This window comes from Urocitellus parryii, chromosome 1, assembly GCF_045843805.1.
Source record: "Urocitellus parryii isolate mUroPar1 chromosome 1, mUroPar1.hap1, whole genome shotgun sequence".
Lineage (NCBI taxonomy): Eukaryota > Metazoa > Chordata > Mammalia > Rodentia > Sciuridae > Urocitellus > Urocitellus parryii.
Window position 1 is genome coordinate 9,199,463 of NC_135531.1, and position 276,129 is coordinate 9,475,591.

Consider the following 276,129-nt stretch of genomic DNA (forward strand, 5'->3'; position numbering starts at 1 on the left):
GAATGAGGCACTGTGACAGGGGTGGTAAGCCAGCCCTGCTGGGGAGCCGGCTCTGGGTTCTGTGCCTTGAAAAAGCCTTTGCCCCCAAGGCAGGCTGTTCCTAGGGCCGTTCTCACAGGCCTGGGAAGAGCATTCCGGAGTCCGGTTGGTGCCAGCGCTGTGGCCTGGGGCTCAGAGTACGTCAAGGTGTGGGCAGGTTGGTTCTTCCAGAGGAGTGTGGATGCTGCTTCTCTCATGTGTGGCATGGCCGCCCCTCTGTGTGCCCATGTCACACTCCACTCCCATGTGAGATGATGCAAGGTTCAGAGGAGAAACGACTGGGTTGTGAGAGCCTTAACCCAGTCAGTGAATTAATCAGGGGATAGGGAGTAACTGAGTGTAACTGACGTGGTGGGTGTGGCTGTCACACTGGAGGGCCCTCTCCTCCCTGGTGGGTGTGGCTGGAGGAGGGGGGAATTGCAGCCTGGCTTTGGGTATATATTTGTCCTTCTCTCTGCTGCCTGATCACCTGTGAGCTGCTCCCCTCTGTCCCCGTCTCCCTCAGCCTCACTTTGAGCCCTGAGGAATGGAGCTGGCCTTCTGTGGACTAAGGCCTCTGAAACCGTGAGCCCTCAATCTTTTCCTCCTCTACAGTTGTTCTGGTTGGGTCCTTTTGTGTCAGTGGCAAAACTGGATTTAGGCCCACCCTAGTGACCTCATTTTAACTCAATTGCCTTTTAAAGATCTTATCTCCAGACGCAGCCCCGGTTCTGAGGTCCTGGGTGGCACACCTCTGAGCTCACTAGCATTCCTGGTGTTCACTTCCCACAATTGTTTTGGCCCAGCTTAGCAATGGAGGACCGTCAAGTTCAAACAAAAGGAACTCACAGAAACATGAGCTAGTTGATACCATCTGAACACATGTCACCTCAGAGTGGTGACCAACATTTGAGTCACCTCAGCAGCCAAATGTAAGCTAGTTTTCTAGAATGTTCTTTACAGTGGGCACTGGCTCTGAAGCGCAGCTGGGGTGAATGTTGGCTCCAGTCCTGTCCTCTTCATGGGAGTGCACAGCCCTCCCAGCAAGGAGGAGGGACGCACAGCCCTCAGATCTGACCGCACGCCAGGTTCTCCTTGGTGCCCTCACCCCTCCCTCGACAGTTTGGCCAAGGGGGAGGGAGAACTAACTCCATGATGAGCCATGTGTAAAGGCAGGACACTCGACCACCTCGAGGTGGTTAAGGAGTTCCAGGTGTCTTGCTGCTGAACCTAATCAGGACCCTGTGCCTGTGTGAGCCAGAACCAGTGGCTGGTTTGCTTCTCATAAAACTCATTCCCCATCTGAGTCTTCACTGGACAGAGTTCATGCCATCTCTTTAAGGGAACACTTCCTATTCTCATGCTAATTTTAAATTCTAATATACGACAGCAGAATGCATTACAATTCATATTACACATATGGAGCTCAATTTTTCATCTCTGTTGTACACAAAGCAGAGTCACACCATTCGTGTCTTCTCTTCATACATGTACTTAAGGTAATGATGTCCATCTCGCTCCATCTTTCTACCCCCTGCCCCCTCCCTTTCCCTCCCACCCCTCTGCCCTATCTAGAATTCATCTATTCCTCCCATGCTCCCCCTCCCTACCCCACCATGAGTCAGCCTCCTTATATCAGAGAAAACATTCGACATTTGTTTTTTAGGATTGGCTGACTTCACTTAGCATTATCTTCTCCAACTCCATCCATTTACCTGCAAATGCCATGACTTTATTCTCTTTTAATGCTGAATAATATTCCATTATGTATCTATGCCACTTTTTCTTTATCCATTCATCTACTGAAGGGCATCTAGGTTGGTTCCACAGTTTAGCTATTGTGGATTGAGCTGCTATAAACATTGATGTGGCTGTGTCCCTGTAGTATGCTGTTTTTAAGTCCTTTGGGTATAGACTGAGGAGAGGGATAGCTGGGTCAAATGGTGGTTCCATTCACAGTTTTCCAAGGAATCTCCATACTGCTTTCCAAATTGGCAGCACCAATTTGCAGTCCCACCAGCAGTGTATTTCATGCTAGTTTGGACACACCTGTTACAAAGCTGTGTCACACATATTCTCCTTTTTAAGCCCTGTAGTTATTTCTTGTTGTTAAAATAGCCATAGGAAGTTGGGCTTTCAATGAGATTATTGTCTTTGGGGACAACTCAGTTTAATTAATAACTACCTACCTGCAACGGCCTAACTGAACCAACAGTTTGGAGAAAGCTAATGGTGTTCAAGCAACTGGTACCTCTGAACAAAGGAGCTCTGGAAGCAGGCTGGCAGAGACTGGCCTTTGCTACATGAGACCCATGAGGAGCCTAATGGGGTCATTAGGGGCCCTCATATGAGGAGCCAGCATCTGCTTGCACAGGAAGAGGAGGCAGATGGCCCCATCTGGATTTAGCACCTTCACAGAAGATTTTTCCCACTAAAGTCACTTAAAACATAGACTCTGACAATGATGAGCCTATGTATTATAATTTTTTTTTTTTTAAATCCTGGCACTTGTAAGGTGTGGTGCTATGGCTTGGATATGGTCTGAGTTGGTTCCCCGAGTGTTCATGGGTCAGAAGCTTGGTCCTCAGTGCTGTGATGTTGGGAGGTAACAGACCTTTAAGAGGTAGAGCTCAGAGGGAGGCCATTGGGTCACTGGGGACACTACTTTTGGACTGGATTCAGGTAGCTCTTGTGAGACCCTGGGTTAGTTCTCGTGAGAGAAAGGTGTAATAAGACATGCCTGACCCTGGACGTCTCTCTGGTTTCCTGTCTGGCAATGTGTTCCCACTGTGGGATCCACCAGAGCCAAGCTCCTGCCAGTATCATGTCCTTGGACTTCCAAAATGATGAGTTAAATAAATCTCTTTTCTTTATAATGTTATCCAGCCTTAGGCATTTTGTTATAGTAACCAAACTGATCTAATACATGTGGCTTTGAAAAATATCTGCTTAATATCCCTAAATTGCAAGGAAATTAGTGAGGGTAAGGGCTGGAAAAAGCCGAAGGTGTAAATCAGCCAAAAGAGAGTTTGGCCTTCCAACTTAGAGAATGATCTGTCTCATTGAAATACCCATCAGAAGTCCGTATCCCAGTGGTGGCAACCAGTGAATGACTTGGTTTCAGTGTAACTCTGTTGATCTCTGTTTACTTCATCTTTAAAGAAACTGGAATGCTTTCCCCTCCTGGTGTCTATGGCATGTGACAAAAAGAGGCCCGGATGACTCCAGAAAGATGTAGCCCCCTGGTACAGTGAGGCGCTGAGACAGTGGGCTGGGCCGGAGAGTTTGCTCTTAGAACGATTCATCGTCAGGTCGTTCGTCCAACTTCTGATCAGCTGCTCTCACAATCACTAGCGTACTTGTGAATTCTTGTAACGTGAGAAAATCTAACATTGTAGGATTTTTATGTACACTCAGTTTAAGAAAGAATTGAAGAATGACTAAATATAAATCATTTATTGAGTCTGATCTTGCTCCTTTGTAAATTGAAGCCAGTGACTTTTTAAGTCTCAAACATTTCCAGAGATCTCTGAAACACCCGTAGCCCTGCGGCTCCCTGCCTTGCATCTAAGAAATGATGGGAGAACCCAGCTTTGTTGGGTTGCTCTGTAGAGTGAGTTCTCCTTGGTTACAGAGGCGGATCATCCTGTGGGCAGAAGCAGAACTAGCCCCTCTCTACAGAGCTTGCCCGGCACATTCCCAGGGTGCAGGCCCACCCCAACCCTCACCCTTCTATCCCTCCCCATCTCGTCATATCAGCAACGTTTCCACGATTGGCCCCACTTCCCTGTGCTGGCTCCTTGTGAGGTAGGATAGCTGAGTGGGCATTCACCTGCTGGTGTGGTCTTTCTTGGGGTGTTTAGCTACTTCCCAGAGGCCATGCACAGCAGGTGTGCACCCCACAAGGAGGGAGCAGGGGTCCCATGCTTTCCTATGTTGAGTTGGAGCCAGTTGACCCAGGATGGACAAAGGCTGTCTTCTGGGCTCCTGTCGTCATCAGCAGCGACCCTAAACCCCACCCCCATGCCGGGATCTAATATAGGATGGCGTTAACAGGGGTGTGACCAAGGGGGGCAGGCAGTGGACACAGAATGCCCAGGCAAATGCTATCCAGGGAGCCTTGGGGGCTGTCAGGATGGTCTGGTTGGGGTGACATTTGGGCTTAGAGGAAAACATGTTCCCAGTACCTGCTGTGGACTGGACTCCACGGGAATTGCTTGGCAGTCTGTTGAATTCCCACACCAACTGCGGACAAGGCTGCCATCATTGCCAGCACTTGGTGGGAGAGGACCAAGTTCCTTGTTCAAGCTCAGTCAGACAAAATGGAGATGCTGCCAAACCCTGCCTCCAGAGCCTGGGGAGCCCGACTCCACGCACACACCCAGGGGAATGTGGCTTTGGGGGAGGGACAGCGATAAGGAGGAGAATTCATTTCTTGATTTCAATTCTTCATTTTTAATTGGAAGAACACAGTGTGGGCCACCTCTGGTCCCTGGGATGATGGAGAGGAGGCTTCTGAGGAGAGCGTTAGCCCAAGTCGGAGGGGGCCTAGGGGTTCTCCATTGCTACCTGAAACCACACCCCAGCTGATTGATAAAGAAGAGGTGTTCTGGGGTCCAGGAGCTACGTCTGCTGAGGGCCATCTGCTGCTGGGGTCTCTGCAGAGGCCTGGTGTGGCGAAGGGCAGTGCACAGAGAAAGGGTTCAAACAGAGACAGGCCAGTGAAGAGGAGCCGGGAGCCTGAACCTTGAGTGTGTGCCTTTTTGCTTGTGTTTTTTTTTTCTTTTTTTCTTTTTTTTTAATGATCCAATATTAGTAAAGAATGTATAGCCAGGCACAGTGGTTCACACCTATTATCCCAGCTGCTTGGGAGGCTGAAGCAGGAGGATCATAAGTTTGAGGCCAACTTGGGCAATTTAGTGAGGAAATAAAAGGCCTGTAGCTGAAGCTTAGAACTTGTCTAGCTTGTGGGAGGCCCTGGGTTCATCCCCAGTCACACCAATAAAAAAAAAGAGAAAAGTTTGGAAGTCTCTAAAGGAAATCCAGAAAAGATGAGAAAACGTTGATGGTTGTTTATACACAAGTGCGTTCTAGAGGTCGGGGCAGTCAATGCCTATTTGGGTGTGGCTGGCAGGTCCCCAGTCAGCCCCCAGGGGGTTTCATGGCAGCGTTCCTCTCGTGAGATGTCTTCCTGGCACCTCGGAGGGTGGGTTTCTGTCAAGCCCCCTCAGCACGGCAGCACGCCGTTCTCCACACCCTCTTCAGCGAGACCTGGACCTCAGCTTGGGGCCTGGCTCTTGGGCAGGTCTTCCCAGCCCCTGGGTGATGGCTGCTCTTACACCTGCTGTTCATACAGCCAGTTGTTCAACCCGACCTGGCTGCAGGGACTGAGTCTGTACTAGCCTTGCCTGTTCAGGTCACCGCGTGGTTTCTACCTCCTTATTAGACTCAGACAAATGTGCAGCTCCTCAGAAGCAAGTGTCAATCATGGGTGGACCTTTCAGAGAGGTGACTCTATCCTGGCCTGTCTCCAAAGGCGAACATAGCGCCTGCCCGTGTTAAGCGGACATAGCACAGGGCCACAACAAGATCTTATCTTGCTCCCAGGTATGGGACTCAGAGGGTGGGGACCTCCCAGGCCACCCATTTCCGCATCTGTAAGCTGCAGAAGGTAATGGACCACACGGTCTTCTTATTGGTTAGAGTAAAAGCTAAGCTGCTGGAACAAAGGGACAGTTACCTGCTGGATTAGAGCACACAGAGGTTTATTATCTCTCAAATAAGGGCCCTCAGATGAGGGTCCGGACAGGTCTGCTCTGCTCCACACGGCCATCCACCTCTCTTGCGGCTTTGCTGTCACCTGGATGTCACTGTCAACCTGTGGTTCATGAGAAGGTGAAGACCAGGGAGGAGCACATACTCACGTTGTGAGGCCTGGAGTGGTGTCTGTCACCTCTGCTGACATTCCAGGGAGGGGAGGGGGAGGGCACCTAGTCACCTGGCCACACTGACCTGCCGTGCAGGCTGGGAAATGGAATGTCCAGGAGAGCAGCCCGGGGCAGGTAGCCACAGCTCGATCACACAGATACAGTGAAGGGGTGCTGGGGGCAAGTATCAATGTCCACCACCTGTCACAGCTCCGCCAGGCTCCCCCCCATCTCAGAGCGCAATTCCACATAAACTCCCTATGCTGATGGCTAGGGAAAGACTTCGGAGAGGAGGGGAATCCACGCCTCATCATTTTGCTTTTGTATTTTAGAATCAAGATCCATAGAGCTTGCAAGGAAGTTCTTTTAATGCTGAGAAGTAAGAAGGTGGCAGATGTGACTGTCAAAACAGTCCTTGCGCATCTGCTACGGAATTCAGATTTCCCCTCCAACCAGCAAATTAGAACCATCTGGGATTTGAAACGTCTGAGCTAAGGCTTCCTGGATCTGTTTGCATAGGGAGCGATGATGAAAGTTAGGAAAACGGTAAGTCACTGTGGAGGGACTTCTCTCCTGTGCCGAGTGGAAGGGAGGCTCGGGGTCTTCACACGGCTGACTCCGGTGCCAGGCCGATTAAAGACTGAGGGTCATGTGACCCGTCAGCTATCGTTTGTCCCTTACCTGTCCCCAAAGCCCAGTGTTAAGTCTTAGTCTCCGGGTTGGTGCTGCGGGAGGTGGTGGAACCTTGAAGAGGTCAGGCCTAGTGGGACAGCGTTAGGTTCCTGGGGACATGCCTTAGAAGAGGATATGACATAGTACTACCCTCCTTGTTTACCATTGCTTCCTGTCCTTGAAGTGAGCAGTTTTGCTTTGCCATTTGATCCCTCCCTAATGTGTTATAACCTCTCCCACCAAAGGCCGAAAAGCCATCTTCCCAATCAGGGACTGGTGTTCCTTAAATCCCAGCCAAAGTGAAACTTTTCTCTATATAAGTTAATTACTCAGGTATTTTCTTAGAGTGATAAAAAGCTAACACACCATCTTCAGTACTCAAATGTGCTAGGCACTGTTCTAAGAGTTTTGAAATGATAATTCTTCTAATCCTCACAAAAATATCTTGACTAAGATCTGTCATGTTCATTTTAGCGATGTGGAAATGAAGGCAGAGAATGGGGAAATAAAGTTATTTATTTCCTCAAGTTGAACAGCTGGTAAGTAGTGCGTCTAGGATTCAAAGTTAGATAATTTGACTCCAGAATCCGTGTCAGGGACCTGCAGCCTTTCTCTGTAGAGCATCAGATAATAAATATTTGGGCTTTGCAGGTTTCTGGTGGCCTCTGTGGTGACAACTCTGTAGGGGGAAAGTAGCCATTGGCAATGAGGAAACCGTGAAGCTGTTATCGATGAACGCTGAAGTTAGAAGTTCATAGACTCATGTGTCATGAAACATTATGCTTCTCTTGTTTTTCAGCTGTTTAAAAATGTAAAAGCCACTCTCAGCTCCTGGCCCTTGTTTGCTGACCTCTGACGATGCACTTGACCTTGACACGCTTTCATGCTTTAGAGACACTGGTCAACGCCTGCTGAGGGTCGTGGTCCCGGGCGCTGTGGGCGCGCCAGGCCTCCATGACTTGCCATCTTCCCCTGGGAGGCAGGTCCTGTTCCTGTCACTGCACTAGGTGAAGAGCAAAGTGTCCCTAGCGTGAGGGGGGACAAGGCCACACAGCCCTTCAGGAGCAGCACCGAGGCTGTTGAGGGACAGGAAGGAGGGCTGGGGGTTGGCAATCGCGGCACTGGGAGGACCTGGGGATCACGGTGGGGTCTGTCCCCTTGGTCAGTCTTCTAGGCATGACCGGCGGCAGGGAGGCCACTGCCACACAAGGGCGGGAGGAAGAGGTCCCTGTGCCCAACGCTCCCAAGATTCCCCAGGGAGATGCTCTGGCCGGAGGTGAGCATGCTGAGGGGTGCGCTGAGGACCGCACTCGGCACTTCCTCCCTGGGCTCCCACCAGCTCGTTCCCAGGAAGCTGTCCTTCCACGGCCCCGGCCAGGACTGAGCGCTGTCTGTCCGTCAGGAGGGGTGGCAGGCAGACCTGAGTCACGCTGGCTGCGGGATGATGTGCTGCTGCGGCCTGTGACGTGGGTTTCCTGGGATGGATCAGGTGGAACGTGGGCCTTCCCCAGATGCCTGTGGTGCAGCCCTGAGCCCTCGCAGCCTCGGTGAGCTCCCTTCTGAGCCATGGGCGCTCGGTTCCCAGTCCCCCTCTGGACTGGCATCCTGGGCTGCCACCACACAGTTCCACAAACAGCTTGGAGACAGCACAGTTCCGGAGGCTGGAAGTCCAAGTCAAGGTCTTGGCAGGGCTTGTCCCCTCCCAAGGCCCCAAGGAGTCCTTCCTGCCTCTTCCAGTTTCTGGTGACACCAGCAACACGTGCATTCCTTGGCTTGGGGGTGGACCATTCATGGCACTGGGGGTTAAGGGGTAGAGCACTTGCATAGCGTGCAGAGGCCCTGAATCCGATCCTAACACAGCAAAAGCCAATCAATCAATCAGTCAGAAGAGGCCTGCGGGGAGGCCCAATGACACTGGATGGGAACCACACTCTCGTGCTGAGTCAGCAAAATCAACTAACATGAAGAGTGGACAGATTGGAACGATACTCAGTATAAAAATGGGTTAAGTTAAGAGCTTTGCAGACTTTTAAAAATCTTAACTCCTGCTGGGGGTAGTGACATACACTTGTAGTCTCAGTTTCTTGGGAGGCTGTGGCAGGAGGATCTCAAGTTAGAGGCCAGCCTCAGCAACTTAGCAATCTTGTCTCAAAATAAAAGTAACAAAGGATTGGGGATGCAACTCAGTGGTAGAATGCTTCAAATGCAAGGCCATGGGTTCAATCTCTAGCACCCCACTCCCCACAAAAAGACCATCAAAAAGAAAAAAACAAAGCCAGGTGAGTAGAATTTATGAACTCCACCATAATCTTATGGGCCTACTGTCATATATGTGCCCACTGATGACTGGAATGTCATGGTGCCATGCATGAATATATTTAAATAAAAGATTTCATGAATGATTAAGCTATAAGCTAGTCACTTTGATTTGGGTATAATGGCTTTTCTAGTTCCCAGGAGTAGCTGTGGGCTGGGGATGCTGTAAGTTATCCTCCCTTGTCCATAGAGACACAGCCACACAGACTTGCCCCTGTTCTTTGAGTCAACAACAGAAATATCTTGAGCCCATGCTCCAGTTGTGTGGGGACCATCCTTTTCAAACTTTTGCAGGATTAGGATGAGGGCTAGTGCTTGGTTTGGATGCTCTATGCTTCCAAGCGAGTGTTTTATAAAGTGCCGTTTGGTCAAGAGTGCGTGTCAGAGCTGGGGGAGACTGCAGAGTTGACGCCCACCCACTTCTCTGTCCTGGAATCCCCCGGGGGAGCAGGCGAGGCCACCAAGGCGGGGAGCTGGGGCTTTTGCTGGAAGACTGCACTGGGGACGCTCTGCTGACCCCCAGGGCCACTGTGTCTGCCTTGCAAGGTTTACCTGGGCTGTGGGAGAGAAGGCCTCTCCTGTCCTGCCCACACTGACCCCTCCTGCTGAGCCTTTGCATAATAGGCTGGAAAGTGTCAGCTTCTTCAAGAAAAAGAGCTCATGTCTAGGCAGGAGAGGTGCTAAAAATAGGAACTTCTTAGCTTCCAGAAGAGCTGATAAATGAACAAATTGGCCCAATACAATTAAAGCTATTTCAACTGGGAGTTTTTTTCTTTTGATTGTCTCCTACAATCAAATTCAAAAGCTACAAAATATACAAACTGGGCTGATTGGTAGATTTTATTCATTAATTTCAAAACCACTTATTGGTCCTCCTCTACATGCACGGTGATCAGTGCAGTAGCCAGATTCGGAGGTTGAAGGCATCTTGAGTTAAATTCTCCGGAGGTTGTTGGAGGGGAATACAGACCAGGGCCACCCTTCTGTTATGGAAAATTCCTGCACTGCCCTGGGAATCACAGCCACTAGATCTTATTTTGTTTGCTGAATCCATCCACATGCAGGAAGTGAGGTGGGGTGCTGGGGTGGGTGGGGCAGTGGTCCTCCACATGGGACAGGGTGGCCCAGGACGGGGGCTGGGGAAGTCTGCCCGTTCCACCTCTGGGCAGGCCAGGGAATGTGAGCCTGGTGCTGAGTATATCCTGGAGGCCTGGCTTCTCCAAGGTGGTCAGACAGCAGCCCTGGCGCCTCCTGGGAGCTCACGTGGGAGGAACCCAGTCGGCCCCCCAAGATGTCCAGGGGACTCCAGTGCACTGAGGTCTGAGAGGACCTGATCTGGTATCCCTGGTGGAGATGGCAATTTCCCCCTGACCTCAAACTTCCCTCCACTTTAGGAAAAGGCAGAGAACCTAGTGTCCCCTGCCACAGCTCCTTCAAGAGGATTCACTTTCTCAGACCCATCGGAGCTGGCCAGCCTCTGCTTCCAGATCGTCTGTTTCTTCCTGGCGGCAGCAGGCCTGGGGCTTGTCCTGAACCATGAAGGCGCTGGATTTAACCTACCTCCTGGTTGGAAGGTACCAAAGGCACCACTGCCTCAGGGGTGCCGCCCAGGGACATGAGGCTCCTGGGTCCGAGACTTGATGACTCCCGACAGGGCAAGCAGCATGTCGATTTATAACCCAGTGTATTAATGGAAGATGTAAGGTATGGCAAGGCCGGAAGATCAGTGAGGATTGCCAATGCAGGGCAGTTTGTCACTCGTAGTTCCTAAGGAGGGGGCACAGGTGCCATGCAGGAAGAGCCAGGACGAGGCAGCAGGGGACCGGGGCAAGAGCCTTCACTGCAGCTTCCATGGGAGGGAGTGGAAAGTCGGGTCGGCTGCTGTGCACCACTTCAGAGGCTCCGGAGATAGTGCTGTCCCTAGTTGGCACACGGCCCTGGGGCAATTAGGCCACACGGTCCGTGACCTAGAGAGCGACTCCCTAAGGGAGTCTGATGAAGGAGGGATTGGGTGTGGGCACTGGACCAGTTAGATTGCATTGGAAAAACTCACTTCCATGACAGTTGTTTACTCTCTTTAGAGATGGGTCAGCCCTGGTAGGGGAAGTCCTCTGGGGTCAGCAAGAACCCAGATGTCAAAGCATGAGAACACAGAAAAGAGAGGACGTGTGTGAGCACAAGCCAATGTTCAATATCCCCCAAGTCCCACAAGGGACCATGGAGGGCTCTGGTGGATGTTGCTACAGTGGGTTTGCTTCCCAGCGGGGGACCCCTGAGTTCAGGGAACATCAGTGTTTTATAATGGGCAGTAACCACACACCCAGCCTTTGCCTGAGAGGGAGACATTACCTTTACCACATTAGACAATAACCGAACCCGCCTCTCCTCCAAGGGCGCTTGCTGCGCCTGAGAACGCCATCTGGAACAAAGGGCAGTGAGTACCTGTGCTCATCAATGTGCAGAAACGTGACACCCAGGGAGGACTGTCCCCAGCCATCTCGCTGTTCACCTCACTGCTGCTGTCCCCCCACTCCCCACACTCTCACCCCCCATTGGGAAGAAACCCTCTGAGCACCTGCTGTTCTCAGTGCTGGAAACATTGGAGGGGGGAGGACAGACAGGCTGTCTGCTCTGGGGGTTTACATCCCAGAAAAGGGAGACAGAAAAGGAAACAAGTGAGCAGAAACGGAGCATCTCAGAGTGCTGGCTGCTTTGTGCCATGGGGAGGTGCCACGCAGACGGGGTGGCTGGGGAGTCTTTGCTGGCGCCGTCCAAGTTTTCCTGAAATGTATCGGTTCTCTCAAAGTGTGTTCCCTGGAACAGGGACACATTCAACATTTAAATTCCTGGGCCTATCCCCGACGTGCTATTATGGCTTGAACGTCCGTGTCACTCTACAGTTCATGGTGAAACTGAATCCCCCGTGTGATGACAGTAAGAGGTGGGTTCTGCCCTCCTGAATGGACGTCATGCCCTTATACCAAAGCTTCAGAGAGCCACCTGGCCCATCTGTCCCTTCGGTCCATTCTGCCATGTGAACAACTGTGTCTGTCCATTCAGAGGGTGAAGCAACAGGTGACATGTATGAACCAGACAGCAGCCCTCACCAGCCACGGAATCTACCAGTGCCTTGATTTTGGACTTCTGGCTCCAGAACTATGTGAAATATATTTCCATTATTATTTTCTAATATAGCTGCAGGAAGGACATACAGGTCCGGAATCAGATACTCTGCTGGTGGTGGGACATGCCATCTGGGCCCCAAGCCGAGCAGGCCTTTCTGATGCGCTGCCAGGTTGAGAACCCTGGCGTGATCCGTTCTCCACGCAGTGCCCCGGTGGGGTTCTTATTATGAAGGCATGGTGTTGCATGTCTGTAATCCCAGAGACTTGAGAAACTGAGGCAGGGGGATTGCAAGTTTGAGGCCAGACTCAGCAACTTAGGGAGATCCTGTCTCAAAAAATAAAAATGAAATAAAAAGGGATGGGGATGTGACTCAGTGGTAGAGTGCTCCTGGATTTAATTCCCAGTGCTGGGGGTGGGGTAGGGGACGCGGGGAGCAGAAGGAACCTTGGATGGATGCAAAGAGGTCACATGGCAAGAGAGACCAAGGAGAGGAGACCTGCTTTAGAGGTCACTAATCCAGTTGCCACCTCACAATACCTTGTACTGGGGACAAATAATCCAGTGCTGAAACTTGGTGGGGGTCCTCCAGTCCACATCTAAACTGTGGCGCTGGGCTTGAGAATCTGGCTTTGGTCTCTGGAGGCTCCACAGTGTGGCAGAGTGTGGAAGGTTCTGGAAGAGAGAGAGCGCTTGGGTAATTGGGCATCACAGGGCTGCCAGCACCTCGTTAGGTGGTGATGAGCCACCTGAGAAAATGAAAGTCTGAAATAGTAAAGAAATAAGAGGCAGAAACAGAAACCAGGTTTAAAGGAAGTGGAGCTCCTGATAGGTCCTCCAGTCTACACAGGAGCTGGGTCTGAACAAACCAGGAAATGGCTCTGGTCCTTCATCAAAGGCAGGGACAAGGTTTCCCAGGTGGGGTCTTGCTTCAGGATATCTTGCAGTCAGCAGGTTGATTGGCATCTGCCAAGCCACACCCGTGTCTGAGAGGCTGTGGGCTATGTGGCTGCAGCAGGTCTCCCATCTCCAGTGCAGTGCGGAACCTGGCCGAGCGAGGCAGGATCTCAGGTGTACTGGACAGTCCCAAACAGGTGGAGTGCCGCTGGGAGTCCCAGACACCAGACTCTCCTACCCGCTGGCTGCCATGATGATTTGGTTCAGGGGCAGTTCAAGGATGGCTTCCGGGAACTAGGAGCCCTACCCAGGCCTGGCTGGGGAAACTTGCTCATCCAGGGTGATCCTGGCAGGCGGGCAGCTGGGTCCTCCAGGGGCCAGGCCTGAACCCCACTCACACACAGGGGCCTCCTCAGTGAGAGGCGGGTGCTTCACAGGGAGAGAGGATGGGCACAAGGAACAAGCCTGTGACCAAGGGACACCTCTCCTGCTGTCTCTGCATGTGGCTGTCACCCACCGGTGACAGCACTGAGCCTTGTTTTGAGTACTCAGCATGGCAGGACTCAGCAGAATGATCCAGATGTGAAGAAGCGGCTTCCAGATGTGCTGTCTGCTGCTGATCTCGGGGTCCACCACCAGGACCCGTCCTGCCCACCCCTGACTCGGGGTCCAGGACTGTCCACTCAGATGGAAACTTATTGACAGAAACCTTGCTAACCTCACCTGGCCCCCAGGGAGGATCTAGGGGGTCAGCACTGACCACTCAGATGCTGAGCTTTATCAGGTGTGCTGACCCTGCAGTGGGCAGGTGTGCGAGGCTCTCTGACCTGCTGCTCCCGGGGAGAGGACCCAGATCCTGTCTGGAGAATCAAATTGGCTCTGTCCTGGGGTGGTGGGTGGGGTGGGGTGGGGCTGGACAAACACACACAGTGGAATGATGGCGGACACTGTTTTCCATTTCTGGGGCGTCTCAGCAGATACCAACAGCAGCCCCACGTATCTCCCCGTGGTGGGCATGTGTGCCCATGGTGGCTGATGGTGGGTAACCTGCTGGCAGACAGGGACAGGGAGAGAGGAAATGGCAGGAGAATAAGAAAGGGAAAGGCTGAGAGCGAGGCAGGCGAGGTTGGGGAGGAAACGTGAAGGGTCTAAGCCAACACTCTGGATTCCTGTGAGAGGCCAGGCGCTGTCCCAAATGCTCCTGGGCACCGGGTGCACTCCTGACAAGCCCCCAAGGCACACACCTGTAGTCCCCCCATTTCCCAGAGGTGGAGGGAGGCCCAGACACGGTTCATGGCCCTCCTGAAGCTCACATTCACAAACATCCACTGAGACACAACCTGTTTGTGGTCCTGGGGTTCAAGGGCCACGTGGTGAGTTTGGATGTTCTGCCTAAAATATTTGTCAGGTTGTGATTCCAGAATCCGCTGGGCCCTAGGGCTACAGGCCCAGTGTCCCTCCAGGAAGCCCACAGCCTGGCAAAGAGCAACCCAAATGCGACTTACTACAGTGAACCCATAATGCGGTGGCCCAGGTGTGGACACTGAGGTTCTGAGAGGGATCAGGGGCCTGAAGAGCCCAGGGGGGGAGGGGCCCCAGGCACCGGCAAGAGCCAGCAGACACGGGCAGGAGCCAGCGGGCATCTGCACCTGTGAAGACTGGAGTGCAGGGGCTCAGCACCCTGGGAGGAGGGGGGGGGGGACAAGGAGTTACATTGGGAGGGTCTCCAAGGCCAGCAAAGGTGTGTGATCCTACGCCCCAGGATGGCAGATATTGAAAGATTGCCAAGAAGAGAATGTGTTAATCAGAGCTTTTTCAGTTGCAAAAGACAGAAATCAAATTCCAACTAGTGTTACCGCTGTTGACCGGTGACGAGTTCTTGCTCCCCGATGTTGAAGAATAACACCAAAGAAGCACGCCGAGGCAAGGCCAGAGTAGAGATTAGAAATTTATTAAAGGACAGAAGAAAAGACTTCTCCCGGAGGAAGAAGGGGACCCAAAAGGTGGAATCCAGTTAGCGGGCAATGTGTTCCCTTTTTATAGGTTTGGTGATGGAATGTAGGTTGAAGGGCCCGAGGGATGGGACACAGGTGGACATAATTATCACCTTTTGGGATGGGATTATCACTTCTCTGAGATGGGCTATCTCCAGATCTGTTGGGGCTGTTGGTTAATACTTCGTCCAGGTGGACTTTGGCCTAGGGCCTTTTCGGAACTTCATTAACATTCCATGAGTTGTCCTGTTTTCCCTGAGTCATTCCCAGCATGGCCTCCATTTTAGATTTCACTCGGTATTAGACCCGATTTACCTAACTACACTGACTACCTAACTTTAAATCTGGCTTCACTAGTTTAGACTGAAAAGGGAATGAATTAGGACCCTGGGGATTTCAAGGGTGCATTGTGACTCCAGGGACTCAGGAACTAGAACAGGCTTTGGAATGGGGCTGGGATGTCCTCTTGCTGGGCCTTTGACCTGGGTATCTCTGTGCTGCACACAGGGTATTCTCCATGGGGCAGGAGGGAGCACCTGTGGTCAGCCGTACCCATTGACATCACTGCAGGTTAGAAGTCTTTGGAGAGCAGAGACTATTGCCCAGTGTCAATGTGAAAGGCCCCAGGGAAGGACCCTGAGGGGCTAGTTTCAGTTGCATGCCAAACTGGACCAATTACCGTGGCCAGGGCACAGAGGAAGACAGAGGCAGCCTGAGTCATGTGGCTGCCATGTGACCGGGGTCATGTGATGAGCCCGTGGAGGTGGCAGAAGTAGGCTGTGCCAGGCAACCCCCTCCCACGGGAAGAGAACCTCTCTGAAGGAGAGGAAGAGAGTCTTGGCAGACAAACAGCAGATGTTCCTCCCAGGGAGGGTCCAAATAAGTTGGGATTTAGAGATTACCCGGCAGGCAGCCAGGGGGAGGGGTGGGGGGCTGGGTCTGAAGCTGAGAGAGGCCAAGATTCAGCCCCAGAAATGTTTCTCAACTTTGTTAAACACCAGCGCACTTTCCCCACCCTGGGTTGGAATAACAGCCCAGGCCTTTTTAGAATGTTATCTGAAATTCAAAATAGATGAAGTCCCAGGAAGATACAGAAACCAAATGAGCACCACTTGGCTTCCAAACCACACGCCCATTCCCTTGGGAGGCAGCAGCCCACACTTTGCTGCTGGGAGAGAAAAGACCAGAACTTGGCCCGAGTGAGCAGTTGGGTGAGTGAGCAGGGATCCTGGAGTAGTTCCGCTCCAGCCGTGCTTCTCTCCCTGCGAGGGCTCCGGGAATCTTGGAGAAATGCAGGCTGATCACGCAGGTTCGGGGTGGGCTGAGAATCTGCTTCCAACAAGCACCACATGACAGTGACGCCCCTGGTCCTGGAACTCGCTTTAAGTGGTGAGGATTAGAACCTGGGATCATCAGTGCTGGAGGAGAGGTGGGGTAAGAGCTGGGAGCTGGCCATACGGGGCCCCAAGCTGGCCAGCCCTGGGGGTTCCAGGCCAGGCGGATGCAGGGACCCTCACGAGCCTGTCCTGTCTGAGCTCTCTGAACCCTTCACACCCACCTGAACACATGGAAAACCTGTGTCAGAGCCTGAGAGGGAGGCAGTGGGTCTGACCTCTGTGAGGTCCACTTGGGGTTCCTGTTCGGGGAAGGGCGGGCTTCCACCTGGGCCCCAGGGTCAGCGTCCACCGCTCCCTGCCAGTTCTACCAGGCCATGAGGATGCACTCCATCCCGGTCCTCTCTGTCCTACACTGAATAATGTTCCCCTGAAATAGCAGCTTTTAATTCCTGGAATCAGTGATCGTTACTTATGGCAAGGACTCTGCAAATGTGGTTAGTTGAAGGCTCTCAACTTGGGAGATTATCCCGGATTATCCTGGCAGGGAGGCAAGCAGGCAGAGTCCACGCAGAAGAGCAGAAGGTGAGGGGACTGCAGAGGCGGTGGCAGGGGCTCTGCTGCCGGGAGCAGACGAAGGACAGCAGCCCCGAGGCTGCAGTCGGGAGCCTCTAAGGAGGGGCCTCCAGCATGTGGACTTCAGCTATCTGGCCTCCAGAACTGTGAGGGAACATGTGCCTGTGGTCTTATGGCACCCAATTTGTTACAGCAGCCACAGGAAACTCATACATGCAAACGGCCAGGTGCCAGAGGAGACCTCTACCCCGCCTCTGCCTCTCCTTCAGAGCCTAGGTCACCTTCATGCTGCCAGGAAAGGGCTTTGGAGTGTCCTGACCTGTGGAAATGGAGGCATCCCTGCAGGGCAGGAAAACCCGAGAGGTGGCCTGGGCAGCTGAAGATGATGTGCAAAGGCTGACATCAGCCACTGTGAAAGGACAAGGACAGTCCGTGTGGGGAAGGCCAGTGCCCAGAGCCTCTGCCTCCATAGCTTCACTTCGCCTCTGGCCAGGCTCCAGTGACTGTCCACATTCATGCCTGTCTACAACAGCCCCGTCCACTGGTCCAGGACCCAGCCTCCTCCACGGTGGGGCTCCAGCCCACTGTCCCAGCAGGCAACATCTTGTGGCCAGCCCCAAGCAGTGCCATGAGGCACCCTCCCCCTCCAGGGCTCTTTCAGAACATCTGCCTTCTCTAGTCCTGGCCCCTCCCTTCTGATTCTCGAGAGCCTGGCTGTGGACTACACACCCTGTCTGTTAACTGTCACTTTTCACAGTCCTGAAGTGGGGAGCCTGCTCAGTGGGCACCTGAGAGGGATGATGGGAAGAAAAAAACCCACAAAAATTATATTTCGAGATCTTCCAGGGATGCAGCAGACTGGATTTGAATGAAGGGTAGTTCCAGAGAATCACAGTCTGGGTGAACCTAATTAATACAATTCCAGAAACATTCGTGACAAAGGTGGTGTGACCAGTTGAATGGTGCCCACCCCCCCCCCGCAAAAAAAAAAACCCAACCAATCAACCCAACCAAAGAAATGTTGGGGTCTTAACCCCAGTATCTCTGATGATAAGGTGATCTTATTTGGAAATAAGTTCTCTGTGAATGTGATTAGTGAAGGTGAGCCCGTACTGGAGAAGGGCAAGCCCAGTATGATTGGCATCCTTGACAGAAGACAGCCACGTGGAGAGAGAGCCACACAGAGAAAGCCACATCGTGACCAAGACAGAGTGGTGCAGGAGTGAGCCAAGGAGTGCCAAAGACTGCCAGCAGACCCCAGGAGCTAGGCAAAGCAAGGTGGGATTCTCTCGTATGGGTGACAGAACGCCACCCTTCTGACACCTTGGTCCTGGACTTCAGCATCCAAAGCTGTGAAACCATAATCCATCTAGTTTGTGGCACTTTGTATGCAGCCCAGGATGCTGACCCACATGGTGCCTGCCTTTCTGCCCCTGCCATGGCCAGACCCTGACCCTTCCCAGGTGGTGAATTTCTTCTCCTGCAATACCTACAATAAGCCTCTGACCTGAGCCTGAGAATGGATGATCCCCAACAGAGAAATGAGGAGGGGTGAGAAGCAGGTAGAGAGAACGTGACAATTAAGGACATGCTTTTGACAACACATCAGAACCACTTCTGCCCTGCAAAGGAGGCACCTGAGAAGTCCCAAGTTTTTCCTAATGACTGAAGTGGAGATGTTTCCTAATGCTTGGTCCTTGTCCCTGATGCCAATCCAATAATAAGGACATGGTTTGGGGACAAAGGAAAAAGGGCTAGTGCTTTGCTAATAAAGGAGAAGCATAGGAGACATCTGCTCATCTGGGGGAACAGGGGACTTTTAAAGAGGAGATTCAAAGGCTCCATTCTACGAGTTCTCTGTTGGAGTTGTACTTCACTTGTTAATCAGGGAGTCAGTCATTTCTGAGATCCTCTGGTACATCCTCAAAATCTGGATTACTCCATTCCTATGGTGGGTATGTGCTCAAGGACAGATAACTCTGCCTAAAATGGGGAAAAGGGTAATCCTGTTTCCCCTGGGATTAGAGAGCGGGAGAGATTAGAGAGGGGAAGAGAAATAAACATGTCCATTTAAAAAATAAGTTGCAGTAGCAGAGCAGTAAGGACTATATTCAAACAATAAAGTGGCCACTGTCACATTTCCCCTCTGTCAACTTCTACATTCCATTTCTATGGAAAAAATGGGCGATGACATCTCTAAGCTGCTTCCTGCTGAAAAAGGGCAGCATTGGGGGAAGTGACCTAAAGTCCTTGTTCTCCATCAGGTGGGGCATGGAAAGTTAAGGGTATTCAGCATCAGGGCTGTCCAGGGGTCCACAGTGGCAGACGGCAGGTGACAGGACAAGGCATACATAGGGCAGGGATCTGCTAAGACAACAATCAACAAGACAGCTAAGCATTACTTTTTGTAAGCAATTAGCACAAAAGCAATTAGTATTTCAGCCAGTCTCTGAAAACCATGGAGATGGTAACTTATAATCATACCGGTGAAAAACAGATCAAGTTTATCTGTGTAGGAGGTTAGGGAGATTTGTAGGTCTATGAGATTAGACTCAGGACAATCTTGTGACTCTAGAGTCCTTTGTGGTCATCGTCATTAGACACTCCCACACAAGGACACTTCCTTTAGAGTCTCCAACTTGACTTACTCTTGGGAAGGCTGACACAAGTGTATACCATTGTTTTTCCTTTTAAATGTCCACGTAGGACTGTGCTTAGGCTGTCTTCTCCTGCTGGGTGTTTTGTTTAGGACCAAGTTGGTCAAAACTGACCTGATACCCATCTACTCTTAAGAGTCAGCTGAGGTGCCTCAGAGAGCACTCTCGGGGACATGTGTGAAACTTCTGGGCTCCTTTCCCGTTCCTCCAGCAATGGTGCCATCTTCCAGGATGGGTCAGGGTCTTGCTGACCACACAGTGCTTCTCCTGGAAGCATCAGGGCCATTTCTCTCTCCAATGACTCTCCTCTTTGCAGAATGTGCACTGGTTGGCTTTCTGAATCTCTAGAGTCCTCTCAATCCCACCCCCCATCAACAGATTGGGTGACTCTTAGGGCCCAGAGAGAGGTCCCATTATCCTCCAGGTCCTGGCTGATCTTAAAGGGCAAAGGCCAAAATGTTGGCTGTTTTTCTTTGACCCTTTGACCTCCTTGACTTTGGTCTCCAAGTTTTTGGATTTAAACATCCAGCAGACCAGTTTTAACGTGGGAGTAATGGGTCATGACTTCAATATCTATAATTTTACAGTTACCCCTTTCTTGTAATTGGAGTCATTATTAATACTGCAAGTCAGCGTTATATCCTGTCTGTCCTATAGGTGATGACTTATGGTCTCACATTAATTCAGTTTGCTCTGTGAGACGTAGTGTTTCTGCCAAACTCTAACAGGCAACAGTTGTAAGGTTTTACAAGGAAAATACAAAATGAATATTAATGTATCTTTGACATATATTTTGCCTCTACAAAGACCCGTATATCTATCAACTCAATTACATACAAGTTTTACTTTATTTAAAAGTCCTTTACAAACCTAAATTTCTTTTTTTTAATATTTATTTTTTAGTTATAAGTGGACACAATGTCTTTATTTTACCTTATGTGGTGCTGAGGATCGAACCCAGTGCCTCACGAATGCTAGGCGAGTGCTTTACCTCTGAGTCACAGCCCCAGCCCCACAAACCTAAATTTCTTTTATAATTTATTAAAACTTTACTCAAGTTTTCTACTATATCCCCTGTTTACTTTGAGATCATAGCAATCTTTACAACAACAACAACAAAAATCTATGTTTTGAACACAACTTTAAATAAGCTTAATTCTAGCCTGGTGTGGAGCCGCCCTGACATGGAGGAGGATGAGAGGCAGAGCCTTAACTCAGTGAGGCTGGCCTCTTGACAAATCTTGAAAAGTGTTTTAGTCCTGGATCTGACCTTTGCCCTGTTTAAACAACACCAGTCTACAAAGTCCTCATGTATCGTTTCCTGCGTGTAACTGAACATCAGTTAACTGTGCAACATTACACCTGAGACTAACCAGAGGGGCTAAGAGAGCTCTTAACTTCTCTCTTGTGGAAAAGTGGCAGAATGTTTTCCTGGTCCACAAATTGTCAACCTTTGAACAAATCAGGATCTCCTTATGACCGTCCAAAATATATTTAAATTCCCATCCCAGTGTAAAGAGTAACACAAAATTTTATATATAACTTATTGACAACAAGTTACATTGATCCAGTTATAAAACATTAAAAGACATAAATAAATACCAACCAAATTTGGGATTTCTCTATAAATCTGAAGGAGACATACAATTTTAGATTGGAGAACCCAATTTGGTTAAGAGTTGTCCTAAAGCTTTATATTTAACTAAGTGTAACTTTTAAAGTAAAATTTAGAATCCATAGTGTAGGGTAACAATAATCACAGATCTGCATGGGTTAGCAGAACTAGCAAAAATGAAAGGAGAGCCTATACATTTAGGAAACAGTGTTAATGATCAGAAATAAACTTAGTCAAAGCAAACAGATATGAAGGTGGCATTTCTATGTCAGATACAATGTATAATAGAGAACACTTATTTGTTACCTTGCCGATAAACCTAGATAAACTTTTGTAAACTTTTACATAAATTTAAACAAGACTCAGACAGATGTAGTTCTCAGATGTATACATATATCTAGTCAGGTATATTTAGGGTGTCAGCTATATTGTTGTGACCTAAAATAACTGTAATTTAGCTAGTTATGAAATAATCATTTAAGACTTTAAAATCAGATACAAACCCTAATTTTGTATTTTCTAGTATTTGTTACTTAGTTTCCCTAAGTAATAAAACCTAACAGATACAAGAAAATCATCTTGATAGATAAGAGCCGTTCAATGATGCAGACTTTGCTTCATATTAATATGTTAAAATTTGAATAACTTTGTGTTAATTCCAGCAAATTCAATCACAAACTTTCTGATATCTATCTTCTATAAACCTTAGACCTTGTTTACATTCTTAGTTTTGTTCTCTCTTTCGTCTTGGACTTTAGCATAAGAATATTACTTTGCCATTCAAAATACTTTCTCACCCAGAAACATTTCTTTTACCTTCCAATTTTCCATACTAAAATATATTTCTGTCCATATAACTTTCTTAAATCTCTTTTCTAGTTTCAGACCCTCTCTTGAACTTATATTCTGAAACAATCCTTATGAATGTTATCTGTGCATTTAATTGACACAACAAATTTCATCCCAGGAGAGGGTTGGACAATTCAGCCTATGTAAAGTCTAAGCCTTAATTGTTTTTCCTCCCAGGTTGTACTCAAGAGGTTGCAGCACAGGATGTTTTTGGGCCTGACCTGCTCTCTTGTCATGATCACAATGCCACCAACCTCAAGTCAGTTGAACCCCGAGGCTCCTTTTGGGCACTTTTCTTACACTAGGCATATGATATGCAATGGAGGAGACTTTAGCTCCCTTAGAGATCCCTTTGCAGAGGCTGCCTACAAAACACAGGTGGGCCTTAGTTTCTGTCCTTTCCTTTTCAGTGTGCAGTTGTTTATCCTGTCAGTCTCCCCGGGCATTTAGTTTGATGGGACACTGTAATAGTAAGGATTGCTCTGCCCCTTGCTTCTTATAGCAAGGATTGCTCTGAGTATCCCTTGGCCAAATGGATGTCCTGTCAGATCTTAAAAGAAGAGACCATTCCTGATCCTGGGTCATCAACTCACAGTGCTAGAACTTACTGCCAAGGTTGTTACGGCCAGTAGGCTCCATCTCCATGGGCAAAGGGGATTGGAAGGTAGGGTGGAGGCCAGGTTATTTTTGCCCATTTTTCTATAGCCCAGGAAGCTTTTCTGTAATGAGAACCTAGACCATGCCAGAAGGGAGTAAATATCCCTAGATTTTCAAGTCCAGCTTAACCATGACTCCTATACCATTGGTGACTCCTATACCATTGGTGCCACAGATGTTCCCAGAAAGAGGAACCAGATGTTCCCGTGAAGGATCCAGATGTGTAGAATCAAGGGTCTCAGCATGCACAGCAGGAGGCTTATCTGATAGCTAAAGGTGTTGCAATTTCGCTGAGTTTCCTTTTTCTTACAGTGGGCCATGATAGAGCAAGCTGTACCTTTCAGGGAGAGAAGTCGGGAGCTTTGGCAGCTGCGTGATGGTCCTTCAGTCCCTCCCTTTACTCACAGGAACAGGTCCTCTGGTTCGACCTGAGGCAACTCGCTCACCCCCTAACTCTCCTGCCAGCAATCTTGCATCCTCAGCATGGAAGTGGAGTCTCTTGGAGACCCAAACCTACCCAAGGGAGCTGGAGCAGGGGCTGCTCTCAGGTCCCATCTGGGTCACCACATTTGTTACTGAAAGCTCAGTCATTGTCCACTAAGCCAATCCAATAATAAGGACATGGTTTGGGAGAAAAGAAAAAGAAGATTTATTGCTTTGCTAGCAAATGAGAAATATAAGGGACTCCTATCCCCGAGGCTGCAATTCTGCCCTTCGGTAGGAACAGGGGATTCTTAAAAGAGGTGACTCAAAGGCTACCTTCCAGGTGTTCTCTGAGTTGTAATTCACTTGTTTATCTGGGAGACAGTCATTTCTGAGATATTCTGGTGCCATCCCAAAGTCTGAGTTACTTTGTTCCGTGGTGGATGTGCACGCAGGGACAGATAACTCTGCCCAGGATGGGGAAGAAAGAAAGGTGATCCTGTTTCCCTGAAATTAAGGCGGGAGAGAGATTAGGGAGGAGGAGAGAGAGAGAGAGAGAGAGAGAGAGAGAAAGAGAAAGAAACATGTCTGTTAAAAAAAAAAAAATAATAAGTCTTGGGGCTGGGATTGTGGCTCAGCGGTAGAGCACTCGCCTAGCACGGGCGGGACCGGGTTCGATCCTCAGCACCACATAAAAATAAAGGCATTGTGCTGAGTCCATCGACACCAAAAAATACATATTAAAAAAATAATAAGTCTCAATGGCAGAGCAGTAAGGGTTATATTCAAAACACTAAGTGGACCATCGTGACAGGAACTTTTCTAAGGAACTGCTTTTAGGACAAGTTGACAGTCCACAGGAGAAACCAGAAGTGACGCGTTATAGCTGCATTCCAGATGTGTCTTCTAATGTGGAAGTGCGTCTGATCACCCACCTGAATCACCTGACATGATTCTGAATAACTTTCAACCCTTTTTAAAAACTAGCTCCAGCTTGGGACTTCTGTGAAGAGCTTCCTTTATTCCTCCTGGGACTCCCCTCCGGGCTGCCTGCCCACTTGGGGCTAATCAATCACTCCAGATCTGTGTGGTCTCAGGAACAGAGGAAACAGCATTTCCTTTTGGTGAACGCCCTTCTTTTATTTTATTTTCCTACAATGCTAAAACAAGCCCATCCTGAGAGAGCCAAAGGAAGCTCATATTTTTTCCCTTGGGCTGGGTTAAATTCCTGATGATTCTTCTAAAAGAAATGATCCAAAACTCCCCAAGGGGCTTCCCCCTCTCTGTGTTGCCTGAGTCACTAAACCTGAGGACTTCTAGGTAACAGGTTTTGTTTTTTTTTTTTTTTTTTTTTTTAATGTGGAGGATTCAGCCCAGGAACTCGTACATGCTAGGAAGGTGCTGCCACTGAGCTACATCCTCAGCCCCTCCATCTTATTTTAATCAAAGAGAGGGTGAAAAGGGCACTTTGTTTTATTTTCATAAATTCGGATTCCCAATTTCTGCTCTTTACTTCCTATTGTTCCTCGATTAAATGCAACCGGAGGGGGAGTTTTACACATTGCTTGAAACCATGATTGCCATGGAAACCAATGCTCCTTGCTGAGAAGAGGTGAAAAGGAGCCACTTGAATGTCAGATAAGCATCTTGCCTTGGCAGCCCCGGGGCTCAGGCGGCCTCATCCTCTCTGGACTTTGCTTCCTCTTCAACAAAGGAAGAGGAATCCAGCCAAACAAATGGGCTGGGTCAGGTGCCTCAAGCTCGAATGTGCTTTCACTTTGCCCACACCACTGTAGTGAAAGGCAGGTTCTGATTTGCAGGTCTTGGCTGGGGTGTGGGATTTTGCACACCTCACAAGCTCCCAGTGGGCACCCAAGGATCCCACTTTGCTGAGTTGGGATGTGCAGACCCCCAGGCCCACTCCAGCATCTTGAGCCAAACTTACATTTTCACCAGCTCCCTGGCCCTTCCATGTGGGTTGGGGTGTGGGCAAGCCGGGCCAGGACTCCGTCATCCAGTAGGAGCCTCCTTGACGTCACATCCTCTGGACTGTCTCAGACTGCTGGCATCCAGCCCACCACTGGAGACCTCCTCTTAATGGGTGGGGATGGCCTGACATCAGGAACTGCTGCAGTCCCCGGGTGGTTTAAAGGACAGCAAGATTGAGAAACACTGGACTGGAAGGCTCTTAGGTCCCAATCAGGGACACCACTGATTTTATTAGGGCTGCTCTGCTGGACACACCAGACCAGGTCAGGTACAGGCAGTGCAAGAGTGTCTAGGCTGCTGATTCTGGACTGTCCCAGCACCCTCAGGATGGTCCACCCCCTGGCAGTATCGTGAAATACACACCCCTTTTCTCCCCTTTCCTCTGAGGTTTCCTTCAAACCTCAGGTCCAACAGGCTCTGCTCTAGTCTGGCCTCGTGAAATCCACCCATCATTTACAAGAGAAGGAAAGCTCAAGTCGGCAGGTTGCTCTCCTCTGTGGTGCCTAATAATTGCAGAATTACAGTGGGCAAAATAGGAGGCAAGGGGACCCTGGAATCCCACCAGGATAGATCCATGGCTGGCTCTCCATGAGTTGTGTGGCCCTGAGTGCCTCAGTGTCCCCTGGGGGACCTCAGTGTTCCTATAAGTAAGGCCAGTTTCCTGGCTTGGGAGGATCTAAGTGAATTGCTGACTGAGGAAGGGCCTGGACCTGGGTGCAGGGTGGGCAGGAAGTAGAGGTGAGTCTGTGCAGAGGACTGTATCACAGGGACAGACAGAGATGGTCAGGGGGAGAACGCTGCCTCCCCGGCTGAGTGTCCTGCCTCCTGGTCTAGCCCATCTGGGACCCAAGACACCTACTACACACCTTCTCCGGACAGGTCCCTCCCTTCGGCACAGATGCAGGCTGGCCTGTGCGTCTGTCTGCTCAGGCTGTTGGAGCCAAGTGCCACAGACACTTTGAACAACAGAAACGGGTTTTCCACTGCTCTGGAAGCTGGGAGTTGGTGTCAGCAGGTCTGGTTTCTCCCGAGGCTGCTGTCCTGGGCTTGCAGATGGCCGCCCTCCTGCTGTGTCCCCACGTGGCCTTCCCTCCTGTATCCCTTCTTCTTATAGAGACATCAGCCCTGCCGGATTACGGTGGCGCACCCCAAATTCCTCCTTTAGACCTAATCACTGCTCTAAGGAGCTTATCTTCAGGTAAAGTCACATTCTGAGGTTCCAGGGATCAGAGCTTCAACACATGAATGGGTGGTGGATGGGTGCAGGTGGTAGTGTGGGTGGTATGCACCCCCTGGAGCCTTGCCAGATAAAAAGCAATTATTCTGGCTGGGAGAATTTCTAATCCCAGACACTCAGGAGGATTGCAAATTCTAGGCCAGCCTCAGCAACTTAGTGAGACCCTGAAATAGAATAGAAAATAGAAATAAATAAATTAATAACAAAGAGAAAGGGCTGGGGACGTAGCTCAGTGACAGAGCACCCCTGGGTTTAATCCCCAGGACTGCTAGTTAAATTAATTAATTAATTAATTTAAAAAATCTGAAAATAAAATTAAAAAGTAGTTAGTTAAGTTAAAGTTGAATTCTAGATAAATAATGAACAACTTTTTAGTATATTTTAAATATTCCATGGAATATACTTACACAAAAAAATGGTTTGTTATTGAACTGAAATTCACATTTGATTGGCATTCTGCATTCTGCATTCTGCCAGGCTGGTGTCTTACTCTACAGTCCGTTACCATGAACCTCCTCACTTGGCTGCCCAGGCCTGGCGTGGACATCCGTGGACAGAGGGCAGAACTGGTACCTGGAGGGAGCTGATGGATGGGAGATCCTTGAAGGTCCCAGCGTCATGGTGAGGTCGTCATGGTGAGGTCACGCCTGCCCCTGGAAGCCGCAGAGATGTTGCCAGGGTGGGGGTGGCCTGTGGTTCCGCTGAAACCACAGCATCTGTTTTAGTGAATCCTGGGAGGTACTTCCTGTTTCCCTTACAGCTTTCAAGTCTCTGTAGAGAGCAAAAGTCCTATAATACAGAAAGAATGTCTTCGGAGCGCACCAGCTTGTCCACTTTCACAGTTGCAGAGAGATATATTTTATAATCCATGTCATGACAACAAAAGTGCCCAGTCCCTTATCCATAACTCCAAAACCCAGTACACTCTGGGGAAAAAAATGGGGTGGGACAGTTAATTTGGAGATAAAATCTATTTGGATGCAAAACTGATCTGAGCGGACTTAGGGTTAATTAGAGACTCTCTTTATCCCCTGACATGAATAACATACAGGACCGTAGGGACTGCTGCCCCCAGGCCCTGCTGCGAGGCGTGATGTTCAGGTTGTGCCCATGTTCTCTACTTAAGGACCCCCAAACTCTAGTGCCAAGAATCCCAAGTTTTTACATAAGGGACCATACAACTCTACCAGCATGGTTATCAAGCTCCTGAATTGTGGGGACGCTGTGCTACAAGCCATGAACTAGATGCTTTGATGTGCATTTTGGGGAACGTTTTGTGTGATGAAGTAGGACACGCACACAGGCCAGGATGTGTCCAGCATACAGCTGGGGAAAGACTGCCAAGAGACCATGCCAGACCCCATACCAGCCGCATCCCAGAACCCCGAAGGCTCCCCCTGCCCTTACCATCCAAGTTCTTATGCCAGTGTCTCACATTCCTCTGGCCTAGTGTTTTTAAAATGCAGCTGTTTATCGAGCAGCTTATGCTATTTCTTGCTTGATTCTTTCAGGGTGAGTATGTGCTGCGACTTTGATAAGTTCCCCAAAGACACAGATGCTGGAGCTTGGTCCCAGGTCCACGGTACTACAGGGACTTGGTGGAACCTTTGACAAGTGGGGCCTGGTGGGGGGAATTTAGGTGGCTGGAGTGCATTCTGGTAGGGACTGTTGGGAACCTAGTCCCTTCTTCTCTCTCTCTTTTTTTTCCTCTGCCCGGTGCGCCAGCCATGATGTACTGCCTTGCCACAGGCCAAGAACATTGGTCAACCGAAACCATGAGCTTCCCTCTCTCTCTCTTTCTGGGGGGTGCGGGGTAACCAGGATTGAACCCATGGGTGCTTTACCACTGAGCTTTACCCCAGTCACCACCCTCCCCAGCCTTTTTGTTTTAAGATAGGAATGCATTAAGTTACTAAGTCTGACCTTGAAATTGTGATCCCCCTTCCTTAGCCTCCTGAACCTCTGGGATTACAGACATGAGCCACCTTGCCCTTCTCCTTTCCTCTTTCTAAGTCTATTACCTCAGGTATGTTGTTACAGCAATGGGAAACTGACCCACACAGTACTGAACTCTTTTCATTTATTGTGGAAGGGAAAAGAAATCTGAGCTTAGAAATGTTATCTAACTGGCCCAAAATCAGTGCACTAGGAATTTGTAGGGATGAGACAGTTGTCCTAAACCTGTGTTTGAGCATAATATATACATAAAACTATATGTATTTCATAAATTCGGCTCAGCAAAATTTCATGGGAGTAGTATGCTCCCTTTAGTTGCCAAGTAGAAGTCATAGTTTGAATACACCACAATCCACTGCCCAGCCTCCTGCAGGTGGGTAGTAGGCAGATTTTAGCAAATACCACAGTGCTGCTCTCTAAGGCTTGCAGTGTCTCTTGGGGTGCATGTTCCTTTCAGTGCGTCTTGGAGTGGATTTGAGGCACACTGGAATGTGAGTCTATTTAGCTTTTTTAAAACTTCCAGTTTGGGGCTGGGGGTGTAGCGCAGTGGTAGAGCACTTGCCTGGCATGTGTGAGGTCCTGGATATGATTCTCAGCAATGAAAGAGAGTTAGAGAAAATTTTTAGGTTTCCAAAGTGGCTGTACCAAGCTGTTATATATATTAATTCCACTTAAAGCAAATCAAAGACATTAAAATGCAGCTTTTCCATCAAAATCATTTCTGTGAAATTTGTGGGTCAAATTACGTCCTCCTTCAAACCCCTATGCTGGAGTCCCCATCCCTAGATCCTCAGAATGTGGCCTTGTTTGGAAGGGTCACTGCAGATGGAGGTAGTCAAGTTGGGCTGAGGGTCTTCTGGAGGCCCTACCCCATTCCAGGTGGCCCTCCCCCAACATGACTTCTGAAAAGTGGAGACTTGGGTGGTGATGAGGCAGAGGTTGGGCCAACCAACACCACAGATGCCAGCAGCCACCAGAAGCCAGGGGAGAGGCCACAGCAGAATCCTCGTCGCGGCCTGAGAAGGAACCCATGCTGCCCACACCTTCCTTTCCAGCCTCCAGGGCTGTGAGACGCTGTCTTCCTGTTGGTCAGTTTGTGGTCCTTTGTTGGGACAGCCCTGGCACACTAACCCACGGCATGATCATCCACGTTTAATAGGATGTCTGTTTGTACAGGTCACTCATCAGAGATTCCTTGAGCCAGTTTGATTAGCTATTGCGTTTTCAGTCGGTTTTGCCTTTTGAAATTTGATTCCAGGGCCATCTAGTGCATAATTTGTCATACTCCCAAATGCTTGAAGGGAAGGTAAACAGATGACTGGAGGATAATGAAAAGCTAGTTGATTCTGGCTAGCGAGCCTCGGTGGGGCGTCGCCTGCCTCCTGAGCAGGCGTCTAGCCTCTTGGGTGAGGTTCTAGGTGCAGCCTCATTGGGGGATAGGAGACACCTGCTCCCGGCCTTTCAGGGTCTTGATCTTCCAGGCTGGGGTCTCCCCCTCCTGCTGTAGCAGGGACCACTGCAGGGAGTGGACCAAGACATCCTTCGGGGCAGCAGGGCTTGGCAGGGCAGCTGAACCGTCTGTATTTTTCCTGGGCAGTCAGCTTGCTGGCTCCAGGGGTCCCTTGGCAACCAGGCTCCAGGGATTTCTGTGGCCAGTTGACAGGAGGAGAGGACTCGTCCTGGGGGCTCGGCTCACATCCTCCAGCTGGAAACACAGACCCGGGATGACAGCTCCTAGGAGCGCGTGGCTCGGAACTAAAAATAGTGCAATTTCTTAAAATTACACAGAGCTTTGATTACAGAGTGGATTGGTTTCCTGGGGCTGCTGTAACAAACTCCCACAGACTGGGTGGCTCAAAACAACAGAAGTTTAGTTTTTCCCAGTTCTGGAGACCAGAAATCTCAAATGGAGGTGTGGGCAGGCTGTGGTCTCTCTGAGGCTCTGGGGAAGGTGTCTCCCCTCCTCTACCTGTGCCACCCCAGTCTCCCCCTGTTTTCACACCCCTTGTCTCCTGTGTGTCTCCAAGTCCAAATTTCTCTTTTCATAAGGACAATGACCATTGGGTAAGGGTCCAGCCAGTGCAATATGCCCTCATTTTACCTCGCTGTATCTGCAAAGACCCCCTTTACAAGGAAAGTCACATTCTGAGGATCTGGGTCCACATGAATTGTAGGGAGATGCTATTCTGCCCAGTATGCAGAGCATTTCCTGTTTCAAAGTATTATTATTATTTTTTTTTGTAAAATTTGTGAGTCTCTTCCTCTACTTTCTTGACCTTGAATTGTCTAAAGATTTGGAGAACATCTGCATATTAGTTGGGGTAATTTCTGTATTGTAGTGAGCCAACGATGGGAGTTTTTCTTCACTCTGTGACAGCCAATCAACCGTCCTGATGAATGAGCAGCAGTGTCTGTCCAAGCAGTGATCTGGGGACCCATCTTCCATCCTCTTCTGTCCTTCCTGGGGCCTCCAGGATTGGCACTCTCTGGCTTCCTTTGCTGTCAACGTGGCCTGTGACTGAGTGGTTGCCCACGGAGCATGCTGGACACAGCAGGCATTGCAGCCCGGCCTGGCACACAGGAGCTGCATGCCCTTCCCCTCTCCACCAGACACAGGTGATCCACATCGAGGCCGGACAGACTCCTCCTGGGACAGCTCCTCGGCTGCTCTGCTGCCTGCTTTCCTGGATGAATCTCTGCTTGGCCTTTCTGATGATCCTCAATTCCTTTCTGTGGAATAAGTAAAAGTCCTGCCAAGCTGAGCCTCGTCTCCCTTCTGGGGTCTCTCCACAGACCCCAGCCAGTGTCACATGGATCGCAGGAAGAGGATCGTTTCATGAAACTCTGATCTCACTTTTTCCTGTGCGTGTTCTGGGTTGTGGTGTGACACACTTGTCACCGAGGGCTGCATCCAAAGGCACTGGAAAGTCACTGGTCTGTGTGGGACAATTTTCAAGTGAAGGATGTAAACAGGGAGGCCACAGCTATTTTCCAGGTTTCAGAAAGGCTTTGTGTGTCCTCATGATGTCCAGGAGTCCCCTGGGCTGGCCAATCAGGGCCACAACATTACCCCCAGGGCTACTTGTTTCCCTGAACCTCAGTTTATTTGTCTGTGAAGTGGGCTAAGCAGCCCCCTGGAGGAGGAGGGTGGAACAGCCACTCAGGTCCGCTGGGCCAGGATTTGAGCTGAGCCTTTCATGTCTATGATGCCAGTCCTGAGCAATACACCTCGGATCTAGTCCTCGTGTCACTAGGCTCACCTGGACAGGTCACCCATGGCACAGAGAGGCAGAGTAACTCGTCCACAGGAGTCACTGAATGTAAAAGTGGTGCAGCGTTTGGCGCAGTAGGTACTGAGCACGTTTTCCTTGTCTTACCTGGTTTTATTTCCAACACTGTGAAGGGCCCTCAGACACGGACAAGCGGACCAACTGGTGGACAAAGGGGGAGAAGCTGGCTGCAAGCTGCCGGAACATGGCTTCCACTGGCCAGAGTGGGACATGAGGCCCCCTCCTGGGAGGCCATCGGAGACGGTGGCTGCTGGCTACAGGTGGACAGGTCCCTGCTGTCTTTTGGGGGAGCCTGACTTGTCTGGGAATGTAAAGGAGAGTTGTGAGAAGACCCGGCAATGGTGACTGGAAGGAAAGGGAGGTGGTGTCACAGTGGGCAGGGGGTCCAAGGAGGCCTTGGAGAAGGGCCTTGGTGTACATGAGGGAAAAGAGATTTGTTTAGAAAAGCAGTAAGTACATGTTCAAGGGAGAATAAGCCATGTGAGGGATGAGAGGCACCTTGGGGTTCCTGGTGAGGGGGTGCCTGGGAAGGGACGTGAGGGATGGAGACAGGCGATGACGAGGTTTATGACGTCTGACGCTCCCAGGATCCCGAGGTTGACCTGACCTCTCCTCCACTGTCACATCAACAGGCAACACTGAAGGTCCCCTGTGTCCTGGGCTTCGTTTCTCCCCCTGCTCGACCTAACACACACCGGCACCACTGGGCCACTTCACGGGGCACAGGGTGCTTCTCCTACAGGAACGAGCTTTCGGTACCTTTAAGATTGTGAGTGAAGACTGGTAGGACTTCGGGGAGCTGCAGGCCTGGGAGGGATCCTGGCTGGGAGTGGAGGGCTGAGAACTACACACACCTCTCCTTTCCAACTTGTCCTTCCTTTTTCTTCTCTCCTGTCTCAACTCGGGGTAGGACTGTCAAGAAAGCAGTTTGTTGCAGATTGCTAAGGACTAGAGGCCAGGAGCCTCCTGCCCTCTCCCAACCCCGGAGACACCCCAATATGAATGCAGCTCCGGAGGGTCTCCAATCCCCTGCCCACAATGGCCACTCAAGGCCCCTCCAGGGGAGACTGCAGTCCCTTCTCTGGAGGCCTGGGGAGAAGAGAGTCGATTCTCCCTGGAGGGCAGCGGAGCAGCAGACAAGTAATTAGGCCAAACTGCAAGTGGCAATTACGTCTTTGCTTCTCAGAAATGATAAACAGAGGGCAGAGGGAGGGTTGCATCACAGACTCCCAGGGGCATGGGAACATTGGCTCTGAAAACTCAAGCTGGTCTCTGTGAACCAGGGTGAGGCCGCCAATTGGTTCCCTGCCGGGTGCGGAAACGTTTCTTCAACAATTACGGAGAGCTCCAAGCTCTTGAGTGAAAGGCTGACTGCCTCCTCGCAGAGGCTGCTCCGTGCCCTGCTTGCTCTGGATCACATTTCTGTACCATCTTCATTATATAATGTAATTTATGCCATGTTTTAATATAGTTGTCTTTTTATAGAGCCTATGACTTGGTTTGGCTTCATTAACAAAACTCACTAATTTATCTTGTACTGTGCCTGTCCCATATTGGGCAGGAATGAATGTTGGCAGCAGAGAGATGACTGCAATGATCCACATAATATAATAATAATAATGGTAGTGGCAACAGAAGCTAAATGTCGGGTCCCTCCCCTTGCCTCCTGTCTGGCCTGGGGAAACGTCTGTGTGGGTGGGCCTGGCTTTAGCGTCCTCCTTCCTAGTTAACTGGGTAACAGTCCTCGCCCTCTGGGCAGGTCAAGGCTGGTGGAGGTGAATGTGGGTCAGGGAGGGAGCAGCGGTGATGCCTGGGAGCCCCTGAGCCCAAGCAGAGAGGCCCAGAGGCGCTGGGCAGAGCTCCGTCCTTCCCATCCCTCCAAGAGCAGAGAGTCATTGCCCGGCACCTGTGTTTCAAAATACCCTGGCAGACTCCTGCTGGTGTGTGACTGCAGACTGCAGCGCTGGCAGGGGTGGGGCCCGGGGCAGGACACACTGGCCTCCCAAGGTAGTGGGCAGGTGGGTTGGAAGGGCCCAGTCAAGCTGTTCAGAGCTCCTGGGGCTCTGAAACAGAAGTCAGCTGTGTGACAAGAGCTCTGGGTGACAAGAGCTCTGTACCCGGGAGGCAGAGTGCCCCTCAGGGCAAAGTTTGAGGCTATGGGCCAGGCGAGGGGTCCTTGTGTCCATGCAGTGCTGCACTACTCTGCTCAGGCTGCTATGCCAAGGCACTGCAGACTGGGTGGCTTAAATGCATGTGTTTATCCTCTCAAAGTTGGGCAGACTGGAAGTCCAAGGTCAAGGTACCACATGCTGGTTTCCCCTGAGGCCCTCTCCTTAACTTGCCAAGGGCCACTTTCCCACTGGGTCCTCAAATGGCCTCTCCTCCATGGACCAGCAGCCTGGGGGTTCTTCTTGGGGATGGCAGTCCTTGACCTGGGGCTCCTTTACGCCTCATTTAATCTCCATCCCCTCCTCCCAGGCCCCATCTCCAAATAAGGTCATACGGGGGGGGGTCAGAGTTTCAGCACTTGAGCTGGGAAGGAGCACAGTCCAGTCCAGAGTAGGAGGAAAAGCACTTCCAAGTGTCTTCAAAGGCTCGGGGGCTGTGGGTATGGCCTTAGGTGAGGTGCCCAAACTTTGCCATGTACTGTCTGAAGTCTTAGCTGTTAAATGAGAACACGTGGGAGCAGACACCTTTCACCAGTTCAAGGCGACAGAGACCCAGGACACTTTCCTCCTGGCGCTGCCTCTGCCTCGCAGCTAGAGCTAGAGCTGCTGGTCTGGTGGCCGGGGCCACACCCCGTCATGCTCCGGGGTGGCCCACACCTGTCTTCCACCCCAGGACCTCAGGACCCCAGTGACACCCCTCTAAGCCCGTCCCCTTGTTCTTTCTCAGGGGTAATTCGTTCTCCTGGTGCTACATAAAACGATGTGCAAACTCAGTTTCCAAACTCTTCCAGAGAGACAGTGTGCAGGAGCCCCAAGAGTGTCCTTGGGTTTGGGGATTTTGTAGAAAGACTTCCAAAACAGAGAAAAGCTATTATTCTTCTACTTAGAATTTATCAGAGAGAAAAGGCCAGTAACAACAGGGAAGGAAAGGGGCCCCTAGAGCTGAAGCCAGGAGAAGCCAGCGCAAGCTCCCAGAGTCCTTTCTCTGCAGACTGTAGACAGCACTGGCCCTCCCAGTGAGAGGTCAGGCGAGGCCGGTGGCAACCAAAGGAGGCAGATTTAAAAAGGCCACGAACGAGCCCTTATTTGAGATATCACTCCCGGGCCGAACTCCATCAGACTGACAGAGTGGACAGGAGAAGGGTCGAGGAGAAACCGCGTGGGAGTTGACCAGACCGGACTTTTGTGGGGCTTACAGCAGGAAGGGAAGGGCTTGGGACAGGAAAAGGCATTTTTAGAGTCCCTTGTCCCACTGGAGTTGGTCGGGGGAACTGGTTGAAATCCAGGATTGGTTAGAAGACCCTGCTGATTGACAGGCATTAGCCAGGAGATCCCGCTGATTGATGGGCGTTTCTGCCCGCGCCTGATTGATGTCTCTTTCCTGCGCGTGCTGCTTTGTCCTAAGTCACCGCCATGTACCTGACACCCAGGACCAAGAAAGTGCTGTCACCCCAGAAGCTGACCTGAGCCCTGGTGTTCAAGGTTTTTACAGAGGCCAGTCACATAGGCTACAGTGTTCATGTGACTGACCTCAGCTGCTGAGACCCCAGCATGGCCCAGGGTCCTCTTCATAAATGGCTGTTAGCATGAAGCTGGGTGTGGTCTGAGGTCTCAGGCTCACAGAGGCACTGTGATTGCAAAGGCTGCGCTACAGGCTCAGAGCTGGTCCCCCAAGCCACCAAGGCCACGTGCAGTGTTTGGTCAACCCAGACCTGCAGTTCCCTGTTAGTGCCCAGCCAGTATCCCCCATCCCTCTGGCCAGGACATTCCAAAGCAGCCACACTCAGCGCTGGATGTTGTCAATTGGATCTTTTTTAAATTTAAGTTTATATTTTTAGTTGTAAATGGATACAATACCTTTCTTTTCTTTTCTTTTTTATTTTTACATGGTGCTGTGGATCAGATCCAGTGCCTCACGCGTGCTGGGCAAGCACTCTGACCCTGGGCTACAGCCCCAGCCCCAGACATCTATGTTAGTACGATTTCAGAGAGATTCTGTAGTTCATGCAGAACAATTCTCCACGTGTTCTAGTGCCGTATGAATTCCTTCTGCACTTTGGCCAGTATGTGTTCCTCTGTGTGTCGGCTTATTTATATTTTTATCATTTGTGTGGCTGCTTATGAATGCGGCACATGAGCTTTTTGTCACATGTTGCAAACACGTTTCTACTCTTTCTTTTACCTTTATTCTTTTTGTGCACGATACAGAAATATATATATATTTTACATAGATGGTTAATCTTTTCTTTCATCATTTCAGACCTTAGTGTTAGGATAAGAGAGATTTTCCATTATTTCTTTTCATGCTTATCTTTAAACAGTTAAGTATTTGGCCTTCTGGGGTATATTATTGTGTATTATATTAATTTCCTGGGCTGCTGTAATAAATTACCATAAACTGGCTTAAAACATCGGGTATTTATTTTCCACAGTTTTAGTAGCAACCCATTTAAAATCAGGGTGTCATCTGCGCTGTGCTTTCTCCAAGGCTCTAGAGGGGTGTCTGCTCCGGGCCTTTCCACAGCTCCTGACGGTGCCAGCAGCCTTTGGCCTTCCTTGACCTGAAGATATATATCTTTAATCTGCCTCAGTCTTGACTTGATTGCTTCTTGTCTGTCTGTCTGTCTCTTAAGAACATCAGTCACAGGGCTGGGGATGTGGCTCAAGCGGTAGCGCGCTCGCCTGGCATGCGTGCGGCCCGGGTTCGATCCTCAGCACCACATACCAACAAAGATGTTGTGTCCGCCGAGAACTAAAGAATAAATATTAAAAATTCTCTCTCTCTCTCTCTCTCTCTCTTAAAAAAAAAAAAAAAAGAACATCAGTCACATTGGATCAGAGACACCCTAACGATCTCAACTTGATCTCTTCTACAAGGACCCTGTTTCAAATAAGGTCATAGCCCAGGTACCAGAGATTAGAACTTTAAAATATTTGGGGAGGGACACAAGCAATCCATAGCATATGACATAACATAATTTCATTTCTCTTTCCAAATGGTTACTTAATTATCCATTTATGGAACAATCTACTTTTTATCCCCGGGTTTAATTCAAGGCTTTTTACTCTTATCCAATGATGTGTTGGTTGATTTCTGCTGATGTCTCACACTGCTCAGGAAGTACACAGGGACAGCCGGGCCTCTGGCCTCTGGGGCACTTGGGTCAGGGCCAAGGCTCCAGTGCTCACGGTAGCCTCTGTCTCTCTCACTCCAGGTCGGGCTGTTCCACGGGCTCCAGAGGGCAGCGGCATCTGCAGCTCCATGCCAACCCCAGACAGCCCAGGGAAGGGCTCTGATTGGTCCAGCTGGGGTCAGGTGTGTCCAGCTCTGACCAATCAGTGGTGGCCGTGTGGATGGCATCTATCAGGTCATAGTGGCGCCCTCCCTGAGGTTTCTTTTACTTTAAGCCAAAAGCCATGGCTAGTTCAAAGGCCCCATTTCATCCTCTGTGCATCCCCATGGTTGGCAAAACCACAGCGCCTGTGGTTGTCGAGTGCCCAGAGGCACTTCACCAATACCACAGCTTTCACAGGGTGCCAGCCTTTGTGTTTCCACACACGTCCTTGCTGGTAAACCCTCGCTGGTCACCTCCAACATGTCAAATGACATTCATTTTAACCCACATCTTCAAGAGACTGCCTGTGTGATTAGCAGAAGCCATCTGCTGCCTAATGAAATCAGAACAGCCAGTGTGTCCACCCCAAACTCGGGGATTAGAGAGGAAAGCCCATAAGCAGGGCCGCGGTTAGCTCAGCTGTGAGGCTGCAGGAGCAGATTGCGCGGCTCAGTCCAGCCTGAGTCTAGGAAATCTACTCGGACACAATCCCAGATATTGGAAGGAAGGAAAAAAGGGAGGGCGGGAGGCAGAGGAGGAGCGGGCAGACCTAGACTTTATTTTCCAAACAGTTCTTTTTTTCCCCTCTGTGCTACTGGGGATTGCACCCAGGGATGAGCTAACACTGGGCTACATAGCAGGTCCTTTAATTTGTTTTTGTTGTTGTTATTTTAATTTTGAGAAAGGGTCTTGCCTAAGTTGCCCAGGCCAGCCTCAAACTTGCAAACCTCCTGCCTCAGCCTCCTGGGATTTCAGGCATGTGCCACTGTGCCCAGCCCAAACAGCTCAATATAAGGAGAGAAATAATTCGAGACAGAATGAATTGGTTGGACAACAGTATCGTTATGTGTATTCTATGGTTCTAGCTACACTAAGAGCAGAAATAGGAAGCGAGTGTATATTTTGCCAAAAGAGAATCTGTATGCTCATTTAAACTTTTTCCTTCTCATTTTAAAACCTGCAAATCCTTTTATGGAAACATTTTAAACCATGAAGTGCACAGGGCAGGAGATGTGGAGAGGTGAGATGGGGTCTGCAGGCAGGGGTAAGGTCAAGCTCTGCTCACATCTGCCCCTGAGAGGGCTCTGGGGATTTGCAGAGCCCACTGAGGGGGCTCCTGGGGCTCTTTACACCCAGGCAAGAGAGCTGGGTCCCCAATAACCTGCCAGTCATTGGAGCAGCGGTGCCAGCTTCCTAGAGCTAAATGAGATTCCTGGAGCTGTCATAACAAAGTGCCATCAACAGGCAGCTTAAAATGACAGAAATGTGTTCTTTTGCAGTCTGGAAGCCAGAAGTTCAAAACCAAGATGTTGGCAGGGCCGTGCTCTCTGAAGCCTCTAGAAGGTTCCCCCAGCTTCTCCCCGGCTTCAGTGGTTGCAGACCATCATTAGCTCCTTGGTGGGCTGCTGCATTGCTGTTCCCTGCTTCTGGCTTCCTGGGCGCTCCCCTCGGTGGGTCTGATGAGGACACGGGTCGTGAGGGATCAAGGTCCATTCAACTCCAGTATAACTTTAACCTGGTTTAACTAACTACACCTCACATGACCGGATTTCCAAAGAAGTTCATGTTCTGAGGTTCTGGGAAAGACATTCATTCTTGGAGACACTGTTTTGGTGCACTGTGACCCTCCCACCCACAAAACCCCTCCTGAGACTGGACCAGACTAGTAAGAGGGAGGAGTCTCCACTTCTGGGGTGTGGAGAGTGATTTGGTGGGAACTCATCTGGCTCCCAGGAGTCTTGGCAGTGTCCCCAATGGCTGTAATTATCACCCCACTTGGACACAATGATGCTCCAGCCTCAGCTCCAGCATCAATAGGCCCCGTGGTTCCAGGGTCTAGTGGCCCTACAAGACAGCGTGGGTCACACGGGGTGGTTCTGTGGGACTTCCAGAGGCAGTGGCTTTGGTGAAGCCATGTTCCTAATCTGTTAAGAGCCTCCAGGGCACCGGGAACTTCCCCTTTACACACTGATAACAATGCAAACAAATAAGTCACCACGAGAGGGGTATTTTTGTGACTGTCTTGGTGATCGGATGACCGGTGGTCTGCTGAGTAGGGCCACCAATTGTCCAGTTTGTTCAGGATTAGTCTCAGCGCTGCAAGAGCTACATCCAGAAATCCCCTCAGACCCAAGCACAAAGGACAGGTGGCCGCCCTCCTCGGACAGATGGGAGTCTCCGTGAGCTGTGTCTGCTTAATCCACTCTGCCTCCTCCTCCCTCTCTGTGCCTCTAATAAACATTTGATGACAACAATAATTATTGTTATTGGAAGTGCTCAGTAATTATTTGCTGAGTGAACAGGCCCTTGCCAGGGAAGGAAGAATTGTTTCCAATATTCTAATGTTTGGCCAATAAATGAAACAAATTGAGTTTACAGATTTGCCTAAGAACTAATGGAGATTTTTGTGCAAGTAGAAAATGCCAAGTAGGGTAAGTTTAGCAGAGCTAAACCCTCGGAAAGAGATGACCAGTGGCCAGAATGGTTTGGTCTGATTCCTGGATCATAATTGGTGGAGATTATGACTGTCCAGATCCACTTGGACATGAGGGGCCAGAGCAAGAAGGACAAATATTGGACAAATATGACAGGAAGAGAAAGAAATTATGTGACATGTCACCAACATAGCCATTTCACAAACATACCCTTGCCTCGGGCACATGAGCTAGTAGACTTGGATGGGTGACATGATTTTTTTAAGAACACAAAGTAGAGACCTTTGTGGGTACTTTATTGCCATGTTCTCCCATCTCACTGTACTGCAATGGTACCCGATGGCCGTGAGTTTCCTGAGATCGTCCAGTCTTTATCCAGATGCGTTGGTCCCTGGACCCTGACCATGTACACAATGTCAGCATGTGAGTGAAGGGCCAGCACAGCAGGTCGGTGGCCTGCTCCTGCCTGGGCTCCCGGGAAACCTGGACAATATCCAACCTTTGCCAACGTTTGGGAATGTGGCCCTCGGGAGCCTGTCACATCTGTGATTGATGACTGCTTAGTGTGCATCCAGGGCAGTGGACCGTGCCCTGCTTCCTTACTGGGACGGTTTGTACAAATGTCAGGACTGATGTGTGCCTGGTCCCAATGCTGGAGTCCTGAGGTCAGTTCTGTGGCTGGTCGCTAAGCAGGATGTGTCCTTGTGACTCATCCCCCCAAAGCCTCGAACCCTGAGCTTTGCATGTGTTTTCTTGGGCAAAGTTCACATGCCCTGGATTTCTCTGCCAGGTAGAGCACCCTGTGTCTGAAATGAGGAGGCAGGAGGAGGCTGGGCCAGGTGACTCGGGATCCTGTGATGCGCATCTCTTCCTGCTGCTATTTGCCTGTATCCTCCACGCAACAAACGTTAGCTTACTGAGTCTGGTCAGTCCTTCCAGCAAATCACCTCTGACACGTAAAAGAGAGAAGCCCAGCTCCTTTTTATCCTGCTGGACGCCACCCAACCCTGAGAACCAGGTCTGTCCCCGCTCTCGCCCAGGTGACCACTTCCAGCTTTGGGTGAGTGTTGAGAGAAGCAAGGGCTAGGGATGTCACAGATAAACCAGGAGCTCAAGTTATGACCGCCTTGGAGGTGGCTCCCTCTTCAGACGGAGGCCCCAGCGTCTGCAGAAAGCAGGATGTCCAGGGCAGAGGGCGGTGGGGAGGGCAAAGTCCCTGGGCAGCACATCTCAGGGCTCTGGGATATGCAGACTCAGACTGGTTCGCAGTACTGAAGTCAAGGCCTCAAGTGCTTCTGCAGAGCCCTGCTGCTGGTTACTGGCTCAGCCAAGCAAGCACTTTGGGCCACGGCGTCCTGCAGCCCCAAACCCCGCCTGTGTTTCTGCCCCTCTCTCTATCTCTTTTTATTTCTGTACCTATCTTTAGTACTTTTATGTCTTTAAGCTGAGGAGCACAGGCACAACGAAAGTGTCAACAAGGTGATTTAAAAAGTAGGATGATTGAACAAATACCAATAAAACAAATTAAAAAGAGAGCTAACGACAATCACACACACACTTGCTACTAAGATAAAGCCCCAGAATTTATTGAATGTGAAAGTGAATGGCTGCCAGGTGTGGTGGCTCATGCCCCTAATCCCAGTGCCTTGGAGGCTGAGACAGGAGAATCACAAGTTCAAGAGCAGTCCCAGCCATTTAGTGAGGCCCCAAAGCTGCTTAGTGAGACCCTGTCTTAAAATGAAACCTAAGGCCTGGGGCTGTAGCTCAGTGGCAGAGTGATCTCCTCGAATATGGAAGGCACTAGGTGCAATCCTCAGCACCACACAAAAATAAAATAAAGGTATTGTGTCCATCTACAACTAAAAAAATTTTTAAAAAGAAGAAGTATAAAAAGGGTGGGAGTTGTGGCTCAGTGATAAAGCCCCTCTGGGTTCAATCCCTAGTAGCAAAAAAAAAAAAAAAAAAAAAAAAAAGAACAGTTTTCCAGAATAGCCAAAACAGTCTTGAAAAAGAAGAACAGGGGAGAAGGAGTCACCTTTCTGACTTGGAAACATACTACATGGGAGGTAATGAGGGCAGCGTGGGGCAGGCATCACACACAGACTAGTGGGAGAGGACTGAGAATTCAGAAACAAACCTACGTGTCCGTGGCCAACTGAATTTCAGCAAGAATGTCAAGACCATGAAATGGGGAGAATGCTTTATTTTTAACCATTTGTGTTGGGCCAGGTGCAGTGACTCCTGTAATCCCAGAAATTTGAGAGGCTGAGGCCTAAGGATCTCAAGTTCAAGGCCAGCCTGTGCAAATTAGTGAGACCCTCAGCAACATAAAATAAATAAATAAATAAATAAAAAGTACTGGGGATATGGCTCAGTGGTACTGGAATAGTTGCATAGTTGGGCAAAAAAAAAAAAAAAGAAAAGAAAAGATTTTTTTTTTTTTTTTTTTTTTTTGGTACTGGGAGAGACCCCAAGGTTGCTTAATCACTGAGTCACATCCCCAGCCCCTTTTTATTTTTTATTTTGAGACAGGGTGTCTCTTAGTTGCTGGGACTGGCCTTGAACTTCTGATTCTCCTGTCTCAGCCTCCGGAGCCAAAGGAGTTACAGGCATGCACCACTGTACCCAGCCACAGAAATTAACTTAGCCCATTAAGTTTTTGAGTTTTTAATTCTGCCACTATTTCAGAAATTGACACAGGTGCATTGAAATAGGCTGAAAATTATAACCTAGAGCTTATATATCCTTTATTCATTTTTCATGAAATTACATATTTTTTTCAAAATCTCTAATCGTTCACTATTGTTTTTCTCAGAAAGATGGAATTCTAAACACACAGTATTTATTTCAAGAGTTTCCATAAATGATATGTTTTTTGCTCAAGTTAAATATTTTAGATGTCTCACATCTGGGACAATGGAACTTAAGTTAAAATTGATCAAAGATCAAAATGTATAACTTCATGATGTCAGACTTTCAGTGACATCCAAGATAAAACTCCTAAAGCACAAACAACAAAATAAGAGAGATAGATAAATTGGATTTTATCACAATTAAAGCTTATTGTCATCAAAAGAAACCATCAAAAAGTGAAAAGAAATGAGTGCAGTTTCACGCACCTGCCACCCTACTGACCCAGGAGGCTGGGTCAGGAGGATCCCAGGAGAGGCCAAGCTGGGCATTTTAGCAAGAGCCTGCTTCAAAATAAAATAAAAAGGGCTGGGGTGTAGCTCAGTGGTAGAGGGCGTGCTTAGCATGCATGAACTTCTGGGTTTAATCCCCAGTACTAAGAAAGAAAGAGAGAAAAGAAAAGGGGGTGGGGGCAGTAGGAAGGGGAGAGATGGAGGAGGAACCCATGGAATGGGAGAAGGTATTTGTAAGACATATATCTGAGAAGAGTCTAATATTCATAATATATAGAATTCAACAGTAAGACCAGCCATCCAACTAAAAAATGGGCAAAGGACTAGGATAGGCATTTTGTCCAGTGATAATATGCAAATGGTCAATAAGCACATGAAAAGATGCTCAGCATTATCAGCCATTAAGGAAATGCAAATCAAAACCACAGCATACCACTGCACACTCACCACAGTGGCTGTGATAAAAACTAACAAAGAACAAACCAAACAACAAGAGGGGGCAGAGGTGAGACACTGAAGCCCCAAATTCGGTGGGCTTCCACAGTGGAATCAACCTGGCGGTTCCTCAGAAAGGGAAGCTGAGAGGCACTGTGTGGTCCAGAGATTCTGCTCCCAGGTATGCACTCCCCAAGTTGAAAACAGGTGTTTAAGCAAAAAGTCATACACAAATGCTCATAGCAGCATTATTCACAAAAGCCAAAAGGTATAAATAACCCAGATACCCGTGGATGGAAGAATGGATGGGCTAAGCGTGGTACCCAGCCACACAGTGGAAGGCTCGGGATGAGGATGAGTGCTGGTGGATGCTGCAGGATGGGCCAACCTTAAAATACCATGCTCCTGGAAAGGAGAAAAAAGGCACCAAAAAAGCACAAACCGCACGGTTCCATTTTTATGAACCATCTAGAATAAGCAAATCGGAAGATTAGCTGCTGCTTAGGGCTGGGGTGGAAGCTGGGGTGAGAGCTGGGGTGTGGCGTTTCATCTGACGATGAGGCGATGGAAACGTCCCACAGTTGGCCGAGGTGACGTGCTCCAATCTGTAGATATTCTAGAAACCACTGAAGTGTACAGCTATGTGGTGAGGTTCCATGGTGATGCATTACGTCTCAATAAAGTCGTTTTAAAAAAAGAGAAGAGTCATCTTCCTTGGGCCAGCTGGATGTGTCCACCTGCTTGCTCTGTCCCCTCCCCACCCCACCCCCAACGTTTGTCAGGTAGAAAAAGCACAAAGGGGCTTTAGAACAAAAGGGATCCTGGTTCAATAAAGCAAGGCTTCTTAGATTCGGATCCTGGATCTCTTGTGAATTTGTCAAAGTAGTGGTTCTCCTAGCTTGCAAGAATATGAACACACAAAGGTTGTTCTGTAATCTTGGTGTGTTTGTGGATCCCCACAGGTCATCCGAGGATCCCCAGGCGAGGACCTTCGCAAGAATGAGCACCTGGTACGTGCTTCATGGTTTCTGAATGCCATTCTCACCGAAAACAACCAGTCTAGGGGAAAAGAGTTTTATATATATATATATATATATATATATTATATTTGGGATAGAAAGAGAGAGAGGTGGGGTGGGCAGGGGATGGTGTGGTCATATATGGCTGAACGATAACACTTGGTGTATCTGAGTGATGGGAGTATGGAGATATTTTTTATGATGCTGGGCCTTGCACATGCTAAGCAGACCCTCTACCACTGAGCTGGAATTTTTTTTTAATGCTATTCTTGCAACTCTTCAAATCTGCCATTATTTAAAAATAGAAATTTGAAAACTTTTAAAATTTTAAAAAGAATATTTTATAATAAGAGCAAGTAAATTTTGTGATGAAAAATAAAATATTTATGATAAAAAGTTTGAAAAACAAAGAACCTCTGCATAAAAACTTTAGTCACCGGGTATGGTGGCGCATGCCTGTATTTCCAGCCCATCTGATGTAGGGGGATTGCAAGTTCAAGGCCAGCCTGGGCAATTTTGTAAGATCCTGTCAACAAAAAGGACTGGGGATGTAGTTCAGTGGTAAAGCACCCCTAGGTTCAATCTCTGGTACCAAAAAAACAAAACACAACTTTATAGACAAATTCCCTCTGCAGATACACCCCCCCCCCGCCCCAATCCTCCTGCCAGGCGGGCTGCCAGAGGTGCAAAGCCCGGTTGGCAAAGACACCAGCTGAGCATCCCAGAGGCCTGGAGCTGCCTGGGAGACGTCGTTGCTGGAAAGGTCGAGGATGAGAAAATCAAGTCTGAGACAAGGTGAGCTTCCAGAAGGATCCAAGAGCCCAGAGGCTCTACACGTCCTCACTATTAGAGGCCAGCTGTGATCCTTCCAGTCTGCCTTCTAGCCAGCACCAGGTAACCAAAGCACAGATTGAGCTCCTCCATCTACATAGGAGAAGAGGCCACCATCCCAGGCAATAGCAATGGCCTTGTAGAGGTGCCATTGCTAGCCACACAGGGGGAACGGGTGACCCTTTACAAGCTTTTTGTACCAAGGAGCATTTGAAATGTTTCACTCCTCTTTCGTCAGTTCTCCCAGCAACGTGTGAATGTGTGCATCACTACCGCCTGCCACTGTGCAGAAGGTAGGTGAGTAACTGGCCCAGCGTCACACAGCCAGGGACAGATCTGAAACTCCTGTCAACAGACAGCAAGCCTAGCCCTGGAACGCACCTCTCCTACTTTTGGATCCCGGGCTCCTGGGATGTAAGGCGGGCCAGCTGCAGGGAGCAGGCTTGAGACACGGGGCCATGGCTGGGCTCCGACCCAGAAGGCCCCTCTCCCCTGGGGTGGGAGTCTCTTCTCATGGTTCCATTGCTCAGTTATGAATAAATTGTTTAAACTTGGTATTTGTGAGTTTCACACCAAATTGGAAAAAAAGATTGGTTCAGCCAGTTGGCATTTCTTAAGGATCTAAAATATTTAAATGTATTTAATATTTAAATGTGCTAGCTGAAGCTTTTGTGCATTCTCATGGAAAAGCTGCTGCCAAACATGTTTCGAGTACCATTTGGGAGGACATATTGTCCTTCCCACACTGCCCAAGGACCAGGACAGGAGAGTTGGAGGAGAGAGCCTCCTTCTGTCCCCCTTCACCACTGAGCCACATCCCCAGCCCTTTTTTATATTTTATAGAGAGACAGGGTCTTGCAGAGTTGCTCAGGGCCTTGCTAATTTGCTGAGGCTGGCTTTGAACCGTGATCCTCCTGCCTCAGCCTCCCAGCCACTGGGATTACAGGTGTGCACCACTGGGCCTGGTTAGCTTTTGATTCTGGACCCCTCTTCTCAAGTTATTATACACAGTTGTAGCCACACAGCAACCTGCATCTTGGCTCCTCATCTGCTGGTCACCCCAAAGGCATGCAGTACATAAATAAATGGTACTGTTTTTTTACAGCACAGATAGCTACTTGCCTTTGATCTGAGGGCAAGTAACCACCAGAAGCCCAAATTCTTCAGAAAGATTGTTCTGTGGCTGGGCACAGAGTACATACCTGAAATCCCAGCCACTTGGGAGGCTGAGGCAGGAGGATGGCAAGTTTGAAGTCTCAAAATGAAAAGGACTAGGGATGTAGCTGAGTGGTAAATTGCCCCTGGTTCAATCCCCAGTACCAAAACAAACAAACAAACAAATAAAAACAAAAAGCAAGAGAAAGTGGAGTCTGTTGGCTTCCCGTCCCCTGGACCTGGGCTCTTGCTTGTGTGGGAGTGTTAGGCTGGGACAGAGGTGCTGTTGCATGAGGCTTCTGTCTGGTTCTCTCGGAAGCTTCCCCTCAGGATGTCATGGCCTGGAGCCCACCCCCACGTCACAGGAGGCAGACATGCAGGGGGCAGACCCCTGCCATGCAGCCACCCAGCCCAGATGCTCAGGAAGATAAGCTGCTGATGACCAGCCACAGCCCTCCACACACACCTGGCCAGCTGAGGCTAGGCATCCCCACCCACCCTGTCCAAGTTCCTGACCCTCAGAATCCCAGAGCAAATAAAGTCATTCTTATCCTCCGCTGTTATATCTGGGGTGGTGGTTACACAGCACAGAGAGCCATGGGCACATCCAGCATCGGGGTTCACTGAATGACAGCTCTGGGAATGGGGCCCTTCAGATTTGGGTTGCAAAAGCAGCTAGAGCCCAGCTCTCTGGGCTCAAATCCAGTCTCTTACCAGCTCTGTGACCTCAGGAAAGTCACTTTCCCTCTCTGTGTCTTGCTTGTCTTCACCTGTGGAGAGTGACAGTCCACCCCTGGGAAGGCTGCCATGAGGCTCAGGTGGGGATGCAGGAGCAGCTCCTGGTCCCCTGGGAGCACCGTTGATGTCTTCACCATCGTCCACGGGCGTGGGCCTGGGCCTGGATGTGATGGCAGGAGGCGTTAGCCCTGGGCCAGTGGGAGCTTATCCAAGGAAGCACTTGCACTTCTTTATCCCAGAGGCTGAGGGGGGAGAAAGGCTGTCTGTCTGTCTCTCCTTGTCTGTGTGTTGGGCAGTTGAGGCATAAAGAAAAATGCCTTATTCAGCAGGAAGGAGTTGAAGGTCCCTGTTAGGAGCCTGCTGGCAGAGTGGGCGCCTGGGTATTAGTGTGTGCACGTGGGTGCACGTGTGTGGTGTGTGTGTGCACTTGGGCTGTGTGTGTGCAGAAAGACAGCGGCGTGGCCCCAGGTCAAGGTGGGAGATGCCTCTAAGGACCCACCCTGAGGGGCCTGGTGGGATGTCAAGATGACGCCCTAAAATCCAGGGACGGGGCTTTAAGGGAGGCTTTGATCCAAGGCCCATCCTAGACACAGGGAGGGGCACATGGGAGGGGCAGAGAAGCATCAGGACAACCTGGTTCCCAGGCCAGGAGGACCCTCTCCCGTCACCTGCAGGGCTGGGGCTGGTGATGAGAGGAGCCAAGCCCCACTCCGTGTGGACGGCGTCTCTGTGCTGGCTGCTGGCTTTCCCGCAGCCTCTCTTCCCAGGCAAGGGGCTGACCCCTAGCCTCCAGCTTCACCTCTCCTGGTTACCAATAGCAACAAGCCTCTGCCCATCGCTAACTGCATTAGACACCACACAACCATCACCCAGACATGTGAACAGCCGTCCCCGGGGAGGCTGTTAGCCGTTTTAAAGACCTTGAAATTACTTTGATGAAAATGCTACTTATGATAAACTCCTGTTGCGAAGCAAATCTGCGTGGGCCATCTGCCTGCTCTAACGACTGTGATTCCATGGTTGCCCATGGAGGATCCTGGCCACTGCCACTGCTCTCAGACACAGCGCAGACTAGTGCGTTGCCATCACTCTGGGTCCCCAGATGGTTATGCCTCCTGGTGCCTGTGGTTGGCACATAGTGGGCACTTAATAGATGCTCGGGTAAGGAGGGAATGAATAACTGGGTAAAAGGCACTGGCAGATATGAGGACCTCATGAAAACCTTCCTGATTCAAATCGGCTGGTCTGAAGCAGCTGTGATTCCAAGCCCCACCCATGCAGGGCAGATGCTTGCGAGTCCTGAGTTTGCAAGTTCCAGGGAAAAGAATAGGGCCAGGGGCAGAGCAGCATTCCCTGCCTGGGGGATCAGCCTCTGCCCAGGACCTCCCACCACAATGCCCTCTGCTGCTTTATTGCCAGAGCCTCGGACCCTCACACCTGGGCCAGGGCCTTGGAAGGTCTTAGAATACGACTGTGGAGAACAGCTAAGCGAGTCCCCCCGCACCAGGAACCTCGTGCTCCTGCTGGGCATGAGCAGCCGCCGCAGTCTTTCCAGGGACAGCATTGCTGCCGAGCACTGGCCGCAACCTGGGAGGACACGTCAGGCAGCCCACTCTTCACAGTCTGCAGGATGCATGGGTCACAGAATGGAGCCACCTTCAGGCTCAAGATCCAGTGTCCCTAACATGAGAACTGCCTTCCAACTGGTGGCAAGTCTTTCTGAACCTATCCCCATTAAATTGACAGTCATTTTATTCTGTGAGGACTGATTTGACTTCTAGGAAGAGCTGAGTCACTCAGGGCTGAATCTAGGGAATGAGGTGGATGATCAAGCTTGGATAACACATTTTTAGGTGTAAAATGACAAATGGCTTTAAAGCAATCAAACGGATCTTCACACGTGACTCCTCACCTGAATCTTGTACTACACGGACTCTGGGGCAAAGGAGGGGGCTGCTGGAAGAACTGCCCAGGGTGGCACTCATCCTCAGGGGCGGCCAGTGGTATTCATTATGGTCACCAGCACGGCTGACAAACAGATAGGCCGAATGATCACGCACCCTGAAAACAGCAGACCATACCCTGGACTTCAGGAATAACTGATTCGCCGAGTGTCTGCAGGCCCCACTTCCCTCTCCGCCTTCCCCAAAGTAAACACTAACCCTGCTGGTACAGGATTAGCCCTAGTTCCCGGAAGAAACAAAGGCTGAACTTAATTACTAGAATAAATTGTCAGAATTACGTGAGGGTTCATTTACTCTCTCCAGCCTCCCTCCCGAGTGCTCAGGTGATTCTGAGTTCCCGCGGCAGACTCATTAGCGGTCCACCCAACACCCACTCCTCCCCTCTGCCTTGCCGGGAGAACCTCCACTTGTTATAGTAGAACCCATTCTCCTTGCAGTTGGAGGCACACTAGAGCAGAAGTCCAAGGGTTTCTGAAGAATCTTTGACTTTCCTGATAAAAGGCACAGATATGCCCGCAGCCTCCTCTTTCATCACTTCTTGCTGTCTAGAAAGTAGACTGGATGTCTGGAACTGCAGCAGCCCTTATGAAACCAAAGGAAATGAGCCAGAGGAGAGAATCCACCTGACAAGATGAGAACAAACAGGAGGCAGGATGGCCTAGCAACAGAAGCAAGGCCAGCTACCCCTGGGTCCTCAGCATGCAGGACCCACAAGGGCTCTTGCCAGGGACTCCAGCCTCTCTGCTCCCAGCAGCAGACCCAGAACAGCCCAACACTCAGGCCACACCTTCATTCAAGGAGCCTATGGTGAGTGGGGGTGGGGCAAGTGGGCATGTCTCCACCAGCAATCCCAAGCCTCAGACGAATCTGTTCATTTAGGGAAAAGGTGGGAAGAACCCCAGCACTTCAAGGCTGCTGTGCTTCTCTTGAACAAATTCTGAAATCAATAGCTCCAGCATGATTTTTAGTTTCTGACTTACAATGCAGTAAAGCAACTGTATGTGAATATTTTGAATTTGCAAATGACTCATGTACTCAGCAGCCCATAGTCTCCTCGTGGGCAGGAGAGGGGCCTGGATGCCTGTTAAGATCCCTGCTCAGCTGAGGGTGAAAGGAATCTGCATCACAGGATCCTGCTGTGTGCGGGAGACCCCAGCTCCAGCGCTTCCTTCACCCCATACCCACCTCCACCGTGAGATCTTATTACCTGTCTTTTATACATTTTGAACCTGAGTCTCAGAGGTTGAATAATTTTGCCCAAAGCTACGACTGGTAGCGCCAGTCAGACTCCCCAGCATTTCTCTTGGTTAGTGCCAGCTCTGTGCCCAGTGCCTGACTGGCCTGAGTCCTGAGTCCTGATGGACACTGTCAGGGAAGAGCCCGCTCGGCTGCAACCTTAGAAGCACAGGTTTTCTTCCTTCCCACCTCTCTTGCCTTCCTTCCTTTCTTTATCTCTCCCTCTCTTCCTTTCTCATGTTTTATTTTTTGGTAGGTGGTGGGGGGAATCAAACTTCAGAGTTTAGAAGCTCCTGAATGTTTCCCTCGATGTATTGACTTGGGGAATTGCTACATTGCCCTCTGGACTATTTCGAGAGAATGTGAGTTGGGATCTGTGAAAGAGACATTAATAGATGTGAACGCTTTACCAGGATGCAACAAAGCTGTGTTCATAAGGAGCCGACTGGGGTCCATCTGTTTAATTCCCTTCTCTTCTTGAGAGAAAATAACACAACTATGTCAAAGTAACCCTGAGGATAGACTCACATCGGCCTTTCTCATGTCCAGCGTGTGGAAAGATAGCTCAACATCAGAGCTGCGGGTATTGTGTATAAATACCCCATACCTGCAAGACTTCTTGAATACATTCATATCGATCCTCAACCTCCAGATTGCTGTCCTGTGGCCAAAGGTGAGTGCAGGTGTGTGGGAAGGCTGGAGAAGAGATGGACACCGTCAGGACATCGTCCCACGGGGCAGCCCAGAGGAAGCAGTGGGAGAGACCAGGACGAGATGGTCCCAGTTCAGTTTGGGTTGTGGCCTCCGATTTGTATGCTAACGTCCTCAGCCCCAGCACGTCAACATGTGATCTTATTTGCAGAGGTAGCTAGTTAAGATGAGGTCAGCCTGGAACCGGGTGGACCTCTAGTGCAGTATGTCTACAGTCCGTACAAAAAACTGAAACTGGGGGACAAGTGGACAGACGCAAGCCCGAGGTGACGCCAGGTACAGGTGGAGGCAGAGATTTGGGTGTGCCGTAGTCGTAGTGTTCGGGTGCCAGCACACCCAGAGGCCAGGGAGAGGTTGCCCACTCTTCCTGGCAGCCTGCGGACACCTTGGTATCCACCTTCCTGCCTGCAGAGCTGGGAGGTGACAAATTGCTGCTAAGTCTCCCAGTTGGTGGCACTTTGTTAGAACAGCCCTGACCAATGAGTATGTCCTTCAGGGACACTGACCTTGATGACTAGGAAGTTTCACACACATCTGCTGATTTCTGCATGCGTTTTTCTTTCCTTTGTAGAACAGTTATTGGGCCGCATGTTGACCACCCTGCTGAGCCCTTCCTTGGCCCCAAGAGTCTTGTTCCTGGGAGAGAATGTGCCCGTACCTTGGTGTGTCCTTAAGGCTGCCACGTGCTGAGTTAGGTGATGTGAGCATTGTGTGCATGCAGTAAGTGTGCATGTGAGAGTGTGTGCAGTATATGTATGTGAGTGCATGAGAGTGAAACGTCCACGTGTGTACCTGCAAGTGTGCACAACAGTGTGACTGTTCCTGGGTGTGAGCGTGTGTGAGTGGGAGTGAGGTCTCGGAGGCTCACACACCTGCCTGAGGCTCGGCCCCTTGTTGTTCTGGAGGTGGAGGCTGAGTTTATCGCTGGAGAGAAGGAAACCTGCCCAAAGTTCCCACACAGGGGCCTTCGAGGGGGCAGCTCCACCCTCTGAAGGGCCAGCTCCACCCTCTGAAGGGCCCAGAGTTTTCCAGTGGGGTCCTGTGGGGGTCCGGCTAGGACTGGACTGGACTCACAGCTGGGACCAACATGAGAGAAAGGAAAGAGCATTAAAGCTTTTCCAACAGCCTCCCTGTTTTCCCCCCTGGGGATTCACCAGGAGTGGTGAGGCCGCAGATGGGAGAGTGATGCAGCCATTGAAGGTCCACTTGGAGGGATTTTTAATCCCAGGGGAAGCTGCTTGTGGGTGGAAAGTAGAGCGACCTTCAACTCAGGAGTCCCGCAGACTCACTCAGTCCACATCTGGGCTCACGGGTTGCTGGCGGTGTGTCCTCGGGCACCACCGCCCCTCCCTGCCTCCGGTTCTGTAAGACGGGCGCCACACGCCCACCAGCCCCAGAGGCAGTGGGTGACACTGAGGGGTTCCCAGCACCAGAAGCCCTGACCTGTGGCATTTGCTGACTGTCATGACCACCATTCCCAGGATGACCAATATCAAGCTACTGATGGTTTTATGACTTACAAAATTTCTGAAAACTTGACACCCACACAAGCCAGGGGAGCTGACCCAGCTCACCTCCAGAGGGTTATTCAGGAGATTAAGGACTGTACATACCGAACACTGAGCAACGCCTAGCATGAGAGACAAATGGGAGCTGTCATTACTATTGTATTTTATCACATCGTCATAGATACATTAAGTGCAATAAAAAGAGTGGCCAGTATGGTTGCACTCACTTGTAATCCCAATGACTCCGTGAGGCTGAGGCAGGAGGATCACAGGTTTGAGGTCAGCCTCAGCAATTTAGTGAGGCCCTGTCTCAAAATAGAAAATATAGGGTGCTAGGGGTGTGGCTTAGTGGTTGAGTGTTCCTGGGTTCCATCCCCATACTAAAAACAAAAAAAAGTTAAAAATAAAATAAATAAAAAGAGCAATGATGTGTGACAGAGGAAGGGGTTAGTCTGGTTCTATAGGTTTAAGGCTCAAAATAAATTCACTAAAAGAGAGCTCTCACCCTGACAGTGGAGGATGAGGGGTCATTTATACATAAGTATGAGAATGTCTCCAGGTTTTGTACAATGAGCAAGTAGATTGATGGCTCCATTGCTCTGGACCTAAGACGAGGCTCACATGGAGGGTGGGAAGGGCCCGTGGAGGGAAGCAGCTCATGGTGGGGTCAGGGGCAGAGAGAGAAAGGGGAGGAGGAGGGGTGAGGGAAGAGGTCACAGGGACCAGGGGCCTTCCAGAGCACACCCCGTGACCCAGCCATGCCCACCTGCCTCATTACCACCCAGCCACACCCACCTGCCTCATTACCACCCAGCCACGCCCACCTGCCTCATTACCACCCAGCCACGCCCACCTGCCTCATTACCACCCAGCCACGCCCACATGCCTCATTACCACCCAGCCACGCCCACCTGCCTCATTACCACCCAGCCACGCCCACCTGCCTCATTACCACCCAGCCACGCCCACCTGCCTCATTACCACCCAGCCACGCCCACCTGCCTCATTACCACCCAGCCACGCCCACCTGCCTCATTACCACCCAGCCACGCCCACCTGCCTCATTACCACCCAGCCATGACCACCTGCCTCATTACCACCCAGCCACGCCCACCTGCCTCATTACCACCCAGCCACGCCCACCTGCCTCATTACCACCCAGCCAGTCCTTCAAACTAGAACTCATCAGGGCTCAGCTCCCATAGGCCAGTCACTTCAGCTCTGCCGATTCCTGCAGAAACCCAGGAGCTTTGCGGGGACACCCCATTTCCAACCCATGTCAGGTCTTTGCAGATGCAGTTAGCTAAAATGAGAATGTCCTGAAGCAGGGTAGCCCCTAACCCAACATGACCTGTGTCCTTGAGACTCAGCCTTACGTGGCTGCCTGGGTCACAGCCACAGAGGGGAGGGCCTGCTGGGGGGGGAGGCACAGGGAGAGGAGCAATGCATCCGAAAGCCAAGAGCCACAGAGGATTGCCAGCAGGTGCCAGCGGCGAGGAGGAGCCTGGGGGCGGGGGGGGGAGGGGGGGGACTCTCCTAGGCCTTCTGGAAGGATCCAATGCTGCGATGCCTTGATCTGGGTTTCTGGCCTCCAGAACTGTGAGAGGATACATTTCCCTGTGTCTAAGCTGCTGGTTTGTGCTGCTGTATTATGGCGCCCTGAGAAGCGAACACACTGAACCAAAGGCCAGGACTCAACCCGGGGCCAGTCCCTGCCCAGCCTCCAAGGGCAGCCCTGGGGAGCAGGCCCCAGCTGGACTGCACCTGAAAGGAGCAAAGGCCTGGATGCTGTGGGACAGGGACAAAGCTGAGGTGTTCAGAGGACACTCCGCTCTGTTTCTTCAGGATCCTTGGACAGTGAGTCCCTCCTGACCCCCAAGGCACCGGCTAGAGACCAGGAGTGTGATCCGCCCACTCACTGCACAAAGCCAGACAGAGCAGAACCTGGAGCTCAGGGCCACGCAGGGCCACGCAGGGCCACGCAGGGCCACTGTGGTTCTGGAGCTGGGTTGGGGTCCTCCCTAGCTCTCCTGCCCAGCCTTGGCCTCTCAGTCCTCAGCCCTTCCTCTCCACAGCTGTCATGATGGCAGTGCAGGAGGGGCCTCCCCAGCGGCTTAGTCCTCCCCTGGGAACAGAGCGGTGGCGGGAGATTAAGCTGCTAATTTGGAACCAGGGGTTGATGTGCTATAAAAAGCAGGCAGGCTTGGGGATCTGGTTGGCTTTCTAAAGTAAGCCATTTCAGAACCTCGTCCCCCACACAGGGGAGACGAGTCAGTGGGATTCGGCTCTCTCCTCACCCTCTTCCTCCTTTAAACGTTCTCTTCCAGCCCCCTCCCCTAACTCTCCACACTCTGCCGACCCATGCCCCTGGTGGAGCTCTGGGAGAAGAGGGGACAGCCACGACCCCTCTCCAGCTGGGGTCAGCCCCATTCACCAGGTGTATGTTGTCCTCCTGGGAGTCCAGCCACCCAGAGCAAGTGGGAGGAGGGCTGGACGACCCAAAGACACAGAGGGAGTGCAGGGACGTGGTGGGCCCCTGGGCAGTGTCCCTGCCAGGAATGTCTGCATTTCAGAAAAGCGGGGCAGGGGCCCAAGTGAATGGGGAGCTCATGTGGGAGTCCTGAGTCCTTGGAGGAAAACATTTCTGGTCAGGGAGGCTGGGTGTTCACACCATTCTGTGCCTTTCTCAAAGCAGGGTCAGCAAGGCCTGGGGGACATCACCGCCTTCCCTACGTCATGTGCATCTGGAAGCTCCAGGGGAGGCAGCTCAGTGTTCAAAAAACTGTGATGCTAAAAGAACATGGTGCTGAGGATAGCTAGAAACACAAGTGCACCCAGTTTCTCATCTTCATCCTTCAGAAAGCAAGTGGGCAAGCTGTGTGGACACACAGGCCGGGGTGCACCCTGTGTGCACCATGAGGAGGTTTCTGGTGGTCTCAGCTCCACGGTGAAAAAGTGACATCAGATTCAGTAGCTCTGAGTGAATCCAGGGCCCTCTGCAGAAAATACGCCAAGTGGTTTGGTTTTGTGTTTGTGAGATCCCCCAAGCTGTTCTTTTCTGCTGGGATAAGCCACTTGGTGCACAGCCCCAACATTTCTCCCTGGAAAACTCGCTTGCAGGGAAGAGGCTTCCAGGTCCTTGGTGATAAGTTCCAGGACTTTTGTTTGGGGATATAACATCTGCTTAGCTTTTGAGAGTATTTATAAAAAGCCCGCAGAACAGGAGGAAACAAAGGTGGTGACCGATCCTCTCATTGTCATAACCAGGGACCCTGGGGTGGTGGAAACAGCAGCCTAGAACTGCTCTGTGCTTGGCCCTCCAGAGTCTCATGGCTGCTCCTGTACTTTCAGGGGAAGAGGACTAGGGTCTCTCTTCTGTTGACAGGTAGCAACAGAATCTCGGCTGCCCCAGGCCAGGCATGGCACAGGAAGATACTTTCAGGGTGTCCTGTGTTCTGAGGTCTCATTTTGCAGAGCACAGGGAGCACTGGGCTATCTAGGGGGGAATCCAGACCTCACCCAGCCTGTGGGTGGGCGGAAGGGGGCGGGGCCCGGGCAAGGCTCCCTGAAAAGGCATCATCCTGCCACAAATTACCCTCCTAACAACTTGTTTTTAAAAAATTCAATTGATCAAAACATAATTTCTGGTATGATATAATTATAATATTATCATACAATATGGAATGATAATGATAAGGTATAACTTATACATTACATACAGTAGTATATAGGAATGATGCGTATGGTATGATTTATAGCATTATATGATTTATCTGCTACACCAGTTTCTGATTTTTGACTCCTGTACAGTCCTGCAGACTCTGTTATAACGAGGGCATAGAACAGACTGACGGCTTCAGAAACCCCTTCCTAATTGTGCCTCGGGAGGGTCGTGGTTCCTAGCGACCTTGGTGATAAAGGTCCCATTTATGGGCTGTGCTCATTCTTGAGCTCAGGCCTGGATCCTGTGCAGGCGGGAAGCTGTGGTACGTGCCTTCACCGTGTTGTCCCAGGCACTCTGTCCCTGATCTAGAGGGTGACTTCCTTGGAACCTTGTCTCCCTTCATGTTTTTAGGTCTAACTATACTATTGGGCCCAAGCCTGACTGGTTATAGTTAACTTTCTAGGCTTTAATGGAACCCAGCCATAACATTTGAAAACAGACCTCCTAGCTACCTCGTCCTCGGCAGGGAGGGCCCCCAACCTTGAGGACTTGCCAGGAGCAGGTGAGGAGCTTCACCTCCATTCGCTCAGCTCCTGAAGAGTCTGAGGCCGCCTGGTTCTGGCTCTGTAGAGACAAAGCGCATGGGGGGCCACTTCCAAGTTCAGGTAGGGCTGCCCGCGGCAAAACTTGGTCCTCCCTGTCTTCCTCCTGGCCTGACAGACCCATTACCTGGGAGAAGCCCCTCGGCCACGCATCAGATGCCACTGGTTCCCAACGGGATATGGCCTCCCATTGAGGATTTCACATTTCCCCAAACTGCAACCAACATGTAGGTGCAGCTGGCTCTACCTGAGTTTCCTTCCTTTTTTTTTTTTTTTTTTGATGTGTATGTGACCTGTGCCCAGCCGTGTCTCAGCTTTCCCCCCATCATTCACACCTACGAGGCAGGCCCTGCGGTAAAACCCATGCGGGAACAGATCCCTCAGTGATGGAGTGAAGTCAGGTCAATGGAAGGACCCGGGACCTCACTAGCCACAGAGCTGGACGGCTGTTGCAGCAGGTTAGCACAGGATCCCCGGGGGGCTCCGTGAGCCCAGAACCCCACTCCTGCTGCCCCATGGGTTCTGCAGGGAGGAGCCACTTTACAGGAGACCAAATGTGCACGTTGGGGAGGTGTCCACCCCAGGAAAGACTGGGCAGCCCCAGGCTTCAAGCCTGCCAGGCACAGAGAGGGCAGCGGGTTTCCTGGGACGGAGTCACTCCTGTCCTCATGGTCAGGACAGCCACATTCTGGAGACCTCTTTTTCTTTCCAACGTCCCTAAGTGTCCTGAGGCATTTATAATAAGACACATGCAAAGCTGAACTCAGTCTCTCCCTGCCTGCTGGATGCCCATCCTGGGTCAGGAAACTGGGTTGAGAGGAGGGTGGGATTTCGAGAGATGAGCCTGGAATGTGGAAGCCCAGTGGAGAGGATGGTGGATGCAGAGGTGAGAGGAGAAAGACTCCATGAGCGCAGGGACATGCGACCAGAGGCTTGCTGGAGCAGTGCAGGGACAGCGAGGACATGCTGACCGGGGCACTGGAGACACAGGTGCTGACCCTCCCTCCCCCCTCCTTCCTTTCCTTCCTCACTGTCTAATGAACTGATGATTTCAGCAGGTGGAGGGCTGCAGGGGAGGAGCCCGGACCCCAGAAGTCCTGGGCAGATGCATGGGGACCAGGGATGGCCCTGATGATGTACGGGAAGAAGAAGCACTGAGGAGACCTGGTGGCCGCCTGTGGTCCTGCATGAGACACCCCTAGAGGGAGGCCCTCGGGGACGTCTTGGTGCCTTGAAGGGAGGATTGTGCAGAATATGCACGTGAGTTTTTGAGGTTTGAGTGGGCTGTGAGTGTGGGAGTGTGGGTGTGTGCAAGTGTGCGTGCATGTGTGTGTGCAGGTGAGTGTATATGTAGCCGGCACACACCCCACTTCTGGATGGACTGGGAGCCTCTGTGAGGGTCAGGAGCTCCCAGCTCCTTGCTGACATTCCTGGGCCTCTGAACTTGGGCGAGATGTCCCTTCTACAGGGACCCTCAGGGCGAGCAGCCCTGAGCAGGCGTGGGTGGTGGGCGGCTGACTCCACAGCACATCTCGAGGATGTGAGGATGCTGGTTCTGAGATAGAATAAGCTCCTTGCTGGAGGAACATGCTGTGCAAGGTGGAAAGGAACAGACAGACGATGCCCACGCCTCCCACCCGCGCAGGGCTCTGGCAGGCAGGAGATGACTGATTGCTGAGGCAGAAGCACAGATGTGGGGCCGACCAGCCAAGGGCTCCACTGCATGGAGGCCTAATTAATGCTCTTCCTCTTTAATGTTGTGTTATGCTGCTAACAAGGAGTTGCCACAAACAAGTGAGGTGGGAGTCCTCTGTGCCCTCACCCCAACGCTCAAACATAAAGCAATGCATTTAAAAACAGCCCGATAGAATCCAAGTAGGACACATTTGATGATTAGTGCAGGCCAGTTTTATAGAACCATATTCTGTTGAAACAGGTCAAGTGCATTCTTTTCCACAGGGAAGACCTGGTGGGGATGTGGCTGGAGTTGAGGTGTTTTCAGGAAGCACCTCATCAGGTTCCACTATGCTGGCTGCAGTCCACCATTCCCACATTCCCCAGGTGATTCTGGAAACTTCCTGGCTGTGTTTCAGCTGCAAGTTCCCCAAACCAGTTCTTGTGTCTTTGGGTTAACACGGGGACCTTCCCCCACCCCGCCCTGCTGCACAGCCCCGTCTGAGGGTGCTGGCCCCCTGCCAAGCCTGCTGCTCAGCTCAGCTGGGCAAAGGTGGGTGGGCTCCCTAGCCAAAAGAAGCAACTGCCAGAACCCGCAAAGCACACCACCAGGGAGAGTCCTGACCAACAAGGAAGGGACCAGGCCTCAGGTTCCTGGTTTTGAGGATTCACCAGGTAAAACAAAATTAAACAGAAATCAGAGCTGAAACACCTTCAGCAGGTCGAGAGGGTGGTGAGGGATTCCAGGCTCATCTGGATTCCGAGCAGGGGACTCAGAGAGTTAGAGAGTGGGTGTTGGGGAGCGGGTGAGGGAGCCAGTGGGTGGATGCCGTGGGGAAACCTGCAGTCTCCGTCAGTCTGGGCGGCTCTCACAAAACACCAGAGCTGGGGGACTTAGATGGCAGAAACTATGCTCCTGTGGTTCTGGAGTCTGGGAGTCCAAGATCAGGGCTCTGGCTGATGGGGTCCTTGCACATGGCTGCCCCCTCGCTGTGTCCTGACACAGACAGGAGCTGGGGGTCTCCTCTTATGAGGGTACTAATGCTGTCCTGGGGGCCCTACCCTCACGACCTTGTCAAAGCTACACACCTCCTGAAGTCCCCACCTCCTAGTACCATCACACCAGGGGTGGGGGCTTCAGCCTACGAACTTGGGGGGACATAAACACTCGATCCACAACACCAGACAGCGATGCTGGTCCCACAGCAGACACCTCCTCTAACCCGCTTCTGTGGCACTCAGTTCCAGTGTTGCCGAGGCCCACTCCCACCCCATGTCAGGAACCTGGATTCAAGGGGTCCCGTCATCTTTATTAACCCAGTGACAATAACTCCACCCCTAACTTGAGGGTTCTGGGAGTCTCTGCTTCTTTGGGGGAAAAGAAAAGCCCTACTCAACTAGGTCTTCTTCCAGGAAGGTTTTTAAATGCAGAAGGGAAGAGGGTCAAGCTCTGATCCTAGGGCCTGGGGGTGACTAGGTCAAAGCCCTGACCACGTGGGTCACTCTGTGCTCCTGCAGCCCTCGCCAGCCCACCAGCAGCCCATAGGGGTTCAAAGTCGTCAAAGATTTATCCAGGTCTGCCACCTGCAGAGCACCACTGGGGTCTCCTGGACGTCACCTGGATACAGAAGATAGGATGCCAACTTGGATCAGGAGAAGCCCAGCGGGAATCAGCCGAGAGGCCAGGGGAGCTGGCTGCAGGTTCCCAGAGGCTGTGCTGGTGATTCCAGCAACTGCCTTCCACAATCCTCAGGAGACAGCAGAACACCCCCCACAGCGAGAGCAACTCTTCTGTTTCTACAAAGAGGACAGTATGGAAAGGGGAGGGCAGAAGAATAACATTACTCTTCAGAAAGACCTAACAACACTAACTTGTGGAAGGACTGGGGTCAGCACTGACGTGATGTCCAGCTGGCGTGAACCCTTGCTTTGATGGGATGAACCAGGATGTGGCCTCTGTGGTCAGAACCCACAATGCACATCTCACGACCAGGAAAACTTCAGGAAATTGTGAGAGAGGAGGATCCTCCTCTGTGCCTCCCTTAATTCCTTCCAAGGGTAAAGACCCCAAAGACCTAAGGACCTCCCACTAAGCTCCTCCTCTTAAAGGCCCCACCTTTTAAGCTGTCAAGGTCATCAAGCCCAAGGAAAGTCTGAGAAGCTCAAGTCTACAGGACCCCAAGGAGACAGACAACTAAATGCAATGTGGAATTGTGGAAGAAAAGAGAGGTATTGGGTGAAAACAAAGGACAGTTGAATAATCTATGGTGGCAGTTAATAATAATCACTATAGCTTGGGTGTAGTTTGTCCCCCAGGGGGTCATGTGCTAGAGGCTTGGTCTCCAGCTTGGTGATGGCAGTGGTGGGTCCTTTAGGAGATAGAGCCTAATGGGAGGCTTTATCCTTGGAAAGAATTAAGGTGGTTCATGAGGGACTCCTGAACTAATTCTCTTGAGAGGGTTGTTGTAAGAAAAGTGAGCCTAACCCTCCAAGCTCGGGTTCTTTGTTTTGCCATAAGATCTCTCGCTCCCCCACATTTCTGTCATGGCCAATAGGCCCTCACCAGAGGCTGAACCAAAGGGCTGCCAATCTTGAACTTTCAAGGGTTGAAACTGGGCTAAATAAATCTCTTTTCTTCATAAGTATACTGCCTCAGGTATTTCATTATGGTAATGAAAAGTGGACTGGTTAAAATATAATAGTATCAATATTGATTCGTTAATGAAAACAGAATGCACTATTGTTAAAAATTAATAATGGGGGAAATTGGGCACAGGGTATGTAGAAACTCTGTATTATCCGCTCCATGTATCTGTAAGTTTAATTCTATTCTTATAAAAAAAATAGCATCTATTAAAGAAACAAAAACCTGCAACCATGAGCTTTGGGATGGTCAACCTATAAGCCAGAAAAACTGCCTCTCCAGGAAATTCTTTGAGCTATTCAGTATCTTTTTAATATAATCCTTTTTTGCTTAACCCAGCTACCGTGGGAGTTCTGTTGTCCGCAACCAAGAAGCTAGACTAACACATGCCCATGCTTATTTACCTACAGCATTTAAAAAAGAAAGAACTGCAGGAGATTTGGTGTCTTTTCCATTTTAAGTTGTCATCTTTTTAAAACGCAGGATAATGTCTGAGAAATACCTGGGGACAGAATCAGGACTAATGAGATAATATCTGCAAAATGTGTTGAGCTCCCTGGAGCTGCTGGAAGATGAGGCACATGTATTATTATCATTAGAAAAAACATGCTTCAAAATGTCGGCAGGAAGGTGGATATATGTGGAAATCAGTTCAATTACTGGTGCTTTTCAAAATAGACGAGTTCTATAAAAGTTAAAGTGATTTTTCCCCCACAAATAAAATTCCTCTTTAGTTCCTCCATCAAACATTACTGTCTGATGATATTTCAATTATTTTTGGTTGGGCTCCCTTTGACAATATATTCAGGCAGCTTTAGTTTCTCTGCTTCCAGATTATCGAGTGGAATAGTCAGTCTCAACCTTCAAAGTCTATCTCCATTTTGAGAACTAGCATAGATCATGTGCTTTCTTTGAATGGTATTTGAAATTTCAAAACAAATATCATTATGGCCATAAATAAATCAATACAATGGTAATTATAGAGGAAATATATATTTTTTAAATGGGATCTATCTTGCTCCTACTAGCTAGACATTCTTGCATTTCAGCCTCTAAGCAGCTGGGACTACAGGCAAGCATCACCAAGCCCAGCAAATATTTTTATCTTTAAAGTTACCTTTAAAAAATGTGTCAGCTTATGTAAATACTGAGTGAGCTTGGGGTCTTGCATTTGCCCCTGTTAAAGAGGACAGAGGAGGGGGCTCTTCATGATCCTTGTAACATCCAGACTAGTATGTTATTTTGTTTTCAAAGTTCATAGGAAAGAAAAAAAATCAAATAAAATCATTCCTCAGTATCCACAGGATATTGGTTCCAGCTGTCAAAATCCACGAATGTTCAAGTTCCTTATATAAAACAGTACAGTATTTGCATATAACCTATGCACATCACTTGTATATTTAAATCACCCAGAGTACTTATAATGCATAATATGTGAGAGCTACGTAAACAGTTGCTACATTATAGCGTTCAAACAACAACACCCCCCCCCCCAAAAAAAAAGTATACCTGTCCAGTAGAGAAGTCATTTTGCTTTGAATCTTTTTATCTACAACTGGTCAAATCGTTGAATGCAGAACCAGAAGTTATGTGTGGATAGATATTTTACCCAGCAATTCTCCAAAGTGGTCATATCAGTTACGACTCCATCATGAACATCAGCAATTACTGGCTCTCTGACTCCAGTTTGGTCACCTTCAACCCAAACTAGTCTTTTTTTTTTTTTTTTTTTTAAAAACCTTACAAAAGATTCCAAGAATTAGCCAATATATTCTAGAAAATTTCCAACCAATTCTCCAAAACTCTAGCTGATAAATATAAGACCTATTTCCCAAGACATAGTTAAAGATGACTTATTGAACCATTTGAAAACAAGAATTGCCAGTTTCAAAATTGGGTTAGAGGTGTCTCACTGTTAATCAGATAGCTTAGCTTTTCATGATTTAGGATTTTTGACATCTACCTCCTGGCACCAAATTCAGATTTGGTAAAAGTAGATATGTGGGGTTTTTTTTGGGGGGGCGCTGAGGGGAATTGAACCCAGGACCTTGTACATGCTAGGCAAGTGCTCTACTGAACCACACCTTCAGCACTTAGCAAAGATTTTTAAAAAATATTTATTTTAGTTTTTTTAGTGGACACAATATCTTTATTTTATTTTTATGTGGTGTAGAGGATTGAACCCAGTGCCCAGCACATGCCGGGCGAGCACGCTACTGCTTGAGCCACATCCTCAGCCCGAATTTTTCTTTTTTAAAAAAATGGTAAGTAATTAGGAACTCCACTTAAATTGGCCTAAATGACAAAGGACATGTAGGAACTCTACACTAAATAAGTCCATTTTTTGATAAAGTTCATTTTTTGATGAAATTCATTTTAAGAGCATTGTCTTCAAATTTTTTAAGTTGAAAAATACACATAAAAAGACCATTTTTAGCAATGATTCCCAATAGTCGTCACAGCTTAATTTGGCCCTGAATGTTACAACAAGGGGAAGTTTATGTTGAACCTTTCAGACGCAGTAGTTTCGTATGAAGAACTTGGCTGTAAACTACCATTTGAAGGGAACTCAAGCTCTATGCCTGTCCTCTAGTATCCCCCAAATAGGACAACTCCCCATCCAGCAGGTAAAAGTGTGTGTTTTTCCTTCCACAACCAACCAGCCTCTGTGGAGTGGCTTTTTCTGATTGGCATCCAAATCTTCAGCGGAGCAGAATGAACCACCTGGGGTGTCGCACCAGCTTTCACAGAACCATCTCCTTTGTCGAGGTTTTTTATCTTTTTTTTTTTTTTTTTTTTGCAGTGGTAGCCCTCTGCCACTGAGCGACATCCCCAGCCCTTTTTATTATTTTAATCTAGAGACAGGGTCCTGTGAGTTGTCCGGGCTGCCCTGGAACTCGAGATCCTCCTGCTTCAGCCTCCTGATACCTGGGACTAGAGCGTTGTACCATGCTCGGTTTCACCGAAGTTTTCTCATCTGTTCCCGGGCAGAGTTTCGAAAGGGTCTCCCGATGATACATGACACGGCAGGCGCCAGGAATGGGTAGCCAGCCTTTCTGAAGCACTATCAGGGCAAAACACCAACAATTTTTTTTAAATACTATTTGCCCAACTTTGAAGAATTTTCCCACCACTTTGAAAATATCACAGTTTTTGTGATATCTCCAAGGCTCCAGAAAACCATGTGTCTTCCAACAGAATCTTGAATAAATTACCACACTCCATCTCCTTTATGGGTTTTTATAATAGAATCAAGAGGGGAGTTCTACCAATCTTCTGCAAAACTTGAAGTTTCATGACTCAAGCTAATTCAGCTAATCATCGTCTGATTAAAAACTTGGACTGGCTTAAACAACAATCTGAAAATTTTGCTCTGATTCTTCTCCAAGAAAAACTTGGGCAGCTGTCAGAATGCAGATTTTCACATGCGATTCTCTGCCACGAAAGGTTGGCCTTTGTTGTTGTTATTGTTTTAATCTTGGTGATGGAAAAAGCTGAATCATACAAAACAAACCTTCAGCACTTTGTAGATTTCTGATATTATAGTCTAGTTCGGCCCAATCTTATGTGCCTCAGGAAATGAACCTCTGTGGGAAAAACAAATGCATAAGCAGACAAAAATTCTTTTAAAAATATTTTGACTTAAGAATGATTTAAATCAAAGAATTTCTAGCAGTTATACAACATATACTAAAAAAGAAGCCCATCCTTTGACACAAATCTGCATATATCTGACAATTAACACTGTCAAACATTTTGATGCCATCTTAAACAGTCTCCTTCTATATATTTGTTTCCACTATGTTATTACAGAATAGCTATGGCTGGGTATGTTATAGAGAAAAGAGGTTGTCGGGAATGGTGGTGCAGATCCGTCATCCCATCTGCTCCAGAGGTTGAGGCAGGAGATGTGACCATGACAGTTTGGTCAGCCGTGCCGGGTTCCATGCCTGTGGAGTGATGAAGGTGTGGGTGGCTGGTCCAGGCCTGCCATCATGTCTGCAGGTGGGATGCTGGAGTCACTTTAGCGCCCAGGAACCTTGTCCTTGGCCTACCCCATTTAGTGACACCAAGGCAAGTCTTAATAATTTTTCTTGACAATCGTTGGATGCTGTCCTTATGTTAGGTCAGGACAAACACTAATCTTTTCCGACAGAGGAGAGTCTCCGCACCTGTTTTTATTCTTTGTTACAGTATATGAACTCCAATGTTATTTTAAAGATATATTCATATTTATATTTAAACAGAAAGCACATATATTGTGTAGTAAGAAGCAGCAGAACAAATTGGGTTTTATAGGCAGGTAAATATCGTACATTGCATCAGCACACCAATTTCCTCTCAATGTTTTCTTGCTATTTTTTCCTTCCTAGCCTCTCCATTCCAGAAACTTGTTAATATTTATTCCCTGTGGTTTGTGTCATAAAATAAATGTAAATTCGTCATTTTCCAAGTACAGATGAACCCAATTTAACAACAGTTCAACTTGATTTCTGACTTTACAATGGTGCAGACTTCCGGGTTGTCTGATTACAGCCACCATGAGGCAGTCTCCGAGACCAGGGGTCTGAGAACAGCAGACATTTCTTTCTGGGGCTCCAGAGGCTACAGGTCTGAGATCAGGGGGAGCTCTCTCCCACATTCTCCCAGCTCCTGGTGGCTGAGACAGTGCTCTGGGTGCCTCAGAATGGACTGGATACACCCTCTCACCCCTGCCTCTCTGTTTACATGGCCTTGGCACTGGGCCTGTGTCACTGTATCCAAATTTTCTTCTTATGAAGATACCAGTCCTATTAGACTTAGGGCTTATGCTAATCCACTATGAGTTAATCTCAACTTGATTACATCTGCAAAGACCTGATTTCAAATAAGGTCAAGTGCTCAGGTTAGGGGTAGAAGTTTTGGTGGACACTGTTCAACCCAGTTCAGTCACTGATAGGGCTGCCCAGCAAGGCTTGTTTATAGATATGCAAATTCCATCCACTTCAGAAGAGGTTCAGCTGACTTCTTGCCCCGCTGCCTTGGAAAACCAGCTAGCTGCCTTCATCTGCATGTTCATTTCAATATTCCTGATCTATAAACACATCTGCTCTTAGCCTTCTCTTTAAACTGGTTGGAACAGCTACCTAGTTTCTTCATTCACTAAATAAAATCTTTAAAATTTTTGTCTGTATGGGAGTGGTGATCTTACTTTTTATTATTAATATTATCTTCTAACAGTGAAGGGGGAAGGATGAAGAGAACTCCAGGGACGCCCCCTCGCCTCCCCGGCCCTGGCCAGCCCTGAGCCAACTGCAGAAGCAGGCCAAGGTGGTGCTGGGCCATGGCTGCCTTCTGTGGGGAGGAACTCTACCTGCTCAGCCTCCGGGAGACATTCTCTTGAGTTCCCTGTCCTGCCACTCAGTGGCTGGGGCCCTCCCCTGGTGGCTGAGCACCTGAGCCAAGTGCCTTCCTGCCCCAAGGCCACCAGGCTCAGGGGAACAGCCACGGGAGATGAGGGACCCACTGACAGCCCCACCATCTCCTGCCTTTTGAGAAGCTGCTGCTGCTGGCCCAGCTTTATCACCACCGAGAGTGACTTCTAGCCATGTCAGGGGACTGCTCTGCTTTCCCGTTTCTCCCTGGTTCTCCCTCAACTCCTGAACTCAGGGTAGCATGACATCTGTTCCGTCTTAACACTCGCTTCCTCTGGCACAGCTGACTGTGGATAGGTAGGAAGTCAGCTCTTACAAATTGGGAAAGTTTTCAGATCAATCACTGTTTAAATCGCGTGTTTTTCTTTTTGGAAAAGGACATTTTATTTGTTTAGAATATTTCATATTTGTAAATTTTTGTTAGTGGCCTCTTTGGTAGGTGACTTGGCCTAAATTTTCAAAGCCTTTGAATGATATTCGAACAACAGAAGGACTCAAGGAAACTCTTGGGGGTGATGGATATGTTTATTACCTGGATACGGTGATTGCAAAAGGAGTGTATATGTATGTCCAAACCTGCCAAATATCACATGCTTATTAAGTGCAGGGTTTTTTGTTTTGTTTTGGTACCAGAGATTGAACCCAGGGGTAGTTAACCACTGGGCCACATGCCCAGCCATTTTTAATATATATATTTTATTTTGAGACAAACTCTTGCCAAGTTGCTTAGGACCTCACTAAGTTGCTGAGGCTGGCTTTGAACTTGTGATCCTCCTCCCTCAGCCTCCCAAGCTGCTAGGACTATAGGCGTGCACCACCAGGCCTGGTAGGTGCAGTATTTTGATGTCCAATAAAGCTGGGAAATGATATAGAAATTCCACTTGCAATAATAACCAGAAAGACACAAAGCAATAGTGAGCTAAGATATACATAAAAATGTGCATTGTGCCTTTGTTTAAAACCACAGGAAATAAAGTAAGGTCTCATCAGAAGTGGACTGTGTGAGCACGTGAGGACGTCACTATACACAACTCATTGTCATGGGCACATCAAGAAGGTTGTGGATTTTAATTTGTACATTAGTTTGCTAGGACCTCCATAACAAGGTACCATCAACCAGGGAGCTAGAAGAACAGAACCTGTCTTCCCTGATGTCTGAGCCTGGACGTCTGATATCAGGCAGGACATGCTCTCTTTGAGTCCTGCAGGGGAGGCCCCTCCTTGCCTGTTCCAGCTCCAGGCGGTCCCCAGCATTCCTGGGTGCTCCTTGGCTTGTCACTGTGTCACCCCACCACCATCTTCACATGGCATGGAGGTCTCTGCCTCATGTCTCTCTCCTCCTCTTAGAAGGAAACCAGTCACACTGGATTAAGGGCCCAGCCTAGCCCACTACGACTTCATCTTAACTAATCACATCCACCTTGACCTTATTTTCAAATAGGTTCTCATGCTTAGGTACTGGGGCTTAGGACTTCAGTGTTACCTTTTGGGGGAACACGATTCAACACATGAGAGCACGGCAAGAGGCCTACAACAGCCAGGCATGGTAACACACCCTGCAACCCCTGCTATTCCAGAGGCTGAGGTAGGAGGAGGGCAAGTTAGAGGCCAGCCTCAGCAATTTAGCAAGACTCTGTCTTAAAATAAAATAAAATAAAATGCTGGGGACATACCCCAGTGGAAAAGCATTTACTTAGCATGCATGAGATCCTTGGTTCTACCCAACTACTCCCCCCACCAGTAAAAAAAGATAGCTACAACATGTTCTTAAGCAGAAAGAACTAGTTAGAAGATACTACCGTGGGCTGGGGATGTAGTTCAGTGGTAGAGTGCTCACCTGGCATGCTCATAGCCCTGGGTTTAATCCCAGATCCCACCAGAAATTATTTTTGTTGTTGTTTGAGAAGATACCTCCTCCTCCTCCTTCTCTTCCTCCTCCTCCTCTTCCTCCTCTTCCTCCTTCTTCTTCTTTTTTTTCCCCCTTGTAACAGGGATTGATTCCAAGGGTGCTTAACCACTGAGCCACATGTCCAACCCTTTTTAAATTTTTATATTTTGAGACAGGGTCTTGCTGAGGCTGGCCTTGAACTTGCCATCCTCCTGCTTTAGCCTCCTGAGACCTGGGGTTACGGGAGTGCGCTGCCGCCTGGCCTGGCAGAAGACACCATCTTGTTCATTCTTGGGAGAGGCCTGGTGAATCCCACAGGTTGGCAGGAACTTCGGATCATCTTTCAAGGGAGAGCACCAGCCACACTGTCTCCTTGAGGCCTGGTTCTGACTGAGGAGGAACTCGTGAGCCTTTGAAAGTCAGGTTGTCCATGCTTTGTGGCCCTCCCAAGGGTCAGAGTCAGGTGAACAGATTTTAAGTCTGGAAGATTTCAAAGGTGTGACTGCTCCCTTGAGACCAGAGAACACCAATGTTGTGTGACAGCCAGGCCGGGGAACTGGCCTGGGTCCTGGGGGGCCGGATTGGGCAGCCCAAATGCACAAGAAATAAGCAACATGTAAAAAGGAAAAATAAACTTTAGGCGGCTTAGGCTTGCCCAGGGACAGACTGGCGGGTGGAGGAAGGCTGGAGGGGTGTAGGAATTCAGTGATCTCCCAGGTGTCGGGGTGGGAGGGAGCGGGCTAATCCAGATCAGGCCGGGCTTGCAGAAGTCTGTAAGGTTCTGGAAACTTCTCTGTGTTTGTTATTTCTGTGGGGCTGCCCTGGGCCACAGGGAAAGAAGTCAGGCAGGTTGGAGGCCCCTGTGTTCTGCTGCAGAGCTGGACGGGCCCCAGCTGTGGTTGTGGTAAAGGGGACCCAGATGGAGCAGGAAGCTCTTGCGAGGCAGAAGGATGGACAGTGGGCTGGGCTCCCTGAGGGCCCCAGGGTGGACCCACCAGTCTTTGGCTTGTGGCACCTGGGCTTGTGGCATGGACCATCGATGATGGTGATGGCATCTGTGCCTCATCCATCGCCAGCTTTCCTTCCCCACCCCCATACCAGCCTAACCACTGAGCCACAGTCCCCACCCTTTTTTATTTTTTATTTTGAGACGAGGTCTTGCTAAGCTGCCCTGGCTGGTCTCGAGCCTGGGATCCTCCTGCCCCAGCCTCGGGCGTGCGCCACACTCAGCTCCTTTACCATCTCTCTGCTTGGATTTTCCATCTTCCAGCCTGGGACCCAAGTCAAGTGGCTGAGTCTGTTTCTCCCATTTCCTTCTGGCCTGCAGTGTCCCTGGAGGCTATGCTGAGCACAGGAGGACAGCAGCCATCCCCCAGGACCCGCTGGAGAGACAAGGGCTGGTGTTCTGCAGAACAGAGCTAGGCCCGTTCTGGCACTTAGGCGATGCCACCGTGTGCCAGGCACTGTTTAAGCATTTGACATAAATTATCTCACTCAATCCTCACCAGAGAACTACGAGGAAGCCACTATTCTTATTCTGTCTCTACAACAGCAGAAAGACTGTTCTACTTGTCAAGAGGAGTGACTCTGGAGGCTGAGGCGGGAGGATTGCAAGCTGGAGGCCAACCTCAGCAGTTTATCGAGGCCTTGAGTACATCAGTCAGAACCTGTCTCAAAAAATAAAAAGGACTGGGGATGGAGTTCAGTGGTAGAACATTCTTCCCTTGTGCAAGGCCCTGGGTTCAATCCCCAGCACCAAAAACAAATAAGTATAAAATAAAATAAAAAGGAGGACCTGGAGAATGGGGTTTATTTCTGAGGGCTCCTGTGGGTGGGGAGCTGCCAGGCACGGTCTTCATCATCCGGGTCTTCCTGTGGGATACCGTGCAGCAGCCTCTGGGGATCGGGCAGGGTGGGCCTCCCGAGCCTTGGGGAGTCTGGGGTAAACACTGACCTGCCACAGGGGGAGGAGCTAGTGGCACCGGCACCTAGAACCAGGGGCCTCCTGTGCTGAGGTGGGGTGGAGGGAGGGAGTCCTTTCTCAGCTGAGGCTGAAGGCTGGGGGAATGGGCTGCAGCACTGCAGGGTTCCCTGACGCCCTGGGGCAGGGCCTCCAGCTACTGGGTGAAGACAGGGGAGGAGCTGGGTGGCCCTTCCCTCCCCAAGGGCTGCGGGTTGATAATAGCAGCTGATACTAACCCAGGCTGTCTCCGTTGCAGATTTCACTTCACCCGTTTTTTGCGGGGGTTACCTTCCTCATCTTCTATTACAACCGTAGGATGTGGTGTCACAGTCCCTGGAGAGGAAAAATAACTCAGGCTAAAAAGGATGGAGTTTTTGAAACATATACTGAATGTCACAAACCCTCAGAAAAACCATGAAGGTGTAAGTTAGTTACCTCTAAGTGAGCCCATCTGCGTACCTGTCTTTCAGAATAGCACATAGGATATCCTCAGTGCTCCCCAAACCTCCCTGTCCCCTCCTGCTCACTGCCCCCTCCCCGTTCCCAAAGGTCGACACTGTCTGATTTCCAACACTGAGATTAGTTGTGCCTGATTTGTAAACTCCTATGAATGGCATTGTATGTAGTGTGTGCTCTTGTGTGTTTGGCTCCTTTGAATCAGCCTTCTGCGAGTGACCTTTCCCTTGCTGTGGTGTGCAGGCCACACCCTCTCTCAGTGCGGCCCTGTTTAACGGGCCCAGGTTGTTTTGCTGGGTGGGGCCCAGGTTGTTTTGCTGGGTGGTACTTAACCGCCTGGGCGTTGGGTCTGCAGGGAGGGTGGACAGCATTTCCCCAGAGGGGGGCGAGCCTGCTGCAGGAAGGGGGGAGTCAAGAGCCAGGCATGGAGAGGAGTCGGCAGGAGGACTTTATGAGAAGAAAAGAGAGAAAGAAGGAGTGAACTGGGAGATAAAGGAGTTGGAGATTGCAGGACCCCGGAGGTCCCCTGTGGTGCAGATCCACAGGGACTCTGGAGAGAGGGGGGTGGAAGAGTCTGTGCCCCAGGGCTCCTGTGGCTGGAATAAAGTAAAGGCCGTTTTTCCACATTCACAGGAAAACCCTGGGCCTGAGACTCCCCCTCTCAAGGCTGAGAGTCTCTGACATCAACACTTCTGCCTGAGCGCCTGCTACTGCTGAGTGGCAGACGTTCCCGGAAGGCCACGAGGTGAATGAATGGCGAGCATGTGATACCAGGAGTCCCTACAGAGGGACAGTGGTGATTTGTTGGAGAGAGAGAGAGAGAGAGAGAGAGAGAGAGAGAGAGAGAGAGAGAGGAGAGAGAGAGAGCGCAAGAGAGAGAGAGAGCGAGCTCGCTTATGTTGGGTGAGGGACACTTGTGATTTCATATTGTACACAGTCAGATTTTCTGCTGGAGACAGTGAAGGCAGGTCTCTAGGAGATGGACGCTCTGCAGGATGACAGCGTCCTGGAGCGTGCTGCATTGTGTGGGAGGAGCGGGCAGGACTGGGGAAGACCGGGTAGGTGGAAAGGCCCAGGAAGAAGAGCAGGCAAAAGGGCTGCGTGAAGGAAAGGTGGATGGGAGGTAGGAGTCCCTGGGTGCTGGCTAGGGGAAAGAAAGTTAGGTCAGCTTGAGACATGGTTAGGGTTGAGGGAAGAAGTTTTAGGAAACAGATCAGCATAGTTCAGAAATCTTCCTCGAAGGGCAGATTATGGGAGCCAAAGATGGAGGTAAGAAGTGGCACCATTTTTTTTTTCTGATAAAAATCTGGGGAAGAGGACTGGGGATGTGGCTCAAGTGGTAGCGCGCCCGCCTGGCATGCGCGAGGCACTGGGTTCGATCCTCAGCACCACATAAAAATAAAATAAAGATGTTGTGTCCACCTAAAACTAAAAAATAAATATTTAAAAAAAAATCTGGGGAAGAGCAGATTGGGACCAAGATTTTGGGACTCAGAGAGTGGAGAAGATTGAGATGGGGAGCAGTTAGGGACGATGTGATATGACCCAATAATATGGTTGTTGCCTTAGGTCAAAACGGAATGTGGTACTCTGCCCTCTGAGGGTGGGTGTGTGGCATCTTCCTGCCAGTTTGGTATCATAGCTCTTCTGAGCTCTGTGGGACACAGGGGACGGGCCCTGTGGGACACCATCAGCAGCAATGCCACAGGTGTCCTCTCCTGCACCCTGGCCCCAGCGCCCTGGGGTGTAGTTAGGCTTCAGTGACATCTGAGAGGAGTGGAAGGAGAGACTTGGGTGTTTCTTCCAGCTCTTGGCCAACAAATCCCACTGTTCAGCATGAGTCAGCGTTGGCCTGGCCCTGCCTCTGGGTGGCGAGGACCGGGAGCTGGCGAGGACAGGGAGCTGGCTTGCTCCCTCAACACTTAAGCCCTTTCTGCTCCACTCGATGATGTGAGAACTTTATTGAGGTCCTCTTCTTCTCAGTAGCATCTCAACTCTTCAGTAACATCTTTCAGCCCTTCCCATTTGAGTGATGCCAAGCCCTGGCGGCTGGCAGCTCTCCCGACACTAGCTGCACATCTTGTGAGCAGGGCGCAGGCGCAGGATCTTGCCATCCCGAGTCATTGGAAGCAGGACGGTGCTGGGTCCCTTTCCATCCCGCCAATGCCTGGTGTGGGTGTCTAGAATAAATACATAAATGGCAGATCAACGCTGAATTAATAAATACCAGGCAGGGGAGGAAGGGGAAGAGGTCTGACAGGTCTCTAGGCGCCCCTGAGGCGTCCATGCAGGCTGCCGGGGGTCCCTGGGAGCCAGCTGCTGTCACAGGGAATGTGAGTGTGAGTCACCGGGTGAGGCGCCGTGAGGAAATCTGTGACAAAACGTGCATATTGAGAAGTGGAGGGTGCATCTGCTGCGCTCATAAGCCAGTTGACTGAGTAACTCCAGATTAGGAGAGGGAAGAATAGAATCCGGGCGTGTATGTCACCATGCACTGGGATCTTTCTGGTCCTAAAAATAAAATACCAGAATGTTCTGGTGAATTGCTCAAGAGAGCTACATCCTCCCAGCCACAACCCAGAAGCAGTCACACTCAAGTGCAGAAAAGGTGCTGACGGAAAGCAGCAGCTGTGGGCGAACCTCAGTCCCCTCTCAGGGTCACACTCTTGCCTAGTACCTCCAGCAGCTGCTCTAATCCCTTCCAGGTCAGGAAGGAGGGCAGCTGCTCTAGGAGGCTGGGTGGGGGCTCAGCCATCCCTTCATTTTCTCCAGAAACGCTTCCTGGGGCCCTCCCTCAGAGCCACATGCTGCTTTAGGACACAACAGGGACCACTCTGCTCCGGAAGATTAACGTCCAGTTCTCCCTCCTAGCCATGCCCCTCTGCAGTCCTGTGTGAGTGTCAGTCCCCTTCCTGTGGCCCCAGGACCTGGGGGAGCATGAGATATGTGCATCCCTACTTCCAGGTCCAGCCCTGCTGAGCTGGGTGCCCCCAGGATGGGCCACTGGCATGAGTCCTGGTGGCTGCGGCTGTGTCCCCTCACTGTTTAGGCAGGAATGGGCCATGTCAGTGTCACCTATGGCCCAGGACTGGAAGTACCCACAACTGTAACAGAAGAGAAGTCCCAGGGCAAACAGCAGGGCAGTGATCCAAAGAACCACAGGAGCAGAAGGGAAGGGAAGGGAAGGCATTGCCTGCTTGCTTTACAGGTCACAGCGTGGGCAGGTTCCCCGAGAAGCAAGGAAGACCTCCAGTTTTCCAATACATACACAGGTGTATGTGTGTGTGTGTGTGTGTGTGTGTGTGTGTGTGTGTGTGTGTGTGTTATTTTTGTTTATTTTAGTATTGAGGATTGAACCCAGGGGCCATTTAACCTCTGAGCCGTATCCCCAGCCCTTTATATATATATATATATATATATATATATATATATATATATATATATATATATATATCTGAGTCAGGCTTTGAACCTGCAGTCCTCCTGCCTCAGCCTCCTGAGCCCCTGGGATTACAAATGTGCGCCACCACCCAGCTAGTCAAGAGTTTTAAATGAGTAAATAAAAGTGGAAAGTGCGACTTGGGAATCTGTCTGCAGCAGGTTGGCTGTAAAGGAGGGGTGGGGCTGAGGGAGGTGGAGGTCTGAATGCAGGAGAACCTGGAGGAGGGGCCCTGGGGCTATTCCCAGTCCAGAGGGCTTAGGGTTTGGAGGCTGAGAAGAGTCAAAGTTCAGGGAAGCTGCGGACCAGAGGGGACTCCAGGTGGCCACACAGGTGACTGCTCCCTCCCTTCTCTGCAGAGCAGGAGGTGAGGCCTTTAGGGGAGCGGTGGGCAGGAAGGAAGTCGGGCAGATTTGAGAATCCTGCTTTGGGGCCTGGAAGAGGGCATCCGGAAGGCTGCTGGAGTCAGGGTCGGGCAGGGAGAAAGGAGCCTGGAAGAGAGGGACTCTGGGACACATCCCCGCCAGGGCGCGGACAGGAAGAGAGTGTTACCGAATGCTGCATCCTTGTCCCCAAGGCCAATCCAATAACAAGGATATGGTTTTGAGAAAAAGGGAAAGGAAGTTTTATTGTTTTGCTAGCAAAGGAGGGACACAGGGAGTCCTGTCCCAGGGGCTGTGATTCCGTCCATCAGGGGGAACAGGGTTTTTTAAAGAGGTGATTCAAAGGCTACCTTCCTCGTGTTCTCTGTTGGAGTTGGAATTCACTGGTTAATTGGGGAGACAGTCATTTCTGAGATCTGGTGCCATCCCAAGTCTGGATGACCTCATTCCTGTGGTGGCTGTGCTCCAGGACAGATAACTCTCCCCAGGTTGGGGAAGAAAGGTGATCCTATGCCCCTGAGATTAGGGAGCGGAGAGATTAGGGAGGATCAAGGAGAGGAAGAGAAAGAAACATGTCCTTTTAAAAATAAGTTGCAGTGGCCGAGCATTGAGGGCTAGATTCAAGGCATAAAGTGGACCCCTGTCACAACAGGACCACAGGGAGGACGGAACCCCGCAGCTAGCAGGCCTGCTCCCCACTTCCTTCAGGTCTCGATTCAAAATCCACTTTCTCAGCGGGACCATCTCTGATCTTCTCTCAGCTAAAATGTAACCCCTGTTTTCTTTGCCTGTTGCGCCTTCCCCTTGGCACCTAACACTATTTAACATACTATGTTTCCATCTTTTTTATTACATGTTTCTTCCAGGGGAATGGAAGCACTTAAAGGGTAGATGTGGTGGGTAGAATTGTATCCCTTCCCAAATTCACACGAGGGTCCACACTTTCAGTATGTCAGAAAGTGAATTTATTTGGAAATAGGGTCCTTTCAGATGCAGTTAGCTAGACAGGTGTTAGGGCAGGTCCTAGCTCAGTACGACAGGTGTTCTCGTTAAGAAACCAGACAGGGACTCAGACACACATGTGGAGAGGCCATGAGAAGATGAGACAGAGATGGGGTGACAGTGCCACAAAGCCCAGGGGCATCAGAGATGGACAGAGAGCCACCAGAGGCCAAGACATGGGGCAGACTTGCCTTTGAAGTCCTGGGAAGGAACAAATTCTGGGGACACTCTGAGATTGAGCTTTGGAGTCTCAAAGAACTGTGGACACAATGAATTTCTGTCGTTTTAGCCACCTTACTAGGTGGCATCTTTCAAGGGCAATCCTAGCAAAAAAAATACAGCAGAAAAACTTCAAATTTTTATTTCATTCTAGATCTGAAATAAATTTAGAAGACTGGGAAGTGACAGATAGGGGTACTGACTACAATTCTCCCAGCATGCATTGCTTGTTCAGCCAAATCTCCCCTGCCTTATGTCTTGTCCCCAAGGGTACATTTAATCTGAATAAGACCAGTGACAAGTGTAAGCTAAACGGTAAGGTTCACAATTGTAGCACTGGTCCACTTTATGACTTGAATCTAGCCTTCGCTGCTCGGCCACTGCAACTTATTTTTAAAAGGACATGTTTCTTTCTCTTCCTCTCCTTGATCCTCTCTAATCTCTCCCCCTCCCTAATCTCAGGGGCATAGGATCACCTTTCTTCCCCAACCTGGGGAGAGTTATCTGTCCTGGAGCACAGCCACCACAGGAATGAAGCACCTGAACATCTCCCAAATTAACCAGTGAATCACACCTCCAATGGAGAACATGGGGATGTAGCCTTGAATCACCTCCATAAAACCCCCCAGTCCCTTCTGACGGACAGAATCATAGCCTCTAACAGGACTCCCCTGGGTTTCTCTTTTGCTAGCAAAGCAATAAGCTTTTTTTTTTTTTTCCCTTTTCTCAAAACCACTTCCGTAGTATTGGATTGGCATCAGGGACAAGGACGGAGCTTTCTGCAAGAAAAAATGATAACTCCAAGATTCTGCTTTAGTCTCTGCTTTGATCACTGAACTTTCACTCAGCGGGGGAGAGTGACAGGGTGGCCACTTAGAGAGCTGGAGTGAAGCATGACTAGGTCCCTGTGCAGAGCCCGGCACAGTGCCACACCCCTCCTGGTTCAGAAGGTGGCTTTTGAAGGGCTGGCAGCACCAGCAGGTGCTGATCCCCCAAGTTTCCTTGTTTTGAATCCCCAGCAGTCTGAGAAGGGTGGTCACACACAGCGAGATCCGAGTCTGAGTCTGGCTTCGTAGGGAAAACTCCCAGGCAGAAACTGGTCTCGGATCTGGGTGCAGCCCAGGGCCAGGGTCTTCCAATCTAGGGGTGGGTTTTTACAAAGTCCCTGAAGATCCAGTGTGATGTGTGAATGGCTGAGGAAAGGTCAGGTTCCTGATCAGCTGCGCTGTACACCTGCAGAAAGACCTGCGACAGGAACCTGGGGGGTGTGGGGGGTCACAGGTCCTGAGGAATTACCTGCCCTTTTGTCCAAAGGGATCTGTTGAGCATCAACCCAGGTGGTGAGGCACCCTCTTAGAGGCTGGGAGTAAGAAATGAGTAAGACCTTGTCACTGCTGACTCTCAGGTTACAAAGGGAGATGACAGTTTGACAAAAATGTATTGGAAAACAGAATAATGAGCACTGTTATCAGGGCCAGTGATTGGGAGAAGGGTGGAGTTTTTCCTGTTCCTGGGAGAGGAACTAGAGAGGTTGTCACTTCGTATAAGCCTCCCAGGAGTGGTCTTTAAATTCCATCAATCTTGATGCAAAGGAGGACCCAAGTCTTTTGTTCTGAGAGTAAAAGGAGCTTTCCTGTCACGCCCACTATTGTAATTCCAGTGGGAGAAGACGGCAGAATGGCAGTTAAGTGTCACAGGCATTTACCTCTTCCAATATTTGCTCACACAGGCAGAATACTTCCCTCAAAGGAAATGAGGTTCCTTCACGGCTATGGGAGTCTGATTCTACCAGGAGGGATCTAAGGTCAAACAGCAACGGATCTCTTCAGCAGGAGATCCAGACACTCACAGAGGGAGCTTTCTCTGTATTCCCAGCAGATCTCAGTGGTATCTGGTCTGGCCATTCTCGGGTTAACTGGAGGACACTCCAGGTGACTTCCTCTTAGTGCGGACAACTCAGGGAAATTTGCAAAAATTCTAAAACAAATCATTTTGGTTTAACTTGAATTGCTTTTGAAAAAAGAGTAAGAGACGTCCTGTCCCTCATTAACTAGGGCTTCTCTGGAGGCAGTGGCAGAGCGGGAGGAACCTGTTGAGAACCTCAAAGGCTCCAGAGAGGAAGGTGGGCTCAGGAAAATGAAGGGTCAGCTCCTGGAGCCAGGTCCCAGCATCACTGCCCAAGCCAAGTCTGCCTCCAGTTCCTGTTCTTTTTTTTTTCTCTGAAGCCCAACTCCAAGGCCTAAATCCTTTTCCTTTCTCTGAGCTTAGACTACCTCTGTCCACTCTTGGAAGAAAGCTGCCCGGCTTTCCCTGGCAGGTTCCTCAGCCCCCCCAAAGGCGAACGGGGAGGCCTTTCTCATTTTGATGAGCTTTTTTCTTTGGCCATCAGGAGACCCCAGGAGCTAACAGAACGGATACATATGCTGTGTGTTTTTCTTCTTTGCTTTCTATAGATCTCTCTATATTTTGGCTATGAACCACCACCTTTTAAAAGGCAGCACAATAAGTTTTTCCAACATTTAATATTTTTTTGTCCCATTTGACTTTTTTTTAGAAAAAAAAATTTTTTTTTCCACTTCACTTGCTTTTTTAGTTGCTAGCATGGAAACCAACTCTTGGAAAGCTCAATCAACAATGACAAAAACAACAGCAGCAAAGGAATGTGTGAGACGGAGATACCTCAAGAGATCTGCTTTAAATTCATGGTCAGGATCCCCTCCAAGCAAGAATCTCCACTGGAATTTGGTTACATCATTCTAGAACAGTAGGAGACAAGTCTGATGTTTGCATTGAGATCTTCCTGTCTAAGACCAAGGTACCATGCTCCAGTCTCTTTCCCTGAGGAGAATTTTCATGTATACCTTCAGTTTCTTCTTGATATTCTAGAAACATATATTTGAATAGCAGCAATGAACAAAATATTATAGTTCAAGAAACTCAAGCCACTCAAGGTGGGCCGTTCTTCTAAGGAAACACCTGGGAAAAGGTGCCTTTGTGTACATCAGAGAAAATGCTAGAAATACTCTAAACATCAAGAGTAGGAGGTTGGCCTGGTGTGGTGGGACACCAGAGACTCAGGAGGCTGGGGGCAGGGGGATGGCAAGTTGGAGGCCCGCCTGACTTTAAGATAAAACATAGAGGGCTAAGGATATAGCTCAGTAGCAGAGCTTTCCTAGATTCCATCCCAGTACGAGGGTGTGGGGGACTCGGAGATTGGTGAAACAAATAATGAATACCCCAAATTAACACATTCAGAATTGGAGCTATCAATGAAGCTTATTGGTGTAGCCATAATCAGAAGCTCCTTTGTTTGATACCACAGTGTGCTCTTTACCCCAAGCAAAGCAGCCTTCCCTACCACAAAATAAAAAGCATTTCTCATTCATTTCATGTGGGCTGCTTCTCCTGGTGAATAAGCCAACAAATTTGGAGAAGCAGCTCCCGAAGAGCAACTTGTACCATCAGGCGAAGGGATGCTTTCTTTTTAATAATAATGAAATTTAACACTGATAGTGTGCTCAGTTCCAAAAGGTGCAAAGGCTTAAATCCATTGTCATTCAAACTTCCATTCAGTCCCTGGAGGTGGTGACTACTAATTTTATGAACGTGGGGCGCTTGGGTTTACATCCATTTTCCAAATAAGGTGGGGACGGCACTATAGGTACCTTCTGTTTTCATCTTTAAAAAGATGTACACTGCTTGCAATTTTAAAAGGCCTGACACAGAAAGGTAACCAAACTAGTGCTGTTTTTTTTTTTCATGGCCCAAAAGAAATTATTCATCTGAAGGAATTGTGTAATGTATATCTTTGAAAATCATAAGTTAAAACAATCTGGGAGAATTTAACACAATTCCTTGAAATGTTATGGATTGCAAAGTTAGTCTGAGTTGGAAGTTCTAAGCTATTTTCTCTTCCTATGTAGGTTTTGTACACATAGTATATACATGCTGGCTTTACAAAAATACTTGTTTTTCAGCTGTCTTCCAGAAAGGTTGAGAATATTTTGTCTTTGTGGTAAAGTGGAGTTTATTTTTAAAAGATGGGGTGGGGGTGGGGACCCATCTGGGCTAGTTCTTTGCCAGGGACTTGTTACTCTTTCCCTTTTACCCTTCTTTAGTGCTGGGACAGAATCTAGAGCCCTGGCAGGCTAGGTAAGCGCTTTACCACTGAGCTGCACCCCTACCCCCTGCTCTTGTTTATCTTTAAGTGAAAACCATTCCAGTATTATTTGGACTCATTTCTAAGAAAGGAAAGAAGCAAGTGGTAAACACTGAACACAGCCTTAATTCCCTGCTTAGTGGCATGGGTGAGAAGGACCAACTTGCTTTAGAGTGCCCCCAAAGTATATGCGGGCAGGGCGCCCTGTCCTTCAGAGTTCTTATTTTAACCAAACCGGACCTCCGGGCAGGAGGGGGCAGTTCAATTTGTAAGTCCCCTGGCTGCTTTTAACAGGCGTTTGGAAAGGCTAACACAAGAACTGTCGACCTTGAAAGGGGAAATTCCCAGTGGGAATTTATGCATCTGTAGCTAGTTACAGAAAAAGGTAAAAAGTAAACCATTATCTGGGGTGTTTTTGGCTTCAGAAAGAAATCCCCGAGTACAGAGCGAAGCCGGCGAGGCCAGGTTCTCTGCCAACTCCGGGTGCATTCAGGTGCGGACTCCTCTTCACCAGAAATCGCTGCTTGGGTCCCACCGCCCTGCCCGGCCAGGTTCTGGGGCAGAGGTCGTTCCTGCTCATCTGGCGACACTGGAAGACACTGGGTGACCACAGCAGTGTGTCGGGCCCAGCGCAGTGTGGCAGTAGGGGTCCAAGGGCTTCAGAGTCTCTCTGGGGCCCCTATCGCTAACCGGGGATTTTGGACCAAGTTGCCCACCGGTGCCCCTCGGCTTGCCCGGCTGCGCCTGGGGTCCCCACGCCTCGTCTCCAGTGGTTGCATCCGCACAGTGTCGTTCCTCTTCGGACGAAGGTCTCCCACGAGTTGGCACCTGGTGGGCCCACGAAGATAGGCGCAAAAAAGGAAGGAAGGCAGGTGGGTGGGCGGAGTGGAGGTTATGGTCTCCGGGTCGGTCCCCGTGACCCACGGCACTGCTTGTCAGGGCAATGACCCGGGGCTCGGGAGGTCCTCGCCAGGCGCCTACACGCTCCGTCTCTTGCACTAGGAGACGAGTCACGACGCATCTACCTCACCAAAGCGAGGGGCTCTCTGGCAACCCTCCCATGCTCTTCCTCCTCAACCCGCACCCAGACACTGAGAGGCCAGGCTCGGCCTGGGGGGTAAGGTCCGGACCCCTGGTCGACCGCCCTGGCCTGCGGCCCTTCTCTCAGCTCTTTAGGGCCCAATCGCTGGTTTCCAGGGTTGATCTGTCACAACTCTGTAGATCCCACCCACCACGTGACATTGCCCAGAGGCGGGGAGCGTGGGGTCCCTCCTGGCTCGGTTCGGTTGCAGATCCTTTCCACCTAGATGCTCCCCCCAAATTCCTAACACCCCCTCCTCCCCAGGATTGCTCTTTCCCGACCCACCCGCAAGCCGTGGCTGGCCCCGGTTCTGCGTGACTCGCGGTCTCTGTCAAGCCCTCCATCCCTCCGGGGTGAGGCTCGCCCACGGCAGCGACAAGCCCCCAGTTCCGAGGGGCAGCACCGGCTGGGCACTGTTCTCCCCACCGGCCCAGGACCTCGGGGAACGGCTTCTTTCGCTCGTGCACCCGAACTCCGCGAGCGGTGCGCCCGGGGATTCCCCGGCCTTCAGCGGCCACGGCCGGGACAGACTTGGTCCCGGAGTCCGGGCTCCCGAGAGGGGACGAAACGGGCTCCGAGCTTCGGCAGCGGCGAGAGAAAAATGCCCCCACTCCGGCCCCGGGGCCTGGAGCCCTCGGCGGGGGCGAGTCCCAGGGGCTGGTGGTTTTCCAAGTTGGAAGCGGGCTCGGCCCTCTGCGTCCCCTGACCCCACCTCCGCCCCTGTCCCCAGGGGGCCGGTAGAGGGCGGGGCGGGGCCGCTCGTCGCCCCAGACGCTGGCTTTCGGCTTCTGTCGTTACTGCTTCTGATTCTCCCGCGCGTGCCGTTCTCGTCTCCGGGCAAAGCAGCTGGGTGACGGTCCCCGCGGTCCGGCGAGGCCCGGGTTGGCTCTGAACTCTTGCCAGGGACGCGCCCCGCCCGCCCGCCCGCGCCGCGGAGCCTCTACCCCGCCCGCAGCCGCCCGCGCCGCGCTCGGAAACCCCCGCGGCTCCTCCCACCCCCGGGGGCTTTTCTCCAGTCTCCGGTGACTTCTCCGGAGCGCAGCCGCCTGGCGCTTGTTTCCGCCGGGCTGGAGCGCGCGGGCCACGGCTTTTCTGGGGACGCACGGGGCGAGGAACGGTGACCTCGGTACGCGTCCCGCGTCCCCGTTTTCCGGCCCGCGCGGGGACCCCCGGCCCGCGCCCCGGCCGCCAGCATGGTGCTGCTGGCCGGGCCCGGGCCGGAGGGCGGCGGGGCGCGCTGCTTGTCCCCGCAGCCGCCGACCGCACCCCGGGGCGCGGAGACCGGGGACGACCCAGCGGACTACGAGGAATACGAGGACTTCTCGAGTCTGGCCGACACCCGCAGCATCGCTTCGGACGATTCCTTCTACCCTCCTGAAGGCGAGGACGAGTGCAGCGAGGTGAGCTCGGACAGCGTCTCGGAGGGCTTCCCGGAGGCGGCCACCTTCCTGCGCGCCGCCTGCGCCAACGACGTGGGGCTGCTGCAGGCGCTGGTGCGGCGAGGCCCGCGCGTCGAGGAGGTGCAGGAGACCGACCGCAACGGCCGGGTAAGCGGGTGTCCCTGCAGGGCTGTGCTCTCTTCGCTCGGTACCCTCTTTCGCCCCGGCACTCCCCAGATCCAGGCCCAGGCCGGCCCCGCGGTTTCCCCGGCCAGAGCGCCTTTTGCTCTCTGTCCGCGCTCGCGGCTGGTGCTGGGCGGGTTCGCTCTGCCGAAATTGCCTCGCGACGGGAGACGCTGTCACCCCGCTTCCCAGGGCATCCACCGCCCGACACTGCCCCGAGCTCCTGAATTGGCCCTGGAGGCCGGCGCTGGAGTCTTGAGTTGACTCTTGTGGGGCCTCTTCAGCCTTTCCCCCATCTGATCGCTACCTTTCCTCGGGAACCTGGTAGGCGACCCTGAGCCCTCGCCTGCAGGGGACAACCCTTCCTGACCAGCGCCCCGTTTGCCCTCTCTGCCCTCTCGCTGGTCTTGCCCCCAAACTCTGTTCTCAGGTCAGTTCCTCCTGGGGCCACCAGGATTTGGAAGCGACAGTTCCTTTCTTTACACAGACATACTATTCTTTCCTACCGCTGTTCCTAGTGGCCCGAGCAGCCCCCAGCCAGCATGATCTGTCGCCTGGTCACCGCCAGGAGCCGAGGTCCAGCAGCCCCCACTTCCGGCTAGACAGGGCCCTAGGGGAGCAGCCACACACACCTGGATCGGGCAGGTGGGGTTGGAGGGAAGGAGGCACAGAGTACCCGTTAATTATGCCAAGGTGTTGAAATCCACAAATGTTTAGAAAAAAAGTTGGCTTGAGAGACAGGAGAAGGGCTGGCTGTGGAACAGAAGCCACCCAACACTTCCACCGAGAAACTGCAAGGTGACCATGCTGGTCATGTAACCTCTGCTGGGTGGACAAATAGCAATGTGTTCTCACCTGATTTTCATATCCCCAGACTAGCAAAGCAGGGGTGCAGGTGCCTCTGGGAGCCTGCAACTGACAGAAAATATGTGATTTGATTTTGGGACCCAGGTGACTGTTGCTTTGGCCTATGTTGGGGCACAGGGTGCAAGATGGTTGGCCCCTTTGTGGTCTGGATGGGCTTTACAAACATGGGAAGCAGCGAGTGTCACTTTTGTTTGTGCTGATTTGACACAACAGTTGTCAGACAGGGAGAACTAAGGAGGGGACCCAAGGTGGGTTCCCAAGGCCAGCACCACCCCAGTGGCCTGTGGTCGAGTCACTGTTTGGCACTGGAGGGGGATGCTGCAGCCTCCCCCTTCTGCTCCAGGTAGCTGTGAGTCCCTCCTGAGGCTCAGGTGGCAGTTTTTCTGGCCCTACTTTCAGTTTAACCTATTTGGGAGTCCCCAGCTCAGATGCTCATCTCTCCTCCCTGAAGCCAGTGCCATGCCAGCTTTAAAGGAACCTCAGGAAGGTCACAGGTAGGGTAGGTCCCCTCTCTGTGGTCCCACTGGGCTCAGCCTCCGCTCTTAGCTGCCACAGGGCTCAGCTTTACTAGGTCTCCTTTAGTGGCAAAAAAAAAAAAAAAAAAAAAAAAAAAAAGTTTGAAAACAGCTGAGAAAAGTGACAAGAATGTAAACAGGTCCTAGGGGGCTTAGGCTAGACAGAGAGTCCTGGGACCCTTTGAAAGCCCCTTCTCAGGGAGTGTAGGGGTGGGGAGGGGGGCTCCAGCCTCCCAGCATCTCTGCCTTAGTTTTTTCCCCTGTAAATCGGGTTACCGACGGCCAGTGCCTCCTGGGTGGAAAGCACAAGACCTCATCCTGCTCATGGAGCTCCGAGAAGCGGACACGAGGCTGTTAGGGGCTCATCCCGTTTCTCACCCCCCCCCCCCCACACACACACATTTGCTCACCTTCCAGCTTGGCCTTGTGTTTTGCCGGGTGAAAGCTTTCTCTGCTTTTCTTTTCTCTGGACTGTGAAGGAGGAAAGTCATGACGCTTGTTTCTTGGCTTTGAGTCTCCTCTGTACCCCATCCGAGGTGAGGGCCCTGGGCTCCCCTGTGCTGTGCTGTTCAGGGGACAAGGCAGGGGCTTCCCTTCACCACATTGGCTTCGTGATGCTGCGGGTTACACAGCCTCTGTCTCCCTGAGAAGCTGCTGAAAGGATCCAGTGTGGCAAGGTCCAATGCCCAGACCCATGGAAGATGGGCAGAGCCAGGCAGAAGTGTTCACTGAGACTGACTGGGTGCGGGGGTACTTCAGGAGGCTCGGGTGAACCCAGCAGCCCCTGCCTTTGAGCATCTTGGCACAGTAGGGAGAGAGGAACTTGAGAGGGAGCCAGAGCTTCCCGTAGAGGCTGGGTATGAGAAGGGCCTCCAGAGACATGCAGGGTGAGGACAGTCCTGAAGGCCCTCTGAGAGCCGAAGGGGGCATGGACCAGGGGACGGAGGACATTCTAGTCGGGCAGGTGAGCTGAGGGGGTGGTGGCAGCTGCAGCGTGGTTGGTCCTGTGTGGTGTGAGAGGAGGGGATGTGGAAAGCAAGGCCAGAGAGGCTCTCCTGACCAGGTGGAGTGGAGCGTGGTCGTGCCAGCCTGTAATCCCAGGGACTTGGGGGACCCCAGGTTCAAGGCCAGTCCTGGCAACTTAGTGATGGGCTGGAGACGGAGCTCCGGGGTAGAGTTCTTCCCCGGCTTGTACAAGGCCCTGGGTTCAATCTCCAGCCCTGGAAATCAGAAGAAAAAACAGGGAATTGGGAAACAAACTGGTTTAGCATGTCAGTGGCCCAACGTGGGGCTGCGGTGTCACATGGCTTGCCCCCTTAGGGCCTGCAGGTTTCCGTTTTAGGAGCTGCATCTTTGGGAGTCCTTTTCCGTTTTCCCCCACCTAAGCCAACAAGGCCCTGGAGGTAGTTACAGGCAATCCAGGTGCAGACAGTGAGGGCTGAGACTCAAGATGGGATGGTGAGTTGACAGAGCAGGTGACACTGGAGCAAAGGACAGAGAAGGTCTCTGAAAAAGAGCCTTGAGGTAGATGGAAGTGGCAGTGCAAAGGCCCTGAGGGAGAAACCTCGCCGTGGCCTGGTCTGCGAGTTCATCAGGAGTAGTGACCCCGAGAGCTTGGTGAGTAGAGGGGTCATCGCATTAATGGCAGAGGGACAGCTCCAAAGAGCCAGCTTCCCGGGGGTGCGTGGGGGGTTTCTAAAGGCTTCTCCACTTCTTTGCTGGTGTGTTGAGTGGTGCTCTGCCTGTGCCAACAGGCATTCCATTAGGCTCGGGTGACCAAGGATCAGATGTTTCTGTTTAAGAAGACGCGTACTTTCCTGCCTCCTGAGATGAGTAGAATACGGGATGTGGCTCGGCACACCGTTTTCCTTCTAGAATATTTATTGCTCTAAAAGGATTGTGTGGTTTAATATGCAACAAGTGGATGTGTGTCAGGTGATCCGCTGACAGCATGCAGTGCGGCTCCCGCCGTCTTCAGGGCTTAGGATTATCCTGTTGCCTCTGATGTGGGGACAGTGGAAGTGGCCATAATTCTTTTCTTAATTCTTGTCCTCCTTGTATTACCACTCGAGAGTCTCAGCTTGCTGGCCCCTTAGGTGGCAATGAAAATGAAGGAAGTGTTGTGCTGTTTTAATTGTCACAGAAGGACACTTTGCATGGCAGACACTCCTGAACCAAATTAGGCCCAATCATGCTGACTTTAAAACAGTGCACTGCTCTCTGGGTGGCGTTCGGTGCCTGCAGGTTTAAATGACAGGCCCTTAGTCCCTTCGGTTCTATTGGCAGAGCAAAGCCAGACACCCAGGATGGGCGTCTCCTTTCCTCAGGGGCTTCCATTCAAGTTCTGCAGATTCATAGCTGTGATCAGATTTTATCTTGAAATATACTTGAGAAATTTGTCTTGATGTCATTCATTGTTCGAGTGCTCCAAACAGATGTATAAACTGTGGAGTCACCTGCCCTAAGACGAGGCTTACATTATTGCAGCCCATGGGCCGCCCCCTGCCCTCACCAGGCCTGGCACTCACAGCCTGCATGAGCATGGAAACAGGGTGATTACTCCCATTCTTGCTGGTTACTGTAGAAAGTGGACAGGCCTCATGTCTCCCCATGTGTACTGGGGTCCAGCGGGCACTAAAAGAGTCTTGTTTGCTGTTTGGGAACATATGTCCGTGTTGTAGTTGTTGCATCCTCAAATTTTGGGGTGTAGAAAAGCCGGTGACCAGGGAGATTGGAGTAGAATTCTAGACTCACAGCTCCAGGGACTGGAACAGAAGTGAGTCAGTTTCAGTGGCCTGGGAAGACTTGGGCCTGTGGCAGGCAGTTAACAGATGTCCACCACTTCCTCCTTACTGACCATGGTGGGCTGCTCCAGGTCCAGCAGCAGTAGAGAAACCCATGTGCTTCTCATACAGGTGTGTCATTTATCTGTGGCCACAGTAGTGCTGCATATGTTAGTCAGCCTGTTGTTACTGTAATGAAATACCTGAGATAATTAACTCATAAGGAGAAGAAGTTTATTCTGGCTCACTGTTTTGGAGCTTCCAGTCCAAAATTGGGTAAACCCATTGCATTGGGCCTCACCCATTTGCTTTTGGTGGGGGTGCCAGGTGCAACGTTCGGGAGCACGTTGGTGGAGCACAGTGCTTACCACTAGAGGCAGGAAGCAAAACAGAAGAGGAAGAGACCAGGGGCTTGCAATTTCAACCTGTCCTCCTCTTTCCCCCCAGCACTGGGAATTGAACCCGGGGCCTTACAAACTGACTTTACATCCCAAATCCTTTTTTAAAATTTTGAAACAGGATTTTGTTGCGTGGCCCAGGCTGGCCTCAACTTTGCTATCCTCCTGTCTCTGCCTTCGAGTAGTTGGGATTACAGGTGTGCACCACTGTACCTGGCTTGGAATTCCTTGGAGGGAATATCTTCAATGACCTCAGGACCTCCTGCCAGGCCCCACCCCCTAAAGTCTGCACTACCTCCTAAAAGCACCACCCTGAGAACCCAAACTTTAACACGTGGGCCTTTGAGGAACACACAACTATGAAAGCCCACGGGGGTGTGCCAAAGTGACCATCTTGCCAAGGTGGCGCAGCCCAGCTGATCCAGGCTGGATTTCTGATTAGTCTGCAGTCAGCTGGTGGTCAGCCGCAGATGGCAGGGCCAGGATGGTCTCGGCCGGGGTGACTCATCTCCGCTCCACGTGGCTTCTCAGGTCCCAGCCTCCGACCCCCTGCTGTTTCTCCACGGCTGGGGCAGAGTTCCCGAAGTCAGCAGGACCTCAGGAGGCTCCAGCTCGGCTCAGGTTCAATGTCACACTTGCTGACACAAGTCTGGAGGTCACACCTAAATTTCAGCAGGAGGAGTGTGACCCCTCCTCTCAAGGGGAGGAGCTGCACGTGGTAGACAGAGGGAGGAGGCATGGGGCCATTTTTACAACCAGTCTAGAGAGGTGAGGGTGAGGGGTGGCTAGGGACACCTTGGGCACTCACCCATGGTGCATCTCCAAGAGCTGGTGGCCTTTGTTCTTAGCTCTTGAGCTGGTTTTGTGTGTGTGTGTGTGTGTGCGTGTGTGTGTGTGTGTGTGCGCGTGCATGGGGGGTGATGGCTGGAGCTCTTGGCGAGGAGGGGTGTGAACTCACAGTGGCTTCTGAGGGAGGCTCACGCAGCTTGTCTGCCCCTGGGGGCCGAGATGTAGGGGGGTTGTCTTGGTTCAGGGGTGAAGCAATAGGTTCCTGGAGGGGCAGAGGTGTTCCCATGACTGAGCCAGCGAGGTGGTCTATGTGCAAAACCCACCATCCCTGCAGCACCGCGGCCCCACCCACTGTCCAGGAGCCTGCTGGACCTGCACCCCAGTAGACTCTGGAATGCCGCCAGGGGAGGGGTGAGCTGCATCCCTGCTGGCCTGAGGCCCCTGCCATTCAGTGGACGCGACTGTGGCGGTGGTATCTTCTGTGCTCTGGGAACCTGCAGGAGGCCTCCAGCTTAGGTGTGGAATCACTCCGTCACGTTGGTTGACAGTGCTCAAGAGGATGAGAACTCCACTCCACCTCGCAGGCCCTGCTGAGGTCTGCACCAAGGAGAGGCCTAACTCTTAGTGATGGCGTAGGTTGGAACTGGAGTGAATGGTGGTGAATCCAGGGAGATTCCCGGGTACGAACTGGCTTCTGTTTGAAAAGGATGTGATGAGCTCGACTTAAGTGTTTATTTAAAATTCCTGTTTGCTGTGAAAAATGGGACTCCGTCGTGGAAGTAACCCCAGGAGTCGCAGATTCAGCGTCCCCAGCATCAGCCCCTCCAGGCTACTGTCATTTTGAGGGGAAAGGTTACACTGAATGGCAAGGAGTGTGTCTGTTTCAGAAATTTAGGACCTTGTCCCAAGATTAGAGCTGGCAGGGATTTTGTAGTCTTGTGTCAGCTTCATCTCTGGACAAAATGTCTGAGATGATCAAATTGATAAGGGAAAAGGTTCATTTTAGCTCATGATTGCAGCAGTTTCTGTCTGTGCTCGCTCGACCGGGTTGCTTTGGGCCTGTTCACAGGACATCGTGGTGGGAGCACGTGGTGGAAGAGGACTGTTCACCTCCTGGCACATCAGGAAGTAAAGAGAGGGGCACACAGCTGGGGCCAGTCCCAGTGTCCCATTAGGGGCCTGCCCTGTGACCCGGCTTCCTTCCTGGGCTCCACCTGCAAAAGACTCTACCACCTTGGAGCGTCCTGGGCTGGGGCCAAGCCTTTAGCACCTGGACCTTTGGCGCCACTAGAGATCCAAACTACAGCATGTTATAACCCCTCGTAGTTGGCAGAGTGGGGCTCAGGGTAGAGAGAGAGGAGGGGGCGGGGCTGGGTCCAGCAGCTGGGTCAAAGCAGCTTTGACGCTGCTTGTGAAGGTTCCGGCACCCTCAGGGCCTCTCCCTGGGGTTCCTCAGCTTCCCATCTTCACCTCCTGCCTGTAGGAGGAATGGACTGGGATGCTCGGGGGCAATGGATGTCGGGTTTTTCTGTTTTGTTTTTTGGTACCAGGGATTGAAACCACTGAGCCACATCATCCCCAGCCCTTTAAAAAATTTTATTTAGAGACAGGGTCTCACTGAGTTGCTGAGCGCCTCATTAAATTGCTGAGGCTGGCTTTGAATTCATGATCCTCCTGCCTCAGCCTCCCAAGCTGCTGGGATTGCAGGTGTGTGCCACTGCACCTGGCTGTTGGGTGGTTTTGAACATCTTATTTAACTAATGTCCGTCATAAACTTCAAGCCCCCATGAGACCTCCAGGTCTGTAATCCCCTAATGATTTTAGGACTATTCAAATTTCATGTTTCTTTCTTGGTCTGTTATGATAACTTTTATTTTTTAGGAAACTGCTCCATTACATCTAAGTTTATCATTATAAAGCTGTAGAGTTTTTTTTTTTAATCTTTGTAATAACTGTACTATATACTGGTCCCCCCCACCCCCCGCCTTTTTAATGGTTCAGTAATGAAGATCAGACCAAGGGGCATTCTAACACTGAGCTGCATCCCCAGATCTTTTATATTTTATTTTGAGATGGAGTCTTACTAAGTTGCTTAAGTTCTTTCCAAATCGCTGAGGCTACTACCTTGGGAGTGTCCTTGCAATCCTCCTGACTCAGCCTCCCAAGTAGCTGGGATTATAGGTACGGGCCACCACACCTGGATCCTGTATTTAAAAATTCGTGCTTTTTTTCTCTTCAAATATTATAAAAACAATCTACTTTATTATTATTTTCTGATAATCAGCTTTTGTTCTAGATCTGTAATCTTTACTCTTTCACCCATTTCTACTATTTCTTTTTACTGTATCCTGGTGATTTTCCATCAAGTATCACTTTTACTTTTCCCCATAAATTTTGCTATGTGGTATTTTTAGTACTGTTCTCTTCTAATTTACATTATGATTTCTTTTTCTTTTTAACCTAAGTAATTTAGAATCATGCTTAAATTTTTAAAAATGTATTTTTATGCTTTATTTAGAAGAAAAACTTTTCACCTAGCTTAGGGAGCACGGTCTGTATGATACCACTTCTTTGTAATATCTCTGATTTTTCTTTTTAAGTTTCTCGAGACTGGCTTTCCAGCCTGTGGAGCCAGTAACTAGAAATCACAACCACGGGGCACTCTAAAATTGCTCTAAGTCAAAACAACTCCATATGTAAACCAATGTGTAATTTCATTTAATTCAAAGAAGAATGTAGAGCAGTTGTAAAATTGGACAAAGAGAGTGTGTTTCATTCAAGAGGGCTGGGAAGTAATTCATTGAGACAGCTGGCGGAGAGCAGGTGGGTCTGCATGCTCCTGTGCCTGTGAGATGTTAAGAGAGTACGAGGGCAAGGTCGGTTGATGGGACCCGCGGAGACCTGGGTAGCCTGGAGAACAGGTTGCCCGGAGAGAGAGGCCACAGTAGCCCCTGTTTGTAGATCTTAGGTGGTCAGATTTTAAGATGAAGCAGGACCTTGAGAATCCCTGATGTCTTTATAACGTGGGTACATGAAATGTTCTGTAAGAGGTGGTTTTAAGCAGTGTCCCCAACTGAAGAACATTTAAAGGTGGATTTTTCTTCTCTCTACTAAAGTCAGAGGTGCAGAAATTAAGGTAGAAGTGAACTCCCACGTGGCAGGCGGCTCAGTGGCAAAATTGGATTGGCGTGGTGGGATTTGAAAGCCATTTCCAAGTAGCAGAGAAATAAATGTATGCTTCCAAAGGCATATTTATGTCAGATCTGCATAAGCTCAGATCAAAAGTAGGCCTTTGGTGGGGACAGAGAATTCCTGTCTGGCTTCTAAGAGTTTCTGGGATGCTTACCTGGCTTTAGAATTGGAGCCCATGACTCTGGCTAGGGACATTGCCCCAAGAGGGGCAGACAGGTGTATGCAAGGAAGGCCAGATGAGGTGGCAGGAGCAATGTGTCACCTCTGCTCAAGAGGTGCCAGCCAAGGGTGTTAAGCAGTACTCATTCATAGTAGTCATTCTTCTGAGGCAAGGAAAGGAAAATGTAGTTTGTTCATCTATTTTGCCACGCTGAGGGTCGAACCCAGGGCTGGTACATGCTAGGCAACACACTATATCCCCAGTCCCCGAGGTTGCTTGAAAAATAAAGGAAGACCAGGGAATTATGCTGAGTGACAAGATCTCAAGAAATCACCAGGCGTACGATTCCGCTCATAGGACTTCCTCGAACAAATGCAGTTGTAGAGCCTCCTAAGCTGTTTCCTGGAGGATACGGGGAGAGGTGGAAATATGGAGGACAGTTAACTGTGATCCCACTTTAGCCCTGAAACACAGGGTCTGTCAAAGAGGGCCGTCACTGCAACTGCACGTGTTGGAGTGAGTATCTGGCTCAGAACTATGAAGTACCTTGCCGGGATCAAAACTTCAGAAGAACCTGGATGCCAAGAAGAGACCTCCTCATTGCTAAGACCCCCCAGCTCTGTCTTCTGGGTACAGATGCTGCCAATCCTAGGGGCCTCCTTGACTCCCAGGTCCCAAAGCCTCCAGTTTCAGTGATGCTCTTCTTCAACAGACCCTGAGTTTCTCTCTCTCTTTTTTTTTTTTTGGTGGTGCTGGGGATTGAACTCAAGGCCTTGGGCATGCGAGGTAATCACTCTACCAACTGAGCTATCTCCCCAGCCCCGACCCTGAGTTTCCCGAGGCAATCTTGGAGTCAGGGTTAAGAATTGCCCTTCATATTTCCAACAGCCTCTCCTCTCCCCATTTCTTCTGTGCCACAGCTTTGGGAGGTTCTAAGACTGAAATTATGTAGTTGGACTAGCAAATATGGCTTCTAATCACCTTCTCCCCTGTTCTTTGGGATTTCTGCTACCTTTTATCAAAAGATAATTTGAGTTTTGTAGCTCACCTACAAGTAAGCTGGCTTCACGGTCTGGTGATTATAAGGGGTGCTTGTAAAATGTTTGTTTCTAAAATCTGTTCTTTCAGGGTAATTATGATCAATATCTAGAAGCCGATTTCTGGTGAATTATCCATTTATTTTGTACTATTGTCAAGCAGCTCCATAGTTGATAATTTACCCAGTAAGTGAATTGGAGCCCATGACTCTGTCTAGGGACATTGCCCCGAGAGGCAATAAAGTTGCTCTTCTTTAGATGGGTTGAAGGAAAGTGTGCCTTTCCTTTTATCCAAACCTTACTAATTTTGGAAATGAAAGCAGGGTCCGACCTAGTGAATGGGGGGAGGGGACCAACTGGAGATGTTGGGTGTTGGAACCTTTGCTTCCTAAAGGGGTGGTGAATGGACCAACCAAAGTGTGGGCATCTAAAGGAGCTTTCCCCATAACCCTCCCCTGGCCCACTGAGCCAGACCTGCGTTTTAAGAGGGTTTTCATGTTAGAAGAACTCTAGCCATTTCCTGGGAAGGATAAGTGGGCGTGGAGTTTGGTGGTGACAGATGAAGGCTTGATTAGGGTGGTTAATCTAACCACCTCATTAAAAACAAAACCCTGATCTTTTGATCCCAGTTTCCTTTAACCTGAAATGGAGACACTTCTGAAGGTAATAACATCTTCCTGAGGTTCTTTGCAGAATAGATTAGTAACTTAAATAGAAAGTTTCTGCTCTGCGATAGACACTCAATAAACAGAGCTCTAGTTTTTGTAGGTGAATTAGTCTCAAATGGTTTTCCATTACTGCTGGTTCCCTTTCAGCCAGGGAAAAAGGTGGAAGCAAAGTAAATGTTTAGCTAAAGATGGATCATAAAGAAAATGGCATGTCCACATGGTGAGGACTCTTGTGTCCATTAGAAGTGGCAGCTGGTGCCTGGGGGTGACAAAGCTGTGGGGGAGACCAGGAGGAAGCAGAGAAGGGTCTGGGGCTCCTCTGGGTGCACCTTGCGGCACCTCTGGCTCCAGGTGGGTAGAGAACGAGGTGCTGCCCCAAGAGATGGAACTGAGGCAGATTTGGGCTTGGAGGACATCAGAGTCCAGACGCAGGTAGCTGGGCAAGGGGGGTGTTTCTGCGAGGGATTGTGCCAGCAATGGCCACAGCTTTTCTCTGTCTTTGATGTTCTCCTGAGTATGGATTAGAGCAAAGGGCCCTGGATTTGGGCAGGTTCTGTCTGTTGCACTGTCAAGTGAGCAGCTGCGGAGGATACCCCGGGTTCCTCCCCTGCTGGGAGGGTCAGTCTGTGTTGTTTCCTTCTGGACTTTTGGCTTCGGTCCTTTACAACTGGAGCGACAATAGTCATCTGCTAAAAATAGTGGTGGTGACATTTTTCCTCCGTCAGTTCTGCTGGCGCTGGGGTGAGGTTTTTTCCTTTGATGTGAGATCACGGGCATATTTCTAGGAAATGAGTTCCTGGTACCGCAGAGCAGGCTTAGTTGACCTTGACCTTGCTTGAGACCTTGAACTGACCTTGGTGCACTGAGGGGCCCTTAGATTACAGGAGCTGTATCTCCTTGCTGACCATCATCATTGGGGTGGGGGTGTCAGACATTTGGGGACCCCGTCCCCCTGGAGTGCAGAGGGCACAGTGGAGCAGGGGAAGGAGCCTCAGGCATGTCCCTTCACCTGTATGTCCTATGTTCAAGGGTGGGCTGGCCAGGCACCCCGAGACCCCTCGGGCTCATCTGCCCAAGGGGTGATGGGTGGGCAGCTGCTCTCAGCAGGCAAGCATTGGCCCTAGGGGTCCTTCAGCTCAGACTCTTCATCACAGGAGAGCCGTCACCCAACCTGGGGACACAGGACATATCTTTTTGGTGGGCCTTTGGGAGACAGGAGATCCTTCATCAGGGAGGGTTCATAGACAGGGATGGATTGAGAGGTTCAGCCTCCAATGATGTGGAGTGAACATACTTCTTGGAAAAATTCAGTTAGTTAAAACACACAAGGGAGGCTCTGGTGAGTCGTTTTTAATAGAAATTATAGTTTTTTAACTTTTCTTGGGCATAAACAATTCTAAATCCTTTGGGCTTGTTTGCAGTGAGGCACAAGTGTATTGAGTTGATTAAAAGAACATGAGACCTACCTCATTTGTTAGAAGCAGTGACTGTAGTGACTCTGTGGACAATTAATTTTACTGGGTCCCAAAATATTTAAGATGCCATGAACTATCCATTTCCTAATTTTAATTCAGTAGGGACTTTCAAAAATAATCAAATGCTCTTATTATCCTTCTGTTTGGGTTGGGCGGGTTCCACATTTCTGCTTGAAAAGGGGTTGATTCTGAGTGTGAGTTCTAGTGTACCATGAAGGCTGTGGGTTTTTAAATCAGTAATACAGAAGTTGTCACTGTTGAGTAATGGCATTTTGGCAAAGGAATAGACATCACAATACCAGACTTTAAACCATGTGCTACAGAGCTATAGTAACAAAAATGGCATGATAATGGCACCAAAATAGACGTGTAGACCAAGGTGCAGAGTAGAGGACACAGAGACAAACCCACATAAATACGGTTATGTCATACTAGACAAGGGTGCCAAAAACATTCACTGGAGAAAGATAGCCTGTTCAACAAATGGTGCTGGCAAAACTGGAAATCCATATGTAGCAAAGTGAAATTAAACCTCTATCTGTCACCCTGCACAAAAATCAACTCAAAGTGGATCAAAGAATTAGGCACTACAACAGAGACCCTGTGGCTAATAGAAGAAAAACTAGGTCCAAATCTTTACCATGTTGGCCTAGGCTGACTTCCTCAACAAGACTCCTAAAGCGCAAGAAGTAAAATTAAGAATCAATAAATGGGATGGATTCAAATTAAAAAGCTTCTTCTCAGCAAAGGAAACAATTAATAATGTGAGGAGAGAACCTACAGATTGGGAGAAAATCTTTACCACATGCACCTCCGATAAAGCATTATTCTCTAGGTTATATAAAGAACTCAAAAAACTTAACACCAAAAAAGACCAAATAATCCAATCCATAAATGGGCTAAGGAACTGAACAGACACTTTACAGAAGAAGAAATACAATTGATCAACAAATTTATAAAAAAGTGTTCAATATCTCTAGCAATTAGAGAAATGCAAATCAAAACTACTCTAATATTTCATCTCCTGTCAAAATGGCAATCATCAAGAATACAGGCAACAATAAATGTTGGCAAGGATGTGGTGAAAAATGTACACGCACATTGCTGGTGGGATTGTAAATTGGTGCAACCATTATGGAAAGCAGTATGGAGATTCCTCAGAAAACGGGGAATGGAATCACCATTTGACCCAGAGGACTTAAAATCAGCATACTGTATTGATGCAGCCTCATCAATGTTCATAGCAGCTCAATTCACAATAGCTAGACTATGGAACCAACCTAGGTGTCCCTCAACAGATGAATGGATAAAGAAAATGTGGTATATATACTCAATGGAATATTACTCAGCTTTAAAGAAGAGTGAAATTATGGCATTTGCCAGAAAACCATTGGAGTTGGAGAATATCATGCTAAGCAGAATAAGCCCGTTTCGTAAAACCAAAGGCTGAATGTTTTCTCTAATATGCGGATGCTAATTCACAAAAAGGCTGGGGCACTAGGGAAGAATAGCATTACCTTAGATTAGGTAGATGGAAGTGATGGTAGGGTAGAGTAGGGGATGTGGGGATAGGAAAGATAGTAGAATGAAACAGACGTTATTACTGTATGTGTATATGTGACGGCGTGACCAATATGATTCTGCAACATGTACACTCAGAAAAACAAGAATATATCCCATCTATGTATATCAAAGTGCATAAATGCACTCTACTGTCATGTATAACTAATTAAAACAAATAAAAGGATTTTAAAAAACCACAATATCGTAGTAGGTGCTGCCCCGCTGTCGCCCACCGCGGACCGACTCCGGCCCCCGCGGGACCCTGGCCCCAGCTCGACATAGCTCTCTCTTCGACGCCCCACGAGCGGGGGGTCACCATGGTCCACTTCTTGCACCCGGGCCTGACACCCCGGAACCTCCTCCTACCCGACACCCAGAAAGATGCCCCAGGCTGCTGCGTGGTGCAGTTTTCGGCGGACACAACATCTTTGTTTGTATGTGATGCTGAGGATCGAACCCGAGCCGCACACATGCCAGGCGAGCGCGCTACCCCTGGAGCCACATCCCCAGCCCCCTTGCTAACTTGTTGAGGCTGGCTTTGAACTCCTGATCTTCCTGCCTCAGCCTCCCCAGCCACTGGGATTACAGGAGGAGGCATCACCCTATACATTGGCCAACATCTGCATGAATGTCCTGATTGCTAATCTGGAAGAATTGTGTTCTGAGAAACCTGATGGAACACTGTGCTTTCCAGAGCATTGGAGTTTCCCTCAGGAAATAGCTGATCGATTCCTTGGGATGATGGTTTGTCAAGGCAAGCTGACTGATAGAACAGCAAGTATTTTCCAAGGCAACCAAATGAACCTGAAGATGGTAAATATCCAGAAAGCTAAAATCTCTGCAGCTGCCTTCATAAAAGCCTTCTGCCATCATAAGCTTGTTGAAGTAGATGCCACTGCAGTGCACTCTGACCTTCCAATCCCAGATATCTTAAGTGGACTCTGCAGCAATAGCTGGATCCAGCAAAATCTCTGGTGTCTCCTATTAGACTCGACAAGCATTCCTCAAGATTCAAAACGGCTGTCCTTTGGTCAGCTCACTGGACTTCGTATTTTAAGTGTTTTCAACGTTTGCTTTCATACTGAAGATCTGGCTAATGTTTCTCAGTTACCAAACCTGGAAAACTTGGACATCTCCAATACTCTGGTCACGAACATCTCTGCACTCCTTAACTGTAAGGATCGACTCAAGTTTCTCACAATGCACTACCTGAAATGCCTGACCATGACCAAACCACAAATTCTTGGAGTCATCAGAGAACTTCAATATCTGCGTCACCTTGATATTTCCAACCACAGGCAACTCAAATCAGACTTAGCTTTTCATTTGTTACAGCAGGAGGATATCCTGCCAAATGTTGTGTCCCTGGATATTTCTGGCAGCAGTTTTATCACTGATGGAACTGTAGAGCGATTTATACAGCAGCGACCTGAAATGCAATTTGTTGGGCTCTTGGCTACAGATGCTGGTTATTCTGACTTCTTCACTACAAAGCAAGGCTTGAGGGTTGCTGGAGGAGCCAGTATGGGTCAGATTTCCGAAGCACTGAGCCGATATGGGAACAGGTCATGTTTTATGAAGGAAGCTCTTTATAGGCTCTTTACAGAGACATTTTCAATGCATGTACACATGCCTGCTGTTTTAAAGCTTGTGGCTGTAGGAATGAGGAATCATCCAATGGATTTACCAGTGCAATTCACAGCTAGTGCTTGTGCCCTCAACTTAACACGCCAGGGTCTGGCCCAGGGAATGCCTGTTCGCCTGTTGTCAGAGGTCACTTGTCTACTTTTCAAGGCTCTGAAAAATTTCCCCCATTACCAACAGTTACAGAAGAATTGTCTTCTTTCCTTAACCAATTCCAGGATTCTTGTGGATGTTCCATTTGACAGGTTTGATGCTGCCAAGTTTGTTATGAAATGGCTCTGTAGGCATGAGAACCCCAAAATGCAAACTATGGCAGTGAGCATCACCTCTATTCTAGCACTGCAGCTATCACCAGAGCAAATTGCACAACTCCAAGAAGAGCTCTTCATGGCAGTTAAGGAACTTATAGCGATAGTGAAACAAAAGACTACTGAAAAATTAGATAATGTCACCCTCTTGTTTGCTTTGAAAGCACTTTGGAATCTTACAGATGAATCTCCAGCTGCCTGCAAACATTTTATTGAAAACCAAGGATTGGCAATCTACGTTCAAGTTTTAGAGACTTTTTCAGAGTCTTCAGTACAAAGCAAAGTACTTGGTCTCTTGAACAACATAGCTGAAGTCAGAGAGTTTTCTTCCAAGCTGGTGACTGAAGATGTGATGAAGCATATCAGCAGTTTACTTCATAGCAAAGAAATAGAAGTGAGCTATTTTGCTGCAGGTATCATAGCCCACCTGACTTCTGACAAACAGCCCTGGCTCTTCCGCAACCTGCAGAGGAATGCTCTTCTCCAGGATTTGCATGCAACCATGAAGAATTGGCCAAGTCCAAGTTGTAAGATGTCAGCATTGGTAACATACAGATCTTTCAAGTCATTTTACTCACTCCTTGGCAACTTCTCTCAACCAGTGGTTCAGCTCTGGGGACTATGGGCCATGTGTCACGTCTGCAGTAAAAATCCTAGCAAATACTGCAAAATGTTAGTTGAAGAAGGAGGATTGCAGCTTTTGTATGATATCCAGGAGCACAGTCAGGCAAATCCTCAAGCACAGCAGATGGCAACTTCCATTCTAGAGGACTTCAGGATGCATTTCATGAATTTCATGAGTCTCCCTCTGAGTTGAAGACCCTTCTTAATCTGAGGGCTTCCAAGGTGCGCTCTGCTCCTCGAAACCAGGTCTTCCTTCCCTGTCAGTAACTGAATGTTGAAAGTGTTTGTTGGTGTTTGTGTATTAGGTGTCTCACTGACCTTTCTTGTTGATTTTCTGTAAATTATAAAAAAGTTAGATTTACATGCTAGTCATAATCCCTAATCAAGTTGGAATCATTTTATGGAAACCTCTTTAGCAGTAGTGTTGAAAAACCAGTTATTGTGGACTTCGTGGGGAGACTTGGGAGCTTGTGTTGGAATAGCTATGTTAGTTTTCTCTGACCCTCAACAGTTTTTCCACTTTGGGGAGTTTGTCAGTGAAACAGGACCTCTTTGCTGGGAAGAGGAAGGACAGACCTACAGGGAAATTTGGTATTTATGTTAAATTCCCTCATTTGTTATTCCTGGTATGTGAAGCTACCAGAAAAGAAGTATATGAAGATGGGAAATAATATGTTTTGAAATGTTTTTTTTTGGCCAGGCACAGTGGTGCACACCTGAATCCTAGCTACTTAGGAGGAGGAGGCAGGAGGGTCACAAGTTTAAGGCCAGCCTGGCCAACTTAGTGAGACCCTTTCTCATAATTTAAGAAAAAGTGCTGGGGATATAGCTCAGTGGTAAAGAACCTCTGGGTTCAATCCTCAGTCCTCAAGAGATGGGAGAAAATATCTAGAAAACAGAACCTGTTGGAAGGGGGAGAAAAGATTTTCTTTTTTTATCCCCCCCCCCCCACAGATATTAGAGTACTTTCCATTTGAGAGGTAGAGGGAAAAGAATATATATTTTATAGTTTTTTGGGGTTTTTTTTTTTTTTGGCCTTTTCTGATACATTTTTATGGGTGCTCTTACTCAGCATGGAGTCAAAGGGATCACTTTTCTGAAATCAAGCCTCAATTACAGCATAAACTCTATCAGAAGCTTTTGTTTGTTTTGTCTTCAAAGCTGCTCTGAGGAATAAAGTATGAATTCCTAAAAAAAAATAAATAAATAAATAAAAAACCACAATATCAAATGCTGAAGGAATAATAAAGTTTTGTGTTTTGAATATCTTTCCATCAAGTGGAATATGTAGTTTTAAAAATATTTGAATAGAATTACGTATGCATGACTTTGAAAGTCACTTATACTTACAGAATCCCAAGGTCTCTACCCAGAAAATCAAATAGACTCACATATAGATGTTCTTCAGCTCTGAAAACGTGGACTTTTAGTATCCTATGATTATTTCACATGAGTGTTTAAATTGATAAAATTCAGCAGTTCAAATTAAATAATCAGAGGATGCTTAAGGAAAAAAACCTATAAAAAGAAAGCTAATTAAAATTCTATAGTAGAGAATCCCCAAAATGCAAAACAGAAAGAAATCATTTGAAGCCAGGCATGGTAGGTCGCACCTGTAATTCTAGCTACTTGGGAGGCTCAGGCAGGAACACCACATGTTTGAGACCATCCTCATCAACTTAGCAAGATCCTGTCTCAAAATAAAATTATATAAAAGCTCGGGATGTGGCTCAGGGGTAGAGCACTACCTAACATGTACCAGCTTGGGGTTCTATTCCCAGGGCCCTCCCATGTACCCACACACAAAGTAATTTGCAAGAGAAAGTGGAAAAAAAGAAATCTTTAAAAATAAAAAAGAATGCAGTCGCACTGAGTTCACATACCATACAGTTCACTGGTTCAAGGTATGAAAATCGGTGGTTTCCAGTATACCCACGGATGATTGGCAGCCACTGCCACAGACAACCGTAGCAGCTTTTCATCCCTCCAGAATCTCAGACCCTTTTAGCTCTCACCTTAAATCCCTCCCATCCCTAAGCAACCACTAAGCTACTTTCTGTAGATTATGTACATTATTTATAGAAGGACTTTGACATTATTTATAGAAGGATTCTTATGAAAGAACTGGATCCTTGTAACTTAATGTCAACACGCCTTGACATTCTCAATAACATTCTCTCAGTGAGAACTGACTCCTGGGAACTGCCTGCCGCACCAAGGGCGACCTGTGTCGGCAAGTCCCCTGCTCCTAACTCTGTGGTGCCAGCGTAAGGAAGGGTGGAATCTCAGTATTTTTTGTTGTTGTTGTTGAGTCCAGGACCTCACCTGTGCCAGGCCAGGGCTCTACCACGGAGCTACAGCCTCAGGCTTTTTGAACATCATTTTGTTTTGAGACTGGGCCTTGCTTAGTGGCCCAGGTCAGCCTGGTCCTTGTGATCCTCCTGCCTCCAGTTCCTCCTTGTGCCACGTCCGTCTGCCCTCCTGCCGCTTCCTTCCTTTCCTCTTAGCCACCTGCTGTGTCTCTCCTGACATTAAGGAAAAGCCAAACAAAACCCAAACTCTCTTGCCAGGGGGTTGGGCCTGGCAGGCCCTTGAGGTGCCAGCTGGCCAAGGCCAAGGGCTGAGGGTGGTGGGTGGGGTGCCCTTGACCTGCCTGCAGCCTGGGCTCAGGGTGAGCCTGCCCTTGGGCACTTAGGGCTTCCCTGGCCGGTGGGTGTCACAAAGGCCCCTCTCTTGGCTGTCACCCTCACCCCCATGAATTCTCATTTCTTCCCACCCACCCCCAAAGCTCCTCCTGGCCTTGGTGGGGCTGCCTCTTCTCTCTCCCCCAGCGTTTTGGGCACTATCACAGGAATGGGGAATGAGACGCTCTCCTGGGGTTCAGACTCAGTCACCTCTCAGCCAGGTGTGTGTGCGTGCGTGTGAGTGTGTGTGTGTGTGTGTGTGTGTGTGAGAGAGAGAGAGAGAGAGAGAGAGAGAGAGAGAGGGAGAGGGAGAGCGAGCAAGAGCAGCCAGTGCCACGTGCACAGTGGTCTGACCACCCCCGGGAGCAGGCAGCCCCCACAGTCATGTGAGCCAATTTCTTAAAATAAACCTCTTTCTGTCCATGTCTCCTATTGGTCCTGTCTCTGGAGAGCTCTTGCTGGTCCTCCCTCAGCAATGTCCCCTGCTGGCAGTCTGGTGCTGCTGATGCCAGCTTGGCCCTGGGCCTTGTTCCCGAGAGCCACACTGGTACCTGGATGGTCTGCAGGATGCCTCCGGCTTCCCTTCCTCGAGCCTCTCCTGCTTTCTTGCTGCTGTTGCCTCCAGAGCCGGCTTCCTGGGTTTGCAGTCGGTAGCCTGAGCTTGTGAGGGCCCTGTTCTGAAATCTTGGTGCTTGGGAACCAGGGCCTGCATTTCCACCTTGCACCAGGGTGCAGATTACACAGTTGGTCCTGGCTGCCCCCCTATTTTGTTGCCCATCCTTCCTCATCTGCTGTATCCAAGCCCTGCAGGCTCCCCCAGGATGGTCTCTCACTTTTCATGGGGGTCTCACTTATATCGCTTCCCCCTGAGTCTCCATCGTCTGGTGTGTCCTGCTCCCACTTCTGGTTTTGTCCCCACGGGCAGCTCTTATTAAAGCCTTGTCTTCAAGACTGTTCCTTTAAGGCCCCCCAGACCGTGTTCTGTATGCGTCCCTTTGTGTCATACAAACGGGTGACCTGCTGTCCCCCAGTCATGCTGGGCCACCTGCTCCCAACCATGCAGAACATGCCTTCCCTCTGAGGCCATCTCGGGCCTCTTTTGCATGCATTTCCCGAGCCGTCACCACATGGCTTCTCGCTGACTGCTCTCAGCGAGGCCCCTCTGCTTTGTCTGTAGGATTAGTGATTTCTCTTGAAGTGAGGTCAGCCGCGTGACGGAAAACCCTCCACAGAACTCGTTGCTCATGGTTGGTGGTTTGTATCTGCTGCCAAATGGAACTTGGGTACTGTGTCCTGCTGCCAGTTACACACCCTTGATTTTGAAGTTGCCAGGTGCTCCTCCACTGGTGTTGGGGTCATGTCTCCGCAAACCCATCTTAGGGTGAAAATAGCATCAACTGAAAACACACTCTCGTCTACATCCCACGCAGGCAACGGAACTGGGGTCTCTCTTGGTGGAGTGGGCTGGCTGCCGATAAAAGCTAATAAAGAGAAAATGGAGGAAAAAAACCACAGTACCCGGGAAGTGATTTTGGAAAGTGGAGGCAGGGAGGCTCTGGGATCTTAGGGATGGAGCTTCCATACCGGAAAGAGAGAGAGAGATGGAGCCCGCCCTTGCTTTATTTATGTGGGGGGAACATTAAAGGTCTTCCATGGAATGTTCTTTGCCAAATAAGGCAGGAGAAGGGCGGCCCAGTTCCCAACAGGTTACACCCAACTCCGGAGCTATGAGAGCTGCCTCACTAGCACAGCAAAGACAGAGACCTCATGGCTTGGGTGGCCCCATATTCATGGGAAAGCTAGAATAGTTCCCAGGGAAAAAATCTAGGTCTCCAGGGCTCACGGGTGGCCTCCCACAACACACCAAATACACCTAGCCTGCCGGACATTAGGCTTCTCCTGTGACCTTGGGCTTTTTGGTAACGGAGGCCCACTCCCTCTGTCCAGCCTGAGAGGCAGGGTGGGGCCCACCACTTGTTGCTAGGCTGGGCACAGATCCAAATTAAAAATTCAGAGTTAGTTTCTACCGCATGTGTATTGCCTTCACATCACGTGGTCGCAGAATCGGAAGTCGAGCCACCGTTAAGTGGGATGTCCTCTGTACTTCTAAGCAGGACAAAGCTTCTCAGTGTCGGCACCTTGGGTCCCAAGGACTGTCCTGTGCATTGCAGGGTGCTGAGTAGCATCCTGACCTCTGTCCACTCAAGGCCAGTATCCACACGCTCCCTAGCTGTGTAACCAAAACTGTCCCCGGGGACACAGTTACTCCAAGCTGAAAATCACTGCAGATTAGGGAGGAGGAGACCGCTGGAGTTGTGAACCTGGGCACCATTAACCTGGAGAGGGTTGTGAGGTCATAGAAAGTTCCAGAGTTGGCACGCCTGGTGCCTCTCCTGCTTCTTTCTCACCGAGAGCTCTATCAGGTGCTTTTCATTTATTTATTCACTTATATGTTTATGATGTTGTAATTATGATGTTTTTTTAACACTTTTTTTTTGTGGTGGTGCTAGGGATTGAACCCAGGGCCTCACTCATGCTAGGCACGTGCCAACTGAGCTGCATCCCAAGTCCTTTCAATTTTAATTTCAGTCAGGGTCTTGCTAAGTTACCCAGACTGGCTTTGAGCTTCTGATCCATCCTTCTTCCTCAGCCTCTTGAGGAGCCGACATTACAGGCATGAGCTACTGCTCGTGGCTCCAGTTCCTCCGATTTCTTGATTGTTCCTCTACATTTATCCAGTGCCTGCGACGAGAGACATCGTGGGTGAGTGGAGGTGACCACCATGTGTGCTGTGAAAATTTAATTGACAATGAAGCTAATGAAGAGCCAGAGACAACCTACCTCATGCTCAGCAAGATTGCATGATATGTATTTAGCCAAGAAAACTGAATATTAGTTTTTCATTTAAATTTTTAATAACTAATAACAAATGAAGCAAATATTTATGCCTTGCATTTCTTCCTTTAAAAAGACATATTGCAGGGCTGGGGCTGGGGCTCAGTGGTAGAGTGCTTGCCTGACATGTGTGAGGCACTGGGTTCGATTCTCAGCACCACATATAAATGAATGAATAAAATAAAGGTCTATCAACAACTAAAAAAAATATTAAAAAAAGAAATGTTACATAGTACAGTTTGCCTTAAATATGCTTGATTGTGCCTTAGGTTGCCTTTTTGGAGTCTAATGTGTTCATTTACTTAGCAAGTATTTATTGAATGTATATACCTGTGCCAGGTGCTGTTCTAGGAGTAGAACCCTGAACTGAGAGGGAGATTGTTGCTCTGATGAGCTTATTTGCTGTTGGGGAAAGAGTGCGATGACTGAGACATGTGCAGTCCTTAGCAAGGGAGGCCTGGTAAGTGCTCAGGAGGAAGGATAAAGACGGACAGGCAGCGGATGGACGGCTCTTGCAGTCCCAGGTTGACGCTGAAATTTCCCTTCCTTGCTGAGGAAGGAAACTTTGAGTAAAGACTCAAAGGTAGAGAAAGTTGTGTTGCTTGGAAGTTTAGGCAAATATGTTCCAGGCAGATGGAGCTGGTGGGAAGCCTGGAATGTTCTAGAACAGCCAGGAGGCAGAGGGGCTGGGGCAGAGTAGGCTGGGAGGAGGAGAAAACCTGAGTAATTCACTGTAGACCTTAAGCTGTGGCTGTCAGGCCCACTTCCAGGTGGAGTGTCCACTTCCACTGGACTCAGGTTTCAGCGTGTGACCACGGGAGTGTGGAGGACCAGGCTGCCCTTGCTCCGTCCTGTGAAGGGAAGCACCCAGAACTGGGAAGCACTTCCTGGGTGCTGCACTTCCTCGTGAGCCCCCCCCCGCCTGTTGCCCAGAGGCCCACTTGGCCGTGGGGTGCACTCAGGTTGGGATTGCTGCTGGCTGGGCACCTCCCTGGAAGAAGGGGCCCCGGGCTGTGGAGTTGAGAGCTGTGGTCCTGGAGTCACATGGGTGGCCTCACAGTGTGGCCCCACCTTTTTATCAGTCCTCCGCCTGGCCCAGTTCTTTGCTGATGATTCCAGTGGACGGTGGTACAGTCCATGCGTCTTGAGAGTCCCCATCGTTTCTGCTCATTATGCGACAGTGTGGAATAATACAGCCCTGTGTGAAGGATGGAGGGAAGTCTTGGTGCCACAATTCCAGTTGGAAATCATTGTATCTGACGCAGTGTGGGAATATGGTGTGCGTCAGGTTCCTGTAAGAGTGTGTGTGTGTGTGTGTGTGTGTGTGAGACTTTCTTCCCTCAGCTTTCCGTAGTTTCTAAGACAACATTCAGACCAATAAATAATCCTTGTCTGCAGTCTTTTAGTGCTGAACAAGTTTTTCTGTGCTGCATCTTAATGCATGGTTTAGGAAATTGCTATCGGTCTCCTGTAGTCAGAGCCAGATTCAATGGGGAAAGATCTTTCCAGTGCAAATGGGGGCCTTTCCCAGTACATTTACATGCACCACATTTACATGTACCGGGACGTTACTCATTTGTTTCCTGCAGTTCAACTTATCAGCAGTGCAAATGGGGGCCTTTTCAGTGCATTTACATGTACCAGGACATCATGTTGCCTGGCTTTTAACTTAATAGTGGTATGTGCTTGGCTAAGAAGCCGGGAGAAACTTTTGCTTGCTGTGTTTCAAGGGGCAATGGATTTGGGGCTCTGTGAATCTTTCACTGCAGGAGAATGTTTCTGCTGTGTGTGTGTGTGTGTGGGGGGGGTGCTAGGGTTGAACCCAGGACCTTGCACATGCTAGACAAGTGCTGTACCACTGAGCTATGTCCCCAGCCCTTTATTATTCTATTTTGAGACAGGGTTTTGTTGAATTACCCAGACTGGCCTTGAACTTGGAATCGTCCTACCTCAGCCTCAGCCTCAGCCTCCCAGGTAGCTGGGATCACAGGTGTGCACCCGCTCTGATCCCCTGGCCTAAGTGAAGTTGCCTCATTTTCCCTGTGAGTGATCTACCCATACTATGAGCATCTCTGACATCACATACTAATGTTTGTTAGGTATTTTATTCTGCTTCTAATAGAAATACTTATTGGGAAAAAGAGAAATACTAAACAAAGAAGAAATAAAAAACAAGTGACCAAGGTGACCAGTGCTTGGACATAATGATAGTTAACATTTGGGTTTCTTTTCTGACCTGTGCTATGGAATGTGCAGGATCTATCAGTCTGTAAAGTTATCCATAAAGACAATCAGATCCTCCTTTTTTTCCACACTCTGAGCTCATTTCTATGTTAGAAATGCATCAGAATTTTGAACTCCATTTTCTATATACATCGTAGATTATTGGCTAATCTGGGGGCATTTTGGTTGTTTCTAGCCTCCTGCTATGTAGCTCATGCTCTGATGCATGAATGTCTTAGTGCAACCCCTGCTGGCTCTCGGGCCTTCCTTTTTAGATCACTCCCTAGAAAGCCTATTATTTGGTATCACAGTATGAGCCTTTAAAAAGCCACCTTGCTCTTTAGGAAGACCACACCAATTTGCCTTTCCACCAGTGGGGTGTGAAATTGCTCACTTTGCTATATTCTTATCATACCAAACACTAATTATTACAAGTATTGAAATGGCCTTTTGGCCTTTGAAACATTAAAAGTCATGTATGCTTACTGTAAAATATTCAGATGACATAGAAAGGTAAAATACCAAAGATGATAAAGAGTCACTGCCAGTTTATTATCTAGTCATAATTGCATGTTTTAGGTATTACTTTAGAGATATTTAATATAATATGATACATGTAATTTTCTTTTTTTTTCATAGCCACATATTGAGGGCATCTTTCTATGTCAGCTAATAGTACAATGAATTATTTTTCTGGATATTTTAATTTATTTAATCCATGACTTCCTGTGGACATCAGTTATTCCTAGTGTATGATTTAGGAACAGAACAGTGATTCACATGTATTCTTGCACACTAATCTATTTATTTTCTTGGGAAATTATTGGAGCTTGAGTTTGGATCAGTATTTTGAAGTTATCTGCTTGCCCTTGAGGCAGGATTAGGCTTTTATCCGCCATGCCATGCATGGTCATGCACTCGGTTTGGCCAGTTTAGCAAGAAGCAAGTTGTATAGTTTTTGGGCAAATGTTTGAAGACCCAGTGCTTGATCCACTGTGCCCTCCTTTCCCTCTTCTAGGTAGTGTCTCCTCCAACAGCCTGTATCCTGGAAAGGAAAGCAATGGGGAAAGAGCTGACCTGCAGTGACATGTGGTATGAACAAGAAGCAGACATTGGTCATTAGCCTTTGGGATTTGGGGATTGCTTGTTATTGCTGCATAACCAAGCCTATACTGACCAACATAGTACATATGAACAAATTGCCCTGTAGGAAAAGAGGGCTTGATTGTTGTCATGATAATACTGCTGTGGCATCCATCTTCTGCCCTTAACCAAAGCATTTCGAGGCAGTCTTTGCCCTGAGCTGCTTGCAACATTACTTCTGTTTTAAGCCTGGAACCCAGTAATATCATCCCCGAGTTTCCTGCTTGGCCTCAGGTGCTCGTCAAGTTGCCCACTCCTGTCCTGTCAGGGGAAACCACTAGGCAGTGCCCCAGACCTCAGTGTTGGCTCTGGCCCCTGGTTCCTGCCCTTCTCTCTTGCTGCCGCCTGATGGTTCATTGCACTTGTTCTGGAAGACTCCTCCAGTCCCTCTGGCCTGGTCAGGGGAGCTGCCCTCTCCTCTTGGACTCGGTGGGTAATAAACTCCATCTTGTCATTGTTCCCATCTTGGCGTGCCTCCCTGTGCCTCCCTGCCCTTATCACACCTAGCCTAGAGACCTCACCTGACAGATCCCAGCCCAGCTTACTAGTGGGGTCATACCCATAGACTTGCCAACACTGGTGACTCCAACTTCTTTTCATCTTTTTTCCATTCAAGGTCACAAAATGATACTTTACTGTAAGCTGTGTGTCTTTGATTTTTGGAGTTGAAACATGTTCAATAGAATTTGTTTTCTAGCATTTCATACTTTTTCTCTTTTTGAATTACTTCTTTATATCTTTTGCCTGTTTTTTGAGGTCTAAGGATTATATTTTTGTCTGTCTTTTTGAGGGCTAAGGATTTTTTTTCAAACATATGCTAAAGATGTTAATTCTTTGCCTATCATATGTATCACATTCTTTTTTTAGTTTGTAATTTAAAAAATCTTGTTTGGGGTTCGTAGAATCTCTTGCATTTGTGGTCTAATATCTTTGTCCATTTTGGACAATTCTCTCTATTGTCTTATCATACTATTTGACTCCTTTCTCTTTTTCTTCTTGCTCTGTGACATCAAATTCACGCATTTCGGACTCTATCCACCATGTTACAGGTATATCTCACTTTTTTCTTTCTTATCCTCTCTGTTCTTAGTTGCTCTTTAGCTTAATCTGTTGTTGCTTTTTAAATTCTTTTTGGATCTATTTTTAATTGATACATACAAACATAAAAATTGTACATATTAATGGGGTACTATGTAACGCTTCAGTAAATGTGTACATGAGCAATGTTTAAGTCAGTATAAGCATATCTGCCTCAAGAATATGTCAGTTTTTTTTCTTGCCTTCTTCTCTTTCTTCTTCAGAACTGGGAATGGAACTCAGGGTGCTCCACCTTTGAACTGCAACACCAGCTCCTATGCATTTTTAAAAAAGTATCAAGACAGGGTCTTGCTGAGTTGCTGAGGCTGGCCTCAAACTTGGAATCCTCCTGCCTCTGTCTCTCATGTAGCTGGGATTACAGCATGCAGCCATGTCCAGCTCTACCATTTCTTTATGAAGAAAACTTATAGGAGCCTTTCTTTTTGCTTTTTGAAATACACAGTGTATTATTTTATCTGTGGTCATCCTGCTATACAATAGCACACCAAAATTTTTGTTCAACTGTAACTTAATCCCCAATGAACAACCTTTCCCTATCCCTTCTCTCCCCCCCGATTTTTAAATTCTTTTTTATCCTTAGTGCTGGGAATCGCCCAGCACCTTAGCATACTAGGCAAACGGTTTACCACTGAGCTACACCTCAAGCCCATATATTCTTAATTTGTTATATATATATTTTACTTATTTTTTTTAGTTGATTCATCTTTACTCTGTTTATTCTTCTAGTTCTCTGGTGAAATTCATTTGTCATCTTTTTAAAAGAACATATTAAGTATTTATTTATTTATTTATGTTTGTGATACTGGGGTTTGAATCCAAGGTTGTTGTGCCATTGAGCTACATCCCCAGCCCTTTTAATTTATTTTGAAAGAGGATCTCACTAAGTTGCCCAGGCTGGCCTCAATTTTGGGATCTTCCCGCCTTCTCCCGAGTCACTGGGATTACGGGTATGTGCCACTGTGCCTGGCTAGGTACTTACTAGGTACTTACGTCAAACTTGGATAATTCCAGTGTATGGATGTCCTTGGAGATGTTTTCTTTTGTCTGTTTTTCTCTTGGTCCGGTCTCCCAATATGTCCAGTAATTTTTTTGGAGTGCTAGACATTGTGCATAAAAATTGCAGTACTCTGGATGGTGTTGTCTTCCTCCAGAGAGATTTTAGTTTTGCTTCTGGCAGACAGAGCCAGGCAGGTGATTGTGGACTAGGTCGTAGTCTTTGCAGGGTCAGCTGCTCTTTGTGGCTTGCCTGACTTGAAGCGGGGATTTCCTATGGCATCATGGCGGCTTCCCAGGCCTGTTATCCTGGGCAGCTGTGAACTCCCTGATCTTCAGACTGTCTCTCTGGAGGCTCAGCCAGCTCTGATGCTTCCCTGCTGCTCTCTGTGTGGTTTCTGAGCCTCACAGCCCTGCGAATTCACAAATGCCACCTGGGGCTAGTGACCAGAATGGCAGCCCATCTTCAGGCTGTGCCCTTCTTCCTGGGCAGGGGCCTGTGGGACCTGGTTGTGTTGGAAATGCGATGCCTCTGAGTGGATATTTAACAAATGGAGTCAGTGCTGTTACTTGATCTCAGCGGCAGAGGGTCTGATTGAAGCTAGCGTCTTAGGGCTGAAAGAGAAGGTCCCTGGTCTGTTTTCCAGTGTTTTGCTGAGAAGGTTTGAATTTTCGTAGAGTCAGATTTATCTATCTTACTCTTTGTGGTCTCTGGCTGCGCTATCATGCTTCAGTTGCTTTTTCTAAGCCAAGTTTATAGAAGTCGTCATCTACATTTTCCTCCAGTGCTGTTGTGTATTCAGTGATTCATTTTGGCATAAGAGATGAGGTGGAGATCCATATGGCCGGGTGTTCGTCCAGCACTGTCGACTGAGTGATCAGTTTTCTGTGAAGTTCTGAAGTGTGATCCTTACTGTTTAGTATCTGGTTTCTTGTTAATAGTGTGATTTACATGACTTTGCTTATTAGTGAGGTTCTACATAGTTCACATATATTTATTAGCTCTTAACTAATTTGGGGGTTTTCTATTTTTTACTCATTTGAAAAACTGTATTCTTGGTGTTTTCATGTTAATATTTAATATATTTTTGTTGATATTTATATAAACTTGTAGATGTTATTAATTTTGATTGCTGTTTTTTGGATTGCCTTTTAGTTTGGCTTGTGACTTTTTTTTTCACAGTATTAGGGATTGAATTAAGCACCTCATGTGGGCTAAGCAAGTGTCCCAGCCTTTTTGACTTTTTATTTTGGGACAGGGTCTAGCTAAGTTTTTCAGGGTGTCCTCAGTCTTGGGGTCCTCTTGCCTTGGCTGCCCGAGTAGCTGGGATTACAGGTGTGCCTACCATGTGTGGTTTTGCTCATGATTTTTTTTTTTCCTACCAGGGATTGAACCCAGAGGTGCTTAACCACTGAGCCACATCCCCAGCCCTTTTTATTTTTTATTTTGAAACAGAGTCTCGCAAAGTTACTTAGGGCCTTGCTAAGTTGCTGAGGCTGGTTTTGAACTTGGAATCTTCCTGCCTCAGCCTCCCAAATGGCTGGAATTACAGGCATGTGCCACTGCACCCAGCTGCTTATGATTTTTTGATATAAGTGAATATTGTGTTTTTATGCAGTTAAATACATTTGTGTATTTATTGTCGTTTCATTCATTGTTTTTATGCTTTTGAGATCCTTCCTCATCTCGTGATCAGCAGACTGCCTTAGGATATCGATATGTGCTAACATTAATTTTTACCTTTCACGTTTTAGTCCTTTTGAGTTATATTTTGATTCGTGGTATGTATCATGCTCAATCATTCACCTTTCCAGCAGTGTTGGTGAAATTCTTCATCTGCTGGCCAGGTTATTCCTAGAACACATATGTGCCTTTAAAGGAAGGGTCTTGTTCTGGACCCCCTGCTCTGTTTTCCCCCATGTGTTTGTGTTTTTATTCTTTTTAGTATTCTACTTTTTCTCTTCCTCATTTTTGTTAAGATGGTACGTGCATGTGATAGAACAGAGAATCCGCAGGGGCTGGGAGTGAAAGCGGCCGTTACTCTCCCTGACCTCCGCCCACCTGTGTGCTGTTTAGGGCCATCGCTTGTGACCACTTCTCCTTTCCCTGTCTGTGGTCCCTCCTTGCCGGTATGCAGCCTGCTCTAGTGACCTGACTTGGTTTATCCCTTCAGGACAATACTTAGGGTTCCTTGCTGGGACAGATGGAGTTTTTTGCTACTACCTTACTTTTCCCTGGATCCAGTCAGACCCACCCACCCATAATTTTGCCTGCGTTTGTTCTAGTTCCTTGCATAATAGATTTTATTTCAACCTCAACTCCTTTCCCATCAATTGTATCCAGCATTTTTTGACTGGTAAGGACGTTCCTAACCTGTTCCCCTTCTCCTCTCCACGTCCACCTCTCCTTGTCTTTACTCCTTTTCCAATGATGAGCTTAACGACATTTCCTTAACCGGGTCATTGTGTTCATTATCTCAGTTTTAGAATTTGATCTTACAGGGGGAAGGTTGATCTTACAGGTTGATCTTACAGGTTGTTTATGTGGTTTGAGCTCTCTATTGTTATTTTTTATGTAAATGGAATTGTTTGGTAGGTTGTACGTCAAGTCTGGTTTCTTCACTGAGCACAATACTTGTGAAATCCCATCCCTGTCATTTCAGCAAGTAGCTCATTGCTTTTTATTGCTTAACAAAATCCATTGTGTGGAGATATCTCACCTTGTTTATTTGTTTATTGATTGATTGGTTGGTTTGCTGCTGGGGATCTGGGATTGAACCCAGGTTTTACCACTGAGCTGCATTCCCAGCCCTTTCTGTTTTTTATTTTGACCAAGTTGCTAAGGGCCTGGCTAAGTTGCAAAAGCTGACCCTGAACTTGCCATCCTCCTGCCTTAGTCTCCCCAGTTGCTGGGATTACAGGCATTCACTACTGCACCTGGCTCTATCCATCTTTTAACGGACATTTTGTTGTGTCCAGTTTGAGGCCTTTATGAATAAAGCTGAAATTAACATTCAAGTTCAAAAAACAAACAACTCTTTTGTTGGTTGAAGAGTCAGCTGGTGGTCTAGGATTGCCTCTCCTTTTCTGAGCAATAATGCATTTTAAATTGCTATAGCATACATTTTACTTGTGTTTTTTCTTTCTTTCTTTCCTTTTCTTTTTTCTTTTTGGTAAAGCTGCAGCTGTTAATTCATGTGCCTCTTTAAGGAAAAGAAAACAGAATTGGTCTGACTTTCATAGCCCCACTTTTGCAATTTGGATACAGCATAGGCTTTACTTCACTTAGGACATTGGTTCAGGTATTAGAAAATTTACAGATGGATCTTGGGAGCATCTGATCAGCTGACAGGCCTTCTGATTTCAGAACGATGGAGGGGCAGGTGTAACTTCAAATAATAGAGCTGAAGCCAGGGTGAGTCAGAGGCAGCAATGGCTTTTGACAGCCAACTGTCAGTAACATAGGCATAATGAGTCCCGTGGTGCCATTGGCTTGGGAGGGAGTGATCCTAGTGAATGTAAGCTCGCTTGAGGAGGGGTTTGGGAATTGGGGGTTGAGACATGGGCCAGAAGTCAGTGGGCCCTGCTTGGAGCATGTTTCAGAGAACTGTGAGCAGGTGAACTCTGGCTTCTCGCTGGCACTGACGAGGGATCTCTTTGACGATGTTGGTTGCTGGGTGGTTTGTTTCTTTTGCATTTGCATTTAGTCATTTGAAGGAACAGCATGTATGTTATTGGGCTTGATTTACAAATATGTGTTCCATTCATATCCCTTGCCAGCCATGATTTCCCTCACAGTAAAAGTCGAGGTTCCTGGTGACTGGATGAGTGCAAACTAAGCAAATTGCTAGGTACTTTGAATACTTGAGTGCACAGCACAGTCAGATTTTATGTTTGCAAATGTGCAAAGCGAATACCTGCTCTCAAAGCAGCTGCCACTGACAGGATGCCGCCGAGGCCAGGAACAGAGTTGGTCCTGAAAGGGCCTTTCCGAGCATGGTGCCAGGTACGCTGAAATAGTTAACTCTTGAACTGACAAAGGGATGCTGGTGTTTCTGCTGAAGACATTAGTTCTGCACTGGATCAGCTGACATGCTTCTGAGTTCAGAACGATGGAGGGGCACGTGTAACTGGCCCCTCCATGGTACTTGATAGGGATCAAGTACCATTCCATCACTTCATGAATAAAAAGGGAAATTGAACATCGAAAAAGGAGGAAGAGCAGCTTCTGAGGGAAAAAAGACTGTTCTGGAAGTTGAACACATGGAGCTGTATGAAGGACTCACCTCTCGGTCCATTGTGCTGTGTTCTCATTTGGACTTTCTTGGGAATGACACGGGACCCTGGATGGGGCTGTAGCCCAGCAGTGCCCTGTACTTGCCAGTGCAGATGCCCATGTCGACAGCTGTGCTGAGGTTTCCAGTCCGGGGTCAGGAGGAGAGCCCTGGCAGCCCTGTCCCTAGCAGTCCTAGCAGGGACCTACTAACCAGACCAGGCCACAGGAGGCCAGGACCTCCCACCAGCTGGGTTCTTGCATGGAAGATGGCACAGGGCCTCTTGCTTCTTCTCTGAAGGTCCCACCTGTCTGTCTAAAGGTGGGGCAGGTGCCTCAGCAGACGGGGGTCGCCAGCCTTAGCTGAGCACTGAGAGCACCGGGGAGCAGGAGGCCTGGCATGGCGAGAGGGAGACCTGCAGCTCTCTGCTCCTCGCAGGGAAGAGATGGTCTGCTCTGGTGGGCAGGTGCAGGGGACTTTAGTGAGGATCTCTTTGCAGAGGTGTGGGCAGGGCATCAGGAGGCCATGAGGGCCATCGTAGGCTTGAGGTGAGTCACTGCAAGGACCAGAAGACCCCCGTGTCCCAGGAGACCAGGAGAGTGGCATTTGGCCTAGAACAGAGCCAGGAAGGACAAGCTGTGGCCAACGTGGAGGAGTGCAGCTGGCCAGCAAGATGGCTTCCCTTCCTCTAGTCCCTGCCTCTGATCTGCCTGGGTCCCCAGGGACCAGCTAGAACCATGCAGATGGACCTCCTAGCACCCATCAGTCACCTGGGTGTGTGTGGGGGTTGCAATCCCAGGTGCCTGGCACCGGGCCCAGTGAGGACTCTTGTGCAGTCCTGTTCATGGTGTCTTCTGCTGAGGGGGCCCCCTTTCTGCTGCAGGCATGTTCAGGGGTCACTGACCGTCCCTCAGCTCTTCCTCCAGAACCGGTTCCCACGTTCTTTGCGTCTCAGTTTCCCAGAGAGAGCTGGTGCGGCTCTTCCCGGCCCTGAGCCCAGCAGGCGCCGTTATCTTTGCAAGGACCCTCAGCATCATCCTGCCCCAGAGTGTGGGGCCCTGGCTTGTGGCATCTAGAGTTTTCACCCCAGACACCCAGTACCTGCCCTCCTGTGTGGGTTTCCCAGCCTGGACATCAGCGTTCGTGAAGATCAATCCGTGCCATTGGCCAGGATTGTGTGCACGCCAGGCCACGGAGATGGGGCTGCACTGGAAAAGCACTGGAGAAGGTAACAGAGGAGCATTGGGAGGGACGAGCCCCTGGCCTGCTGGGGACAAGCTAAAGCCTTGCTAATATTTGGTTGCATTTTAGGACCTTAACTTCCCGTGGACTGTAGCTCACCCCGGTTCACCATGGCTCCTCCTGGACCCGGCCTCCCATTCACCTTGTGCTCTAGCTGCGCTCCCCCAACCCTGCTCCCCTCCAGACCCCTGATTCCATCCCCTGCCCCCTCCCCCAGGCACCTGGCTCAGACCCGACCCTGACTCAACCCCAGCCCCTCATCCCCCTTTGAGATTCCCCCTCCCCAGCTCACAGCTCAACACCCCTGACCCTGGACCCTATTCCAGGTGGCCCTGCCTGTGCCCCCGTTCACAACTCTCCCCTGCCTCCTCCCACCGAGGACAGCTCCTCTCTGCGACAGAGTGCTGTGTCCATCGGGCTGGTTTGGGGGCTGTCTCTGGACCTAACTGTGGTGTCACATCATGTGCTTGGGGTGATGACGGGTCAGAGTCGGATCCAGTCAACGTCTCCGTAGTGAGCCAAGCTGGCGAGACCAGACGTCCAGGGGCCCCCTGGGGTGGTCGCGAGGACCGGGTGAGGCTGTCTTCTGGCTGACCAGGGGCCGCCATTCCCTTCCTTGTCGTGGGCATGTTCCCTACTCAGTGCCGTTCCTCATTTCCTGTTAGGGAGAGTGAGAGGGGATGGCTTGTGACACATGGGGATCTTGGAACACGCGTCCTTCCCATGGTCCCTTTGCCTGCTCTTCCTCTGTGCAGCTGTGCTCATCCCCATAGGATCCGGAAGACCTTCAGGGCCACCGAGGGTTGGGGGCTTAAGACTGAAGTCTCGAGGGGACTCAGGTGTCACCCATGAGGTGGGTAAGACAGGGACCTGGAGGAAGGGTTCCTGGGAGAACAGGACAGGGTTCCCTTACGGGAGAGGGGTTCTCTGACAGTGTGTGGCCTGGAGCCCAGAGCTGCCGGGCCTGGGGGCCTGGTGGGGTTGGGCTTGAGGGACCCACAGGGAGGATTGGAACAGGCAGGACCTGACCACAGATGGGTGGGGACAGGGAGGTGGCTGGCTGCAAGGTCCGGGGGCAGAACTGGGGTTTTCTTGGTGGTGGAGGATGGGAAGGGCTGTGGGTGGTGGTGAAGGAGTTGTTCTGGATGGAAGGCTGTGTCAGGGAGGGAGGGCGTGGCCTGGAGGTTCCCGGCCCGCAGAAGCTCTGCCTGCACTTCCATGAGCTTCTGGGCTGAGCAGCCTGGCCTGGAGCATCTGCTGATGGCAGGTGTCCCGGCCTGAGCTTGCCTGGGAAGGGGACCGGACGGGCTGTGGGGAGTCTCCTCACCATCACCAGGTGGATCCGTGTGTTCTCTGTGGCTGGGCACTGGACACAGGTACAGGGTCTGGTGGCTGGTGGGACCCGTTGAGACTCCTGGCCACGGGCCTGTAGGGGGCCCAGCCAACTGAGAAGATCCCGTCTTGCCTGTGCCTGGGGGCGAGGGAGAGTCTATTGTTCTTGGCATGAGTGGAACAGATTGTTCCAGGCTAGGAAAAAATCAAACCAAACAACAAAACGACTTAATTACGTGCCAGCACCCTTGGAAATTAGTTATTCTTTCTAATATGAACCTCTAATGCAAGTTGGATATATCTCACATGCGTGTGGGATTTTTTAAAAATTGGTTTTGAATTTATGGACCTTAGGCCTGGGTTTTCTGGCTCTTTCTGTTTTTCATGGGGCCCAGGTCAGAAGCCAGCCCCCTACTTTCCCCACGCCCGTCAGAAGTCTAATCCCCCTGCGTCAGACACTTCTGAGCCTGTCCTGGGGCACCGGGAGATGCCACCTCACTCACTGTGTCATTTTATGCAGGTGACTCCTGGTGGGCCTCCTACTTCTGTCCCTACCTGTCCCAGTGCTGGCAGTGCCTCGTCACCTTCAAGCCCTGCTTTAAGTTTGTGGCACTTGATGGAGGAATAATTCATACTGGTGACGTGCACACCTTCTGAATGGCCAGCCGGTGGTTTTCAACAGATACGGCCAGGCATCGCTTAGCAACAGGAATGTGTTCGAGAAATGAGTTGTCAGGTGACTTTGTGGTGGGGACATCATGCAGTGGTGCGGGCCCATCACTAGGTGGCCTCTTGTACTGTCAAGCGACACAGTGCCCTGTGCAGGGGTGCATACTTATAATCCCTGCTACTCTGGAGGCTGAGGCCGGAGGATTGGGAGTTTGAGGCCAGCCTTGGCAACTTAGCCAGATCCTGTCTCAAAGTAAAACAAAAAGGGCTGGGGAGGCAGCTCATGGCCGAGTGCTTGCTCTGGTTCAATCCTGGGTATGGCCAAAAAAAAAGTAATAAACTGGAGGCACAAGTCTGATGCCAGCCCAGCGTAGGTAGGAGTCCACTCTGAAATAATGGTAAAAACTCCAGTAAACAGTAAGTATATCCCGCTTTAATATGGTCACTGGTTGTCCTCAAATGTCATGTACTACACATGACAGGATGCGCTACACTTTGTATGACTTGGTGCAGTAAATTAATTTACATCAGCCTCACTCTAGACATGAATTTATGATGGCCTTGAGGTCGTTGGTGACAGGAGTCTTTCAGCTTCGTGTAATCATCGTACCAAGGATTGAACCCTGAGCCTTGGCCGTGCGAAGCAGGTGCTCTACCATGAGCTGCGTTGTCCAGGCTGATCTGCACCTGTGGTCCTCTGGCCTCAGCCTCCCGAGTGATATATTGGGATCTTACGGGACCACGGCTGTACATGGGGTGTCACTGACTGAAATGTCATTATGTGGCACATTTCTGTGCTTGTGCCTGTGTGATCGTCCCCCCTCCTAAAGCACAAGCCATGCTGTCCCCAGTTAGTTTCCTCCTGCTCCTTTTAGTTAGTCTGCACCCATGAAAGCCAACCACCATTCACACAGTGAAGCGGGGTGGACTTCAGAGGACTGGCACGTGACAGGCTGTGGTGCCTGGCTTCTGTCCTCGACACGCTGGGTTTGACATGCACCTATCTTGTGTGTACCCCGAGTTGCTTCTCATTTTAAATAGCTTCATTGAGATATGATTTACATAGCATACAGTTTGCCCATTTAAAGTCTACAACTCAATGTATTTTTTTTGCATATTTCATTTTTAATTTTTAAAATTGTGTTAAAATATAGATAATATAAGATTGGTCATTTTGATCATATAGTAAGTGTGTTATTTACTGGCATTGATTCTGTTTGCAATGTTGTGCAATATCGCCACTATTTTCAATTTTTTTTCCATCACCCCAAACAGAACCCTGTAGCCCTTAAGCAATAACTTTTCCTGCAGCCCCTGTAACCTCTAATCTACGTTCTTCCCTGTTCAACTTATTTCACATAAACAGAATTGTGTTTGTCCTTTTGTGTCTCTGGCTTATATCACTTAATATGTTTTCAAGCTTCCTTTATGTCGTAGTGTAAATTTCATTCCTTTTTAAGACTGCATAATATTCTGTTATATGGATATACCAGTTTGCTTATCCATTCATGTATTGATGGGCACTTGGGTGCCTTCACGTTTTAGCTATTGTGAGCAATTCTGCTGGGAACATGGGTGTACAAATGTCTGTGTGTACCCTCCTTTTAACCTAGGAGTGGAATGGATGGATCCTATGGTAACTCTGGTGTCTAGCTGTTTGAGGACCACAGTGGCTGCACATCTAAGATTATGACCAGCAATGCAGAAAGGTTCTGATTTCTCCAGAGCCTGGCCAGCACTTGTTGGTTTGTCTCTGTGTCAAGTCACAGCTGTCTTAGGAAGTGTGAGCGGCATCTCATTTGGTTCCGTTGGCACTTCCCTGGTAACTAATGCTGTCGAGCATGTTTTCAGGTGCCTTTGGCCACTTGTGTCTTCTCCTTGCCTGTGTTGCTTTTTATGCTATTGTTACTTTATTGACATATTTGTGTATTGGGAAATGCATACTTCTTAGAAGTAAAACTTAATGCCTTTGACAAATTTATATATGCACATGCAAATATCCCCCAAATTGAGACAGGATGATTCTGTCACCCAGAAGTTCTCTAAGCCACTTTCCATTGATTCCCCACCCTCTTCCCATCACTGTGTATTAATTATTAATCTTGCTTATTCTTGGATTTCATTAGTTGTATAAAAAACAATCATTTGTGTGTGTGTGTGTGTGTGTGTGTGTGTGTGTTTGGCTGTGTGTTAGTGTAGTGTTTGAGGTCTGTGTCAGTGTTCTTGTGTATCAACCAGGACTTTGTCTTTGTTGCTGACAGTTTTCCTGGGTTTGGGTACAGCCGAGTTTACTCATTCAGTCTCTTGATGATGAATCTTTGAGCTTTTTGCTGTTTTTGGCTTTTCTGAATAAAGCTGCCCTAAACGTTTTTGTACGTGTCTTTATGTGGAGATAGTCTCCTCTCCTGAGTGGAGCTGCTGGGTCACAAGCAAGGCACGTGCTGAACTTTAATAGAAACTGTCAGTTTTCCAGGGTGGTTGTTCCATTTACACCCCCACCCCCGGGAACACGCGTCCCACACTCTTGCCAGCATTTGGTATTGTCAGTCTTTAATTTTAGCCACTCTGGTGGGTGTGTGGTGGTATCTCATTATGGGTTTAATTTGCATCTCCCTGATGACTAATGATATCAGCACCTTCGCATTTGGAAAAGGTTGTGATTTACATTTTTCACATTAAAAAGTTAAGTGAGAAGATCCTCATGAACACCTGCAGAGCAGCCCTGAGCTCAGGACGTCCGTTCTGATTGACAGATGTCAGTTTCAGAAACATCTTCAATCACAAATGAGTTGGCAACTCAGTTAAAAAATAAAAAGCGAGGGGAGGCATGTATTTAAAGAATATTTTGAAAATAGAGGAAAATGGCCAGGCTCTCTCCTCCCATCTTGCCCCCCACTGAGAACTAGCTTTCTAGAGGGAAGATTCTGGTCCTGACACACTGATAGCACCGTGATGTTCCCCCTCCAGCTCTGAGCACACTCCGGCCCCTTGGCCCTCCGGCCTGGCGCTGACCTGGGATGCCTGTCCACTAAGCTCTGGCTCTTCGCGGCCGTCTCTGCACTGGCAACACGGCCCTCCTCCCTGCTCCCACAGGGCGACTCTTGGCTTGGCTGAGGAGGCTCAGCCTGCGACCGTGCCAACTCCTCCCCTGCCTGGACCAGTTTCTGTAGTCTGTGTCCCTCAGCCCCCTGGGCCAGCGCCGCCTCGTCATTGTTTACTCCCTCCTCTCCCTCCCAGGCAGCATCCCTGGGGCTCTGTCCTGTTAACATTCATCTTCATGTGCCCAGCCCAGCCAGGCCCCAGCAGGCCGCACCCCTGCTTGTTGGGTGGGGACAGATGCCCGTGGGTTGTCGGCCTTCCTCCGCGAGATTCCGTGGTTTATTTCGTCACACCCTTTCCAAGTGTGTAGGGCCACACCTGTGTACTCCTAAATCTGTGACACAAAATACAGGCCCCCGGACCTGGCATCCTGACCTTCTCCCTGGGGCCACTGCATCCCAGCCTGTGACACGGGGCTGCCGTCTGTCCCCATGGGAGCAGGGAGCCCCAGAGTTGGAGGTGGCCAGGTGGCCGGCAAGACCAGCTAGGAGGCGTTTGAGGCGTTCATGGCCCGAGGCACCTAGGCCAGGACCAGGCGAGGATTTGTTTGGATCGTGTGTGAGAGCCCAGGCATGACAGAAAGCGGACGCTTCTCCCCATCCAAAGAAGCAGGGGTCAGGCTAAGAATTAATGAGGTGCATCGAGCTGTATCTGGCATGCCCGAGGGAGTGACAGAGAAGTGTGTGCCTGGTGCCCAGGTGCAGCGTTGGCATCGTCACTGAGCACCAGCCTGGGACCTTGCCCTGCAGGCCCTATAGCTCCCGGGCCATGTTAAAAGACCAGGATTCAGGAGGCCTAGGCTGGGGCGGGGATCCTGCCTGTCTCTGAGCTCCCTGTGACCCTGATGCTGCTGGTCCCAGAGCCTCACATGAGTGGCTGGGGCTGAACCTAAACCCACCAGGAAAGAGCAACTTGGTTGTTGGTGACTGGCGGGGTGGTCCATTCTCGTCCGCTCTATGTGAGGCAGACCAGCATTTGTACATCATGGAATTTCTACTTGTGAAAACATTGCCTTTAGGAAAGGATTTGGGCTTTCTTTATCATTACAGAGAACGTACTGATACCTGCGTGCCTGCCGTGCATGGGGGGTGGGCGAGCTGCTTGGCACACACTCCAACCATCTGAGAAGGCTTAATTCTTTGAATTGGACATTTGTGGACAATTTAGATTTTTTTTTTGTGTGTGTGTGTGGAGTTATTTTTATGTATTATTTTACAGGAAATTCATGAAACTGATGGTAAACTCTAGGTCCAGAAAGGTTCCATTCATTGTTCATTGATTGCTGGTTATAGACTTATACAGACCCTCCCAACTCTTTCTTTTTTGGGGTCCTGGGGGTTGATCCCTGGGCTTTGCATGTGCTGGGCAAGTGGTCTACCTCAGAGCCACACCCCCAGCCCTTTTTATTTTACTTTGAGACAGGATCTCCCTGAGTCGCCCAGGCTGGCCTGGAACTCGCCACCCTCCTGCCTCAGCCTCATGCAGCTGGGATCACAGGCCTGGCCACTGCCTGCCCCAGCTCCGCCCCAGGGGTTCTTTGATGGGGACAGCCTTTCTTCCTTTCACTGTTTCCTTACAACCTGTGAACACGCTTTTGTAATTAAACAAGTAGGGGATGGGAAGCTTTGTCTGGATTTGTATTTTCATAAAAATTCTGCATTTTCTGATTATTAAATAGAAGCAACTATTCATTGTAGGAAAGAATGGGACTTTTTACTAGAGAAAAACATAAAGAAAAAGAAGTCACTAATAAGCTCGTCATTCAGAATCGTCACTACTGAAATTTGGGTGCATTTCCTGGTATATTTTTATGCGTGTTAATGGATAATTTTACAGACTTGTTTATAACAGTTTTCACTTTATATTACTATTTCATACTGTCCTCATGATTAAACTTCTCTACAGTTTTCATTTTTAATTTACTTAATTTTTTTTTTTGGTGAGGGGGTACTGGGGAATGAACTCAGGGGCACTCGACTAAATCCCCAACCTGATTTTATATTTTGTCTAGAGACAGGGTCTCACTGAGTTGCTTAGAGCCTCCCTTTTGCTGAGTCTGGCTTTGAACTCTTGATTCTCCTGTTTCAGCCTCCTGAGCCCGTGGGATCACAGGTGTGTGCCACCACACCTGGCATACTCCACACTTTTAGTAATACTTGATAGCAGGAGATTATATACCATAGGAAATTTTCTTAACCCCCATTTCCACTAACTTCAAAAGGAAAGGACATTTTTTTTTTTTTTGAAGAAATAACATTGTCCTCTGTCTTCTAAGAATCTAGTGAATCCTGGATGAAGCCCAGAGGGGAAATTTTCTTAGCTGCTTTGTGGCAAATTCTACTGTACCTAGCATACATCTAGTAGATTGTGGTTAATAAAATACTAGTACATTTTGTTTAATTATATTTCCACATAAACGTATTCAACCCCAAGCAGAGATCCATTCTCAATACAGACCTAAACTTGTCTGTTAGTGTGTCCAGGTTGTAGAAGATTGGGAATGGATCTTGTCAATAGTCTGTCCTGGGGCTGGGGATGTGGCTCAAGCGGTAGCACGCTCGCCTGGCATGCTCGGGGCGCTGGGTTCGATCCTCAGCACCACGTAAAATAGAATAAAGATGTTGTGTCCACCGAAAACTAAAAATAAATATTAAAAAAAATCTCTCTCTAAAAAAAAATAGTCTGTCCTATGTACTTGTGATGTTTATTACATTGTTGCTGTATTATATAGTCCCCAAACACAATGACTTAAATGAACACTTGGTTTATTTTCTCTCACCGTCTGTGGCTCAGGAACTTGGGAGCAGCCTGGATGGTTCTTGACGGAGAGAATGAGGAGATGCTTGTCTGAAGGCCTGGCCCAGGCTGTGGGGTCCCCTTCTAAAGCACCTCACTCCATGGCTGACGAGTTGGTGGCTGGCGGCCTCAGTTCCTCTCCTTGGAGAATCTCCACGGGTCTGCTGGAGAGTCCGCATGGCATGACGGCTGGCTTCCACCAGAGCCTGTGATCCAAGAGACCAAGGTCAAAGCCACAGGCCGCTGAAGGCCTGGCTTTAGGGCTGCCTATCATTACTTCCATCATATTCTGTGGGCTACACAAGGCCATCCTGATTCAGCACCGGAGGTGACTACCAAGAGTGTGAGACCAGGAGGCAAAGATCACTGGGCCCTCTTGGAGCCGGCTGCCCCATCTGTCACTGTGAATATGAGAAGTATTATTATATTAGCATGGAATTGCAATGACGTATGTCTTTTGGTTTTCAAACATGATTCCTGACTTATAACTCCCTTTCCAAGGTGGGCCATAGAAACTCATCTTCCCCCACCTTGACTTGGCCATAAAGAATTCTGTGACCTACCTTGTCTGTTAAGACTCTCTTCATTCCAGAGAAGCCCTACCCAATGTCCTGAAGGAAGGAATGCTACTGAGAGAGGCCAAGGAGCATCTGAGTAGGCAGGCCCTAATGAGTGTCCCCACCCAGCCTGTGAGCCTAGCGCCTGTGCCATGAGTCTCAGGGAAAAACACACAGGGACAGGGTTCTCGCAGGGAGCTGAACATGCAAGGTGCTTGGAGGCAGATGCACCCCTAGAAGACATGGAAGCCCCCTGTCCTTTCTCCCACACCTTGCCCTATGCATCTCTTCAATTGTGTCTTTCATAAGGTCCTTCATAATAAACCAATGAATGTGTTTTCCTGAGTCCTGTGAGCTGCTCAGGCAAATTAAACCCAAAGAAGGCTAGTGGGAGCCCTGATTGACAGCTGGCTGGTCAGAAGTGCATGTTATAAACCACCTGGGGCTTGTGACTGGCACCTGAAGTGGGGGACAGTCCTGGGGACTGAGGCCCGGTCTGTGGGATCTCATACCATCTGCACTGGCTCAGAGGATGCCAACCACTGCTGCAGAGCATGCTTGGGGTCAGGGGTCTCCTGTGTTGATTGTGGGGGAGCAGAGGGAAAACCAGATACTTTGTCATCCTGACTCATGGAGGAATAAGGAAGAAAGGTGTGCTCATGCCAGATGGATGTGTTTCCTCCCCTGGCAGGGCCAAGAGGTCTCCCAGGCGTTGCTCCTCCAGTTGTGTTTCCTTGTAGTTCTGCACTGAGCTGTGTGCGTCCATGATAAAAATCCCAATCCTGATTTCAAGGTCACTCAGTGAGTCAATGGTCTGAAGAACATGGATTGCCCTGACTGTCACTGCCTTTGGGTTCCCCGTTGGTGAAAGGTGTGGCTTCCTGTCCCCACCTGCGGCACTGTGTGGAAACCACTCCTGCCGCTGGGAAACTGGGACATTAGAAGAGACTCTGTGACGTGAGCAGATTGTGTGTGTATGAGTGCGTGTGTGTGTGCTGAACTCGCAGGCAGTGAGGTTCATAAAGTGACTTACAAACTTAGGCAGCTTTTTAAATTTTGTTTTTAATCTTTGTAGTGCTAGGAATTAAACTCGGGGCTTGATGTGTGATAGGCAAGTATCTGCCATGGAGCCACAGCTCAGCTGAAATTACCATCAATCTGAAATCATAAATCCAAGTAAGAGGTTTGCAATGATAGTAAAATTCACATTTTATGCAAAATTTAATCTAAAGGGGAAATTGTTTTGAATTACTGACAACCTTGAACTCATCAAATCCTACTTCTAGGACGACAGAGTGAACCCTCCCTTGGAAAGAATTCTCTTGATCTATTTTACTTGGAAAGAATTCTCCTGATGTATTTTACATGTTTATTTGTCCTTTTATTAGTGTTTGCCTCATTTATTTCTTCAAAACAATTTATTTGGCATCTTTTTACTTGAGGCGGAAAAGCATCGATAAAAATATAAATATCACCGGGAGCACTCCTGTCGTGTGACTTTATTTGGATAATTAAAAAAGCATGAACCTTGAAAGGACATTGAAACAGATTCAGATTATAAAACCTACAAGGCTTCTCTCTCCCAGAATGGCCAGTTAGGTTTCCCTTTTCTCCTTTCAGAAAAATAGAAGAACTTCAGTCTTGCCAGAGCCACGCACACATGTTGGAAAGGAAAGAAGGAATGGTATCATACCCCTGTTCTGAACTGTGGTTATTATTATTTTTTCATCTAATACTGTCCTGGGAACATCTTTCCAATCAGCAGCTGCATTGTGGCTTCGTTCCTAGCTCAGTGACATGGGTTCCCATGCGTGTACCTAATTAGCTAGCCGTTTCTCTCTACGTTTTAGTACCAGGGATTGAACTCAGGGGCACTTAACCACTGACCCACATCCCCAGCAACTTTTTGGTATTTTATATTGAGACAGGGTCTAACTGAATTGCTTAGGGCTTCCCTAACCTACTGAGGCTGGCTTTGAACTTGCAACCCTCCTGCTTCGGTCTCTGGAGCTGCTGGGATTACCCGCGTGTGCCATCGCGCCGGCTGGCTGGCCATCTCTGTGTATTTCAGGCTTTGGCAGTTACAGTTCTTTCTGCAGATCTCTGGACACACTTCTGATGTCCCCACAGGGCATTCCTGAAGGTGGAGTTCCTGGGTTCAGCGCCTTGGGTTCTTTGGGTCTGCCTGTTGCTCTCAGATCTCTTACTCATCCTCAGCTCTGGGCCCAGAGCGGTGCTTGCCACACTGACAGGCAACCGTCTGCCCTGTGGTTTCCTCAAGTCACTTCCTTTCTTGAGTGCGGAAGCAAGATAAAGACCTGAAGCTCATCTCACCCGGTGCGGTGCCAGCCCTTGGTTAGGAGTGAGCTGAGCGTCGTGGAGGTAGGAGGTCCTGGAGCACTTCATCGGCTTGAGCATTCATTCCACAGATGCTTATCGACATCTTGCAGATGTCAGGAAACCAAGCTAGAAAGGTAGGATTGTGACCCACTCGGGCCCAGCGTCCCTGGCAGACTGGCATGTTCAGGGGCTTGAACACGGATGGCCTGCAGGAGGGTCAGGCGTGGAGATCCACTAGGCCTTGCGGGCAGTGGGCAGAGGAAGGGCTCTCGAGGCAGAGGCTTGAAGGGAAGGAGCCAGAAGTGTCTCTGGGGACACTTAACCATGGCACCTCATCTGGCCACACTGGGTTCAGCCAGCTCAGGTTTTAAATGTATGCCCTGAATGGCAAATCCCCGGCTGCTGGGCTCACCTTGTACAATGTCTTTAGAATGTATGGTGTAACATGGGTGTCAAATTTTTGTTTCTCAAAAAGTCCAAACTCCCGTCCTCACCCGTGCATAACTGTAAGTGCATCTTCTTCCTGATCAAGTAGCAAATACAGACTTAAAATAAAGCACAGTCCGGGGGTGGAGGGGCAGTGGCATTGCAGACAGTTGTTGATGCAACACAGTGGTAGGCGCACACTACTATCACAAACACACACACTCAGGACAGGCCGTGTTCACTGGGATGACAAGCAACCCCAGACTTCAGTGGCTTAGCATGACCGGGGCTTGCTTCCTGCTCACCCATGCACGGGTGCCAGCTGCGGGGCTGGGTGTGGGGCCTGTCCTCCCTCCCTGTATGGAGGCCCAGGCTGAGCGTCCCTCTTTCTCAGCGTCTGGATGGTTCAGGCAGAAAGCAGGGAACGTGGCAGACCGTACGCCCTCTTGCAGTGGAAGCAACACGTGCCATTTGGCTGACATTTCATTATCCAAAGCAAGTCTGAGTCAAGTCAGAATCTCACAAAAGGTTGGGAAGTGGAGTTCTACCATGTGGCCCGAAAGGGTACCGCGGGAACAGCTCCGGTGATCAGCGCAACTGAAGTGTCCTTGGGCTTTGTTTTTTAATTTTTTTTGTCTCTTTTCACCATCTCCTTCGGGGCCATTGCTCACCCAGGGCAAGTGTGTCCCCTCTCTGTACTAGTGTGTCCCCTCTCTGTACTAATGTGTCCCCTCTCTGTACTAGTGTGTAGGACAAGTGGAAGAGAACACTGCTGGGGGCATTTGGGGGCACAGGGGGATCGAGCCCGGGGGCTCCACCACTGAGCTACCTTCCCAGCCCTTTTAATTCTTCATTCTGAGACAGTCTTGCTAAGTTGCCAAGGCTGGCCTCAAAATTGTGATTCTCCTGCCTCAGCCTCCCGAGTCGCAGGAATTATAGGTGTGCTCCTGTGCCTGGCTGTCAGGGCATTTTTAAGGAATGCTAACTAAGGGGTGTTGGGGCAGTGAGACACACCGGGCCATGAGCTGGCAACATTTCTGGAGAAATGAGCTCATCTTTTCCATAGTTAAACCACTGAGTCGACGACTTTCAGCAGCAGGGCCTTTCTCCCTCTCCAGGCGCTCAGCGCTCAGCCCAGGTCTGCTCCTGCAGCTCAAGCGTCTGGTCTTAGGGCATCCCCTCGTGACTTGGGGTCTGGTGTGGTCTTTTTTTTTTTTTTTTTTGTACCAGGGATTGAACCCAGGCAGGGGCGCTTAATCACTGAGCCACATCCCCAGGCCCTTTTTAGTTTTTATTTTGAGGTAGGATCTCGTAAGTTGCTTAGGGCTTCACTAAGTTGCTGAGGCTGGCCTTGATGGTCTGGTGTTTTGACAGTCTGCTCTTTCCTCCTGGCAGAAAGAATAACTGATTGTTTAAAGTGAAGCTTTCCAATTGTCTTAGTCTGTTTTATGCTGCTATAACAAAATACTGCAGACTAGGTAGTTTACAGACAACATAGGTTTGTTTGGCTGATGGTTCTGAATATGGGGAGTCCCAGATCCAGGGGCCCAGTTGGTAAGGACCCTCTTTCTGCATCATCTCAGATGACCCACATGGCCCTGGGGTGGCCAGGGCTGCTTGGGTACAATCTCCACCCTTCGCAGGCGGTTCCTTTTCTGTTGTTCAGAGGTTTGTTTGCTGATGAGAACGCCGTTGGTCTAGACGCTGTCTTGCCTGCTGTTCATGGTTGGTTAAAGTGATGTAAGTTCTTCACGGTAATAATTGCTTATTTTAAAGAATTCAAACTGCACGGAAACAGCGGGTAGGAGTGACGGTGGTTCTTTAGTGTTCCTTCCTGCCCTGCGTTAGTGGGAGGTCTCCAGAGTACGGGGTGTGTGTGTGTGTGTGTGTGTGTGTGTGTGTTTATATATATGTGGTGAGACTTGTTGTAAGGATTTGTTGGCTGATAGGCTTGTGGGGTGGAGGCTCGGGGAGGCGTGGCATCTGAACTGAAGGTGGAGTGCTGGTCACCCTCTTCTTACTGCTGAGTGTGTGTGTGGGGGGGGGCATCATCTTTTCTCTTAAGGCCTTCAACTTATCAGACGAGGCCCACCACACTATGATGGTCTGTTTTACTCAAAGTCTACAGTTTTTTTTTTTTTTATTTTCGTACTTAGGATTGAACTCAGGGGAGCTCTACCACTGAGCTATATCCCCCGACCCTTTTTATTTTGAACTTGCCATCCTCCTGCTTTAGCCTCCCAAGTCCCCAGCATTACAGGCATGTACCACCATACTCAGCTCAAAGCCGACCATTTTAAGTCTTATCTAAAAACCTACCTTCACAGAAACATCTAGAGGAATGTCAATCCAGACACCGGGTCGCGTGGCCCAGCTGGCACCACACCACCCTCCCTCCCTGTGCTGTTTTGGTGGGGCGGGTGTGTGTGGCTCTGAGTGTTCTGACCCGCGGAGCCTGCCGCCACCCCTTCATTGCTATTGCTGTAGACGCCGTGAACAGATCCCTGGTGTCATGTCCTCCCTTCTTCCTGCAGGGAACGGGCCTGGGCTCAGCCCTGGTTTTTGGTTCTGGGATTGAACTCAGGACCTCGCACACGCACGAGTTGAGGGCCCTCTTTTTTCAGGTCATGGTCATTTCCGACCAGGGATGTCACTGGCGTCCAGGCTGCCATCAGTAGAGGCCTGTGGTGTGTTTGGGGGGGTCTTTCCTGAGGGGGCAGGAGGGGTGTGGAGGTGCAGGTGACCCTGGGCCCAGCTGGAGAGCACCCTCTACCCCCGGGGGAAGCTCCCTGCCCCTGAGTCCTTACTCCTGGTCCTTCATAGGTCGTGTGGGTGGCAGGCCCCTGCCGTTGGCCTTCTGAGGTGGGTCTGTGGTGGGTGCTGACAGCTGGCCAGGGCTCTGTTCCCCTCACTCCCGAGCTCTGCCCCAGGAGCTCTCCCAGGAAGGCGGGGAGCACTGTGCAGGACCCCTTAGCTCTAGGGGACCCCTGGCAGGGTTCACTCACTCCTAGGACAGAAAAATGAGAAATTGGCAACTAGGCGCCCAGAGAGGGGACCTGTTGTCACTGTGCTCCCAGCCCTGGTGGAGTGCAGGGCCGTGCGTCGACTAGATGATTCGACAGCGGTGCTTTTGTTGATGTGAGACGAGGACTGCTGAGAGATCGCTCCTGAAATATGCTGCCGAGGGTCCTGTGTCCATGGGTCTGTCTTATTAATGCAGGAAATTGTGGCATAGTGGAGAAGTCCTACCACCCAGAGAAGCTCCGAGTGAGGTCTGGGTGCCGGCTGGAGTCCCAGGTGTCCCTCCCATTGTGTAACAGGAGCCCTCAGGACAGGCCCACTGCAGAGAGGAGCCGGCAGCGTGAGCCCCGGTTAGCAGAGAAACTGCAAGTTCCAGGAGCTTGTTTGTGAGTGGATTGGCCGCTCACTCCATGTTCTTTTCTCTTTAAAATCAAACTATTGAAAACCTTTTCACGCTATGAATGGATCACTCCAAAGAGTGCATCCGCTAGAGAATGCTCTGTTGAACGGCTTTCATTGAGTTGAGGATGTGGTGAGGATGTCGATGTTGAAACCTATCATGGGTGTCCTCTAGAACTTACAACAACATCCATGATTTTCTGTCCTCTTGGGAGGGCCCCTGGGAGGCTTATTGAGATAACAGGCGGGGGGTGGGGGTCTGTGAAAAATGATGTTTTTATTAAGAATCTGGTGGTAGTCGTGCTGGGCCACTGTGGGGTTGCTCTGAACTTGACCTTGATGTCCCAAAGCAGTGGCAGGTGTACTGGAAGTGCTGGCCGTGGCTTGAGATTTAGCTCTGGGTTGGATTTTATTGTCTCACTGTATCTGCGTGTCTGAGGAGGTGGACCGAGTCTTAGCCTGCTAAAAGGCGTCTCAGTTAGCTCTGGCTGCTGTAACAAACACGGTAGACTGCGAGGCTTGTGAGTCACAGGAACCTCATTCTCACCGTTCTGGCGGCTGGAAGTTCCAGATCAGGTGACAGCAGGGTTGGTTTCTGTTGAAGACGGCCACCTTCTCTCTGGGTCCCCCACATGGTGGCAGAAGGGGCTACAGAGATCTTCAAGGTGCCTTTCATGAGGCTCCACCCTCATGACCTCAAACCCTGGAGACTCTACCTCCAAATATCACCACGTTGTGGGTAGGGATCCGACAGGCAGTGCCCTCGGCGACCAATGGCTGCCTCTTTTGGCCTTGTGTTTCTTGACCTTTGGTCATTCCCGAATACGTTTTCCTCACGTGTGTGGGGGACGGGCGTGTGTGTGAGAGTGGATGTGTGTGTGCTGGCGATGTCAGGCCTGGGTATTCAGACTCTGCAGTTTCAAAGGACGGCACAGGGTCCCCACCCCTTCCTCCTACCACTGACTCGATGGACTGATAGAGTAAACCCTGCTTCTGGAATTCCTCCGACCCCACAGGGAATGTCACAGAGTTCCAGGGGGGAAGAGCCCTTTCCCTGGGAGTCACAGGGGGAAAAATCTGCTCGTGCCAGCACAGACTTCAGTGTGACTCACATTCACGGGCAGTTTTGATGATATGCTGCTGATAAGGCAAGTGCATTCATGAACTGGGAATCTTTCCATGGCAACCGTACAAAACCCAATTCATATTAACTTATCTTCTCTCTCTCTCTCTCTCTCTCTTAAAAAAAAAAGAACAACAAAAAGAAGGGTGCAAAGTGTTATCACCCCACATAATTGGAAAGTCCAGAACCACCATGTCAGGTGAGGCTTGATCCAGCTGCCCTTACCGTGGCTGCAGGACCGGGTTCTCTGTCTTTCCACTCTGCCTTCCTTGACTGGAGCCTCGCCCTCCAGCTTCACCACCTTCTCCTGGGCAGCAGCAGAGCACAGTGGCTGCCAGAGCCCTGCACCCCCTTACCCCTCCTCCAGCCAGAGCCACGGAAGCTCTCCCCATAGCTCTTTCTTACTCAACCCCTGTATCTGTCATTGTCCCTGTTAGGTGACATGCCTCTCCAACCCAGTCTCTGTGCTCAGAGATGGAGAGGTGATGGCTGGGATCCCTGGGAGGGGGAAGGCTCACTCCCATGGAAACAGGGGCTGACTCAGAGTGACTCATTCCCCAAAGAACAATTGCGCCATGTTAACCCGAGGAGAGGATGAATGTTGGAGGACACAAACACACCCCCACTGTGGTGCTCTTGAGATTTGTCCTGTAATGAAGAGTGACACTAGCCAGTTCAGAGGAGAGGTGGTCACTGTGCACAGGGGATCAAGGTTGGTAAAAGGGGGCTGAGTTCTTAGGGCCAGTTCTTAGGGCCGAGAAACCTAGCTCCAAACAGTTTCTTGTCCCATCGTCTGGAGATCGGAAGTCTGAAGCCCGGGGTCATGGGAGGCCATATTCACCGAGGCCAGCAGAGGAGAGTTCGTCCTGCCTCTGCCAGCCCTCAGTGTCCTCTGCAGTCTCTGCCATGTGGTCACATGGCTTCTCCCTGTGTCTCCCCCGTCTCCTGTAGGACTGTAATCACATTGGATGGGGGTCTACTCTACTGAGGTGTGGTCTTGTCTTAACTGCTCCCATCTACAGTGACCCTGTCTCCAGATAAGTTCACGCTCATGGCCCGAGGGTCAGGACTTACCATCTCAATCTGCAGGGTCACAGTTCATTCCATAGAAAAGCCTTTCTGGGGAGCCTCCGGGAGGACTTGGTGGCTTGGCGTTTATTTTGGCTGATGGACGAGGCTGGCTGCAGGCCCTTGGCCCTGACAGTTTTATGGTGGAGTTGCTTTGTCTCACCTCATAAGGGGTCTGTGGACCCCACAGAGAGGGCTGTGGCTTAGGGCCCAGTGGACACTGAAGACAGTGAGCCAGGGACCTGCCACATGGGATGGATTTGTCTCCACCTCCACGACCTGCTGCTTCCTGTCCGTTGGCCCGTGGACACCAGTGAGTGCAGGGATGTGGGGACCAAGACTCAGCTCTGCATTCTGGCTTCCTGTGTCCCTCGCTAAGGGACCCAGGCCAGTTCAGTGGCTGCAGGCTACAGAGGCCATCCTGTGAACCAGGTGACAGGTCCCTTCTCATGGTCACTGTGTTAGACGTGCAGGTGGGAGGCTGTGCCTGGCAGCCGGCAGGGGCTTCGTGGTGGTCTCATTGCTGTTGCTGCTGGAGACGTGTACGATGGCAGACCTGTCATATGCTGTGCCCTCACCAGTGCACGATGGCAGGCCTGGCAGGCCTGTCATACGCTGTCCCCTCACCCATGCATGATGGCAGGCCTGTCGTCTGCTGTCCCCTTACGCACGCACAAAGGCGGGCCCGTCGTCTGCTGTCCTCATGCACAATGGTGGGTCTGTAATATACTATCCCCTTACCCAGGCACGATGGCGAACTTGACATACACTCTCCCCTCACCCATGCATAATGGTGGGCCTGTCATCCGATGTCCTCGCTCACCCATGCACGATGGCAGGCCTGTCGTCTGCTGTCCCCATGCACGATGGCGGGACTGTCATAAGCTGTCCTTTCACCCATGCACGATGGCAGGCCTGTCATACACTATCCCCTCACCCATGCACAATGGCAGACTGTCATATGCTGTCCCCTCACCCATGCACAAAGGCAGGCCTGTCGTCTGCTGTCCCCTCACCAGTGCACAATGGCGGACCTGTCATATGCTGTCCCCTCACCCATGCATGATGGTGGGCCTGTTATACACTGTCCCCTCACCAGTGCATGATGGCGAACTTGACATATACTCTCCCCTCACCCATGCATAATGGCAGGCCTGTCGTCTGCTGTCCCCATGCATGATGGTGGGACTGTCATAAGCTGTCCCCTCACCCATGCACGATGGCAGCCTGTCGTCCGCTGTCCCCTCACCCATGCACAATGGCAGCCTGTCCTCTGCTCTCCTCCTTGCTCGCCAACCTGCTGTAGGGTTATGTTTCCTTGTCTTGCTGGAGACCAGTGGTCTCAGGCTGTTGGGGTGGACCTTGCTGTCCACCTGTTCAGCAGAGGTCCTAGAGGAGCTCAAATGCTTTCGCCCTTCTAGGAACAGAGGACATGGGGAAAATCAGGCCACCTCTACCATAAAGTTGCATGTGCACGTCGGCCATGACTCTCTGTTGATGGTCTCGGATATTAATATTGCATTCGCCTAATGGTTTGGCATTTATTTAGTTACCAGCTCTCCAGAATCAACCTTCGGCTTGCTTCTCTATCCTGTTTGGACCTCTTCCCCAGGGCCACACAGTGTCCACCTCTCCCCCCAGGTCTCCTCCTGGTGGTCAACAAGGCCATCTTTCCCAGCACCTGCTCCGCGTATCTCCTCCATCTCATTTGATGGTAGCTGCATCTGCCCAGTTGCTTACCTGAACTTTGGGGGTCCTCCTGGGCTCTTGTCTTCCTTTCACAAACCATGTTCACTCTAATAGCAAAAAACTTCACAAGGTGTCTGGAATCCAAACGTGTCTCTCCTCTGCCCCTCTGCCACCTTCCTGGTCTCCTGGAGCCTGCTTCTGGCCCCGCAGCCAGACCTGAAGCAGAGTGGACAGCCCACTCCCCTAAGCTCTGAGGGGCTCCTCCCCCCTCGCCCTGCTCCGTCCCTGCAGGCTGTGGACTCCTCCCAGGGAAGGCGCGGTCCTGAGGATGCTCTGTGTTTCCTCTCTGGGCTGTTTCCCCTCAATGTCCCCCAGGCTCAGTCCCTCAGCTCCTTCATGTCCTGGGTCCAACAGCCCCTTCTCCCCAGTCTCCCTGCCCCACATCCTGCCCTGTACTCGCATCCCACCTGCCCCATATTACAGTCTAAATCACCCGAGCGCTTATGCGTCTCCGAGGCCTGCAGTTCACTCCCCGAGGCGGGAGCTGAGTCTTCCCTGACCTCTCCACCCGCCATGCCTCCCTCCCATCTGATCAGAAGACCTTTGAGCATGAGCCAGCAGGTGATTTGCTCCACAGTGTCACTGAGAGCTGGGGACTGGGGGTCCTTGTGGCACTTATCCAGCGCCTGGAGGTCAGTGGTGGGTTGAGGACGCTGAGGCTGTGCCCCTCTGACCCGCTTCCCTCTTCGTTTCTAGACCGGCCTCATTGTCGCCTGCTACCATGGCTTTGTGGACACTGTGGTGGCCTTAGCCGAGTGCCCCCACGTTGACGTCAACTGGCAGGACAACGAGGGGAACACGGCCCTCATCACAGCTGCGCAGGCAGGTAAGAGCTGGCCTGGCCTTCCCCTGGGGCTCTGCTCTGGCAGCGTGGCCTGTTGGGTCGGAAGGATGCAAACCCATCTGTGCTCACAGGTGCAAGGAGGGGGCTGACGGGTGTGCGGGCCCCTCCTCTCTGTGCGTTGGGGACCATGAGATGACCCACTCCTGCGGAATGCAGCCTGGGGCAGGCCAGCTCCTTGGACATGCAGTTGCACCAGAGACCCGATCTCCCCGCCCCCTCACCCAGAAAGTCACAGCCGGCCAGCTCCCCGGGAAGTCATGGCTGGTGCTGTGAACCCACTAGAGGAAGAGACAGGAGACACGACCATGTTTTAGTGGCAGCTAAACAAGAAAGTAGATACGCTTGGAAGTGACCTTGCATTTTACCTATAGATTTAAAGGAACACCAGGAATTGCTTTCTGAGGGCTGTTAGACTATTAGCCTACCAAGGTGAGGCTGAATTAGCAAGACGGCCCTGGAAGTGTGGGTGGGCACAGGTCCTCAGGCCTATTCACTGTCATCTCAGGAGGCCAGCACTTACATTACCATGGCCGCGTGCATCCTGGCCTCCTCCTTAGATTGTGTTCAAGCATTTTTTGAGGTCAGTGTGAAACCTGCATTTCCCTCTCATGGTAACACTTTAGTCTTAACTGAGGTCTTGACCAAGTCTGTAACTAATCTTTTCAAAGAAATTGGCTTCCAATGAATAATCAGACCTTTGTACCCTCAGGCTCCACATCAATCATGGGTAGAAAATATTTTACAAAGTTTGTACTGAACACATTCAGATTTTTTTCGTGTTATTATTCCCTAAACAATTCAGTGTAACAACGATTTTAAGGTAGTATTTACATTGAAGTAGGTGTTATCAGTAATCTAGAGATTTAAAGTGTGCAGGCAGATGTATAAGTTATATGTAAATACTGTGCCATTTTCTATAAGGCAGGTAGGCCTCGAAGTTCCCGAGGAGGGACAACTGTGTATCTGTCTCATCAGTCAAGACCTCAAATGCAGGGAATGCAGCTGCCTCAGACTGAACCAGAAAGAGAAGGGTTTGTGTATTAAGGAACTTAAGGTAGTTCACAAACAGGGCCCAGGGCCAAGAAGCCGGAGGAAATGCTCCAAACCACACGGTCCCTTGACCTTGGTAAGGAAGTGTCTGCTGTTGTCCCCAAAGACAGACCTCCTGTCCCTTCTTGCTGCCTTGGTTGCTGTGTCAGTGCTTGCCTGGGTGGATCTGATTGGGGTCCCTAGGAAAACTGGAAACATTATATGATTGTTTCATTCAGCAGAGTGGGAGGTGGTCTGTGCACCCCTCTTGTCCTTCAGGACACAGGGCAGAGGGCTCCCGAAACTCAGAAAGGACCGGGGTTTGTGCTAGCACCTGCTTCCCTATGTGTGGTCTCCATTGAGGACTCCAGGCACTGCAAGCTGAGGCCACAACTTGGAGAGCAGCAAGCATGTCAGAGGCCATGGTGAGGTGCTGGGTGATCAGAATCTCTGGTGGCTCTGGTGGGCCAGCACCGTGTCAGGGACCAGGACTCCCAGCAAGGGGAGGCTTTGTCCTCGAGTCATTTTCTAGCTCGAGGGACAGAAGTAGACGTGGAACCCAGTGCTGTCTGTTGGGGCTCTGATGAAGGTGTGCCCTGGGTGTCATGAAGAAGATCACTCCATCTGGCCTGGATGTTCAGGGCAGGGATCCCTGAAGAGGTGGCTCGAGTCCAGTGTTCTAGAAGTCAGGCGCAGGTCCTTTGATGCAATGGATTGCAAAGCCCTGGGGCCGAGGTGGCACTGAGAGAATCTCAGGAATGGCTGGTCTGAGGGACAGAGCAGGGGTTGGTGGTAGGATGAAGATGCCTGGGAGAGACGAGAGGCCCTTGAAGAAGGCAGGGGCCTGATCACTAAGGGTCTGGTGCAAGGGGATGCATTCCAGTGGCATGGGGCCGGGTGTGTGGTGATGGGGCCCCAGGAGGTTCCAGAGCGTGTGGCTGGAGCACTGTTGTCAGAGGATGTGAGGTGGGCAGTGGAGAAGGGTGAGCGGTGGGTGTTGTGGTCAGGCATCTGCACAGGGTCAGCGCCGGCTGCAGAGGTGACAGAGAACAGGGAGTGGGAGACACACAGGCTCCGTTCTGGTCACGGGGCCTTTGAAATGCTGAGACATGGAGTGAGCCGACCTGGCTGGCGGTGGAGAGGACAGCACTGTCCTCGCTGTCCCTCCTGGCAACAGCTGGGTTTACTGGGATGGGGGACCCTGAGGGCGGAGGACGGGGTAGGATCCTGAGCAGTGTGAGAACGGGAGGGAAGGAGGCTCCTTTTCTGATTAATTTGCGGGAGTGTTCACTGGGACTGTTTAAAACTGTTCTTATTTTGTATTCACATGTAAGTAACAATTTATCTAGAAAAATAGCGCACCCCTCCCTCCCTCCCTCATTTCCTCCGTTTCCTTTAGTCTCACAGAGGAAGAGGTGGAGCCCAGCCTGCTCTCTGCATCTCTGTTATGGTTTGGGTGGGGGGTCCCCCCAAAGCTCATGTGTGAGACAGTGCAAGAAGGTTCAGAGGAGAAACGACTGGGCTGTGAGAACCTTCACCAGCCAGTGATGAATCCCCTGATGGAATCAACTGAGTGGCCCTGAAGTGGTGGGCGTGGCCCGAGGAGGTGGGCGTGGCCGGAGGGGCCTGAAGGCGGGGCTTGGGAGTATCTGGCCAGTGGTCTCTCTGCCTCCTGATCACCATGTGAGCTTCCCTCTGCCATCCTCTCCCACCATGATGCCCTGCTGCGCCCTGAGCCTGAGCCATGGAGCTGGCCTTCTATGGACTAACACCTCTGAAACTGTGAGCCTTCAGTTACACTTTCCTTGTCTGCCTTGTTCGGGTCAGATCTTCCAGTCCCAGCAGTGAAAAGCTAAACCAGTGCCGTACCTGGGGGGTTCTCCCACTCCTCCCTTGACACTGGGAGAGGAATCCAAACCCCCACTGTGTGCGCCTCAGCCCTTTTTGTGTTTTTCCTTTAGGAAACTCCCCTGCCCCCATCTCTGGCTCTGGGTCTGCCTTGTTTTGTTTGTGCCCCCCTTGGGTGTCCATGGACCTGGAGATGAGGTCACCTGCCAGCTCCAGTTTTGTCTCACCATTCTGTCTGCATCCTTTCTCTCCAGGGTCCAGGGAAACCCCTCAGGTCCCCCACTCCCTGGTTTGGCGGCCATTTCCCAGTGCTTTCTTTAGAAAGCTCAAGTTGGCAAGTAGTTCCCCCAGTTGTTTGCCTGTTGGTACCGGGGAGTGAACCAGGGTGCTGAGCCACTGAGCCACATCCCAGCCCTTTCTGTTCTTCTTCCTTTGAGACAAGGTCTCACTAAGTTGCTTAGGGCCTTGCTAAATTGCTGAGGCTGGCTTTGAACTTGAGATCCTCCTGCCTCAGCCTCTCCTGAGCTGCTAGGATTGTAGGTGTGTGCCACCATGGGTGGCCCAAAACTTTGGTCTGAGAAATTGAGAACAGTTGAATGGAAAGTAAGAGAGTCTGCTCAGAAGATTCCACAGTGGCCAGCCCCTGGGCCAATTTGCTGCTTTCTCTGCTGACCCATTAGAGTTAGTGGCAGACACCCCCTGACCTATGCCAGCAGGATCTCCTCAACAGCAGGCAAAACGCATCCCTGCCACATCCAACAAATCCCACATTGATTCAGTGAAATTATTTATTATATCTCAGACTGATAGTCAGACTCCCCCCATTGCCCTGAAAACACCTTTATAGTTTTGCTGCTGAAATTTTTTTTTGTTGTTGTTTTTAAGTAGACATGACAGTAGGGTGTATTTTGACGTATTGTAATACGAGGAGTAGAACTTGTTCTGATGAGGATCCTGTCCTGTAGTTGTACACGACGTGGAGTTACACTGATCGTGTATTCATATATGAACATAGGAGAGTTATGTCTGATTTATTCCACCATCTTTCCTATTCTCATCCCCACTCCCTTCCCTTCATGCCCCTTTGCTGATGAACTCTGATGGGAGGTGAGATTACTTCAGTGTTGAGCCCCTTCAACTCGCCACCCTGAAGGGGATCTGCCCTTTTGGTTCCAGGAACAGGGCCAGCTTCACGGGCGGTGAGCTCTGCGCTGCACAGGCCCTGGCTCACAGGGCCCCTGCTCCTCTTCCTTCCTGCCCTGAATCTGCCTTGCACCTTGCCCCGATCCTGTGGCTGCCCCACTTGGTTCTGAACGTCACTGTCCTCACACTGACCAGGAGATTTTCTTTCTCTTGCATTGGGCTGCCCTTGCCCAGCCCTGACTTGAGTCCCAGGAGGCCTGTGTCCTGGGGAAGGAAGGACTGTAGTGGCTCAGCCCAGGACCAGGACCTGGGGTGTGTCAGGAAGCGCTCAACAGGGTGGGTCCTGCTCCCACCCTGCAGACACCCCTGGGTCAGGGAGGGAGGTGAAACTCCAAACCTTTGTTCCTGTGTTCCGATGAGAGGAAATTTAAAGCCAGACACCAAAAGCCAAGCAAGAGAACTTTATTATTATAAGTGATAGTAAAGAGAAAGTGAGATGAAAGCCACGTAAAAGCAAAGCGAGGCTCGTCTCTGAGCAGAGAACAACAAAGGAGACGATGCCGTCTCAATTTATTACTGTCTGATGTTGACCAGGAGAGCTGGGGACCACCTCTGTACAATCAGGTGTTCAGCTCCTTCACGTCGGCTGGTGGAGTTTTGACCTGAGTTGGTTCTCTCCAGAACCGTCATGGTGGATGTCCTATTTAGCAGGACTTCATCTACAAGTCAACTCCATGTTAATGTGGGCACTGGGGTCAGAAGCTGGTCAGGAGTTACCTTAGTGCACTGCGCTACTAAAGGACTCTTCCTTCCCAGACAGATGGAGACACTTACAGCCGTAATTCCTAGCTTCACATCAACCTCAGTGGACCCTGTCAAGAGATAGACCCATTAATCCTTTCCTCTTAACATGTTTTCCCATTTGTTCCTTTGCTTCTGTTTATCTTCTACAAATTAACTGCCATCCTTGGCTTTTTTTTCCACTTTGCAAGTGGTTTAATGAAGACGCTAAGCTAATCTGGAGAACACCTGTGACCTAGCCGTGCATTCCTGCTCATTGCTCACTACTACCTAACACCTGCACTACAGATTTCTTCTCAGCCAAGTGTGGTGGGGCTGCCACGGGAGCAGGGGGCAGCCCACCCCCTGCCTGGGGTTACCTCTGGAGAAGGCTGACCCCCAGGCACAGGGCCCATCTTGGCCTCACATGTCCGGGGTGTTGAAGAGTGTGAGGGTGGGTCTCAGGGCATCCATGAGGACCACCTCTTCCCCACCGCTGCTTCTCATCTGCAGGGCTCTGCCAGACTTTTGCCCTGATGTACTTAGATCCGTGTAATACTCCCTTCTGCTTCCCCAAGGTGGCCCGTCTCCACTACCCCAAGTGAGGTCCATAGAGGAACACAGAGACTGTGATGTTAATGTGAAAGCCAGGAAGGGAAGGAGGAGCTGCTCATGGCTTCCCGTTTTACCAAGGGGGGGCTCTTCTGCTCCAACCAGGAGGTGGCCTACTCCAACACCATTCTATAGTCATCCTCTTGATGATTCCAAAGGTTGTACAATAGGTGCTGACAACTAAAGGAAAATCACAGCAGAATTAATAGGAGAGAAGGAGGGAGTGGAAGAGAGAGCCCCTGTCCCCCTCCTGACTCTCTGTTCCAAGTCAGCACTTGGGTCCCCAGGAGCCATGGTGCAGCCAGCTGCAGTCAGACCTCACACACGTGTACACACACTTGTAACTTGCACAACCAGGATAAGCTGGTGATTGTAATCCTCTGCCCTTGGTCTGGCTAGGAGCTCCTTCTGTGTCCTCCTGGTCCTCACAGCCGCCCTCCTGAGGGTGACCTGTGCTCCCTGTACTTTCCACTGAGACCCACGTGTGGCAAGGAGGAGGGGGCATGCTGCTTTTGCTTACTGCAGTGGACCTGGCTCTCCTCACAGCCCTTCTTCTTGAAGGACTTGCTGGATAAGTATTTGTTTTAAAAGAAGATACAGTGTGGAATGGAGGAAGCGAGGCTCACTTATGTGCCCCACAGCTACTGGGTGGGCAGGTCTTGAATGAGCCATGTGATCAAGGCTGCGCTGGGGTCCTGTGAGCAGGCATGACTGTCTGCAGTGTCAGCCCAGGTGGCAGGAAGCAGAGTGAGTGGCAAGCGGACTGGAGGCACTGATGAAGGAACTCACTCCTGGTGGCAGGGCAGGGTTAGGGGAACCATGGCTTGGAGGGTGGAGACAGACCCTGTGAGGGTGGCCCAGGCCCAGAAGGCTGCCACTCCAACCTGGGGCTGAGCTGGGAGGCCAGGCCAGTCTCCTGATGAGCCCATCTGAAACTTCAGGGGTAGCAACCCCAGCAGGTGCCGGAGGAGGCCAGCCTCCCAGGCCAGAAGCAGGCACAGAGGGAGAGAAGAAATGCACAGAGATGGTTCTGAATTGCTTCCTAAAGGGCCTGCAAATCCCGGGTTTCCTGTCCCTGCCCAGCATTTTCCTGTGGGCCTCTGTATTCCTGTGAGGTCCTTCCTTGGGAGCAGGGTACCGCCCCTCTCTGAGCTGGGCAGGCAGGAGGGAGCCTGGCAGCCCAGCCCCACCCTCCATCAGTCTCCTGCCTGTCCTGCAGGCAGCCAGCTCTGCTCCCCCATCTGCTCCCCCCCTGCTCCGCGGAAGAATTCCTGGGAGAGTCCTGCTCTCCTTCTGGCGGGTGGGATGCTGTATTTCCAAAGCCGACAGTTCCCTCTACTGGCCTGGTTTGGGGAACTACATTTTGAGCACCTGGAGTGACAGCAGCCAGGTTTTTAGGCAACCTGAATTCTGTCGTCTTTTTATTTTCTGTTTCCTTTCCTGGAATCAAGGAGTCCCCGTTTCATTTGTTACTATGTTCTTAGTGACGGCACGATCCTTACCCCCTAACCGGCCTCAGGAGTGGTTGAATGAATCGGTGATTAGTTGTGTTGTCCTGATAATCGGAGACCTTTTAATAAATGAGCTTCTGCGTCGAGGGGACCGTCTTTTTCACTTGATGGATATTTGTCGCACTCCCCTGGGTGTTCACTAGGAGGCTGCTGGTGACGTGGGGCAGTTTGTGGGATGATGGGGGAAAGCTGAGGGGTTCCCTTCTGTGGTTTCTGTTCCCTCTGAAGTAGGAGGTGAGTCATCTCCTAGGAGAGGAGCTTGCCATGAGGCAGGTGGCTTCAGACCGTAAAAAGTTCAAAATTTCCCACATGCTTGGTGGGTAGCCAACCAGGAAGCACAGGAGCGGGCCAGGCCAAGCGGCCCCTCAGGCTCGGGTACCAGGGACTTCTACCACCTCATGTGCTCTGGGTGGAGACGCCATTGCTACGTGGACCCAGAGCCTGGGGCCGGGGTGGAGCCGGAGTTGGCTGTGGCTTTCCTCCTGCTCTTGCACTGTGGCCTGTCCACTCACTTGGTGAGAAGCACGCTGAATCAACCACTTGTCTCCCTCCTCCTGCTCTCCCATCCTCTGCCACCATCCTCCGCCTCCTGTGTGCGCCTACGCCAGCCTCCTGGTGACCTCCTGCCACAGGGTAGCGCTGGCGAACAGGATGGAGAGGATCCTCACCAGGCAGTGGCTGGGAATCCTTGTCCCTGCCTTGCACTCTTTTGGAGTGGCCCTGAGCTCATTCTCTTTTTTTTAAAAAACAGATTTTAGATTTTTGAACACTTTAGACTTAGAGAAAAACTGCAAATTGTACAAAGAATTCCTGTGCATCTCGCACCCAGTTTCGTCTGTTGCTCAGATCTGCGTTAGTGTCACGCCGTTGACCAAGGACTGAGCCTGTGGCCATGTGTAGTTATTAACGAAAGTCCCCTCTTTATTTGGATTTCCCCAGATTTTCCTGTCCCCGGTTCCCATCTGACATCCCACAGCGAATGTGGTCATCATGTCCAGGAGCCTCAGATGTTCCATTTGTGATGTGTGTCTGTGTCCACAGAGGGAGGCTCTGGGCGCCAGCCCGGGTGCCGTGGTTGACAGCGTGGCTGTCGTGGGGAAGACAGGAGCCACGGGATGCATCCACAGGGTCTGGTCTGCCCTTCTCGTGATGCTGAAGCTGGCGCCGGGCCCTGGGGGAGGCCTGGGCCACGGCGGGGAGGCCGGGTTCTCGGGGCAGCTGGCGGCCTCCAGTCACTCAGCCCTCTCAGTCTGCAGGCAGAGTCTCATTTCTGTCCCACCTCAGGAGAATGATGGCCTCACCTCCTCTCCCCCCCACACAGTGCCATCCATTGGAGGCCTCTGTCCTGAAATTGGAGAGTCTAACCCTGGGGGTCCTGGCTCCTCCAAGGCTGGGGGCTTCCTTGGGGTGGGGGAGATGCTGAGTTACCAGAGGAGTGCAGGGAAGTGTCCATGAGGTCCAAGCTTGTGGCCCTGATGTGGAGCTGGGCGTAACAGCGTTGGAGTGACCTGGGAGGCTGCAGATGGCCGGCTGTTGGTATGTCAGGACGGATGTGGCTGCACACCCAGCACCGCCCCGGGGCTCTGCAAGAGGGACTTGTGCAGACTGCTCACATCCCCAAGGGAATGCTCACCATCACCTGCAGGGGCCAGGATGGGGCAGGCAGCTGAGGGGGTGGCTAGCCAGGGCCAGGGACAAAGGCGCCGGGAGAGGACCTGTTTCCCACTTGGTGTGGTTGGTCCTGGGACAGTGAGGAAGGGTCCTCTAGGTCAGTAGTTCTCAACCAGGTGATTGTACCCCCTCCCGTTCCCACCCTACCAGGGGACAGGTGGCAGTGTCTGGGCCCATATTTTGTTGCCACAGTTGGGGCAGGAGTTGGGGTTTCGCGGCTGCTGGCACTTCGTGCGTCGAGACCAGGTGCTGCTAGCGGTCCTTCAGTGCCCAGGACAGCTGCACCCCAGAGTGGTCCAACCCAGGGCCAGGATGCTGTAGGGAATCGAGGTGTGTATGTGGTCCCGTGTGTGTGTGGTCGGGGGAGTCCAGCACAGAAAGACTGAGGGGGTGGGCTAGCCTTGGGTTTGGGTGGCAGACCCTGGAGCCACCTTGTGGCTCAGGAAGCTCTACTTGAGACAGGGTTTTCCAGGGATGGATGCTTGAACTATTGCCTTTTGCACAATGGTCTCCTGATTCACCCCGACCGAGAGCACCTTGGGCTTTTAGAGAATATCTCTGGCAATAAGCAGAAAATTGGATCTGTTTTTGGAGGAGCAAGATGAGAAAGGGGAGAAATCTATACTCCCTAATGAGTTTCCTGAGGCTTCTCAGCTGCTCAGGGTTGTGGCTGAGGCAGGCTCCTTGTGATCATGTGTGAGTGGGGGGTGGGGAGGGAGGGAGGGACAGACACTCTCTTCTGAGTGGCAGCAGAGGTGTGAGCGTGAGCTGGTGTTATCTCTTTGCTATGAAGATGAGCTTTTCCTCCCTGAAGCACCGGAGCACTTGGAAATGCTTTGGAGGCTCATTCCTGGCTTAGCTTCTGTCTGCCCCAGCGGCTCCAGCTGGGAGCTGCCAGCGCCCGCCTTTGATGACACTGCTGTCCCTGCCCAGCCTCCTCTGCCGCACGGTGGGACCCTGCACCACTCAGGTGGGTGGCTGAAGGGGCCTGAGTGAACCTGAGACATCCATGTGGCCAGGACAGGGCCCTCTGCCTCCTCCTGCTTCCTGGGCTCTGGAAGGATTGTCTGGGGATCAGGGAGGAAAATGTGCAGAGCAGGAAGCTGCCCGGAGCCTGGTTTCCTCCTGCGCCATCCCCCGACACCCCTCGTGTGAGTGAGACCCACACGTGTACCCTTCTCTTTCAGGGCACGCCACCATCACCAACTACCTGTTGAACTATTTCCCTGGTCTTGACCTTGAAAGGAGGAACGCGTTTGGCTTCACCGCCCTGATGAAGGCAGCTATGCAGGGCCGGACGGAGTGCGTCAGAGCCCTGATGCTCGCAGGTACGTGCCTCTTGTCCCTGGCACCTGTGGGCCCTGGAGATAACTGACTCCTTTAAAGAACGTCCCCCAAAGAGGCGAATCGTCCCCATGGAAACAGCCTGGCAGATGCCACGAAGAATGGGTTCTTTGTTGAGGTGGTGACAGTTGCCTTCAGGGTTGCGGAGGGGGTCACAGCCAGCCGCTGGCAGGTCAGTGCTGAGCTCTGGGAGGAGTGACGCCTTCCCTTGCCCTTGGCTTCCTCCCACCCACACATCTGCTCCCAGCCTGTGCACATCTGCTCTTCAGAAATGTGCATTCTGGTCTTGGCCCTGGGTGGGCCCACGGCTGTTGGAGTGGGCACAGGAGGGGGTGGTCCGGACCAGGCTGCCTCCTGCTTGCTGGCGGTTGGAGCTGCAGGATGAAGTGTTGTGTGGCAGTTTCCAGAGTCAGTGGAAAGTTCCAGGCTTCAGCTGGGGATCAGCAGGGCAGTCCCCTTTGTCCCTTAGGTCCTTGTCAGCCTGGAGAAGACACTCACCGGTCCCCATCTGCAAAATGGGGGTAATGACCTCTTTCTGTCCCTCCTCCCTGAGGACGAGATAGTTCACTTTATAAACTCTCAAGGGCTATGCAGTTTTAATGAGCTACTAAACCAAATTCCTTCTGATGAACCTCTAATTCTTTTCCTGACTTGAAACTGGGGTCCGGGATAGTCTTTAGTGCCACCTCACCAGGTTATTTGGAGAATTAAGGGACAAGATGCGTCTAAGTACATGTAATGCACTCAATATCCAATAGCTGTTGCTCGTATTCCTTTGCTGCCTTAATTTATCTTTATTTTTGGCTGTGGCACGGGGGTCAGCCAATTCTGCTTAGTGCTACGAGTTCCTGAAGAGCTGACATTTTCCCTCTCTTAGTCCATTCTTGCTGCTATAGCAAAATACCAGATGGGATGATTTATACACAATATGTTTATTGCTCACAGTTCAGAGGCAGGGAAGCCAGGATCCAGGTACCAGCAGACTGATGTCCGGTGGGGTCCTGTTCCCTCTTGTCATGTCCTCCCCTATTGGAAGGGCTGGGGGCACCCTCTGGCCTCTTGCATGAGGGCACCAATCCCATTCCTGAGGCCCACCCTGTGACCAAGCACCTCCTAAAGCCCCCACCTCTTTATACCATCCCCTTGGGTATGGAGTGCCACACTATGAAGTCTGGGGGGGCCAACATTCAGATGGTGGTTCTCCTGGGAATGCCCTCAGAGTCTTCCAGATCTTGTCTCCTCCGTTAATGCTCCTTCTCTGTCCCAGGACCCCAGCTGGCTCCCTGTCTAGTTGTCATGTGTTCCTGGTTGCCTCTGGCCTGTGACAGTTTGTCTTCATGTATTGTTTATGACTCGGCATTGTGTGGTGCACCCCGACCTGAGCCTGTTTTTCTTTCATCCATCTGGGATTTGGGGATTTACAACTTATAATTTTTTTCCTCCTGCTTTAAACTCCGAGTCTTACAGGATGCTATAGGACAAATAAACTCAAAGAACAAGGATGGAGGTTTTGAAGATTGCAAATCTACTTAGAAATATAAAAGGATCATAATTAAAATTAATCCCATTGGTTGTGCTTTTGATTCAGTGGCAGTTTTAGTTTTGAAAAGCTCAGTTTCAGCAGAGGTTAGGCCCTGCCTGTCCTGTGTCAGTGAGAAGTGGTCCCTCCTAGTTAAATGGTGATTGTAGGATGCTCTTGTGAGTGGCAGAAGCTTCATCTGCTTTCATTACTTTTGGATTGAGTTTTAATTGAGTGCAGATTTTTAGTAATTTACTTTTTCAACTGACAGTGTATGGTGTCAGTCATATCAAATGCATTTTTCCCAACAAGTTAATTTGAATTACCAACTTTTCTTTCCTTTTGGTGGGAGGTCAATTGCCTTCTAATCGCCCTGGAAAACATGAGGGGCTCAGTCTCACTATCATTGTCATTTCGTCTTCTTTGGGTCTCTTAGAAGTTTCCGGCATTTGCTGCAGTATTTATAGGATCTCAGAAATGCCCTCCACATCTCTTGGGGAGATGGTGCTGGGGGCGATGGGCTGGGTGTTAAGGTCACCTGCATCCCACCAGCTGTGGTTACAGATTAGACATTGGGTCTGTAGACGCTCTTCCCTGTCCCCCTGGGAGTTCTCCCCCAGTGAAGTCTGGAGCCCTTGTGGGCACAGGCCCTGCCTGTCTGTGCCTGCGGCTTCCCTCTGCACTGTGCTGCTACAGAGCGGGGGGTGGGGTGGGGCGGGTAAGTGACCCAGAAAGCCAGGCCCAGGCTTCCACCAGCTCCATACCTGTGGCAGTCACTTGCCTTTCTGGACCGCGGTTTCCTCTTTTCTGGGATGGAAGCTGTGATGGCGCTGAGGGAGGGAGCTCTCTCCTGCCAGGGCCACCCTAGATGCCTGCCATCAGGGCATGCCACTTAGGATTGTGTTGTCACCATTATTAGGGAGTTTATGTATCCTGTAGTTATTCATTAAGTGAATAAAAGAACAAGGCATATTTTTCTCTTTGAGAAATACCCTGTGATGAGACCTTTAACTTACTAGGGCAGTAAGCATGTCACTCAGGGGTTTCTTAACCTTGGCATGATTTTGAGATTTGGGGCCAGATAAGTTCATGTTGTGTGGGGGGGGGTTCCGACAACTGTAGGTTGTTCAGTGAGGTCCCTGGCCTCTACCCTCTAGATGGCTGAAGTATCCCCAGTCATGACAGCCAGAAATGTCCCAGGCACTGCCAAACATCCTCTGCGGGGATTGGGGGCGGGGACGGCAACTATTGTTATAACTAATAAGTGAGAAAGGATGAAAAAAGAGAAGATCTTTTTGTTCTTAGATATGTTTCTCCCTCCCAGCTGGTTCTATGTTGTCTAAAATAAAGATGAGACCTTTTCCAGGGAGCATTCAAGCTGCCCCTTTAGGCTTTATTTGGGAGTGGTCATTTGCAATTGTCACTACTAAGTTAGATTACAATTCTCAACTATTTTTATGTCTCTTATTTCCATTTAAACATATCCATATCAGGAGAACTTAAAGCACTGAAGTTCCCAACAGCCTGAGCATTTCTTGTAGATTGACAGACCCTTCAACATGGAGAGAGTCTATGTATAGCTTAGGAAGGCTACAGCCCAGGAGTTAACTGCAGAACGGTCATCCTGTGATAATTTGAAAAGTAAAGTGCGCAACCATTACTACATATAAAAACATGCCTTTCTAAGTTCTTCAGAGGAGGTGATCTTCGTTTCCTGAATGTTTTTCTGCACCCGAGTTTCTGAGTTGCAGTTTATTTTCAATAGCAAACATTTCAGCTTATACGTGATGAATGATCAAATTGGATGAAACCCTCAACTGTTTAGATTTTCTCACCATCTGTAACATACAGGTACAGATCAGCTTGGGTCTGCATGTGCAGTAGAACAAAAGAATGTTAGAAGTATCAAAAATTTTAATTTAAATAGAAAATATAACCGGATTCTGGAAACCTGATTCAGTGGGGCTTTGGATTTGGCTTCCTAATATTGTCGTCTGTGCTCATGACAGTCCCACGGGAGGCAGCAGAACCTTGTTGATTCAGTGGAATATTAATGTCCCAGAGTGACAAGTCTATTTAAATCAGTTGGCTCTGAGAAGCCGCATGGAGGACAGTATTTTTTTATGGAGATTGCCAGGTTCCAGGTTGCTTTCGAGAGCTCCTGTTTGTACTCAAGTGCCGCGTCAAGTAAGGCTGCTGCCGCGGGAGGAGAAACAATCAAAGGCCTGCATCTTGCACGATTCCAGGGAGCACATAGATTAAGAGGAAGATGAAGAGCCAGAAAAGACACCGTGTTCTTGCTGCACGGTCCTGCTCATCTCCGGCAAGCCCTGACTAGACTTCTGGTAAACCAGGGAGTTTATGAGGAAAACGGGAATTTTCTGTGAACTGAGAATTTGCCACACTGGAGTTGTTTCACGTTATTAGAGAAAAATTAGGTCAGGAAATTCATACCACACCCCTCCACCCCCAAATCAAACCCTGAGACAAGGACTTGAGGACAAGTGGATTTTTTTCAAAGGTTGCTTTGGGGAAGCAGCCTGGCAGGGTGCGGGTGGGGGGAGTGAGTTAGGAAGAGACAATGCTAATAGGGTGACCTGGGGCTCCTGAGCAGGTTGCTGGTGGGTGACTGGGACTCAGCCCTGCCGGGCCTTCTGAGATACCCCAAGGGACAAGGATGCTGGGGGATTTGTCTTCCAATTCTGGCCCCTCATGGGGGCAGGGTACACCTTTCCCACCTGCCGTGCCATGGAGGTAGCTCCGCAGTCCCACTGGGCTGGACGGCAGGCTCTCCCCGTGACCCTGCAATCCTGACTTGCTGCGCTGATTACACACCCAGTGCCCCAGACACAGGCTAGAGGTGGCCCAGCTGGAAGCTGGCAGGGGCTGGCCCACCCTTGTGGTGTGTCACCTCCTGTGGCAGGAGGGCGGCCTGGGCTGGGCTGCCTAGGAAGGATGCTGTCAGGGTGGGGGATGGTGGAGAAGACAGAAAGTGACTACTGCGCCCACCTCCCACTGTCCTGGGGGCCTGGCTGACTCCCAGGGGAAAGTGAACTGAGAGGGCGGGAACATCGTTTTCCCCCTTTGGCACCAGTTTGGGATGTTTTCCACTGCAGTAGCAGAAGTCCTGCTTGAGAGTGGCTTAGACAGGTGTCTTTTCCTCACATCTCACTAGGAGTCTTAAGGTTGGTGGTCACTGTCCAAAGCTGGCCTTGGCTCAGAGAAGACAACATGGACCTGATTTTCTTCTCCTGTTCATCAATTCCCTTAGCTTCCTGCTTTGTCACCTCTTGATTCCAAGAGAGTCACCAGACCTCTGGTAGGAGTCAGTGGCAACAGCAGCAAACTCACTTGTCCCTGTTCTCAGGAGGTGAATACCCCATGGGGCTCTGGCCAGCACAAGGTTGCTTGGACACAGGCAGCCAGACAAAGGGGAAGCAGACTTCGGTCATTAGGTTAGACCAACGGTTCAGAGTCAGGGACGATATTGCCCCCCCAGGTGACATTTGGCAACAGCTGGATACATTTCTGGTTGTCACAGCTGGTGGAGTGCTACTGATATCTCTTGAGTAGTCACCAGAGATGCTGTTAAAAGTCCTTCACTGCACAGAACAGCCCTCACCACAAGCAAGGACAAAAATGCCAATAATGCTGAGGTTGGGCAGTCTTAGGCTGGACCATTATGACCCATTGCCTAGAACTGAGTATGTTGCTTTGAATAAAATAGAGGATGATTTTGTGCAGACAACTCCTAGCTGTCAGCAATGTAGCAAGTGGACCCATTGGCAAGAGCCCACCCTTGGTCCACAGGTTTAAGTACTGTTGGGTAGGAGGCTAGTGGTCTCCTGGAAGAAGATGGACACAGTAGCATTTTGGAAGTTCTCTATATCCATTTAAAGGTATTCAAGTAAAATGTTAATCATTAGTACAGTTGATCCTCCCATGTCCTGGGTTCTGTTCCAGGCAACTACAGATATAAAATATCTCTAAAAAATGCATTTGTATGGAACAGACCTGTTACCTTGTCACCGGTCACTAGACAATACAGCCTAGCAACTGTTTACACGGCATTTACCTTGCCTTAGGTTTTATAAGTAATCTAGAAATGGTTTGGTGTCTATGGAAGTGCATGGGTTATATGCAAAGATCATGCCATTTTCTACAAGGGACTTGAGCATCCTTGGAATTTGGTGTCCATGGGGGTCTTGGAAGCAATCCCCTGTGGACACTGAAGGGTAACTGTGCTTGTCGTTCATAATTTACCTGCAATGTCCTGGCCATCAATGTCACCCTTAGCAGTGGTTTCTTAGGAAGTGAATCCCTAATTAAGCACCACTCAGATCCTAGAACTGCATGGCAGTCACAACGGCTCTTGTTCTTTGGGGTATTTGTATTTTCTGAGCATTTTGAAAAGGTGGGGACAACAGGAAGAAGAACGCTGCGCTCTGGACAGCTGTTCCTTTCGTTTTCCATTAGCATTTGAAAAATGTCTCTTTCACGCAGTGTTCATTAAGATTTTAATTTTGCAGTTTGTTCCTTTTTTAAGTGACATGCAATTAATTAAGGTTTAATGTGTCATCTATTTTCTGCAATGACATTTTTACTGCCCCCTTTTCATTTTAGTCAGTTTATAAATTGTACTCTAACTAATGAGTTCTCCTGATTTCTGGTTCCAAATAATTACCACTCTTGTAAGATGGCTATTCTTTAATGTGGCACAGAATGAAGACCATTAGCAGGTGAGCTCAGGTGAGCCAGGTCTGGCTGGCTCTGAGGCCACTGTGGGCTGGCAGGGCAGGGAAGTGGCAGCGCCCCCCGCCTCTCTCAGCTCAGCACGTATTGATCAGCCACCGCATGTCAACACCTGGGTCTGTGTGGGATGTAAATGAAGCTGCCTCTGCCAGGCCTGTCTCCAGGGAGCTCACAGACTAGATAATTGCCCTAGTTTTTCACATTGCTTTGCCAGTAGAGATATGACTAGTGGGACTTGAAATCCTGAATGATTTCTAACTGTATGTGGGGCTGAGTTTGGACCAAGATTAACACCAAGTTGAAATTTATGCATATTTCACCAGGACGATTTGGAGTTTAATGTTGGAATGTTTGTATGTGTGGGGGGGGTAGTGGGTAGAATGGAGAGACATTCAGGAAGACGTTGGGGATACATCATTAAAGATTCTCTAGACAATCAGAACTGATAGGGTGCATAAATTAAGAGATTTATTTTAAGGAATTGGCTCATGCAGTTGTGGGGGTTGGTAAGTCTAAAATTTGTAGGCTAGGCCCACAGGTAGGAGTTAATACTGAAGTCTAGAGGCAGAACTTTTTCTTTTATTCCATGTTTTTTTGTTGGTGCATTATAATTTTTCTATGTTTTATTTATTCTGCTTAGTTATACATGACAGCAGAATGTATTTCAATTCATTGTACACAATGGAGCATAACTTTTCAATTCTCTGGTTGTACACGATGTAGAGTTGTACCATTCGTGCCATTATACATGTATCTAGGGTAATGATGTCTGTCTCATTCCACCATCTTTCCTGCCCCACACTCCCTTCCCTCCCCCACCCTCCTCTTTGCCCAATCCGAAGTTCCTCCATTCTTCCCATGCCCCCCCCACCATTATGAATCAGTAACAACTAATCTGAGAAAACATTCTGCCTTTGATTTTATGGGACTGGCTTACTTTATGTAGCATGATATTCTCCAGCTCTATCCATTTACGTGCAAATGCCATAATTTTATTCTTTTTTAATGCTGAGAAACAGTCCATTGTGTATACATACCAGTCTCTTTATCCATCCATCTACTGATGGGCATCTAGGTTGGTTCCACAGATAAGCTATTGTGAATTGAGCTGCTATAAACATTGATGTGGCTGCATCACTGTAGTATGGTGTATTATAATTATACATAATGATGGGATTTGCTGTTGCATATGCATATATGAAGGCAACAAGAACTTTTTCTTCTCTAGGAAATTTGAGTCTTTGCTCTTAAGGCAGTCAATGATTGAATGAGGCCCAGCCACTTCTTTGGGGTTGATCTCCTTCACTTATAATATTTATTTTTTAGTTTTTGGCGGACACAACATCTTTGTTTGTATGTGGTGCTGAGGATCGAACCCGGGCCGCACGTATGCCAGGCGAGCGCGCTACCGCTTGAGCCACATCCCCAGCCCCTCCTTGACTTAAAGTTAACTGATTAGAAGGTGTTAGCCAAAGCTACAAGATCCCTTCAGGCCACACCTAGACTAGTGTTTGATTAAAACACTGGATGTTCTAGTGTAGCCAAGCTGACACAGAATACTGACCATCACACTGCCCTGCTGGGTGGTTGCTAGCACACAGAGCTGAGTACAGGGGACCCAAGGTGCTCCCTGGAGCTCTCTACTCCCTGGAGCTTGCCAGCTTTGCAGGCCAGGCAGGTCCCCAGCCACCATGACCATCATTCATTCTGTCATGAACCTTTGTTACAGGCATGCCTCCCACCTGCCAGGATTAGATGTGTTGCAGAAGAAAAATGCGTAAGATATGGCCTCTGTTTTGGAATAGCGCACCGTCTGGTCTATAGGAATATGGGCTGCAGTCCCCCAGCCAGTTAACTCCCCAGTGGGAGAGGTGAAGGACCACCATTTCCCACAAAACAGGACCCACAGCAGCTCTCCAAGTGACAGGACAGAAGAGATGGTACCAAGTGCCTTGCAAGTGACTGTTACCATTAGCATTTAGAGCACTCCAGCTGCATCATCACGTGATCTCGAGACATCTTTGTTGTCTAGTCATATCTCCATTGGCAGAGAGCTATGGAATCTTCTTTCTTTCTTTTGGGTACCAGGGATTGAACTCAGAGGCACTCAACCACTGAGCCACACCCCCAGCCCTGTTGTGTATTTTATTTAGAGACAGGGGCTCACAGACTTGCTTAGTGCCTTGCTATTGCTGAGGCTGGCTTTGAACTTGTAATCAATCCTCCTGCCTCAACCTCCTGAGCTGCTGAGATTCAGGAGAGGAGCCACTGCACCCGGCTGGAATTTTATTTCTTAAAAAAAAAAAAATCATGATTTAGATTTAGACATTTTTTTTTTTTTTTAATTTAGAAAAGACAAAAACATCAAATGATGCATGAGAGACCTTTTCTTGTTGCAGTGGTAAATGCAGTAGGTGACTGTCACATGCAGGTGGCAGTGGTCCAGGATAGAGCTTGCTATTAGGTTTTGGAAAGTTTACCTTTGTTCCATTCTTTGCCTGTGAGTTGCTGCTGCAGCCACCCATTTGTGCTTCTTGTTTTTCAGGGGCAGATGTACACGCCCGGGACAGCCGCCGCGGGATGTCACCCCAGGAGTGGGCTGCTTACACAGGCAGGGTGGAGGCCGTCCGACTCATGCAGAGGCTGCTGGAGCGGCCCTGCCCTGAACAGTTTGGGGAGAAATACAGGCCAGAGCTGCCGCTGACCCCGGAGGCGGCTCTGAAGCCTGCAGCCTCCAAAAACTGCTTGCAGAGGCTTGCTGAATTCGTGCGGTCCGCGCTGACCCCGCGCTCAGTCCGGGGCCTGGAGGATGGGGGCGTCCTTGACCATATGGTCAGGATGACCACAAGCCTTTATAGTCCCGCTGTGGCCATCGTCTGTCAGACTGTGTGCCCTGAGGACCCTCCCTGTGTTGGAAAACGGCGGCTGGCAGTGCAGGAAATCCTGGCTGCTAAGGGGGACCAGGGCACCCTTGCCCAAGAGAGGGACGTGGCAGAAGGCGCTGAACAGCAATTTCGGACTTCTGAGGTGGTGGGGGGCTCCGGAGAGGAGGCTCCGAGACTCAGTCCCCCGTCTCCCTACCTGCCAGGGGCCCAGGGGTCAGCCTCTGCCCGGCGGAAGGCCAGCCTCCTGCCTCTGCAGCTCCTGCGCCGGAGCAGTGTGCGGCCGGGTGTGGTGGTCCCCAGGGTCCGCATCAGCAAGGCGCCTGCGCCCACCTTCCAGCCAGAGCGCATAGGCCGCAAGGGCAGCGCCAAGGACAGCACCCACCTGCAGATCCCCAAGTGGCGGTACAAGGAGGCCAAGGAAGAAAAGAAGAAGGCAGAAGAGGCCGAGAGGAAGCGCCAGGAGGAAGCACAGAAGGAAAAGCGGGCGCCGCGCTGGAGGAAAAGGACGTGAAGGGGTCGATGGGCCGAGGGCCTGTGTTGGGCCAGCGCTGCGGGGGGCGCAGAGCCCCAGCGGGAGAAGGTGGAGAGGCGCAGGGGAGGCTGCCCCCGGCTGGGCGCTCAGAGGTGCGCCAGGCTCCTGCAGTGCGCTCCTCCCGCCTCTCCTGACAGCGCCTTCTGGGATCCCAGGAAGTGGTCAAGTGTTCCCAAGAGGGAGCTGGGAACAGCACGGATTGATTTGCCTAACCCTCCTTCCCCTAGCAATCAGTACACCTAGCGGGCAACACATCTAATGTCTCCCTTTAGAGAACCTCAATTAATAATTTTTAAAAACCAATTTTTCAAAGGGCGGAGTTTTTTTTGCATAATTTTGTACTTTTAATCATCATTTACCAATCTGCAGCATTTTACAGGTGATGAGGCTGTTTGTATTTAAGGCAGTTTTAATATATGAGTCTGAAGACCCCTGGTTTAAAATACTGTATCTAGCAATAAACATTTGTGAGAGCTGAATGAATTCACACAATTCACAAGATTCTCCCTCTTTTTGCCATTGGTTTTGGCTTTTGCCTTTCCATCTCATTGTGGGTGCACTTTGGTGTACATTTCCCTATTTGATTAATTGATACTGAATATTTGTTTTTATTTGATGGAGGCATTGACTTTTACAGCAAAAGATCAAATGAAACAGTTCAGATTTCAGTGTCTTATTTTAAAACTCTCTTGTTCATACAGTAATAATAATGAAAATCATTGTCGAATTATTAGGAAACAATGCATTAACTGCATTTCTTGCTAGACTCATTTTAAACAGGGGCTTTGGATAAACTGCCTAGGAAATCTTTTATTGGATATAAGAGAAAAATTGTCTTTTAATAAGTGGGGTGAGCTTAACAAATGATTACTGGAAATACAAAATTAAGTCATATGTGCTCTTAGATAAGTCAAATATGTATATCCTTAAAATGTAAAAATGCACGAAAGATAGGATCCCAGAGGGATGGAAATGCTGAAAGGGGCAGGAGGGTGATTTTTAGGAACAGGAGGCTAGAACCGAGTTTTAAGCAAGCTTGTTTTGGGCAAATTTCTAGGAGTATTTGGCATTTTCAGGGCATCCCTCTTATCCAGGCTCAAGTGGAGTTCACTTTTATTTCTCCTTTGATGATTGTCCCTGATCTTCAGTTTGTCCTCATGCCCGCTGTGTAAGATGTCCAGGATGTGGGGACTTTGGCAGGATGCAGATTCGCCTGGGCCCTGAGCTCTCAGGGGAGTTTTCTCTTTATGCTTTTATCTCCAAAGACTGAGAAATTCTTACTGGATCTTAGAGTATCTGTGACACATGCACTTTATTTAAATATTTAATTGAAATACTGGGAACCATGGATTTAAAAACTATCATAGACTGTGGAAGCTCTTTACTATAACCCTGGACACGTGCTGACACACACCTGTCTGTCTCATGATGCAGGCAGTGGGTGGCTCTGGGTTCTCCTTGTGGCTTCCCATCAGCACCTTCGGGGTGTTGAGCAATCAGGGGTCTCACACTAGCCCTTCCCCACTTATCAGATCATGAGGCTGCGCCCAGGCTGTTGGAGAGACTGGTGAGATAAAAATACTGTGTTTCAGAATCAGATTTTAGCATGTTTCTCCTTAATCCCAGAAAGACATCAAGATGAATGCCACAGAATCCTGGACCCACCTTTAGAACTACGCATATTAGTTGGTTGTGGGTCACCCCTGTGGCTTGGAAGTTGGATTTGACCACATCTCCTTGACCTCAGTTATCTTTGGAGGTTGTCTTTTCTGGGTCCCTGGCATTGTGGCATCTCTGCGCCATGTCTATGGAATCTACAGCTTCACCTAGCTTGCCACAAGCTCCTCCCTCATCAGCTGAGTGCCCAGCCAGGCAGTGCCAAATGGCCTCTAATCTGTGGCTCTCAACACTGGGTGCCCTGAGGACCACCAGGCAGTTTGTCAACATTTCCTGCCTTTACCCCTCCTGCAGAGGCTGGCACTGTGTTGGTCTGGGGGAGAAGAACCCCAGTGTTTGAGTTCCCAGGAGAGTACACTGCAGCTTGTGTTGAGAACTGCAGCTTCTCCTCTCACTTGGGGGTTGCTCTTCCTGGACCCCCATCCTGAGCTCCCACAGAAGGCTCTAACTTTGTAAGAATGTCAAATTGTCATTGGAACAGCCAGTGTTAGGCAGTGTCTGTTCTGGCTGATCCGGTATCCGCCTGCCACTGCATTGCCAAGTAGTCCTGCTTCTAACCACCGTGGGACCTGTGCACTGGGAATGGTATGGAGCCCCGCGCCCCGTCAAGCCGTGCCTCTGCTCTACTTGATCAGAGGTGCACATTCCTGGTCCCACCGGCCCCCTACCTCACACGACCCATTGTCAGTGTCCAGTGATGGGTGGACTGTCAACAGCGAGACAGGTGATTTCTTCAGTTTCTGTTCTGGGGTCTCCTCTCCTGTTTGTTCCAGCCTTGACCAGCTGCACAGGATGCACCTGACCAGCATGGGGCTTGGCCAGCAATACTGCTGGTGTCCACAAGACAGCTCCAGAGATACATGCGTTTGGAAAGTCTATTAGGCCGGCAAACTGGGGTCAGCCCAGCAGTTTCTTTGGCAGACTTGAAGGTGAACCCGCCACATTCCCTGTTCCAGGGGAGTGGCCATCTGGTGGGCTTCGTGAAGTAAGAATGACAGATGCGTGGGAGAGCTGACTGGCAGGAGGGAGCTGAGGTGTACCCCCACTTGTCACTGTGGCTGTGTGGAAGCATATTTACCAGCAGAGTTTTCCTTCAAGGACAATGTCTCTCCCCTCTTTCCTCTCTCTAAGGAGGAGGCTTTTGCTCTTGTTTCTCGGCCTCTTTGGAGTGGGCTACAGGACAGCCAGTGGACACTGTGCCCAGGCTTGGGCAGGCAGTGCAGGAGGTCAGGAAGAGAAGTCTGGATGCTTCTCAGCAGGTGGCCTTTGGAGTCTCTCAATTTGGGGATCTGTGGGAGCACAAGGACAAATATCCTCAAGGGGGACCCTCCTGCCCAGGCTTGATAGTGTCACTGCGAGAAGGTGGGGGAGGCAGGTGGGGGCAGCAGCTGGGCTTGTGATGAGCTCCACCAAGACAGTGAGTCCGCTGGTCACCTTGAGGAGGCTTGTGGGGCTCAGTGAGCCAGTCCCTTCTTAGGCGACATTGTTAGGGTGACCTTTTCTGGTATGGGGTTCGCAGAGAAGACATGATCATCTGGTCCCTGAGGCGGAGAGAAGCCGCCCCTGGTCTCCCTGACAGTCCAGCTGGTGTCGTTTGTGTGTGTTTTTACTGCTTCAAACAGCGGCACCTAGTCACCGAGGCTCCGCCCTCCATCTGTCATCAGGTGCTGATGGGCGAGGACCCACCACAGTGTCCCCTCCAGCTTCCACATTCCTTCCCTGAAGTCCTCTTTACCTTCTCTTTAGTCCCCCTTCCTTTTCTTTCTTGGCCTGTGTCTTCTCCCAGTTTGGTTAAACTCCTTGCTCATCTTTGGCACCAGCTGTCCTGAGGTCGAAAAAAACCAGAACAGGGGTTCCTGAGAAGCATTAAGGTGGCCCTGCTGCATTGTCAGGTCAGGACCTCTGAGTCCCCAAGGATGAGTGAGCAGCAGGCCCCGCCACTCCTGCACAGGGGTCCCGCCTCAGCACCCAACCCCTCCCGCTTTTAGGAAGGGTGGCCTGGCCTGCTCTCCTGACATGGGACAGCACAGAGGGTGCAGGCTTGGGGCCTCTGCTTGCACCCAGGGTGTCTATTAACTGTAAATAGCGAATTTCAAGTTGACAGGTATCTTCTCAGGGATTTATATATAAATATAGTTAGGAGAACGTTGAAGTATATTTTAATATGTTTTAGAGCTTGAGTAAATTATGATTAAACTGGACAGAAGAAATATTTCGAAGACATTGTTAATGCTGCTGATTTTAAGTGAGGTTTCTGGAACTTACCCCTTGGCAGAGATTTCCTTGTTACTGGACATTGGGGAACCCTGGCAGAGGAATTGGCTGTGAGGTGGCTGTGAAGTTGCTTCTGGGTGAGAAGAGGTGGCTACTTGACAATGCAGATGGGCCCTTCATGGCTTCTACCTCTAGAGCTGGCTACGCCAGGTCTGACGCTGCAGGTACACAGTGATGCTGATGCGGTTTTCCCCATTTGCTGTGTGCTTAAGCGTCCCGCAGTCGCCCAGCACCAGCCTACCAAGAAGGAGCAGGGAGAGTCGGAGCTGCTCCTCTCTGCTTGCTGTAGAGAAGTGCCCACGTCACATCATGGACATCCTGGGAATCACGGACATCATGGTGCAGCCTCTCGGGCTACCCTAGCAGATTCCCAGCAGCTAGATACCTCAGAATTGCAAGGCCATCACCACCTCCGCTTGGGGCACTCCTGAGATGACAGCTCATTCCGTGGCTCAGGAGAGTTTGTGACATGGGCTGGAAAATGGGATTCGTGATGCCTCTGCCTGTTCCTTCCCAGCTGTCAGCAGGAACCAGACCTCTGGAGTAGAGGCTGCTGTGGGCGAGACAGAGGCCCAGGAGGGGCCCAGATCTCACGCCCGAAATGATGGAAAGGCTGCTGTCTCAGACAGTTGGGAAGCCACAGGACTCCCAAATTCCATGAAGAAATGGCTCCTGGAGAGTGAGGGAGTGAGCCCGAAGCAGGAGAGGGTAGGAGGTGCCCTGATCGCTCCTCCATCCACACTACCTAAAGCCAGAAGACCCTTTTTGGATAATTTGCCTTGACCTAAGTTTGCCCTGGGGCATGGGTTACACCCTGATGCAAGTCTCCGGGTGTACTACAGGGTCGGGCTGGCTCCTCTGTTAACACTACGCTTGTTTCCCACTCAGGGAAGTGGTCAGGCCCTACTGTGCGCTCCCAGCACAGTTGGTCTGTTATGTGATGGAGTGCTTTTTCTTTACAGTACTTGGGAAGTCACTTGCTCAGGGTCCCGGTCTTCCACAGGGGGTAGCTGTTTGAATTCTGGACCCTGCTGCCTCGGTCTTGGTTTGCTGCCCACCGGAAGCACACAAGCCCCCCACTTTGAGCCGGGCAGTCACCTGGAGAGCCTCCGTCTTCTAGGGAAAGAGGATGGAGCATTGATCCTGATCTTATTAAGATTCATAGGAACAGAAAGTATCCATGGCGATAGATCTTACAACAAGCCAGTCATGGTTATTGAGACACGTGGAACTGTCACAGCGGATGACATTAGCCACAAAGAACTTAGAACAAACCTAGTTCTTCCTAAAATGCTGACTGTTCAAGTTCCCACCTCTGGACGCATTTAGGACTTGTTTTATGCACCTATATAATAACTCTTGAGTCAGCGAGTCATTTCTGTGCCCTTGGGCTCACATTTCTTCATTAAGATTTTAAATAAGTGGCTAAAAAAATGCCTCTTTTTTTTTTTTTTAAATTTAAAGAAACGGGAGAAAACAAAACAAAACAACTACCTGCATTGATTGGACTGATTTTCAAGGACATTGAATGCCAGTGCTCACACTCAGTTTCCTCACTCTGCCTGCAATAAGACTTCTGTGCAAAGTGCACCCCTGTTGTGTGCCAACAAGCACAGTGTGTGATAGGGTGACTGTGTGCAGAGGTGACCAGGCACACACACGTGCACGCACACCAGGTACACACAGATGACCTCAAGGGAGACCAGATTGCCTGGAAAGGTGACAGTGGCTTCCTAGTGGCTCCCAGGGAGTGTCTAGGTGACCCACTTGGTCAGAAGAATCATAAACCTGAGGGCTCCCTGGGAGTCCAGGTGACGTGTCTCTTTTTGAAAGATGACCCAGGCAGTTTGAAAAGAGCCACTTTGGCCGGGTCTGTGAGATCTCTCTGCCTAGATCAAGGCACCTGACCACTCGTTCTAGAAGCTGGTTTGGAACCACATAACTATGATTACGCTCAATGGGAACCAAGTGCATGATACCACACTCCCAGGAATGGTACCCAGCAATCCCAGGAACCCTCGGTGGATTCAGACTCTTGGTTTGAATCAGATTCTTCATTCAAATGAAGTGTTAGAGCTAATCTTACTGGGATTTTCTTTGCTCAGATGACAGATGGCGTTTACTGGATGTCCCAGGATCTGTGTTTTTAAGCAGTGGTGTCTTTGTGATGGGTTAGGAATGGAACAGACTTTTGCACAGGGTGCTGGGTTTCAAATTTTGTCATTTTGGTATAAACAGGTCTTAGAACCTGTTTTCTGAATGTAAAGCTATTTTTGTTTATTATTTCTATAAACCCAGACTTGATACTGTAAAGCTATTGAATATGGATATAATTGTATACATTTCAGAGTGTTTTATTTTAAGGTGAGAGTTTTGTTACAGTTTATAAGAGATATTTTCCTATTTAGATCTCAGGGCTATCTTGGGACCTTCAGATAAATGTGACCCCCCTCCCCAGCAGCTTCAATTATTGATATTCAAAAGGTTCATGATTTTTAAGTTAAATGTGATATTTTCAGCAGAAAGAATGTTTTTTCCTTTTTAACTTATGACAAATTCTATTGAATATTTTAAGTTTAGAAAAAAGATGTGGTAGTGTAAAAACATGGGGAAATTGTGGCAAAAGAATTAAAACCACTTGCAAAATAAACATATTCTCATGTGATATTTGAATAAACTTGTTTGTATAAATTACAAAAGATATATATGGTATATTTCAGGTGACATTTTAATTGAATCAGATTTGTACTTTCTTATTTCCACACTCTTTCACTTAATTTTTCCAAGGTAAGTGTTTAAAATATGTCAGTTCCCCATGAGTACTTTCTCATTCAGTGAAATGATGGAGAATTGAGATGGTATTTCTCAGACGCTCCCATAGGCAGGAATTCACAGCATACACAGAAGCAAAATAGAGCTTCCTTTTACCTAAATGGTATGCTGGATGTGTTTTGGGGGACCTTTTAAAATAATTTAAAAAGTATTTTATTAACTTTTCGGGGAGTGGGCACCAGAGATTGAATCCAGGGATGCTTAACAACTGATCCACAGCCCCAGCCTTTTTGATATTTTATTTAGAGACAGGGTCTTGCAGAGTGGCTTAGGGCTTTGCTAAATTACTGAAGCTGGCTTTGAACTTGTGACGCTCCTGCCTCAGTCTCTGAAGCTACTGGGATTACGGGCATCCACCAACATGCCGGGCCTTTTATCTACTTTTTTTTTTTTCAATAATTTTACTAAACCCAGGGATGCTTTACCACTGACTTATATCCCTGGTCCTTTTTACTTTTTTATTTTGAGACAGGATTGCACTGAGTTGCTTAGCTGCTAAGGCTGGCCTCAAACTCGTAATCCTCCTGCTTTAGCCTCACAGGTCCTTGGGATTATAGGCGTGTGCCTCCACGCTCAGATGGAACCAAGTTTTTAATGTGCTCTTCCCTCTATTGTATAAATAAGATCTCACTGGACGAGCAGTTTTGTTCATTGTCTGTATTTTGGGAGAATTTTTAGATCCCTTTCATTCAATTTCCACATAGTATTCCCCAGAAGAGGTGAAGCATAAATGTTCTTGGTTTTTACCGTTTATAAATAAGGAAGGTCCCCGTACCTATTTATTTGTACACACAAATTAGTGTTTTTAAAGGACCAGAGTGTAGAAGCAAAATTTGCCTGGTAAAGGAAATATGCATGTTAATTTCTATAGTGACATTACATGGCTCTTTGCACAGGCTCGGCCTTGCACTCAGCCACCAGCAGGGGGCGAGAGGGCCTCCCCCCTTGCAGCACTGTTTTGCAAATCCAGTGGTGAATCAAGGCATCTCTCATTGCCTTAATTTTCATTTTCCCCAGTTATTGGTGAGGTTGAGTATCTTTGCATGTTTCTCCAACAATTTTTATTTTCTGTTTCATAAATTCCTTATTTACATTTGTTCTTCATTTTTAATTTTTTTTTTATTTTACAGTTTAACATCATTTTTGCTGATTTTTTAAGGTTTGCTATGTATTTGGAGAATTGAACCCAGGGGTTATTTCCCACCTGTTGTATGCATTTCCCTCATTTTATCACTCATTCTTATGATACCTTTTGTATGTAAAATTGATTTAAATCAAATTTGTCAAGCTTTTTTTTTAATATTTACATTTTGTGTTTCTCTAGGAAGGCCCTTTCTACCCCAAGTCAGCAGTTTAATTTTTCTATAGTTTCGAATCTTCTAATGATTTATAGGCATGTAGTTTTTTTCTTTTTAGCTCAAAGAATTAAACATACTTCATCATTTAGGTTAATTTTTAAATTTTTTGTTTTAATTAGTTATACATGCACTTTGATATATCATACATAAATGGGGTATAATTTCTCACTTTTCTGATTGTGCATGCTGTAGAATCACGTCAGTCATGCAGTCATGTGTATACATAGAGGAATAATGTCTGTTGCATTCTACTATCCTTCCTATTCCACACCCCCTCCCTCCCTTCATTCCTCTCTACCTAAAGTCACTCTATTCTTCTCTAGTGCCCCCCTACCTTATTGTGAATTAGCTTATTTTTGATGGGACTTGAAATAATCAGTTCCTATTTACTTGGGAGTTTTGCTCTGATCTTAGGAAGTCTAAAGTCCAACTCATTAAACATCATAATACTACATGATTTTTAAGGAAGGACCCAAATAAGTGATTTCCTCTTTAACTTTAAACAAAACTTTGTCCTAGGGTAGAGTCGTAATTGGGGGTAATTGGTGCTTGCTTATGAAATAGTCAGTGATGTATTTGGTGGGTGGAAATACTAAATGAGAAGTTAACAGACGAGGAATGGACCTTGTAAAGCAGTCTGAGAACTGGGACGTGAAAAGTGAGACAGGGAGACAGGGGGAGAAAGACGTGGTCTTGTCTCTGGTTTCTGGCTGGATACTTGGGGGCCTGGAAGCACTAAGCTCCCCCTGCAAGCTGGGAGCGAGGTGGGTAGACATAGGCCAGCACTTCCCTGGGGGTTCACTCTGTCCAGGGCCTTGGGAGGAGTGTGTGCCTGCAGAGTGTGGTCAGGAATGTCCGTGGAGGCTTCTGCATGCAGGTGCCCTTGCCCCTGGTTCACCACAGAGCTTCTGTGGCCACTGGCTTGCAGGTCACGCCTGCTGTGTGCCTGGGTGAGGACTGGGCAGGTTTCCAGCCAGGGCCATGAAAGGCAGTCCTGAGCCTCCAGTCTGCCCACAGCTGCCAGTGCAAATTGCTCAGGTAGATTGCCAGCTTGTGGCCAGCGGCTCCATGATCCTGAGGGGTCACTGCCCCTGCAGCAGGGTTGGCCAGATGGGTCTCTGTGCAGTGTGGAGAGTGCCCAGAGGGCCAAGGGCTGGGCAGGCAATGCTGGCCACCCACCCATGCTGCATGCTGCTGGTTGCCCTACTGTGTTCAACTCTGCATTGCTCTCTTTAAAAAAAATCAACTGAAACTTAACAAAAGTGGAATGTTTTCCTAGCTAGAAAAAAATATGTGAACAAAACTCAAGTCCACCTTGATATTTCAGAAGTGTGATTTTAAAAAAACAAGAATATCAAGAAATTAGCTGCAAGGAGATGACTTTACCTTGTCTTTACCTCCTACTAAGACAGAAGCCTGGTCAGTGTCACAGCTGGGTGAGAGTCTGGATAGGGACTGGGTTCACAGACCATGGTGAGGAAGCCATTTCCCTATAGTGGAAAGGGGACTGTCCTCATTTCCAGGGCAAAGAAGTCTGTCAGGGAAGCCACTCAACAGCCTGGGCTCACTATGGCCAATCTGGATCCTGCAAAGGGATCTGCTCTGAACACCCGCTACCCTTTCTCCCCCATGATGCAGCCCTGACCTGTCACAGCCTTGGGTGACCAAGTGTAGGTGCCGATGAGAGGCCCTTCCTGTCCCCATCCTACCGGCATGGCCTCCCTGTGCATGATGCATTCTCCTCCCTTGAATTAGATGCAGTGTCTTCTTGGGGTGACAGGAATAGGTCAGGGGCGGGAAATGCCACACCTGTCCTCTTTCTATCCCTGGCTCTAAAGGTACTGGGTCTGAATGCCCCTATCCTCATACTGAGCCCTGAGAGCAGGACTCCACTCGCTGTCCCAGTCCTGGACTCAGGACTAGGAGGCCCTTGAGACACTGTGGCAACCTCCACATTCTTCCGGATTAACCCCCATTACCTGAACCAGTGGTCTTCAAACGGTGATCCCAGCAGTATCAACACACCCAGAAAACTGTCAGAGATGTGTTCTTGGGCCCCACCTGGATTCCTTGGGTTGCTACATCAAATCACCACAACTTGGATGACTTGTGACAACAGAAATGTATTTTCTCACTGTTCTGGAGGCCAGAAGTTCAACGAGCCACATTCCCTCAGAAGCCCTTGGGGAGGGTCCTTCCTTGGCTCGGCCAGCTTACATGGCTGCTCATAGTCCTCAGCCTTCCTTGGCTTGTGGCAAGGTTGCTCCCATGTGTTCCTGTCACCTGTGTCTGAATTTCCCTTTTCTAGTCATTGCATTAGCATCCCCCTACCTGATGGGATCATGTTTTAACCATATTACATGTTTAAAGTCCAAATAATCTCACATGGGTACCAGGGGTTAGGACTGGAATGAATTTGGGGGACACCACCACCCGAGGATACTGACTCGGAGCCTGGAGGGCTCCTGTCCCCTTCATGCCCAGTGGATGCAAATCTGAGTGCCTTCCTTGCCTGGACCGTCCACCTGTGGGTGAGGGAGGGATTCCTACCTGGGCTGTGAGTGGAGCACACAGCACTGGACAGATGAGAGCAGCAGACAAAACCACGAATGCTCACAGCCTGGGCGAGAAGGACCCTGCAGGCCACAATGGACCACACGGGGAGCCAGTGGCAGAGGGCGTGCCAGGAGGTGGGTACCCGCTAGTTTCTGCAAGAGGATGTGACTGGCATTTTGGGAGATTGCAGGGATTAGCAGGCCCTGTGTCTGGTCGTGGGACAGGAAGACTGCTGCTATTTGTCCACAAGCTGAGTGGGGGATGGAATGTGGTTGGACCATAACGGTCTCTCCTGGTTCTACCAGCAGTCGAGGAGGCACGCGATGTTAACTTTAGGTTCAGGTCTTACACCATATTAACTGGTAAAATGTACCTCAAATCCTTCACCTGTCATTGGCTGCCATCCGGGTCCGAGCTCCAGTCCTCCCAGGCAGAAAGCCATGAATCCAACCCTGCTGCCCTCCAGCTCGAAACCTGCCACTCCTTTCTGCTGCACCTAGAGAAAGAGCCAGCCTCCTTCCCTGGCCTTGAGGTGGGCGGGGAGCAGCCTGCTGCGCTCCCTGTGTCGGGATGTCCTGATGACGAGAGGGGATGAGAGGATGAGAAGGATCTCCCAGCAGACTCGTGGATTTGTGCTTCTCCCTGCGACACAGGTCTGCCCGGTCCTAGCTCTGCTCTCTGCCCAGTGTCCTCAGGTCCTCTCCCGGACACCCAGCTAAAGCTCGACTCAGTCTTTCTGCCATCTCACTTGTTCCCAGTGGCACTCTGCGTGTTGTCCTACCTGGCCTCCACCCCACACCTAGCAAAACCTCCTAGGGAGCTAGAGCCCCATCTTTCTCCTTCCCAGCTTCTAGAGCGGGGCTTGCACCACAGAGTTGCTCCATTTCAACTATGTGTGCAGGAGAGGTGTCCTGGCTTTCTGCTGAGCTGGGGCCATGAGCTGAGTCCAGCTCCCATCCCCTAGGAGGCAGATTGGACCACAGAGGGCAGAGGTCAGGGGTCAGCTCTGCCCGCTACTGGCCATGGGGTCCCGGGGGCAAGTCACTGAACTTCTCAGTGTCCATTTCAGCATGGAAGTTTTAGGGTTGCCAGTTTTAGGGTTCTCATGACGTAATTAATTGACATAGAGATCATAGTAAGGTCTTAGCAAGTTGGTGGCACTGAACGGTGGTGTCCTACCTTCTCTGTCAGACTCCAGACTAACTAATGGACTTCCATAGACCCCAGGGATGACCACAGAGACATCCACCTCTTGAGCCAGGCTCCCAGGTAAGTGAGTGGAGATTGAAACACGGCCCCCCACCTCTCACACCCACCCGCTCACCTTCATCAGCTCCAAGGGCTCCTTGACTACACACGGGCCACATTCATGGCTTCCTGCATCGTTTAATCCCAAGATTAAAGAAGGATCACAGCTTGTGCCTGCTCCAAATGTACGTGGTGTCCTCAGGGCTAAAGCCCCTGGATCCCACAGCAGGGCAGGAGCAAGGAGAGGGTCTTGTGACCCTTTGTGCTTCTTGAATGCCAGACAGGGCGGCACCCCCTCCCAGCTTGGGCTGTGTAGCTTCTGACCCACACTTTTGAGCTGTGTCCTTCCCAGGAGCAAGCCCCCTTCAGGGAGGTGAGCAGAGGCTGCCCCTGTTTGGAGCAGTCACTGGCCTCCAAACCTCTTCTGTTCAGGGGTCAGAAATGGCCTGCTACCTGTTGGCCTGGGCAGAGCGACTGTCCTACCAAACCCTTCTCCAGACTTTGCAGATGAGGCCATGTTGATGTTGAGGTGCTGGCATTTACTAGGGGATATTGAATGACAATGGAAATCAGCTAAATCATCTCAGAAAAGATGGCAATGTAGAAAATACTGGCTTTATTAGACCCAGCCTGGCTCTTTTCCCAGAAAAGCATACGGGGAAGAAGATGCTTGGCTTGCTTAATTAAACCAGACGACAACGGACATATCCTAAGCTATGTGCAGAAAGTCTTTGGAGACAGACTGACGGGTTTGATCCTGCTTTGTGTATGAATCAGTGAACACTGAACGCCAGTGCCTGTGCTACAGAGGGCTCACCTCAGCAGATTCTGTGCCCATTGCCTTGACTGACGGTCCTGGGGCTTCCCCAGTCTTCCCTGCCTCCCTGCCCTCCAGGTGGTTAAGAGCATCTCCCCCAGTGAAGCCTGATACAGGGTAGAGAAGCACAGTACTGGCTGCAGCAGGGTCACACATATTTTAAGTCCTTCTGAGTTCTAACAATGTCCATAAACGTCTCCCCAGGGAGAATCAGGCCCGACCTGCTCAGCCGCAGGCCCTGTATGAACTCCGGTGAGCTGCTCTGAACTACGCATGGTCTTCAGACAGGTAGAGAGGGGTCCTTGGTTCCTGGCTCCCCGGTGCCATCATGTTCCCAAAGAATCTACGTTCCACCTTGCCATATGTGCTGTGGGGTCCTTCACACAGGGACAGTGTCCTGAACGGTCTGGGCCAATAGCTTTCCAGTTGTGGTGAGAGGTACAGGATTGTCTGCCAGGAGCAGGCATCGTCTCCCCGGAGCCCTGTGTGCACCAGGAGTCTTGCCCCTGGACCTCCCAGGAGAAGAAGGACAATTCTCTCACCTGCCCTCCCATAACCCACCACTTGGAACTGGGAGAAAAGCTTAGACCCATTGCAAGGGTCACTCCAGCTCCAGAACCAGTGGTCCTGAGCTCTGGCCCTGCAGATCCTCAGGGGTGGAGCCTGGACTGGCATCTAGACATGGAGACTGCAGCCAACAGAACAAGTGTCTAATTTTTTTGATCTTTCTTTTCTCATTCATCGGCAAATAAAACTTATGCTACTTTCTTAAAGAAGTTGATTTTCTTAAAGAAGCATAGGCTGTTTTGGGGAAGCCAGGGCTAAAAAATGCATGTTCAGTCTCACTAAGCCACAGGCCACTGCCCCTGGTTTCCCTGTACCTTCCATCAACTAATTGGATCCCCCACGAGGGGATCTAATGTGGGATCCCTTACCTAGACCAAGCACAGAGGGTGATGTCCTCCTGATCCTCGAGGGCCTAGGGTGGCCCATGGGGCCATCTGATATTCAGGTCTTCATTTCTGTTTTGCAAAAGGATTGGGGGTCCAGAGTTAGCCAAACTGCAAGGTGTGGGGGCACAGTCCCCAAGACGTGCTCACTTCTGATGAAATAACAAGCCTGATTGTGGGGGGTGTTCTCCAAACTGTCCTCAGCTCCAGTAATTTCCTAGCAGGACTCAAGAACTCAGGGAAAAACTCATGGGTCACCCCTCAGCGCTGAGGGCTATGTACAGTCCCCACACTTGGACTCCACTACTGAGTGAGTGTGGGGAGGGTGGGAGCCCTCTCCCCGAGCCCCCCCCCCGCCCCAGGCTCTGCACCCCTGTGTGATGGCAGCAAGGACTTGTGGAGGGGCCATCTGGTCGGGATGGTGCCAGGAGACAGGATGGAGACCAGGCCAGTCCCTGCCTGAAGACAACTCTCCCTGCACGAGCTTCTTTCACGCTGTTGTTCTACAGGGCGACACTCATTTTCCTCTTTAGCCATGTGTCCCTTTATCGCGTGTCCAGATAACTTTGAGGTTAATCAGCTCAAGGCACTTTCGTTTCATGGTAGAAAATAGGCTGCAATCATTTGGAAAGAGGTTTCCAGACCTTTCTTTGAGAAAAATTTAAATGGCTGAAAGCCTGGATGCCCTGGATGGGTGTGCGGGGGAAGCTCTTCTTTGTATCAGTGTCTGAGAAAACAGTCATTATGCTGGGAACCACTGAACGCTCTCCAGAAGGAACAGATCTGCTCCACCTGAAGTTTCCCACTGCATCCCACCTTTGTGTAAAACAGATTCCCCTCCATAAAGTCTGCATCTCAGCGATTTGCTGTTTACTGCTGCAGGGACTGAAAACCCACGTGAGCTTGAGCTACTTGAGCCACCTCCACTGACCGCACCCTCACCGCAGGAATAGGTATTGCTTGTTTTCAAGATTCCAGGTTGAGGGCACTGGCTTCTGCTTGTTTAGTTATGTTACTATAAGCCACGGACGTCTAGAACAGGGCCCAAAGGCTTGTTGGCCTTGGCATTCTGGATGTTTTGGATGCCATCATTCTGTGTAGAAGGACGTCCATGCATGGGGGGACATTGGGTAACACCTCTGCCCTCTGTGCACTAGATGCCACTAACTGGCCCCCCTCCTTCCTGTGCCAACTAGTTCTGACAACCAAAAATGTCTCCAGACTTTGCCCAAATTCCCTGGGCAGCAGCATCCCCCCCAGATGATTACCACTGCTCCAGGGATGATGAACATTGTCATTATTGCTCCAAACGTGTTCCGTGTTCTCTGTGAGAGGAACACCTGCAGGTTTGGGGAAATTTGCACAGGAAACTGAGCCCTTATGCTACAAGATGTTGGACTTTCTCTTTGAAGTGACCGGTGGCATTGCAGAATGACAATGTTGAAATGTAATCAAAAAGCTGTTTAGGGCTTCTGGGTAGAGTCCCAAATCCTCCAGATTATATTAGTTCATAACATCAGATAGTGTTGGGTCTTTTCTGGTTGACATATTGGATTTTTTTTTTAAAGCAAGGCAGTTGGATTTATAATATTTAGGATTAAAGGGGAGAATGAGGGGAAAATTCTTTTCTCTTGCCCTTAACTGAATTTTAGAGAGTCTGTTTGGAAGAGCAAGTTCAATGTTAGGCAGAATGTGTGAAGACACCTCATTAGGACCGATGTAAAAACAGACTTAAGATGCTTGGAGACTCAAAGAACAATGACCTGTAATGGACTCTTTAATACATTTTTTTTAGTTGTAGATGGACAGAATACCTTTATTTTATTTATTTTATGTGGTGTAGAGGATCAAACCCAGTACCTCACACATACAAGGCAAGCACTTCACCACTGAGCCACACCCCAGCCCTGCAATGGACTCTTTGCTCAATTTTATGTGTCAACTTGGCTGGTCCGTAGAGCCCAGATATTTAGTTAAACATTGTTCTAAATGTTTCTGCAAGGGTGTTTTTGGATGTGGTTTACATTTAAATTGAAGACCTTTGTGTAAAACAGATTCCCCTCCATAAAGTGGTGGACCTCCTCCAATCTATTGAAGGTCTGAACAGAACAAAACCCACACTCGCTGCCTGAGCAACAGGGGATTCTGCAGAAGAGAGCCCCAAGACTTCACTGCAACATAGCTCTTCCCGGGCTGCCAGCCTGCTAGCCCACCCTGCAAATAGAGAATTTGCCCAGTCTCCATAAGTTCATGAGCCAATTCTTTAAAAAAAGTTTGTGTGTGTGTGTGTGTGTGTGTGTGTGTGTGTGTAGTCACATGCCACTAAGGACAGGGATACGTTCTGAGAAATGCATCCTTAGGTGATTTTGTTATCTGCAAACACCTTAGAATGTACTACACAAACCAAGATGGCGGCCATATCCCTATGCAATACAGTCTTATAGGCCTACCACTGTATATGTGGCCTGTTGTGGAACAAAACATTGCTGTGAGGTACATGACTGTCTATCTACAACATCTTATTGGTTCAGGTTCTCCAGAGAACCCTGACTAATATAACCATTCTGAGGACATTTCAGGTACTCAAAGTTTCATGGTTTGCCACCGCCACCTACTCACCTCCCTGTTCTTCAGGAGCATATGGTTATAGAGGCCTCCTGGGAGGGTTACGAAATGCCTGGGTTTTTGTTTTGTTTGTTTTTATCCTGCAGAGGCCAGCAGGATGCCAGGTCTTGGGGGAAAAAACTTTACTTTGAGTTTGTAAAAAGAAGCATTTAACCAGCACAGCATCTGTGGAGTCAGGAAATCTGCAGAACAGTGGAAGAACACCATGGGCTGTCCAGGCAGGAGGCAGATGTTCTGAAAATAATTAATTCATTACATACCTGCTAGGTCGACAATATCTGCCTTTCCCCACAGTCCCTTCTCTGGCTGTCTGAGCTCAAGGCTCCTCCCACCCAGGCTGTGCCCTCCCCTTGGCTGGAGGTCACTCCCATGTCTCCATTGCCAGGTCTCTTGCAAATGGTGGGCACATCTCACCCTGTAGCTTTGCGGCCGTGTGTGCATGGGTGCTTACCTGACGCCTGAACCTGGGCTTAGGGAAGAGCCAGGCCTGGTTGTATAGTTCTGTGCGAGTGTTTGTGCCCTTCCAGTCAATATTCGAGCTTGTGACCCAAGACTTGATCCTCTGGTCCATGACCTTGCACTAGCCCACCCTGTTGGTAACCAAGCCTAAGTGAAGTGGATTTTTTTTCCCTCCAAGTTCTGTCTCTGGTCACTGTTGGAGGAAGTCCTAAGATTGGCTGGAACAACTCCACTTGTGGTCCATTCTACTCTTAGTTCAGTCTTTCAAGGCTCAGCCAGGTTTGAACCACCTTCAGCTGGCCCTGTGTGGTGCGCTCTCCCATCTTCTCCTTTCTCTTCTGCAGAACGAGAGGCTTTGCCGAGAGGCTCAGTTTGTGCTTCTGCAATGGTGCCATTAGTTGTCCTCTTCCTGACCTCCCTGTGTCCACATCTGCTCCTGTCCCCCTCATCTTCCCCTCAAGGGTAGGCTCATGAGCTCTGGGAACCAGGGGCAGACAGCTCTCTGCAAAGGGGGACAACTGCCCCTTTGCGCCCCCTTCTAGTCTTCTCTCTCCACCCCTGCAGATGGCTCTGCTTGGTGACCAGTGGCACTGCCATGAACTGAGCATGGCAGGTGCAGTGATGGAAAGGTGATTTACTAAAGGAACAGTTAATGGACTGGTGTGGCCAGGAGTTTATCAAGAGGTTGGTGCCCTGGGTTGACTAGTGTCCTCCCCCCAAAATATTCAAGCACTGACTCCCACTGCCTATAGATGTGACCTCATTTGGAAGTAGGGATTTTGCATTTGTAATTGGTGAAGATGATGTTACATTGGATCAGAGGAGGCACAAATCTAATGACTGGTGTCCTTTGGGACATTTGGACATAGACACACAGAGAAGGGGGTGTCCATGTGACTGCAGAGTCTGAAATGAGATTTATGTTGCTCTGAGCCAGAAAATGGCAAAGGTGGTGGCTGCCTGAAGCTTGGTGGTGGGAAGGAGCCCCTCTTATGCCTTCAGAGGGAGGACAGATGTCCTGCCAGCACCTTGACTTTCAACATCCAGACTCCAGAATGGGCAGAGGACGTGGTTCTGTTGTTTGGAGCCACTCAGTTTGTGGCTCTATTATGGCAGCAGCAGGGATCCAATGCAGGGACAATGGTATTTCTCAGTGCCAGGGAAACCCCCGGGGTCAGTCCCGTCCATGTCTGATGTGTGTGTGGTGCTTCCGTCCACCACTGTGGATTGATGGAGAATATCGACTGCCCCATGATACAAAATGAGCAAGACCCTCAGCCCTGTCCCCAGGAGACAGGTCACACACATACAAACAGCAGCTTCCAGAGGCAGCAGGATGTGACGAAGAGGGCTGTAGGGAGTTGCATTGTGTGATAAAGACCACGCCCAAGCTTGGTCCATCCTGACCTTACAGCTTCCAGGGAGAAAATTCCAGGGGTCCCTCCCAGCTCAAACTCAGACTTGGTCCTGCACCTCTGGGTTGTCTGCCTCCTGGTCTCCTCTGGGAGACCTTCTCATGCAGGCAGATGTTTGGCATATAACAAAGAACCAACTATCGACCACCACTCCTAGGCTTACCACGAGTAATTCTCTTTAAAATCTGTTCCCAATGGGCCTGCTCAGCACAGGGCCAGCCCAGCTGCTGGGCCCAAGTAATACATTTCCACCAACTATATTAAGCTTTTCCACTTTTTGCCAATCTCAGTAGATGATTATGCTCCAGTTGCCAGGTGTTCAACAGTTCAGATCTGTGACTGGGAAATGATTTTTTGAAAATATTCATCACATATGCACATTTGTATTTCTACTGAAACCACCTGGCAGCCCCAGGAAAATGTAAAAGGGAATCTCTGTGAGAGAAACAAGCCATGAGAATTGATGCGGGAGCTTTATTAGAATCTCTATTATTCTTGCAGTCGGCGATTGATAAACTCATTCAGAAAAGCACTTGCTTTCAGGGATCTAGAGTCCACAGTCGCGTGTGCAATCTAGCTTGGAGTTAATGGAACGTGCCTCTGGAAAAACTGGCGTGCCTCTGGCGGCAGGAGGTCCTTTCAACACGACAGGGGCAGGCTGCTCCTGTGGCATGTTCCATGGCAGTACTGCCAGCCTAGTCTGGGTCTCCAAAGACACACTCTGTTTATACCTACGTTTCAGCGATTAAGAAATATGAAATCGGCAATGTGGGCCTTGAGGGTTATGCCCTGGCATCCCAGGAAACCAATGCTGCCCATCAATGTGGTGCTGGGCTTCTCCCCCAGGGAAGAGGACAAGCTGACCCTGACCAGCTTGCCTTGGTTTTTGCCACCTGGCACACAAGCCTGGAGAAGGTACCAGAAAGGCTGGTCACGTGAACGATGCCCACAGTGCCACCTGGACCTGCAGCAGACTCCACTGCTGGTGGGTGGGACGGTCAGGCACACCCTCTCCTGAGCAGCGCTCCAGAAGCTTCTAATGTCTGCTTTTTTGGAAAAGCAGAGCACACCATAGCCTCAAGACAAGGCCTAATCTAGGGCATCTCGGGGCAGGAGACACGTGTAGAAACTGCACAATCTGATGTGCCCAAGTGCAGGCGGATGTGTGCCTGGGTAGGAGGGATTCTGGTCTCAGGGAGACAGACTACGCTCGGGGAGACGTGGTGATCCCTGGGGAGGCAAAGGGCAGGCCTTGACCCCATCTCTCATGCTTTCAACTCTTGTGTGAAGCACCCCAGAGCTAGCTGTGTCCTCCTCCACCCTGGGAGGTGGTCACCTCCAGAAGGCCAGAGCAGCCCTAGAGGTGACTGCTGAACCTGAGGTCTGTCTCCTTCTTCCCAGAGCCTGGACTGAGACGATCTCACTGGGCAAGTGCTCCTGGGATCCCCCTGCCCACGACCTCAGCACAATGGCCTCTGGAAAGAAAGAGCCTTTTCAGAGCCGATCGCTTTCCTTTGCGTCCTGTGATGCTTGGGTACCTTGAACTGAGACCCTTGTTGCCCAGGGAGGGGATTCAGTGTCAGGTGCCTGCTCAAAGGCCCTCCCTGCGACCTGCCAGCCCAGCCCTTATGTCATACCCTCCCGTGGCCATGCAGACTGTTACGTTTTTACTACAAAGCATGAAATGGTCGCGCTTTCCCTTAACCTTATCGAGTCTTGCCACACTGTGCCCTCTTGTTCTCAGGACCACAGGCAGGACTTCAGAACACCGCAAAGACAGAATTAGGCTAAAGGGTGAAGGACTTCATTTTACTTGGGTTTCAGCAAATTCTGCTAATGGCACTTCTGGGGGAGGGTGCGAGGATCTTTTCAATGACATCCCGCCAAGACTCCTAGAACACATTTGGGGTTTGAATGTTTCTAATTTTAAATATGGAAATTTAAGACAAAGGAAGGGGTGCTTGGCTTTGTCTTAGATTCCCAGGTTGAGCAGCTCTTGGAGAAGGTGCTGGGTCTCCACTGGGGACGTCACAGGGAAGCGAAGCCAGGACTGCTGGGGTGTCGGGGTGCAGGTGCTCCTTCACTTGCGAGGCTGCTGGATGTGCTGGGTCCTGGGGGAAGGGTGCTTGTCTATGGAGGCGTGAGGCTTCTGGTGAGCCACCTGTGCAGCCGCTGGGGGGAAGTCCTTGTCACCCTGTCGGAGACACAAATGAGCCACTGTGAAAGGGTGGGCTAGGTGTCAGGGCCCCACACCCAGCGTCCACTGGTTTCCTGCAGGGAAAGCAGAGGCTGAGGGGCAATGGGGCAGTGACCTCTCAGCAGCAAGGAGCCCCTCTCTTGTGGCTGGGGGCCGAGGCTCCCAGGGGGCCTCAGGACCAGGGGCCAGTGGGGAGGGCAGCACAGAGACTGTGTTCGCTGGCTCTGCCCCAGGCCACGAGACAGATGCACAGCAGGACTGGCTCTGCCCTGAGCTGGGTGCTGGCAGCTTCCCCTGCTAGATCTTTGTGATCATCCACATTAGGGGCAAGAAAGGACCAAAACCTGAGCCTCAGATTTGCCATCATTGCTGTGGGCCAGGCCAGGGTGCTGGTGGGGAAAGAAAGGCACAGGAGAAGGGGCCTGGCTGTTTTCCAGGGGGTGGGGGGTCAGTTGGCTTCTTGCACCAACAGTGGGCTGTGACAGGGCTGGGGTGGGCGAAAGCCCTGGTGTGCTTGGTGGAGCCTGGCCCCGGGGTGGCCTCACACTTGTGCTGGTGTGGCAGACATGTCTGTCTGCCCCAGGGTGTCTGGATGGCTGTGGCTGCAGCTCCATCACAGAGCCATCCTCACTAGTGGCCCTTTCTTCAGGCATGGCGTGATCAGGACCTGGATGTGCGGAGAGCAGCAGAGCCCAGGTGGCATTATGGAGAGAGCCCGCAGACAGGCAGAGTGTAGTCTCCCCGGATGAGGGGGATTCGAAGGGTTAGGGTGCAACTGAACCATGGGTTTAACTCGGCAGAGGGCAGAAGAAAGAGCCATCGCTAGGACATAGTGGACGACGTAGCTGTGTGCTACTAAAGCTATTCATGAACACCAAGTTGTATTTCTTAAATTCTCTTGATTCTTATGTTGACGTTTAAAGTCATTTAAAAATGTGAGGACACTTTTAGCTGAGGTCACTGAAGAACGCCTGACCTGGGGCATGGTTTCTGGAGCCCTGGCTGTCTGCAGAGGGCAGGGGCAGAGGCAGGTGGTCCCTGACCACGGGGCAGCCAGGTCCCCTCTGCAGCAGAAACGTGCTGCATGAAGGAAACGGGGCAAAAAAGAAAGTCACAGGCCCCGGGTGGGTGGGGCGGGGGTGCGCAGCGCTGTGGGTTAGTCTAGGAGGGGTTCCCAAGAACCAGCATGGGGAGGCAGTGTGACGCTCCAGGTGCCGCAGGGCGGACGGGTGAGCTTACCCGGGCGATGACTCCCGAGATGAACACGGTTGGCTTAGGCGGGCTGGAAAACAAGGAGGGAAAGGCGGGTTTAACAGGCAGCCACAGAAGGCGACGTGCAGCTGGAAGACGGAGGCTTCGGGACTGAAGAGGCCCAAGGAGGATGGGAGCAGACCCCTCCCTGGGTGCTGGTGTCCACAAGCACCAGGTGGTGGGGCTCTAAGTCTGAAGGCCCTTTGGAAAGGCCACTAGGAAGCTTTGCTCTGAAGTGAGTCCAAGCAAAGAGTGAGAGAGGAAAACAGGTGGCAGAAGACACAGTCTCAAAGAACTTCTTTTTTTTTTTTTTTTTTTTTTTTAGAATTTTAATATTTATTTTTTAATTATTGGCAGACACAACATCTTTGTTGGTATGTGGTGCTGAGGATCGAACCCGGGCCGCACGCATGCCAGGCGAGCGCGCTACCGCTTGAGCCACATCCCCAGCCTCAAAGAACTTCTTTTGGCTTGTTTTTCGGTCAGTCCTCAAATTCTCAGTGTGAGGAAGCTGGGCAGTTCTGATTTGGTGGGATTGTGGAAACAGGGAAGTAGCTTGGCTCTGGGGTGAATTTCCCTCCCTCTCCACCAGGGGCTTCCCTGTCCAGTGTCCCCATGGAGTCCACGAGTTCCAGAAACTTCTAACCAGTGAGACCCCACAACCGATGCAAACTCCTGGCACCTGTGGACCACCAAGCATCATGGACTCAAGGTCCTTATGATGGCAGCTGTCACTTTTTCACCTGTAAATTAATACCCATCTTCCCAAACTGTCAACGGTATTGAGAGGGCAGAATATGGCACCCTAGTAGCATACGATCCTTCATGAAGAGGAGACAGACCAAAGCGTGTTGGTGATGACCACTGTTAACATGCGGTCCCTGTCTGTGGACAGATGCACATGCTTTTCTTAATAATTTGAGCCTCCAGCTGTCCTGGATGCCTCTCAATGAGATGGTCCCATCATGGCTGCTTAGTGGCCTTCAGACTTAGGGCTGAAGCAGAACTCAGCAGTAGGAATGAATGACCCCAGTCCAGTCATCCCAGGGCTGTCCGCGGGAGCACCCACAGGAGGCCACTCCTCGGGTCTCTAGCCCAGCCAACATACCCCTGCCCACCTGCAGAGATTTAGCTGCCCTTTGGCTCTTGCTCATTAAGGGAGACAGTCAGTGAAACGTATAAGGAACTCAGAGTAAAGAACATGCCCTGACAACAATCAGGTGACAGTGGAGAGGGAGGCTCCATGGGTGCAGCTGCACTGGGTGCGGCCAGCTTTGTGTTATGTTCTGCACAATGTGGCTAGTTAGGCTTCGGGGGAGGGAATTTCTGGATCATTTTACCTAAAATTGATGGACACTTCTGGGTTAGGGAAGAGAGGAAGGGACAGATTACAGGGTTCCCACAGCAGTGGCCTCCCACAGAGTGGGGATAGCCCTTTGGAAAGGAATCCGGAAATGGTAAATATTAAGCACCACAGAAGTAAATATTAAATTTTCATATTGAATTATCATTAAATATTTTTTAAATGAGTAAATACTGATGAATAAAGAAGTAAAAATTCAAGTATCACCTTTCAAGCCTACTTTGGGGATATATGTCTTAAAATGTACACTGCCTATCTGTTCGCATCCAGATCACACATGATGGGCACCCATTGGTAGCGATGGGCATGCATCAAGAGCATCACACAAGCTCTCCCGTCACCGGAGCCCACCGGGGCTCCAGGGAGTCAAGTGGACTGGAGGGAGGGCAGGTGTGTGCACGGTGTCTGCCACAGTGGCTCAGGAAGTGGCTGCGGCCACACCAACCCTGTGTTTCAGCGTTGCAGCCACGGCAGGCTCTGTTCACCCTGTTGGGGTTGGAGTTTGAGACTGAGGAGTGGTCGCGGCGTGACTCAGGGTCTGATGGCCACAGTTGAAGGGACGAAGTACAGAAAGGGTGTGAACCTAACTTATGTGCTCCCCTGAGGGCTGATTCTGGTCCGTAGCAGGGACAGTGATGGGACTGGGGGATAAGCTGTGTGCAGAGCAGACTTTGGGTGCGACCCAAACTCTGTACGTTCTATTAGACTAGCAGGCTCAAGGGTAGGGCATCAGTAACGCCTCAAAGGCTCCATCCTGCGTTGCTCTTCTCCCGTGCCTCTGTTTGGTGCCAGTCAGAAATAAAGTAGTAAAAGAAATGAGGCTAATTCCTGCGTATGAGGCATGCTCGCAGGCAAGGCTTTTACTTTAAGATGATACTTCAAAAATTAAGAATCGTGCTTGCACGTGCAGAGCCTTCTAGCCACCAGGAGGAGACTGGGGGGTAGTTTAAACAAGGACCCCTGGTAAAGAGTCGGGTGCACCGCCGTGCTTGGGAAACACTGGCACATTAGATTCCATCAGGGCCCGTGCCCAGGGTGACCTACTTTCCAGGTTCTATACAGTGTGAGAGCTGCTTTGAGGATTTATGTAATCTGATGAGATCGTCTGACAGGTGTTGTTTTGAAGATGCACCATTATTCTCTCTCAGGAAACGGAGACAGGGAAGACTGTTCTCCCTTGTTCCCCGCACCCCCAGGCCTTGGCAGTCTCACCCAACACACTCACTGTCTGGATTGGAGTCCTGGGGACACTTCCCATCATCAGCAGGAACTGAAGCTGTGCCCAGTGGGGACGAGGCAGTGCTGAGCCTGGTCCCGTGTCTCACCTGATAACGACCACATCAAACCCTCATCAGGGTCACTGGTCTTGAAACAGTTCCCTGTTCCTTATTCTCTAAATTTCCTTAGTGAGCAAAGCTTGGCATTTTATGGACCCGCAGACAGAAAGGATGAAGTGCCAGAAACAGCACTTAGGGAGTAGCACTTAGGGTGTGGCGCCCTCCCACCCCACAGAGCAGCTGACATCAAGACTGAGCTCAGGGACTCAGTTCCCCTAGAGTCCTGAAGGCTGAGAACCTGAATTCACATTCTTTTTTTTAGAGAGAGAGAGAGAGAGAGAGAGAGAGAGAGAGAGAGAATTTTTTAATATTTATTTTTTAGTTTTTGGTGGACACAACATCTTTGTTTGTGGTGCTGAGGTTCGAACCTGGGCCGCATGCATGCCAGGCGAGCGCACTACCGCTTGAGCCACATCCCCAGCCCAATGAATTCACATTCTTAAACTCCTCTGGACTCCAAAGCAGCAATGACTGAAGTCAATTCCAACACACTGTATTCATGCCCCACTTACTACCCTCTCAACATGTGATTAATAGATAAATCACCAGGAAGACTTTTGAGTGTTCTAGGACTTCACGAAGATTTCCTTGTCAGTAGGGGTCCCCAACAACAGGGCATTTCTGCCCCGCCTCTGTGAGGTTCAAGCCATACCTCTGGCCTTAAGGGCCAGAGGGGAACTTAGGGCTGACAGGGGTGCTCTTGTGCTTCTGCAGGCCAAGGGTCTCTGGTGACATGAATTAGGGCTCCTGTACTCTGCCCAGAGGCCCTTCCTGGGTCTACCCTCTTTCAGTGGGACAGCCCTGCCAAATTTGAGGAAGCCTGCCATGGCCTCTGGGACATCCCCTCCCAGGCTCAGGAGTGGCTTCAAATTCCTTCATTCCTGCAAGCCGCCCCTCCCTAACGCATTCCAGTGTGGTTTCCAGCATCGCCCAGAACCTCCCCATCGCCCCACAGGTACCCACCCTGTCCTCACAGGGCACCCACGTTGACACTGCTCTCCCTGAGCAAATGATTATGAAAGGACCCAATAATTGTCACACAGCATGGCTACTGCTAGGCAGCTGTGCTGGGGCAACCTACCCAGTGCCCTCTTCTCCTCAGCCAGTGGTGTGAGGTCCTCCTTCACCCTGGGGTGTGCTTCACTGCCCTTGGAAAAATGCAAAGCCCTCGCCACCCCAAACAGGATTCTGCACAGCAAGGAGGGTTCACTGCCCTTCCGACTGGTCAGCCTGTCCTTCCCAAGCAGGCTGATAAGGACTGGGGTCGGGTGCTACCCTGTGAGAGGATTTGGGGAGGGGGAGATGCACACCATGCACGCATGCACATCAGTAAGCCTGGAAACCCAGGTGCAGCGCAGGTCCTAGGGAAGGCCGAGATGGCGGCACGGGCAGAACCATTTTCAGGTTAGTAGTTTTGACATGGGTTCATTTTCTGCAAATGCTTTTTCCTATTCACATGGACACCTTCTAAAAGAGCCAGTGGAGGTGTTTCTTGGAAAAATGCAAAGCCCTCCATCACCCCAAACAGGATTCTGCATAGCAGGGAGGGTTCACCTCTCCATTTTCCAGATAAGGATGATAAATCAGAGATGGTCAATAATTTTCCTGAAAGCTATACAATAGCTAAGTGCTGGGAGCCAGACTGGGGACAAAGGCCATCCAGGGTACATGAGTGTGGCCAGGAGCCCACCCCCTCATTTTAAGGGACCTCAAATTATAGGTCTGTCTTCTATGATTTAGAGTGCAGATAGTCATCTAAATGCAATATAAGAGTCTCTTGTTCAACCAGCTAGTACATTAAGTCTATCTAAACATTCATTTTCTAATGTGAAATGAAGTTTTTTTTCTATCATTTATGTCTGTAGCACTTAATTGGAATGCAGAATACTTCTGCTCACCCGAGTAGTCTCCTCAGCAGGTGTGATTTCTATTTGAAGGAGGAAACGGAGGGTCAGAGGGCGTTGTAAATGTGTTCAAGGTCCCAGGGGCAGAGCTTGGGGACTCTCGGGCCACACTCTACCCACCTCATAGGTCTCCGTTCCCAGGCTTCAGGAATACAGTGCTTTCCTAACTGACCAGTCAAGATGCAGTGGTCAGGTTCATGTGGAAGGACAGGAGGAAAGGTGGCAAACCCACACCTTCCAGGTGGGCTCTGCTGTCAGACATCTATGTTCAAATCTGAGTCTGCCAGGGACCAGCTGTGGGCGGGTGCTTGGCCTTTCTGAGGCCAGGTTTCCTCCTCTGTGGAATGGGCTAGCAGCAGACCCTACCACACCAGGTGTCTGTATGCTTATGACTACACACACACACACACACACACACACACACACTGCTTAGCACATAGAAAGCACTCCATCAATGTTAGCTGTGGATGGTGATGATGACAATGACAACACAACCCCACCTGTCCACTTCCACTCATTCATGACGGGTCCAGCTTTGCTTCACTGTGGATCCTATGGCCAGGTGTGGTTGCTGCTTATCTGGAACAGAAGGGTTTCCAAAGTAAGCAAAGAAAGGGCCTCGCAATCGCTGGACTGGACTTGAGGAAAATCTCTCCAGGCCCTTCCTCTGTTTGGCTTGAGGGTTTGACATAGTTTAGGCAGCAACTTAGCTTCCGAGCCCACCGAAGACAAGAAGAAACAAATGCAAGTGGCATGGTGGCCAAGCACCCTGAGAGCTGCTGGGGGGCCCTGGGGAAGAGGGCTGGAGGAGAGGGTGAGGGGCCGTCAGGGATGGGCCACCAGCTCTCCTCCACTCCCACTTCTGATGCAGCCCATGAAACAGGGACGGAAGGAACACCACCCACTGATGACAGTGGTCAGTGGTGCGTAGTGCCATCGGGAGCTGGGAAGGGGCCCATCATGTGCCACTTTCCTCACTTCCTGGTACAGAAGTAGTCAGTATTCAGAAAGGATATTCCCCTAAAATCTCCCTGCAAGTCCAAGTTGCCCAATGAGCCAGGGGCAGGGTATGAAGCTATGTGCAGAGTCTCGATTTCACTTTCTAAAGCAAAGCCACTCAGTTCCATGGAAAGGTGCTTATCTGAGGCCAAACCACAGCAAAGCCCCAGTTCACCAGCAGCACGTCTGGGAGGAGCGTCAGGCTGCTCCAAGACCAGGAAGCCCATGAGGGTATCTGTGCCATGTCAACAGAGGGGGGAGAGGCTGCTGTCATACCAGATCCAGTCCTCCTAATGGACACTCCCAGTGTGTTCCCGTCTGCTGGTGGGTCAGGCGGGTGAGCACCGGCTGGAAAGAATGTGATCATCTCTGTGGGGGCTTCAAAATCACTCCCATGCTTCAATTGACAGCACTGTGCCCTCCTCTGCACCAGGCAGAACAGAAGGGGACAATTAAAGTCCACCAAGGACTCCAAGTGCCTCTCCACAGTAGAGGTGCTGAGCGCCTAGGGCAAGGGGCAGGCACCTGCTGTGGGAGTCCATGCAGACCCAGACATGGCCACTGAGCCCTGCAAGTGTGCACATGAGTGTGCATATCTGTGTAAGAGAACAGAGAGCTCAATTTCAGGAAGAAGGGCATGTTTTAGTTAGTATTCACCAGTGCGAAGTGAACGAGGTCGGGTGGGGGGGTGGGGTGGGAGGGGTGGGAGGGCTCGTTTGGCACCCAGTTGGGTGGGTGGGTGAGGTAGGGCCGCCTCTTGTGGCCATTCTCTGGAAAGCCTTCCTTCTACCCACCCTCCTAATGGAAGTGAAACAAATTCTGAAACTCTTCTTTGACTTTGCTCTGAACATGTGGCTTTGTGTTTTCATGAAATTTATGGAAAAGTCTATTCCCATCTGAGGGGCTTTCAAGATCACTTTCTAGTAAACAGCCGGAAAACAAATGCTTTCCTGCTATTTTTAGTTCTTGAAATATCTTCCTGACCTGGTCTTACTTTACTGGGCTTTTTAATTTTCTGGACACCAAAATAACAACGAGCGTGGCTGGTGAGCAGAGGGACAGCCTTGCCCCACTTATGTCCCTCTGCCCTGTTATTCTTCAAAGCCTGACAGTCAAGGGCTTCCTTCCTGTGGCCTGACTTCAGGTGCTGAGATCACCCCACAAGATGGCACTGCTGGTCCTCTCAGGGCCCGCAAGGCTCAACGCTACCCCCAGGATGACAGGAACCAGGTGTCCCCTGCTGGCAAGCATGTCCTTTCTCTCTAAGGAGTCCCTTAATTGTCAAGTGAGTCTGACTGAAGGTGAAAAACAAAAACAAAACCTCAGCATAAATGCTTTAAGTACAATTCTAAACCCAGGAGAAAAGACTCTGGAACCCAATTCCTTCCAGATTTGGTATGTGGAATTTATAGTGTTGTTCAAAAGAGCCCTAGCAAAAGAACTTGGCTGGGGTGGAGCTTGTGAGCTCTGTTCAGTCTGGTTCAATGACATTGGATTTCCAGTGAGAAGATGGTGCTTTGAGACACCAAAATCCCAGTCTTCAGATCCTCCAGTGAAGAGTCCGTGACCCAGCAAACCAGCTCAGCTTTCTTAGTGATCCACTCCCTCCTGCAGAGGGGGGAGAGGCTGCCTCCCTCATCAGGGCGGCAAATACATAAATTCTAACCCTGCTGGTTCCCGAGTGTCTCCAGATGAGCAGGGGCCGGTTGCCACTGGGAGGACAGTTCTTGCCTGGGTTCTAAAACTCTCCTCCCAGGTGCTTGGCTAGCTGTTGATGGACACTCAAAACCTCACCGGCCCCCTTCTGCAGCTAGAGAAGACTTGAACCCCCACTCCTGAGTATGAGGTGTTCACGGCTTGCATGTAGAGACGGGGTCCACCCTCCTCATGGTGAGGAGGAGGTAGGCACCTGCTATGGGAGTCCATGCAGACCCAGACTGCATGAGCCAGCTGTTTTAACAGGTGTTGGGATCTTCATTGTACCCATGGACATAGTTCCAGAGCTGCTTTCTCTCTTGACAACCAGAGAATTTGACTTGGGCTTTTCCCACTCCTTCTTCCCTCTGCTGTCACCTAGTCCCCTCCTTCCCTGGATGCAAAGAAGACAAATGATCACAGTATGTGTTCTGGTTACTTATCTTGCATCTCACAGATTTAATACAGTGATGGTCCAGGGCCACTGTGGGCCTCTACCTCCATCCCTACACGGAGGAGAGGACGTCCTGACAGGTGAGGGCGTAAGGGCTTGTGCCCAGCAGTTCTGCTGCTGCCCCTGCAGAGCGCAGAGCATCTGAAGCCCAGAGGAAAGCCCTGTGCAGTGGTGCGTTTGAGAGCCTGGGCTTTGGAGACAGAGAGCCCTGGGTCCGCACAAGAAGCTCCTCTGTGCTCAGTGTCCATCTGTAAAATGGAAACAACACCCGATTCATAGAATATTTGGGAGTTTTAATGAAATAACATTTTTACTTTGCTTAGAATGACAAGCTCATATTTAGTGGTAATAACTGAATTAACTGACTGTATAAAGTCAGTCTAGAGCTGGGCATGGTGGTACATGCCTGTAATCCTAGCCACTTGGGGGCTGACACAGAGGGAGTCCAAGTTTTCTAAGGCCAGCCCTGGAAACTTAGCAAGATCCTCTCTCAAAAAACAAAATAAAATAAATAAAATAAATAAATCAAAAGGGCTGGCGAGGCAATTCAGTGGTATAGAGCCTCTTGGTTCAATTTCCAATACTGGGAAAAAAAAAGTCTAGAAGTTGCTAATTTCTCTTCTAAATTATAATTTGAGAATGATTTCTTTCTCCTTTCTTTTCTTTTCTCCCTTCCTACTTCCTTTTCTCCCTCCCTTTCTTCCTGGGGTGGCTAAAGAATTTTGGGGTTTCTTAGAGCATCTCCGAGGAACTCGAGATTGCCCACATTGAGTTTTCTCTCCTTTGTTCTAAGCACCATGGGTACCACAGGGTGGGACTGGAGGTATTTCAGTGAGAAAAGATCCCTCAGTGCCACAGAATTTGGATTCCTCTGTCCCCACCCCCATCCTGTGTGTCCCCAACAATACATTCCCACTAGCACATGACAACAGCCTCAGTAAATGTGCCAGAGAGGATCATTTTTAGGGAGCTGTTAGGGAGGCTAAGATCAAAGGCAAGGCTCCTGTTTAAAAATGAAGCCATTCTGTGCATGTGTTTTACCAAATGGCAGTGCAGAAGGAAGACGGTAGATGCTGGGGGTGGGGTGGGGAGCCCCCTGCTGCTCTGCTCCACTGCTAAGCTGCTGGAAGACCCCTGCCAGTGGCCCCAGCCCCCAGCCTGCAGGTGTCTCTGGAATGCTGGGGAAGGCTCCCAGGCCTGGTTGGGAAGCGCCTGCTCATCACACAGCGAGGAACAAGTTGTGTGGTCGTTGGACAGTCTGTATGACCATGTTACATGTATTAAAACCTTACAAGTTACTCAATTTCAGTAAGTACCACACTTAAAGCGATTCCATCTTTTATTCTGAACACATTGACGTTTTAGGCTCCTTCCTTTGAATTTCAATTAAGAGGAAGTGCCGGTGAATAAGCTGTGCTTATTAGACAGCTGGTGAAAATCAGAGCATTAATTGTTCCATCTTGAAATGGGAGCTTCAGGTTCAAGGGTCATGTTTTACAATGGTTTTGGGGAGGAGGGTATCCCCGGTTCAGAATGCAAAGTGTATGGTTAGTACAAGACAGCTATTACGGCTTAAAAAGGAGAAGGATTACGTAAGTAGAAAAATTTCACAAGACAACTGCTAATAAAATTCCTATTAGAAAGGACATGATAATCAAATATAGACACTGAGAATCTCATTCTCTGCATCTCATCCCATCCCCAGAAGTACAGGTGGCTGGCTTTAAATGAGACAGCTATCACTAGGTTTTTGCACAAAACTCAGAAATAAAAGAAGAGAAAAGCGATTTCCCTGCTCTCATGTGCCTTCAGCTGCTCTCCTGGTGGCAGGAGTGTGCATCTAGCAGGGGCGAAGCTCAGCTGGGGAGGGTGAAGCTCAGCTGGGCCAAAGCCCAGCACACTGAGCAATGGAGAGAGCTTTCTGGCTTCCCTGTAGCTGGATCCACGGGAACTGTACCTGTAACCCCCCCTTCCATGTGCCTGCGGGAGGGGCTTGGTGACCTGGGAGAGCGGCTCTGCCCAGCTGGCAGATGAGCTGCCGACAGCAGTGGTCTCAGGATGTGCAAATCCAACAGCTGTCTGATTGGAAAGGCCAGTTCTGGGGACCACCTCAGACCACATCCAGTGCTCAAGCCTTTTCTGGAATTAGCAGAAGGGGAGCAGAGTCAAATATGAAGGAAATCAAACCCCACCAATTCTGCTTCCTTTCAACAGCAGCTGGTGGGGAGGACTTCGGTTTCATCCAGGAGCCCACGTGCCCTGGATGTTCAGAGCAAGCAGTGATGGCGGAGCATGGAGCATAGCAGCGTGGACTGCAGGCAGACTAGCACCAGGCCACTTCAGCTGCGGGGTCTGAGCGCACTTGGAGCACTGAATAAAGTCTCTACCCCCTGATGCTCTGATGCTGAGTCAGCACGGGTCAGTTAGTACCTCTGTCCTCTGCACTAACAAGCGTTTGGTGATCACACACCACACAGGGTTCTGGGCTCAGGGCTGGGGTGAGGACATGGACTGGTCCTGAAAGGCCCTTTGAGAGGCCAGTGGGACAGCTGTGAGGTTTGCCGGAAGCTGGCGTGGGAAACAGGTCATCAGGATTTTCTGGGAATAGGTTGTCCCTGTGTCAGTGTGGACAGCATCTGTCACAACCAAGAGGAAACTGTCCTTATGGGTGGGAAGAACTTCCACAAGTCCGAGCCTCTGTTGAGAGTTAATTCCCTCCAGTTCCCTGGGACATCCAGGGCACCACACAGCATCTCTTTAAACTTCTCAAATGAGGGTTTCGGGTGAAGAGTGAAGGAGCGGGTCATGGGCAGAGCAGGCATCAAGCCATGCACGACTTGCAGGCTGTGGCCCAGGGCCTCAACCTTCCTGCTTCCCCACGCTCCCTGAGGGGCTGCCCCGGGGCCTCTCCATGCTTCCCAGAGGACAGCCGGGTCCCATCTTACCCATGGGACAGTCCACCTGCCTTGTTATCTACAAAGTGAGGAGGCAGATGAGAGCTGGAGGGGCAGTCCCACAGGGGGACATGAGACCAGGGCTAGGAGACAAAAGACGAGTGTTCTAACCCAGAGCCAGACTGGAACTCCTGGAACTTCAGCTTCCTTCCTGAATCAAGGAGCCAAGCATCTCCTCTGGAGCTTGCATGAAGGAGTTTGGGGAAGGTCAAATGAGCTCCCACACATTAGGTTTGTAGCACATGCAGTGTGACTCAGGAAGAGACCTGTTAGTAAGTGACATGTCAGTGGAAGCAGTTTTAGAGGTGAAATGAGAGTGTGGGGACAGCAGGACAGGATGAAGGCTACAAACGTCAGAGCAGACAGGCACTGTCCTTAGGTGTTGAGGATGCTCTCAGTTTGCGCTCGGGCTCTGGGACCACAGGGTGAAACTTCCCATTGCTCTGCGGGCAGGATGGGATGAGCAGTGCCCTGCAGGACACTTGAGGAGCTGAGATGCACCCTGCCACAGGACAGAGAGGGGACCTGGAGGCTGGACACGACTTGCTTCCAGGGAACGACAGGGCTAAGTATACACTCACAGTTAAAAAGTCGGAGGAGAACTTATATTTATAGATCTCACTTTGAGATCATGTGTGTGTTGAGACCCCCGACACTGGAAACTTCTGGCATGGGCCAGAAGACCCACTGTCCCACTCCCAGCCTGGCTATTGTGAGCAGGGAGGAGTGCAAGAACAGTATGGTTGTTTTTCAGAGAAGTTTGGGAACAACCACTGGCCATCACCAGCCAAGGCCACAAAGATGACTGACCTAGAATGTAAACTAAGTTTGGGGCCAACGGAGGAGCTGGAAGGAGGCAGGGGGTTGTGTTGGGGAAAGGCATTTTCAGTGGCATGCCCTGCCTGGCGCTGTGGAGCCCAGGACACAGCAATCAGCATGAGAGGAACCTGTGCCCACCATCACCTATGCTGTGCCTGCCCATCAGATACCGTCCCCAAGCAGCCCCCGGGCCTGCCACAGAGCTAGGTGCTGCAGGCTCAGTGGCTGCCAACACAGATGGGCCTGCCCTGCTGGAGCCTAACTAGAGCAGGGTGCTGGGATCCACAGTGGTGTGGACTCAGGGCAGCCCTGACCTGCTCTGCCTACTCTCCCAGGACCCCCGTGTCTCTGGATCACATGCTACTTTTCAGGTAACGCCACTGGCTTGCATTCTGCCATCCAGAACCAGAACACACTGCCTGCCATCTACAGGTCCTTGTGTAGACAACGGGAGAGAATGCAGAGACTAGCACTGTCCCAGAAAACCTGCTGTGTGGCCCAAGCTCTGGAGTAGCAGGCTGTGCCTGTGCTGCCCTGTTCTGAGCATCCAGGGAAGGACCCAGGGAGAGGCAACCCCAGGAGGAAAGGCAGGGAGTCTGGCTGGGGCACCTGGGTGCACGGCCAACACCTGAAACGTCTGTTTATGATGAAGACTTCTTTTTCCAAGAAAATAAAGGGCACTGTGTCTAAAATGAGCTACCTGGGCAAAGCCCTCAGACAAGCTGATTGTATCTCTGCTGCTTGTTCTGCAGGGAAGGTGAGGAGGGAAAACAAGGCTAGCTAGAACACTGTGTAAAGGAAGTGAATTCTGTCATGCATGAAGAGCGCAAGACAAACCAGCAGTTCTTTTCAAGTTCAAGATTCAATTTGTTGCTTTTCCTGAGCATTTGCCTCAAAAGGTACCAATTTGAATATAAAGAAAACACCAGCATCTTTATGGTTCAATAACAGGGCTTAACGATAGTCCTAAAATGGTGATCAGGGACACAAGTACAAACATTTTTCTGCACTGTAGTTTCAGAATGATTGCAATGGCAGATGGCATTTGTATTTGTCTTCCACCCTTTTCTTAAAAAAAAAAAAAAAAAAAAAAAAGACAACAAATGACCTGCTGTTTCTCCTCTGACCAGTAGAGGGAGACACTTCACTCAGGGAGACAGACATAGGCCTCAAGTGTTCTGCAGGTTAGTCATAGGATCCCAATTCCCAGAGTAGCTGGGTTCAGGTAGCTGTCCTCTGTCCTGGTATAATTACTGATAGTGCCTTCTTTCTCTCTCAAAGGTATTCCAGACTACACATGCTGTTGCAGTCACTCCAGGTTGAGACAATTCCAAAATGATCCTCAACTTTACCTGGGCTCTCAAGAGTTTCACTTCTGATGGGAGAAATGTTGGCATTCCCTCTGCCTGGCACAACCTTAATGTTTGAGGCAGCTGGGGCACCAGCTTCAAAGGCTGGCTCACTTCTTAACTTTCCACAGGCTCCCCTGACCCTCCCAGGGCAGACCTTTCCCAGCTGTGTGGCTACAGGAACTTCTCACTCCTGCTTGCCTGACTCCCCTTCAAGGTCAAGAACAGGGTGGAGTTTGCTGTATGCCTAGCATCCTGCCTGACAGATGCTCAACAAATGCTGTTAGCACCATGAGCATGGCTGGCCAGTGAGCCTTAGCTTGGTATAAGTTTGCAACAGCGGCCAGGGGGTGAATTCACCAGGATGGCTAACCTGAGCCGTTTGTAGCTCCCTTCTTAGAAATGAAACTCCTTGTGCACAGTGAGCCTGAAAGCGCTGCAAGAGAGTCATCAGATGTATGTGGGTTTATTTCTGTTGACTAAGAATGTGGCAGAGCTGGATCCACTGGTGATGGGGCACTGCCTTGGATTTCCCAAGCAAAAGGGCTCTTCCTGCAGCTTTTGCTGGACCTTGAAGATTTCCAACAGTTTTTCTCCCTCTTAAGAGGGAGCCCAGGCTAAGATGTACTTCTTCAAACATTCTCAAGTTAAACTTGAGAATTATGATAGAACCAAGTTCAATCTTAACCAATGAGGTTGCTTAGCTGGGGGCAGGTAGGGAAAGAGGGTGTGCACCTTATCAAAGACCCCTTCCAAGAGACTGAATGAGTACATTTAATGGGGGGAAAAAACTCCAGCCGCTTTCCATGTGGCAACTCCAGGCAGTGGTGACAGCACAACTCTCGCCATATTTCCCAAACATCTGGAATGGTCCAGAAGATACAGGGGCAGACTCAAAGGCAGCTAGTCCTGTAAAGAGCTCAATGTGTTCTCAGTGTGTGATGTCACTCATGACAAACAACCCAACTCAATGCAAAAGGGACCACAGCCCCTGGGCATTCTCACAGGACCAAGACCTCCTGCCACAATTCTCACCCCTAGCCAGGACCACCTCGGCTTCTTCAGCCTGAAGGATGCACACCTTAGTTTTAAAAGTTCTCCTTATCCAGGGCCAGCCAGGTCATCACGTGTAACTCCTAGGAAACAGGCTATTTCCCTTGACTTCCTTTTCTCCACGAGCACAGCTAACAGGAGTGAGGCACCCAGAGCCTGTGGGAATGACTCTGGGGCTGAAGGCCACTTAGGAAGGGTGCTCCCCAAGTAGAGGGCACACGTGGTGGACACAGTAGGGCTTTCCCAGGTCTCTAAGCTGCTGTAATTCATGGAATACAGGTGGCTATTAATTCTCAGGCTGAGACCTGAGGCTGGCTGTCTTCCACAGAGCTGTGGCAGCCCGGGGGAGGGCAGGGGCCCCTCTGATTCCTGCGAGTAGATCTATTTACTGTACACTGGGTGACTTCAACTCAGGGACAAATGTGCAGGAATCTATTTTAGAATTCTGGAAGCATCATTTCAAGGGAGTAGCCCAGTGAACTTAGCTCCAAAAAGACTCTTTCCTTTATTAATTAAAAGAAATAGAAGGACCCACAAGGGATAAATAAATTATTAAACTATTAAGACATTACTATAAATATGCAATGGTGATTCAATAATTCATAATGGACTACTACAACAAGATTCTTAGGTTTCACAAAGCATCGCTGCTTTGGCGTAGCCAGCTTCCTGGGGCATGGGCCAACTGCTTCTCTACCCAGCAGCCTGGGTGCAGGGGTGCCAGGGAGCCTGTGGCGGGGGCAGAGCAAGGCCTTGCTGTGTGATGTTTCCTGTAGTGTGGCATGCACTCTACGAGCTTCTGCTTGATCCTGTTTCCTGTTTTGAAAGTGCTGATCTCTACTCACTAACCTGACTTCATGGACCGCCGGTGGGTGACAACCTAGTTTGAAGGAACAGGTTAAAGGAGCTTCCATTTCCTATGTAACCATATGCAGAGAGTGATGTCACTGTGGCTCTGCAGGTCAGTTCCTATGCTGCAGGTCTGTCGCAGGAATGGGGTTTGGGACAACAATCGACAGTGTTCTTAGAACCTGTGACCAGACACACTGGGAGCTCAGGGGATTGATCACATGTGCTTCTCAGTAGGGGAATCATTTCTCCAACAGACTCAAGCCTTATTTAGCTGAATTTCACTAATTTGAAATTTGTGCTCATTGATTTAAGGGCCATACACAACACAAACAAGATGGAAGAATATTAAAATCCCCAAAGAAAACAAGGTTGGGAAAACCCAACAATATTCTGTAGTGAAAGCTTACACACAAATAATTGATGTGCTTATTACAAATAATTCTATTTGTACATTGAATCATGCATCCTGTAAGAGGAATTTACTGGGCCCCTCTGCTAGACAAGTCTGAGCCACGGTGTGATCTGAAAGTAACACCACATTTCCTTATAAATATTTTATAATTTGGATTTTTAGAAAGCAGATCAAACTACCATTCACTATAATTAATACAAGATGGCGAGGTTCTACAGCACAAGGGCATATTTCATAAATGTTTCTATGTTTGCTATTCAGAATACGCACACGTGTCCTATAAAGACCCCTAGGAATCGCCTGCCATGGAAGACAAACAGGAGCCCAATCCCAGCACCCAGTGGGCAAGGTGCAGCTCCAGCCTGTGCACAAGACCTGGACCCAGCACACGAGGGAAGCAGGAAAGAGGTGAATAAGCCCCACTGGAGAGGTTTGATGAGGGTCCTGTAGCCCAGGTGGGCTCATAAACATTCCTCTGGGCTGCTTCATGGTCGGGCGGGTTTGGCAGGTGTGGGTTAAACAGGGTGTGCGGCCTTCTCTCAGGCAGGCACACCCCTTGGCTGGGTTCTAAGCCCTGCACCCTCAGAGGATTTGTGTCGGTGACCCCTGGCCAGGACTTTTCATCAGAGTGCTTGACATAAATGGCTAAGAAAGATGTCACACAACAAAGAACATGCCCACACTCCACAAGGTGGTGACAGGGCTGTGTTAAAGAAGCTGGGAGTCACCTGTGTGTACCATGTCCCAGGTGATGCCTCAAAGGGAACAGTAAGGTCTGCTGCCCCAAATTCATCAGCGTTTCTCTCTTATTCATTAGGGCAGTAGGTCAAGCAGAGCTCCAGGACTTAGGCATCAGCACTGATTCACCCAGGAAACCGAATTGCATATTCTGAAGCCACACCCAGACACCTCCTTTGGAATCTTGGGGGCCAGTGACCTGCTTTGAGCCAGCCCCTGGTGATGCTGGTGTGGCCCAAGGTAGAGAATCTGGCTCTGCTTGGAGGGTCCAGTGCCCACAGGAAGGGGCAGTCCTGGGCGGCCTCTACCACTTCCACCTTTAGAAACAAATCAGGGAAAAGCTAGTACCCAGGGCCGGGCAATGAGAAAAACAAGGAAGTACTTTTCAGTTGCCCTCCTTCCCAGCCCTTTCTAGAGAAATCCAGTCCTGAGGCCCTGGGTGGAGCTGAGCAAATGTGTTTCAGAGCCTGCTGCTGGCCAGGTGCCATTCACAGAGAGCCTTGGCCAGCCTCGATCATGGAAAATCCTATTGGAGGACATGACAAGGCTCAGAGCGCTGCAGACTCTCCAGGTAGAGTTTATCTGGCAAACACCATCCAGCAGCCATGGCAGACACGAGCAGGCCCCTGCTCTTGCCCTACACCAAGCTCTGCACCAAGGTCCTCCTGGGAATCGGGTCCACCCACGGTCACAACACCAGACAACACGGAAGGGACTGTGGGAGATTCTTAGGGGGATCAGGGTGGCCGATGGCTCTGTGTGGAGTCATGCTGCCTTTGTCACTGGGTCTGGACATCTAGTTGGATAGTAGGGAGCATGGGAAAGCTCAGAGAGGAAGGAAGAGAGGGACCAGCCTGAAGGATGGGCCAGTGGCCAGGCAGCATATAGAGAGTGAGGCCAGAGAGGCATCTCCAGGGAGGACAAATGCACGCAGCCTTCTGGGGACGATGGTGGCAGCGGGTGGGCTTACTCTGCAGCCTGAGCCTGGCACAGCTGGGTATGGGCAGCTGGTGGCTTCCACGGGAGCCTGGGCCCTGCCCTGGGGAAAATGCCCAGGTTGGATGGACAGTGTCCCAGCTCCAGCTCCTCCCAGAGTGACACACACGACCCCTGAGGACAGGTGGCCTGCTGCAGAGCACAGCCCTTGTCCACCCGTCTCATGGCTTCCCCTGACCTACGCCAGAGCTGGCAAGGACTCTGTGGCGGGGACTCTGTGGCGGGAGGTAGGTTAAAACACACCCGTCAGCACACCCAGGCTTAAAGGCTACTCAGCGCTCCAGGGAAGCCAGGAAGGGGCGTGTCACCCTAGTGGGCGCTCAGGCCCAGTGCTGGGTGACGAGGAGCTGGGGTCAGGAGGAGCTGGGGTCAGGAGGTGGGAAAGGGAAGGCTTGCACATTTTACCCGTTGTGAAATGGCCCCGTGCCAGGGCTGGAGACACATGATGGCTGAGGCCCACAGTGTCCCCAGTGGCTCCTACCCCACAGGACCCCAGAGTGCACACAGGCCGAAGAGGAACTGAAGAGGAGCAACCAGCTCAGGAATGGGGATTCCCACTAACGGAACCGCAGAGCACCTGCTGTGAGGCTTACTTGAGTCACCAGACTATGACTTTGGTTACAAACATCTAGACTTTTTATCACAGGCACAAGAATCCCCTACACACAGGGCTGCAGGTGCACACACACAGTGGTGTGTGTGTGTGTGTGTGTGTGTGCATGCGCATGAACGTGTGGGTTCATGTTGGGGGAACCATGGGGCAAATGAGAAGTGGGTATAGAGGAGGGGCAAATGGAATTTGGTTTGGGACAATCCAAGCAAGATGACTTGGGCATGCGTGTTGGGGTGTAGCCATCAATGTGCTGCCGCAGGGCAGTAATGGGTGCGAGATGCACAGGGGTTCTCTGCAGATGCACTGCCTGGAAAGCTGAAGTGGAAAGGAGATCCCTCTGAGCATGTGTGAAAGGACAGGGGACAGAGAGGAAATGTCATGTGGCTGATCAGGAGCAACTGAGGGTGTTGGTTAAACATGAGTGAATGTGGGACTCAACCCCTTGAATATTCAAAATCTTTAAACATGAAAGAAATCCTACCATGGGTACATGCTTCCAGGCTTGAGGACAGGGCAGAGGACAGGGTTACATTCCTCTGCATGTTGAAAGGCGCAGTGAGGGCTGGGCAGAACCAGGACTCAGCATGGCCACGGTTCCTACAGCTGCTCTGGGAGGTGGATGGTCTTCCACAGGGGTTGGTCTGGAGCCTTTATGTTCATCATCCACAGAGGCCTGAGGATGGGTATCAGGGACCCCTCATCATCCGGGGAAAATCCCACCAGTCTGCATGTGTGTTTTCCCTCCCTATTTGCAATGGAAAACATTAATTTAGACTGGCAGTGAGCAGATTTGCCAAGAGCCTCTTAAATGAAGACGCAGGTTCTTTCCTCAGAGGAGATACTCATGGGGCTCAGAACCATCAGAGCTCCACGGAAATCCAGACCTTAGGAAAGTTGTCTGATGTCACAGAAAATCAGAGGAGACCTGATAGGAGTTTAGACATGCATGCTTTACTACAAAATGTACCAAGACATAAGGACAGATCACCTCCAACACATCCAAAAGTAGAACCCAGGGCACCCAGGAACCAGGCGGGGGAACCGACTAATGACCAATTGACCATCCCTACGTCTCTGCTTCCCCCAACATCTCATTGGTACTTGGCATTCCCTCTCACTAAGAGATAGTAGCCCAGTTCCTACTTTAGAAGAGAGGGAAGGAGGACCACACCTAAGACACTGCAGAGGCTGAAGAACTGTCATCAGATGTCCCATGGAAGTGTGCTGCTGTACCCCACCCTGTGGCAACCTCCTGCGGTAACAGAAATGTTGGCTGAAGTCCAAGGCTCAGGATGGCAGTGGGAGTAACTCTCTGGCCTGTCCACTACTGACACTCACCCATGTCCAGGGCCACTCGAATGCCTGGCCACACCTGCCCCAATCCACCCACAGGGACACAGAGCGTAGGCTGGATCAGTCCTGGTTCCCAACTCAGTGCATGTTGACCTGGAGAGACCCCCACACGCTGGCTTTAACAGGCAGCTCCTGAGGACCTAGCAAATGGCTTTCTAAAATAGCTGCTGCGTGACTTCTAGGTAAATAGCACCCCTCCAAAGCAGCAGAAGGATGCTACGAGTAAACGCAATGGTGGGAGGCAGTGGGTTAAGGAAGGCCTCACGAAAACCAGGAAGTTCTCAGTAGGTGGAAGTTCATCATCCGGCAGCTTCCTTCACCCTCCGCCTCACGGCGGGAACGCATGGTGCAGTTTCAGCACCAGCTATTTATCACCTTCTGCACATGTCAGCTTGTAACATCTAACAATTAATTTGATGATCCCAAACTGGGCCTGACAGGACGCCTTGATGGTTCCCTGGGCCTAGATTTAGCAGAGATACACACCCTTGCTGATTTCTCCTGCAGAGGATGCTGGCATCAGCCCAGGGCAGCTTTCCTTCATCCCAGTCCTCTTGCCTGGGGACCGCTTCCTATCGACCTGCTCCCTGTTCCTAATCGCATGGCCAGTGTCAGGACACACGGGCTGTCACGGGCGTCTACTGACCACTTAACAGTTTACAGGCAAAGAGGACATGAGGGGGAGAAACAGAAATTGAGTGCTGTCAATGGAGAATCAGAGGGAAACAGGCTCAAACTGTGGTTTGCAAGGAACAAAGCAAACCTCTGAGATCTAGATACCCATAGGCGGCAAGAAAAAATAATATTATCCAGCCCTTCTCCCCAAACTAACTCTAAACTGTTGACGGCTGCATGGTGGCTGGCCATTGTCTGCCATACCTCACCCGGACCCAGATGCCATGGGAATGCCACCCTAATGAAAACCACTGGGGTTGGTCCTCAGTTCCTTCCCCACGAATCCTTTAAGACCATCCTGGGGAGGATAACACAGCAGCCACCATCAGCAATGCCCTCCCCAAACCCGCCACCCAGTGACTGATGGCGCATGCCAATTTTTTCCTGAAATTACTATTCCCCAGCATGCTTTAGGGAGTGCAGTTAGGAAGGAGCACACAGAAATGGGTATCAATCACAGGAGCCGCTGAGCCAGGCGCTCAGTGCTCCATGTACCGAGAAATCCTCTTTACACGTCTTTATGCTTCTGGCCATTGTGGCCGCAAAGTCCCAGCCATTAGAAGGGACAGCCATCTTTCAGAGCCGTGTTCCCTGGTGAAATGAAATGTCAAAGCCAAGGAAATCCAGACAGACACGCCTTGCTTATTTGCTCTCTCTCTTCCCTCTTGCCATCATGTTCTCCTCCAAGAGAGTAAGTTATTAAAGATAAAAAGCCAAATATTTAGTTCCTCTAAAACAGCATTTGTGACAGACTTATGCTGACAGAGGGGGACAGATATGGTATTAATAGTCCACCAGATTAAAAAAACAACTAGGAGAATGATAATAATCAGAGAAACTAATTCAACTCTCTCTCTACATATTTCTTTTTCTATCCTATAAATATAGTTTGATTCATGCAAGGTCACTGGCCAGTGGTGGGACTGCCCACCTCAGGTCTTTCATCAGGAGTTTGACAGGGGGTCTTGCACTTCATTCACCCCATGCCTCGTAAGAAAAATGCAGCCTATGGAACTTTGCAAATAATGCCGGCTGCTCTGGTCAGTAAGTAGAGACCAGGACTATGTTTACTGTGAGTGAGTACCTGGGGAAGGCATGGCAGAGAGGTGGAGAAACAAGCAGTAAGAGGACCAGGCAGAAGATCAAACAAAAGAGTCCTGAGCATTTTTAGTAAAGAAAAAGACAGCAGGCTCTAGTCACTAATTAACACATAGCACTCTCCAAGGAGAGGCTCCAGCCCAGGCTGCAGGCCAGAAAGAAAGAGAATAAAAGTGTGAAATCCAGATCCCCTCTCATTAAAAGCCCTCCGTCTGCCTTGGCTATACATTCATGACGGTCCTTATCTCCGCCCTCAGCAGTTCCCACAGACAGCCCCGAGTTGGCAGAGCTCCCCAGGCTTCTGAGAACAGGCTGGTCCATCTCGCTGTGCATCACGGGGCTGTTTGTCATCCCCAGCATTTGCCAAGTGTCTATTTGGATGGTTATGGAAGCAAAGGTCAAAACACAAATGACGCGTTGTTTGGGTTCGGAAGAGAAAGAAAACATACAGCCCAAAAGTGAACCGTGAGGCTGGTTCAGTGCTTCCTGTGCTGCCCTACAATTGTTTCACAATCATCTCTGGTAAAAACCTTAAATTAAAAACATTTAAAGCACAGCACCTCTAATCCTGCATGACTGAAATAATTTTTGAACACCTACCCAGGACCTACCCTCCCACCAAAGCCGCGCAGGACCAGCCAATCTCAGTGAGGACTAGCCAGCTCTGGGGGTTTCTTGCAGACTAACTTCTCTTTTCTTATCTCCTTCAGCATCTAGTGAGGTTCACCCTCATTAACAGAAAACACACAAGAATGAGGCTGTTATTGATTCATGCTGTGCTTTTAATTCTTTTCATAACTTTCAGATTCTCATTTTTATCCCATCTTGTTTTTATCATAAAAGTCCTAAAAGAGGAGCAGACACATGCATAAATCGGCTATAGCCATGAAAACAGGTGCCACAGCCAGTGATTTACCTGAGCCCCGCTCCCCCCCTCCGCCCCCAACTACCTCCAGGCTTGTCCCAGGACCCTGGGGAGCCCAGGGCTCCTCCCCTAAGCTCAGGATGCTCCCAGACAAAAAGTGTGAAATGCACATTTCAGGAGGACAAGAGCAGGCTGACTTTTAGGGACTGTATGCACGTAATTTGCTTAATTCAGGGTCATTACCAAGGTCTCTGATAAAAAAAGAAGTTAGAAAGACCAACAGAGGAAAGGGCAGGGCTGTCTGGGTTGCTTCAAGGTCATGCCCCTGGCAAACACTTTCCTTTTCTGGTTCCATTCCCTCAGGGATGTGGGGAGCTCAGGGACTCTAAGGAGGCAGGGCCCTTCTGCTCCCTGGGACCTGGGTTTTCAGTGCCCGTCACCCAGGAAGTGGGCACAGCCAAGCTCTGTAGGGCTGGTTTCCTCCCTCTTCCAGGAGAAGAAGGGTCCCACAGAGCTCGTAGGACCTGCCTTTCTCCTGTCCCAAGGGGGGTCCCTCTACCCAGCACCTGGCTCTGCCTTGCCACAGCTGGTCTGGTTCCTTTCTATCCACCCCCACATTTGGACCCTGCAAAAGGAAAGACAGTCTTCTAATTCCTTAGCAGCTCTTGTCGGGGCCCAGAGGTGCCACCCTTTCCATTTAAGGGTAGGGCCCCACCCCCCACTAAAAGTCATCTTGAATTCAGTAGCAGGGACTCATCAGGTTTTACTGACTCCAATTTCCTTTTTGTGCTTTCCCCTTCGGATTTCCTTTCTTGGAAGCTTCCTTGGGGAACCCCACTTTCTAGCCTTGAAATTAAGGTGGGGGTGTCGCTGTGCCAGCAGGCAGGGCCAGGCATTCCCCTGGGATGGTCCTTTTGCTGGTTCTGGGACTCCTGGTGTGGCAGGTGCTGGGGAGGGGGCAGTTCCACAGAAGCGATGCCCCTGCACAGCATCCTGCACTGTCCTGGTACTTTGTAAAACCGCAAGCCCAAGCTGACGATCAGAGACGGAAAATAACAGAAACTCCTGCATCTTAACTGAGCTTGGGTGGAAGCCGGTGCCTAGTAGTGTACTCTACTAGCAAAAAGACCTCTGAATTTAAAATAGCAGGTAGAATTGCAGGTGTTCTTCTTAACCACCCCCCCTCCCAGTGCTTTAGAAAAGGACCACCAGCTGCTAGAAGAGAGATGGTGGGCAGGGGAGTGGCCAGAGTCTCTGCAATCCACACATTCAGACTGAAATATTATTTTTGACAGTTCACTGGATGACAATGGGCACTTCCTCAGGTTTCCACAGCAGATCTCCTTGACCATCCAGTGGGGTTGCGTCCACACCCCTATAGGATGTGAAGACAAAGGAAGGCTAAGGATGAAAGCATTTGCCATTATTTGGCTTCTAGACTTTTAGAATGATGCTGAATTGCTTGTTTAACACCAGGACAATATTCTAACCTTCTCATTCCCCAAGGTCACACGAAGATGAGGCCTAAGCATAAATTCAACAGGCTGAATGTCACACATTTCCAAAATCCAAAAAGTCCCATGGGGAAAAAAATATCTAGTTCTGCTCTACCAGCAGCTCTCTCTCACAGTGTCTCCCAGTTCCCCTCCAGAGCACCTGTAAACACGGTGGTAATTTCTCAGCCACAACTAACAGGCAAGTTATTCACAAAGTGTTTCTTCCTTCTGCAGAGACTGGGGTGCAGGCCTTAAAGCTTTGCTGCTAGTGTGGGTAGGGGGAGGCCCAGGCAGCACCACCATGGCCAGGCTGGAGAGAAGTAGCCCCAGGCCCTGCCCAGACCTGCTAGTGCAGAGCCTGAGTTTTGACCTGGTTCCCAAGTGATTTGCAATGAGAAGCTCTGCTCACTCCTCAGTCACACAGAGGAGGCAGGTCATGCAGAGGTCAAGGTGCTGGCCAGGGACTCAGGAGACCAGGATTCTGATTGTTCAGCCTCTGAACTTGCTACAGTGTGTGTGTGTGTGTGTGTGAGAGAGAGGGGGGGGGGAGTCAGAGAAAAGGAACATTTATCACTCACAGCAAAAACAGACAAACCAAACCCCCGGATACGAGTGGTGGACTAGCATTTGTTCCCGGAGCATTGGTTCCTACAGTGACAGAGACAGGGGGTCACCTGTGCATGCAGGGCACACTCACAGGAGAGGGATCTGAAATTAGGGAACTCTCATCTTATGCAGGGCTCTGCTGACCTCCCTCTCTCTTGTCTGGAGAGACAGGGCAGAAAGTATGCAGTTGTCCTGGGAGGTGGCGGTGGGAGGGTTACTGCTCTGGGTCACCTCTGGGGAGGGAAGGCTCTCTGAGCTTCCCTGGTCTGAAATTCCCCTTACAGGAACACTATTAACCGGGCTGCGTCTCCCTTTGCTCAGAGAATCCGAAGTGCAGGAACAAGAGATGTCTGTGGAGAACTGATGCCTGGTGTGTCTGTGTCCAGATGACAGGTGGCTGTAACACAGCAGGGGACAACACTGCTCTGCCCCAGGAGCTAGTAGCAGAGGGTGCCACAATCAAGTGGCCCTGCTGGGACAGGGGAAGTCCCAGGTGACCTTGGGAACACCAGGCCACCAAAGCCTGCCTCCCCCACCCTCAGCCCAGGGAGGTGGGGGAGATGCTGTTTGGGAAGGGTCCCCAGGGCTGCTGACTCCCAGCTGAGCTCAGTGTTCAGAATGGCAGGACAGACGGGTGTGAGAGGTACACGGGAGGGGGCTGCAGCCTCGATATTGATGCCCAAGGACCTGGTTTATTCTGAGGTTTTGGTCATGGGGGACTGGGGAGAAGGAGAAATAAACACCAATTTCCTGATCCTGGTGTGGTTAACTCAGAAATGAGAGCCCAACAAGGGTCTGAAAAGCCATGAGGAGAGAGAAGGGAGAGGGAGAAATGGCAGGGCTTACAGACTGAGAGCGGATTCGACTATGATTAGTAGGAATGAGATACAACATCAAGGAGGTAAGCTCTTTTTCTAGATGCCAGGGAGAGTGAAGTTTTATTTATTTTTTTGTTTATTCACTATAGTATTTATTTACAAATATTTACTCTTGTGAATCGTTTGTGTTCTTTTTAATCTGTTGGGAGTTTGATGTATTTATTATTCATTTATATGAACTTCCCATTCATTCGGACAGTCTGTACTGGGTTTTAATTATCATGCTTACTTTTAAGAAGATAAATATGGAGCTATTTAAAACCCTGGGGGAAGACTTAGACTTACCCAGGTACAGGCAAGAAAGATACAGTGGGGACCCTGGTGGCCCACAACCAGTCTTCTGCCCTACTCTTCAGAGCTTCAGGGAAAGGAGATACAGATAGATGTACAGAGCCGAAGATCCTGGGGTTAAGGAGGTAAAGCAGTGATACAGATTTATGATCTTACCGATTCTGAGTGCTCTTTAGAAACTTGGCCTGCCAGTAAGTCTAGGTGTGGAGAGTCACCAAACTCCTACGTTCCAATTCATGGCAAACCAGGAAAACCTATCTTGTCCCCAAATGCAACTGTTTGATTGTGGCCCACACAGCACTTGGGCCAGGGGCCCCTATCAGACACTGAAGCCTTGGGGATAAATATGCCCCCATGATACCCTTATGAGAGAGGGGGAGGGGGAGGGAGAGAGAGGGGGAGAAAGACAGGGAGGGAGGGAGAGAGAGGGGGAGAAATAGAGGAGGGAGGGAGGGAGAGAGGGAGGGAGGGAGGGAGAGAGGGAGGGAGGGAGGGAGAGAGGGAGGAAGGGAGAGAGGGAGGGAGGGAGAGAGGGAGGAGGAGGGAGAAAAGAAGTGAGGGAGGGAGAGAGGGAGGGAGGGGGAGGGAGAAAAAGAGAGAAAGAGAGAGAGGGAAGGAGAGAGAAAGAGGGAGGAGAAAGGGAGGAGAGAAAGAGAAAGAGGGAGGGAGGGAGAGAGAGGGAGGGGCAGAGAGGGAGAAAGGGAGAGAGAGAGGGAGGAGGAAGAGAGGGAGAGGAGGAGAGAGGGAGAAAGGGAGGGCAGGAGGGAGGGGAGAGAGAGAAAGAGAGATGAGAGAGAGATGAGAGGGGAAGGGAAGGAGGCAGCCCCGTCCTCTCTCCAGCATCAGCACCAAAGATTCTGCCTTTTTCAAAAAGTCCATGGATGCGCTGCCTCCTGACTAGCACAGACTGCCTGTGTAGCAACCTATCAAAATTCTACGTGTGCTTCTAGGTTCAGAGAGAATCACTTTTAACATATAAGTTAAACTGCTTATTAGTTAGTAACTAATGTTAATTGTCTGAGTTTTTCTCTCAACGCACAGAACTTACTTAATATTCCAGGTGCTGTGGTTGGATATGGTTGGCGTGTGTCTCCAAGGGGTCACGTGTTGAACTTTAGAGGGTCGAGACTTCATCACACCACGGTGGTGCCTCTGGGCGCTTAGGGTTAGATAAGGTCAGTGGGGTGGGGGCCCCATGACTGGTGGCTTTATAAAGAGAGGGGCAGAGACCAGAAGAGGCACACACACGTGCACACTCCTTGTTCTTGCCATGTGATTCCACGCACAGCCTTGGAATTCTGCTTGCAGGAAGGATATCACTGGATATGGCCCCTTGGCCTTGGATCTTTGGAACCAAGAGACAGAATAAACCTTTTTTCTTGATAAATTTATCCAACCCCAGGTAATTAGTGAAAGTAATGCAAAACGGCTTAATACAGCAGGATTTCAACAGTGCTTTTCCCACAAAGAATATAGATTTCAAAACTGTCAAAACAATCCCCTCCTGTCTGCTTTCTGCTGAATCCCTGTGTAGCTGCAAGTTAATCTTCCCTACAGAGGTCATGCTGTTGCTAATCCATAGGTGGAATGCTAGATGAAAAGAATGAGTTAGTGCTTGTAAGAGAAATAAACTTTATCCTGGACTATCATCTTTCAAAATAGGCCCCTGCCTCAGAATGTGTGATTTCTGCCGCATTGTCTTGGTATTTCTTCCTCTCCCTTCTCTCCCTTTCCTCTCCTTTCTTGCTGTCCTGACTCTCAATGTCACAGTGAGCAGCATTACTTTTCTCAGTTAGTTAGGCTGCCTGAAGTTGCCTGAATGCCTTCATCATCACTCTGGGAGGAACTGCTACAAAGGAACACCTAGCAGATGTCATTCACAATCTTCTTATTCTCAGCGTAAACAAATTCCAAGTTATCTAGTTAGTGGTGGGAGTCCAGGTTTTTTGACAAATTCTTGGCACTCTGAAGATGGGGCTCTGTGGTTTTCCACTTGGGGATCTGTTTTGTAGAATACCAAGGAGGCAGCAGTCAACCAAATTTGGACCAGAGCACCAAACAACTCTGATGTGACTGTGTGTTATTGGCAAAATCCTTAGCCTCCGACCTGTGGGCGGTCTTGAAGCCACACCCATAAGATTGCATTCTGGCTTTATTAGCAGAAAACTCGTTTTTGTGGTGTGCAAGTCAGCAGCGGGGTGGAAGCGTGCTGTCATCCTGGCACGCAGCAAAAGCATGGCTCAGAGCTCCCGCCGGCTCCTGGGCCCACAGACACTGCCTGCAGGGCCACGTCTGGGGCATCTGCTCAGCATCCGTCTTCATTTCTCTCTTCCCACATGCGTTCTGCACAGGCCTTGGCTGTCATCACGTGGTTAAGAGCACTCCATCAGGCCGTCTTCCCGTGCAGTTTTCTTAGTAGTTGAAGCACCCAGTGCCCTCTGCCTGCTCTGGTTTCTTTGCAGCACCAATAACTTAACTTGCCATGGCACAAATCCGATCATCTGTGTGCGTATCACCCCCACTGGACTGTAAAGTCTGGGAAAAGAGGGATGGGTTTTGTTTTGTCTACAAACATGTCCCCACTGTGTAGAAGAGTGCCTAGTGGATAGCAGGTGTGTGCAGGGGCCGGAGGATAAGCGAATGGTCAAGGACCGCAGAGTTGGCCACATGGATGTGTGCACCCTTGGAAATAGGTAACGGCTGCTGCTGAGAAATTAGTGACCTAACCTCTCTGTCCCATGCCTGTCTACTGGACAGTGGGGGACAGGGGATTCTAGGAACGCATCCAGGCATCTCTAGTCTGTGTCGATGGTGCATGCAGGGACTGAACTTTAAAATGGTTTGGCTTTCCTCAGAAGCCCCGGTTTTCCACTCTGTGTGCCTGGGCACCGCTGTGTCGACCTCTGGGTTCAAGTGTGTGCATTCTGGGGACAGGTCTGACTTTCTTCGGGGCTCTACTGGGGGCACTGGGAGGGGAATCTTTCTGCAGTTTTTGCTGGAAGCCAGTTGTTCCCAGAGCCTGGGCTGGGATGCTGTCCTCCTGCTGCCAGCCACACAGGGTAGGATCCTGAGCCCTGGTCTGGAACCCTGTTCCCACGTTCTTGTTCTAGGCTCTGATGCACGACTCAGCTGCCCTCCCTGGACTTCACTCCTGGTCTGCTTATCTGGAGCACCTGCTCATCCCACAGGTCCACGTGACATTCCTGGCCTGGCCTCTGCCTGATGCCTGGCCTGTGGGACTGGTCTGTGTGTCTAAATTCTTCCCATGCTCTCCACTGCACACCGTGGGCCTGAGCCTGTCAGCCACATTGGACTTAGGGAGTCACGTGACCCAATCGTGGCCGATGGCCTTGCCAGGGGACTTCCAGCAAAACTTGTCTTGCTCCTAAACAGAGATGCCAGAGATGCCTGTTTTGTCTTTTGGATCCCGCTTGTCTGCGTGTGAGCCTGGACCAGCTGTGGCGAGCCCCTGTAGCTGGGAGGCAACTCCAGGGGGAGCCCAGGGACCCCACCTCTGCTACAGCCAATGCCACGCTGGCCCTTCTTCACAGAACCCGGCGTGCCCGCACCACCTGAGCATCCGGCCTTGCTGCATGAGGATGCCTTGCTTCCCACCTCCCCCAGGAGCGCCCTGGTGTCCTGGGGACTGTGGCCATGGCCCCCAGAAAGCCATGTCCCCCAGAAGTGAGCTTCCACTTTCCCAGCTGAAAAACTTGGGCTAGACTTGTTTTGAGAGGAAACATTCATAGGACATGGAATTCACCATTTTAACCATATTAAATTTTGCATTCACTATTAGATAGTGACTGGTCATCACTATCTGATCCTAGACACTTTCTCTGCTCTCAGAAGGAGCTATACACAGGCACTGCCCAACCACTGATCTGCTTTCTGTTTTTATAGATTTGCTTCTTCTGGACATTTAACATAAGTGGAATCAAATAACCTGTGAGCAGTTGGGTCTTCTTTTACTTAGCCTAATGTTTTTCAAGGTCCATCTGGCGCTGTGACAGCAGTCAGCACTTCATTCCTTTTTATGGCTGAATAATATTCCACTGCATGGATAGACCATTTGTTTACCCATTCATCAGTGGCTTGTTTCCATTTTCTGGCTATTGTCAATAGTAAGATGATAAACATTCAAGAATACATTTGTTTTGAACACTTATTTTCAATCCTCTTGGGTAAACACCTAGAGGTAGAATTGTTGCTCATATGTGAATGCTCTTTAGCTCTTTTAGGAGCCATTTACAATAGCAGTCAGTGCTTCTTTGTTGTCTTTTAAAATTATTTTTTAAATAATTTAAAATTATTTTTAAAGTGGTAAAAATACATAATAAAACTTATCATCTTAAACACTTTTAAAGTGGACACTTCTGTAGTGCCAGGTCTATTGACATGGTTATGAAACCAAGCACCAAAACTTATCTGTCTTGTGAATCTGGAACTCCAGATATATGAAATGCTAACTCCCCACCCCTCGCCCAGCCCTCGGTAACCACTGCCCTACTTCCTAATCTATGATGTGGCCACTTTATATGTTTCATAGGGGGAGTTATACAGTATTTGTCCCTTGGTGACTGGCTTCTCTCAATCAGCTCCACATCCTCGTGGCTCACCCATGCCGCAGCCTGTGGCAGGATTTCCTTTGTTTACCCCCCCTCTGTCAGTGGACATCGGGCTGCTCCCCGCTCTTGGCTTTGCACACAGTGCATCTGTGTGTAGGAGACCCTGCATTAGGATACGTACTCAGAAGTGGGTGGGGGTTTGCTTTTAGCATGAAAGAACTCTGTGGATCCTTACTGTTATGGTTTAGATGTGGTGTCCCCCAAAAACATATGTGTGAGACAATGCAAGGTTTAGAGGAGAAACGATTGGATTATAAGAACCTTAATCCAATCAGTGGATTAATCTCCTGATGGGGATTGACTGAGTGGTAGCTGAAGGCTGGCAGGGTGTGGCTGGAGGAGGTGGGTCCCTAGAGGTGTGGTTTATTTTTTATCTGTTGAACGGAGTCTCTCTGCTTACTGATCATTATCGGAGCTGCTTTCCTCTGTTCCACTCTGCTGCCATGATGTCCTGCCTCATCTTGAGCCCCGAGGAAGGGAGTCTGCTATCTATAGACTGAGACCTCTGAAACTGTGAACCCCCAAAGAAACTTTTCCTCTTCCACAATTGAGCTGGTTGGGTCTTTTAGTTGCAGCCATGAAGAAAGCTGATAAGACACTTACCTGGCACATGTTTTGCTTTTGGTGTCTGAATCCTTCTGGATCTTCAGCAAAGTCTTGGATTTTGCCCTTGGGGGTCCCATTTGAGAGCGCTAGGTCTGGGATCCCTCAGGTGGGTCCAGCTCTGAATCTGACGAGTCTATGAGCAGTCTCTGGGTACAGCTCCACCTGTAGCCCTCCACATTACCTCCTTCAGTCCACATCATTTCTATATTCATGACTGTAGCCCAGTCTGATGTACACACCAAGAATCAAGTAAACATACTGCCCAGAGAGAGCGGAGAGCCTGCAAAACGTGGCTACAAAGACTAAGAATTTTCTTCCCCAACATTGACATTGCCCCATTTACCCATTTTCATCAGCTGGAAAGTAAGAAGTAGTTATGCTACTAAGTTACATAACTGTCAAAGAATCAAAGCCTAAGCTAATTTCACTGATGTGCCAAGCGTTTTCAGAGTGCTGTGTGTTCCTATACAGTTGAAGTCAATGGGGTTTGCTTAGATGCTTAAGTTTCAGGCAAAGTAATTTTGATGTAATAAGTTCAATAGAGGGCTCTTGTTTCTATGTAGTTATCATGTATTCTCCCATAAAATCCAGTTGCTAGACCGCTGATTTGAATCTGGCTCACACATTTACATAGAACACTCCCGATAGGCGCCATACAACAGAAGCACAGAGCATCACTTGTTGGGCGAGGCCGACTCCAGCACAGATGTGCAGAGCAGGGTCTGGGAGGGAAGGCCCTGGGCTGCACCTCCTATCTGTCCCTTCCCATCTGACAAGAAGGGCTCTCCTGGTGTGAGGCGGCTCAGAAGCTAGTAAAGCATACCTGGTTTCCACACCTGTCACACAACCAGATGTTGTACAAACACTGCCATGAAGCCTCTCGCCAGCACCAGGGTGGAAAGAAGCCAGCCTGCTGGGCTTTCCTTCCCCCAGGCGCGAGGAGTCCAGCCCAGATCCTGGGACATATGGGCGCCCATATGCTCCACGGCTGCAGAGCACTGGAACCTGCCAGACCTGTGCCTTCCTCTGCTGCCCATCCAGCGAGAGGGGGAATCAGAGACGGAAATCCTGACAGCACAGAAGCTGTGACTTCTAGTACATGGTGACATGTTAGAGGAGAAATAAGTGTCTGCATCCTGCACATCCTGATCTGCACTCACAGGCGACGCTGGGCGAAGCTTCTTAAAACACACATATCGCACTCCTGTTGATTGTGCTAAAACACACGTGCCTGCAGGTTTTGGAATGAAATGTTTAATTTCTACCATGCACAACGATGAAACTGTATTGGGATCACCAGGAGGCAAGCAATGGCTAAGGCAATTCCTTCTGCTTAAGAAGGCTATGATTTAGATGGGAAATTGAGATCAACATGAAAATCTGTTCTGTTCACATTTTTTTTAATCCAAAGAAACAAAACAAATTGTGTTTTGTCACTGTTTACTATGTGCACTGTAAAAATTGTCCACAGGCAAACTGTCCCTCAGCTGGCCCCATGGTCCTAAGGGCTCCTGAGGAAGGTCTGGGGTCACCACCCTCAGGCTCTGTGTCCCAACACTTGCTCTCAGTGTCTTGAAACTCACACGGGACTGTGTCTGAGGGACAGGGTGATTGAATTCTCTGGTTCTATCTTCAATGTATCCCAAGTATGAGAATTATGCCCAAATGTTACATTATGAAATGAATTTAAACTAACTTTTACAAAATGGCCAAGTGGATTAAGAAAATTCCTGAAAGCCAGGTGTGGTGGCACACACTGGTGATCCCAGCAGCTTCAGAGGCTGAGGCAGGAGGATTGCGAGTTCCAAGCCAGCCTCAGCAACTTAGTGAGGACCTAAGCCACTTAGTGAACCCTGCCTCTAAATAAATTATACAAAAGAACTGGGGATGTTTCTCAGTGGTTAAGCACCCCTTGGGTTCATTCCCTGGTACAAAAAAAAAAAAAAGAAAAGAAAAAAAGAAAGGAAAATTCCTGCAAAAAGACACTTGGATGCTGATGCTGATCTGTATACAGCACAGCGAACAATACGAGAAGAATGAGCTCACACCTCCCCTCATCAACAGCAGCACAGATATCAGGATCTAATCAGACCTGACAAGGAGCACCCTCCCCCACAAAACCCGGAATTACCGGAAGGTCGTTAGAAATTCAGATTCACATCCTGAATCATTAATGAGAAACTTCACCTCAAGGGTATTTGGACTTTGTGATATTAGCTAACGAGAGTATGAAGTCACAGTGCTTAGCAACACATTTAAAATACTGCTTATTTCTCCTCTAACATGTCACCATCCATTTTTGTATACATGTTACAACCTACACATGTGTAATTTACATATGCATGTATGTTGGAGACGAATGCGGAGCACATTCATTTTAACTTGACGAGCAGGCTAATGGATCGGCAGGGTGTCCGCCTGATTTGGAAAGCATGCTGCCGCAGCGCTCAACAGGAAGTGCTGGCCCAGGGGGAAGAGGGACTCATTTGCCACATAGACCTCAGTTAATAAATTATTGTGCAGACATCCCCTGGATGTCAAAGGGACCGGGGAGCGGGGCACTGCCAACCAATGCCTACAGCAGGATTGTGCCCTAAAGAAAAAAAAGTATGTCAGAAGTTCTAACCCCCAGAACCTCAAAATGTGACCGTATTTGGAAATAAGGTTGTTGCAGATGTAGTTAGTTAGGAGGAGAGGGTTCTGAAGTAGGGTATGTGCCATAGGCCAGCTCACCTTCTGAGAAGGGGCATTTGAACAGACATGTGCACAGGGAGAAACGGAAGACTAGAGTTCTGTGGCCACATTCAAGGAACTAAGGAGGCTAAGAGGGGGCCCCGGGGCAGACCCTTCCCAGCACCTTCCAGGGGGAGCGCAGTCCTGCTGCTACCTTCAAACATCAGGCCTCCGGAACTGCGAATCAACAAATTTCAGTTAAACCACCCAGATTGTGGCACGTTACTAGGGGTAGCCCCAGGAAGCCAATAGTCTGTGCCAGAGGAGAGGCAGCCTGCCAGGCAGTTCTGCCCGCTGCGGCCTGATGGCAATGAGAGCGAGTCAGCCTGAGCCTCTGCAGGGCAATGGACAGATGTGGCCTCTAGGGAAGACTGTGGGGATAAGGCAGGCTGTCACCAAACCTCCCTCGATGGCCTCTGGTGATGCAACCTCAGAGGTACGTAGTGTGCAGTTGATGCTCCCAGCGGACCTGGGCTCTGGCGAGGGATGCAGGGCCTGAGCTGGCTCTGCCCACCTTTCACTGCCCAGGTTACCACAGGCAAATGATGATCTGCACCGCTCCATGGCTGGTATGAAAACTACTCACTTCAGCAATGCCCCCTTTGCCTACAGAGTTAGAGCATTAATTCTGAGGCTCATGTGGACAGCCCCAATGGAAGAGCCACCTAATAGCCACTACTCTTCCCATTTTTCTTACCAGGGCAGACTAGATATTTATTACCGTTTTGTGCTGCCATAAAATTTACCTTTCAAGTGCTTTAGATCTGAGCATCTTGCTGTGTCTTCTGAGAGCTTCATTACTGAGGCATGTCAGTCCACAAGCAGGGGACAACCAATTAGCTACCTCATAAGGACATGGTATGTCACACAAGGCACTGAATACATGGAAAGGCTGCCTTTGGCAGGACGGGGCTCTATGGCCCCTACAAACCACACCTGGGCTGGCTGTTGCTGCCTTGTTGTAGGGGATCCAAAGCAACACTGGACTTGGTGCTGGCTGGCACTCAGTATCTTTGCTCAACTGGCATCTCTGCAGATACCACGGGGAAAAGGATGTACTCTTTAAAAAGGCAGCCGACAACCAGCCTGTATACAAAATATGACATTGGGACTTGTGGGGGGTATGGACATTGGTTTGCCACAAGGAGCCATTAAAGTTACACCTGCAGACCACAGCTCTCAGCTCAAAGACAGACATTCTCAGGCAGGTAGGTCATGAAATCCCAGCTGGCTCACAGCTGTGCCACTTTTCAGCTTCAGAGATCTTAATATTTTATTTCTTAACAATTAATTTTATCAAGAGAACCTTTAAAAACTGCCATGGATCACAATAAGGCATCTGTTTTGGGTTCACTTATATTTTCCAAAAAGAATGTGTTGAAGTTCTAAACCTCCAGGCTAACAAAATATGACCTTACTTGGAAATAGGGACTTCTCGGATGTAATCAGTTAAAATGAAGTCATCAGAGTGGCCCTGATCCAACAAAAAGGGGAAATTTGGACACAGAGACAGACACATAGAGGGAAAATGCTGAGAAAGACCGAGGGAGAGCACCGGGTACAGGCAGAGGATCCTAGGGATGCATCTGCAGGCCAAGCAACGCCAGACAGCCAGTAAGTCCCCAGAAGCCAGGGAGAGGCTGGGAATGGGTCCCCCCCCAAGCGTTCAGATGAACTCACTCTGTTGATACCTGGATTTCAGACTTCCAGCCCGAAGGACAGTGAAACACTATCAGGTTTAAGGTACTTAGTTAAGGCAGCCCCAAAAATCTAAAAAGCGTACCCTGACAGTAATAATTGTCAGACAAAATCATCAGTAAATGCTAACATAGCAGGTCAAAGTTTGATGAGAATCAGAACATTTAGAAAGCCTCAAAGTTATTTTCCCACAAGACAAATACTGATAACCAAGGGAAAAATAGAACGTTTACAGAGGAGAATCTTGGCCGAGACCACCTTATTCAGGTTGATGAAGTGGACACTGCCAGGAGAGGGACATGAAGACATCATGTGCCTTCTGATTTGATGCATCCTATAGGTGTGTTATCCCTGCCCAACACGACCTGGACGTCATCATGGAGAAACAGCAGAGAAGTCAAGTTGAGGGACATTCTACAAAATAAATGACGTGCACTCTTCAAACACACTGAGGTTATGGAAGGTTGAAAAAAGGCTGAAGGACCACTCTAGATTAGAAAAGACTAAACAGATACAAGTAAATGAAGTTTTTATCCTGGAGAGCAATCTGAGCTGGGGACACTGATCAAATATTAAAAAGTCTGCAGATTAGATAATTACTATTTTGATGCTAATTTCCTGATTTTAATGCTCATGGGATACTTGTTTTAAGTAAGGTAGTTGAAGCATTCAAAAGTAAAAGGCTTTATATCTGGAACTCATTCTGAAATGATTCAGGGGAGAGTTCATGTAGACAGATGAAGATTTGATGTATACAATAGTAAGAAACAGAAGCAAACAAGGTAAAAATCTTATCATGCAGGAAGTGTGGTGGGGGGTAGATGAGATTTTTTTGTTTTTTTTTTTGCAACTTTTCATTATTTTTTAAAACTCTATTTTTTTCAAAATTCAGTTTTAAAAAATAATGATTATCCTTTGTTGAATACCTGAAATGGTTTGAGGCATTAATATATATTTCAAATATAATTTCTGCCAGCACTCCAAACCTCACCCAGAGTACCATGGAGAGGCCCAGCAAGGTAGGGGAGGCAGGGGAGCAGAGAACCTTCCACTGCATGTCAGCATCACACAAGGGGCCTGCTGATGTCTGAGACCAGGACAGGAAAACAGAGACAAATCTCAGCACTCAAAATCTAGACCATAAGTAGTGGGAAGGTTATGATCCCACCTTCAAATCTTAACTTGAAATTTGTGGCCACTTGAATCCAAATAGAGGAATGACACAGCCCTGGCCCAGCAGAGACACTAGATTGGCTCAGCGCACGTGCACACACACACACACACATACACTAATGAGCTTGATCAGAAAGGCATACTATTTTCTGGACTAGAGTAAAAATCATTTACATCAGTCTCCAGTGTTCTTACTTCTGCCACTGCCATTCTTTCACATATGAGTTATTCCTTCAACTAAAAGTTACTGGACATATGAAAAGATGATGTTATCCACTGTAAAGAAATAAACAGTAAGTAGAACTAGAAAACAGACCTGAAAACAGAACCAGAAAACATGGCCCAGATGTTGGATTCATCAGGTATAAATCTAAAAATAACTATGATAAAAGTTTGAAAAGATAGGAAATTTCAGCAGAGAAATGGAAATGATATAATTTTAAAATTAAATTATTAAATTTTAATTTTAAGATTTAAAAATAAATTTAGTATACAACCAGAGATATGAAAAATTGTGCTCTATATGTGTAATAAGAATTATAATGCATTCTGCTGTCATATATAAATAAAAAAAGAATAATGAAAAAGGAAAAAAAATAAGTTAACTGAATTTTTAACTCTGAATTTTTTAAAAAGAATTTTTAAAAAATTTAAATGTTAGAAATGAAAAAACAGGATATCAGAAATGAAGAATCTTTTTGAGGGACTTAGAATGAGACTGGGTACAACAGAGGAGGGAACTGGTGGTCATGAATACAGGGTAATGGAAATTAATCAGAAATACAAAGATGAAAAATAGTCGGGGCACAGGAGAAGGACAGAGCAACTGAGACCTGAGGGCACACCATTGGTTTAATGAAGCAACTGGAGTCTTAGAAAAGGAGAGTGAAGCAGAAGCAATTTTTAAAAAGTTAATGGCTAACAATTTTTCTAAATGGATAATATTAAACCATAAACCCAAGAAGCTCAGAGAACCTTAAATAAGACAAATACAAAAAAAAAAAAATCATGCTTCTTGTATCACACACTATTGAAAAACAAAAACAAAGAGAAAATCTTGAAAGGTACCAAAGGTAAACAGAATTATTACACAAAGGAACAATGATAAGAAACACCACTGATTTCTCACTGTATACAATAGGGGCCAGAAGACAATGGAAAGTCACATTTAAAGTATTAGAAGAAAAAAAACATAATTAGGAATTCAATAGTGAAAACATCTTTTCAAAGTTAAATTCATTTTCAGACAGAGACAAGCAGAAAGAATTCATCCCTATCAGATGAGTACCTTCTTACACTATATTGGTACATTTTCTGTTACTATAATGCAATCTAAGGCAGAATAACTTTAACAGAAAGAGGTTTCATTTTGGCTCATGGTTCTATCCAAGGTCCTGGGTCTGCATTCAATAAAGACGTTCCTGCTGGCAGAGTTCCAAGGTGGTGCAGGCATCAAATGGCAAGAACAGAGTGCAGATGTATGGGGGTCTCCTCTGGTCTCCCTTCCCCTTCTTAAAAAACCACCAGAATCAATCATGGAGGCTCCACCCTCATGACCTTATCTACTCCTAATTGCCTCCTAGAAGCCTCACCTCTAAACACCATAGCCATATTAACTTTTCACCCTCATAAGACCTCACACTGGAAATTAAATCTCAACACATGAACCCTTGGGAGACACACTCAAGCCACAGCCAAATCACAGTGCCTACACTATGAGATGTTTTTGTGGAAATACATAATGGCCTTTACAAATACTTCACATCTTTTTTAAAAATCTCTTTAAAAGATAATTGATCTTTAAAACAAAAAACAATAACTGGTTGTAGCCACTAGTGTGCCAGAGTTGACTGGAAGCATCTCTTCACAAGTTCATGTTTAGTAACGTCATGTTGCTCACTTAAAACTGGCCATGGTGGGAGGTTTTACACCATAAAGATAGTAACTGCCACAGATCAGGGCTTTTGTGCCGCTGTAGAGTGAGTGGTGAAGTAGTTATCTGCACATTATTCCTTGGAGTATAGGTAGAAGTAAAGAATCTGACAACAGCCCAAAGTGGGGAAGAGGAAATTAGAAGTATACGGTTGTAATCCCAGCGACTGGGGAGGCTAAAGCAGGAGGATCACAAGTTTAAAGCCAACCTCAGCAACTTAGAGAGGCCCTAAGCAACTTAGTGAGAAAAAATAAAAAAGGGCTGAGGATGTGGCTCAGTGGTAAAGTGGTTCTGGGTTCAGTCTCTGAACCCAAACCCAAATCAACAACAAAGTAAACAGCACATTCATTTCTAGTTTACTCTTTATGACACTCATTGCTTTTTAATGTCTTGTATTAAGCCTGGTTCATGGCAGGTCCTCCATAATACTCAACATTAATCGTTTCCTTCAGTGAGTCCTGACTCTTGGAGCCCATCCCACACCTGCAGTTTCACTATTTTATTATGCCCAACAAAAGGCTCTGAGGACAACCTCTGCTTTTCTAAATTGGGTCACTTATGAGATGGAATCTAGCAGCCACTCAGGAGAGGACAAGCTAGTGATAGTGGAACCTCGTACTCTCCTTGGATGTCAAGACTCATAGATGACTAGAACGCAGCCTGATGGGAATTCTTGGGCAACATTTTCACATTCTGGCCACTTTCTTCTCCTTTTTTTTTTTTTTTTTTTAAAGTACCATCTCAAAACAACTTAGCAGCATGAGATTATTTTTAAATTTCTGGAAAATTACAAGATTAAAGGGAGCAAGAATTACACAAATATTTGCAAAACAAAAGGGATTTCTATTGGTCACATAATAACCTTTTCAATGCTCCAAGTTTTCATTTTCTTTGTAATCAGTGTATGATTTCTCAATGAGCGGGGAAGGAAGCCACCAGAAATGAGTTGGTAAATTAAGAACAGTTGTAAATTTTTGGGAAATAAAACAAAGAGTTTGTAAATGTAGATCTATGTTGAAAGAGGAAATTGGCATCCAACACAATGCACTTATCATCATATCTGAAGAACTTTGCATCAAAGCACAAAACTTTAGGATTGGGATATGATGAGTCATAGGCCATATGACATTTCCAAGAGGATCATTTCATGTTTTACAAATTCTGCAAATAAAAAGATCTTCTCATATGTAAAATAAAACCAGTCCCCCCAAATCTTGTTGTAAGCTAATAATTAGACCATCTCTGGATGGGGAGGCTGAAGATGGGTAGGATTATGGGTTTGAGAAGCACAGACAATGTCATAGGCAACCTCAGAATGATGACGTTGAGAAAGGATCCAGACTGCAGGCTATGTTGATCAGGGGCTTCGGTAACAACTTGAGATTTGGGCTTCTGTTACAGTTTAGTTCTGGATCCCAAAGGCTCATGTGTTGAAGGCTGGGTCCCCAGTGCAGCAGTGTTCAGAGCAGGGCCTTTGGGAAGTGATTAATCTATGTTTCGTAATTTAATGGCGTTGGGGGGGGTGGTTGATGGGGTGGGAGGTGGGGCCCTCTTGTCCTGGCCCCTTCCTCACAATGCCCCCCACCCCCGCCTGCTTCCTGGCTGTCATGAGGTGAGCATCTTCCTTCTGCGGTGCTCTTCTGCCACGGTGTTCTGCCTCACCTTAGTCCCAGAGCAACGGAACCAGCTGCCCATGTATTGAAACCTGGAAATTATGAGCCAAATAAGTCTTTCCTCCTTTGAGTTGTTTCTCTCAGGTATTTTTTCACAGTGAAAAGTTGACTAACAAAGCTTCTAAGTCAAGACCAACTCAGGGATCAATCCTGGCCAGGCCACTGACCGGCTACCTATCACGGGGTTGGATAACTACCCTAAGCCTTCCTACTTCATCTCTACGAGGGGCACATTAACACCAAAGTGTAAGTGGCATTAAAGCTGATGTGAAATGGGAATCTGCAGGTGCAGCTTCATGGCTAAGAGTGAAGAATCTGGACCCAGCTGCCAGCACTCTGCCACTTACTTGCTGTGTGACCTTAGAAAACTCACCTAACTCTCTGAGCCACCAAAAAGAGATTAGAATCTGAAATGAAGATAATAATCACTAATCAACTTTGAAATAGTGAAAATAACAGAGCAGTTATGAGAATTCAATGAATTAAGGGGGACAGAGCCCTTAGAACTGGCAGATTCCCTGCTCTCCATAAGAGCTAGCAATGATTACCAATTATTCAACTACCAACAGGAAAATGGGGTGGGCCTGGTGGTAGAAGTAAACAGTTATGCAGGGTCCATGGCCTGATGTGGGGTTTTAGGAGCTGTGTTGACAACACAGGTCAGAAGCTGAAGAGCACAGCTCCTTGCACTCTGTGTGTTCTGTGTCACGTGGTTTAACCCATGCTGGACAGGAGCCAGCCAGGGTGAAGAGGACAAGAGTGACACACTGCAGCTCAGCTGCAGAGACTGACAAGCAAAGCCCCCGACTGTGTCTGCAGACCCCACACAGCTGCTAAGTCAAGACAGACCCGGGGAGCGGTCCTGGCCAGGACACTGAAGGGCCACCTGTCACTGGGTTGGATGACCAGCAGAGCAGTCAGCTGTGGCCTGTACTCTGTAGTCAGCTTGCTTTAAAACATCAGGTCTACACAGAGAGAGAGAGTGATCTTTCTGGTGAAGGAGGGATCTGAAGTGCTGGGGAGAGCCACGTTTTCCATTTCCACTGTTCATCCTCTGGCACGGTTATTTAAACTGTTCATCTTCCATAAATGCTATATTTGATTTCAGGGACAAATGAGTAGAAAGAAAACTGACAAACTATTCTGCCCTTATTTCTAAGCATGCGACTCAGGCTTCTTAGCACTTGACTGGGCAGGGGACGAGCCATGTGTCCTTGCCCAATGACATTCAGAAAGGCACCTTCCCTACCCATGCAGGACCTCACTCCAGCAGCGCCTTCCCTCTCTTATCCTCTTCCTGCATCTTGAGGAAGGACGGCAGCAGCAGGTGTCCCGGAAGAGGACACCCTGGCAGGCCAGATCCTCTTGCCCTCTATTCTGGAATGTTCTGAAATTGTGAGTTTCCCTATGTCCCCTATGGAGGCAAAACTTCACCTGCACTATTTACAGGTCCCTACAGGTGAGCATTCAGCCCACCTGGCTGGAGGGCAGTGAGCAGCTTGTGACAGGTACCTGTGCCCTGGCAGCTGGATGGTGTCTGCAGACTGCATCACATGTGCATCATTCTCTAAAACCCTCACCTTTATGGAGCCTGAGACATGCTGGGCCCAAGGGTGTGGACCTGGAGGAGTTACTGCTACCCTTGCAACCCATATGCAGCTCTGGAAAACAGTCAGTGAGAAATAATCGTGGAATTTTCTTTAAACTGCTTTCTTCTTTTAAAACCAGAATTTGGGTATATGCTTAGCATGTGCAGGGCTCAGAGTTCAACCCCAGCATCAAACAAATAGACAAAAAGAGTTAAAAAAAATAAAACCAGGACTTAGGCTGAACTTTCTTTGACATTGCTGACTCAATTCAAAATGGGAAATGATTGCACAGAAACTTCATGCAGATGTCTTCTCCTCAAGTAGTGCTTGACTGGGTCTATACTCTGTAGTCAGCTTGCTTCAAAAACCTTGGGTCTACATAGAGAGAGAGCAATCTTTTGGGTGAAGGAGAGGCTAGAATCTGAAGCACCCATACAAGGCTTATGGAAAATGCCCAGCGGGGGATACCTGCCACCAGACACATGGTACCAAGTACACCTGCCTTCCTGTTGGTGTGCACTCCCAAGAGTCCCCTTTTGGAAACCTGGCCTTCTCTGAACCCCACTAGACTGCATTTAAATGACTGCTCTATTAACTGGGAAGGAGCGTAATGTGGGATCTCGTATCCTAGTGTGTAAATCGGGGAGAATACTACCTGCTGCTCAGTACTACAGAAGTGAAATGAAATCAGATCGTGTGCCTGGCCCACAGGAGCAAGAGCTCACTGCTGTCCACGCCCTCCTTCCCTCCCACCCTTTGTTTCCTCCTCTGCTGTCTGGAGACGAGTTATAAGCAGAAAACTGGATGTTCACATTCTTCCTCGTGGACACCTAGAGAGGTGCATGTGTCTGTGGTGCCTGCTTATACATAGCAAGGTCAAGCACAGCAAAGTACGAGGCCCTTGAGCCAAGCTTTAACTCAGAACCTCCAAGGAGAAGAGATGCCCAATAGAAGGGTAAGCAGAGAGGTTCCAAGACCCAAAGGGAGCAGAGATGTCACATAAAGTTTTCCCATAAACATTTCTTAAACCAGAAGTTCTCCATCCCAGCTGCGTAGATGGCCAAGATTCAACTAGTGTAGTACCTCAGGGTTCCCAGGGGTTTCAGAACTGTAGCCCCAGTGGAGAACTGCAGTCCACAGACTGTTAGTGCACACTTCTCTGGAATAGTAAACAGAAACCTAGAGTGTAAGGACCTGCAGTCCCAAGAATTAACCTATTTCCTCCACTCAGGCCTGGAGGGAAATGATGGTGGATTTGTGCCCCCCGGAGAACCAGGAGCCACAGTAAGCTTCTCCAGGGTCTCTTGCTCCTGCTGGCACAGCCCCTTGGCTTGCAGGAAGGGAGGGGCCCTGACTTACCCAGGGCACAGAGAGGCTGCCTGTGCCTGCCAACACCAGTGCAGTCCCTGCACCTGCCTGGGCTCGTGGGTTGTCGACAGAGAAAACGGTGCACTTTACATGCCCTGTCTCCTGCCCAAGTGGCACAGAACTCTACCTCATTGACAGGGAAAGCAAGAATACACAGCCCAGGTCCAGCTGCCCAGGAGTTATCAGAACAGAGGAAGGACAAACATTAATGTTTAACAGAACGATCGTTATTTGCAAAGTTTGTTAAGAGTCACCAGACATCTCCCACCTGGGGCTTTCCCATTCCTGGTCATCCTTGTCTTTTTCTTCCTTGGTGTCTCCAGCATGTGGGTGTTTCTGCACGATCCGCATTCCACCAGCTTTCACTGAAATGAAAACCAAGAGCAAGTATGATTAGTACAGATGGGGAACTGCCTCGGAGGTTTGCCCAGTGGCTACAAGTCAGTTTGGAGACCCTGGCAGTGACAATCATTATCTGGGGGTAGGGGGTAGTGTGGTTTGGAGGAGATTCAATGTGTTACCTGTGCAATGCTATCTCTTACTCCAGATGTTAGAAACTTTCCAAGACTCCGGGGTCCCTTTTTGGTTACATTTCATGTATTTTGTAAGAACAGTCACATAACCAAAGTGTGAAGCATGCGGAGCAGTGGCTGCTTAGTTCTGCCATCTTATTGATACAGAGGCTCCCTAAACCCTGTCCTACCCTGTGAGCATTATTTTTTCAAATACCAGTGATGCTTTTGAAAGGTGACATAGCTACAGGTGACACAGAACAGCTACTATGTTAGTCACAGAGCCTAGTCAGGAGTGGCAAAGATGTCCACAGCAGCCCTTCCCAGGCTGTGCTGTGAAACCCTCCTATTGGTAGATGTTCATTCTGTTTTTAGGAAAACAGCCTCATTGCAGTTGGGTATGGTGGCACACACGTGTAATCCAGCAGCTCGGGAAGCTGAGGCAGGAGGATTGTGAGTTCAAGCCAGCCTCAGGAACTTGGAAAGGCCCTAAGCAACTTAGTGAGACCCCGTCTCTAAATAAAACATAAAAAATGGATGGGGATGTGGCTCCATGGCTGAGTGCCCTTGGGTTCAATCTCCCCCACCAAAAGCTTCATCAAGATCTAATTTATGTACAATTCATTCATGTAATTCAGTGGTTTGAGTGAATTCAAAGTTATGCAACCATCACTACAATAAATTTCCATCACTCAAGCAGAAAATCCCACACCTATGAACAGTTGTTCCCTGTTCACCTGTTCCTCAGCTCCCAGCAACCAGTTACAACAGTTACTTGGGCTGGTCTCTTCTGGACACTTGAAATAGAAATGGAATCATAAAACACATGGGCTTGGGTGGCTGGCTCCTTTCAGACAGCACGTGTTCAGGTTCGCCTGTGCTGCAGTGTAAGGGCTCGATCCTTCTCAAGGACAAAACGCTCCATCACACAGACTCACCGTGTTCTACTCCGTTCATCACATGGTGGATATATGGGTTGTTTCCACTTTTCAGCTGTTATGGATAATAAGCTTTGAACACATTTATGTGACCTTTTCTGTGTAATATTTTCATTTTCTTAGGTTTGAACCTAGGAATGAATGGCTGGGTCACATATTGACTCTGCATTACACTTGTGAGGAACCAGGTTTGCTTTTCAGTTGAGCGCCATTTTCCATTCTCACGGTGTGAGGATTTCTGCACATGCGTCCACGCTTGTTATTATCTATTTAATTATAGCTGTCCTAGTGGGTGTGACGTGCTATTTCATAGTAGTTTGATTCACATTTGACAAACACTAATATGTTAATACTATCTTACATGGAGGACGAGAGTGGGACATGGGACCCAGGATCTAATGGGTGTAGGAAATACTAGGCTGAACAAAAGCAAATGGGCTTCTTCTAGAGAGATTTTGGGGCCCTTTAGCGTGTTAATGTGCAACACAAAGCTTTATGAGGGGCGTGGAGCATGCAGTCTCCCCCAGATGTTTCTTTTTCTTTTTTTTCTCTGTGTGTGTGTGTGTGTGTGTGTGTGTATGGATGCACTGGGGATTGAACCCAGGGGAGCTTTACCATTGAGCAACATCCCCAACTCTTTTTTAAATGTTGAGACAGGATCTCACTAAATTGTCCAGGCTGGCCACAAACTTGTGATCCCCCTGCCTCAGCCTACCAGGTTGCTAGGATCACTGGTATGCCTGGCCCCAGATGCATTTGACTCAGTTTTTGTTTTGATCTATTTTTGGTTTTGCAGTAATGCTGTTATCATCTTTTAGCATCACAGTGTCCCATGGAATAGAGTTTGGAAATACTGGCCATATATCCAAAAAGATGACCCCACATGGTGGTGTGGAGCTGAGGTTCTCTGAAGAAGCTGCACCCATATAGAAGATCTTGCAGACTGCTTGACTGGCTGAGCAAGAGGACTGCGATTGTGGAGAGATGGAAGATTTCAGATTGGGATCCCAGGCATCTTGGTATTTCTTTAGTAGCCACTTAATTTCAACTCCTGTATCTGCCATTATAACTTCAGATAAAACTCTCAGAATAAACCAATAAGCTTTGCAGACCTATAAGCATCCACCAAACTAAGCTTGTTTAAGGTAATGGCTAAACCTACAGGAAAGATTTTCTCCCTCTGCTTATAGCCAGCCTACCTGATGACTCGCCAAATATTTGCTAAATGTATTGATTAGGACTTCCCTTGTTTTGTGGCTGTAAAAGTTGCATGGTGGAGTATGTCATGTAATGCCACTTCCCAGACCACAGCCACTCCTGTTTGGCTTAGGATAAACTATTTTCTTGTTTCCTTTAAAGCACAGTTGTTATTTTACATGGACAGTGGTTGCTTCATCTGCATAAAGGGGAGAAAACTCCAAGATGGAGACATTCAAAGGAGGGAACAGCAGTCTACACCATGGGCCTCATTTACCAACTCTCAAGGAGGGGAGTGCTTGATGGAAGGAAGGGCTATTTTTTTTTGTTGTTGTTGTTTGCATTTACCCCAGGTTCTTGATGCAGGCCTTAGGGAGTCCCACCCTTGCCCTACTCAGGGCAGCTACTGGGTCTTTGGCCATGAAGCAGCCACATCCCACAGTACCGTCCATTTGTCACTACAGCTCCTCCGGAGTGCCAAATCTGGGTGGACCTTGCTGGTTCACAAAAGTCCAGGGCAAGTTGATGATGCTGAGGAACAGGAAGAGACTGTGAAGTCACCTCAGCCTCACATGCTCCAAGTTGATTAGTCTTCAATTTCTCAGCTTCAGGAAGATGATGACGCTTGCTTCTCAGGGACAATGGTACCCTAGCAGCTGTCCCTCAGATGAGGGCAAAACAGGCATCAAGTAAAATAAATGGTTGTGTTTAAACAGTTTAAACAGTGCCCATGCTGGTCTGGGATTGGAACTACAATCTCCCTGTGCCCTACCACTTCTTTCATGGAACGGGGGCATTCTACTTTGGAAAGAAAGAAATAGGATCCTGTTCAGTGATCCGCTTTTAATCCTAGGAATTCTAATCATTTTGCATCTGACTGTGAGAGCTTATGCATTGTGGTCTCCAACTCATCAGGTCTTTACTTGATAGGCTCTGCTTCTTTCCTCATGTTTCCCCTTATAATAAACTTAACCATTTGGGCACACTTGTATGTGCACTTAGAGTTGTATATGCAGATATTTTGTCACCTGGGGCCCTAGGAGTCAGTCCTCCTGTTGGTTTCTGTCTTCTCCTTCTTGCTCTTGTGCAGGCGACTGTGGATCACACACTTGTCTTCACCGGGCCTGTCAGGAAGATCTTATGGGGCCCGTGGTGTAGACAGTAATCCTTTCAAGAAATGCTACTTTTGTTTCTACTAGATCAAGAGGAAGGTGCCTGAAAGTCCTTACCAAGGATTTCTTAGGATGGAACAGCCAGACCAGACAGTGTAATCTGAACCCCACTCATAGAAGTCGGCCTCATTTACCAATTCTCAAGGAGATTTGTGCCTCCACTCAGAGCCCACGCTGACATCCAAGGCTGCGGGGGCCCTTCCTTGCCATTCCACTGTGTTGCTGGGGAGGGCCCCTCTGCCATGTCTCTCCCAGGGTTTGGCTTCTGAGCATGAAGCATTATGCTGCAGTCTGGGGTCTGTGGGTCAACTCTCATGCTGTCTGAATTTCAGTTCCTTGCTTTTGGTTTCTAAGGATTTTCCTCACTTTAAACTTAGATTAAAAAAAAAAAAAAAGATAGTTGAGTACAGGAGGCTGAGGAAAGAGGATCACAAGTTCAAAGGCAGCCTCAGCAACTTAGTGAGATGCTAAGCAACTCAGTGAGATCCTGTCTCAAAATAAAATACAATAAAAGGGCTGGGAATGTGGCTCAGGGGTTAAATTCCCCTGAGTTCAATAACTGGGGGGGGGGGAGAGAGAGACAGACAGACAGACAGACAGACAGAAATCTACTATTAGTGGACAGCTTTTAAATCTAAGATTTCCCAGCCTGTGCAGTACCCCATTAGAAATGGGAGTTTGAAAATAAAATTCTGCAGTGCAGTAAATGACTTTCCACTCTCTTGAAATGTGGAATTTGAGAATTATGTTTTTGACCAAAAGAAGAGCCTAGAACTGTCCCATGAAAAATTTTTTTTAATTATTTTTGTAGTTGTACACAGACAGCATGCCTTCTATTTTATTTACTTATTTTTATGTGGTGCTGAGGATTGAACCCAGTGCCTCACACAAGCTAGGCAAGTGCTCTGCCACTGAGCTATAGCCCCAGCCCCCATGAAATGTTTTTCACAATACGTTTTCCTTTTCTCACACCTTGATCCCATGCCCTTCAGAAATTGATTAGAAATGCTGTTATGTTCCACCAAAATACATAGTTGAAGTCTTAATACCTTAGATAGTGTCTGTCTTTAAAGAGGTAATTAAGATAAAACTAGGTCAGACCCTGACCCAATAAGACTGATGTCCTTATAAGAAGAGGGTACAGTGGTGCACGCCTATAATCTCAGTGACTTAGGAGGCTGAGGCAGGAGGATTGTGAGTTCAGAGCCAGCCTCAGCAACTTAATGGGGCCCTAAGCAACTCAGCAAGACTTTGTCTCTAAATAAAAACATAAAAAGGGCTAGGGATGTGGCTCAGTGATTAAGCACTCCTAATCCCCAGTACCCCTCTCCCAAAAAGGAAGAGATGCAGGGAATGCATGTGCACAGAAAAAAGGCAGAGAGAAGAGCCAACTGCCAGCCAAAGAGAGGCCTCAGGAGAAACCACACCTGCCCACACCTTGGAGGGACTTGCAACCTCCAGAACTGTGAGAAAGAAAGGTCTTGGTATTCTGTTATGGCATCCCTAGCAAACTCATTCAGGTGCCCATTTAAAAATAATCTCTGAATCATTTCTACTTGGCAGACATAAAACCTTTGAACTGTAACTCACAGATGTATTCCATAAACTAACTAAAAGTAAAAAGGGCTGTGAAACCAACTACAAAGAAATCTGATACTGAGCATCAAGGTGACATTTGAAATAATCAAGTCCCTGGAAACTCTGTGGAAAGGCCTGTCCATTCTTCCATTGAAATAAGGGCTCAGTGGCAGGGCCAGTCACTCAGCATTAGCACTTGCACTTAATTCTGTTTCTAAAACAATTAACTTCATTAATCTCTCTCAGTATGTTTGGTGATTAATGCAGCAATAAGAAGTGACAATAATAATAATTCAAGGCTGAGACAGATTAATTTTAACTTGCAATACTGCCCCAAAATACGACAGCACAATTTATTGTGATTGTTGTATCCATGTCTCAAGAACTTTCCACTGGTAGAACTATAATGGCAGAATTATTTTCTCAGAAATCTTTGCAGAATTATTTGCCAATCTAGATATTTTTGTGAGACATTAGGAAAAAAACTCGAATTTTTGTAGTGGTGGTTGTTATTCAAACAAGAGCTTCAAATTTAAGGAAGAACTACATACCTTCAGTATAAGTGCTATGAAGAGGGGAAGCGTGTGATCCTGGGGCCAGACCCTCGGGCTCACTTCTGCCCCTGCCTGCGTGTTTGTGTGCATGTGTGTGCATGAATGTGCACAGGCATCTGCACGTGTGTGAATGTGCCTAGCAAGCTGTCAAAGCTCTCTGTGCCTCAAGATGGCCCTCTGTGAAGAGAGTGACAGTATTCCTCCTCCCAGACAGCTGAGGACTATGTGAACTGGCACCCTGGAAATCCCTCCAGCAGGCCTGGTACACAGAGGTGCGTAGCTGTTAGCTAGTCTCACCACACGGGGTCTCAGTCAGCTTTTCACTCTTGTGACCAAAGCACCTGTCAAGAACAAGTTTAGAGGAGGAAAAGTTTATTTGAGGCTCACAGTTCTAGAGGTCTCAGTCCCTAGATGGCCAACTCCATTCCTCAGTGCCGTCAGGGCCCAGGGCAAGGCAGCACACCATGGCAGATGGGTGTTGTGGAAGAGGAAGAGAGCAGGTCAGGACATGACCAGCAAGGAGGAGAGGAGAGGAGGGGGGCGGGGGGTGGAGAGGGAGAGAGAGTGAACACATGCGCTCCCCCCTCATGGACAAAATATAGTCCCCAAAGGCACACCCTCCAGCCACCCACCTCCTCCAGCCATACCCTACTACCAGCCTGCAGTCAACACCTAGTTAATCCCTAACAGGGGGTTGATGCCTTGTCATTTCACCTCTAAACTTTCTTGTATTACCTCACAGGAGCTTTTGGGAGACACTTCCAAACTAAACCATGACAGGCAGGTTTTACAAATTAGAATTTTGTGCTTAGAGACCTCTACAGTGCTCAAATCCTTGGTGCCTGAATGTCTCCTCCCTGTGGTGACGGCATCAACCTATGACCTCCGGGTCACTGAGGAATGAAGGAGAGGCCTGCAAAGTGCTTGGCCACTGTGCTGCTGCTGATCATGTGGCCAGCTGACCATCACCAGGTAGTTACCACTACCTCACCACCTAAGCAGGGAAGCTTCCAGAGACTCTGGGATCCTGGACAATCCTCCCACTTTCTGTTTTCTTTGCTGTCACTGTGCGGGCACTGCCCTGGGCACTCCTGTGCATGGTCCCACTTCATCAGCTCCCCGTGGGGCAGGGCCTGAAGCAGCAGCCACCATGCACAGGCAGCCAGCAGCACAGCAGGATGAGACCCAGGATCTGTTCCCCAATCACACGCACATCTTCCTACGCTGGGGGCTGGGGATCCTTCCAAGATGCAGAGCGTGGAGGCTCTTCAGTGATGTAGGCTGGGGCCTACAGGTGGATGCACACAAATGTCCCCAAAGCACTGACAGTGGAGACTGGAGCATGACTTAGAAGTGTTGCTGCCTTTGTTCTTGCCTGAGAAGGGCTATTGAAATGTTATTCAAAGGGATGCTAATCCATTACAAGAAATGAAGATTCCGAGGATTATTCTGGTAGGAAGAACAAAAGAAAACAAAACAGAAAACAAGCAGAGTGCTGTAGGTTAGGATTAACCCTGATGGCTAGGGCATTGTGACGGCAGATAAGCACGTGAAATCGGACCTCCTCTCCCCTCCAATGTGAGATTGGAGGGGAGCCTCCTGAGAGGCACAGGGCAAGGGATGCCATCTATTTTAGTCAAGAGAAATGGCTCTACTAGGAGAGAACCACTTGGCAAGAAAAAGAACCCCCTTGGATGAAAGCTCATCACCCCAGGGCAGAGCCCTGTCAAGACAAAGTGGAAAGGATAAGAGGCCAGAGGCAGAGAGAAGCTGTGGGGCACTGGGTTCTGATATCTGGACTGAGAGCACACCAGCTATGGGGGACCCCAGACTGTGGGACAGACAGGGGCTTTCTGGTATGTACATACACACAGGTGGAAGTGCTAAAACTTGAGCCCCCAATACGCTGCTGAACTTGCACCCCAGATGGAAGGAAGGGAAGTACGTCTGAGCACTGAGAATCCACTGTGAAGTTGCTAAGGCACTCAGGCCACAGAGGGCCACTCCTTTCACTTTCCAGAGACTTGGTGTGGCCCACAGGCCCTGAGGGCTTTGACTCATCTAGAAGGGCTGGGTGTGTCTTCCATAGCTGTGTACTCTATTTAGGACACAGCTTTGACTTCAAGGACAAACTGGGTGGGGAACTGGAAGAGGACCCTGGTGGGCAGATAACCATGTCCCCTTCAAGCTGAGAAGTGTGGGGGTCAGCAGTGTAGGGAACCTTAAATTTAGGAAAAGAAATTAGTTCTAAAAATACCAGGGGAAAGTAGGATCCATTGCCTGGAGATGCTCAGGAGAAGCCCGGCAGTGAGGATTGTTGGCTGAGGCAGGGACTGTCAGGTGTTTGCCTATCCTACTCCCAGCGTCCCTTGCAGTTGGTTTGGGGCCATTTAACTGGGTCCTAGACAAAGGAATGGGAAAAGTGACTGGTGGGCAGCATAGTGTTGCTCATCCCAGGACCTTAGATGTGCTATGTGGCAAGGGGGAATCAAGGCTGGGAGTAAGAGGCTGATCAGCTGATCTGAACATGAGGAGATTTTCTGCATTATCCACATGGCCCATGTGATCACAAGGGTCTTCAAACATGCAAGAGTAGAGAAAGAGTCAGGGTTGGGGGCTGTGATAGAAGAAGGATGTAAGCAGCCACTGTGGCCTCTGCAGATGGAGCAGGGGCCACAAGGCGAGTGGGTGCCTCTGGACCCACAGTGGTTTTAAACTACCAAGGTTATTGTGTTTTGCTATAGTAGTCATAAAAACTAACACAGTGAAGCATGCCGCTTGCAGGCCCCAAGCATGCTGACCCACACTACCCACTCTGTAGTGGCTTTGCCTTGAAACAGCAGTATCCTGCAGCAAGAGGGGTCTGGGCCTCTGTACTGTTTCTTGTAGAGGGTCGCCTAGGAAACAAATAAACCTTAATTTGTTCAGCTCACTTACTGTACTTTTTACAAAAGTGAATATCCTTTATATAAATACAAAGACTTCTGAGGTTGAGAAGGGGAAACTATTCATAAAACCAAGTCAGAACGCACAGAGCATTGGCTGAAATGAAAAGGACACACATAGAAGATGTTAGAAGGGGAAAATAACCAAAGGTGGCTAGGGAACAACAGTAAAATCTACAAAGGCTGTGGTCCAGCCTGACCAGAAGCTTCTTAAAAACAAAACAAAAACAAAACAACAACAAAACAACCACACAATAACTGAAGGATATTTTCCCCTTGGCATGCTGGAACCAAAAGCACACCTCTGACCTGCATCTAGCTGAGAACATGAGGACACTGTTGGGCAGTCTGTGACTATATGCTTAATACAATAAAAGACAACGGAGCTTCCCATTTCTAGCAGTAGAATAGCCTGGATAACTTGAAAACCCTCCTACAGGAAGATAATTCAGGGAGAAATGTTACCCACAACCTTATAAATTCTCCCTTAACTCATGACTGACCGACTGGTTCACGTTCATATTTTCACTTGGCTTAGTTCTATGGGGGGTGGTGCCACCTACTTTTTGAAGAAAACTATATAACATTAGTAACATTCAATGCTATCATATCAGACTTATGAGAGACCTCACTGACACATGGTTTTGACTCCTCTGAAAAATGGGGACAGGGGAATGTGGCCAGCAACATCACTGCCAAAACCCACAGAGACTGGCAGAGATGAGTAACAGTATGGCTTGTAATCAGGTCCTCCTTTCTGCTGTGGAAGGCTATTGCTGCTGTTGGGGGAAATAGCAAGGAATCTCACTACTTTTAACTTTGCTAATCCAGTTTTGCAAAACTTCTCATAAAATAAGCATTCTTCACCCCATTTCTCTGCAAATATTTTTGTAGTGGAGAACAGTGGTGGAGTCTCCAGTCACTAAATGGATTTCTTCTGCAAAGAGTTGGCACCGAATGTGGTGTAGGTCATCCATCACTCTCAAGTGATGATACTTTGTATCTATACAGAAGCTTCCTTTCACACTAACCCTAACCCTTTACAAACTGCCCCAATAATATCACACCTTCAGAGGCAGCACCTGGCAAGTGACAGGGTCTCCTGTCTGGCTGTAAGCAGCAAAGGCCCTTCAGGCTGGTCCCCTGGTCACTGGCTCAGAGGAGTCAGCAAGACATACTCCAAATAGTTTAGACAGTTTTTTAAATGGCACTGTCCTCAGGGTCCCAATGTTAAGGTGACTACTAATTTAATGACAGTGCCAAGTGCTTAGAACTGTGCTGGCACAGTATTACACTCAGCAAATTACAGTCGCCATTTCCTGCATTTCTCAACCTAAATGAGGGAAGGGGACCACTTGCACCATTAGGACACAATGGAGAGGTCTCACACAGGGAAGTTGGAGGCTTACCATGCTTTGGGGAATAGAAGGTGAGAAAGGGCCTGAAGTAACTCCCAGGAGAAAGCTGTTTGTGGAGTATCTCATGCCAGGCACAGTGAGACCCCTGGGATTTAAATATATCAAACAGACCCAGCCCTGGAAGCCAGAAGAGAGGCAGACAGGGGGAGGTAAGTGCAATAAAGAAAATAGGACTACTGTGAGGAGAGGGAAGAGGGGACCTGATCCAGAGAGCAATAAAGAGAAAACACAAAAGAACAGCAAGACAGTCACTGTAAGAGAATTTTATTATTTCTGATTAAGGATTTAAGCACAAGTCTGTTATCCGATTTAAGCACTTAATAAAAGTGTTCCCAAAGTTTTTAAGGCAATTATTTTAATTTATGAATTATGCTCTTGGCTATCTTTGATGATTATTATAGTGGCTGGCAGAATGGCTTACTCTCTGGCAACACCAGACTGAAGAAGATTGGGAGCTTCCTGGGAAAAGAGGCTTGCACACAGGTCCTCTGTAAACTGGGGAAAGCATGCCTCCCAGGAGCACTGCAGAGCCAATACTGCAATTTCCAAGTACTGTACCTTCCAAGTACCTGTCTACCTAGGCCTCTGGGCTCAGAGCCCAGGGCCTTTCCTTCAACTCTGGCCAAGTCTTATTGGTCTTGAAAATGCTGTGTGACAGTGACAGCTACCCAAAGCACTCCTGCTGGACTTGGGCCCCAGAGTTAAGAGGTGTGCCCTGAAATCCCTGGAGTTTACTGTGGTTAAGTGACCTGGGGGCTTTGATCCTGAGGAGGGCAGCTGAGAGCTTGGAAGAGTCACAGCAGCAAAGGTGGTGTGCTGGGACTTATCCAGAGGCAGATCTTCATGCCATCCTGGGATTTCACAGATGAGGAAATCTGAGTCCCACAGAAATGGAGTGGCCTGTCTCCAAACTTGGAACCCAAGTTCACTGATACATAGGTGCCAATAAATTGCCTCTTCTCTTGTTAGGCATAAATAAATCATTAATTTTTTTGATTCAAAAGCCTTGTAGTTTACAATTCAAGCAAAATTAGAATTCTGCATGAAAATTTCTCCCAGAGAGTTAACATGTACAGTTGATAATTCTGATCTTAAAAATCTCCATATGGATATGCAATTTAATTACTGCTACTTTGATTTGGTATCATTCCAGAAAATATACTTGAATGAATTCACTACCCTGGGGGAGTGGACAGTCTCAGGAAGACTGCTGCTGCAAGGTTCTGGGGTGTAAATAAAGGTGTTCCTCCCAACACAGAAGCACAGAGCTATAGGCAGCTGGGCAGGGACACCTTGCTGTAGGAATTAAAGATCAGAGATATCCTTAAAGGAAATCCCTTCTAGAGTGGTTTTGCTTGTGTTTTGTATTTTGTTTTTTTCTGTGCTACCGATAGCACTCAGGGCACCAGGTACTCTATCACTTAGCAACACCTCCAGGCCTTGGGGGGCTCTTTGTTCTTATTGTTATGAGCAAAAGCTCCCAAAGCTATTTCCATTACAGTGGGACACTTTTCTAACACAGGTCCTGATAAGTCCTCTTGGAGCAGTCAGCCATTTTTTTCACTCTAGTGCAAGTTGTTGCTGTTGGGAGGCTGTCACTAGTGAAGTATATTCTTCCTCTGCAGTGTAACATATTTAAAGGATTGTTCCTATTCCCTGTAATGAGGCAGAGAATTTGTGTCCTACAGTGGGAGACAGATTATGAATTCTTCACTATTAGATGGCATAGATGTGCCACAAAAAGAAGCCTCAGTCCTCTGAGGATTTGTCAGCAAAAGACTGAGTTCTAATCCTGGCGTTTGCAATTAAGACCCTAAAAGAACCCCAAACCGTCTTCTGTCACCTAAGTACTTTGATCTGCTCACCAAGTGTCTATCCATATGGATCCACTGTCCCTTGAAAGGGCAGCAGAAATGGAAATCGACGAGTCTGGACAACATCAGAGCAAACAGAACTGTGAGCAGAGAGAGAAGGCCCCAGTGAATCCAAAGGCTGCTTAAATTCCTATATTCTAAGAAAGATGGCTCTTTCCTGGGTTTAGCTTGTTTGGCTCAGAAGTTTAGCATTTTCTTTCTTTTTTTTAAAGCACCTTTGAAAAAAAGCTGGACGTGAAAGAAAGTGGGGTAAGAGAAGTCATATTGAGTGATTAATGATGAAAGTGATTTCCGCCCCTTTGGTTCTTTTATCAGTACCCAATGCTGTCGGGCTACAATTAATCATCCCGATATTAAAAACACAGACTCCTGTTACTCTTTTAAAAAGAAAAAGAAAAAAAAAAAAAAACCCTGTACATTCTGAGTAAACAATAACAGCTCAAACTCTTGTAAAGTTGTGCAACTGGGCTTAGGCCGTTGTCATTAGCAAGCAACGGCCACAGGTAGGCTACGAGTCGCCCTCGTCATGACAGCGGTCTCGGCGGGCGCGGGCCCGGGTCTGCCAACCGCAGCGGGTGGGGCAGCGGTGGCATCCCGCACAGGCCGGCGGACCGCGCGCCCGGGCGCCCGCACTCCCCTGCGCCCCGCGCTCGGGCATCGGGGCGCGCGGTCCCTCGGGGGCCTCCCCCGCCCGGCGCCCCCGAGAGTAAGCGGAAACGAGTCAGTACCGGCGGGCGGGTGTCCAGCTTTAGTCTCTAGTTTCCCTTCGGGAGGCGAAGACATGGTGCCACCGGAGTTCCGCGGGGCTGGGCGGCGGCGGCGGCGGCGCGGCTGGCGGACCTGAAGGGAGTGCGCGTGCGAGAGCGAGAGTACGCGCAGGGGGCGAGGCAGCCAGGGGGGCGCGCCGCCACCGGCGGGGGGCGTGGCCGAGGAGCGTCGACGTGGCACGCTCCGCCCTCCGGCACCGGGCGCGCCGACGTCACTGCGGCCGCCCCGCCCCGCCCCGGCGGCCTCCTGCGCGCGCGTACAGGGCATGCGCAGCGGGCCGTGCCACGTTGGGGATCGTGGGGAGGAGCGAACGGGAGGGAGGGCGTGGCGTTCGGTTTTAGGGGAAGTAGGGGTCGGGGCTCCCTGAGGACTGGCCGAGTAGCGGGTGACTAAAAAGGGCCCAGCTTGAGAACACTCCCCCCTCCACGAAGCCGCTCCGCCCGCCAGTGTCCCCACGTGGACGGCCACGCGATGGGGAGCTGAGGTGTCGTCCTGAAGTCCTCAGCTAGACTTGAGACCCCCGATGGGGCCGGGGGTCGGATTTTGTAAAGAGACGACGCAAAGGATGAGCCTGCTCCCCGGGACAGAAAGGCAGCGCCGGAGACGGCGAGTTCCCGAGCGGCTGCGTGGGTGCGGCCTCGGAGCCGTGGTCTCCCCAGCGCCCTGCAGCTCCAGGGACTCCAGGTCGCCGTCTCCGCGGCCGGATTAGCATTCAGACATGCCCAAGACCTTGGAAGGAAACACCTCAGCTGTCTTGGCTGTAGGTTTGTCTGTGATGACAGAGCTGTTCAAAGTGGTCGGGCACCTCGCCCCGTCTTAGCAGCAGTCAACCTGGTTTTCAGTCAGCTCCCCTGCGGCTTCCCCCAATTACGGGGAATTCCGTTAGTCAAGTCTCACATGACCCTCAGGCTGCCAAATCCAGTGGTCACTCTTCCACTGATTGTACTTGACCTCTTAGCAGTACTTTGAAGAAGCCAGCCATCCTCCTGTTCAGCTTCAGGGATGCCATGTTGTTACCGCTGTTGACCGGTGGCGAGTTCTTGCTCCCCGATGCTGAAGAATAACACCAAAGAAGCACGCCGAGGCAAGGCCAGAGTAGAAATTAGAAGTTTATTAAAGGACAGAAGAAAAGACTTCTCCCGGAGGAAGAAGGGGACCCAAGAGGTGGAATCCGTGGAAGTGCAGTTGTCTCCCCTTTTTACAGTTCTTTCAGGAATGTAGGTTGGAGGGGTGGGACACAGGTGGGCCAAAGAAGTAATCTGGGCATTTCCGAGTCAAGTTTGCTGTTCATTAACATTTCTTTGGGATGGGCTATCTCCAAATCTGTTGGGGGCTGTATCTTGGGCTTCATTAACATTTCTTCCAGGTGGACTTTGGCCTAGGGCCTTTTCGGAACTTTATTAACACTCCATGAGTTGTCCTGTTTTCCCTGAGTCATTCCCAGCATGGCCTCCATTTTAGATTTCACTCGATATTAGACCTGATTTACCTAACTACACTGACTACCTAACTTTAAATCTGGCTTCAGCATCTCAGACTCAATAACAGACAGGATTGTTAGGGAACGCTGGGGTAAAAGGAGGAGCTTTCTGAGGAAGAGCGGAGTGACCCAAGGGTATGGGGGCCCCGACACCAATGGGATGGCCTGAGGTCTGAGAGGACTAGACTGATGGGGCCCTCTAGTGTAACAGCATGTACAGTGCCACATGTTCAGAGCAGAGTTCCTGGTCACCTACTTACCCACCAATAGCTTCCTCTCTGGAGCAGAGGCCAAGCTTCCCCAGCAGTATGCCAACTGGGCAGCATTCCTGCTGAAGAAGACACTGTCATTTAAGGAGGAATTGAACTGAAGCCAGATTTAAAGTTAGGTAGTCAGTGTAGTTAGGTAAATCGGGTCTAATACTGAGGGAAATCTAAAATGGAGGCCATGCTGGGAATGACTCAGGGAAAACAGGACAACTCATGGAATGTTAATGAAGTCCGAAAAGGCCCTAGGCCAAAGTCCACCTGGAAGAAATATTAATGAATAGCCCCCAGCAGATTTGGAGATAGCCCATCACCAAGAAGTGATAATGAAGTCCTTCCTGCTCAGACTACTTCTTTGGCCCACCTGTGTCCCACCCCTCAGGCCTTCCAACCTACATTCCATCACTGAAAGAACTATAAAAAGGGGAGACAACTGCACTTCCACGGATTCCACCTTCTGGGTCCCCTTCTTCCTCCGGGAGAAGTCTTTTCTGCTGTCCTTTAATAAATTTCTTTTTTTTTTTCTTTTTTTTTTTTTTTAAATATTTATTTTATTTTTAGTTCTCGGCGGACACAACATCTTTGTTGGTATGTGGTGCTGAGGATCGAACCCGGGCCGCACGCATGCCAGGCGAGCATGCTACCGCTTGAGCCACATCCCCAGCCCCCTTTAATAAATTTCTAATCTCTACTCTGACCTTGCCTCGGCGTGTGCTTCTTTGGTGTTATTCTTCAACATCGGGGAGCAAGAACTCGTCACCAGTCAACAGCGGTACCAGAACTTAGCTTTAAAAACACAGATTTTCAACCTCCCTTGCAGTGGGTGGTGAGAGGTCGCATTTTTGACCACTGAAATGTACTTGGAATCTGTGGGGGGAAAGCAGAGGGCAGTGTCCTGGTTTGGATCTGGAATGCCTCCCAGAATTTAAGAGATGAGGCTTTTGGGAAGTGACCTCATCAGAGCCATTGAAGCCAAGTGGACCATAGGGAGGTGGGACCTTGTTGGAGGAAGAAGGTCACTGGGGCCTTCCCTGGAGTGGTTTTTCTTCCCTCCTGACCCATCCCCTCTCTTCACTGTGGCCATGAGCTGAGCAGTTTGCCTCCCCCACACCCTTCTCCCATGGTGTTCTGCCTCACCTCCTGCCCAGGGCCGTGGAGACTTTGGACCACTGACCACTGACTGAGAGCTCTGAATCCATGAACCAAAATGAATCTTTCCCATCAGGTATTTTGATAACATAACAAATGAGTTATCACCTTGAGGCAGCCAAAGGCTTGAAAACCACACGTGGATGATGGCAGAGCACAAGGCCGAAGCACATGGGACTTGAAAACAAGTCCCTGTTATATGGAGACCTTGTGCTTGGAGGCTGTGTGGATGGCCAGATGCAAGCTAGAGCCCTTGCAGCCCACTAGGCATAGTACGATGGGGCCCTGCCCAGCTGTCAGCTCATCTCTCCTGGCTCCAGTGGCCACACTGTCCCACGTGATGCTCCTCTAGTGGGACAAGCTGATTCTTCCCTTCAGGCCTTAACATCAACCGTTTCCACCACTAAGAATCATCTCTCCAGATCCTGTGTGATTGACTCCTTCCTGTTTTGTAATCAGCTTCCTGAGGCCTTGTCTTGAACCATTTCCTGTGAAGAAGCCACCCAGAAGCTCAACTGATACCACTTTTACTGACTTGAATAGCTTTTCATCCTTGTCTTAAATCCCCCATGTAACTGTCTGCTTACCCACTGCCTTTCTCCATGATGACAAGGTCATTTCCATGAAGGGAGAGACCTTGTCCATCTGGTCTGCTCCTGTGTCCCAGCTCCCAAAGGCATGGTGGGCACCGCAGCAGTGTTCAGTAGTATCTTCTCCTCATGATTCTGGAGCACAAACGCAGGATTTCTTCCAACTGTTTACCTGAATGAAGGGAGCACAGGAGGACTGCATAGAATCAGAAGGCAAATGCCTCTAATCTTTCCTGATATTTATCTTCGCTGTAAACAAGCGAAGCATGTGCCTGCCTGCCTTGCTTTGCTTTTCTCTTCTCTCCCTTCCTCTCTTTCTTTCCCTCCCTCTCTCCCTTCCTTCATCCATCTCTCTCTCCCTCTCTCTCTCTCTCTCTCTCTCTCTCTCTCTCTCTCTCTCTCTCTCTCTCTCTCTCTTCTATGTGCTACTGCAGATTATACCTAGGGACTTGCCAGTGTGCTGCACTGAGTTACATTCCCAGAAGTTTTTAGAAAATTTGAGACAGGGCCTCACTAAGTTGCTACGATTGGCCTCACACTTGTGCTCTTCCTCCCTCAGCCTCCTGAGTGTCTGGGATTACTCAGGTGTGTGCATCACTGTTCTAACTTCTAAGTAGGTTTTTCTCTGGACTTATGTTGTTTTGAAACAATGGCATCCAATCTGATACTCCTTAATGAGAGTACTGTAAGCACTGGGAAGAGTGTTTGAAGAAGAAACAGAATTACAGATTCTCTTTTCCATGGGTATACTTTGTAACCTTGGTGATATCAAGACATGAACTTGAGTATCTCTTGTGCTAGTCAGCTTTCCACCACTATAACAAACACCTGTGATAAATTAATTTATACATATATAAAAAAGGTTGGGCTTTGGGAGAGAGCACTTACCAGCATGCCTGAGGCCTTGAGTTTGATGTCCAGCATTGTAAAAATCAATCAATCAATAATAAAAAGTTTAAAAAAGAGAGAAAAATCTTCAATTTGGCTCATATTTTTGGAGGTTCTAGTTCATGAGGGATTGACTTCATTGCTTTAGGGTCAGTGGTGAGGCAGCACATCATGGTGGGGGTGCATGGGGAGTGAAACCATTCACACTGTGTTCTGAGGTTCCCTCATCCCCATGGAAATGCCCGCCGTGGCCTGAAAGCCTCTCACCAGAACTTAGCTCTTAAAGTTTTGATCACCTCCCAATAGCCCCCCAACTGGACACCGAGCCTTTACCACATGGGCTTTTGGGGACATTCCAGATGAAACTGTAGCACCTCCCCGGGAATGGAGAGTTCAGGGCTTTGGATCAATGCACCTATCTCTGTGTTATCCCATTACTGCCCATGGGTTCCTGAGGCATGGCGACATCTCTGGCCTTCTTGATGGAGAAAATGAGCATGTTAAGGGCAGTATTGGTACCTTAGTGGGAAGGCCCTAGAGTCTGCTTTTGCCACCATTCCCACCTCATGCTGCAAACCTTACTGTCCTAGAGAACGTCCTGTTAGTCCTGCAGTGCAAGTTTTTCACCAGCCTTCATAAAACACATGAATTGTCACATGTCATACTATAATGACCCCATGCATCAATCAGGTCCATGAACCTTTCTTTCTTATTCCAGGTTAGCCCCACTTTCTGTCTTCTAGTGCTGCTGTCTGGTGGATGAGAACTTTTACAGTGTTAGTTCTTACACACAGAATCTCTTCCATTATTGATTTTTCTCATAAAGCGAGGGCAACAGTCATTTTCGACTTTGCTTTGTAACATCCAGAATGAATCTACCTAATTTATTTTTCTTTCTTTCCTCCTCCTCCTCCTCCTCCTCCTCCTTTTTTTTTTCCCAGTGATGAGGATTGAACCCAGGGCCTTGGGCTTATTAGGCAAGTGCTTTACCACTGAGCAACATTTCAGTCTGACAGGCAGAATATTTTTTTTATAATATATTACAGAGGCTTTAAATAAAATCAATTTAAATATAATGTATTTGGCATATGCACATCTATACTAGATTACTTGAAGAGGATACACACCTTCTGTCCCAAAGCCAAATAAAAACGATAGAGCATCACATATCACATATCTTGCCCCACCTCCCCCACATGAGGAATTTCTGGAGGTTTCATTGTCATTTAGTCACAGGGTAATTGAGAAACACTTTGGGGAACTTTTCAAAAGAAGTTCATCAGCTAATAAAGAACAGAGATCAACTTTAGTCATATATGAAGTTTTACATTAGTAAAAGATATTTGAAGGAAAAAATATCCAATCTAAACCTTGGCAAAATATCCCTCTTATCTTTATTTGGAAGTTAGAAAGTAGAAACTGAAAAAAAGATGACTGTAATGCAACCATGAATACTGATTTCCCACCGAATTTCCAAACGCTTGAGAGTTATTTATGAAAAATGTGTCTTAGCGAGAAATTAGGGAAGGGGAGGGATAAATTGTATTTCTGGCTCTTCCTCTGAGTCATTCTTTGACCTTGTGCAAGCTCCTTACGTATTCTGTGATTATAATTCCACACTGGAGGCAATAATACTTATCTTACTTAGGGATTCAAATAGTTATTCAATATTATGTCTTAGCATTTATCTCCTTGTATGAAATTTCTTAAAAGGGTATATGAATTGCTATAAGTTAAAAAATAAATATGACAAAGACATCAAAAATAAAGAGGCTTTCAGCAAGACAAAATAATCTCCAGGGAGCCTGAAATTTGAAATTGAAGAATAACATGTTTTATTACCTTCTCCCCTTTTTAAAAAGATTCTATCTAGGAGCCAGCAGCATGGGGACATTTTTTTTTCTAATCCCTCCTTCCTTCAACAAAACAAAACATGAAACGTTTCAAAAGGCTCTTGGGGGGTCAGTGTGTCATATCGGGGGCACCGTAGAAACAGCAGAAGGGCCGCTTATGTGCCTTCTCAATCCCGAGAGGCTCTGCTCAGACTTTTCTCATGGGCTCCATCTGGAAGGAGAGCCTGCAAGTGACTGAATGCTGGTGTCTGGACCTAGGGCTGAGACTCAGCCTTCCAGAATGCTCCATCCTCTCCGAGTCTCAGAGCTGCCGCCTCCAAGCAGGGAGACTAATGCCCACCTAGGATGGTTACAAGAGGCACAGGTGATAGTGCTCAGAATTCTTTGTCAACCTGAAGGAAATAAACAAATCTACTAGAAGCACATTGCTTGTTGGTGAGAGATTTTAGAGAAACAGCAAAGTGAAATAGACTTAGAACAGGAGCCAGAATGTGATGGTCTTCTAGGAAGGGTCTCACTGGTGCTGTGTGGGGAGGAAGGGTGAGGATGAGCAGATGCCACGGCAGGAGGTGGACCTGGGACTTTCCCCTTGGCAGGAGATGGGGGCATTCAGACAGAGGAGAGCAGAGGGGAGGCGTGGAGGTAGGGACGGAGCCTGGCCCCAGCAGACCTGCAGGCAGCAGAGCTCCTGCCTGGGTCAGGCTGAAGGGAAGGCAGCCCGTGTGGCCTTCATTCTCTTGCCTGGAACCACAGGAAAATTCCACAGAACACTGGAGAGAGAAGAAGAGTGGGAAGCAACAAATAATATCCAAAAACATAATTTCAACTTCAGTTTGGTGCAGCCACTCTGGAAAGCAGTTTGGAGATGCCTCAGAAAACTTGAAATGGAGCCACCGTTTGACCTAGCTATCCCACTCCTTGGTTTAGACATAAAGGACTTAAAATCAGCATACTACAGTGATGTAGCCACATCAGTGTTTATCGAAGCTCTGTTCATAAGAGCTAAACTATGGAACCAACGTAGGTGCCCTTCAATAGATGAATGGGATAAAAAAAATGTGGTTCATATATACAATGGCACATTACTCAGCCTTTAAGAAGAATGAAATTATGGCATTCGCTGGTAAATGGATGGAACTGGAGACAATCATGCTAGGTAAAATAAGCCAATACCCCCAAACCAAAGGCTGAAGGTTTCTCTGATATGCAGATGCTAACTTACAATAAGGGGGGCAGCTAGGGAAGAATAGAGGTACTTTGGATTAGGCAGAGGGGAGTGAAGAAAGGGGAAGGGGTATGGGGAATGGAAGGGTAGTAGAATCAATCAGACATTATTACCCTATGAGCATATATGATTACATGACTGGTGCAATTCTACACCAGGTACAATCAGAAAAATGAGAAGTTATACTGCATTTATGCATGATGTGTCAAAGTGCATTCTACTGTCAGGCATAACGATTACAACAACAACAGGACAAAAAACCCCACATAATTTGAACCTCCCAGATCCCCTGGATGGGCTCAGGGAACCTCCAGTGTTCCTCCTAACACACTTTGAGAACCGCTGTCCTAGACATTCCTTAGATACTTATTGATAGAAGATACAAAATTAAAAAAAAAAAAATCTGGATTAGTAATGTGACCACCGCAGTGGAGGGGGGGTCATCAGCACCATGACAGCATGACAGACTGGGCCTGCAGCGTGAGCTGGTGCAGCCCCAGTGGCCTGGTCAGCAGGTGGGGCTTGGGGCTCCCTCTCCTGGACACCCACAGATGCTGGGGGGCACCTGGGCCTTGTCCCCCAGAGAAAGGCTTCTCTACACTGCAGCCTCTCTGGACCCACGGGGCCCCCATTCTGTGCTGTTCTGCCTCAGGGACGGTGGCCTGGGCAACCTCAGGGTCCACAGTGTTGAGGGCTCTGTTTCCCCCAGGGCTATTTCTGCAGGCCCCTGAGTGTGGGTGGAGTCCGCCTGGCGGGTGTCCTCCACAGCGCCCTCTTGTGCTTTCTCGTGGTGGGACACGTGGTGTTTGGGCTAAGGAAGAGAGTTTTATGAACACACTTTCACAGAAAAATGCAAAAGCAATGCCCTTTTGTTGGTCACTTTCCATGGCCGTGAACAAACACCAGAGACAAACCCCTCAAAAGGAGGGAGACTGATTTCCACTCACAGTTTCAGAGGCTGTGATTGCTTGGCCCAGCGGCTCTTGGGCCCAGAGTGAGGCCGCTCATGGTGGAAGAAGCCTTGGCCCAGGAAAGGTGTCCAGGAAGAGGAGAGGGAGGGAGGGAGGAAGGGACCAGGGACACAATATACCCTTCATCGCCACGTCTCCAATGACCTACTTCCTCAGGTCGGCCCCGCGTCCCAGTGCCCACCACCAGCTGGGGACAAGCCTTCGCCCCGCGAGCTCTTGGGGCACATCCCAGATCTAGACCAAGACAACTTTCAAAAACCCCAATGACAGTAATGCCAAGGGGAACAAGCCCGGCGGCATCGCCCACAGCCTGCCCACGTGCAGAATGGGCCACTGACCACGTCCTGTGGCACGTCGCTCGGCTTCCAGGAAGCCAGACAGGGACCCTTCTCAGCTGTCTGTCTCTGTGGACTGTCCCTGGGATCCTGGCTGGTGTGTTTCCCAGGGTTCAGCAGCAGCTGGGGTGTGGGAGTCCCCTGTGCCACTTGCATCACCGTGTGTGACGTGTCGGTGAGTTCAGCTCTTTATTAGGAATCAGTGTGAACACGGCTTAATTCCTTGTATTGGGAGATGGTGTGAGTGTCCCCAAGACTTCATGTGTTGAAATGGAATCTCACTGTGAGGTGTTGAGTAGGTGGAAACTTAATCCAGCTGTAGTGTGTAGAGGTGGGGTTTGGGGAAGGGATTAAAGTCTTTAGCGTGGAGCCCCCTTCGTTGATCCTGATGGCTTTGTAAGAAGAGGGAGAGAGACCAGAAAGCACACATACAATGCGTGCTCCCCTTCTTGCCACGTGTTGCTTTGAGGCTGTGCCAGCAAGAAGGCCATCATGGGATGAGGCCTCTAGATCTTACACCTCCAGAACTGAGGGCCAAAATAAACCTTTTCTCTTTATAAAGTAGCCTACTCCAAGTATTTTGTTGTGGCAATGCAAATGGACTAAATCAGTAAACTTAGAGTTTCTTAATGATTTCTAAGACTCTACATTAACAAGCATATATCTGGACATAATTCTGGAAGATACTTTTAGGCTCTTCCCCTCTTTCCTTTATTCTTTCTGTCTATTCTGTGTTAGAGATGGCTGGTAATATCCCTAACACATTTAAAGGCTATTTTTCCAGCTGAAATTACTTGGGTTTCTTTTTAAACCATTTTTCTTCTCAGCAAGGTCTTTCCCATCATTGATTAATTATTCCAATCAGGCTGAAGTATCTGCGTGTGACTTTGCGGGCTGGAGAAGGTTGTAAATAATGACTTCTGTCAAATCTCCGTCCTCAGTGTTTGCAAAAAAAAATCAGTTGTGTTCTTGTTCAATATTAGAAAAGGTCCAAACTTGGGAAATATGATTGCTATTAAATCCAGAGAAGAACACATCTCAAACCCATCCTTTAAGTTTTAAGGGGCCCTCTGGGGCACCCTCCAGGAGCTTCTCACTGGTGCGAATTAATAAACTACCTTTGACCATGGGGGGAAAAAAGAAAGAAAATACACAATTTCAGCAGCTCACTGGAGACTTACAACATGACCATTCTTCACCTTCAGCAAGAGCCATGGGACATCTGGGTAAAGGCGGCTACACTGAAGCCCTCCGTCCCAGGCTGTGGGAGAGGAACCCTGGGCATGGCGCCCCTCAGCCGCAGCACGGAGGACTGGCCGTGAGCAGGCTGGGCTTGGGCTTCTTTACGGTTCCTTTGTCCCTAAAGGCTTCTTGTTGTCATTCCCCCTTTCTCTTTCCCTCTCTTCTCTCTCCCCCCATCCCTTTCCAAGGAGAAATCGACTCTGAGTTTCTAATTGGGATATCTGTGGAATTCTGGAGGAGCTCATGGAATCCAGGAGGGGACCTTGCCAGGTCAGGAAGGAGGAAGACCAGGGAATCTCTAGAAATACCAGCAACAACCTTCCCTCTCCAGGACGTTGCCAGGAGGACTCAGGCGATGGTCCATTTTGCGTGTGAACTTGGCTGGACCAGGGGACCCAGGTATTTGGTCAAACATGATTCTAGATGTTTCTATGAAGATATATATTTTTTAAAGATGGGATTTAAAATTGGTTAATTTTGAGTAAAGTAGATGACCCTCTGTAATGTGAGTGGGCTTCACCCGGTCAGTTGAGGGCCTTTAAAATATATAATTACCACCTATAGCTTCCACAATCCCACGAAACCAGTTCCTTACAATCAACCATTCTGTCCCCCTGTCGATCTGGGTCCCATCTCTGCCTCTCCTTACCCACAAACACCCACAGCAGTTGTTCCTCTGGAGAGCCCTGGCTACTGCACTCTGCTGGGCCTGTCCCCCTCTCCGGGTGGCCATTCTGATTCAGAGAACGTGTCATGTGCTGGTCTCCACTGCTGGAGCGCAGAGGCCGTGCTGTGAATGACCTTGCCGGGTGCTGATCGACAAGCCAACGTGGGTACGACTTAGAACCCGGGGATCAGAAACAGGAGCCCCTCGGCCTGGAAGTCTCAAGCCACACGGGATCCTCCCAGATGCACCTACGTCATGGGTCCTGCCTATCGGGTTTTCCTGGGTCTGGTGTCAAGGACACTCCTGTTCTCTCGCCTCCCAGCCCCCTGGCCACCAGCTCCTTACTGGTGGAGTTGATAGGATCTCAGCTTTCTTGTTGGAGGCCCACACTGTGCATGGTGACAAGTGACAGAGGCAGGCTCTGTTGCTCTCCCGTTAAACAAGCTGTACAGCTGAATAACGCCCCGGTTTCCGAGGCTCTGCAATGTTAACATGCTGTGTTGTTTCTGGACAAATATTGGCTCCCGTTCCTGAGACACATTTTCAAAGCCAAGCGGGGCATCATGGCACTTCTGCTTCAGGCAGGGTGGCGGGGGCTGCGGGGGCTGGCTCGCAGGCCCCTCATCCCTTCCAGTTGCTCAAGCCAGGGCGAGCCTTTTGAAGAGACTCCTTCATCGTCTCTAGAGGAGTCAGTAAACCGTGGCTCAAGACCATGTCCAGCTGGCTGCCTGTGTTTGTCCCTCGCCCCTGGAGCACTGCCACACGCTCTGCGCGTGGCGGGATGCTGCTCTCCCTAGCAGGAGCAAGGCTGGAGCTTGCAGCGAGGTGGTGCGGCTGCGCAGCCAGGCTGTCCATCTGGCTTTTTACAGGAGGTGTGCGGACTCCTCTGTGGAGCAGTGGTTTCAGAGTGTGGTCCCTGGAGCAGTAGCATCAGCTTCACTGAAGGCTAGTAAAGAAATCCAAGTTCTCACTCCACCCCAGGCACACTAATCAGAAACTTGGCGGTGGGCCCTGCTGGTGAATCTGACCACACTGAAGGTTGAGAACCACCGTGAATCACGTGACCCTAGTTTCAAGGCAACACTAGCCTACCAGGAAGTTAGGAACCTGGGGCAGTTTTCAATTCCTAGTATGTCCTTATTTTTCATGATTGCTTAGAAAATGAAGGTTGTGTGTTGTGACGTGTTGGCTGAGGAATTTCAAGAGGCTGTTTGTAGTGGTGTTAATGATTAAGAATTGTGCTTCCTGCAGAAGGGATCATTAGCTGACTTCATAACACTTACAAGGATATTTAGTTCACTGATTTATGCACATTGCATCGATGTCCCTTTTTAAAGTTAAATCTCTTTAAATTAATTTTTGATCACACTTGAGTGTGAGACACTGACTGACGATGTGCACTAGTGGGCTGTGATAGTGAACAGCTCCCACACTGTCCCGGGGGCCGCGGATGAGTCTGATTTAAGCCGTCCATGAAAGGCACAGAAAGGCATGACTATGGGGGTGTCCCTCTCTTGGGGGGTGTCATGATGCTGCCTCCGATTGCCCTTGTCTGTTTGTTTTGTGCTCTGTGATGGAAGGTGGCAGACTGGGTGGTTCGTGAAGAACAAAGAGTTATTCCTCACCGTTTCAGAGACTGGAAAGACAAAGTGGAGGGCCTGTGTCTGGGGAGCGCCCGCTCCCTGTGTGACCTGGCAGAAGGTGCCACGTGGTGATGGGGAGGGAGGCCCACGCAGGGGGAGGGCCACAAATCCACTCCTGAGTGACGTCCGCTCTCCAGGAGCTCAGGCCTGGTGACCCAGCTGCCTCTTACGGGTCCCGCCTCTCAACCCTCTTGCTTGGAGGTCAGTAGTGACCCGTGGACTCTGAGGGAGGCCTTCAAACCACGGCCAGCTCCTCCTCCGCTGGGGAGAGTGCGGTACCAGGGCCACACGATGAACTGCATTTCAAGGTTTGGGACATCCGGGAAGCAAAGGGAGGGATGACGTGGGAGGGCGAGCCCGGGGCGCCAGCTGCTGTCATCTCCGTCTGGGGCTGGACCAGGAGCGAGGAGAGTCCACCAGGCTTCTCTGAACTGCGGCCTCCTGACTCTTGTGTCTAGGACTCAGACTTGAAAAGGCTTCACCAAGCCTCTTCCTTTGCCTTCGTTTCGGGCTTAGTAATTATCATCACCAGGATTTTCTTTCACTCACCTGTATCCCTCGCGTAGATGGGATTTTCATGGGCCACCCAGTAATTCTGAAGTCATAAAATCAGCCAAAAGAAATGAACGGCCCCCGCATTCCAGGTGCTTAGGTAGAGATTCACGGTTAGGACGACAGGGAGAGATTTCGACTCTGACCACACTCACCTCCCTGGTTCCACAGCTTCACACAACTTTTAAGAATTATTATAGACAGCAGGAGGGTTCACAGATCCAGTTTCCATACTTGGATGGTGATGGCCGTTACAGCCTCCGAACAAAACCTGCATATTTACGCTAAAGCGTTGTGCACACACGTCACCCTAATGTTTGTCTGAAATAGTAGCACGCTGGTTTGACTTTAACCTTCCTTTCCAGTTTTGCTTTATTCTCCAGTAGAAGGATTCAGGCTCTCCTCTACTGTGGAGTTGGTAAACTACAACCTGTGGGCAGGTCCTGCCTGTTTGTGCAAATAAAGTTTTATTGGAACTCAGCCATGCCCAATGGTTGACATATTGTTTATGTCTATTTTTTTTGTGCCTCAGTAGCTGTGTTGAGTTACTGTGACTGAGGCCATGTGGCCTTCAAAGAAAACTACCTTAAATATCCCTTATGGAAAGATTGACAGCCTCTGCTCTTCTGTGTCACCAGCCGAGGCAGCATTTCAGGGCTAGAGATGGATTTATTGGTAGACAGTAAATCAGGTGGAGGGTGTGTTCCTCTCAGTGTTGGCTTTGCCTTAGGTATCAGTGCAGAAGCAGAAGCAGAGCACTTTGTACTCAGTGTTTAGAATAATGGACCACGGTGAGTTTTCCATGATTTATTTATTTATTTATTTATTTTTAGAGAATTTTAATATTTATTTTTCAGTTTTTGGCGGACACAACATCTTTGTTGGTATGTGGTGCTGAGGATCGAACCTGGGCCGCACGCATGCCAGGCGAGCGCGCTACCGCTTGAGCCACATCCCCAGCCCTCCATGATTTATTTTTAACCCTTATTCCTATTCAAACGTGATAGAAAAGGATCCTTCCAGAGAGTGCTATCTAAACTCCTTAGGAGAGAATGTCCTGGCGAAGCGGCTCGTGCTGTGTGGAAGCTCCTTTGACCAGAATGTGGGAGGCAGCCTCTAAGATAAGCCCCAGCGGCCCTGCTCCTGTGTTCACATCATCACATAATCTCCCGCCTGTGGGCAGGATCTGGAATCTGGCTTCTAATAAACAGAGTAAAGTAAAAGTGGTGCAGCATCGCAGCTGAGAGTGGGCTGTGAAAGACTGTGACTTCCTCTTGGGTCCACTCTCTCTACCTTTGCTCACCTTGGGGGATGCCGGGACAGTCACAAAGCAACCCTGCTGCTATGGTTTGGGTCTGTCTCCTGCCAAGTGTGAGTTGGAAACTCAAACCCTAGTTCAACAGTGCTGGGCGTTGGAGCCCAATGACAGGTGTCCAGGCCACAAGGGTAGAGAGAATGGATCAATGACATCATCACTGGACTGGGCTCATTAGCAAGGAATGGATTTCACATAGTTTCCTACCCACTTTCTCGCCTTCTCTTTGTCTTTCAGCATTGGATGGTGCAACAAAATGGCCCTTGCCAGACGTGGCCCTTCCTTCCTGGACTTCCCAGCTTCCAGAGCTTGGAGCTGATACATTTTTGTTCATTACAATTGCCCAGTCTGCAGTAGTCTGTTACAGCAGCACAAACAGACTGAGACACTGTGAAAAGGCCCATGTGGCAAGAGACCAAGCCATGCCAATGACCACACAAGTGGCCTTGGAAGCAAATCCACAACCACCACTCTAGGCTGAGCCTCTGATGAGACCACAGCCCTGGTTGACAGCTGACTGCAACCTCACAAGACCCGGCCCAGCCACGCCTGCACTCCTCACCCAGAGACTGTGAGATTAAAAATGTTTGTTGTTTTAAGCCACCAAATTTTAGGGTGCTTTGTTCCCCAAGAGGGAAAAACTCAGCTGAACTAGGGAATGATGCCATTTTCAGGCAATGTAACTTACTCAGTCCACTTTATTAGTTAATAGTAATTGACAAGGGTAAGTCAGCACCCTCTTGAAGTGCAATTGTCCCTTGGTATCCAGGGAAATACAAAAATCCCAGGTACTAGATCACTTGTATAAAATGGCACAGAGCTGGGCATGGTGGCTCTGGACACTGAGGCAAGGGGATCCTGAGTTCAAAGCCAGCCTCAGCAACTGAGCAAGGCCTAAGCAACCTAGAGAGACCCTGCCTCTTAAAAAAAAAAAAGAGGCTGGGGATGTGGCTCAGTAGTCAAGTGCTCCTGGGTCAATCCCTGGTACCAAAACAAATAAATAAACAGTGTTTTCAGGTAGCCTATGCACATTGTCCCTGCACTTTTAATTATCTCAAGATTACTTATAACACTGAATATAATTATAAATGCTATGTAAGTAGTTGTTATGTTTTAAAATTTATATATATTTTTAATTTAAAACAGTTTTAAATATTTTATATCTGTGGTTGGTTGAGCCCATGGATGTGGAGCTCACAGATAGAGAGGCAGAGTGATCTGTTATTCCACAAGATCCACATGTCCCCAACTACTGTCAACACTCCCAAGGCCTCGCTCCCGTCTCCAGGGTTGCACACTACTCTAGGATTGGCACATACCGCCGTGGGTCTCCCCTCTTCTTTATGCACAATCATTACGTCTTAGCTCACATGGCAAGCTATGATATATATAAGAGTGGGCTAATTTTATGGGAAATGAAAGGCCAGAAATTGCCCACTTTGAAGAGCTATCTATTCTTTTGAAAGTGAAGCCAAGGCACGATACAGGTGCCAACATCTGTATTTTGTAAGATTCAAGCTTTGACCTATCTCCACTGTAGGGCCAGCCTCGTGCTCTGGCAGCCCCAGCTCCTGCAGCTGCCTGGCAGAGGAGCTGTGAGCAGCTGCAGCTGTCCCAGTGTCCCCCAGCCCATGTCCTGCTGGCCTTTGCTGCTCATCAGACCCCTGACAGCTGTCAGGCAGCCAGCATAGGCGGGGGAAGCTCTGTGGCCATCAGGGGAGCTGTGAGGGCAGGACAGGCTGAGCTCGCCAGTTGCCGGCCCAGCCTGGAGGCTGATTTGGTGAAGACAAACCAGTTCAATTTGTTCTTTACCTTTCTTCTCTCATGTACATCCGTGGGATCTCGAGGCTCCTCTCTGCATCTGGACACGTACTTACGGGCATGCGCAGACCATAGCGGCAGGGCGGCTTCCTCTGAGGGAGAATCTGCCCCAGATCTCTCCACGGCTTGTCAGGGGCCACCTTCTTTTTGTGCTTATTCTTGTTGACTTCCTTCAATGCATGTCTGTGTCCAAATTTTCCCGTTTTATGAGGATGCCAGTCATATTGAATGGGGCCTCTGCCTCAGTGACCCACTTTCAGGCTTAATTACCTCTGTAAGGACTCTATTTGCAAATAAGCTCACATTATGAGGCCCCAGGAGTCAGGACTCCAACAGACTCTTTTAGAGGGGGACACAGTTCTACTTGTATAACAGTGCCTTCACCCAAAAGATATTAAAGTACTCCATAATTATTAAATGGCTATAGCTAAGATTTGTGGGGTGCTTACTAGTCAAGATAAGTGTTTTATGTGCATTTTAAAAGTTTAACCTTTACAGCAACCTTGGAAAAAGTTGTGTTATTATTAGTTCCAATTTAGAGATGATGAAAGTGAGGACTGAAGAGATTATGTAACTTGTCCAAGACCTCACAACCTGGAGTTGGCAGGGTGGGACTCTAGTCCAGGCTGGAATGATTGCAGAGACCACGATTTTCATATCACGAGTTCAATTATCAGAGTGTTCTGCTTGTTAGGCAAGCACCCACTGTGCTTAGTCAATGTCTTTCTTCCCTATCTTATCGAGTTAACCTTTCCTCCTGGTTTTGCAGCCAGATTGACTGCATTCCCTGGTCAGAGTCAGGTGTGTGTGAAAGGTTCCCGGGCCCTTTGAAAGCTTCACTCTTCCAGGAAGCAATGCCTGACTTCCCCTCAGATGATAGAACCCTGCGTCCTCTGATCACAGGGCCCATCTATCCAGAGCCTTCCTGTTTGCTGATGAACATCTTGAAGTGCTGTCCCCAGGGCAGACGGGAGCTGCTCCAAACACACTGGCTTGTTGTGTTCCTGGTAAATGAAACTTCCCAGTCCCTTTAAACCAGACCACAGGCAGCTCCTGCTCCTTCCCCAGAAGTGTATCAGAAGGTAGGCCAAGCAAATGCCATACACTGAAACTGTACGCACCTTTGAATTAAGCCTGAAGAACACTTTCTCTCTGCCTCATTGAAGGCCAAGTCATCAGCTGAGGCCAGCAGGAAGAGTGAGGGCCCTGTTGTTGGACCCTGCCCCAGTCAACAGCAAAGGGCTGCCTTTGTGGGCATCTCACAGCAAACTTGTGCACGTGCTGCTAGGCTTTGTCACTGGTGTTTGCTGTCTGGTCTCTTCCCTTGGTGTCTGTTATGGTTTGGGTATGAGGAGTCCCCCAGAGCCCCTGGGTCGATGCAGGAATGTCTGGAGGTGAAATGGCTGGATCATGAGAGTCCATCCTAGTCTGAATGGTCTGGCTTGGAGGAAATCTTAGCAGGTGGGGGGTAGCTGGGGACCTGGGTCTCTAGGGGTGTGTCCTGGGAGGCGCATCTTCCCCGCGGCTCCTTCCCCCTTCCCCCTCTCTGCTACCACGAGAGCTGAGCCGCTGTCCTTCCCCACGCCCTTCCACTGCCATGTTCTGCCTCCCCTCGGCCCGAGCAGTGGAGTCACTGAACCACAAACACATGAGCCAACATTACCTTTTGCTCCTCTCAGTTGTTCTTGTTGGGTGTTTTGGTCATGGAGGTAAAAGGCTGACTAGGTGGTCCTCCGTGAGGCTCTAGCGTGTCTGGAGGCAGGAAGGACTTTCCCTTTCTCCCGCTGGCTGTCTTCCTTTGTTTTTTAAAGTTGCCCATTAGGTGGTTCTGTAATTGAAGAGATTATCATTCTCCCAAACCCAAGGTTGTAAACTCGCCTGCTAAACTACCGAGGAGATTGACACTCATCTGAAGGTGCACTGCCAGAGTATCCTGGGTGGTCTCAGCACCTGTGATGGGGTAAGGACCCAGCTGCCAAGCCCTCCCTCCTGCCTCCCCAAATGGTAATGTGGCACTGGGATTGAATAAGACAGACAAGGTTGCTGCTCTTAGGGGCATTCTGCCTGTAGGTTGATAGGGGTGTGTATGATAGTGTGTGTGTGTGTGTGTGTGTGTGTGTGTGTGTGTGTGTGTGTGTGATAGAGCGTCCGTGCGCACGCCTCACTGGGTTCCTCTAGAGCTAACTCCTTGATTCTGCTTCATGTCTCTCTAGTTGTAAAGACTCTGGTGCATCTTGGTATCCACCATATCCCTGTCTCAGTCATCTTTTCTTTGCTGTGAACAAAAGACTTGATGAGGACAACTTGGAGGAGGAAGAATTTATTTTGGCTCATGATTTAGAGAATTAGTCAGGGTTGGTCAGCTCCATAGCTCTGGGCCTAAAGTGAGGCAGAATATCATGGCAGAAGAGCGTGGTGGAGGCCAGCAACTCAGGACACAAAATCCATGAAGCAGAGAAAGCGTCGCTCACCAGCAACAAAATATAAAACCCAAAGGCATGCCCCTTCCTCCAGTGACATCCTACCTGCCTGTAGTTAGTTACCCTCCAGTTAATCCATATCAGTGGATTAATCCACCGATTAAGCTACAGCTCTCATAACCTCATCATTTCACCTCTGAACATCCCTGCATTGTCTTACACATGAGCTTTGGGGGGATACCTCATATCTAAACCACAACAATCCCCCTTTATTTGCCAGGTGAAGTTCTGCAAAGGAGACTTTGAACTTACCATAGTTGTGAAATTTAAAGTATCACACACTCACTCCACCAGCTTGAAGCAGGAAGCTCTTCTAGACAGCATTTCTAGACATCTCTTAACCATGCACAGTTCTGGACATCTGCCATGAAATGACCTGCAGAACCTCTGTGTGGTGAGAGCTGAGAGAAGCAAGCAGAGCCCTGGGGAACTTTGGATTTGAGAAAGATGGCCTTGGCTTGCTGCCCCTCTGGCCTTTCATGTCCCTAGAACTAACCTCTCCAAGCCCTCTGCAGGCTCTGCAGCTTCTGTCTTTCCCACTTACCAAAAACAAGAAGAGAGTTTCTGTATCTATATGTGGTTAGAAGGAAGACCAGGATCAGGAGGGATGGCCTAGGAGCCTCCACCCAGAAGTAAACATGGGGCATTTTTCTGCAGCCTCAACAGTTAGCGTCCTCTAGAACCTTGAGCCTGGCCACCCGAGTGGCAGGTCTGGGATCCTGATAGGTCATTGCCTGAGGAAAGGGGAGCTTCCAGGCCAGCCCCCCAACCTCAGTGAGGCATGGAGGCAGCCAGAGTCGGGGTACACAACACAGTATGTGCTGTCATGCTGGGAAAGTCCTTCTGTGGGGAACAGAGGGCCCTCAAGCCCTGGGAAAGAAAGGAGGCTCTAAGCAGGTCCCTGTTTTCCTGAGGCTCAGCTGGACAGATGTCCCCAGAGTCTTCCAGACACCTGTCCTAAGCCAAAATGGAGGTAAAAATTCTAGCAAGCTATTGTTTTGGTTTGTAGGTAATTTATACTGTGGAATAGAAGGCTCTGGACTCTATTCATGATCTCTCTTTCTGTTGTTTCTTTTTATTCACATGTGTTAGTTGTACATAATAGTGGGGCTCAATGTGACACCTCACACATGCACTCAGTATGCACTGGTCAAATCCAGACTTCCTGTCAACCCCTGTCAATCACTACTTCATATGCAGGGCGACCTTTTCAGCTTCTACGTATGACAGAGAGCATGCAGTGCTTGTCTCCCTGTGTCTGGCTTATGTCACTTAAATGTCCTTTAGCTTTTCATCTTGCTGAAAACGATGGGATTCTACTTTTCCTTATGTGTATATGGACGTGCAGGCTGATTCCCAGTCTTAACTATTTCAAATTGTGATGGGATAGATACATTTTGTTTCTGTGTATAAACCCAGCAGTGGGATTGTAGGATATGGTAGTTCTGTTGTCAACTTCTTGAGGGACCTCCCCTTATGCTTTCCTAGTGGTTGTACAAAGCCCACCCCACCGGCAGTTCACATGATCTTTCACACATCCAGCTGAACTGCCTAGTTTCTGAGCAGTCGGGTGTGGTCGGGGAGCTGCTCAGCCTGGCCTCTGGTCCACCCTGAAATCCTACTCAGGGCAGAGCAGTCCCCAAGGACTACTGCCAGCCTACTCCAGAGTGGCCAGGGGATAGGGAATTATAACAGGAAGTGTGGGCCACAGAGGCCATGCCAGGCTACTGATCACATGGCCCCCGGCTCAGCTAGGCAGCCGGGGTCTCCCCGTTGCAGCTCCAGGACAGAGTGCACCATGTCCTCAGAGTTCTGCCCTGCAAGATGGCTGCTTCCTTCCCGTCTTTCCTCACCTTTGCTTTTCTCTTTTTTCTCCTCTTCTGTAATTTTCCAGCTTGGTAGAGCTCACTTCCTGTGTGCCTTGGCCTGTCATCTGGACCAAGCCACTGCCTGGCTTTCCCCCTGTGTACTCTGACGCGAGACCCCACACCACGGCCAGGAGCCCATCCTTCCTGTTACTATGGACTCTCAGAGCCAGAAGCTAGAAGCAGGAAGTGGGAAGCAGGAAGCAGGAAGCAGGAAACCACACAGCTATCAGTGCTTCTTCAGGAGTGCTTCCTCTGGGCCCTGGTCTGTGAGACTATGGGATCCCCACCTTGGGGTTTGCCATAGTTTGGATCTGGACCGTCTCCCAAAGGTACACTGAGTAAAGCCTTGGTTCCCAGTGAGGTCTCTGGACACGGGAAACCTTTAAGGAGGGGCCAGTGGGTTGTGCTGAGGTCACTGTGGGTGTGCCCTCGAGGCAGATACTGGGGCCTCCGATTTCCTTCTTCCTTTCTTTCGCTTCCTGGCTATGGTTGAGCAGTTTTACTCTGTCACTCATTTCTGCCATCTGAGCTGCTTTGCCACAGGCCCCAAACAGGGCTAATTGATCATGGACTGAAACCTCCAACACTGTGAGCCAAAAAGAAACCTTAAATAAGTTGGTTTATCTCAGGTATCTGTTCAAGTGATGGAAAACTCACCGATATAGGGTAAAACTATACAGAATACTTGAGGAAATTATTGATTGGGATGTTGATTTCAGCTACTAGGAAGACAAAAATATGAGAAAGAAAAAATATTGGAGAGACATTGGAAAAATAATGTTAATAATGATTATTTGAATGCACTATTGGAGAAACCTGTTACACACATTAAAAAAGTGTCTACGATTTTCTTCAATTACAGAAATTAAGCCTGGCTTAGATGTGTCCCACTTTCCTGGTGTATGACTCTGATAGTATGATATAAAAATAACAAGGCAGAATTACCCTGTAACAAACATGAGTTTGGACACCTCACTGACATATCATATCAAATACCATATTTGTGCAACTTCCTATTCATGGCTGGTTTTTCAAGGAAACACTGAGTACAAATTAAAGTGTCTTGAGTCACATAGTATTTTAAATATCCTTTAAAATCTGTATCTATTGCACACATTCTCAAAGGAGAGAGATTGCACATGGGGTGAAAATTTGAGGGGATACATGTGTGCAAAACATAGTAGTATTTTTTTAAAAAATTTATACATACAGCGGAATGCATTATAATTCTTATTACACATATAGAGTACAATTTTTCATATCTCTGGTTGTATACAAAGTATATTCACACCAATTCGTGTCTTCATGCATGTGCTTTGGATAATAATGTCCATCACGTTCCACCATCATTTCTAGCCCCATGCCCCTTCCCTTTCCCTCTAATCCCTCTGCCCTATGTAGAGTCCATCTATTCCTTCCATGCTCCCTCTCCCTATAACACTATGAATCAACCTCCTTATATCATAGAAAACATTTGGCATTTTTAGGGGGGATTGGCTAACTTCACTTGGCATTATCTTCTCCAACTCCATCCATTTACCCTCAAATGCCATGATTTTATTCTCTTTTATTGCTGAGTAATATTCCATTGTGTATGTGTGCCACATTTTTTTGTCCATTCATCTACTGAAGGTCATATAGGTTGGTTCCATAGTTTAGCTATTGTGGATTGAGCTGCTATAAACATTGATGTGGCTGTGTCCCTGTAGTATGCTCTTAAGTCCTTTGGATATAGACTGAGGAGAGAGATAGCTGGGTCAAATGGTGGTTCCGTTTCCAATTTTCCAAGAAATCTCCATACTGTTTTCCATATTGGCCTCACCAATTTGCAGTCCCACTAGCAGTGTAGGAGTGTATCTTTTTCCTCACATCTTTGCCAACACTTATTGTTGTTTGTATGCATAATAGTTGCCATTCTGATTGGAGTGAGATGAAATCTTAGAGTGGTTTTGATTTGCATTTCTCTGATTGCTAGTGATAATGAACTTTTTTTTTAATATTTGTTAATTGATTATATATCATCTTCTGAGAAGTGTCTGTTTAGGTCCTTTTATTGATTGGGTTATTTGTTTTATTGGTTCTTAGCTTTTTGAGTTCTTTATATACCCTAGAGATTAGTGCTCTATCTGATGTGTGAGGGGTAAAGATTTGCTCCCAAGATGTAGGCTCTCTATTCACATCACAGATTGTTTCTTTTGCTGAGAAGAAACTTTTTAGTTTGAGACCAACCAATTTATTGATTCTTGATTTTAATTCTTGTGCCACAGGACTCTTGTTAAGGAAGTTGGGGCCTAATCCCGCATGCTGGAGATTTGGGCCTAGTTTTTCTTCTATTAGATGCAGGGTCTCTGGTTTTATTCCTAAGTCCTTGATCCATTTTGAGTTGAGTTCTGTACCATTGGTTTACCACTCTGTTTTGGTGCTAATACCAAGCTGTTTTTGTTACTATGCTCTGTAGTATAGTTTAAGGTCTGGTATAGTGATGCCACCTGCTTCACTCTTTCTGCTAAGGATTGCTTTAGCTATTCTGGGGATCCACATAAAAGAAGAACTCAAATTTTCACTATTTGCTGATGATATGATTCTATACCTAGAAGACCCTAAAAGTTCCACCAGAAAAGTTCTAAAACTAGTAAATGAATTCAGATAGTAGCAAGATATAAAATCAGCACCCATAAATCAAAGGCATTTCTGTATATCAGTGACAAATCCTCAGGAAGGGTAACAAGGAAAACTACCCCATTTACAATAGCCTCAATAAAATTAAATACTTGGGAATCAACTTAATGAAAGAGGTGAAAGATCTATATAATGAAAATTTTACAGAGCCCTAAAGAAAGAAATCAAAGAAGACCTTAGAAGATGGAAAGATATCCTTGTTCTTGGATAGGCAGAATTAATATTATCAAAATGACCCTATTTCCAAAAGCACTATACAGATTTAATGCAATTCTGATCAAAATGCCAATGACATTCCTCATAGAAATAGAAAAAGCAATCATGAAATTCATCTGGAAAAATAAGAGACTCAGAATAGCTATATTCTTTTTTTGTTGTGGTTTTGGTACTGGGGATTAAATCCAGGGGAACTTTACCACCAAGCTACATCCTTTTATTTTTATTTTGAGACAGGGTCTCACCAAGTTGCTTAGGGCCTTGCTGAGTTATTGAGGCTGGCCTCGTACTTGCAAACCTCTTGTTCCAGCTTCCCGAGTCACTGGGAGTCTAGGTGCGTGCCACCCAGGTCTAGCACAGAACTCTTTTCATGTATAAAGCAGAGATATAGAAATAATGCATAAATCGATATCCCATATGTCTTTAACATTAAAATTCCATTGACCAGGACCAAATTGCCTAGAGAGGCTTGTTGCGGGGTCTGGGGGACAATGAAACATATTGAGAAATTCTGCTTTGGATACTTTTGTAGTGTTCTTCTCTTTTGAAGTGTCACCTCCTCATTAATTTTCAAACAGGAACCTAGATATTTGCACCCTGGGTTTGCCTAAAATAAGACAGATCTACAGAGAGTTTGTCAGGACCACGGGGTGACGTTCATCCCTCTCAGCCATGGTACAGAGGCTCCTGGGGGGAGTTTCCCAGTTGGGAAAATCTGTGCCATGCTATTATTAGATAAGAAAGCTTCTTGCTGTCCACAGCTCATGGGAGCAGTCTCTATTATTTTATGATCATATCTCTTTAGTGGTAATTTAGCGGTAATTACAATACCGTATGTCACCAGAATCAAGGTTCCATTAATTGTAAGACGCACCATCAAAATTTGACACAATACTAGAATATCAAAGATGGCCAGATGTACAAACAATACTGCAGAAAAAGATAAGTATCTTAGGATTAATGAAATACAGAAATGGCTCAAACCGCTGACCTTCACCAGGTACCTGGTTATCTCATCAAACACTGGCCACAGTGATGCCTCTTAGGTGTGGGGATTCCTATCATCAACTCTAGCCTACACACGAGGGCCACTGGGATACAGTGAGGTTAAGTAATTCGCCCTCCATTGGTAGAGGAAGGAAGCAGTGGGAGGGCCCCGGGACCCTCGTCTCCCTGTGCATTCTGGGGCACAGGCTGCACCTTCCTTCCGGTACCTGCTCTCCTCCCCTTTGCACTATCCCCACTGCTACCTGAACAAGCAGATCCATCTCATTTTCATTCAATGCACAGGTTTCTAGAAGGTGCCCAAAGTGGAATGCTGGTATTTTTCAAATTCAAAAGGCGGACGTTCTTTGTCTGTTATGGAAGGAGTGCTTTGGACAGCACAGCATTGGTTCACGCTCCTGACATGGAGAGAGAATTCAACTTGGAGCTGGGACAACCTGCGCTTGGTCCTGACCCCTCTGCCCTCCAGCTCTGGGAGGGAGTGCAAACTCACCTTCCCCAGTCTTGGTTTCCTCACTCGGGAGCCCCTTGGGGTTGGGCTGGGGTGGAGTAACCAGTCCTTTGCTGTCCCTTTGCAGTGTCTGCATGTGTCTATGACTGAGCCTGGGGGTGTGGCACCCACCTAGAGTGGCCTCACCCAGAGCCTGCAGTCCTTTTCTCTAAGAAGCTGGAGTTCAACATTGATCCGAGGTTGGAAGGAAGATGGTGCTTCCCGAACCCAGGCTCTGATGGTCCCACAGCTTCAGGATGGCCCCAATCCCTGAACCCTGGCTTCTCTGGGCACTGGCATTCTTGCCTGAGGGCCAGCGCAGGGGGGTGCTCTAGCTCCAGCCTCTGCCTGCCTTAGTGGATTGCCTTTCTGTAAAGGAACTTGGCTATCCAGAGGGCCCTTAGTTCCTTCAGCTGAGCACTTCCTTAATGGTACAGAGATCACCAATTGTGTATTTTATATTAGAATGGAGGATTTTGCCTCCCTCAAGAATATTATAATCTTAACATATTGTTGGAGGCTCCGTTGCTTTTGCATAAACACAGACTGTGTTTTCCCTTCCCTTTGGTGGGCAGTTTTTCAAATGGACCATAACTGGAGCTTCTCCGTTTGCATTGGGAGTCCTCTCAGGTTCACATCCAGAAAACCTAATAAAAATGTGAGCCGCAAACAACTGGGTGGACGGAATGAAAAGAAGTTGTTTGGTGAGGGTTTTGCAGCACAGTGTGTGAGGTTGCCGTGGGCAGAAGGCCTTAGGATTGCTCAGACGGGAGTTTGCTTCTGCTCCCCCCACCAGGCATTCCCGAGGGTTCAATGACCGTTAACCCCTCGTGCAAAAGTGTCCTATGTGCGAGTCAGAACATCCTTCCACGTTGGCCTCACGGAGGTCAGGGTGCATTTCTGTAAGATCCCCCTTTATCTGAACTTGGTGTGATATGAAACTGTTTAAAGTTACAATAAACAGAACCCAAACGAAGCAAGCAAAAGAGTGGATGTCTCCCCAAGTGCACACTGTAAATCTGTCATTTTGCCAACATCTGGACAGAAAAAATATTCCACATTAGTTAACTAAAATATGTGCGAGAAGTCAGGGGGAATTTTTCCTTCCTATGATTTTCCATTGTTCTAGTTTATTGGATGAATATTTTCAATTGAATAAATGGGTCTGAGCTGGGCGATGAGACATGTGTCATCTCCGTTCCTGTTGGCGTTGGGCATCCTGGTGTCTTGACTGATTCACACGGCTTGGGAGGCCTGGTTCAGAGCTGGCCAGTGCTGTTTATGAGAGCTGCCTGTCAGTGTCTCTTCCGAGCCTCACTTGCAGTGGCCTCACGCTGGTCGCTTGAAATTGGCCGTGAAGGAGCATTTGCATATAGAAATTGGCAAATCCTGCGACTCGAGTTTCCTCTCCCCATGCCCAGCGCTGAGTGCGGAATGTTTGCAGCTCCCTCGTGCTGGTGCCTGTCAGTTCTCAGCGCCTCAAATTCTAGACGACAGGTGACAACTGTTGGACACAGTCACTGTCCAGAAAGCTGATCTGGGGCTTCACAGACAGATGTGGATGATTGCCCAAAGCTGGCCGTGGCTACTGCCACAGCCCATGCCACCACTCAGCTGAGATCGTAGCTGCTCCCATGTGTGAGTGTGCCTGTGCCTGAGTGAGCTTGTGTGAGCCCATGCTTGAGTGTGCAGTCATGCAACGACCTGTGCACCTTTACATGTACATGTGTCTCTAAGCATGTATATATGTGTATACACATGTATATACATGCATGTCTCTGTGCATCTATCTGTAGGTCTCTGTGCATTCACATATGTTCCTTTGCACATATTTGTGCTCCTGCATACCTATGGGTACGCACATTTGCATGTGTGTAACTGTGTGCAGGCATATATACACATGGCTATGCCTATGTGCACCTGTGTACGCCTATGTATGCATGGGTGTACATCTGTGCATGCATGCAGGTATGCCCTGCCTGTGGGCATAGATGTGTCTGTGTGTGCTGTGTGTGCCCATGTGTGTGCACGTATGTGTGCCCAGAGCCCAACATGCAGTGAGAGATGAGGAATGATGTTCTCTAAGATATGAAGATCTGGGGTAACTTCCTTGTCTATTACTCCTTCTTTACCACTCAAATTAATAAGTAGGAACCTTCAATAAGGAAAGCATGTCCAGTTGGGTGGCTGGTGGGAATGAGGAAGGATTCCCGACTGCACACTGTAAATCTGTCATCATAGATGAATGTGGCCGGTTTGCCTGGAAATGCCGGAGAGTCTGAGGACTGGCTGTGGTGTCAGATCCTCTGGCCTTCTTTCACAGGGCCTCTGCCTTCTGACCAGTGAAAATGTAGTCTGACCTCAAGGACCTACAAGTTTGTCCGGCTTGTAGTTTTTGTCTAGCCTCTGCAGCCATTGCTCAGACTTAGGGGTGGAGGCCTGAGTCACCACCCAAGTTAGAATGTGGGCTGGAGCCCTGGCTTCCTCTTTGTGCCCCGAGGCTGGCCTGGGCTGGACCTGACACGTGCTCACGGTTTGCCTGCCCTGCTCACTGCTGCACAGGCTTTATACACAATGGCTGCTTTAAACCTCACGGGGACCTACCAAGCCAGGCCTCTTGGGAGACTGAGGTCCCAAGAAGAAAAGTAACTTGCCCCAAATCTAATGGCCAGCAAGTGGCAGAGACAGAGTGGGAGGCCTCAGTTCCAGGATCACAGCTAAATTCTATTCGAGGACAGAAGGGATTTTCCAGTTTACTTGGGAGTTTTTGTCCTCTTCAGCCATCAATGAATCCAATTGGGCAGGCAGAAATCCTACCTCCCAGGAAAAGGCCAGGGTTGGCATGGAATGCGTTATTGTGGGGCCTGCTCCACTCTGGGGCCTTTGACCCCAGCCCCAGCTCCTGCCTGAACTTGTGGCACCCAGGACCCCGTCCCTGGTGCAGACTCAACAGGTTAGTGGTGGAGGACAGTGTCCTTCTGCTGACCGGGGCCCTTGCTCCAGTCTAGGGAAAGTAAAGCCACGAGGGTGAGAGGTGTGCCCAGGGCAGAGTGCTGGACTTCAGCTCAGCCGGGCCAGCTCAGGCCTGTCCTGTTCTCCTCCTGCCACCTGAGGGTGCAGACTGTGCTGTGCTGCTGGGTGGAGGTGGGTGCATGGGGGGCCTTCCACAGGGGACAGGAGGTAATGGCCATGACTACCTGGAAACACTGCAGCAAGAATCGAGGAGCAAGTCAGAAAAGATCTAAAAATATCCCGTGGGCACATTAGGGCTGCAGATACCGTGTAGGTGTGAAGGGATGAGGAGAGGGGAGGCAGGTAACCGCTGGGCCCTTTGCACCACCGAGACCCTGACCTCACAGAACATCATGGAGCTGAAGATTGTTTCTTAACCTCTGAGGTGATGCTGTGTGCAAAGCGGGTGCTCAGAGTGTATGCTCATGGCTGAATAAATCAGCAGAGCGACGACACCAGCAGTGGCCAGGCCTCGCCTTTGGGCTGTCGTGGTTGGCTTCTTTGTCCTGAGTGTGCATCTGGATCAGACAAGCCCGGGAGGGTCCTCCGCTGAGCCGCTGGCTGGTTCTAGTGAGGCTGTCATCTCAGTGCATGGCAGTGAAAGGGAATGTGCTTGAATGCTACAAGTTTATGAATTTCATAGAGTTTGACTTTTAACAGGTGCCTAGGGCTAACTCCACACCTTCCTCCCAGTGAAAGGAGAAGTTCTGATTTAATCATAGAGAAAACCGCTCTTCACAGTCAACAAAGGCACTCACATGATTAGATTGATTGAGGGATGTCCATTTCTTTCCCACTTATTTACTGTTGCTAAGGTATTCCATCAAGTCTGATCTTCAGCATTCCATCCAAGACCATTAAATATTTTTAATTAGATACTTAAAAATAAATTTGAATAATCTATTTCAAATTGTATGTGTTTTGCTGACAGTTGCTTTCAGTTTTGAATAGGAACATGTCAAACCTTTAAATATCCTATAGCTCAGAGGCACCTGGCTGGAAATGATGATGTTCTTTTTCTGCACCACAAAGTTTAGGGGATTAAAAAAAATTCTGTAGAAGAGGTGTTCTTTCAAAATGCATATCAGATGCACCTGAAATCTGCTTTTTTTTTCTTTTTTGTCAGAATACTCAAAAATATATTGAGCTGGGTGTGGTGGCGCATGCCTGTGACCTCAGCAGCTTGGGAGGCTGAGGCAGGAGGACTGCAAGTTCAAAGCCAGCCTCAGCACTGGCGAGGTGCTAAGCAACTCAGTGAGACCCTGTCTCTAAATAAATACAAAAGAGGGCTGGGGACATGGCTTGAGTGCCCCTGAGTTCAGTCTCTGGTACTCCCCTCCCCCAAAATATGTTGAATAGAACTCAACAACAAATCCCTGCATATTCCTTACTTTTAGGGACGATGGAGAAGAACATTACACTGTGTGCAGGGCCCTTTTCACATGGAGGGAGCGGTGGTTAGTGGGGGTTGTCAGTCTAGCTGGATTAAGGGATGCCCAGGATTCAGAGACTTGTGGGTGTGTTGATAAGGAAGTTTCCAGAGGCGACTGGCACATGGGACAGCAAACTGAGTGGGACACCCACCCTGAATGTGGGTGACACCATCCAATGAGCTGGGAACCTGATGGGAAGAAGGTGGCAGAAGGAGGAGTCCACACAGACACAAGCTCCGTTCTTCCTGAGCGGGCACTTGGGTTGCTTCTGCAATCGACCAGAGGACGTGGGACTCTGGATCCTTGATTCTTCCAAAGCAGACTGACCAGTGAGTCTTCAGGGAGTTTTTGGACTTCAGACTGGGGCTCCATCATCCATCTCCTTCCTTCTGGAGCTGCAGCTTCTGGGACTGGGCAGCTACTGGTCCTTCTGTCTCTCCAGCCTAATGTGGAGTATCTGGCTTGTGGTTTTGAAAGTCACTCTAATGAATCCCTTTTTCATAAACACACACACATATGATTATATCACACATATGTATACATACATAAACATACATATAATATATATAATATGTGTACATATATAACCTGTTGGTTCTGTTCCAAAGCATTGTCCAGGAGGTGCTAATAGCCTTGACCTTGATGGTCTATTATTTTTAGGTGTAAGGGCTGCTATATATTCTCTTATGCAAAATTATTCCCTTGATCTCTTTTTTTTTAAGTTAATGGTCTTTTATTGGGAAAAAAAGACTAGCATTTACAACTTGGAATGGACTTAAATTGTAATTTCTTGAACAGCAACGTTGATGGTTGTGCTGAAGTTCACAGCCACAGCCTACCCTGCCAGCTGCAAGTCATGGTTCAGAAGGTTTTAAAAACAGAGAGTCCAAAGATGCTCCCTTGATAAAGAATTCTTATTAAAAATTGTGTGAGAGGTGACAGCCTGACACCCATTTCACTCTTAACACAATGCAGACAATGCTAAACCAACATATGCAGGCATAGCACCAGGGTGTCATTGTCACCATGGGTCAGAGCACATGAAGTACAAGAGGACCATCCGACTACTGGGGCTACCGTCTCAGCAGTTTAACCTTCACCCATTTTCTGCACATCATCCTGAGGTAAACCAATTTTAAATGTGTTTTCGGTAAACCAGCTATGACAATTTATGCTAACAAACTGCACTAGGACCCATCTGATAGTCTTGAATTTGTTTTTTCATTTTTTGATTTTAATATAAATGCCTGACTGTGCTCAATCATCAAGCTGCATGCATGAAAAACTGGCCAGCCCAAACAGTGTATTAATCATTAGCAAATGGAACTTTAAGGAGTCCACTAAGTGCTTCCTTATCATTAAGGTAGTACAGTATTTATATTGTAAAACTGGTGTGGAGCTTGATCTTTAGGGGACAGGACCACCAACCAATACATGCAGATTTTGTGTGTGTGGACAGAAGGTACTTTTGACATTCAGTTTTGCTATATAGAAACAGAATGAATAAATGAACTTTTTTCTTTTTTTTCTTTTTTTTTTTTTTTTTGCAAGAGGTAAGTAAAAGATTCAATTTGATTCTTCTAGAGGGGGGAAAAAGTAGTTGAAAGTAGGTCTTCATTTTGCAGTCATCATCTGTACGAATTCTTCATAGTTGACTTGTCCGTCTCCATCAATATCTGCTTCTCTGATCATTTCATCTACTTCTTCATCTGTTAGTTTTTCTCCTAAGTTTGTCATGACGTGACGTAGTTCTGCTGCACTGATGTAACCATTTCCATCCCTGTCAAAGACTCGGAATGCCTCGCGGATTTCTTCACTATCGGTATCTTTCATTTTTCTAGCCATCATAGTCAAAAATTCTGGGAAGTCAATGGTGCCATTACCATCAGCATCTACTTCGTTGATCATATCCTGCAATTCGGCTTCTGTCGGGTTTTGACCCAGTGACCTCATGACGGTTCCAAGTTCTTTTGTTGTGATGGTGCCATCGCCATCTTTATCAAATAAGGAGAAAGCTTCCTTGAATTCAGCAATCTGTTCTTCAGTCAGCTGATCAGCCATGGTGCAGTGAAGGGAGGAAGAGCAGAGGGAGCGAAGAGGAGCTGCACCAGCGCAGTAGCTGTGACAGCAGAGGTGCCTCTGCTGCTGCTGCTGCTGCTGCTAAGGCGAGGTGAGCGCTGCGAGAAGTACTGGCTCCGTCGCTGCCGCCGCCGCCCGCCCGAGTGCTCCCTTGATCTCTTAATCATCAAAGGAGTCTCAACGGTGCTTTTCTAGAGGTCCTACTCAGTGCGTATTAACAGGCTGTAGGAGGACAATCTCACAATCAGACCAGGGCAGTCTTACACACAGCTTTCTTTCAGGGCTCAAAATTCTACACAGGCAATGGGCAGCCATTCTCTACCCTTCCCTCTTCGGGACTCTGCAGCTCTGCTTATCAGAAAGTGGCATCTGGTTTCCTTGATCCTGGGTGTGGCCTGGCTTGTGACTTGCACTGGCTCTAAGAGTGCAGCAGGTGTGCGTTGCAGCAGGCCTGGGCCTGGGCCTGCAGAGACCAGCAGATGTCTGTCACTCGCGCTCCCCCACTTCACCACGGGCCAGGACCAGGACAGCCTGTTGCAGGTGAGAGACCATGTGCACTAGAGCTGAACCGTCCCAGCCCAGGCCAGCCGAGACGGCCCGTCCCCAGCCACCCTGCCAGCGGACTGCAGGCTCCTGAGCCAGGCAAACTGAGAACACGGGGCCTGGCCCATCAGAGTGGCACCCGCCTAACAACTGGCAAACGGGGTGTTGTTAAGGCGCCCGATTTGGGGCATTTTGTTATCAACAAAATGCTAATCGATACAATACACATTTGGTAAATGTAGCTGATACTCTGTTGAGTTTTCCATTCAGCTCACCAAGGAAGGCTGGGCTTCTCCAGAGTGTGGCCCTGTCCCTTCCTGTGTGACTGTCCTCTCTAGTCCCTGCTGGGCCCTGCTCTCTGCTTAGCAAGGGCATCAATGGCTTCATAAGCACCGAACATCATCTGCTTTCTGCTCTCCATTACCAATACAGAAAAACAAACTTAAGGAGAGTCTTCCTAGTGCAAGAAAGAACGGAACATAGCAAGTTCCCAGGGCCACACCAACCCCACACAGCAGACACAACGCGAGAGGTGACTCCACCCCGGAACCCTGTGTGGCATGCACGAGAGTCCTCATCCTCACGGTTGTCCCTGGCAAGCCCTGAAGTGCCGAGCACAGGGGAGCACAGGCTAAATGTGTGTGGAATGGAGCCGGATTAGAAGAGGAGACACTCCTGCTAATTCTGGACTCGCTTCCTATGCGTGCCAGCTCCTTGCAGTTGGACCTCGCCCCGCCAGTCTTCCCCTCTGAACGTGTTTCTTCTTCTGTGAAATAGGAGTGATCATGTGCTCTTCTTACCTCATTCATCATTGCAAGGATTAAACTAGATGGCACGTGTGAAAATGCCTGCACACTCCGAAGAACCACGTGAGGCAACGTAAGCGCTGTGAGGATTGCTACTATTTTGAGCCCACAGTGGGAGACTGGACCTGGGAGAAATGGCAGAAGGCCCGGGGTTGTGGGGCAGGAGGCTGACTTGTTTGCTTATCAGTGGAAAACACACTCTGACTCATACCAGAAAAGGAGCCTGGCAAACATCAAAAAAAAAAAAAAAATTGGAGAAAGCCGATGAGCCCACAGTTGGGATTTTGGACTGGGGTTTAGAGACATGAGTACAGGAGGCTGACAACACTGGATGGAGTCCAGGAGAAGCAGCAGTCCCTCCAGAATAGAAGGTCCCACTCGCAAAGGAGTCAGCACCAAACATGCGAGCCTGGCTCCCAGGGCGTTGCGCTTGTTGGCCCAAGTTCTTCTGTAACCAAATGCACGAGTTTCCCTCCTGATGAGCATAAGGCTGAAAGCACAACCAGGAGACCAGAGTGGAGGTAGGCTTACGGCTCGCTAGGGCACTGCCCCTCAGAGGAAGCAAGAGGCTCTTCACGGGGGACGTCATCCATATCCATGTGACAACCCGTCACCACCTGTAGGGCAGGCACAGTCATGAGCATGCTCAGTGGAGATCACTGGTCACACGTTCAAAAATAAACGGTGGGCGGAAGCCACACTGTGTGGAGAGTTTTGTATTATAAAGAGCAAACTTTACTCTCGGTCACCTGAAGAGAGTGAGTCAGAGTGATGAGGTGATGAGGTGATTTTGGCTAGTTCCTTGGAATTCTCTCTGGAAGGCTTTAGTGGAAACACAACACAGTACAAATCAGAACAGCAATGACCATCATTTAAAAGGGCAGTAGCTTTCCACCCCACATGCACAGAGGACTGTCCCTAAAGCACTTGCTACCAGCCGACGTGTCCAAGACTTCAGGAGTATGTGACATGCTCTGGTGGGTAAAGTTCACAGGGCCCGGCACAGGACCCCCAAACTCTACCCCAAGTCTGGGTGAAGAAAACAGTAAGAAATACACCAGACAAAGGGGAGCCCAAGCTTTTCATGTGAGCCAGAATTTCTAGCAGTTAGGATGCTTTGGGCTGCAAGTAACAGACAAGCAAACAAAGAACCGTTCAGGATGAGGCCATTCATTTTCCCTTATGAGAAGTCCTGAGGCAGGTATGTACTAGGGTGGCTAATTCATCAGTTTAACAAAATCATCTAGGTCTGAATCCATCCTGTCTCTCCTTTCTGTGGTGCTGGGAGGGTGATTTGGTTTATCCTTTTAGGCTGGCTACATAGGTGGCTGCTACAATTCCAGGCAGACCAGGCAGATGACAACATCTATATAGATGACAACTCATCAGTCCCTTTTTAAGATCAAGGAATGATTTCCCCGATGTTTCTCAGGGGATTTCCTCCCCTTGGATTTATGTACGACTGCATCTCTTCCTAAGCTGGATTAGTCAGGATATATATCACAGAGTATTGGCTCACACAATTATAGAGGCTGAGATGTCCCAAGATCTTCAGTTCTAAGGCCTATGATCTAGGGGAGCTAATGGTGTGATTTCTAGTGCAAGTGATTTCTAGGCAGGGAAGACTACTATCCCAGCTTAAAAACGTACTCTTGTTCAACCTGTTATTCTAGCCAGGCATCAGCAGATTGCACAAGGGCCATCTGCATTGGGAGGGGCCGTCTGCTTCACTCAATCTACAGATTCAGATGCTAACCTTACCCAGAAACACCCTTGTAGACATACCCAGAAATGATGATCAACCAAACATCTGGACACCCCTTGACCCATTTAAGTTGATGCATAAAATTAGCCATCACACAAGACTAATATCAGTCACAAGTGACTGTCAGACTAATCAAGATCCATGCTGGGACTTGAGAGGGAAGCCAGCCTCTGGAAACACAGGCCTTCCAATCCCTGAACACAGCTGGGATTCTGCTGTCAGGTAAAGAGAGGAAGAGCTGTTGGGTAGCTGCATTCCTCTGGTCCTTATGACTCTTAGACGAGGCACCCCAAATGCAATACGTTACAGATGCTATTAGTGCCATTGCCGTAGCTGACACTTGTTGGGCAATTATGTCTACTCTTGGTGCAGAGGTAATGTCCAGGAAGATGACACTACGGAGATGTCATCCCATTCAATCATTTCAGCTGCCTGGGGCTCCAAGTCATCGACTTTTCTTGTTCAGGGAGGAGAGAGGAGAGTTTAGTAACTGAATGTCCTTGGAAGAGTCCAGGGTGAATCTTCGTTATACCAAACTTCTCTGTATAAATAACTGTTTTGCTATGCTTCTGTTGAATTCCTATTTTTCTTTTCTTTCTAGTTGTTAACCTTACCTATCACCACCATGATTTCTACCTGGGTTGGTTTCTTAGATTGTGTCTTTAGCATAGGTGCCCAGAACTTCAGGAGTCAAGTGATGTGAAATCAGCCCAGAGGGAAAACCCTTTGAAGCTCCATGGTTATTTTTTCATTTTTTTGATTTTTTGTATACATAGTTCTGCAACAAAGTTGCAAGTAATACTGAAATTCTGTGAAACACAAGTTTGCTTTCCTCTCTGGACCCTGCCCAGATCAACTCACCCATTAATCCCTTCCTGTTTATTAATGAGCCATTACTATGCCAAGGTGCAGGCTGGTTTCAGGCTGGCTCTTGGAGTTCTATGCAGTTGTCTCTGGTTCCTTCCATCGCACACCCCCAACACCACCAGTGGCTGAGTGCCAACCAGTTGTCTTCACAAAACCTTTGACTTCTTCATTCCCTGTCCACAGCTGATAATCTTGGATCCATTGTGCCAGCCTCTAGTGGTCTCACTGACTTCATTGCCTCCTTCCTGGTCTTTCTTCCATCTTCTGTAAGAATGTTTCTTGCAGATTATGTTATGGGCTGAACTGTGCCCTCCCACCATATCCTCGTGTTGAAGTTCTACCCAGAACCATATAATGGGACTGTATTTGGACGTGGAGCTCATGAAGTTTAAATGAGGTGTTTAGGGAAGATTCTAATCCAATATGGCTGGATCAAAAAGAGATTAGGACAGACATTTGCAGAGGAAAGACCTTGTAAAGACACAGAAAGAAGATAGCCATTGGCAAGCCTAGGTAAAGGCTGCAAAAGAAACCAACCCTACTGACACTCTGATGTTAAACATTTCTAGACTCCAGAAATGGGGGAAAACAAATGTCTAGTGTCTAAATTTTCCAGTTGGTATCACTTTGTTATAGCAGCCCTACCAAACTCATACTGTCTACCTATAACAAAGTCACTCATTAAAAGGACACTTGTTTCTTAACAGAGAGGCCAACTTCTCATCAGGTCTCTCAGGGCCCTGCTGCTCTGACACTAGCCTGCCTTTCTGTCTTCTCTGCCTCTTGTTCATGCTCCCCGCTCTAGTGCCCCCCAAACAGACTTAATTCAGCAGACTCAGCTGTGCTTCCCTGCCTTAGTGCCTTTGCACAGGATCTTCCCTCCACACAAAACAGTTCTGCATTTCCAGACACAATCTCCCATTCCTATGTTCTGAAATCACATGGATCCCTCCGACCTTGGTGCCAATTCCTTTATAACTCCATATGCTCTACCAAAGCCACAATGAAGCAGAATCGCTCTTTTACCTCCTCTGAAGCACTTTGTAAAATTCCACCACAGCCTCGAACCTGCCTAGTGTTCCACTTTGGCATGTACCAACAGGCTTCCTGTTTTCTGTGATTCTCTAAATTCTTCATCCTGTCTATCTTTTAGCCTATGTCTAGGAAGGGCTTGATGTGTGGTGTATTTTCACAAGCGTGTGTGGAACTGAAAGGGCAGGCTGGATTGGAACACAGAATCCAAAATAGGGCCCCAAAGGAGAATAATATCCATAGAAAATAGGAACTAGAAACAGGGATTCAAATGGCATTATCTGGCGTGACCTGGAAAAAGATGGAAAGGCCGGGAGAAGACAGCCTTGGCTGCCTCCCCAGCACTGCAGCTACATAGAGAGGACACCTGTCTAGGGTAGAATTTTGGCTGAATATTCTGGAATGTTTTCTGATCCCTGGGGGTAACTCAACAGGAGTTTCACCTTGGAAAGCTGCCTGGTCATCAGAAGTTGGTGGGTGTGTGTGGATGGGGGGATATGCTTTCTTTCTTTCTTTTTTTTTGCTCTAGAGACAACCCAAGGTGCATCTCACTAAGTTGTTGGGGGTGGCCTTGAACCTTGCAATCCTCCTGCCTCAGCCTCCTGAGTAGATAGGATTATAGGTGTGCACCACCACACACAGCTGTATGAAGGGGTTTCTAAAATCCTTTTGCTCTGTAATTTATTTTGTTTTTGAAGTGTCTTATTAGAGGTAAGCAGGCTTTCGAATGTGAACCCATACTTCTAAAAACCATCTGCTATGCAGAAATCATTAATAAATTCTAAGTGTGGTTTTGCTCAGATCTGCTGCAAGGTGATCAAAACAAAGTGGCTTATATAATATCTCCTTCCCCATTTGCTCCTTGGGCTGTCATTTGGGTGAGGAACCCAATTAAAGATAAAACATAAGAAAAACAAGAAGCACAAAAATGCTACTTCTCTCCCAAACTCTTGCAAAATCAGGGGAAAAAAGAAAAAAAAAACACTTTTTTCTTATTTCTGCAAAAGAAAAATGAGATCGGAAACTCTGAGCCATGTGGAATCCAGCAGGGCCGATTTTTTCCCCTAGTGAGCCTTAAGGCAGCAAGAATTTGTCCCTTGCTTTTCTTTCTCTTTCTGTCTTCCCTCATCTGTCCCTGAGCGAGGCTTGCTGTCAGGGACTGAGCAGGTTTTCTCAGGCTCCCTGAGCTCCCCAACACAACCACATATTAGAATGTAGGAGAAGTTGTGCGGGAAGGGAAAGGGGCCACGCAGCGGCATCGACATTCACTGGGGACGAGGAGGCTGGTGTCCTCGGGATGCTGCATTCTGCGGCTCAGTGGAGAGGAGCATTTGGCGTCCTGTCCCCAGGGTGTGCCTGACAGTGTGTCCAGTTCTCTGGCTCCTTTCGGGGGCTGCCCTGGTGTCTGCTGTCAAGGCCCTGAGTTTTCTGGAGAGCCCGAGACGCCAGGACAGGGTGGAGTCAGGATCTGCAGTCGCACAGGGATGGGGCAGGGGCCTCCTGGCTGCGAAGGGCCCTGGGTCTCAAAAGGTCTTTTATGGATGCCCAGTGACTTCAGTTGGGTTCCCCAGATGAAGCACGGGAAGGGCGCCTGTGCCAGGGATTGAAGAAGCCATTGTTCTGAGAAGGGAGGAGGCTGAAGAAGGGTACTGTTGGGGGTGGGGCTAAGTGGAGGGGGACTCCCTGGGTCTGCCCCAGCTGGGTCTCAAAGGAGCACCACAAGGTGGACCGTACCACACCCTTGGTCCCCTCTTGTATCTCCATGTTTGGTCATTTGTCACCGGCCATGGAGGTACCGAGGTGGGTCTTCCCACCAGGACAAGAGGAACAGTCCCCAGAGAGAAGGAGCAGCTGCATTCATCTACTCCAGGGCTGTCAGCACAAAGCTCCTTCAGGATGCTTGGGACCAGTCCTGTGGAGGGTTTTGGATATTTTTGAAAATTTTGAAAGACTAGTATGTATGTCATAAGAAATCTGGAGATGGGATTCGAGACCAAACACAAAACGCATTTATGTTTTTATACATGCCTTCTATGCAGGGCCTGAAGTCAATTTAATACAAAAAATCCTAGGTGTCTGCATTTTTAACTGAAAGCCATAGGTGAGGTCTGTTGCATTGTTATATCGGTGCTGAAAATGTTTCAGATTCTGGAGCATTTTGGACTTTGGATTAGGGACAGTCAACCTGTACTGGGCATTGGATGCTTCAACAACTGACTGTGTCCCCTCACCATCTGGAGGCTGGGAGTCTGAGGTCCAGTCCTGATGGGGATGGTTTCTTCTGGGGCTGCCCTCTTCGGTTTGCAGATGACCTTCCCGCTGCAGGTTCTCACTACATCCTCCCTCTGTATGTGTGTGTCCAAATTTCCCTTTGTATTGGAACACCAAGTACATCGGGTTGGGGTGGACTCCAAAGACCTCACTTTAACTCATTTGTCACTGTAAAGGCCCTACTTCCCAATAAGGTCCCATCCTGAAACACCAGGGTTAGAACTCCAACACAGGAAGGTTGTGGGCAGGGACACCAGCCGCTGGGGGATGGGCGTGTCCACCAGGTGGTTCAGAGGACCGGACAGTCCTGCTCCTTGCAGACCCTGCAGAGCAAGCGCCAGTGCTGGGTGCGCTTCACGGTTCGCACTGGTTTCCCCGGCAACATCTTGTCACATACGGCCGCCTCTCGGGTGGACAGTTCTAGAAAGCCCTTGTGGCCATCAGCACTCACCTCTTAGCACAGTTTCAGGAAATCACTTTTTCTTCACAAAGATGTAGCATGACCAAGAAGCAGAGTGGAAAGTCGGGTGAAGGTAAAGTGAGAGCAAAGGGGGAAGATTTTCTGACTGGCCGAGTTTGCCTCCGGCCAGCCGGGCAGAAAGGAGGCCCAGGGCAGGCCAATGGAGGCTCTGGTAGGAGAGGAACAAAAAGCTGCAGGGCACCAAGAAGCAACTGCCCTTTGTGGAAACAAACCAGTGGAAGATGTAGGATCAGCCTTAGAAAGGGGACGGCGAGGGGGCAGGTCCCAGCAGTCGGGTCATGAAGCTTGGGTTTGCTCACTCTCATGGACGGGCGGCTGGAGTTAAAGCACCTCCTCTTTTCTACCTGTTGCTGTACAGGGGTCAGGGGTGAGGGGAAGCTCCTTGCCTTCCCTTAAGAACAAAGAGTAGGACCATTTTTTTCTGATGGTTGACCCTTCTGTTATGGGGCTGGGTGTGGGGTCTTACTGGGTGGACACATATTTTGGAGGCATCTTTGTTGTGAGAGGAGACTGCATCGGACAGGAAACGTGGGCCCAGGTGCTGGGAAGGAAAGCTAGAGGTGGGAATGGAATAATGCAGCACAGAGGGTTTTGTGCCTTCAAAACCTGCTTAGAACAATTTCAGTTATTTACTAGGCATTTAAAATAAGGGGTGTGCTGGACTGAGGATATAGCTCAGTGACAGATCACTTGCCTAGCCTGTGTGAGGTCCTGAGTTCAATCCAATAGAACAAAACATAGATCTATATATAGAGAGATGATAGATAGATGAAACGAGGCGTCTATATCATATCAAGCTCACCCCAGACAGCAATGCTGGTGCTCATTCCCCGTCACCTCACCTGTGTCACGTGCCTGAGTTTGTTCCCCATGTGCTTTTTGCAAGCACAAAGCAAACAAGACCCTGGGGGTTGCTGGGTGGCGTCCCTCCCTAACCTCAGGTTCCCTCCACCTCTTGGTCTTCACACTCTTGTTTGCTGGAGCAGCTGCGTGTTTATCCTCCAGAGCCTGGTTTTGCAGGTTTCACCCCATTGGGTTTTTAAGCTGCCCAGGCATCCACTGTGCTTTCTGTGAAGGGGCAGGTGGCTGGACGGAGAGGGCTGATCAGATTCTGATTTGGGGTATATGACACGGTTACATGATACGTGCTGGGTGAGCTTCCTTTCTGCAAGGTCACAAAGATTGCTCTTCTGATTGGACAGCAAGGATGAGCTAGGTCCTCCAGCCCTCTGGTAAGGGTGCTAACCCTACTCTTACCTCATCACCTCACCCCTACTCAAAGACCTCACCCTTCTATGGCCGACTTGGATCTCAGGTTCTACCATAAGAATTTGAGGAAGATAAATATATTCAAACCATAGCATTTGCTGATTTTAATAGCAATGAGTTGATTACCAAACATTCTCCAAGGTAATCCAAAGTATTTTTGTTATGCATTTAGGGATTTAACCATATGTAACATGTTTGGTATCTCCAACCAGGCTGACCCCTGAATATTTTAAAAACATTTTTATTGAGATATGTAGTTCACATACAGTACAGTTCAATCATTTAAAGGATACAATTCAATGGTTTTTAGTATATTAAGAATTGTGCAACCATCACCACAATCAATTTTAGAATACTTTTGTCAGCCCCCAAAGAAATTCTGTGCCCATTAGCACTCATTCCCTGTCTCTCTCTAACTACCTTCTCCTCCCTAGAGCCCCAGGCCCCCTACAGCAGAAAACCACTAATCTACCTTTAGCCCAGAAATTTACATAAATGGAATAAGAGGGCATCTTTTATAGCTGGCCACTTTCACTTAGAAAAACATTTTGAAAGTAATCTTCATTGCAGCATGAATCAGTGTTTCATTTTTTTTTTTTAAATTGCGGAGTGACATCCATTCTGGGGGTGTTCTATGGACCATCACTTTTATTTACCGACCCCCTGGGTCATGGGCACATCTTGCCTCAGTGTCTCTTGATTGGGTGCCTGGCCAGCTTGACAGCATTCTTGCTTTCTGATGTGATAAAACGTTCCAGAATCTCCCGGCACATGTCTGCTCCAGGCCTGGAAGAGCCTATTCTCCAAGGTGCACCTGTTCCCTTGAGTGGGAAATGGACTGTTAGGATCAAAGTCTGGGTGCTGGGAAGCCCTTAGCTGCTGGGATATACACCGATGACAGGACTTGCAGCAGATGCAGCCAAAAATATCTTTTGCTTTGTTTACTTGATTGTTTTTTTGCTATTTATAATAAACTATGTGGAGTTCATCCTGGAACTTCTAGTTCCAATGTAGGGGCATGGTGTTCTTACTTAGCCTCATCAACCTTACCTTTTTTTTTTTTTATTGTGGTGCTGGAGATCAAACCCATGGTTTTTATTTTTGCACTCTAAGATTCCAGGTTCACAGTTAACCAACATAACCACTCATTTTTGTATTATCTCATAACACACACACACACATACACACACACACACACACAAGTTTCAATTCACAATGCCAACACTTGCAGGAGCAATATTTTGACTGGAAACAGTTTATGATTTGCTAGCGGTTGCTCTTTCCTCACAGAAGTGCTGCTGGGATATTGGTTTGCAATGCATTTTAACAGCATGTGGAACAGCTCCTCTGCGTGATTATGCTCGCAACCGGACACTATCTAATTTCATTTGGTTCACTTTACTTTTTATTTTTAAGGATTTTAAGCTGTTTTTATTATGTATTAAAGTTAAATCTACAAAATAAGATTTGTCCAAAGAAGCTTAGCTTCTCTTCCTATCCCTTCTATTGTATTCCCTCATCTTTCTGTAGACAACCACTTACAGACATTTATCTTCCCAGGTCTTTTTAAAAATTTTAAGGAAATTCTCTCTACATTCACACCCCTCTCCTTTCCTAATCTATTATAGTTGCTATTTTTCACTTGACCATAAATATCAGAGATTTATGGAAAACTTTCTCATTCTTTTTGACAGCTGCATAACCCTAGTACTGGGCAGTACTGTAGCACAGTTAATTCACTGGGCACTCCACAGATGGACAATCTGGTTGTCTTAAGTCTTGTGCATCTCACAATTGGAGCTGCAATGAATTTAATTTACATTTTGAAATTTACATTTTCAAATTTTTGCCAGTATATTAGTGAGTTAGGTCCCAGAAGTGGGCTAGCTAGGCTGGAAAGCCTTATATTGTTAAATTTGGATTTTTCCCCAATGCATTAATTCATTTAGGGTTGCAAAATGGTGATACTTAAATCCCAACACTCTTTATTCATTGATTGGAATAGTTCTATGAAGAGAGATTTCCTTTTACCACTTCTCAGTCCAAATTCCTGCTGGTTCACAACAATGAAGTTTCTCAGGCACACTCCAGAGGTGACAATGAAGGTTTTTGTCTGTAAGAATCATAAGCATATAAGTTTAACCATATTTGATGTATTTCAATACATTGGTATCTTACCATAATTTTAACTTGCATTCCTCTTATGAGACAGGTAAAAGAAGTTGAATATCTTCCCATGTGTTGAAGAGTCAGTTGCATTGATTATTTGTTTTTTCCACAAACTAAGTGTTCATATTTCTGATTTTTTTTTTCATTCAAGGTGTTTTTTTTTGTCTTTTATCAAAACCTTTTAATGAGTTAAGTCTATTGATGGATATATGTAATTTTCTCTTAGTATATCATCTGCCTTTTTACTTATGCTTTTTTTCCATAATATTTTAGTAATAAAATTAATAATCAATCTTATTGTTCTAGACACTAAACCATATTTACTAAGGTTTTCGTCGTTCTCAGGTTAACAACGAATTTTCCCAGTATTTTTTCTAGGACAAAATGGTTTTCTTTTGGTTTTCCATTTAAATATGCAACAATAGAAACTTATCCTAGCATACAGCATCAGTAGATTTCATTTTGTTTCCCACGGGGCTAGCTTTGCTCCACTGACTTAAGATGTGCTCTTTCTTATATACTAAATTTTCATAGTCATGTGAGTCTGTCTCTGGATTTTCTCTTCTGCATCCTGTCTATCTGAGCACCCACACGAAGCTTCTTAAAGGATAAACCCATCACAGTGTGTTCTGACATCCCAGAGGTCTGGTGCCTCCCTCTCCCCCACAGCGCTTCTTTCTTAGGGTGTTAGTTATACTTGCTTGTTTGTTATTCCAAATGAACTCTTTCATCAGTCTGTCTGCCCTCAAACAAAAGCCTGGGAATTTAAGAAAATTTAGATTGCATTAAATTTATTTATCAACTTGACAAATCCAATAACTTGTGTTTCCAATAACTTTTTTAATGCAGCGTCCCTTCAAAGAACACAGGTTGGCTTGGCACCTGTGTTCTAGTCTGCTTTTGTACCTTCCATGAGTGTTTTATGGAGGATTAATAATTAATAAACGAAGTGTTTTATGGTTTTTTTTTCACATAGGGTTTGGACCCTCTTTTGTAAGATCCATACCTAAGTTTTTCTTCCTTTCCTTTCCCCCCAAAGGTATATATAGAGGTTTGTTTATGAAAGTAGGTACATATTCAAAGGGTCTTAGGGGACTCTCAAGAGAGACACTGTGGGGTAAAGCAAGGAACGCATGTTCAAGGGAGAATGCCGGCCAGGTTTTTAGGATGTGCACTTATTTTTCTCTGATAATTTTAAACTTGCTTCCTCACTAAATTCTCTTAGGGCCATAGTGTCTTTCCTTTTGATTCTTTTGAATTTTCCACATATGTAATCGAAAAGTGAAAAAAGGTGTTTTATATTAGCAACTCGAAGAAATGTTCGAAATTTGAATCTCTGAGAAAGTGTGCCTCTTGGGGCTGGGATTGTGGCTCAGCGGCAGAGCGCTCGCCTAGCACGGGCGGGACCCAGGCTCGATCCTCAGCACCACATAAAAATAAAAGCATTGTGTTGTGTCCATCTACACCTAAAGAATAAATATTAAAAGAAAGAAAGAAAGAAAGGAAGGAAGGAGGAAAAATATCGGCATGGAAAGCAAACAGAGCTTTTTAAGATTTGTTGTTTTATTGGTGTATTACCGTCACATAATAGCAGCATTCATGGCCGTATTTGTACATGCACCTGACGTGATTCCATCAGTCACGTTCCCCAGCCTCTTTCCTCCCGCCTGCCAATGTGCCTGCTCTACTCGATGGATCTCCCTTCTATTATTATCATCATTATTTTAATTGGTGCATTATAATATTTACAAGAGTGGGATTTGTTGTGGTATAACAGACGATGACAGCTTTTTTAGGTGTTCATTTTGCAGTCTCCAACTCACAAGGCCAGAGAAACGTTACAAAACGACATCACTGTTTTCTTGGTCCCTCGGACAGCCCTTTCCTCCTGTCTCCTTTACTGTGTTTTCTGAGGAGAGTCACTGCAGCATGCAGGGTCTGCTTTCCTTATGGATTCTCTACCTTTCCACCATTTAGGGCTCATTTCAGCTCCTCTTTACTCTTCTGCTTGTGTCTCCTGTTTCTGCTTCTCTTATTTTTGCCATGTTTTTGTTTATGTTTCCATTGGAAAGAACATTGGACTATAATCAGGACTAAACAAAAAACATCCAGTGCAGGACAAGTCTTAAAAATATGTGCAAATATTTCCAGACATGTCTTTTTATTTTATTTCTGGGGGGGGGGGATAAAGAGTGTTTTTGTTTTGTTTTGGTGCAAAGGAAATAGCACATTGCACAGCTTTTCCTGAACATCATAGGTAATAAGAATGATGGTGAAGATCTCCATCCCGTGGGCAGCTCCTCAGCTCCAGGTACACTGCCAGACAAGGAGCTAGAAACTCGTCCACTCCAGGGACCGCTCACCCTGCTGGGCATAAAAGGAAACCTCGGCCCTCACTGAACTTACCTTCCAGGAGGAGGACAGAAAATTATGAAATGAATTGACAGACTGAAGAGGATCTTCTGCAGCTCTGCCTTTTCTAGAAAGTGGAGGTTTGGGCGGTGCGAGGCTGGGGCTGGGAGAAAGTAGAACGAGGACACAGAAGTTGAAGGTGAGCTGGAAAGGGGTGTGGCAGGTGGCAGGTTCTCATGCACTGGAGTCCTGGGGAAGGGGCTCCCGAGGACTAGGGTCCGGGAATATTCACAAGAGACGTTCCTCAGTCTGGCCCGAAGCCATCTTCTCTGTCTATTGGGAAACTTCTCCCCACGGAAGTGAACTTCCTCACACTCCCAGATCATGCTTTCTGGTGGCCTGTCAGAAAGCCAGACCACTTTGTTGAGAAGGTGACAGGGCAGGAGTGACGCATTGACCAAGGGGAAAAAAAGGAGGCAGTGGTGACCAAGGGGAGGACAGTTTGTAAGAGGGTGAG

General features: G+C 49.0%; 3 protein-coding genes and 1 long non-coding RNA gene across 13 annotated transcripts; 2 read left to right on the forward strand and 2 right to left on the reverse strand.

Moving 5' to 3' along the window:
- Positions 1–80,141: 80,141 nt before the first annotated feature.
- LOC144253328 (uncharacterized) lies at positions 80,142–81,638 on the reverse strand. The gene is made up of 2 exons (XR_013343279.1): positions 81,082–81,638; positions 80,142–80,543 (listed from the first exon to the last, which is right to left on the reverse strand). It is a non-coding gene; the product is annotated as an uncharacterized LOC144253328 (long non-coding RNA).
- Positions 81,639–81,782: 144 nt separating this feature from the next.
- On the forward strand, positions 81,783–221,428 carry Ankrd33b (ankyrin repeat domain 33B). 10 transcript variants are annotated; one of them, XR_013343745.1, is made up of 5 exons: positions 81,783–82,343; positions 134,209–134,338; positions 144,138–144,278; positions 191,094–191,240; positions 220,111–220,160. XR_013343745.1 is itself a non-coding variant. In XM_077800007.1 (4 exons), exons 1-4 carry the CDS (start codon positions 81,990–81,992, stop codon positions 220,220–220,222), a joined length of 759 nt encoding a protein of 252 aa, XP_077656133.1. In that variant the 5' UTR covers positions 81,783–81,989; the 3' UTR covers positions 220,223–221,428. The 10 variants fall into 10 exon arrangements, 8 of the variants coding, with proteins under 8 accessions (XP_077656133.1, XP_077656136.1, XP_077656128.1 ...); XM_077800007.1 differs by lacking the exon at positions 191,094–191,240 and having other exon boundaries at positions 220,089–221,428; XM_077800010.1 differs by lacking the exon at positions 191,094–191,240 and having other exon boundaries at positions 220,111–220,202.
- Positions 96,123–99,554, forward strand: LOC144253330 (protein zyg-11 homolog A-like). Its single transcript, XM_077795420.1, has 2 exons — positions 96,123–96,206; positions 96,379–99,554. The coding sequence occupies exons 1-2, from the start codon at positions 96,123–96,125 to the stop codon at positions 98,572–98,574; spliced, it is 2,280 nt and encodes a 759-aa protein (XP_077651546.1). The 3' UTR covers positions 98,575–99,554.
- Positions 172,653–230,955, reverse strand: Dap (death associated protein). The gene is made up of 4 exons (XM_077800018.1): positions 230,759–230,955; positions 218,111–218,207; positions 175,630–175,672; positions 172,653–174,387 (listed from the first exon to the last, which is right to left on the reverse strand). Exons 1-4 carry the CDS (start codon positions 230,811–230,813, stop codon positions 174,274–174,276), a joined length of 309 nt encoding a protein of 102 aa, XP_077656144.1. The 5' UTR covers positions 230,814–230,955; the 3' UTR covers positions 172,653–174,273.
- Positions 230,956–276,129: the final 45,174 nt, after the last annotated feature.

What these genes read in the sequence shown, in the direction of transcription:
- Ankrd33b (XM_077800002.1), top strand. Translation starts at nt 81,990, where the DNA reads ATGGTGCTGCTGGCCGGGCCCGGGCCGGAGGGCGGCGGGGCGCGCTGC. An exon ending in AGACCGACCGCAACGGCCGG is followed by an intron (nt 82,344 to 134,208) that starts GTAAGCGGGTGT and finishes CTTCGTTTCTAG; the next exon opens with ACCGGCCTCATTGTCGCCTG. An exon ending in CATCACAGCTGCGCAGGCAG is followed by an intron (nt 134,339 to 144,137) that starts GTAAGAGCTGGC and finishes CTTCTCTTTCAG; the next exon opens with GGCACGCCACCATCACCAAC.
- LOC144253330 (XM_077795420.1), top strand. Translation starts at nt 96,123, where the DNA reads ATGGTCCACTTCTTGCACCCGGGCCTGACACCCCGGAACCTCCTCCTA. An exon ending in ATGCCCCAGGCTGCTGCGTG is followed by an intron (nt 96,207 to 96,378) that starts GTGCAGTTTTCG and finishes CAGCCTCCCCAG; the next exon opens with CCACTGGGATTACAGGAGGA.
- Dap (XM_077800018.1), bottom strand. Translation starts at nt 230,813, where the DNA reads ATGTCTTCGCCTCCCGAAGGGAAACTAGAGACTAAAGCTGGACACCCG. An exon ending in AGCTGGACACCCGCCCGCCG is followed by an intron (nt 218,208 to 230,758) that starts GTACTGACTCGT and finishes TTTTCATTTCAG; the next exon opens with TGAAAGCTGGTGGAATGCGG. An exon ending in TCTCGGGAGTCATCGCCCGG is followed by an intron (nt 174,388 to 175,629) that starts GTAAGCTCACCC and finishes TGTCTCCGACAG; the next exon opens with GGTGACAAGGACTTCCCCCC.